Source organism: Amblyomma maculatum, chromosome 1 (assembly GCF_055883805.1).
Source record: "Amblyomma maculatum isolate TAMU_Amacu chromosome 1, ASM5588380v1, whole genome shotgun sequence".
Classification (NCBI taxonomy): domain Eukaryota; kingdom Metazoa; phylum Arthropoda; class Arachnida; order Ixodida; family Ixodidae; genus Amblyomma; species Amblyomma maculatum.
The window spans coordinates 213,172,377-213,460,734 of NC_139344.1; the positions used below are offsets into that span (position 1 = coordinate 213,172,377).

General features: G+C 45.6%; 2 protein-coding genes, 1 long non-coding RNA gene, 7 other non-coding genes and 1 pseudogene across 13 annotated transcripts; 2 read left to right on the plus strand and 9 right to left on the minus strand.

Annotated features, from left to right (window-relative positions):
* Nucleotides 1–33,697: 33,697 nt before the first annotated feature.
* TRNAR-CCU (transfer RNA arginine (anticodon CCU)) lies at nucleotides 33,698–33,770 on the minus strand. Its single transcript has one exon. It is a non-coding gene; the product is annotated as a tRNA-Arg (tRNA).
* Nucleotides 33,771–39,151: 5,381 nt separating this feature from the next.
* TRNAR-CCU (transfer RNA arginine (anticodon CCU)) lies at nucleotides 39,152–39,224 on the minus strand. Its single transcript has one exon. It is a non-coding gene; the product is annotated as a tRNA-Arg (tRNA).
* A 260-nt stretch (nucleotides 39,225–39,484) lies between these two features.
* TRNAR-CCU (transfer RNA arginine (anticodon CCU)) lies at nucleotides 39,485–39,557 on the minus strand. The gene has a single exon. It is a non-coding gene; the product is annotated as a tRNA-Arg (tRNA).
* Nucleotides 39,558–39,817: 260 nt separating this feature from the next.
* On the minus strand, nucleotides 39,818–39,890 carry TRNAR-CCU (transfer RNA arginine (anticodon CCU)). The gene has a single exon. It is a non-coding gene; the product is annotated as a tRNA-Arg (tRNA).
* A 260-nt stretch (nucleotides 39,891–40,150) lies between these two features.
* TRNAR-CCU (transfer RNA arginine (anticodon CCU)) lies at nucleotides 40,151–40,223 on the minus strand. Its single transcript has one exon. It is a non-coding gene; the product is annotated as a tRNA-Arg (tRNA).
* Nucleotides 40,224–76,931: 36,708 nt separating this feature from the next.
* On the minus strand, nucleotides 76,932–77,004 carry TRNAR-CCU (transfer RNA arginine (anticodon CCU)). The gene has a single exon. It is a non-coding gene; the product is annotated as a tRNA-Arg (tRNA).
* Nucleotides 77,005–118,282: 41,278 nt separating this feature from the next.
* On the plus strand, nucleotides 118,283–205,117 carry NFAT (nuclear factor of activated T cells 3). 3 transcript variants are annotated; one of them, XM_084590256.1, is made up of 15 exons: nucleotides 118,283–118,484; nucleotides 123,594–123,686; nucleotides 125,400–125,656; nucleotides 132,327–132,637; nucleotides 132,833–133,001; nucleotides 155,956–156,126; nucleotides 158,661–158,851; nucleotides 163,170–163,369; nucleotides 163,955–164,089; nucleotides 168,743–168,816; nucleotides 176,684–176,813; nucleotides 190,129–190,197; nucleotides 193,808–193,987; nucleotides 201,916–203,121; nucleotides 204,982–205,117. In XM_084590256.1, the coding sequence occupies exons 2-15, from the start codon at nucleotides 123,620–123,622 to the stop codon at nucleotides 204,984–204,986; spliced, it is 3,165 nt and encodes a 1,054-aa protein (XP_084446382.1). In that variant the 5' UTR covers nucleotides 118,283–118,484; nucleotides 123,594–123,619; the 3' UTR covers nucleotides 204,987–205,117. The 3 variants fall into 3 exon arrangements, with proteins under 3 accessions (XP_084446382.1, XP_084446384.1, XP_084446385.1); XM_084590258.1 differs by lacking the exon at nucleotides 118,283–118,484 and adding an exon at nucleotides 118,501–118,702; XM_084590259.1 differs by lacking the exons at nucleotides 118,283–118,484; nucleotides 123,594–123,686 and having other exon boundaries at nucleotides 125,528–125,656; nucleotides 132,307–132,637.
* Nucleotides 191,021–220,670, minus strand: LOC146205567 (uncharacterized). 2 transcript variants are annotated; one of them, XR_014704206.1, is made up of 5 exons: nucleotides 220,619–220,667; nucleotides 212,128–212,208; nucleotides 204,959–205,091; nucleotides 203,508–203,582; nucleotides 191,021–191,890 (listed from the first exon to the last, which is right to left on the minus strand). It is a non-coding gene; the product is annotated as an uncharacterized LOC146205567 (long non-coding RNA). The 2 variants fall into 2 exon arrangements; XR_014704205.1 differs by lacking the exon at nucleotides 212,128–212,208 and having other exon boundaries at nucleotides 220,619–220,670.
* Nucleotides 220,671–221,316: 646 nt separating this feature from the next.
* Nucleotides 221,317–221,389, plus strand: TRNAR-UCU (transfer RNA arginine (anticodon UCU)). Its single transcript has one exon. It is a non-coding gene; the product is annotated as a tRNA-Arg (tRNA).
* Nucleotides 221,390–240,725: 19,336 nt separating this feature from the next.
* Nucleotides 240,726–242,342, minus strand: LOC146205569 (uncharacterized; annotated as a pseudogene).
* Nucleotides 242,343–264,156: 21,814 nt separating this feature from the next.
* Nucleotides 264,157–265,286, minus strand: LOC146205570 (E3 ubiquitin-protein ligase MARCHF3-like). The gene has a single exon (XM_084586928.1). The coding sequence runs from the start codon at nucleotides 265,215–265,217 to the stop codon at nucleotides 264,270–264,272; it is 948 nt and encodes a 315-aa protein (XP_084443054.1). The 5' UTR covers nucleotides 265,218–265,286; the 3' UTR covers nucleotides 264,157–264,269.
* Nucleotides 265,287–288,358: the final 23,072 nt, after the last annotated feature.

A 288,358-nucleotide genomic window follows, 5' to 3' on the forward strand; every position in this document is an offset into this window, starting at 1 on the left:
TAGCACTATCTGCAACCTGCTTTCAGCAGAACCCGTAATCCCCGGTTTAAGAAACCGATGCCTAACCCGTTAGGCCACGAGGACAATTTTGTTTGCTTTATTGCTGGCTTTGACACTGAAAACATGACATGCAAATATTTAAAAGAAAAACGAGTAAGCCAAACTCAGACTGACGCGTCTGTTAAAATTGTTTAAAAACAGCCAGTTAATCGAAAAAAGAAATCCAGTCGCGTGGCTCAGGGAGCGCCTGATACACATCTCTGATACACACTTTCAACAAGGATATCGTGTACAGAGTGAGTATTGATATCTGCATGAAGCACTTGTATTCTCGTTTTCCACAAGCTGTTGATTCCAGGGTGTTGGTAAAAACGTCCTCGGAAGATACGGCCCCGGAAAAAGATGTCCTCGGAAGAAAAGGCATCTGAAAAAGCCGCTTGAAAGAATGAATTCTTTCAGAATTCACATGGCAAAAAAATGTACATTTCATTCTATTCTTTCTTGGCTTTGAGATAAATGTAATCATCATTTGTGACCTGGGTCCTCTGGGCCCCTGATGTGTTTACATGCACTGTGAAAGAGCATGGTGAAAGAGCCATCTGACACTTTATACGTTGCGTGGTTCCGAGCTCTGCAGCTCGTTAAGAAATCATTAAGACAGGTTTAATCAGCTCGGTAATATTACCCTCTGAGAAAGGTACAAGCGGCTTGGAGTGTGGTAGCCTTGGGGAAGCGCCCAAAACAGAAGGTTTCTCTAGAAGTACCTCGAAGACCTTGCGGTGACGTGGTTCAACCCTTCCTCTGGTGCTGGTGTAGACTGCTTGCTGCACTTCCGGTGATGATGGAGATGCTGTATTGGGGAAGAAAGCTGAGGCTTAACCGGTCGTTGACCATTATTTCCCTAACGCATCGCAACAAGCTTCCGGTTTAACAAAATCGGCGGCCAATTCGCATTTTTTCTGCAAATAAAGCGAAAACAAGGCGCTGTTACTGTGTTAGCACACCCCTTTTTGTTGTTGTTGTTGTTATGAACGCCCCGTATCAATTCAATGTTCGGTCACTTCTAAGCAGGCAGATGGAAGTGCTGTAGCATACACCAAAGCTCGCCAGGAGAAACGCAGTCCCCGCTTGGGGATATTTTTTCCTACTTCGCAAATAGTGACTTTTCTTCGGGGTTCATTTTTTCCAGGGACATTTACTCCGGGGACATTTTCTCCAGGGACGTTTTTACCAGAACTCATGGAGGCCAAGGAGCATGATTAAATCCAAAGGTAAGATGTCACTCTCAATTGGCAAATATCGGATCCCGTAAGAATCCAATGGGAGGTCTTTTTTAAAGCGTACTTTGAAGAATGTCCCAGTGGAAGACAGGAACCCAACACTCCAAAAATATATGTTCTATAGTTTCAGGTTTCTTGCACATTAAACAGCTTGTTGTATATGGAACGAAAATGCCTTTATTATGTAACCAGGATTTAACAGGTAATGTATTTTAATGCAACTTGATGAAAGTTTTCAGCGACGGTCTTACTGGCATCCTTTAAACTCTCTTTAGAAGGTCGTTGTCAAGGCCTCCACCATGCGGTAAGCGATACATAGACATAGGGAGCATCACATCCAAAAGCTCCTCATATAAATTTTTTCTTCGGCACTGTGCTCAAGTATTCCATTGAAACCCGGACAAGTAGCATTCCTCATGAAACCACTCCTGTTGCATATATCCGGTCACAGCTTCGGTCATGCTGCCACAGAATGGTACAATGAATTCAGAGAGCATTTTTTGCAATCGAACCTGCATAACAGTTCGCAGAAAGATATCGCTTTGATCTGAAAGAAAATGAACCCAGATATAATCTGGCCTCAATAACAAGTGCAAGTCCCAAGCCACCAGCTTTAAGAGAAGGGAATAAGTTTGTTCGACTTTTTTTTCCCCAAGAAGACGCCCACAAGAAAATATGAAAAACACGATAAATTTTTTGGATGCTTCAACGGGCCGCGCAGAGTATATTCATAATATACCATATGTTAGCCATGAGGAAAAAATTGCATACATAGGCGCGGGAAAACATTGACAATAGTTTGCCCTGCCAAGCCTCCGCGTTCTCCCTGACTCGTTCCGCTTGCGTAATTCAGAGCTGAGCAGGGTCACGACAGGCATCAAGCGGTACGCCCATATATTATATTGACATATCTGAGCATTGCAGTTTTGAAAAGTATTAATGTGTGACATCCAAATCGCCATGCCGGAAACCTGCACTCTTTTTCCCAGTTGACTTTGCAACCAGTGCTTTCACAAAAAGTTTCCACAATGCCCGTGACTTCTTGAATACTTTCTCTATTGGAGCAAAATACACCAATGTCACCAGCATATGCTATAAATTTAACATCGGCTGATTGTAACTTGAACCCTGAAATGCGTTCATTGCTTATGATAGCCAGGCATAAAGACTCGAGATAGACCGCGAAAAGTAAAGGGGACAAGGTGCACCCTAGCCTGACTGATGAGCACATGCGTACAGACTGTGAGGGAGCTCTCCGTTAAGTTACTCGCGCTGCGCAGTTAGCATACGGCGTTTTAATTCCCTCCGGTATTACGGAGCCAACATTCGAATGTTCAAGCAGTGCAAAGACGGCATCATGCGAAACTCTATCGAAAGCCTTAGCTAAGTCAAGTTGCATCATTGCCACTCCGGCAGCAAAAGCATCACAGCACTCCAAAATGGTTCTCGTAGTGTGCACGTTTATAGCAATGCTATGTCATTTAATACCGCACTTCTGGTGGGGTCCGACCAAAATGTTTATTACGCTTTGCATCCTTTTTGCCAACGCCCTCATATATACTTTATAGTCTACATTGGTGAGGCTTATCAGACGATAAGACGCCACCAAGGGACGTTTGTCCGGATCATCTGTCTTGGGAATTAGGACGATGCGGGATGTAATGAATGAGAGCGGAACCTTTTTACGTTCGTATGTTTTGTTCAGAACTTTGAGCAACACCTGGGCAACAGAGTACTTAAATATTTTATAATAGCCGGAGCCAAGCCCGTCTGGTCCCGGCGCTTTTCCGGTTGGGAGTTCGTCGATAGCATTTTCAATTTCTGCTGCAGTGATCGGTTGTTTTCTAGTTGCGCTCTAATTTCATCATCTAGCTCCGGCATAAGTCGTAAGAACTCTGTCCGCAAACTTTCATTTTCTACATGGCTGGAGCATAGCAATTCACTGAAGTGTTCAACTATTATATTCTCAATGACTGAGTGATCCGCAAACTTTCATTTTCTACATGGCTGGAGCATAGCAATTCACTGAAGTGTTCAACTATTATATTCTCAATGACTGAGTGATCACTTGTGAGCTCATCTTAATTCTTGATTAGCGTTATCTCTTTTTGTAATGCGTATCGCCGCTCTTCCCACAAAGCTCGCTTGGTTAGCATTTCGCCAGCCCAAAACTTCTCCGATCGGGTTCGAATCCCAGCCGCCTTGTACCGTTCAGCGTCTAACATTTCAAGCTCTCGTTTAACTTCTTTTATTCATTTGGCATTACGTCCTGGCTCGGAGTTACCAACACTTATCAGTTCCAGCTCCTCGCGTAGTGCCCTCTCTTTTTTCTTTTCTTGATAGCAAAGTTCTCTAGCTTTCCCAAACGCCTTGATTTTAACGCTTTGTTAGAAATGCTCTCATTCTGCAGAAAAGTTGTCAGGCTGCATAATAAGCAACCTCTCCAGCTCTCCTATCTCGTGCGGCAAAGTTTCATCTAGGAGCTTTACATTTAATTTCTATTAATATCAGTCAAAAATTGTTTTTATTTCTTCGCGCTTTTTTTTTTTTCCAAAAGTGGCAACATACCAAGCAGCGGCCGCTGAAAGATACAGCCTTGACTTCATAACCCGAGTAAAGTGAAATCAGTTCTCCTGACACACGTAGCCCATCCAGCCGTGCTTGGCTGTCGCGTTGAAAATACGTATACTGAGGGCGCGCTCCACTCGCAAGGACGTTACCGATGTCTTCTAAAGTACATCCATGGACAAGCGTGGCCAGCACTTGGGCGCTTGAATCTCTCACTGGCAAGCCTTTCACGCGATCAGCGAAACAAACACACTTAAAGTCGCCCAGCAGTATCACAACTTTATCGCAGCCAAGATATGTCTAGTCCTTCAGAAAATTATTTTCGCTCCTACTCAGCTTTATGAGAATAAATAGAAAAAAAACACGAAAATTTAAACACGAATATAAAAAATCCACGACAAGCATGTCGACCACTTTGGTAAGCATGCACTGATACGACATTAAAACCAAAATTATTACGAACAAAAAGAACGTATTCGCCTGACGCACCAACTGCATGACAAACAGAGCCCTCATAGTGCAGTCAGAATTGCGTCGCCATATTGTCAATTACGTCTTGGCTCTTAATTTTTGTTTCTTGTATGGCTACAATGTCTAAGTTGTGATCAACAAAAAGGCGGCTTAGCAGGCATGTCGCCTTCTACCCCCCTGACATCTCACATTTAAAGTTACACGAATTGCGCTTTCAAGTTTAGCTGTCATGAGTTGCTGAATGGCGTCCCTGCAGAGTAATGTTCGAAGGTGCCCAAAATTGCAGTTCACTCACAGTGACTGAGATGCACATGTGACAATCCGCTCACGTACCCGCTGCGCTTGCCCGTAGATGTCCAAGGCACGTTCGGTTGCATGTACATACAATGTCGTACAAACAAGCGCGGTTGTCACCGTATCCATTCCCTGGCTCTGTGAGCAGCGCCAAAACTTTGCGCCGATACCAGCGACAAACCATTAAAGAGGTGGTGGTGCTGGTGGAAACGTTTATTAAGCTTATTATTAGGCTTTCCCGCCTGCCTCAGCTCGATCCACCCTCCCATCACGGCTGTTCTTTGGCGGTGGCTCGTCACTTCTCTCCCTGTCCAGTTCCTGCGTCTCGACCACTCCATCCTAATGTGAACGCTTCCTGGAAACGACAGCCGCAGCACACTGGGCACAATCCATGGCATCATCGTTTCTGTTGCACGCGGAGCTTGACAAGGCCACCGTCTCCAGAAGTGTCTCCAGAAGCCATGTTATATTGAGCGGCATTTGACTGATTGCTTGGGGCGATTGCCATTTGAGCTGAAACTTGCGCCAGCTGGAGCCTCAACAAGATTTCCGTGAGTTCTGTACCGGGGGGCTGCTTCTTGCTATGGTGGCCTCCTCAGAATCCGCCTCATCCATAAGCAGCCATCCATAAGCAGCTCATCCATAAGCAGTCTTTATTTTCAAAATTGTAGATTCTTCCGCAGTACCATTCACAGAGTGCTGTACACAACTGTCATTCTTTCAGCATGTATCTATATTTATTTACGTCGATTTTTTTTATGTTTTCCACCAAGTGTTCTTTACCTAAACTGCATTTTTTAGCAGTGCCATTGACACAGAGTACTACACAACTGCCACACTGCCAACGTCAATATATATTGATGCATTTACATTTACATTTATTTCATGTGACCTTGTCTCGTGACAAGTGCGGTCATTCCGTTCTCATTATTTTAATTTAGTGCAAACTTTTATTGAACGTCGTGCCCGTTGAATACTTTTTGACAATCGCACATCAACTAGCCTCTGGCCATTGGTCCGAAAAGTGTTTGTACATTTTTCTGAGACCAGTGAATGAATGAATGAATGAATGAATGAATGAATGAATGAATGAATGAATGAATGAATGAATGAATGAATGAATGAATGAATGAATGAGTCAGTCAGAGGTATCGTCCCTGGGTGCGGGTCCGGCAACACTTGCGTAGATTCGAGGGCACTGACTCTCCTCATGTCCAAACCAGCGGCACGACCCACAACGCGGTATGCGACACTCCCGGTGAATGTGGCCCGTGCTGCGACAGCGCAGGCAAAGCGGAGGCCTTCCGACCACGACCACAAGTGCCAAATCGACACCGACGCTCCCTCTAAACGTCAATTACAACGCCGCAAAAGTGAACCGCTCACCTCCATCCGGGACACTGCGCATCAGCCAATGCACTTTCATGCGCACATCTTGATTGGCAGGGTCAAAAACAATGCATAGGCCTTTCTTTACTGTTATTTCACGTTCATTCACAATCTTCTTTGCAGCTTCAGCATCTTTGAAAGTAACCGCCCAGACGTGGCTCATGCGATACGCCCCAAGATACTTCGGGGAGCAGTGATAGCTGATCCAAGGCGTCTCGTGAATCTGCTCGATACGATCAGGTCCTGATGTCAGCATGCACAAATACTGTATTCAAAAAAGATTCCTTGTTGGTAGACTTGGCAAAATCACTTGGTAATCATCACCCGAGTCGCAAAACCTGTTTCCGCGGCTGAACATAGCCTACGTTCCCAACGTCTGTCACGCTCGGTGCCCAGAAGTCGAATCCGCCCAAGAGGCCACGTTCAAGAAGTGCACGCGCCAGTAACTCTAACAAGGAAACGAAGCAAGATGGATAAGTGAACTTTACTGATTTCCACACATAGAAATGAGCACTGAGTGGTGTTGCAAAACAACTGCGCACCTGTATTTTCCAGTAGCGCGGTGTCAGAAGCATGCAGCTATGAATGGTGTTTGTCATGCACAGAACCAGCAGTATTGCCTGTTTAGTTGACCCAGCAAGAAAAACTTGCGGGAGCAGTATCTGCAATCTACACTCGGCGGTACTCAAACTCACGATCCCCGGTATTTAGGAGACCGATGCCTTATCCCTTAGGCCATTAGTGCACGTGCGAGAAGCGCACACGCCAGTAGTTGGAACAAGGAAATGATTCCAGGTTAATGAGTGAACTTTACTGATTTCTACAAAGTGGAATAGTATCTTAAATAATAGAAATAGACATAATGAGTGGTGTTGCAAAACAAATTGCGCCCATTTATATATTCCAGTAGCGCTTAGTCGGGAGCATGCAGCTATGAATAGTGTTTAGCACGCACAGAACCAGCTGTGTTGCCTACTTGGTTGACCTAGCAAGAAAAAAAAATTGCAGGAGCAGTATCTGCAACCTACTCTCAGCGAGACTCGTACCCGCAATCCTCGGTTTAGGAGACCGATTCTTATCCCTCATGTCACGAGGGCACGTGCGAGCAGTGCACGCGTCAGTAGTTGTAAGAAGGGGACAAGATGAATGGGTGAAGTTTTACAGATTTCCACAAATAGAAATGGCTCTAAGTGGTGCTGCAAAACAATCGCGCTCAAATATATCTCAGTAGCGCATAGCCAGAAGCTTGCAGCTGTCAATGGTGTTTGGCATGCAGAGAACCAGAAGTGTTGCCTGTTTGACTGACCTAGCAAGAAAAAAGAATTGTGGGACCAGTATCGGCAACATACCCACGGCGGGACTCCAAGCCAAAACCCCGGGTTTAGGAGAACGATACCTTATTCGTTGGGCCACGAGGGCTTTATGTTCTTTTATTGGATGGGAGAATTTCTGGGATGAGAAACTAAAACAGGTGATGCCTCAATTAATCAGGCTACATATTATAAACCTGCAATTCGCTGCCATAACAAATGTAAAAATTCGGGAGGAACTCACAGGCATCGAGATGCGGCAACTAAGTATGCGGCTGTTCCAGGGCATGATACTCCCAACGAGCCTAGCACTGCTCTCAAAATAATGACTTCGATGATCGGGGTGATTGAACATGATGACCCATCATTCGGCTTTTCCACAAACTAAATAGACCCATCAACATAAAAAAACTCACAAGGCACATCATAGTTTTTCCAAACCGACCAGAAGCGAATGCGATATGGTGTGATCTCAATGTCCTCCTTTAGCGTCCGCTGAAATATGTCCCAGAAAAACACAGCATCGTAGCACTGAATAAGGCAGTTGTCGGGAATCTCTGGCGTGTTGCACAGGTGAGAGTTCACAGGCCATGGCACGAACATCTCCTTTACGTGAAGACGTGCCTTAACAGAAAGCGTTCATGTATACGTATAATATAAAAAAAAAACGTTTTGCAGCAGTCTGAATGCACATGCGCTTAACACGCTTTAAAACGTTAGTGCCAAGAAACTCCTGATAAGCTGGACGAAACAAAGGTATGGGGAACAAGGACTCATTAAGAACCTCGATGATGTGCCTTCTGGATAGGATATACAAGCAACCTAAAGAAAAGTGCAGTGAAGAAATTGATGGTATCCGCAGTCTCCTTGAGGAGTCGCCATACAGTCTCTTCATGCGCCTGTCTAGTCGGTGAGAATAAGTAACGCGAGTGAGAATTAAGGTGTCTGATAAGCACAGATGCTAAAAAAAGCGATGGTTTGCCTATTTTAAGAAACAAAAATGCGATACTAGCTGGTGAACGAACAAGATAATAAGGCCTATCCGTCAAACTCTATGGGAAGAAACAGGTTGTCACGACGCACTGGTTTCCGCTGAGAGCACCACACGAAAATCGTGAATATTCTGTGTATTGCATGCACCGTCGAGTTTCGCGCAATGCAGAACTTGTAGGTTGTACGAAAGGTTTGAAAAATTTTGTAATCTACATGGCAGAGAGAAATTGGACGATACCTTCGACAGCGTTCAAGCGATTAGTGTTTTTGTTTTTTGATATGGTTATAGTACGCTCAGAATAAAAAGTGGGAGGTCGAAAAACGGGATCATAAGATGCAGGAAAAACTGCAGCAAAACAGGTGCTAGCAAGGCGAAAATGTTTTATAGAAGTCGCTTGTAATACCACCCGGCTAAAGGGATTTCTGAACCTGTACTTCCGGAACTGAGGGCTTTCCTTTCTCTTTTTACAAAGCAGAGCGTTATATATGCATAATAAATAGGGCGATCTTTGCCCTAAATACTACTCTGTTCTAGAAGATACATACACTCCTATGTGGCAAAGCACAAAAAGCAAAACCAGCTTTTGTTGCAAGGCAAGCATCATGTGGTCACTATACTTCATGAGGTCATTTGCACTGCTACTGCAGTTATTTCTTCAAGCGTGTATGCGTTGATCATCGCTGTAGCCGAAGAAGGAAGAAACGCCTTACAGAGGTGGGTGCATGCATATTTCGCGTTTTCAACAGCCATATATAGTCTGGGCGATACCGCCAGATCGAACACACTCCTCAGAGTAGCAATGTGTCAGCACAATGGTCACTCGGGTGTGCTCGCTAACCGTCACACATTTTATGTCACTTCAATTCGGGTTGATGTCACAGCAAAAGTTGGCCTCATATTATAAGAAATAAGTGTGCTGCATTCGACAAAGCAAAAATACATGCTGCAACGATTCTGGAAGTCGACACAAAGCGCAGTCCGTCGACCATGACGCGAAAAACCCTTGGTTTCCAGCCACGCTTTGACGAGTAACACTTGTAGTTGATACCTGACGAAAAAAATGCTTGATTCCAGTTCTGACAGGGCACATGGGCAGGTGTCTGAAGATGTCTGATCTCAGGGTTCCAGACCGGGCCCGGTAGAGTAGGTTAGGACAAACCATATGCCACTGGTGTCCCAGTAAAAAAATTATCTCATAATTTTTTTACGTATTCTAGAGGAAAACATTCCTCGACATAGAAACCGCCTACTGTATTCCTCTGTAAAATCTAAGGAATTGTGCTGGTGGCTGTCTTTCTACCGCTGCTACCCGTTCTCCAAAATAAGCGCCTCCTAGTTGTGAGAAAATTTGTGTTATTAGTAAACTCCTTCCTCTCCAGAAAAATAAGTGCCCTTTTCCATCTTAACGTTCGCTTGACCAAGATCTCCATTCGTAGACTTATAAATAGGTCAATATGCTTCATAGGTTCAAAGCGGGTATCGTGTATAAACATCGTTCAAAACCAGCTCAATTTGTTGCATGCATCATCACAATACTTCTACCGAGCACCGAACAGTTGAGAAAAACACTGAACTGCACACAATCCCAGGCGGCATTGGCCATCATCAGCAGCTGGTTGGCAGCCAACCTGGCTGACCAAGGGTGCTCGACCGAATGACGTCGCATGGTTGGCCACGTACCAGGTTGGGCGGAAGTCGGTCATCGACCAATGCCCAGGCTCAGGCACCCGGCTAAACGCCGACCAAATGAGCCATGACTGCTCGGCCCTTGGGCGTCCCAAGGCCGGGTTGGCTAGCTCCCATGTCTTGAGCTCGTAACCCCGACTGAACGCAGACGTGTTTGGCAACGGTTGTTCGGGCATTTGGCGGTCCACGGTCGGCCACGTACCAGGTTGGCCAGCAGCCAGCCGTACTAGCTGCGGATTACGACCATAAAGCAGCGCAGGAATGCTTTAAGCACAATGTAACCCAACCGTTCAAACCAGCTTTTGAAAAAACCGAAATTAATTGAAACGCAAAACAAGTAATCATTATCATTCACTGTTAAGTTTAATTCATTTATTCGTAGGCAGGTATGCAATAAAATTGTACATTTTGCTGCTTGGACAAATCTGTGTGAAAAGGAATAGTCAGTTTAAACTACCAAGATGACGAATAAGTTACTAGTGTTTGGTAAAATTTGTCTCAGTAATCCAAAGCATATTTTATGGAACAATCACACGTGGCAGTGAAAAACGTTGACAGATGTGGTAATGAGTCTCCATTCTCTATATCAGCAGAATTTAAGCCGCACCAGCGGTTATTTGAAAACATTGAAGCACGATTGAAACAGTCTAGCGGCAAATTAGTCGCCTGTAGAGTCTTCGAGGCGATTATGCAATAATGGTACAGCAAGCAATGGATGTAATATATGAGGGGATGAGGGCCTAGCACATGCGGTACGGGAACATTTTGTGTAAAGCGGCCCCCAGATTGTAAAAAGCGGTCCCGGTTGATAGCTCTCAACGAGCGCTCGGATGATCTCATCGCGATATTTTTTGTAACAAGTACACTCATACTGGGCCACTAACAACAAGCAAGTACTTCTGTCGCTGGCACAAAGAAGCCTAGCAAAGAGGAAAATTTGAAATACGAACGACAAGAGTGGGAGCCTGCTCCGGTTCATTACCAAAGATAATTTACATGAGTTTCTATAATAAGCCGTATGGTAAGCTTGCGTAAAAAAAAAATAAAAAAAAAACGAGCGTGCACAGATCCCAAACGTTTGCCGCAACGAAAGGCGTGCAGGCTGAGAGAAACCCAGCCTGGTTCATTGCAGCTACCCAGCGTCCTGCCCATGAGGTACATTCCAAACAACGGATTGAAATAGGAGCCAGCCAGTCCAGCCAGCGATCCAGCGGTGACGGAGTCAGCGCTTGCTGCCTTATGTCACTGGAAGGGATGTCTGAGAAGTCCGTCAGGAACCAACATTTACAATCGCCGAAAGGAAGGAATTACCCGTATGTTAAAAAAAAAAAAACATTGCTCGTCCTTGCAAAGCCGTCCCCAAACCGTTTTGGACGACTATAGCTCGTCCTCGCTGAATAGGTTCTTCCCTTCAGCGTTTCGAACGAGCAGCGCTCGTTTGTGGCTTAGATGGCATTTTGCTCGACAGATGGCAGCACTGACCTGTTAACTTCGTTTTTGTCTACCACATAAACGTCTTTTACGTATGGCAGCATAATAACCGAAATCAGCACGAAAAAAATAAGCAGTTTTGTGAAGAATTTCGTTGATATAAAAAAACGGTGAAGGGTGAATGAAACGCTGAATGAAACGGTGAATGAAACGCGATAGCTCCTTTTCCATCTTTTCCTCGTATTATGCGATATAGTGCAGTACCACGGCCGCTCGGTGGAAGCGCTTCCATCGAGCGGCCGTGGCAGTACTCATACACATGCTGCTGCGTTGCACACGCCAAAAAAATACTCTCTAGGGACGAATGAGCATTTGTAGCATGTGCAGCGTGCCATTCATCAAGCAGTAGGCCTGGATTAAATCCCCAACACGGGAAACTGCACCAAATTACATTATAGAATTATGTGCAGCTGTTTAGTGAAAATTCTCTACCAATTGTTCTCTCTGTAATTTGGTGGCTTCTTTCGAAAATCTCAAATCATTATTTGACGAACGCCGAACACCGCCAGATTTTCTTTGTCGGGAGCTCAACGCTTTGGCATCATAAATAAAACATCTTGAAGCCCATAAGAGAAGCAAAAAGCACCTAAATTATAATACATCCATGGTTGTTCTCAACAATAATTCATCGCTGGTGGAATTCGTTAAGCGACGTCCTTCATGCACCGGGCAGCGTCGCGCACACATGCTCAAACAACGCGTCTTTCAGAAATATTCTAGAACATCCCCGTAACTCATAGATTTTTTTTTTTTTTTTTTTTTGAGTGATCGGAGAAGCACCGGGTATTCTGTATATGGTGTGGCTGACGGCGTAAAAGCGTGAGGAAGCGTATGTGTGCGGGCCGCAAACCTAGGCGGAGAACACGTGGTGTCCGATAGCGCAGCGCGACGTGATGTAATGAAAAGACACACAAAAGAGAGTGAGAGAGAGAATGGAAAGAGGGAGGGGAGAGGTTAGGCATGCAGGTGTTTGAACGGATTGTATAACATTAAGCGGTTGCGCTGGCCCTAATTCCATGTGTATTTTTTACTATCGTGAAGCTGCCAGTGCCAGCCATGTCTGAAGGGCATTGCCACCGTCGAGCGACTCCGGAGTAACCGCGTTTCCAGTGTTCGTTGTCTAGTTTTGACCGCTGAGGAATAAGCCATTTTCTGACTCATCGCTGTCCAATGTAAGTACCATGCCGTTGCCAAGAAGCTTTGGCCGAGTGGCGACAACCGCCATGGTCGGCTGCATGGATGAAGAAATGACCCGCCCGGCTTCCACACTACCGGAGGGCCACCTTGTTCCTCTGTGCTTCTGTCCAACGAACTTGTCTTCACGCTGCCGCTAACGTGACGGTCGCCCCCAGCGAGCTTTATATTCTTCACACATATCTCTCGTGCGGCGTCATCCATTCTTGCTTTCTGTGCCCCTTGGTGTACCACAACGCAACCTTAGGGCATATAGAACTACTTGCCTTGGCCGTCCTGTGCAGCAACCGGAAGGAATTCAATGTGACGGTGTGCTGGTCAATTGTGCGCGCGTGTGGAGCGTCAGCAAGTGGTGTGCTCTTTACAGTGCCAGGACAGCGATAACCCTCTCCAGTCAGTCGACTTCGACAGCGAGCTGTTGGATCGAATCGGATCTCGACCGCCTCGAAAAGCTAAGGAATCTCAACTTCCCATTATCTCGCTTAAAGGGGTACAGTGACGTTCGTCAGGCCACTAATTCCGGACAACCTCTAGGTTCTTGGCACCGTGCCGACGCCAGTTCAAAAAAAATTACAAAAGTCGGCGCGCGGAAACGAGCGTTAATTCGGATTATAAAATGCTAATTACCAGAAAAAAAAGAACAGCGCGTTTGAGCCGGTGTGAGAAGGAGCCCATCTCCCATTTCGCTCACCCAGCGCACGACTTGGGCGGAACCTATGAGATACGCAGCTTCCTGCTGACGTGGGAGAGGTTATCTGCAGTACGTGCCACGTGGGTCTGCTCTGCGCATGCTTGGTCATTGCCTAGCAATGGAGACGCGCGCTGTTCTTGCTCTTCGACACGCTCGCGCGCTCCTGCGCTCCTCCCCCGAGCCTCCCCTCTGCCGGATCACACGTATGCCTCCCCGATCCTTACATACACAGAACTGCTTGAACACTACAGACTGTCTCGCCGTACATTACCTCCCACTTCTTCCACCCTGTCTACTCAAGAAGCAGCAACTTACCGCCGGCTGCAAACTAATACCTTTATTACACCATTTCTCCTAAACCTCTGGTACCCCTCCCTTTATTCCCCTGACTTTCCACATTGCGGTGAGCGGGAAACGCTATACCACATGGTTTGGGCGGGCCAAGTTACCCCTTCTCTATGTCCTCTCCCCCACCCCTGCCTGGAAGATCGGGAGGCCGCCCTGCAGGACCCCTGCCCGGAGCGCCAGCAATGGCTGGTGTCCTCCTCCTGCTCTCTCTCTTTCTCATCTTTCCTCCTGGCGCAATTCGGAGTACAAGATTGCCGGATTCGAAGCGGCGGCAATGGGCGCGGGGCGGCGCCGCTTGAGCGCCCGCAGGCGCATATACGGATCTAATTCACCCAAAACGCGTTCTGCGTGAGCACGCCAAACAACTCGAGCAAAAGAAAAAAATTAAGTCAGAACCAGCGGCCGCGCAGATCACTTTATCAACACTGGCAGACCTCAGGCAAATTGGCAACTTGGCCTGTTTCGTTACCAAATCTACTGGCACTTCGACTGTTCTGCGCTTTATTTCTTTGTAGTAGTATAAAGAGTGCGCAATAGAAGAGGGCAGGCTGCTGACAATTGAGTATAAGGATTCAGAGTATATCTCTAATTTTATTTCTTGCTGACACATCAGTACGCACAGAAAGTCTCATATTCGAGGACAGGGTGAATTCTGCTTTGCAGCGACGAGATCGCGCTCCTTGTATCTTCGCAGTTCTATGTTTACTGTTATGTGGTTGATTTTACCGGGTGCGCGGCATTAAATAGTAAATAACTATCACTAGTTGGTAAACATTACTTATTAGACATTAATTAGTACATAATTAGTGACTAATTAATCAGATATTAGAGCAAATAGTACAATTATTTATTAATGAATTAATTAGTGATTAATTAGTAATTGATCATTGACTGGCATATGGTGGTGATGTTGTGGTGATGCACTGTAATTGGTCGAGACCTCCATGACGTCATCCCGTCTCGATGAATCAGAGCCGCCGCAAAAGCGTGACACTTCTGCTGACGACCAAGATGAGGCAATAAAGGCTTTCGACTTAATAAACCATGTGCGGGTTGCACGCCGGCAATGAACAAACATACCTTTTGGCTTGACGGAGTGCTCTGTCTGGAAGCACATATTGACCGCGGCGAGGTCCCTTAACCGCTCTTCATATACCTCTCTGGAGTCTGCATAGCCGGTCCAGGTGTTCCGACACTTTTTCTAGTCCTGCAGGCATGCCTCCTTAAGACTCCTCCTTCATGGGCCGTCGGCACGACTATATCCATGGTGCTCCGTACCACACGGAAAGTGGCGCGAAACAACTCGCTGCGGCTCAGACAATCACACGCATGGAGAAAGCAAACAACTTATGAGAGGCTCCCAATGCATTGAAGAAAGTGACGTCAAAATTTAGGGTTAGCCAAGTCGGGCCATTAGCAACGGCATTGCTGCTTGCTATGAAAACTTGGGCCACTAGTAACAGCGTTGCTAAGGTCCCGAGGTACTTGAGCGTCGCGGAGATAGAAAATGCGGAGGGTAAAGGAGGAGGAGAGGCATTACAGCGTCCGGTCGCGGCGCGGCCGCGCGGCCATGCCGGCTTCAAAAAAGTGACGTCAGGGCCTCTCCTAAGTTTTTTCCTTCCTCCATGGCCACACTTCAGTTCCCGCACTCCGCGTCTCCGTTGCTAGGCAACGGCCAGGCATGCGCAGAGCAGGCCATGTGGCACGTACTGCAGAGAATCTCTCACTGCTGACGTATAGGAAGCTATCCACCATCGTTGCCTGTCCATCTCAACCTGTTGCCGCGCATTTTGGTGTCGTTACCATGGTAACGACCACGGGGGTAACGACGCCCAAAGCTAGCCTAGCCCACCAGACGCTGTTCCACACCATCTTTGCGTGGGGGTCGACGAGGTGGACCCGACGGTCAGCAAATCTGCGTCGCCGTTTTGGTGCTCCGCCGGCGTCCATCGCTGCTGCTTCCGCGGATCACTCGAACGCTACTGGTGCGAAAGTTCGAGAACGAGTGGCCTGCTGGCAGAAGCTCGCTGCGGAGTCCGGACTCAGGTGTGGCGAGCGCGCTTCACGAGCGATCTCGACACTACTCGTGCCATTTGTGGAGCATCGGCAGAAACGATCATCCACGTGATTTTGGACTGTACAGCGATTTTGCCGACCTCCGAGATCCGAACGCTGTCAGCTTCCTTGTGATTTAAGGAGCCTGTGGGGGGAGCCCTGTGACCTCGGCGGCGGTTGGCGACGGCTGTGTGAGTTTACAGTCCCTATCTTTACAAGCACTTCAAGAACACATGCGAACTAAAACACCTTCTATTTGTTTTCTGCGTAGTAACCTGAAGAACATCTGATTGTAAAATTTAAAGTGCGTGCTCAACCAATCAGCGAAGCAGCGCCCAAGCGAGAAGGAAACGTCATATCCATTAAAGAAATTCTCCGTCGTGAGTCGCCCACATCGGTGCCAGAACACTGATTATTGAAGCGGATTAAAATATTAGGCGCTACAATTTCGCCGTTATGATTGGGCTTTGGGGCATCGGGAAAGTGTAAAGAACCTAGAGGTCGGCTGGAATTAGTGGTCTGGCGAACGTCACGGCGTCCCTTTAAATTTGCAATTTTGTATTCTGAAATTTATTCTTGTATTTCCTTCCAGTCACTTTGCTTGTTCAGTTTGAACGCTAAAATGTCTTGAATCTTTGCTGGGCCGCGTACTGTGTTATATTACCGATGATAAAGGGGAAGAGGGGGGTGGGGGGAGGGATTCTGTCTTGGATGCAGTAATTCTTATTCCCCACTGCTGAGTGGTACCGCCAGCCAGCGGCTGGTCAGGCATGGCCCTATCATCGTTTACCTGAATGGAGATGGTTAGTTCTCAACCCTCGAAAATAGTAACGGAGTGTCACATCATTAGCAGTCCATGCGAAACGTACCAGGCCCCAAAACTAGGGCGGCTGGGCAATAGTGCGGAAGGCCTTTCTTCGATGTATATTGATACGTGGCAAGTTTTGTAAATATTTTTCTTGCATAAGTGCTGATTAAAGTTCCCGGGAATGAGCAAAAATTGGCCTACGGAACAAATTTTTAAATTAAATTAATTTTTTCACTTGCACTGGTATGTCATGTGATTCATGAATGGAACAACACAAGAATTTTCCGCATTACATTCGTTCACTAAAAATGCAAGAAATGTGATGCTTTAAGAAATTTATTGCATTACCGTCAACAAGGTTGCAGCCAAAAATAATAACCTAACCTAACCTAACCTAACCTAGCCAAGCCTAGCTAACCTAACCCAACCCAAACCCTGATCACAGACACCTTGACCCTAAACCCAACTTACCTTAAACCTGACCAAAACCCAACCTGACCCTAACATGACCGAACCTGACCTGACCTGGCCCTAAACCTAACATAACCAGACCTAACCTGACCTGACCTGACCTGACCTACGCGAGTGCACGCCAGACTTTCTGCAGGGCCTGCTGGAGCCTGGCCGCTCGCTTTTGCGCGCCTAGCTGCTTTCGTGCCTTTGAGCGCTCGTCTGCTTCGCCGACCGACCATTACATATTCGATATATCCTATGTATTACATTACTATTACATTTACTGTTATTTTATTATTATTATTATTATTATTATTATTATTATTATTATTATTATTATTATTATTATTATTATTATTATTATTATTATTATTATTATTATTATTACCTTCTGCTGTACTAGCATGTGTTCAGTTCGCGGAGTAAGTGAAATCCTTTGGTAAATTATGTACATTGTATGTACATAAAGCGAAAGCGATTCAATGTTGGCTTAGGCAACAGTAATATTTACTTTGTCTTATTTACAGTGTGCAACATGTGTTGAACACCATCTTAAACCCCTGTTGTAATTATTCTGCTTTGCAAGCACAGCCAAGTAGCAGCGTACTATTGTAAGATCAAGGAGCGTCTAGATGGACGCCTACTGACTGTAATTAAGATCCTAGGTCCCTGGCCACGGCGATAGTCTGCGGTGAAGGTCTCCCAGGCACTGCTCCGCTTTATGAAAAGCACAGGACTGATCGAAAGGTTATTAATTTTTTATGTTACGTGATATGACTGTGACGTGATGCAATGTGACATGTCTGTGATGTGACTGTACTGTCTTCACCCATCCCTCTCTCACCCACAACTTTTATACCCACCTACCCCTCTCCCCCAGTGCAGGGTAGCAAACCAGTTCCTTTACCGATTAACCTCCCTGCCTTTCCGCCTCATCTTCCTCCTCCTTCTCCCCTGATGGCTGTACAAAAGTGGTTTTTTTCTTCCTGAAGTAACCTTGTTTCCTTCATGACATGAGAGGATCTGGCATTCATCAAAAATGTAATGACAAAGCTACAGAAGTACAAAACTTATCACGTGAGCATTATGGCCTCTCAAGTTTGTTCGCTGTTTGAAAGGGAGCGAGCGCTTCGTATACTGTTCCCTTCGCATCTAATTTTCGCTTTGATGCACCGAATTCTGCCAGTCTGCTACAATTAGTTGCAGAGCGAGGAGGAGTACCTGTTTCATCTGCCTGCAGTATCTCAAGGATATGCCAGAGCGCTGGCATTTTTTCGCTTTTGGGCATGCTTCAGCACATCTGCCGCGATGAAAAAAAAAAAACATCTACTCTTATCGCACTTTTTGCGCACATCGTTCAACGTAACCCCCATTTCTGTTATGAGGCGCGCGCATCGCCTCGGGGTAACAGACGGCGTTGCTTACCGTTCTAGTATACGGATAACCGGAAAGCCTTCCGAAACGTCTTTGGCTGCCACCTACGTCGCTAAACCCTGCGGCTACTTTGAAACGAATAAGCCGACTTCTCGTCAATGGTTAACCTTTTCGGCCGCAGCGTACTTTTGGCATTTCCTTCAGTCCGGACGTACATCACGCGAGCGTTGACCAGGAACATGAACAGAGCCATGGCTCAAAATCACGGTGCTCAGAATCCTCTGCCATGGCAAGGGAAGTATCAGGCCAGATTCCATCCCTCTATTTGCTGTTTCTTATATGGGCAGAACACTGGAATTTCGGAATTGAAGTTTTTTTTTCGGCGCAATGGAAATATTGCTTTCTAAAGTGTTCGATTCCATAGCGGTTTTGGTAGCAACGCTGTAGAACATTTTTACAAAGAGTTTTTCAATCAGTGCATGCGCTCCTTTTTATGTAGTCCGATGCTGGAAACCATGAGCAGCGACCGCGATGACGACTGGTGGTCGACAGAAAAGACGTATCGAAAACAAATATAAATTTCACTTGTCAGAAGTGATTTGACATTTTAGCGTAGAGTAGCGTCATTTTAAGTTTACCCACTCAAGGCTCTTACGGCAGAGTAACGTACACCTCGTCAACGAAAGTTTTATGGGGCACTATCGCCGCTTAATCCATGGAATTCAAAACGCTGTGGCGCCATCTAGTGACAAAAACTGAAAGTATGCCACTCGCGATGCGAAAGGAAAGGTAGCTTTTATTTAAGGGCACACTGGAGAGAGCGCAAAATATAATAAAACGTGACAAGAAAAAAAAATACCAGACACTTTGGCAACTAAAGTGGTGAAAGCGAGAGCCTGAGTGCCGCATTCTGCTACACATTTGTTGCGAGTTGCGAATGTGGCGGTGAATGATGCTCCGAGTAAAGAGGGTGACTACTGTTTCACATTCCTGTCTTCCTTTACGGCGTGGTACATGTGTACGCGGAGAATTGTGACAGATACTGCCCCTTTTCTATCCTGTAAATCAATTTCAAACGCCGCTGATGGCTGCTGTACTAACGTCTCCTTGACATCTGGGTCTGCTTGTTTGCTGTGTGGTGCGGCGTTTGAGGAAGCGACAAATGAAAAGTGTCGCACGGACGCCTGGATCGGACGCCCGGCGGCGTATTGACAAACCATATCCCGTAGGAGCACTCGAGCAGACGACGCTCTGACGCGCAAGCACGTGACACGACGTCACTTCCTCTACGTTGTTTTTTGCTTGTTTCTATTTTTTTACGCCAAAAAAAGATGGCGGCGCACACGCGCGCGCCGTTTAACGCTTCGCCGACGCTGGCGTTGGGGTGTTGGTTAGCCAGACAAGCGCGTATCCTTCTACCATGGCTTTGTGGTAGTGCCTGTGGCTTAAGGGGTGCTGCGGCCACATTTTAAGGCTTTATAATCGCAGTGGCTCAAGCCATGCTATTTGGATGCTGGATACTGTGATGCTTGCAGTTCGAAACAAGTGTTTTGGCCGTCATGTTTGACTCTGACAGCAAGCGATTTCGTGAAGCCACGACTGCTGAACTTTTGCTGCCTAAGCATGCTGGATGCCGACTGTGCTGGTGCTGGATGTGCAAGTGCGTCGATTCCAAGAAAGCTCCGCAGCGCCGTTGGATGCTCGCCTTGGAGCCACTAGTCGCTGAAAGTGCTGCCTTGGTTAGTAGCACTGCAATGTTTGGATAAGCACCGCTGGAATAAGGGGGGTAAAAAGGGGGGGAAAAAAGAAAAAAACGTGGTTACGTTGTATATTAGTGAAACATTTGCTGTGATGCTGCATCACTGCTCGAGGGGGTCTTCGCTAGGGATGCTAAAGCTACTGGCCTACCCAAGGATGTATGTAGACTAAATTACATCTCAAAGGCCGTCTCTCATTTTATGCTACCTTGTGAGCAGCTGTCTGCACTCAGGTTTTTTTTTTTTTCAGTTTCCGGCAATAAAATACGGAAATGTTTCTATATGGCAACATGCTGGGACAACGGAGCCAGTTTTCTGAAATTGGCGGTAATAATCCTTAAAATAAAACATGTTCTCGTTTTGTGAACGCACGCATGATTACGGCGCCCTGTTCATAGCGGCACCCGCCCTTTTCTGAAGCCCATAATCTGGCGACGTCAAACTATTGATTCTGAAAGTAGTGGGATATTAGGTGAATTTGATAACTAAGTACTCACGCTTCTGTGGCTAAAAACAGCGCTGACAAGAGACGAAGCAGAGGGGACACGATGCTGTTTCGTCTGCTTCGTCTCGTGTTAGCGCTGTTTTTAGCCACAGATCATGCACCAGCCAGCCAGAATTTCCACCCTCTTAAAGTACTCACGCTTGTTTGAGAGCACTGCATTGAATGGGCATTTGTTGAGCGCAGTAGCTAACTTAACTGCACCTGTTAAGCAGAGGCAGTGGCATAGCATGCTGTGTAACATGTTTTTTGTACCTCTTTATGTATGTGATCGGTATTCTGCTCAAGTGTCATGGCAAGAAGAAACAAGAGTGTTTATTTTTGCAGTCGTGGGTACCTCATAACATGCTTACGCAGGATGGTGCAGCTCAATATTGAGTCAAATAAATAAGTGCTGGCTTTCACAACAACTGTTTATTCCTTGTATACATCTCAAAGTGACCTTGGCTAACTTGAATTCCAAACTATCTTACAGCCGCTTCAAAAGCTTCTGAATTAGGTGACATATTGTACTTGCACCATTATGCCTACCAATTTTTTTTAAGAAGGAAGCATTGCTACAAAATTAAAGGATTAAGCTCACAAATTATAGCAACACTTGAAGAGGGGAGAACCAGAGTATTTTGACATCGCTCCCTTATGGTTTGCACACTGGTCAGCTAGCAATCCAACTTTTCAAGAAACGCTTGTTAATGTCATCATCATGTGCCACAAGTGTGTTTATAGTAAATTAGGTACTACAAGGACTTGTGGCTATAGTAAATTAGGTACTACAAGGCTACCCCGATAAAAGTCGTCTAGGAAATAGTATGAAACAACCAGTTTTAGGCATTTAAATTTGAGGAACCCGAGTTCGATCCCAGCCATAGCGACCATGTTTTGATAGAGGAAAATGTAAGGCACCCATTTACTGTGTGATGTCAGTGCATGTTAAAAAAAAAATCATTGGTCAAAAAAGAGCCAAAGACCTACACTACAGAATCCTGCAGAGCCTACGTCAAATTGGGACACTATACTAAACAAAACTGAAATGCACTGCTTCTAAATTGAGGTGAAACAATGCCTTTGCTGTTTAGCAAATGCACGGCAAGCAATACATTGTAAACCATTTATGCAGAAGCAGTTTGTTTTACTGGCAAATGCCTTCAACTTTTTGGCAGGAAAAAGTGGCAGATGTGACTTCAGTTCTACAAATGACACTGGGCAGCCATGCAGCCATCATAGAAACTACTTTGAATTGCAAATAGCCACATTTGTGTTTGCAAGGAGGCCCAAAGTACAGTGAATAAGCAAGATAGCGATGAAAATAATTCAATGAAGAGAAAGGTGGAGAGTTCGACCAGCAGCAATATGACCCTAGCGTACTGCTCAACACTAGATAAGGGAGAAAAGGGAAATAAAAGGAGAATGATGATACAAATGGTTGATGACAATGTTGTAGTGCAGTGAATTGGTTCGAGTTATAGAGGAGACCACGCACACAGTGGATTGCACTCGTCTCGCATAGTCGACGTATAACACATGATGTGCATGTTCTCCACATGCACTAGTTGTCATTGCACACATACACCGCGCAGCTACACACTTTCACTCTCATATTCTGGTCCAAATGCGTACACAGGCTCGCCACGCACTGATTCTGAAAAAGCTCGAACTAGACAGAAACATGATTGATTGCACTGTAAGCAGCTGTATAGGCATGCGAAGCACAGCACTAACAATTTGTGGTGTGTCACATATAGAATGGTTTGACTGTAAATTATGGAATGGTTTGACTGTTAAAGTAGTGTGGTGTTGCTAGCATGTTTTTCTGAAAAAATATTTCTGTCCAGCTAACTTCATTGCAACATCTGATTGAAGCTTGAACACCTGCAGCAGTACCAGACAGCAAGACAAAAGTGTCCATTCAGATTGCAGAACTTTTGTAGACATGGAAAATAATAAAGTATGATTCATACTTATGAAACCTTTGCCCTTGTCTTCTTTTTGATAGTGCGACCCTAGGCAGCTGCTGCACCAAGATTTTCATAAGGCCCACCAGAACCAATGCACCCAACCGACCTTCTGCAGGGAGACCCAGCCGCTACAGATTCCAGTGGCTATGGGGAATGTGTTAATAAACCAGTACTACTGGAACTAGTAGGATCCTAGCAAAAAAACAGTAGGAAATGTTTACCTTGGATAAACAATTATCTTCTTCGGCATTTTTCAGCAATTGCTCTGATTGCTCTTATAAAGTGCTGTACTCTTACTACACAGCTCACAGCCCCTAAAAAGACGTTGGCTACATATCTACAGAATATCATTTAATATCTCATCAAGAGATGGGTGGGCATATGTGGGTATTCGGTACATGTCCACTTTCTACTCTCTTCAACGTGGATATTATAATGTATACTATAATGATATATTATTAACATTTAATTGCGGCAGATATTCACTGGATGTTCACTGAGTATAAGTTCTTAAGCTAATATGTTTTTTTTTTTTTTTTTTTTGTAAACTGATTTTACGAACGTTTCAAGGGAAAGTTATCAGAATGACGGCATGTGACTAGCACTTTGTGTCATCATTTCTACAATTAGTCATTTACCTTCGAGGTGACGACTTCCTTCAAAAGTCTCTTCTCTCGAGTTTGCCAGCTAACTGCATAGGTCTGCATGGAGACTATCGCCTAATATATTGCGTTAGTGTACTTTCGACTCCAGTATAAGCGAGAAGTGTAGCTCCGCTTTTTATTAAATTGACTAAAATCCAACCCACATATATAGCACTAGCCGAGTATAAATTATTTGACAATGATTGAAATATACTGCTAAGAGCAATACGGGCTGATCGGCAATGTACGTACCTTTCTTCATCCTTTTGAACCTTTTGCACGATCCAAGACGTGTTGGTTTCGACGCTGTAAGCTTCCAGCCATTCGTTGACGGCTGCCTCGTTTGCCGGGTTCGCGCGATACACCGATTCGTGCCCTTTTGACGCGAGCTCATCTTTTACGAGCTCGAGCGGCTCTGCAGGAGCTCGTCCATCATCTTTAGTTATCCGCAATTGACACACAAGTTCGTCAAGCACAAAATCACCCTGGCTAGCGCAGCGCGCAACGGATGAGCCATGTGCTCGTGCGTACAACCCAGAAGCACCGGACGAACTGCGCGGAGCTATGCGGATGGGGAGAAGTGCAAACTTCGGGGTGTAGCCGAGCCGAGCGACGATTCCAGAACATACCAGAAAAGAACAGCCACGCAAGTGACCACTGGACTGAAATTTACGTGACACGTGACCGGTAACCGACCGACGTTTACAGAACACCAGAAAAAAGCCCGCACAGCGGTCACTGGACCGAAATTAACGTGATCGCGTGACCGAACTTTTAGCCGACGGCAATTTGCGTGACTTTTACGTGAACTTCAGCTGACAGCCGTTCGGAAATACGAGCCCTGCGCGAAAACGACACCGAAACATGCGTACCTTTGACAAACACCAGTGGGGAAAACAACGTAAATGCGAGCCCTGCGCGAAATGAAACTGAAACCATGAGGAGTCTCGTCACAAGGCGCTAGGGAGAAACAGCGTCGCTGCTACTCGCGGAAGTGACGTTGTGTCACGTGCTTGCGCGTCAGAGCGTCGTCTGCTCGAGTGCTCCTACGGGATATGGTTTGTCAATACGCCGCCCGGCGGGGCCAGCTTCATCTATGCATGAATCACCTGGTGACGTCATGACCAGTCGTGACGGTACATGGCGCGCCCCTTGTCGAACACAACTAGCATTCCATTGAACGCATCAAAGTTGGAATTCCATAATTGTTTCAAAACGCAAGATCGTCGTTATGCTCTGAAATACACATACGCAGACTTTTCATGAGGCCTTCATTTGGGATAGAATAAAATAGATCCTCCACATCGACACTAACTGCTAAACAGTCGCAAGGATTTTCCTTTCTTAGTCAAACCGTGCACTCCAAGTTCGGTACAAGAAAGGTATCTTCAAAACGCAAGGTAGGCAGATGCTTCTGCAAATAATCCGAGACAAAATTTTGCCTTGCACCCTTTTATGAAATAATCGCTCTAAATGGCTGACCTGGCTTGTGTGCCGAGACCTTGGGAAAAAATATCTCGGTGCATAATGTTTTGATCTTCTATAAAGGGTGTGATAGATTCTGTAAACATTCGTAAGGTTATTAGGGAGCAAAGCCTTGGTCTTAGGTTTACGATGGAACCAATGACTGAACGAAAAGAGCTGCGGTATCTACACGTTGACGTTTCTGTGAGCACCATTTTGCTGGTGATATTCACCTATAAAGGTGTTAAGCGCTTGTTGATTACAGATCTAATTATTCAAAGCTTGTCAAAGATAGCATTGCAGTATCCGGCCTGGGTTCAGTATAGTTTAAGTCGTGTTTTCACCGCATGACGGTCAGTTTTATTGAGCAGGTTTCTAGGCTAACAAAGGTAAGTAGTTCACGTTATTGCAAAAGCGAGACAAATTGCTAAAAAAATTGAAACCATTTTGCCGGGATTTGCGGGAGCAGAAAGGGCCGTACTGTGTTATACTAAAAGATCACTTATGTTACCGTATGTGCATAGACTGTGGCATAGTTAGAAAAGTGTATCTAGGAGGTATATGGTGTTAGAGTGGTGTTCTCTGCCCCTAATAAATTGTCAATAATAAATCGGCGAGTGTGGCTCCGGAAAGCAAGCATGCCGAGTGAATCATGATTATGTATGCGCATCATGCAAGAAGAATGTTGTGTACCGGATACCGTTATCTTGCGGTCGGGTTTATGGGGGTCAAACTGGAAGGTATTTAAACGTACGATTACGAGAGCACGAGAGGTGTGCATTGTAAGGAATGCGCTGGTTGCCTTCCGTTGCTTTCTGCTATGCACATTTTGGCTGTTCATCCATTGCAAATCCACCGGGAAATAATTTAAGCTGGACACATTTTACGATTAGGTGAGGAATGTGCTAGTGAGCCAATAAAAATAGCTTATAAAAACTAACAACAATAGTGAATAAAAGGTGTTTTTTGAATGTCTTTGTCGGTGGGCAGCCCTTTTTTAAGCAAGATACGTATGGGCTGCTTTTTTTTTTTTTTTTCAGATATATATTGTCGATGCTACAAAGTTAGAGCCCGCTTCAAGCAAAAGCTGCGCTTCTAAAGAATGAGGTCATCTGCATTATTTCTTCGCAGAACGATCATGGGTGTTGGTTTTCGTCTTCGATATGGTTCCGAAGTGTGCGAATCCAACCCTAGTTTTTCTTTCCTTTTTTTTTTTTTTGTTTGCGTGCAGCGTTTGCAGCGAAAGAAAAGCTTCATTGGCCGTGATGCAGCGATTTCGCCGTAGCACCAATTTATGCCGTGGTTGCACCGCTCTTTCCACTTTCACTCACACCTTCCTCCCTTACGGCGCGGGTCAGGTGTCCACGGAATAAGTTTGAAAGATACTGCGTCTGTCCTTTCCTATGAACCAATTAAAATCAAAATTCTAGAGGGCACTTTGAACCACTAAAGTGCGATGAGGTGAAAGCCATTATAACGCGGTAGATTGCAGCCCTCCACTAATGTGGAAACCTTGGGTCTGCCGCTGGCGCAAACCTAATTGCGTCCTTCAAGTCATAATTTCATAGTAGCTTTCGAAGCTCAACTAGGCCAGAATATAGTGGTATTCTTTAAAGCCGTCTGCTCATCAACCCTCAGTTAAAATCACCTACGAAGATTGCTCGACCAAGCGTATACAGATACTGTCTGAGGTTCGAGAAAAAGTCCTTTCACTGCACCATATCATTTGGTTCGTGGATGGAAACTAGCTTATATCGCTAGTTGTGAAGGAACACGTCAACACGTACAGCCCACACGTCTGCTGCAGTCCTTATCCCACTCCGGAAATACAAGGAAAATTTAACACTTTTTAGCCAAAACCGCGGTGCAGCACTGTGGCTAAACCAAGAAAAGAAATGAAAGGAAAACTTTTGTCTGAGGAAATAATTGCTGTCCTCTAGCTGCACGCTTGAAGAAAGCTTTGTTTCCTTCAGAAAAGCTATATATATTTTCCTGTAGCAAAAGATTCAGAAGCCACTCCTTTTTTCTGCGCGCAGTCAAGTGTACGCAGATAAAGGTTGCAATTTTTAGGAAAGCCATTATGTAAAAAAGCACCATAACTTTTCTGGGGACATTTCGCGTCGAAATGCGCTCAAAGAAAACGCTTACGTCGCCGATCCTCTAACGGAATCCTCGGCTCTGTGTTAAACAGTTATTGTGTTTTCGCTGCTAAATTCATATAGCCTTAGTCGGAGTCTCCGCAGCGATTGTTGCTCCTGGGCGATGGCCTACATTTTCGCCTCAGAGCTGTTCTAGCTCCATCACAACTTCTGGGTTGCCATCCTTGTGCGAATCTGAACTCGAAGCTGTAGATTTCGCTGACTAATGACAAATCATTTTTTTTCTCAATAATGCCGCGGACACAGGCTATCGCCAGAGCCTGTGGAAAGAGCGTCTCCGCACGACCGGCACCTAAAAAAAAAAAAAAAAAAAAAAAAAAAAACGTGTCACTGTTAGGAATCAAACCTTCACCTTTTCTCGCCTCAACCAAGCGCGCAAACGCCGACTTTATTTACTTTATTGCTGGTTCAGCAAAAACACATACACAAACACAAACCTACTGCAGCTCGGGGAAAAAATTCTAGAGGGCACTTTGGACCACTAAAGTGCGATTAGTCGGAAGCCATTATAGCGCGGTGGATCGCAGCCCTGCACTACGGCACCTCTATCTCCCTCAAAACTTTCACTTCTACCATCCCTTCCTTTACGGTTTGATACATGCGTCCGCGGAGAATTGTGACAGATATTGCACCTTTTCTATCCTGTAAATCAATTTGAAATGCCGCTGATGCCTGCTGTACTAACGCCTCCTTGACATCTGGGTCTGCTTGTTTGCTGTGTGGTGCGGCGTTTGAGGAAGCGGCAAATGAAAGGTGTCGCACGGACGCCTGGATCGGACGCCCGGCGGGGTCAGCTTCATCTATGCATGAATCACCTGGTGACGTCATGACCAGTCGTGACGGTACATGGCGCGCCCCTTGTCGAACACAACTAGCATTCCATTGAACGCATCAAAGTTCACCAGCGTTCTATAATTAGTTTCATCATCATCATCAGCCTGACTATAACCACTGCAGGGCGAAAGCCTCTCCCATATTCCTCCAATTAACCCGGTCCTGTGCGAGCTGTATCCACTTTTGTTTACAGGAAATTAAAGTCGCAGTATCTGTCACTCGCAGAATCCCGCTTTCCTCAAGGTAGACAAGGGGAATTATAATGAATATTTCACGGTCCGGGGCATGGCGCAGTCGGTAAAGCGCTCGGCTGGGGATCCAGGGTATGAAGGTTCGATTCCCGTAGGAGACACGGTTTAATTGTTGATTATTAACTATGCCCCTCAAAAGCGTGACACCCTCTGCCGACAGCCTCTGTCGACTGTGTAAGTCCAGTGGCATGACCATATCTAGGGGTATGTATTCCTCCCTCATCAACTACCGTTCATTAACAAATACCTAGGTGTGTAGTCCGAAGCTGTTCTGCATGTGTGCGCTGCAGAATATCCCATAACAATATCGCGTCCCAGCAGTCGAAAAACCATGTTTAGTAGTTTCAGGCTTTCTTCCAAGAGAGTATACAGCTTACTGACAATGGTAAAATGTTCCCTTTTATTCAAGCCACAGTTTCAGTGGCAGCATTCTGCTCTGTAACGGTAACAACAACAAAAAAAGGAAAGTCTAAGCTGACATGTGCACTGCCATGTTTTTAACTCTTTTCAGGACATTCATTCCTTGGTCTGCACTGCATATGGAACCATACATGCGCACGGGCATCATAACGTCTAGCAAATCCTTGTACACTTTTTACTGCTCACTGATGACAGGTAGTCCACTGGAAATCTAACGTTTAACATACTAAAACCCAAGAAACATTCTCGTAAATAACCACGACTACTCGTTCATCTTAAAACAAAACAAATTCAACAAACTCGGGTATCTCGTGACCCAAACGCACCTGAATCACTGTTCGCAAGAAAGGATCACTTCGCTGACACAAAACCATGAATCGCGACACCACCTTTCCCAAAAACAAATGTACCAGTGCATACAAAAGTAAATGGAGCACGCAATTTCCTTCTAAATTTTTTACTTTTTACATAATTGAAACTGGCAGCCGTGGTATGGGCGAAATGGTAGTAGACTCCAGTGCGCTTTCACTTGGACAAATATTGTTTTCTTATTTCCAGTGCAGAAGACGTGATTTTAATTTGAAGGGAAAAGCGCGCTCCGTTTACTTATGTCTGCACCTGTACAAGGCCGAGTTATCCATCATAAATCGACCGAGAGAGATTTGTACAGCTGGTACGTTCCCACACTGAGCCCCGCAAAAAAAAAAAAAAAAAAAAAAAAAAAAAAAGAAAACGTAAACTCTATGAAGCTTCTGAATGCTTACTCGCGACACCATGCAACAACGCTTGAAGAACATACCAAACCTTAGCAACGATACACAAGTAAAATACAGTAGACTGAGCGAACATCAAAATCTCCCTTCTGCTCGACCTGAAAGTTTTCTCTCGAGCCCGCTCAGTCTCCTCCGCCCAATAATCACTCGCGTCTTCGCAGTGTTCCGAAAGGACACTCAAATATTTTACAGGCAAAGCAAGGAACTCTGTTTTGGAACACCACAGGGATAGAATCCTATGCATCCCAATTGGTTAAAAAAACAGATATCTGACAAAACGTTTCAACAAAACATATCGCTTCACTAACATTGCCTTCTGTGTCTTTACAAAAGACTGCGATATCATCGGTATAGGACAAAACTTCAACTTCGTTTGCCATCAGCCTGAATCCACGCAATGTTCGCACTGTATAAGCTTCCGACAAAATGGGTCCAAGGTATATCGCAAATAATAAACTACTCCACGCCGACTGCCAGAGAACGACTTTGTAATTCCCTTTGTCTAGCGAATGAATTCCGGAACGGGCTGAGAGAAAGGACAACGGTCTCAGTAAGAAAACAAGGGTAGAAATGAGCCAAAGACCAAAAAACATGTCCCAGAGTATAGGTTATGAGGGCAACGAAAGCGTTTCGAAATCTGCCCATCATCATCAGCCTGATCATACCCACTGCAGGGCGAAGGCCTCTCCCATATTTCTCCACTTAACCCGGTTCTGTGCTAGCTGCATCCACTTGACCCCTGCGAACTTCTTAATCTCATCCGCCCACCTAACTTTCTGCCGCCCCTTGCTACGCTTTCCTTCCCTTGGAGTCCAGTTTGTTACCCTCAGCGACCATCGGTTATCCTCTCTTCGCACTACATGTCCTGCCCATGTCCATTTCTTCGTTGTGTATTACAAATCTGCCCAAGCGAAATTCAAAACAAACTAAAACAATGAATCTCTCGTTAGAACGACGCGTTGCGCCATCTAGCCAGGTTTACACAAAACACCACAGCAAATCATTCTCGTGCGGCTCTCGCCAGGAAGCAGAAAATGAGCCTCGAGCTTCAATTTACTCTTGATTTATAAACGTGCGTCAAAAACGGCAAAGGCACAAAGAAACGAATATGCAGGAATACAATCGGCAGCAATAAGAAAAAATGCTCTCGCATTACTGCGCCCAGTAGACTTAAGCGTATGGAACGATACATGGGCACAGGCAGCATAACGTCTAACAAATCCTGGTACAATATTTTACTGCTCACTGAAGGCAGGTAGTCACTGAAAAACTAGCGGTTAGCATACAAAACTGAAGAAAATTTTTGTAACACCCCATTCTATTCAAGGAATTATTCGTGGGTATTTAAAAAGAAAGTAATACAAGCTTGTCGCTTTCTTCATACACGATTTCGGATTATAATTGCAATGTAAAACGGAAAAAAAATGGCAGCAATATATAATTTGTTACTCACTGTTCCCTCCACCTTTCTATGAACCATATGTACAGTGCAGACCCACGATCAAGATGTTCTAAAACAAGTTTAGAACAACTTACGTGCACCCAAGGAACTTTCGCTACCTCAGCGCCGAGATTTTTGCCGGGCTCTTTCTACTTTCTCACCGCAGTAGAAGGCGTAAGCACCTGAACCCTTCCAGGCACCACTTCAGTAGCTATTCCTGGGGGCGCGATCTCTGTTTTCTGCTCCACTCGAGTCTCCGAGCAGAACGGAACTACCTGTTTTTGAAGCGAAAAGCTTCACTACGAGGATCGGAGCCGAGCTTCGCGTATGCCGTGACGTCACAGCCAAGGCTAGCTGCGCAGTCCCCTCGTCAAGCTCTGCCGGCGTTGCCTAGCAACGCTTAGGAGCTATGCGACTCCTTATTAAAAAAGAAAAAAAATTAGTCTCCATCCGGGAATCGAACCTCAATCCCTTGGATTGAGGTTTTTTTTTTTTCTTTACTTCCTGTTAATAAAATTTACGGTGGGGAAAAGTCAAAGTACAATACCGCAAAGAGTTCTAGCAAAAGTAAGGCTTCACAAAGTTTCATAAACGCTTTAGGTTAGCCAGTTCGCTCAAAACTGGCATCCATTCAGGTTTCTCACTTTGGGTATTACAAATGGCGATCAAGTTGTTGACACTTTACACGTCCGCGTGTCTCACAGCCATTCTCGTTTTCCACACACTGTGGAGGCAAAGCACATAGTGGTACATTACCTGTTAAACCGTGGTTGAGGGGAAAAGGTGTCGGTCTCCCGTCGTCGGTGGACTACTTGATTTACCATAAGCCGGAAACCATAGACCGTATTTTTCTTTACTGCTGCGATGCAGTCTTTCTATAGAATATCCCGCAGAGGACTTTAAAAAAGGACTTGTCAATTACACCATATGGTATACGGTTCCTGTCGGTCCATAATCAACGGGAAAGGGGGGGGGGGGGGTGCCATACGACTTATTCATGTTGCTGTGCCATGCCCCGCGTGGAGAAACGCTCTTCATAATTCCGCTTGTCTACCGTGAGGATGATAGCGGGATTCCGCGAGTGACATATACTGCGATTGGCGCGCAATTTGAAGGTACCAAAGACTAAAATAGTTAAAGGGCCACTGTCCAGGGAAGGACCTTTTAAGCAAAGGAGCCTGCAGTGCTTCGATCAGGTACCAGAGACAGTCTGTACAAAATGTTACAGCGATACGCGCGCCGCAAAGTAGCAAAAGCCGCAAGGCTGACGTCGGAGTCGAAAACGACATCCATTGGTCCGTCGCGCTCTCTGACGGGTGAAGGATGGCCGCGCGCTTTTCCCTCGCCACGGCCGGACTGAATGCAACAACGCACTCCCACTCGGCCGTTATTATTTTTTTTTTTTTCGCGCACGCCGACTACTACGCCTCACCTACCGCCAAACGCGGAGGAGGAAGGGAAATTTGTCTTGCGGAGGGTAGACTACCGGGCAGGAGAATGAAAGACCTTTGCGAGGGAACGGGAGGAGAGAAACACGAAAGAATCGGGTGATTGGGGTGGCTGTAACTGCGTTAATAATTAGTCGTTTCAAAAAGATTTTGCGGCCTTGAATTCTGGGGGCGAAGTCTCACAGTCACCGGGGAAGAAAATATTGTTGACTGGAGGGTGGACAGTGGGCCTTTACGTCGCTCCCTTAGGGTGACGACAAGGATGTGACGTCACCCATCGGCTGTCAGCAATGAGGACCAGGCAGGAACGAGTGCGCTCCAACGCCGCCGGGCGACGCTTCTTGCCTACCGTGAGGGACAGATGCTGCGCTTTTCTTTTCCTGTAAACGAATTATGGGACGGACGCCGGTGAACTTAGACGCGCTCGACAGGGAAGCCAAGGAGAGTTTAGCTGCTGGCGAACGGCGCAGAAGACTGGAAAAATTAACTTCTTCTGATCCCGAGGTAGTCACTGGTTTTCGCTACGTATATCCAGGCATAGCAGAGCTAAGCCATCTTTCATTTTGTTTTCTATGTTTCCATGAGGTTCACAGCGGTGTTGGACGATTCCACAGCTTCCTGTTCACCCATAATTGACTCTGGGACGTCGTTCTCGCCCACGTCTCGAGTGACTGCAGCAAATGTGATGGTGGAGTCTTGTACCTCGTGCCCGAGCCTCCGGCACTCTGATCACTTTGGTATACAGCAGCCATTTATTATGTCGTCGGGCCTCTTGCATCTTAAGCCCAGCGGCGTTATTCCAAGCACGATTACAAGAGCGCTGCTATTCCGAATGCGTAACTGGTACGGCAGGGACTCGACAGTGACACCGTCTTTCATGGTCAACACAACTGACCTGATAGAAATCAGTGCACCATGGTGCATCCTTGAACTTTCTTGCAGGCGAGGATTCCTGCGGCACAGTTTCAACTTATAAAGCGCCTCCAGCGCTGACATGATAAGAAATCCTGCGAAGTTTGATTCGTACTTCACTGTCACTACGCTCGATAGCTGCCCCTTCAATCCGGAGCGTTTTCGCGGCGACAAGTGCTTGTTTCACTGAGATGTCATTACAGCCTAGACGTGTTTCAGTCGGTATGCGCCTATCGACGCCACGTCCTTGGTGACCTTGAGCCACTCCATTTCTTCGATGTAACCGATCCGATACGGTCGCCTAATCATATCACAGTACCAAACATCATATTCAGGGAGGCATTTCCAGTTGGCAGCTGAGTCAAAATAATCTTGTCATCTTCAGTCACACCAAAATAACTACAGCCAGCGGCCTCTATCAGAACTCCATCGGGAGTTGGTGCTTCCTGCGTTTCACATCTTGCCCATCCACGAGGGCACATTCGACAAGTGCACGCGCTTGTGGTTTTGCCGATATTAGTAGACAAGCAAGACGACTGAGCAAACGTTTACTGATTCCCACAAACATCAGCTACCAGTGGTGCTGCACAAAGTTCTCGCTCCCACATGTGCAGTCAGCGCTTCGTCAGGTGCCTCCACCTATCACTGGTAGTTGGGGCGTAGAACCAGCAGTGTTGCCAGTTTGGTTGACCTCGCAATAAAAGAAAGCTACGGGAGCAGCAACTGCGACTCACCCTCGGCGGGACTCGAACCCGCAATCCCCGGTTTAGGAGACCGATGCCTTATCCGTTAGGCCACGAAGGCTTTTTTTTTTTTTTTCTTTATTGCCTGCTTTGTCAAATACACTGCAAATATGGTGGTCAGCGTGAATGCTTAAAACTTCTTAAAATGAACAAGTTCATCTAGGCCGCCAATCCAGTCGGGTGGTTCTGGCAATGTACGGTAAACATCTCGTAAGTACATAATGCTTTCAATTAAATTCTCCCTGACTGGACGGACGCTTACATCGGCGTGCCTAACAGCCATCCTTGTTCGCCATATGCTGTGGAGCCGCAGAACCATGATCAGGTCATAAGGAATGTCTCCATCGTTTTCAATTGGCAGAAAACGGATTCCGTATGGTGTTATTGGTAGGTCTTTGTTTAGAGTCCTTTGCAAGATGTCCCAGTAGAAGACTGGATCCCAGCAATCAATAAATACATGATCTATTGTTTCTGGTTTCTTGCTTAATATACAGTTAGTTGTCCATGGAACGAATATTCCCTTTTCCTCTAACCAAGTCTTAACTGGAAGCGTCCCTGTATGAAGTTTAAAGAAGAAGGTTTTAGTGCTGGGCTTTAATATTCATCTTTTTAACTCTCTTTAAAACATCATTTCCTGGGCCTCCACAGTGTATTGTTCGGTACCTGGGTGTTGGCAACATTGTATCCAGTAGGTCTCTGTACAGTTTTTTTCCTTTGCACTGAAGTACTCAAGGGAAAATCGAGCCTTTAAGATTTGGAATGCAAGTACAACTTCTCGCCAAAACCCAGTTACTGCGCGTCCACCGTCATTGCATGATGAAACAATAAATTCAGGTAAGGCATTGCCTAAGTGCACTTGCATTACTGTGCGCAAAAAAAAAAAAAAAAAAGAGTCTTTCTGGTCCCGAAGAAAAATAAATCGCGACACGATTTGTCTTAGAAACAGGTGAGACAGGCCTAATCCACCATTACAAACAGAATGAAACAAATTCGTCCTACTAGTACGTTCCCAACTTGCCCCCCAAATGAAAACCGCGAATACTCTGTAAATTTTTTGCAGATTTGTGCGTTTCATGAACAAAAATTGGAGTACGAACCACACCTTGGATATCAAGAAAAGATTGCAGACAGTCGCGCGGGCAAACATGGACAAATTACGGCCTTGCCAGCCTTGCGTCTTTTCCCTAACCCTTTCTGTCACTTGACGCCAGTGCTGCTCGCTATCTTGATAGCTGTCAAGGGGCATACCTAGATACTTCGTAGGCAACGATGTCCATCGCATGTTTGCAAACGTTTCCGGTCTTTCGTTCCAGTTACCATGCCAAAAGCCAGCCGATTTTTCCTAGTTAATCTCACAGCCAGTTGCGGTGCAAAAACCGCCAGCAACCTCGACTGCCTCACTTACGCTTTGTCGGTTCACACAGAAAATGGCTATATCATCCGCGTACGCAAGTACTTTCGCTTCGAATGCTTGTAGCTTGAATCCACGGATTCTTTCATTATTATTCAGGCTTAAACAAAAGGGCTCTAGATATATGGCAAATAGAAGAGGGGACAATGGACATCCTTGCCTCACTGACGATCGCATGGCTATTGCGTCAGTAAGACTTTTATTTACAACAATACGAGTAGAGCACCCAGCGTATGCCATTTTGATTCCATCTACGATAACACTTCCGATATTTACATGCTCTAAAATGGTGAAAAGGACGTCATGTGAAAAAAAAAAAAATGAATAACGGCTTGAGGGGCTAGTTGGTGCTGCATCGTATTCAAAAATGTGGTGCAACAAACACAAACACAAACGCGTGTGTTGTGTATCATTCTCTTGTGTTTGTGTTTGGTACACCACATTTCTGAATACGTCATGTGAAACGTTGTCAAATGCTTTTGGCAAGTCAAGCTGTATCATTGCTACATGTCTTCCGTCTGCATCGCAACACTCTAAAACGCATCTTGCTGTGTGTACATTCGTACAGATAGTGCGGCCCTTAATGCCGCACGTTTGGACCTACCAACTGTTTGATGACACCTTGCACCCTCCTTGCCAATACTTTCATAAACAATTTATAATCCACATTTGTGAGGCTTATAGGTCGATAGGACCCCACCGATAGAAGTTTGACTGCATCATCTGATTTAGGAATTAAGACAATTATTGAGACTTTGAAAGATGGCGGCATTTGTTTAACATGGTATGCTTCCTTTATTACGCAGTACAATGCCCTGCTGGCTTCTGATTTGAATTTCTTGTAAAAAGCAGCCCCTAATCTGTCAGGACCGGGTGATTTTCCAGCGCTTATTTCTTCTATAGCCCGCTCAATTTCAAGTACAATGATTGGTTCCCCAAGCCTGGCTTTAACTTCATCCTCAAGCCTGGGCATGGTCTGCAAAAACTGACTTTCGAATTGTTCTTTCCTTTGCTTAGCCCGCCCAAGTAGCTCCCTATAGTACTCTACAAACGCTTCTTTGATAACCTCACATTCTGTTGCAACTTCGTTATGGTAAAGTATCTTTTGAATTTTTTTTTTCCGCGTATCTTTTCTCGTCACCGAGTGAGCGCTTGTTCGGTGTCTCGCCAACCCATAATCGCTCTGATCGTGCTCGCACAATAGCTCCCCTATATCTTTCTTCATCGATAAGCTCAAGTTTATTCTTAACTTCTTTTATCTGCTTCGACCACAATCCAGGCGTCCCGCTATTATAGGTTCAGTAACAAGTTGAATTGACGGTGCAGATCTTTCTCGTTCTCTTTACTGACATGTCGCAAAATGGTTGCTCTTTCTATTGCTTTCATTTTTATATTGTTCTTAAAACTTTCCCACTCACTAATCCAGTCCCCTAATTTTGTCGCAAACAGTGCGTTGAACATTTTCTTTACTTCGTTCATATAGCTCTCATCATCCAAAAGTTTAGAATTAAATTTCCAAAGCTCCCAGTTAAATTTAGATTGATTTTCCTTTGCTCCTATGCAAAAAAACTACTAGGCTGTGATCTGTGAAAGACACGTGCTTAACTTCAAAACTACGACACAGAGGCGCGAGTTCTAGGGAAATGTATGCACGATCTAGACTCGCGTGGCTTTCTCTTTGGAAATGGGTGTACCGGCGCTGTCCACTAGGTGACAGAAGCCAACCAACGTCTTCTAGATGATACTCTGTGGTTAACGTCCTTAATACGTGTGCGCTAGAGTCCTTCACAGGCTGAAGTTTTACGCGATCTTCAGGCATACATACACAATTGAAGTCACCCGCCATAACAACACATATTTCACCCTTCAAATGCTGTTCGAGCTGCTCGAAGAACAACCTACGCTCCCCTTCCTTATTAGGTGCATAGACGCATATCATACGCCATTTCAAATTAGAGAAGGAAATGTCAACAACAATCAGGCGTCCAGAAGGGCACACAGTGACTGCCTCCTCGACAATGCCCAGACTGTTGCGAATAAAAATAACACACCCTGTCGAATCGCCAACAGCATGACACACACATACATTGTACCTATCTCTGAATGGTTGCACCATGCGGTCCGTTTGTTCTTCGCTTTCTACCTTCGTTTCTTGTATAGCGACCAAGTCCAATTCGTTTTCAAGAAATAGCCGACTAACTTGATATTGCCGCCGCCTCGCTGTCATTCCGCGAACGTTTAAGGTGGCTACACGTAACGCAGACTGGAGGTTTACTGCCATTTAATTGCAAAACAAAAGGACCGCACAGCGCTTACCTCGGCAGTCAGTTGAGCATGTGCATTTGCTTTTTTGGTTGAGCCCGCAGCCACTGCGAAGAGGCCTTGCCTCTCGGTCGAAACACCTTGAAGGGTTTGTCCAGTTCCTTATGCACAAACTTCACAATCTCTCTTTCCTACGAAAGTGGTATCCCGACCGTATTCCGGTCGAGGGAGATATTTGGCCTCGGTCTGAAGCTAGGTCGCCGTGGCATGACGGCTTTGGGGGGCGGTCCCTCGTTGTTAGTGTAGTCAAGGCCGTCTCCTGCTCCCACGCTGTCCCCGTGCGTTCTTTTTAACTTCACAGTTAATTCCATCGGCTCCCGCTGACTTCCATTGCCTGCGGCTGACGCTGCTCTTCGGTCACTACTAGACGCAGCCTTCGTAACTTCAGGTGACTGCATGCCGTCCTGGGTGTGTTCGTCTGGCTGGCCCTCCGATAAGGTGCTCTCGGAGGACCTCAGCAACCTCCGAAGGCGTCTTTACTTGTGTAGCAGGTGACTCGCTTTTCGTGTCACGGCTTGCGGCCTGCGTGGAACCTTCATAATTTTCGGAAGACGCGTTAGGGTATCGCGCGGACAATTCCAGCCTCCCTTTCGCTGCTTCCTCGGCGTCGGTTTCATCCATAATGAGATCTGAAGCGTCCTCTTGTTGCAGTGGTTCAGTAACACTCGCGTAAGTTTTAACGCACATGTCCTCCTGAGGACCAAAGCGCCTGCATCGGGCGCAACGAGGAACACGACACTCGCGTCTAATGTGCCCCGCAGTCCGGCACCGGAGACAAAGCGGAGCTCTGCCCGGCACTACCACCAGAGCCACCTCGCCTGCTACGCGGAGCTGGTGCGGGAGGTCGTCCACCGAAACTCCGGATTTCAGCTTGAGCCCAATTACTCTTGTCGTTGATGCTTTGTCCGCCACGCCACTTTTCCTTCGAAATATCCGTTACCTTCTCAAAAGGTTTCCAGGGCAGATCGCACGTCGCCGTCATGGACACCGTAGACAAGCCAGTGCAACTTTAGCCTCACGTCCTGGTTCATTGGATCGATCATGACGCATCGTCGTTCCTTCACCTTGAAATCACGCAAGGCCAACATTTTCTTCATCCCGTCTCCGCTCTTGAATGTAAGCGCCCAGACGTGATTCATCTGGTACGCCCCCAAGGATCACCTCGGGGAGCATATCCAGACTATCCAACGCATCACGGAAGTCTTTCACGCGATACGGCCGACATCTCACATCAGCATGCAGAAAAACAGTATTTAAAACATTCCGACCTGATGGCAGTTGAGGCAAAATGACTTGGTAATCCTGGTCCGGTAAGTCCGCAATCCTGTTTCCGCGACCCAGCTGGGCCGCTGTTACCGCTCCGTCGGAGCACATGATGGCACGTCCGTTCGCCTCGGCGGCCGGAAGTAGAATCCTTCTTAGGCCACGAGGGCACGCAGAGGGGGGGGGGGGGGGGGGGGAGTTCACGCGCCAGAAGTTGTAACACGGAGAAGAAACAAGACGATTGAGTAAACTTTTACTGACTTCCACAGATAAAAATGAGCTCTCAGTGCAGCTGAGAAACCATCGCGGCCCCATATATTCCAGCAATTCCTCGTCACGAGTATGCAGCTATCACCTGTGTTTGGTATGCACTTTACCAGCAGTGTGGCGTAGTTGGTTAGCCTAGCAAAAACAAAAACAAAAATGTAGCAGCCGTATCTAAAACCTACCCTCGGCGGGACTCGAACCCGCAATCCCCGGTTTAGGAGACCGATGCCTTATCCGTTAGGCCACGAGGGCACATGGGGGGAAGTGCACGCGCCAGTAGTTGTAACAAGAAAAAGAAGCAAGACTATTGAGTAAACTTCTACCGACTTCCACAAATAAAAATGAGCTCTCAATGCAGCTGAGAAACCATTGCGGCCCCATATATTCCAGCAATTCCTCGTAACGAGTATGCAGCTTTCACCTGTGTTTGGCATGCACTTTACCAGCAGTGTGGCGTAGTCGGTTAGCCTAGCAAAAACAAAAACAAAAATGTAGCAGCCGTATCTAAAACCTACCCTCGGCGGGACTCGAACCCGCAATCCCCGGTTTAGGAGACCGATGCCTTATCCGTTAGGCCACGAGGGCACATGGGGGGAAGTGCACGCGCCAGTAGTTGTAACAAGAAAAAGAAGCAAGACGATTGAGTAAACTTCTACCAACTTCCACAAATCAAAATGAGCTCTCAATGCAGCTGAGAAACCATTGCGGCCCCATATATTCCAGCAATTCCTCGTAACGAGTATGCAGCTTTCACCTGTGTTTGGCATGCACTTTACCAGCAGTGTGGCGTAGTCGGTTAGCCTAGCAAAAACAAAAACAAAAATGTAGCAGCCGTATCTAAAACCTACCCTCGGCGGGACTCGAACCCGCAATCCCCGGTTTAGGAGACCGATGCCTTATCCGTTAGGCCACGAGGGCACATGGGGGGAAGTGCACGCGCCAGTAGTTGTAACAAGAAAAAGAAGCAAGACGATTGAGTAAACTTCTACCAACTTCCACAAATCAAAATGAGCTCTCAATGCAGCTGAGAAACCATTGCGGCCCCATATATTCCAGCAATTCCTCGTCACGAGTATGCAGCTATCACCTGTGTTTGGCATGCACTTTACCAGCAGTGTGGCGTAGTTGGTTGTCCTAGCAAAAACAAAAACGAAAATGTAGCAGCCGTATCTGCAATCTACCCTCGGCGGGAATCGAACCCGCAATCCCCGGTTTAGGAGACCGATGCCTTATCCGTTAGGCCACGAGGGCTTTTTGTTTTTTTCACACCATGGTATTTATTACACTTAAACAATGTCTTATGTACATGGACTATGTACAAATGAAAAAGGGCATCAAATCAACACGATGCGCAATAGGATACACCAAGTCAACAAAACTATAAACAAGAGGCAATGTAGAGCGTGCCACTCCGGTTCAATGTCAGCCTATGCATACAATTTTCTTAAATGGACAAACATCCTACGGAAGTGGTCTTTTGCTGGAACAACAGATTCACAATGTCTGTCCGTCATGCGCGATTTTCTGAAGATGTGTAACCCACTTAGAAAGAACAAGTCTAAAGGATTATCAACAGATGGTAATGCAGTGAGATATTGTAGAGAATGCGGTGTCAAATCAAGTCTTTTTTTTTTTTTTTTCACTGTCCGTTGCAAAATATCCCAGAACAATATTGAGCATGCGACAAGTGCGTGCTTTTTTATTTTTTTACTGGGCTCAAAGCTCGCAATATCTACGCAAAAACCCTTAGCCATATTTGAGGTAACATGACAAATTCTTTGAATTATTTTCATGTTTCAAAGTTCGAGAGCCAGTCAGGTTCTGTATCCACAACTATGATAAATTCACAGTACCTTACAATGGCTTCTGACTGGCCGTGCGTCAAGATCTGCGTGACACGCCGCCATCCTATTTCTTCGTATCGAGAGCAGGCCCGATGCCATTACAAGATCCCATGAAATATCGTCCTCGTTTTCATTCGGGAGATACCTAATTTCGTGATAGTTATGCGAAAAGTATTTCTTATTAATCATTTGCAGGACGCGCCAGAAAAGGACTGCGTCCCAGCAGTCCAAGAAAACATATGCTCACTGGTCTCATCCTTTTTGCATAGTAGGCAGCATACTCCCCAAGGCACATTTTTTTTTTTTTCTCTTGCAACCACACTTTAACCTTCGAGGTCCCGCTATACGATGTAAAAAAGAATATTTTAGGAGCAGGAGCAATGTCAATTTTTTTAACTCGTTTAAGAACATCTTGACCATGGGCCTGTACTGTATACATTGTCCATACAATGTTGGAGGGAAGAGTGAGTGGCATCTATGATATATCGCTGGTAATTTTTTGACCTGCCACATGACAATTATAATCCAAAATTGTGTACGAAGAAAGTGACTAGCTTGTAAAACTTCTTTCAAATACCCAAGAAAAGTTCCTGGAATACAATGTGGTGTTACATCTAATTGCCGTACAAATACCTGCATGCGAAAATTGCAAGCGCCAGTAGGTTTGCTATTACAAGGACGAAGCATTACGAATAAGCAAACTTTTGCTGATATCCACAAGCAGCAGTTGGCTCTCACTAGTGTCGCACAAAATTCCGGACCTCATATATTGCAGTCGGGGCCTCGTCAGGAGCTTGCAGCTATCACTGGTGCCCGGAATCAGTAAACAAAAATATAAAACCGCATCAAAAATATACTATAAAACGTTCTGCAGTTCTGTCGTAACGACATACATTTCTGTAGTTTTGTACTGCCTCTCTGTAGCCTGCAGTTCTGCAGTACTGCAGTACTGCAGTACTTTTCTGCTGTAATAATACAAAATTCCGATGTCACTGCAGATATGTTTGTTGTCCAAACAGATTCAGTGTCAGTAACCACACAGATTCTGTTCTGAAAATTTTTGTAGTATTTTTCGACTGGGGCGCTAGCTACAAAAGACGTTATAATCCTTTAAAAGATTTACATGTTGAAATTTCATGTTGGTCGGTTGTAAACAGAGAACTGCGAAGTAAATTAAATAGGGGTAAATTAAATAGAAATATTTGTTATAAAGCAGTGGTGTTTCAGGAATCCACGAAAACTTTAATCTTCCAAGTGCTCTTTTTATCCCTTTTTGAATAAAGAGTAATTGTGAAAAAAAAAGTAAGGTCCCAATTTTTATCGGGCTCGTTAGTGCGGATCTCTCCTTCGTGCAATCAAGGGAGCTGTCTGCTAGCGATCTGCAAAGAGGCCCCTGGGTTCCATGTCTCCGATGGTGCATGGTTGGCCCTGCCAGAGACCTTGTAACATGCTCAAGGCAAGGCCACGCCAATGTAGATAATCGCAATGTTTGCACCACAGCAGAAAACTGGTTTTTGAAGTGAAGGAGAATGTGCTTTCGTTATCCTAAATCGCCTTCGTGCTTGTTGGAATATTATATTATATTATATTATATTATATTATATTATATTATATTATATTATATTATATTATATTATATTATATTATATTATATGCTTTGAACCAAATGTCCTTCCTGTTGAAGTTATCAGTGAATTGGCATTGAAAATAAATAAAATAAATACTTTCTTACAGTTACCATTTATTTCCTTTTCCTCCAGGATGGACATCAACCTGGAATATGTTGGGTGGTTCGCATAAACGTAGTTCTAGCATTTGAAACATCTACGATGGTTGACGTGCATGAATGTACAGGGTCGTCCACTTTAAGTGCGAACACGGCTCCGCGTGGCCGCGCTCCGCGAAGCGCCGGCAGATCCGGCGCGTTCGCGCATCGAAGCAAAGCCGCGCAGGCGCACAGGGGCCCGGGGGAGGAACTTCGTGTCGTCTGCTACAGCGCTGGCGCGCACCTCGCTTGCATTGCTGGAAAGCAGACGACACGAAGCTCCTCTCCCGGGCCCCTGTGCGCCTGCGCGGCTTTGCTTCGATGCGCGAACGCGCCGGATCCGCTGGCGCTCCGCGGAGCGCGGCCACGCGGAGCCGTGTTCGCACGACGACCCTGTACATATGAATTTTAATGTACTCCGTCTCCATCGATCAGGCAGTGTAATGGAGTGGAAGGACGTTTGGTAACTATTTCCTTGTTATCTTTCCAGACCTCAATTCAGTGAAAGTAGACTGCTTCTCGTTCAGTGAGCGCTTCTATCATTTCGTGCTCCCTCAGATTGAAAAAAGCACCACGGATTGGGCTCGGGGATCTGTGAGCCGTACTGGAAATTGGGATCTCCGCAATGTTTTCAAGTTTCGAATGCTGCCCATTACCCCAGAGCTCAAGTAGCAAATCACCGCTGGCAATTTTTGTTACTTTCAACCTGAGTACAAGGCATGTGGCTAGGTTTTTGACACTAGGAATGGGGACGAAATTCTTGCTCGCATTTCTTCCACTGCACTGTGCCCTACATGATATTTCGGAATATTATCTTCCCTTTTTTGGAAAAACTTTGCTGCCACGTTCGACCCCTTTAACGAGGGCGCTTCATTTTGTGAAAATGAGAGAGCCGTGTGTGTCCCTCGGTGAAGATGTCACCTTCCCACTATGGAGCCAAATGAAGGGACAAGATAGGAATTTGCATGCAACTCCTGCCCGCGCAACACGATTTTACAAAGGGGTGAAGGGGATGCTGGGCTGCTCCATCGGAACAACCACCAGGATCCCCCTTTCCGCAGACGCAGCTAAACGTCACGTACTGCTAAACATTGTTAGAGTCCACTTATGGACAGGAACCCTCCGTGTCGCAACTCATCAACATCTAGATGGTAGAGATGCTCCAGCGGCTCAAACAGGAACATTTCGCTCCTGGCAGCACCCGCACTTTAATTACCGGTTTTAACACGTTCCTGCTTGTATTTTCACTGTACAACTCCATGCATGTTAGCTCCAGTAAACCAACATCGCGCAAATTCCGGACTCCTTTGTTTTATACATAAATGCTATTTCGAAAACACTGCTGTGAGCTATTGTACACTTTGCGACAACTTCTCTAAAGTAACCAAAAATACCTCCCGAGGAACTTGCTGTTGTGACAACAAACTCTGGCAGCTCGCCTGAGCCTTACTTGGCGCATGGTTCGGAAAAGAGATATGACTAATGTCGCGAAAAAAAAAAACTGTTTACCAGCTGCTGCGAAAATACGTTCTCCAGGCCAAGTGCGCCATTCTTCGCACATTCAAATAAACTCCTGCGGCTGCATCTTCTACTGTTAGAAGCGCTCGCACACGCGCACGCACGCACGCACACACACACACACACACACACACACACACACACACACACACACACACACACACACACACACACACACACACACACACACACACACACACACACACACACACACACACACACACACACACACACACACACACACACACACACATACACACACACACACACACACACACACACACACACACAAATATCGGTGCTGTTTCTGCACGTTTCGTAGTGAACAAGGCAATACTTGCACTATGCCCCAGAGCTTAACACAAAGGCTGCACGCCGTGGTGCTGGTCAGAGTTGATAAATGTGCCACCTTCCACCTGTCTGCTTTCACATATGCGACTTTTGTCAAAGCTCTCCAATATGACTCGCAGTCGGGTAAGTACCGATCCGAAAGTGCAAACGGTTTACTGCGGTCATCATCCGAGATACATTGGAAGAAATGTCAGTCGTAGAGTGCCATTCGTCGCGCCAGAACATGGGGCACAAGTGGCACTCTACTGGTGACTTTGCTGAATTCTCAATACTAAAATGCTTCTCTTATCATCCAAAGCTTCGATATAAATGCAAAGTAAAAAAAGGGACAGACCTCACGCAGCGAACGCTGCGCGTCAATAATGAGCCCAGACATTTATTTTTTAAGAATTAATCTCTTCGTGCAGTCTCTGATCGCCAGAGTTATGCCGTCACAAGTATCAAAACCAGCATCTACATGGTCATGAATACACATCAATATTTAATGCGCGACACAGTCAAATGCTTTTTCAAGGTAGAGTTTCAGGGTGATCCCACGGTCCCCCCCATTTGTAACATCACGAAACTAAAGGACACATCTTGCTTTGTATACGTCAGGCCCAATAGACCGTTTCTTTATTCCCCACGTTCGGTGGGGACTGACAATTTGTTGGCTCACCAAGCAGCAGTCACAGCCCACTGTTATGTGTATTTTATAACCCATAACAGTGAGTGCTGTTCGAATACTTACATGGGAATTTTTACTGACATTCTGGGTTTTCATATAGTGCGGAGGCCCATGGGCATGATGAGATTGAAAGGGGCACCTCCATCGCCACCTACCGGTAAGAACCTGATTTCATATACGATATGACTGGCACATGTTCCTTATCGTTCTTTGAAGGAAGTCCAATTAAATGCGAGCTCCGACAATTTTATAAAAACATGTTCGGTTGTCTCAGCTTTTTACAGAGGATGCACTTAATAGTCTATGCCACAAAACTGTCATTTTGTTCAAACGAACATTTCACCGGAAGTATGAAGAAAACGTTCTTCACATTAAGTCCTACCGGTATTCACAACTTTCATGGATGGTGTCGCCGCCTCGCGGCCGCCTCCGGTACCGCATACAGATTATACCGGCGTCTCCTGACAAACATCCGTTCTGTACGCGTTCAGTCGCACAGTAAGTTCAGCTCATCATTGAGCTTTTTGCACATAGTAATTTAAATAAGTTAATATGCAAATCGAAACTTTGAAAAGTATGGTTGAAAGCCCCAGACGCAGCGAAACCCCATAAAGTTTAGGAGAAAAAAAAAAGCAATCGTATTCTCTCTATCTAAATGCCCGAATTGTGCGTTTAAAGTTGAGGTGAACTTATATACTTTCACTCTACATTCTAAACTCGAAACTGAATAGATAATCCGTTTAATGATAGTCTTGATTTAAAATATGTGTAGCCGGTTGCTTGTGGAACTTTAAAGTTGCGCAACAAAGCAAAGGTGGTGATGGGAAACTAAAAAGGCCTCAATTAACTCTAGTCATCCTATCGTTTGAATATTTCTCCATATTTTAAGAGTTTCAGCGCTCCACCTTTAAACTTTCCGGAATAATAAATGCCGACAATGAAACACCTGTGACCAAGGCTATTAAGGTTCGTTGTGAACATTCCGACCATATACAGAAATTTGGTACCGCTTGACTTCGGGCTAGTTGACTCATGGTTCAGGATTGCTTACTTCATAGAGCTCATCCAGTCTACCTTCTTTCCACATACGTTGATATATGTACCTAGGCAGCCGGTACCGGTAGCTAGCCCTCTAACATCAAGGAAGGAGTTGTTACATTATCTGTCGATTCATAGGTGTTTTTTTTTTTTTTTTTCAAGAGAATACTGCTGCTCATTGCAGATGGGGCTTTTCAGAACCTGCATCAATCAGAACCGCTGCCCATTGGTGAACCACCGAAATAACTGAGATGGGATGAACATCGCCCTGCTCATTTGCGTTGCTATTTTTTCATTATTTGTGGTTGTTATGGCTAGACGACAATACTTTGTGGCACTTGTCCAGGAACATAGGCCGAAACGAGGCCACTGGCAGGGAACTCAAGCTTTGCAAGTACTGCGTACGCGACGGCGCACTTCGCGACGTTCAGAAATTCTAGTCTACGAGCACCGGAGAATCCCTATTCACTTTCTGCGCTTGCGTAGAGCCTTTCTTCGCCCGATTAGAACCGCTTCCGTACATGTCGCACTTGCTGCTTCACTTTGTCAGCAAGCGCACTGCTCGCCCATTAGATCAGCCGCGCTTGAGCGGTGCGTTTTGCTTTGCAACTGCGATGTCGTCATACACCGTGCATGTCGTCATACACCAGCCCGCAAGCAGCCAGAAAAAGCGCGGGGCATTTTTCTCGCGCTGCACCTGATTCCTGTATCTAAAGCCAGTCGAGACTCCCAAGGGAAATTATAGCTTACTTTGCATAGTGCAGGTCCCGCTTGCACAAAACGATCTTAAGACTGTCTTAGCTAAGTCCAGACTTAACTGGAGTCTAAAGAATAGGCTACTAGCATGGCCGCTTAAGACTGGAGTCAAGACTGGGCTTCAGTCCTGACTTGAATAAGTCGCTTGTATGATTACGACTCTAGTGCTGTCTTGGTTAAGACACAAGGACGCCAGGTGTCTAAGTGGATAAATTAGGGAAATACAGGGATGCGCTGGCACTGTCCCTGCTGTAAGATGTACACATTCCGTCAATTTTGCGTTGTGTAAAATCCGTGCCATTGCTTTTTGCGGCTTAAGATTGTGTTTCGAGGAAAAATGCCCCAAGTGGTTGCTGAGGCCGTTCTGGGAAGCCACTCTGGTGAACAGGAACCTGAAGCGTTCGACGTTCGGAACACGAGCCGTCTGAAATAAGCTTGGTCTTTCTAAAGACACCATTTAAGTCTGGACTTAGCTCGGACTTTATCGTGCAAGCCGGCCCAGGTGTTTTCCCAGTGAAGACTAATAGATTTTAAAATGTTTGCAAATGTTGGTTGGTTGGTTTGGTTGGGGGGTTTAACGTCCCAAAGCGTCCCAGGTTATGAGAGACGCCGTAATGGAGGGCTTCAGAAATTTCGACCACCTGGGGTTTTTTTTACGTGTACTGACATCGCACAGCCCACGGGCGCCGGGGTTTTCGCCTCCAAGGAAAAGCGGCCGCCGCGGCCGGGATTCGATCACGCATCCTTAGGCACAGTAATCGAGTGCCCTAACCACTGCACCACCACGGCGGGGTTGTTTGCAGAGGGACTATTGGTAGGTATTTTGCCTTTAGAAAGGCAGCGCTCTCTGATCTCAGTTGCCCTAACGTGGAGCATCATACATGTCAATGCTATATGGCGAGTAATTTTCGCAGACCTTTACTGCAGCGTGAGCCAGAACACCGTAACAGGCGACAATTGGCAATTCAATAATCTTATGGTGGCCACATTGGAGTTTCTGTGGCGCCTCCTACAGTTCGTGAAAGTTGCAAATACGCTACACCCTCTTCAACATATCATGCCCTGGGCCTCCGGAGTTTAGCGTTCGATACAGTGAAGTGGGTAGCCTGACATCCACCAAATGCTTACAAAATTTTCTTCTTGCAGCAGCATTTAAGCATTCTGGAGAAGAACGCACTTCAGCATGCTAAAAGCTATGCCCACTTTGCTGCAAGATCATATTACGCATGTGGCACTTCTATTAGAACACAATACAAGATACTCAGGAAAAGAATGGCACAGACGGATATGAATTACTGTAGGCCAAAAAAAAAAATGCATCCATTCTTGTTTTTGAAAAAAAAAATAAGGCGGAGAACAACTTTCCTAATAAATTAATACTGTAGACTCCTTCTCATTAACAAAGAGAGAGAAACAGAAAAGTTCTGCTTGTACGTTTTCATACGCTACCTCAAACAAAAACTGCAAACATTTTGTGTACTTCCTGTATGCTTACGCGCGTCACGAGCAACGCCTACAGAACATAACAAATTTTACACAGAGAAAATCGTACAGATAGTTGTGCGAGTGAACATTAATAGATTCCAGCCATTCCATGCTTGCGTTTTCGCCTAAAATTATCTTTTTATTCCAGTATTGCTCGCCGTCATTGTAGTGATCGAACGGCGCACCCAACTACTTTGGGGGCAGAGATATCCGTCGCACACTGGCAAGCACTTCAGGTACATGATCTCACGCACCTGGCCAGAACCCAGCCGATTTCCCCCAGTTAATGCTGCAGCCCGTTCTAACGATAAAATCAGCCGTCACTCATGCCATCTCTTCGAACCTTTCTTTGCGTAAAAATAGCACACAGCATCCGCGCAGGCAATTATTTTCACTTTCGTTGCCTAGAGTGCGAAACCAGGTATCATTGCGTCCTTTAGCAAGCTCCACCGAAAGGGTTCGATGTATAAGGTGAAAAGAAACGGGGCAAATGGAGAGTTCTGCCTCATTGTCGATTTCACTGGTACTCTTTCGGTCCAACTTTTATTCACAATAATGCCTGTTGCCCGTCCCCGGTAGGCTATTTCGACACCATACGTAATAACACTTCTAATCTTCACATGCTAGAATATGTGAATATTATGTGAACGCGAGAGAAAGGACTTAAAGGAATACCCGATCAATAGCTTTCGCCATTTCGAGCTGGAACATCGCAATCCGGCAGTCGAAAGCTCCACCCGTTCATAATCTGAGTGTGCGCCCGCACAGCAGCCCCTCGATACTTTTTATTTTCATGCTCGCGTATGTTTACAGCTTCCTTTATCTGCTTCATGCAGAATCCAGGCTCAACAATTTCTGTATTCAAAAGAACTCGTTTAAGCCCTTCTTTTTTTTTTCTTTTTTTTTTTTTCGTAGAAGCAAGCTTGGTATCTCGATGTCTTTCACTCGTAACTCTGCTTTTGAACTATTCACATCTGTCGGCAAAGCTCTTGAATCCGGACACCTGCAGACAGCAGTAACTTCTTTACATCGCTAACAAAACATTCGGTACATTTCGGTTTGGTTTATAGAGATTGTCACCCGTTAATAATTAGAGGTTATTATTAACGACGCGCCCTTAATGGTGCGCACACTCCCAGACACCCTTAGAGTGAGTTGGGGTAGCTGTTCCGGTCGCAAAGGAGATTCCTTCGACTTGCGTGGCAAGCTCAGCCGGAATTCAACTACCTTGTACTGACAGAAGGGGGTGGCCGTTTGGTGTTCAGCTTTCGCCGGTTCAAGCCAGAGTAAGGGTCGGAGTTAGAAGCAACAAACAAAACAAACTTTATACACAGCAAGAGACAATACAGAATACACACGATCACTTAAAATGTACTCAGAAAACAACGCTAAACAAGTAACTAACGAGCTATTCAATAACGCAGAGGCTTTACAACACAAAACAATACACGAGAGAGTCACATAAACAAACCCCAAATCGTTCACCGGGCACTGTTGCAGTCCGACGCCTCAAGAGTCACGATGTGGCCGCCATGCAAGACGAGAGCCGCTCCCTCGCAGGTCTGTGGCCTTGCCAGCAGCGGGTGATCCCCGGGAGTCCAGCTGTAGCACTTGCGAACACGCCGCTATCACTGACTAAACACTGACTACACAAGCGACGCAGCCTCCATAAATAAGCGCACCGCGTCTGTCTGTCAAGACGCGCTAAGGCTAGCGCGCACACACACATAGCTTCACTTGTTGAAGCGTCCCCTTTTCCTCCCCTCGAGTCGCGCGTCGTCATTGGTTAGGCCCCATCGAACGCTCTGGAGACGGCTCGCATCTTCCAGACTGATGAATCAACGTCATCGCCGGGTGACGAGGAAGATGGTGACGCCGATGCGTGACAAGGCTACGCGCTCTCTCGCGTGGAGAAGGAGGCTTTTCTCGAATGTCGTCGAAAATTCAATGCGGCGCCACGCCGCGTCGGCGTAATAAAAATGTGCGCCGATTTCGTGACAGAGATTAACATCCCAAAACGACTCAGGCTGTGAGGCACGCCGTAGAAGGGTGCCCCGGATAATTCTAGCCACCTGTGGACCTTTAACGTGCACTGGTTTCGCACAGTACACGGCAGCCTTGCTATTCGCCCTCGTCGAAAAATGTCCGCCGTAGCCAGAATTGGTAGCACCCTTTCATCCAGCTGTCGAACGCCCTAACCACTGAGCCACCGTGGTGAGGTCTAAAGAAACATTCATCATCCAGAAGTTTAGTATTAAATTTCCATAAATCTAAATTAAATCACGATTGGCTTTCTTTTTGTCTCAATGCGAAAGTAGTAATGGAGTGTTCTTATAAGGATACTAGAATCGCCAGATCTACTGATAAATGCATACGACCAGACCTATCGTGGCTTTCCCCATGAAAATGTGTAAGATGCACTTATTAACTGCTTGTTGCTGGAAGGCAGCCTACGTCTATTAAATTATAATCATAAATGAGCCCTCTTAGAAAGTGCACACTTTGATATTTTGCGGAGCGATCTTTCGCACGAGGAACGCAGAAGGTGCCAGTAGTTTAGCGCTAACATTTCAAACCTCCACATATTCCATCCACCGTCTTTTCAGGCTCTCGCGGCCGTTGCTTGCGTTGATATCACTACGCCCTTTTCTTCCCTCTTTTTTTCTTCAATTAACGTGTAATTTGACATATCAGTACAAACCAAGAAAGCATCAAAAGTTCATGACTTAGAAAGGAAGCAAAACACTGACACATATAACTGATGTAATGGATTAAAACCGCTTGACGGATGCCAACCGAAAAAGGCTGTTGGCCACTCCAAAAGTTCGCTTAGAGACGAATGCTTTCCACATAAACAGAACGTTCACAATGATGTATTCCCTTGCAAGTCCGACATTAACATCTTCATTTCGGACTACCATTCCGGTCTTCGAAATCCTGTGGATACAAATCAACGTAATCAAATCATAAGACACAAACCGGTACATCGAACAGAAAAAATCAAGTACTGAAGGCAAAAGTTCGATTCTAAGCGTTTACTGCAGTATACTCCCATAAGAATACAGTATCGCAACGTTCCAGAAAGATGGGCTCTGTTGTTTCCGGCTTGCGACAGTGATGCAGTTAACACTTCAGGGGACAAATATACCTTCCTGCTGTAGCCATGGTTTTCCAGGAACAGCCTGGCTGTGCAGTAAAAATAAGATTTTTCTGGAGGCTTTCTCTGAAATTTGCCTGTCTTAAAGCACCTCTCTCTGGCCCTAGAGCGTATACCGCCTTATACACAGGCACAGGGCACATATCAATTAGACCCCTATACAATTATTTCCTTGTAACGTAAATCAGGCACTCTAAGTAAAAATTAATGTTGACTGGACAAAATGTCTGAAGCACTTCGCGCATAAAACCGCCAATCCCAACGCGGTGACACGTGCTCTAATATATTGAACTCGGGAAGGGCACCGCGTAGTAATGAATTACAGTTGGTGAAAAACCATTACTTTTGTCCCAAACAAACAATAAACATCTAGGCAGAATCTCTTAGAAAAAGAAATATTACAAAACGAGCCCCTAGCTCTTTCGAACCAAATGAAACAAATTCAGACAGCTGGTTCTTCTCCATGAAGAACCCCACAATAAATAGGAAATACCATGTGATGTTTCTGCACGCGCCTTCTAGAGATGGGCCTAACATAAAATTAGTTTTGCCAGGAAGAACAAGTTTATGCAGCGTCGCGCACGTGAACATTTAAGTCACGTCCACTCTTTTGAGTCAAAGCCTTACTTGTCTCATCAGTAGGGTGAGCAAGAAGTATAGACAGAAAATGTGGACAGGAAGTGGCCATGGGAATATAACAACCGTGGTACATAATACATGGTAGCTACCATCGCTCCACTCGCCGCCGAAGCGGGGAGTGGGACGACGGCATGCACAACGGATATCACATTGGGAGGGCCTCTGCCCCCCTTGTCGCCTCTGGCGCGACATTTTCTCCTATAGCATCACTACGGACATGCACACCTAGATTTCCCATTTTAACGCGAAAGCGTTAAGGACCCCGTGTCGCAGAAAAGCCGGTGTTGGCGTTGTGTTTGTAAAGTGAAAATCAGACCAAAGTAAAGAAACAATGGAAGTTTTGCGGAAACCCGCGGAGTCGAACACGGTTCCGCAGTGCGAAGCGAGCACGCAACCACTCCGCCACAAAACCGCATTGCTTTTTTTCCGAATAAAGGTGGACCTAATGTATGCATTGCCTTATGACTGTCAGGTAATGTTTAGGTGCGTCGATCATTAAAACACTAACTACTGAAGTAATAGTTAAGCGAGTACCAAAGAACATTTCCGCCTTGCTTACTTGCGATACGGTGCTCACTGGAAAATTCCTTCGGTCGTACAGAGCTGCCGCCACAGATGGCGCGAGCCGCGCCCGATTCAAAGCCTTATATGCATCCATTCATCGCCTTCAAAGCATTGGGGTTTAAAGACAGCGCACAAAAAAACGGACTACATACGAACTTTTAGCAGGAAGAAATAACCAAACGGATGTTATCTGATTGGTGATTACAATCAGGGCAGGAGTCAAATTTCACCCTGCAATAAATACAAAAAAGGAGTGGTGTGTCGAGAATTAAGTTTGTCGTTGTGAGGCTGAAGAGCATGAGTAGGCGATGCGAACGGGGCCCAATAGTGCTATCGTGTTGAACTCTTATTAAAGGCCAAGTTTAAGCGTCCTCCAATTCTTACATGATAATTGTGACACAACCGTTTCCTATGCAGCGTTCAGTGTGGTGTTATAATATTTCGCTTCCTAATTGGTATGTATCTGCTACTCTCGTTTGCGATAGTGATTCTAATCTACGACATAGGTGCCTCCAATTGCCTCAGTCTTCTCACTATTATCTAGCGCAGCGTTGTCAGATGAGCTTGATGAGTAGAGAGGGTGCCGTCAGAGAAGCAGAACGAGCACAGAGGGCATCACGCCACCAGTGACGTGGTGGCACGCGCCACAGGAGGAGGTTTGGGCATCTGGCATGCGGCCGCGCACCGCGTGAGTGAACTTTCACCTTTATACACGTAGACGGTCCTAAGTGCTTCTGCGGGATTTTTTGTTATTAGCCGCTCGGTTTACGGCTTACTATTGTGCTGTGTATCCATTGGAACACATAGATAGCTGATAGGTGTTACATTGGACTTAATGCTCTCAATCGGTTCTGCTCTGGTTTGCCAATCACTGTGCCAGAAGCCCAATCAGTTGTACCAGCTTGTCGCGCTTGCAGTAAGACTTCAGAAAAACTTGGCTTCTTTGATAGCTTCCCGGACGCTCGCATGATCCCTGGAAAAATAGCGATGTCGTCAATGCGCGACAAGACCACCTCATATGAGAGCTAACAAAGCCGGGGTATATTTTCATTTTGAATTTGTTTCAGGCTTAAATATAGCTTCCAGATTTATTGCATACAGCAAGAGTCAAAATGGGCACCGCTGCTGAACGAAGGACTGGACGGTTATCCTCTTGGTTAGCTCCTTAATTATTTATGATAATATCCTCGGAACTGTCTACTAGGCCATCATTTTTATCCTTCCTGCGTCCTTTTAGGCGTTGGTGGAAGTCGTCAGTGCGGCAAGGCATTCTCGTCGTGTCATAGTGCAGAACAACTGCTTTTTTCATCGCTTTGATATAAACCGAAATAAACCGGTAATAATTTGGCACTGCTGAAAACGGGCTACCATGGCCTGCGTCGGCTGCTCTCACAGCTCGCTCGGAGCCATTTTGCGTTTCTCACTCGACGGTGACCGGAAGCAAAATGATTAGGATACAAAGGCACATAGACATGCACGAACTAGAATATTTGCATTACTATTCATGGACCTCTATAATGTTGCATACACTGCCCGGGTATGGTTCTGCGGGCATTGCTCGCGTTGATAAGTCTTCACGTTTCGTTTCCTAACAACCCGTTTAATATCTATTAACCGTACTATATATATCGTCGCTAGCTTGAGTGAATGGAGCAGTGCAAAAAAAAAGAAAAAGTACAGCAATATTTTCACCACACCCTCGGCGGGACTCAAGCCCACAATCCCAGGTTTAGGAGACCAATACTTTATTCAATAGGCCATGAAGGCTTTTTTTTTAGCTCCCTGTGTACTGAGACAAAGACAATACATAGTTAAACCACTCCAGCCTACATTAAAAGTTCTTGAACTGGATCTATTCATCCAATATATTCAGCCATAAAGGTGGCCCAACCTGCCCCAATAAACTTCAGCACAGCTTTCCACAGTTTTCTCTCACGACAGCACGTTGACATCTGCATTCCCGACGGCCATTCGTGTCTTCCATAAACTATGAAGCCCGAGCAGCATTATCATATCGTAGTGAATACCTGTGTCAGCATTGTATATTGGTAAATATCGTATTCCCATAGGTGTAAGACGATTGAGTAAACGTTTACTGACCTCCACAAATAAAAATGAGCTCTGCGTTATGCTGCGAAAAAATTGCTGCTCCATATGTTCTTGTAACGTCCCGTTATGAGCATGCAGCTATTACTGTTTGTTTTTTTAATTACCTGTGTATTGAGACAAAGACAATAGATTGTAATAAAAAACACTTCAGCCTGCTTTCGCTGAAGTGATACATTAAAATTTAATGAACTGGGTCAGTTCATTTAATACATTCAGCATGAAGGTGGCTCAACCTGCGCCCGATAAGCTTCACGTACATAGCACAGACTTTCAACAAAGTTTTCTTTCACCGACAGCACATTTACATCTGCATTCCTGACTGCCATTCGGGTCATCCATAAAAAATTGAGCTCGAGCAGCATTATCATATCGCAGGGGAAACCTGTGTGATCGTTTTCTGTTGGGAGATAGCGTATACCTATAGGTGTTATGGGCAGGTCCTTCTTTATGGTACGTTGGAGTATATCCCAATAAAAGCTAGGTCCCAGCATTCAATGAATACGTGTTCGATGTTCTCAGGCTTTTTGCATAAGAAGCAGTGTATGGTCCAAAGTACGAATATTCCTTTATCAGCTAGCCAGGTCTCAAGTGGAAGTGTATGTTGCGACGCCGGCAGGGCCGAAGCCGAAGGTAGCGAATGACAGCGAGGCGAGGCGACGAGGCACCACGAAAGCGAGGAGCAGTGCAAATTTATTTACATGATAGTAGAGATTTTAGAGAAAGTCTTCCAATGTCCCCAGCTATGGTCAGACCTGGGTCTTTCTACGCTGTCTTGTCCCTAGGTACCTAGATAGGGAATCCTTTGTCCTGCAGCACTGGCCAATCGAAGGCATTTTTGCACACAGCACCATGAAGACCCGCCTTCCGAATTCCTTCACGTAGGCCACGGCACGTCGACGAACACGTCACCAGCTTCCCACGGGTAGACCTGTTGACGCTGCGGAAGCGAGGATATCATATTGTCGGCGCGTCTGTTCTCTCAGGAGTGCTCTTGGTAACGGTAAACCGACCACAATGCGGGGCCGACGATGCAGGCCTCTTTCTTCCACCGCTACCCTTGGGAAGAGCGTAACTTCAAGGGCAGACTCCCGGAGCGTTCGCCGCACCTGGATATCCGATGCAACGCGAGCTTGTTGCTTCGCGCAGGGCCTCTACCGCCGTCGTCGAGGCGGGCCTGTTGCTATGTCCAGGTTGATATCCGCTTCCTCAAGTGCCCCTGGAAATGAAGACACGCTGACGCCTTCGCAGACGTGACCGCACAGACATCACATGTACTTGTGTGAAGTTTGAAAAAGAACGACTTCGTACTTGCTTTGATCGGCATATTTTTAACCCTTTGTGAAACATCTTGCCCTCGGCCTCCATTGTTTACCATTCGATACAAGGGAACTGGCATCATGACATCTATTAAGTCATGGTACAGTTTTTTCTAGCTCATCAGACTTAGATATTCTAGCAAGAATTGAACCTTCAGAATATAGGTATAGAGTCAACAATCTCTTAAATACCCCTTCACCCCGCATATCGGCCGCCCCACAGTAGACACGGTGACCTCCGGAAGGGCAGTTTTTAAGCGTACTTGCATCATTGAACGTAAGAAGGGGTCACTTTGATCACTGAAAACCAAAACGGAAGACGAGTTGTCGAAGAAACACCATGTGTGAAATAAAGACCACCTTCTCGAACTGATCGAAATAATTTGATTCGTTTTTTCCTCTACTAGTTGGAAGCTCAAATAAATACAGCAAACACCCTGTGCAGTTTTTGGCACATGTAGACGTTACATAGACAAAAACTGCAAAACATGCCATAATTTGGAGATTAGAAAAATATTGCGTACGGTTGCCTTCGCCAACATGGATAATTCTCGGCCATGCCAAGCTCTTCTTTCTTCCTTACTTCGGGAGTCACATCATTCACAGTAACCGGTGCTCCTCTTATAATACTTCAGTTGCACTCCCAAGTACTTCGATGTAACAGTTGTCCACTGGAGGATATTTGTGAAATACCTCGCCGCAATTTCTTAATTGCTGTGCCAGAAGCCGACACTTTTGTCTCAGTTAATCTCCTCACCTCTCTGTTCACAAAATGTTTTGCAAAAAAATTGCTTCGTGGACACATTCTCGGTCGCTAGAAAACACCGCAATGTCATCTGTATAGGCAAGAACATTTACGTGAGACGACTGAAATCGAAAACCATCAATTAATTCGGAGTTGATAAGTCTAAGACAAAATGGCTCCAAATACAGAGCAAGAAAGTAAAGGAGACAGTGGGCAACCTTGTCTTGCTGAAGACCACACGGGGACAGTTTCACTTAAGCTCTTGAAAGGTGCAATTGTCAAACTATTTTTAAGACCATCCAGAATAATACACCCTAACTTTGCATGTCCGAGTACACTGTACAGAACTTAATGCGATACCCGATGGAATGCCTTTACCAGGTCCAGTTGGATCATTGCTACTCGACCTGCAAAGACCATCACAACATTCGAGAATACTACGTGTGACATGAACATTTGTACATATACTGCGCTCTTTTACTCCGCACGTTTGGTGCGGTCCAAGGAGTTGCATAATCACACTGTGCAGGTGCTTGGCCAGACTCTTCATGAATATCTTATAATCAGTAGTCATCAGGGTAATCGGGCGATAAGGCTCTACCGAATATAACTTTTCTTGGTCATCCGTTTTGGGAATTTGTACTACGAGACCAGAAGGAATAAAAACGGCATTTGTTTTTCTCTCTATTCCTCAGTGATCAGAGCATGTAAAGCTGGGCGAATTCATCACGGTAAGCCTTATTAAAAGCGGTCCCGAGGCCATCAGGCCCTGGCGTCAATTGCGCTTCACCTATGCTGAAGGGATGTTCCAGGCGAGCAAGACTGTGGTCATCTAATCTAGGCATTAGCGATAAAAAAATCACGCAGTTCGCACTTCGTGCTTGTATACCAGTTTTGTATAATATTCCACAAAGGCGCCTGCTCGATTTCCTTGCCGCCGGTAAGTGCTGAGGTACCGAATCTGCCGTATTTCTTCCTGCGTTGCATACCGCCTTTCATTGCACAACGCACGCTTGTTCGGTGTTTCACCCGCCGCTTTATACTTGTTTGTCTCCAGAGCTTCTAGCTTGTTTTTTACTTCTCGAATTTTAGTTATATACAAGCCAGGCGCTGCCGTTTCCATACACATTATAAAATCCAAGTTTCACCTTTCTCCGTTTTTTTATTCTCTTTGATGATGTATTTTTCCTCGTTCTACGTTGGTCTTAAATGTTTCTAACTCCGCTGCGTAGCTCCCTGAGCGCGTCGAAGGCATTTTAGTCATCTCTTCTTTAATTCGTGCAACGAATCCTTCATCTTCTAGCAGCTTGCAGGGGAACCAATTGAACCGTGACTGATTGGGTTCGTTGCCGAATGTGACCATCACAAGACTATGATCGCTGAACGATAGGTGCTTTAGTTCGTACTTGTCACATGCAACTGTCACATGCAGTGACATATTGCAAGCTTGCGTACATTGTCTAAGCTCACATTACTGCCGCGTTGGAAATGCGTAAAATCCGGATGTGAACCTTGGGACAGCACACTGGCCAAGATCTTCCATATCATAGTCTGAATTAATGAGTTATGAGTTGGGCAACCGGGCGCTCTGATCGCGAATCGGGGACTTAGGCACTCGATCCTCTGTTCAGCAGACACAGTTGATGTCACCCATAGAAATAACACTCTTCGCGCAATCCAGGAATACTTCAGTCCTTTCAAAAAAAGCTACATGCTCATTCTGACTGTTAGGGGTGCGTACGCACATACGACTCGCCAAGAGCTACCAGACAGTGCAAAGTCAACAGCCAGTAACCGCCCTTCTTCGGACACGACATTTTCATCCACAACGCCCAGGTTATTTCTGAAAAATAAGGCGCAACTACCCGACCTTCCAACAGCATGACATATATACACATCGTATCGCGACCGAAAATTTGCTACCATTCGATCTGTATGTTCCTCACTCTCTATTTGGTCTCTTGTAAAACAAGAATGCCCAAATCATTTTCTAGAAAACGTCGGCTGGCTTCACCCTTACGTTCAAAGTCGCTAGCCGCAACGGCATATGAATAAATCTTTTCTTATTTTTTGAGGAAGATACAAATCGTGCAGTGTTCACCTCAGGACACCACGTCGCTGCAGCGGCTCCCGCACAGCGGCATAAGAGTGTTAATTCTGTCCGCGCTGTGCCAGCCTTTGCCCGAGCTTTGATTAACTTCTGGGTTGATCGCCCTCCATGCGTTGCGATGTGCGTCATGGCACGTTGCTCCGACATCTGAATGAAAATAAGTTACCACAGAAACGGCGCTATTTCGGCTGTTCTTCTGTCTGTGGCAATATTTGGGTTTGGTTTAAAGGACGGTCGCTGCATCGGTGCCACTTTGGTGGGTGGCTCCTCCGCTACTGCGCTGTCACTTAGCTGGTGGCCTTGCACCGCTTGAAGATAATGTTTTGTGGCCGAAACAGTGGCGTCTTCCATGGTGGCATCTTTTAACACTTTGTCGGGTGCTTCGTTTGGTCCGTGAGTTGTTCGGCATTTTGACAGTATAGGCGTCTTCTCTTTATTTACCTTCTACTCCTGCAAGAGTTGAGACAGTCCAGGCTGCGAGGCCGTCATCGCCTGTGTCTGCTCGTCGCTTGAAGGTTGCGGGTCTTGTACTGCAGCCGATGGTATAACCTCTGCTGCCTTTGACACTTCCTCTGCTTCCACCTCATTCATGACATGTTCTGGCAGCTCACTTTTCCTTGCCGGGATTGTCATACTGGCGCTCGTGGCAACACACTGGCTCTCATGCCCAAATCGGCGTCAACGCGGACCCCTGTAGGCACTCAGCAGTCGCGACGGATGTGGCCTTTACCTTAACATCGCAGGCAAAGTGGGGACCTCCCCGAGGATACTAAAAGGGCTGGCTCACCTGCGATACGAATTTGGTTGGAGTGTCTTCAACTGTGACACCCGTTTTCAGTTTCAAGCTCAGCATTCTAGTCGTGGACCCTTTTTCGGAGACGCCCTGCACGCGCCACCTCTCTTTCGACGTTTCATAGTAGGAAGGCCACCCGCACATCTTCATCAGTCACATTGTGGCACCTTGACTCGAATTTTCTTCTTGTGGTAAATGACGGTGCACAGTCGGTCCTTGACGGAAATGCTTCCTGCAGCAAATACTTTCTGCATGGTTCCCGAGCTCCTAAATGTGATCGCCCACACATGATTCATTTGGAATGCTCCCAGGACTACAACCTCAGGGTGCAAATCTAAACGTACAAGGGCATCCCTGTAGTACTCAACCCTATACGGCCGCGCTCGAACGTCGCCGTGAAAAATATGTTCAAAACGATACGACCTGTAGGTGGGCGGAGCAGCATAACTTCGGGTTCCTCGTTATCATGAACAGCAAACACCGCTCCTACGGAGCACATGATAGCACGTCCATCGCGCTCGGTGGCCGGAAGTGGACTAGGCCATCAGGGTATGTACAGTGGTGAGCAGCCTTGTCTAGAGCGCGCCGACCGTGCTCCGCGGAGCAAGTCAGCGCCATCTAACGTTAGGCCCTGGGTTTGAGTTATGCGTCCCGTGCGCATGCGTGGCCGAAATAAAGCGGTGCCTGCTCGCGTGTTCACGGCCTCATTTCCTCTCAGTGCTTGCGCATCATGCCGCCAGGTACGCGCCTGATATGTAACAGCGGTCGGAAAACCAACGCGTTTCGCGCGAATCACGAAGCAGCTGGGCAAGCAAGAGCAAGTGATATCTGGTAGTCGCTCAGTTCAAAAGCAAGTGCAAGTGATAAAGGATTATCGTACGTTTGAGACACGCAGCAGGCTAAGAGTTCGAGATTTGGGCCTAGTTGGTTGCGTAATGCGTTGCAGGCGTAATGTTTTATCACGTCGTTGCATTGACCTATCCTATACACGGGACACCGCATTTGGCATCCGTACAGATCTAGGAACTTGACATCCTCCAAGGGGAAATCACCGGGGCGGCGAGTGCTGTGTATGCAGGAACGCGCGTTAATCCGCTATTGCTCACGCTTGCTTATCTGGCCGTTTTGATACTCGAGGAACAGTGCGGCATCGCGACACGCTGGCGACCGTTACAGCCTCACAAATGCAGGCAGCGCGGCCCTAACGGCGCAAAAGATGATCGCAACGGAGTGGCTAGATAAGGAAGAGGTGAGCAGGCATCGCTTTGATTTGCCGCGCATGCGCACTGGACGTATAACTCAAACCCAGAGGCTAACGTTAGATGTCGCTTACGTGCTCCGCACAGCGCCGTCGGAGCGCTCTAGAGAAGGCTGCTCACCACTGTACTATCGCGCTCAGTATGAGCTACACCACGCGAGTGCCTGGCCGTGTTTTAGAATTATGTGGAGAAGGTGCAGCTGTTCCAGCAAGCGCGCTGGAACCCCTCATTCCCTTTTATCTGAAGCACGCGTCATTTGTTTCGTAGGCATTTTGTTGTCGTTGAAGCAGAAACTGCAAGATCATGCAGCACGTTTGTTTGCCTCCGACGAGACATGGCGCGCGAAAGTTATCAAAGAAGGCAGGACGGTACTTTCTTCGTCCAAATAGGGCTGCGTGTTCAGGCATGGTTTCAGCACTGATTGAGCGCGTTAGAGCCCAGCGAAAAATCAGAAGCAGCCACGACGTGATCCATGTAACGTTTTCAACAAATCAGCCACTTTGACACATAAAAGTCTGCGCGGCCCCCGCGCAGCCTTCCCCGTTTAGTAACATTACGAACCGCAAAGTGGCATGCCTGATGACACCGAGGGTGCGGACCGAGACGGGCCTGCGAGCATAAAGTTTGGGCCTCGACTGACGGCTACAGTTATCATTTTTCAAACTGATATCAAAACGGGACTCAACGATAGTGAAGGTGAAACCAAGAAAGGGGTGGGGATGTGGGCTTGCTGGAACAGCTACACCCTCTCCGGATAGCTCGAAAACAAGGCACAATCGGCGCCACCGTATAACCATGCCGAGCGCTCGGCCACACGCTCACGCGACTTTGACATGGGACATGCACAAAATGTAATGGTAAATAAAACACGTCTGCAACGCATTTACTGAAGTGACAGGATTAATTTTTTTTTAACAGCACCAGTTCATCAAGCACTCCAATCCTATATTGGCTGGTCAGGAAGTGCACGATGAGCTGCTCTGAACCGTATGACACTTTCAATGAAGTGCTCACGTACAGATCGCACTTCGATATCTGGTTGTTGTACTGCATCCTTGTTTTCCACAAACTGTGGAGGCCCAGGAGCATAAAGCATCAAAAGAAATGTCATCAGGCCACGAGTGCACTTCCTTTTTTCCAAACAACACATTTATTTACAAAATAAATACAATCCCCGGAGCGGAAGGACTGAGTAGCATCCTATAATATATAACATTCTCGTTTGTACCAATAGTAACATAAGGATGGGAAGTTCGACCGAACAAGACAGTAATTCGTGATCACACATATAAATACACATCGGAAGGTGATACAAAGATAAAAGAAGATAGTACCGTCTTTGCCCAAAGTAACCAGGCTGCATGGTTTGCTCCTTAGCCCTGTAGTGCAACGTTTATGGGACATTGCAAATTCTCAGTGGGTTTTACGGGAAGAACGCTACTCACCCTTATCTCGGAAGACTTTTTTTTTTCCTTTTTGGAGAGATCAAGAGCTCTAAACATGACTCAGAAGCAAACCCTGCAGCCTGGTTACTTTTGGCAAAGATGGTACATGTAACAATCGGGGAGCAGAAATAATGAGGGAGGGTCAGTGTTTAAGGAAGGGATAGTGGGGATGGGTATCTTTGATAGAGGGTGGGTTATTTGCATACTATAGCAGCGGGAACATGTTGGCCATAAAAGTGGAAAGCAGTTTATACGCAGGAGTTGGAAGGTTGGGGTTTGAATCAAGAAACCTCCGAAGGGTCGGGAGGGAAAATTCGGGTATGTGGGTCGGAAAAGGAAACAACAACAACAAAAGAAGAAAACTGAAACAAAAGGGAGAAACCGAACTATGGAATAGTAGAGCCGGATAGAAAGAGTCAAGCGAGAGCCATTGGTGAAGATAAGAGAAATGAGAAGTATTAGTGGACTTTGCCCGGTGAGGGCGGCTCTTCTCTCAGTGGGCGTTGAAACGGCGAGTTTGGCGCGTCCTGAGTTAAACTGCCGCCTTCTGGTCACGCGCCATATCATCTTTGAGCGCCATGCACGAGTCCGGAGTATTGAAGGCGCATACTGCCTAATAAACTTTGTTGACGAAGTTCCTCCACGCTGGCTTTGGACCGCGTATGCCCTCAATCACATTGGTCAACGCCCTACAGAGAGAGTGGAGCCCCAGCACCAGGACACAGTCTATTAGTATGGCGACCCGGAAGGCCCATCCAAGCGCCGAAGGCCGGCCCATGGGACGTCCCAGTCTTCACAGAAGCATCGCAGATCGTCCTAGAAACTTATTGCGGTGTTACATTCCAGGAAAACGTGTTCCTCTGTCTCCAGCTTACTGCGAGAGCCAGTAGTAGACATGCACGGGCTAGAATATTTGTATTACTATTCATGGACCCCTGTAATTCTGCATCTACAGCCCGGTGACGGTCCTACGGGCATTGCTCGCGCTGGTACTTCTGCGCATTTCGTTCCATGACAACCCGTTTGATATCTATTAACCACAGTATAAATATCGTCACCAGCTTGAGTGAATGACGCAGTAAAAAAAAAAAGAAAGAAAAAAAAAACAGGGACACCACTATTTGTTGCCTTACCCTTGGCGGGACTCGAAACCGCAATCCTCGGTTGAGGAGATCGATGCCTTATCCGTTTGGCCATGAGGGCTTCCTTTTCATTACATGAAAAACTTCCGAGGAGCAAAAAAAAAAAAAAAAAAAGAACTAGTGCCTCAAATTCCTGGGCACCATAATACAAGACCGCTAAACCCATTTAGTTCCCCACTCTAACAAATGTCATAACTCAGGGAGGAACACAGAAACATCAAGAGGCAGTAGCCAACTAGGTGCAGCCGACACTCCCCGCACCAAAGCGCACTGCTCTCAGAATAAAGACTTCGTTGATCGGGGTGATTCAGCATGACGGTTCATCATTCTATAAACTAAATAGCGACATCAACATAACCAAATCATAAGGCACTTCACAGTTCTTCCGAACGGGGAAAAAAGAATATGGCGTGATTTCGACGTCCTTCTTTAGCGTCCGCGACAAATGTCACATAAAAATACAGCATCAGGGCACTGAATAAAGCAGTGGACAATGGTCTCTGGCGTGTTACACAGGCGGCATTTTACACGTCATGACACAAACATATCCCAGGCGTGAAGGCATGCATTATCAACAGGAAGTGTTGATATGTGCAATTAAAAAAAAAAAAAAGAACGTTTTGCAGCAGTCTGAATGCACATGCGCTTAACATGCTTTAAAACGCTAGTGTCAAGGAACTCCTGATAAGCTGGGCGAAACAAAGGTATGGTGAACAAGGACTCATTAAGAACCTCGCGAGTAAGAATTAAGGCGCCTAATAAGCACAGATGCTAAAACGGGATGGTTTGCCTATTTAGAGAAGCAAGAACGCTAAACCGGCTGATGTACGAGCAAGTTAACAAGACCCTAATCCGCCAAACTCTTTGGGAAGAAACAGGTTGCCACGACGCACGGATTCACGCAGAGAGCACCACACGAAAGTTGCGAATATTCTGTGTATTGCCCGCGCCGTCGACTCTCGCAAAATGCAGAACTTGCAGGATGTACGCAGGCTTTGAAAACACGATTTTTGCAGACTTGTGCGCAAGCAAACACCGAAAGTTCCCGACCCATCTAAGCCTAAGTTTGTCGCCTAATAGATGCGATTTTCGAATCTCAATACGTCCCAATGTTCCAAACTTGGTACTGAGGAACCCCTTGGTAGTGTAGGGGGCTACAATCACAACTTATGCCTCCGAAAAGACTCGGTCTCGCACCCCACTGACCCAACCAGGATGCTTTGGATTGGTCTAAATTAAGAGTCGCACTAGGACAAAAAAGGGCGACTTCGTCAGCATAGACCAAGGTCATAATTTCACACTGAGCCAGGGAGAAATCTCGAATTGCAGGACTGTTGATAATGCTGAGACAAAAAGGTTGAATATATAGGGCGAGCAGGCGACAATGGGCACCTTGGCGAACAGGTAATTTCAGTGGAATAGGTTTGGTTACCTTTGGCTAACAATTAGCCTTATATAGGACTCTTTATAGCACAGCCTTATGCCAAATGAAACTGACCACGTAGCTTTAATTCAGATTGACGCCCTTCCCGATTTCTTGTTCGCGGTTTTGCAACATGAAAATATTGGTGATATTTTACTCAAGGGCATACCTTGAGCAAAATATCACCAATATTTTCATGCTGCAAAACCGCGAACAAGAAATCGGGAAGGCGTCCTTGAGCAAAATATCACCAATATTTTCATGCTGCAAAACCGCGAACAAGAAATCGGGAAGGGCGTCAATCTGAATTAAAGCTACTAGGTCAGTTTCATTTGATACTGTCTCTAATACCGAACGTGCAATATGGATATGGGTTTGTATACTGCGGCCTCTAATGCCACATACCTGGTGCATTCCTATTAACTTAGTTACTACCAGCTGCATACGACCGGGAGCTTGCGAAAATTTTGTAATTAACATTGCAGAACATTGCAGAGGGAAATTTGATGATATTCCTCAACAGTCGTCAAGCAATCATTATCTTTGCTTTTTGGTACGAATACAGTATGTCCAGAGTAGAAAGTGGGAAGCAGAAAACCAGCACTATAAGATGCTTCGAAAACTTCCAGCAAAACAGGTGCAAGCCAAGACGAAAATGTTTTGTAAAACTCGCAAGTAATACCACCAGGCCCAGGGGATTTCTCGCCCTGCAATTAAGAAATAGCAGATTTGACCTCGTCCAAAGTAATAAGTGCATCTACTACAGCAAGCTGCTCATCGTCAAGTTCAGGAAAAGCTTGGAGCAAGCGACTGAAATCCGATCTTCCATTTCGACCCCACAACTCCCAAAGAGCTTCCGATAATAGTCGAAGAAAGAATCCAGAATTCCAGTTGTGTCACTGTAGGTGAAGCCGCCATACTGAATTTCCAATATTTCCTTGCCAAGAGCAGTCTCCGTTTCATCACCCAGTGCCCGCCGAGATGGCTGTTCGTCTAGAAACCTATTGAATCTAAACCTTATTAGGTCCCACCTTATATCTCTCAGTTGCGAATTATTGAAGTTCGGTTTTAACAATATTGATTTCTTCTGCATAGGCACCAGGGCGAATTCTCTGAAGCCCATGAACTCAATTAACGTTCGCTCTAGCTCACGAAGGTGATTACTTTTCAGGAATGCGATCCATGCTGAAGCATGGATGTATTATGTTACCTTGCTTTAAAACAAAACTTTATGTGGGGCGATAATTGCCCTCACCACTACTTTGTGAGCAAAAGATACAAACATTTCCATATGACAAAGCACGAAAATCAAAACCAGCGCGAACACCAACTAGCACCATGTTAACACCATACTATCCCAGGCCACTCGCACTGCTACCGCATTTTTTTCTCCCGGCATTTCTGCATTATGTTTCATATTTGTGATCGTTCATCGCTCCGCAGCTGAGGAGAGAACTTGTGTACGGAGACGCATTCCGTAAGTGTGGTACACGCCGATTTCGCGTTTTCCACAGCCATACAGTGATCTGTGCGAGACCGCTAGATCGAATATACTCCTTAAAGTAGCAATGTCTCAATACACTCTGGTGCTGGGCAACAGTTAGGAATTTCATGTCGCTCCACTTCGGGTGGGTGTCCATATCAGGAGTTGTCTTTATTTTAGGCCAAATGTGCGCTGCATTTGTGCAGTGCAAAAATACATCTTGCAACAATTATGAAAACCGACACATGGCTCCGTCCATCGACCATGGCACGTAAAAACCTCCAGGTAGTACTGAACATTAGAATATGGCTATAAAATTGTTGTCTAAATTGTCTGAACGTTGCCTAACGTTTTCTGACATAAAAATAATATTAATAGAACATTATAAAAAAAAAAAGCATTATACAACTGTTGACTTTTGAATGCCATTATAATGACATACGTTTTATGTTACAATATAAACATTATTTTATTGTTAGGAACAAACTTTGTTTGAATATGGTTATCTGAACGTTAAATTAAATCTTGAAACATAGCTATAAAACAACATAGCATATATATTTCAAACACTGAGTCCCGGCACTTTTGTCCTATTCGTCACTATTACTCGTGGAACAGCCATCAGTGATGGACATAAAAGCTTGACTCTATGCTACTTTTTCAGAGGCGAGTGTAGGAGGTGAGTGTGCTGTATTGCGAAGCTCAAGAGCCATTCTCATTGTTGGTTTTTGCAAATAGTTGATGTGTACCATCACGAGCGGTGGGCTTACATGCGCGTGCAGGGTTGCTTATAGTTTTCAAGAATGTTAGAATCATGTTGGCGCACATGTTAGATTTATGTCGTTTATTGAAACATTCTAACATTTATATATAACACTATTAAAACGTGCCACTAGTGCACTTTGGCCGCAAGGCTGTTCAGATGAATACCGCTTTGTCCTGTTGGCAGTCTGTTGCTCTCAAAACAGACAAAAAGGTAGCTACTGACCTGGTCGGTTCATGTTATGTCTAAGAAGCTCGATGGTTTTGTGTCCCAGACGCCCATGCCACGCACCCGCGCACTTTTGCACGTTCATTTTTTTACCGGACACCTTGTAGAAGTCAGTGACGTGCTGCACACCCCGGCGAACTTCATCACAGGTCGCGCACAAAGGGTGAGGTTGTTCCCATAATTGAGCACCTTCATGATCCACGAAGCAATAACCACCCACTTCATTGCCTCTGATAACAGCTTGGCACAGAGGCTTCACGTAGAGCACGAACAGCGCCGGTGACATGAGGCAGCCTTTACTGACCGAATTGATCACTTCTATAGTTGATGTGGTGTCTCCGTTGATTACAAGTCGTGGAGTCACTTACTTGCAGCAGATTCCCGATGCATTTCAGAAGCCGGTCTCCGAAGTTGTAACTCTTCGAAAGGTCGAAAATAAATGAATGCTCTGCCCGGTCAAATGAACTGTCGAGATCGTTTTGAAGAACAGCAGCCGGCGAGCCGAAGACCGACGTCGCCTCACAGACTACACGCATGCATAGCGTGCAGGTGCTCGGATATTTGCCGCCTCTTGACGCCATATGTCTTATGTCTACCCACCACTGAACCAAGATCAAGGCCAAGCCTCTTAGCGATTACTTTGGCGAGGGTTTTGTAGTCAGTAGTTAGGACGCTATAGGAAGAAAATCGCTCATAGACGGGACAGAATTTACGTATTTCTCGGGTACCAGGTCAGTGAAACCTTGTCGAGTAGAAGGAAGAAGGTCACGCTTCAGTATATCCTCATATACATCACGCAGGATGGAAGTAACTGCGAATCGAATTTCTTATAAAAGGCTGTACCGAGCCCATCTATTCCTTAAGTTTACGTATAGCACACTTTATTTCTCTCTTTACATGATATGTTCATCTCCTCGCGCCATACCTTACTCGCTTATCTTATCCAGCGTTGCTACGTACTTCGAGAGATCTTTTTGTACAGCACGTTCTGTTTCTGCCCCACCGGGGTGGCGCGTTGGTTACGGCGCTCGACTACTGTTCACAAGGTTGCGGGATCGAAACCCGGCCTCGGCGGCCGTTTTTCGATGGCGGCGAAAAGCAAGGCGGCCGATTGCTGTGCGATATTAGTGTACGTTAAAGAACCCCAGGTGGTCGCAATTTCCTGAGTCCTACACGACAAAGTATCTCATCTGAGTCGCTTTGAGACATTACATCCCACAATACAATACAACTACGTTTTGTTTTTTTCCTGAAACAGCGTTTGACAGGCTTTCGTGAAAGCGTTTACAACATTAGTTTTCGCGGTAAGAGCGCTATTGCTATCTTCCAGCGCCTCTATTCTGTTCCTTTCTGTCTGTTTTTTTTTTTCTTTAGTTTTGAATACATTAGGGAGCTCTTCATTCGCTGCCGATCAGGTCTGTTCTACGACATATCATAGCACCTTGATATTCATTTTAGAATTCTGATTGTCATTCACATTATTTGATTTCTTCATAGGACGTACGATCCTGTGTGTTGGCGTTCCTCTTCAATGACGCTCCGAAGCGTGCGCATCAACCCTACTTTTCTTCTTCTTACTTGCTGCGTTTTTATAGGCTTTCGCGAACAAATTTTGCGCTCTTCTTTTAACTCCTTCCATGCTACCACGTCTATGTTTCCGCGCTTTGTTCTGTACTCGGTGATTTTCTGAATGCTCTTACTAACTTGATCACCTTCAAGAAAGCTTTCATTAAGCTTCCACAAATGCCATGACTTCAGTTTTTCTCCGGTTTTCCTTTGAAGTTAAATGAAAATTGGCTGTGGTTTAGCTTCGGTTAAACATAATATGAAGCGATAGCTCCAGCCGAGGTTCGTGGCACGCCTCTATATATACTCGAGATTGACGTCAGCGATCACGTGTCTCTCCACGCAACTGCTCACGCATTAAGCTACATCCCACGTCAGTTGACCTTTGACCTTGACTTGACTTTGACCTTTACCTTTGGTTGGAACATAGCTACCAAAAGTGGTTGTGGCTTAAGTTCCAACTTGACCTCGAAGCTGTTTGAAGGCCACCGGGAGCACACGGTGACCTTGGCTTTACCTCGCGTAGTGAAGCTATTGCTTCAAAACCGCCGTGACAAACCCATGATCTCAAAACACCACAAGTGTCATGGTGAAGCGTACATGATAAGCTTAGAGCTCACTAGGTACATCGAACCTGTCCAGCCTCGCGTGGCAGCCCCCTTGGTAATGCGTGAACCCTGGGTTTTGCCACAATTTGCCACACCCACATTTGGGTTTTGCCACAATGGATTTGCCCCAATTACACTTGCGCTATCTGTGCTCACATCCTGGCCGCCACCGGTAAGAACAGGCATTTCTGCTCCCGCAGAAGTCGCTGTTTCACCAGTATCCTTCGCAGCGTCTTCCGCCTCAGTCGCATCTATGGGTGCGTTCCAATACCCCCTAGTAGACGACTACTTAGACGGCTAGCTTGGCAGCCGCCATCTTGGGACGCGTTCCAATTCTCGTGAAGAAGTCTCGCGTAGACTGCTTCGTCGAAGTCAACATCGATGCTGACTACTTTGCTGTCTAAACATGGCGGACAGTGCGCGGTTCGCGCTATAGTTCGCGCTGAGCGAGTCGTGCGTGCTGTGGTTGCAGTAGCCGTACGGTGGCCGTGCTCTTTGCGAACGCCGGAATATGCATATGAATGATCTTTCAAACTTGAGTTGTTACTTCAATGTGTACGCTAGCTAGAGGCTAATTTAGCTGTATTTATGGTCGTGAGATTCATAGCACTGCAGATTCTTGTATCGCGCTCTAAGAGGAAAGCGTGCGTTCGATGCTGTTGGTCTTCTTTTTTAACTTGACGACGAGTTTCTTCAGTCTTGATGTTATCGACGAACTCGTCGCTTTCTGGGCACCTCGCCGGGAGTCAGGACGACTGCTGTACGGCGCACGTATCTTGCTGTAGTAGCCGTGACAAACTCTTCGGCAGATTTTCAGTTAATCTCGGAAGAACGAACTCGCCTGACGATGCCGGCTTGTTGCGCATTTATTTTTTGTGCCGGTATACTATTAAAACGAGTTGCTCTCTTTGGTTTCCTCGCCTAGTGACTACAGATGACAGGTGTAACGGCACAAGGTTTTTCTTTTGCTGTAGCCGGTTATCACCTTTCGCCCGTAATCCTCTCAAATTTACAGTATTTTGCATGTTTTCATTCTTATAGCTGTGTGCATGAGACATCTGAGAAGCATGTACACTTCAGCATCAGTAATAAAAAAGTAAAAACGGACTAATATTCTCTTCCGTCAAGCCGTGAGCGGGCCCATTGCGTGAAAAGTCGGTCTCCTACAAGCTAACCGATTAATAGTCTATCTGCGTTGTGGCGATTACACATGCAATATTGTTGCTGCAAAAAAATCGGCGAACCGTTAAAAACATGATTTTCACCTGTATTGTCGTAAAGCTTTAAAGAAAACAACGTTATAGTAGTTATTCAAACGTTTTAGTTGAACCTTTATGCCGCGAGGTGACGCCAGGGGTAGGCAGGTAGACGCGTTCCATTACGCGAACCTGTAGACTTCTACGTAGATGTCTACGAAGCAGTCTTGCTAGACGTCTAAGAATTGGAACGCACCTATAGTGCTCTAGAATATTGGGCAGTGTGAAGACCGGCGCCGGAGAGCGGGCCGCTTTTGCGATGACAGGAACCGACTCCCGCAAGAGGGCGCGACGTGCAACAGGGGTGCCACGTTCGCCGCTCAGCGCGTAGCGGCCGCGGGGATAGCGGGGTACAGAGGAGGGGCGCGGTTCTCTTTGGAGCTATTTTGACACGCTACGCAAATGGTGCGATATTTAATAAAAGGGCTACTTATTACAAGTACTTAAACTCATCCCTGCCATTCCATTACATTAATCTGGAGACGCCGTGCTCGCTTGGGCAGTCCTACGGAGCAGCGCGCGATGTTTGAATCACCATTTCAAACTCTTTCAACATTTCTTCCTGCGGATAGCCATAAATCGTCCAGATGAGCTTGTACTTAATGTTTTCAACGAAGCGTGGTGTTTTGCATTCGTTCTTCCAGTAAGGGAATAAAGGCTATTGCCGAGGAGCGCTATTAACACGCGGAGAAAAACAGTATACATGCGAATCAAAGCTTGTGCTTCGTAAGGTCTCTTAGGAACAGCTTACTTCTTATGAACCTTACTCACGAACACCTGCTTACATTTTGCAGCTTGTGCTTATTAATACATAACAGCGTTTATCTTAAATCGTCAGTAATCTGTAATATATCTCTTTAATAAGTGTTCTGTATGTGCCCTAATCACCGCTTATAGAAATTACAAATGCAGTGTGCGAGCAAAACACATTTATTTATTACCATTCTAATATAAAGCACTGCAGTATTTAGCGGCAAAAAGAAAAAAAAAAGGAACATATACGCGACTCAAGCATTTATTCTCTGTTCGTGATTTAACAAATACATATATCTCGGACATTTCTTTACGTGCCGCTGACCAAAGGGTGAACCAGCTGCTTAAATTTAAAAAATGTCAAGTACAGCTAGGGCAATACTTCAGATAAAATGCGAAAAATTAAACCTGTCACATACGTATACGAGGGAATACGTTCATAGTGGGCACTTGAGGGCGGACACTTTACTGGCATGAAATGGTACAGAGCTAAAAAAAATCACTTATAATTGCGCGTCGTATTGGCAGATATGATGCAGTTCTTGGCGCGCCACAAGAAAACGAAAAACGCGAAAACGGTGACGGGCACCAAATGCGCATGAAATTAATATAAGGCCGAATTCAGATGCGGACACTAATGCGTGTTTATTCTTCGAGTGTGTGGTATGGGAAACGTGTGTAATCGACTTAATATACTCGCCAACTACTGCTTGCCGGACTATAATCAGGCTACTTGCCACGGCTACTCTTTGCAGACCTAATCAAGCTATAATTGTTAGCAAGGTTGATATTACACGTGGAATACTTCCAAGGGAATTCAATTATTTTCCCTTTGAGAACTCTTGTCGTGGTTCGCTTACTTCGCAAAGAGCGAACCCGCAAAAACACATGAAATTTCATTACTTCAAGTGTGAGCTTTCTGGTGCTCTAAGTAGATAAAATTTTTGAACCTCCACATTTTAGATGAAGGTTGAAAATTCTGAAGTGCAAAGGCGTCCAAAAGGGTCGTACATCATCATCATCATCATCATCATCATCATCATCAGCCTGATTATACCCACTGCAGGGCGAAGGCCTCTCCCATATTTCTCCACTTAACCCGGTTCTGTGCTAGCTGCATCCACTTGACCCCTGCGAACTTCTTAATCTCATCCGCCCACCTAACTTTCTGCCGCCCCCTGCTATGCTTTCCTTCCCTTGGAATCCAATTTGTTACCCTCAGCGACCATCGGTTATCCTCTCTTCGCACTACATGTCCTGCCTATGTCCATTTCTTCTTAATTTTTACTAGAATGTCGGTAACTTGAGTTATTTCTCTGACCCACTCTGCACGCTTTCTATCTCTTAATGTTACCCCTACCATTTTTCGTTCCATAGTCCTCTGGGTTGTCCTCAACTTAAGTAGAACTCTCTTGGTTAGCCTCCACGTTTCAGCCCCATAGGTGAGTGCAGGCAAAATGCAACTGTTGTATACTTTCCTCTTGAGCGATACCGGTAAGCTGCTAGTAATAATCTGCGAGTGCTTGCCAAATGCGCTCCATCCCAATCTTATTCTTGTTATTTCCTTTTCATGGTCCGGATCTGCGGTTACTACCTGTCCTAAGTAGACATATTCGCCTACTACTTCCAGTATTTCGCTACCTAATGTAAACTGCTGTTCCTTCCCGAGGCTGTTGAACATTACCTTAGTCTTCTGCATATTGATTTTCAAGCCTACCTTTCTACTTTTCCTGTCTAGGTCATCAATCATTATTTGCAGTTCATCCCCCGAGTTGCTTAGCAAGGCAATGGGATCGTACACCCGAGTCAAATTTTTGGGTAAATTGCGACTATAGCTTGGAGCCTATGGCGCAGTTTTTGTTCGTGGCGAAAAACCGTGCCGGCCTCACAACATCTCTTTCGCTGAAGGGTTATGTAGCGGAAGCGAATTAGGCGTACACTATAGCCTTTGCGTCCTCTATTTTCCATCGGTCTTTTTTTTTTCAAAGCTATTATTATTTTTTATCTTATATGTGCGCCAAGACAGGATTAGAGCGATCATTTGGGGTCAATGACTTATATATTACTGTTTGCTTGAGCACGCAGAATAAAAACTACCTAGAATGAAAACATCTTCTGGAACAATTAAGTCATTGTCAAACTATAATGCATTGAGATTAAATGCCTTAAGTATAGCGCGCATCTCTGGGTACTTAAAGCTACCCGTTACAACAATGTTCCAACTTAAGGAAATCAAATAAAATGGTTTGTTCTTATATTAGTGTACAGTTTTACAAAGTTGTTCACTTAAATTTCGACGCTTATATCGACACGTTCTATTGCTGCCTTTTTGGGCACTGCTTTCTTCTTAATTCCCAGGCCTCCATTTGGTCCTTAAGCTCGATTGTTTCCCTTTTTTTTTTTATTGCCTGTCATATTTCTCCATTTTTCTTCGTCTTTAGCTGCCTGCTTTCTTCTCCGTCGTGCGTTTGCTTCGCCGCACAATTCCAAACCATTGTTCACATTCGCGGTCGCTCTTTTCACGGCGCTGCGTGCCTCCTTTCTCCCTCCCTTGTAGGCGACACGTTTCTTTTATTTTTTTCTATGCATCCTTTACTTCCCACTTCTTCCACCTTTCCTGACCCACTGTGCTTAGTTATTTAGTAGCCGTTTACATGGTGTAGTGGCGTTCGTTTTTCATGTCTCTACCTCTATGCGGGGTAGTCCATATTTAATTCATTCGAACTGAATGCCAACTTTTCTTGTGGCTTCAGGTGACTTACTGTAGTTGGCATAGTCTGCGCGTGAAACAACGGAATATACCATTTTTGACTGTTTTGATAATGGGGTTACTGTGGCCAGCTTTAGTCAGCGCTCGAACGCACATGTTGCATGTTTGACTTCTTCATACTTCCTGTCTCCACACTGCCCTCTTTTCAAAACGAGTGCATTTCTGGACGTCAATTAGGTGCTTCAGGAATGTCAAAGCAAGCTGTACGGCGAGTGAAGCGTGGTGTGCGAGTCTCAATTTGTACGCCCTCTCCAAGCTGTTTTCTTCGGAGCCCAGCTCCTGTCATGTTGCTTCCGCGAGGTGTTGCCGACGGCCAAAAGGGAAAATAAATTAGGTGATTGCTAACAGTACTGAGCCCCATTAACCGGCATATTTAAAACATCTTGTCGCGAACAGCTCGGTATCCACCCTGCTGCAGACAAGCAAACAAGAACGTATAGTGCGCTCGGTATCCACCCTGCTGCAGAGCGCGCATACGCGGGCGCCCGGACGGTTGACACACCAGTTGCTGGAGGCGCCCTCTGCGCTGCGGCGCCTCCGTCATCTCAAAAGCGGCCCCCCGCTCCCATGCATTTCGCGGCGCGGTCGACACACTACCCAATCTTCTAGAGCACTGTAACGCACCCTATGATGTGTTCGGTTATGGTGGCTAGAGCCACCCTAGTTCGGTGTTGTCTTCACCAGCTGCTGGTCTTGTTGCCGCGGCGTAGGTACGAACGCACTGGGTGTCCTCATGTCCAAAACGCCTGCTGATCAAGCAGCGCGATACCTTACACTCTTTCCGCACGTGGCCTGAGCCGTGGCACCGCTGACACTGCACCGGACGACCGTGTGCGACCACTAGGGCCAGTTCTCCACCGATCCGTATCTAAAGCGGCAAGTCTTCAACTTTCATACCAATGTTGAGCTTCCAAAGCACTGACCTCGTTGTAGAGTCCTTGTCACTCATACCCTGCACTCTCCAACGCTCTCGGCTGACATCCATTACTGTCCCAAAGACCGCAAATGCGGTCCGCACATCCTCATCTGCCACTCCATGCAGTAGCCAGTGAAGCCTCAGCCTCTACTGCCGGTCTTGCGGGTCGATGACGCAGCGACAGTTCTTCACCGTTAGTTCCTTAACGACAAACAGCTATTTTGTTTCCTCGGTCCCGTTGAGGGTGACTTCCCAAACGTGATTAACCTGCTAGGCCCCCATGGCCACCACGTGCGGCAGCAATCCACTAGGCAGGGGAGCATCTTGTAAATCTTCAACCCTGCTGGGCTTTGCACTCACTTCTCCTTGCGAAAACACGATACCCTGAACGATGTGTCCGGTTCGCAGCTGGGGCATAATTAGCTGATAATCACCGTCTTCGCTATCTTCGAACCTGTTTCCGAGGCAGGTAAAGGCCGCTGTCGCCTCTCCACTTGAGCCCATTCTATCTGCGTCCGCACACTGGGGCGGCGGGAAGTAGAATGCTACCTTTGCGACCCTGGAGCAAGATTTGTGTATGAATACTTTGTTGAAAGCATTGTAAAAATCCACGATGTTTTGAAAGATACAGACTGTGGTGCTGAAACAGAGTTGGTGCTAAGGAAGCTAGCACAAATGAAACGACACCATTTTTCGCAGCCGGCAAACGGCCTGGTGAAATTGTAAACATATATATATGTGCTGTATATTTGTAATTACGTACATTTAGCAATAAAAATTAAAGAGAACTGCAGAATCTGCATTAGAGTAATGCGAAAGCACGGATGCTGCTGTAGGTTGCTTCTAGTTGCTTAATTTACTTCTTGTTTACTCATTTCAGTCTTCAGTACTTCCAAATTGCGCACCAATCCCTTCCTGTGTCCATTTTCGGCTCTACTTCTGGTTGCGTGACGTCACATTCTTGACGTCACATTAATTCACTTCTTGTTACCCATTTTAGTCTCCGGTGCTTTCAAAATGCGCGCCAATCCCTTCCTATGCCCTTTTTCGGCTCTACTTCCGGTTGCGTGACGTCACATTTCTGACGCCACCTTAAATGACTGATTTAGTTGACTATTTTAGTATTTGATACATTCACATTTCCACCTTTACTTTTACATTTTTGCCTCTAATTAATTACCTAATTAACTTATAGGCCTAATTATTTTTGAGACACAACATTAAGTCACCCTCTATCGATTGACACCACTCATTAACCTCTATCATTTCTCAATTACTCACAATTGCTGCGGAGCCGATTTTGCTGACTTGGGCTGCGGACAGTAATATGTGAACATAGCGAAGTAATGCTTTCGCATTTAAAAAAAAAATCGCCAAAAAAGTAGAATGCAACCTCTGCCCTTTTCGGCACCTTAACACAGATATCGTCACTATTTAGTGACAGCAGCAGTAGAAAGAAAAATAAAAGGGAAACAACAACAGTTGCACCCTACCCTCGGCGGGACTCGAACCCGCAATCCCCGGTTTAGGAGACCGATGCCTTATCCATTAGGCCACGAGGGCACACATGCTGCTGTTACTGGAAAATAGTTTTCTGCTCACACACAAACGTATGCTGGTACCGTGATTCTAGTAATATATGCGGCACCTAGCGGCAAAACCATGCAACTCGCCAAAGCGGTCCAGTAGCAGACGCCCCTTGCTCGCGCTATGGAAACCCGCCAGCAAAGGGCACCGCGAAAAAAGGGGGAAAAAAAACGAACGGCAAACCGTTTATGCAGCCGTTCCGCAGCGCGTGTCAGTACAGTGGCACATAGTTTTATGTGTATTTCTTTTGTGCTCCAGCGATCGGCGCCAGAGAATCGATGCATTTCCAATCTCCGCAGAAAGCATTAAAAGTGCCGTCGACAATTTATATGTAGTCTCGTCAGTTTTTGTCGTACGATTTCTTTCCTGGTATCAAATACCTTCTACTAACCTTCCTAAGGCATGGAACACCTACGGATAAGTACGAGAACAACAATACGTACTACGCAGCCCGACAATTGTCGCGTCACGTACGTACCAAATTCGATCGACGCACGTACAAACAACTCCTAGTCTAGCTTGATCATAGCGCTTTTTAAGCTCGTTCTGCTAAGAACGTCATCATCAAATGTGCATAAGGGAGCAGTCTACGACGATCGGCTTAATTCTTCGCCGCGTCAAGCAGCTGGCGTCTCGAGATCTGCAGGCCCGCAGCGCGTGACACTGCCCTCGATCTTGTACCGCGCATGTTACGAGAATTGGGTCCGTTGTGTGATCGCGCTCGCCTACGCGGCCGCTCACTTTTCGCGTTGCAGCTTATCACCCTTGAATGAGATCCCAGAATCGGTATATAGTTTTGTCGGCGACAGGTGTGTGACGACCGCGCGGTGAACTGATAAAGCCGGTACTTTTTTTTTAGTATATTCTGAAATAAAGCTGTAATTCACCGGCGACAAAGCTCGCTTGCAGGGCGCTCATTTGGTGAAGGGCTTGCATGCTTATCACACCTCGCCAATTATCAGAGCAGCAGTGGTCAAAGGTCCTGAAGCCAAAGGATTTTGGTCGAAAATGAACCCGTCACGTACGCCATCTTTAAAAGGCATTTAAAATGCCTCGAAATGATTTATTATCACAGCCAGAAAATGTCTGATAGCATTTCATGGCAATTCATTCTTTAATGGCACCGTGATGACCTCATTTTGCGGCTGAGACAAAAATCAGGCTTCAGGATTTCTGACCATGACTGTACTTAACACGTCAGATCCAAAATTAGCTCAATTACTATATTAATCAAATAATTAAGGGATCGCTCATATAGCTAAAAAATATACTGAAGTCAAGCTTATTTATGCCAGTGCTCAAAATGAAACTTAGACGAGCTCGTCTTTTGAACTCAGGTTCTTGATGGCCTTACACACATGCTTTTCATCTGTCTTGCCCCAATCAAGTTTAGTTCTAGGATATTTCATACATGTAATATATGCTGAAGTAAAAGTGGAGTAAACATTGCACAGTAAGAAAAGGATATCAGTAAAACAAATGAATGATTTTACAGATATATCCAAACATCACCTTGTCAACTGCAGTATAAATGACCCCCGTGAATAAGTGAAAGTGAATGCAAATTGGCCATGCAGAACTGATGCACACAACCTTCCTTGCACATACGTAAAGTGTGCTTTCTTGGTCACCTGGCGATTAATTGCAAGAAATGATTTGCGGCAGCTCATAAGACAGCTGTCAAGTGGAGCTTGATAAGATGAGGTCCATCAGCTGTACGAGAAAGCCAATGCACTAATCAGTTTTTCGTGTTTGATGATACACTATTAAAGGTGATGGCTTTCTGCACAGCAGCTAATATTTAATTAATTCCACAGCTTCTTGAGAATGTTTTCCTACATGTGCAGTGCACGAGAGTATTGCAAATGTGCATAGCACTGACTACATAACCGGGTTAGAATAAGGAGAAGATGTGCACACGGAATCAAAGAAAACCAAGTAAGGATTGCAATGAGCATTCAATTCAATCTTTATTCAGCATTTTTACAAAAAAAAGGCAAGGAGCGGGGACAAAAAGATGCTCTGCGGCAAGCTTGACTGAGTTTGCAGTTGACTCGGCTTCAGTTCGCAAGCAAACATTTCAAAAAAGGATATGTCTCCACCTGGGCCAAAGAGGAGAGTTGTTGAAATGTTTGCTTCCAAACTAGGCTCCCCCTCAACCCTTGTTTGTTTTTCTTTGATACTAGATGACCAAGACTTCCATTTGTCACTTTTCCAATGCTCTGTTTTCACACTGCTAAATACAAGGTTAAAGGCACATCATCTGGCACAAGCATTAATTGTCGTGTGCCTCCTGCACCTGATATCAGATTTCTTGTTCTCTTTGCAGCAGAGCATTTCTAACGTTTACACCCAGCCGCACATGCTCTTGCATCCTCCTAAGCGCTAAATAAGCCACTCAGTCTCGGCAACAAGTTAACTTAGGAAAGTGTCACAAGCTTCTTTGAGTGAACTGCACGCTTGTGTTAACAAAGAACTATTGCATAAATGTCTAAATGGTATCGACATACTGTACCTGAATACGTGCCTGCGCTCAACACAGAGTTCTGTTGAAAAGTATTGCTTTCTGCACCTTTCTCACTTTTCCAGTTTACATCTTTTGAAGCTAAGTAGGCAACAGCAGCAAGTGCGGCATTGTTCGAGTTGTGTGGAACTATAAATGGGTATCAGGTAAAGAAAGAACATAAGATATGGCCACCGTGTACCATAAAGCATAAGTACGCATTATTAGCTGCTTTGCAGTGCAGCTTACATAAAAGGCAAAACTACTTAGCACATACAGACAAGGTAATCAGCATAGCCTTTGGCTGGAACATTGTGTTTCCGTAGTCACTGAAGCCAAACCTTATGCTTTCACTTGGGGCTGACACATGTGTATTATCTATCAATGTTTCATTTTTAGAGCAGTGTTTTCCTGCTACAACTCCTGCATTGCTGGGATCAGTTTGCAATGAGCAGGAACTGTGTTGTTTTCTCATGAGAATGCACACTCAGACATTATACATGAATTAGTTTTATTATAAACCAGGGAATCATACACTAGTTTTCTCCCTAACAGCTTTGCACTGTTCTTCTGTGTCTTAATCTTTGAGTAGCTATAACAATCACATAAAGTGGGCCCTGTCCTCATTTATAGAGGAATACAGAAAGAGGAAGGAATAGAGGAAGAAGTCAATAGAAGTTGCTTAGGCAGATGCTGGAGGCATACATCTGTATGTGAGTGGCAGACCTGTAGAATCCCTAATACACAACAGTAACATGCATATTAACTGACAAAATATTACTGCACTGACCAAAGTATTGTGTTACAAATGAATGCCAATCTCCATCAATAGTAACCATGCAACATTCGTGAAAATCCAAGCACAAAGAAATGTCAAGAGAATGAAATATAGTGTAAGAACTTCGATCAAGAAAATCTTTGCTTGGTTTAACAAAACCAACAGCAAAAAAAATGAAGAAATTGAGCTAGTTATTTGAACGATATATGAAATGTGGAAGATGTTGGCAATAAACTGATGTGCTTGTGTAAAGATGCATGAAGCCTGCTTGTCACCATAAATCCTTTTTAAGTAAAGACACCAAGCTTAAGACCATCAGCTACAATGTGTGGGGTACGTGAGGCACTAGAAAATGTTTAACTGAAAAATTGTCACTTTATGTCCTACAGATTGAAGGCTCCGCCTTCTAGAATACGGGTTCGCGAGCGATGGTCTCGCCCGACGAGTGAAAACCAAGTCTTTCTTAAAAACACCGGTTTATTCCGGATCAACAGAAAAGTATAAAATAGAAAAGAAACAGCATTGATCAAAACTGCGCTGGAAACATGCCGTCGAAGTTCGCGACAATGGACTATGCAGAATAAAACGGAACATGGGTCAGGGCTTCACCGCGACAACACAAAACACACTGCGGCGCGGATAGGGCGAGTAATAGGGCCAAAGCGTTGATCACGGTACAAAAACATTGCTACTCGCGTGGCAGCACTCACGCTAACACTCCTAAGGCTTCCTTGAAGGCGCCGCTTCCGTCTTCGCCTCGCAGGACTCCGCTCCGTCGTCCGTGTACATCCCGCCGGCTTGGGACGCTGCCACGCCGCCCTTCTCTGGCCGGCCGCCTGCTTCCAACGCGCTTATCTACCCTCTGTCTCGCGCCGATAACATGCCGCCCCCGCTCCGGGCAGCTCGCTCATGCGTACTCGCGCTGCCCGGGCGGACACCAACACAAACAGAAAAAAGCGCGCGCGGTTCGAAACGCTAAAAGGGGCTGTGGGGCCCCACAAGATTTAAACCTTATATGGAGTGGGGCTTTAATGTACAAAATTATTAAGTATTAACGATCATAAATAAGCACAATAGTGAGCTCCAGGGAGGCTAGTCTGGCAGTCTAACAGTTTGTGAACTATTTTACTGAATTTCCAGTGCCCGAATAAATATTTTTACCTCCTCCTAGTGTCGACTAAGAATGCCCAACAGCTTTTGTGAAGGAATTGTGATGATTTGTGCTTAGTACACTTTTACAAACAAGTCTTTAGATGCCTTGGATGCAGCATGCAGCACTGTCATAGCATATGTTCCCACAATATAAAATAATCATCACTGCAAAAGGCAAAGCTGACTCTTTTAGATGGCGTTCTGGCGAGTTGTGTCACCTACCTACTATTCGAGTGCTCTATAATTGAATTTAATTTACCAGTTTCTGGGCCCAGCACCCAGAGATAGGAACCTGGAGTAATGTGATGCCTATCTTGTGTATCTCAACACAGTGTTTTTATCTGTAGCCATTTTTATACAAAAATAATACCAAATTTTCGTTTGGCGTTCAAGCAATCATGGCTAGATTACAGATAGGTTTACTTTTAAGATTCGAGTAAGCAATGGATAAATGTCTGATCAGAATTTTGAATGAAATGCGTTTGCACAGACTGCAGATGCATAGTTTGTAAAAATTGATAAAGCATCAAAGTTTATTTCTTTGTCATGCAATACAGCACCATGTTACCTCCAAACTCTAAGCTTCTACAAGGTAGAGTACCCTTTTCCTCGAATTATAAGATGTTCTAGTCTTTAGGGGTGTTATTTGAATACACTAGGTGGCTGAGAAGCAAGCCTTGTTGCTTGGTTAAGATGGTATGTGCAATAATTGCAGCGAAGCAATCCTTTTGGTATTTGAGACACCCAAGAGAATGTTCAGTGTCATAGACGACTGTTTTCCTGTCGCCATCTGCTGTGCATGTTTCACACGCAGGCATCTGCCAGTCCTCTCGCAACTTTCTGCAGAAGCTCTTTAGCCTTGGAAGCTTCAGCGAAGTAGGTTGATGTGGATGGCAGGCCTTTTCAGCTGCATTGTTAAAAACAAAATCAGAACAATTAAAAATATTAGCAGTAAATGAAAGAGCACTACGGTTCATAGAAATTGTATAAACATAAAATTATCGTGAAGAAAGCCTCTGCAAACAGCGTACAAATAGAATAACTTCACACGGAAGTTAGCAACTGAAATTGAAGAAAAAAAAATGACTCAGTTCCTTTACCAAAGATATGTAACATCTTAAGAAACATGTTTAAAACAACACATTAAAAATAACAATCATATGCTGCTCCACAGTCCGGTAAATATGGTCTATGACTCTAAAGAAAGGGCAAGTGACTCTTCTTGCACCATATGCTCGAGTTATTAGCCCCGAAAATGTACAGAAGCATTTCTTCCTTAAACAGAATTTTTTTCTCTTTTGAAATATCTTTCTAGTGGTATTTGCAGTTTCTAGAGAACAGGTTATTTATCGTGTAACCAGAAAAGTTCCAAACTCAGAAGCTGGTGCCACAAAAAAAAAAAAAAATAAAGAACTCTCTCTTGCCACCCATCCTACACCAGTGGTGCCATGCTCCCTTAACTTGAAACCAGGTCAGTTCAAAAGTAATGGGTGAGATACCAGCACACTGATTTAGGCATCCGAATGATAAAGGTACACACATCCAGGGCGTGTGCCTTGCCACAACTGGTAACTACTGGATAGAGTGGCCAGTAGGGGAGCCAAAGGTGCCATAATAACTCCACTTTCACTTCAGTTGTTAAATCACTTTGCTGGTGCAAGCATCAAAAGAGCAAGACGAAATTGGACGTCCGTCGGACATACGTACGACCTCCGGTTTCGGATATCCGTATTCGTACGTCCGTCTTTTTGTATATCCGCACTAGAGACAAGGTGTACGTCCGAGGTACGTACGGACGAGCATGTTTCCGGGGCATATATTTCCTCGCTGACAAAACTGTTTCAACATTCGCACTTGTCTCCTATGCTCGATATGTGTCCTGCCCAGTAAAAAAAGACCATTGGGACCAATAGGGATCTGCAAATGGCTACATTCGGACCCAACTCTCCAATGGATTAGTCCAGTTGAATTAACCAAATGGTTCTGCGAATACCAATTGGACATTCCTAATGGTTCCAATTGCGTGTAAAGTTCCATTTGGATTTTCCAAGTGATGCTTAAAATTCCAATGGGAAATCCAATTAGGCTTGCAAATTCCATTCGGCCCCTAAGATAACGAATTGTATTATATATCTCCCAAATGATTAGCTGGTTGGCCTAAAAAAACTGACACATACACAGTATTCAGAGACTTGGAATTGGAGCAGTTAGGAAGAAAGGTAGATGGAAAATAGCTCAGTAAACGGCGATTTGCTGATGACATTGCCTTGCTAAGCAACTCGGGGGATGAACTGTAAATAATGATTGATGACCTAGACAGGAAAAGTAGAAAGGTAGGCTTGAAAATCTATATGCAGAAGACTAAGGTAATGTTCAACAGCCTCGGGAAGGAACAACAGTTTACATTAGGTAGCGAAGTACTGGAAGTAGTAGGCGAATATGTCTACTTAGGACTAGTAGATCCGGACCATGAAAAGGAAATAACAAGAATAATAAGATTGGGATGGAGCGCATTTGGCAACATGGGCAGGACATATAGTGCGAAGAGAGGTTAACCGATGGTCGCTTAGGGTAACAAACTGGATTCCAAGGGAAGAAAAGCGTAGCAGAGGGTGGCAGAAAGTTAGGTGGGTGGATGCGATTAAGAAGTTCGCAGGGGTCAAGTGGATGCAGCTAGCACAGAACCGGGTTAATTGGAGAAATATGGGAGAGGCCTTCACCCTGCAGTGGGCATAGTCAGGCTGATGATGATGATGATGATACATAGTATGGGGTGATTGTCATCAATTTCTCAGCATTCACGCCTCAATTCGTTGCATCCGTTGATAGCGGCGGTCGTGAAAACTTCAATTGTTACGCTTGTTGAGCTTTAACACATGTACAAACTATGACTGGATATAGGCTCTTGGCCGCGTGTAGTGGCCCGGAGCTGGTGTCACTCAGCGACTGTCAAAGCTCCATTCGTGAGCTGTTGTACGGAGCGGAGCCGGCAAATCCACGTCGCGAGCCGGCACTGGCCGCCATCGGAAAGTTTCCTCCCGCGGCCGCGCTGGTTTGTTGAAAGTGGCGTATTTCATCTCAACGTGTGTGTGTGTGTGTGTGTGTGTGTGTGTGTGTGTGTGTGTGTGTGTGTGTGTGTGTGTGTGTGTGTGTGTGTGTGTGTGTGTGTGTGTGTGTGTGTGTGTGTGTGTGTGTGTGTGTGTGTGTGTGTGTGTGTGTGTGTGTGTGTGTGTGTGTGTGTGTGTGTGTGTGTGTGTGTGTGTGTGTGTGTGTGTGTGTGTGTGTGTGTGTGTGTGTGTGTGTGTGTGTGTGTGTAGGGAGGGGGGTTGAAGTAGGTTTTGCTTGGATACCCTCACGAGAAAGGGTAACATATATAACGAAATTAACAATATTCAGTAAAAATATAGTGCTAACTTATTATGGCCAATTCTTTTTTGTGCATGAGTGTTTGTGCCGTAGTTTCGTACCACATGTTGCTGTACCGCCATGCGTTCCGCCGTCATCCTGCCGCCGCGGCTCGCGGCAGCAGTTTTTATTTTAATTTTTGTGCGAGTGCATGCAACTAGTATGCTCCATATCCTTCATCCACCCGTGCGCGCTGAAAGGACAACGATTGCGCAGTTGTGCCAGTTCCTTGCTATTGCAGACGACGCTCCGCCGGGTATATTCTGTGACGTCACACGAGCATTCCAAAATGGCAGTCGCTCTCGATGGGAGGAGCTTCCCGATTCCGATTTCTATCGCGTTTCTTTTTTTTTTTAACATGCGCCGCGCGCTAGGCACTAAAACTTCGCGAGTAGAATCACAGACCTGTATATTATTCATAGAAGTATAAAACGGCAATACGTCGAACGACCCTGTCATCGCCCCTTCAATGGACAGACCCTGGAACCCCTCTCAGTGCGTCGCCGGGAGAACTCACCTTCTGTCCGCGCCCAGCGGGACGCCCCCCACGGCGGGCTACCTCACCCTCCTGTTGTTCGGGGAAGCAAGTCCCATTTGTGGACGTGCGTTCCCTCCGTTCGCGCGCTGTCGGCGGAGCGCTGCTTGTTGATAAAGCCTCGCCTGCCTTTTTCCTCAAGTGTACACCTGCTTTCCGTGACATATTTCGGTGGAGGTGCTGGGTGTCGATTCCAGTATATGTCCTGCACACCTCCGCACGCCCAGGGCGCAACTCCTGTGCCAGTCGACAACCCTGTGCACCGTGCTAGCCGGAGGAATCAAGGCCTGCCCCATGAGCACGGGCCGTTGGAGTTCAGCACCGCAGCCGCCCCTCGACCTGCCATGCAAGCTCCAGGTTACTACACCTTGAAGAACCCGCGACTGCCTCAGCCCTTCCACGGCAGTCAGACTGAAGACGTCCAAGACTGACTCGTCCAGTTTGAACGGGTCGCCTCATTTAATCAGTAGGACGACGCCGCCAAGCTTAGAAACGTCTTCTTCAGCCTTAAAGATGGCGCTCGTACTTGGTATACGAGAACCGAGAAGACACCCTAACATCATGGCGTGAGTTCTGTCGACGCATCATTGAGACTTATACCAGCGCGGATCGGCGAGAACGCGCAGAAAGGGCTTTAGAGTCTCGTATGCAGGTGTCGAATGAGACTGTAAGCATGTTTGTGGAGGACATGATCCGGCTCTTCCGACGATCTGAGCCGACCATGCACGAAGACCAAAAGGTGCGCAACCTCATGCTCGGCGTTTAAGAACAACTGTTAGCTGGCCTCTTGCGTAATGCACCGAGTATGTTTGCCGGGTTTCTTTCGGAAGCTGTCACAATGGAGCGGATGCTCCAGTAGCGTTCTACCCCCTACGACAAGCTGGTACTCACCACTTCGGTTGCTTTCGGCCTTTGGGGCCACCGAGAGTCTACGCGACATCATTCGCTCAGTTTTACACGAAGAGCTCTAGACGTTTTTCGGCGCTCCCCAGCCGATGGTTGGCTCTATAGCTGGCATTGTCCGCGAAGAGCTTCAAGCATTGAGGCCTTCGGTGCCGTCTGCTGATCCGCCACATTTTCCCACGGAGTACCATTGTCCAACCATGGTCCAACGTATGCAGATATATTGCGACGCCCTGCACCTACTACGACGCCATTACAGCCGCCCGATCAATGCTCACTCTATTCCGCACAAACTGAGCCGTACATCGACAACCGAAGACCACTCCAGCGGAAGGCGGACCTGTGGCGCGCCCCAAATCGCCAGCGCCTGTGCTACGATTGCGGGCAACCAGGTCATCTGTATCGCCAGTGCCCCTATCGACACCTGGGACTGCACGGATTCCCCTTTGACAAGCGTCGTCCTCCATTAGGCCAACGACCCCGTGAGATTGAGGACTACTTAGCCCAGCAGCGCATGGCGCCAACTTCCCAGCGGCTGTCACGCTCCCCGTACCCACGCCGACCACGGCCGCAGCCCAGAGCTTCCTGGATGACGCAGCAACGGTCGCCAAGTCCCCGTCGGGAAAACTAAAGACAGCGACCTCCGGGGGCGAGGCCGCTTGCAATTCAACAAGGGCTTCGGAGTTGGGTTGTTGGCTTCAGCATGGATGTCAAGGATTTATATTATAGTCTCCCCCATGACTGCCTCCTTAAGCGTGTTCAAATGTGCATTACTGAGGACAATAATGAACGTGACTTCATTGACGCCTCAGGTGTGTAGGGCTCGTGGCGCGCCGCGCATTTGAAGGCCGCACCACTTCCCAATGCTCCCTGCGCGCGTGCCTGTTTCCCTCTCCCCGCTCGCGCGGGGATAACCGGTCCCGCGCGAGGGGGCTATTAAAAGAAGGCACGCGCCGCCGTCTCGCCCCTTCTTGGTCCCTGGCGCTTCCTGGTCCCTGGCTCGTCGCTCCCGCTTCGCTCCCGGCTCTCCACGGAAACGACCCGCAGCCACCCGGACGACAAGATCCCTGTGAGATTAAATATGTTTGTTATACGGCCCACTGTGTGTTTGTCGTGCGCATGCCTCGGGCAGAGGAATCGCCCACAGGTGTAAGTGTTGGAAGTTCACCGAACTTTTGAGGTTCTACCTGCAGTCCACCTTCATAGGCTGGAAGTACAAGCTGTATACGCAGAAAGTCGGAGTATGCACTGGGTCGAGTGTTGCACCAGTCTTGGGTGACATCTTCTTAATGTACGTGGACAGAGACCTGAAGGATAACTTGAGGGGCCTACATCATTCCACTTTCAGGTATGTCAACAACTTTTTAGTATTCACAGATCGTGAAGGATTCAATAAACGAATGAGGGACATATTATTGATGTTTTTACTGAGTGTTGGGTCTGGGCTGGAATTTACTGTTGAAGAACCAGTGGACGATCGGTTACAGTTTTTAGATTTATTGACTCAGTTCGGTGAGGATCATGTTTGTTGGGAATACAAACCGAGATCAGTGAAGCCCTTGCTAAGTTCCAATTCGGGGCATTCCAAATTAGTGAAGAATGGGATGATCAACACATGCTTGTTAAATGCGTTGAAGAAATCTTGCTACCATGGCATGTGCAACAGTTTTGAAAGGCAATTGACAAGAATTGCAAAGGCCGGTTATCGGGAGTCGGTTATTAATGAGGCCAGTTGCCGGTTACTGAAGAGCCTTAAAAGAACGCTTAGACAGAAATCCCTGCTTAGCATGGGTGGGAAGAGGAAGGTTGCGGTGGTACCGTGTGTGCATAGAATTTCACATGGCCTCAAAAATGTAGGCAAGAGGTATAGAGCCGCCCCGCTCAAGGTGAAGAGGATTTGCCCGGCTATTCAAAGGGAAAGAGAATCGAAGAAGCAAGAATGTGGGGTGAAACATAGAGACCCATTTGTTAAATGCAAGACTGGTGTTGTGCACAGGTTTCCACTTTCTTGTGGAGCCTGTTATATAGGACAAACAGGACGCTCTATTAACAAGAGACTACTGGAACACCGGAACAACTTGGAAAGTGGCAAGTACAATACATTTCTGGTCTCACATTGCCATTCCTGTGAAACACTGAAGAAGGAGAAGAAGTGTACTCTCATGTTTAACCAGGTTAGGATTTTGTATCGCCGCAAAAAAAAAGTTGACGAGATAAATAGCTGAAGCATATTTTATTTCAAGGGACAATAACTGTGTCAGCAAGACCTCTCTTGCTCTTTCAAGCAAAGAGATTTCTTTTTTGAGTGACTTTTTGTGTAGCAGGTGAACCCAGGGGTTGTTTCACGTGATTGCTTCGTTTTCTTCGTGTTTGTTTTTATCTGGGTCTTCGAGTAAAGGCTTAGGCTAAGTTGTGAGTCAGCGCTTGTACTGTGGCTTCCTTGTATCTTGTCCTGTGTCTTCCTGTTCGCGCTGTTTAAAATAGCACTTCAAGACGTCGAGCTACAACCTTCATGTAAATTTTAACACTTACATTCGTTAAACTGGCTGGACGGTATGATTTTACGAACCAATGTTAGGGGACGCTCAAGCTTCTCCTTAAGAATAGACGCGAAGCGCCTTTAACATCGCCTTTTTACATTTCGCGAACACTTGTATATATATATTTTTTTGCTTAATTTGGTTTTAGGCGAAAGGAAGGCGCAGTGTGGGTTTCACTTCTCAGTGGACACCTACGCTTGTCAGAGGTACACATGTCGTTGGTTGGAATCCCCATCTCTAATTGGCCTCCAACTTGACTAGCAGATAGGTGCTAAATGGGAAGAGAAATGTATTGACACTACCCTGGGCGCTGCACGAAGTACACGACTGTGTCACAGTTGTTACGAAATCGCGTGCGTATTTTCTCCGAACGAGCTGCATACGCGTCGCGTAAAAATAATCTAATCATTTCTTCTGTGAATTAGTAATGTCGGACATTCGGAATGATGGAGAAATCACTTTGTTTTTGTTGTTTTCGCTAATCAGTCGTCCAAGGGCGACAGATCTAAACATTTTATATATATAGATACACCGATACCATCTGTACCACGAACTACTGAAATTGTCGGTTTTATTTTTAGAGAATTCGGCGCACTTTTTTCGGTGTTTATTTGTAAACACAACTTCCGTTTTTTTTTCTCGGTTAATATTATTTTCTGCTGAAGAAATATTCTTTTTTTTTTCGGTGATATAAGAGGCATCTGTTTAGAGTTAATAGTGACGTGGTGTTCATTTTGACTTTTTTTTTCCTTGCGTGTTGTTTTATACACTTTTATTTAATATACATTTGGTCATATATAAAGCTAAGCTCCTAGAAGAAAATGATACTGCGTTGATGAAAATTATCGTTATGACAAAATGCATATGTAAAACATAAATTCACACGTTAGACAAAGGAGTAACTGAAATATTATTTATTACGATCAAATTTTTGCATAAACCAAATCACTTAAAAATAAGCGCGCTTCTCTCGGCTTGTGTCTGAGAAGTGTCACGTGGCAAGGAAATGGCGGGATTTGGTCTTCGTGATTTCTTGGAAGAACTTGCGCTGCAAACGCTCTGGTCTCTCCTTCGCCCCTCGAAGTGACTGCCTGGACGCAGGCGCCCCTCCTGGGACGCTTGATATATGTTTATGAGGGTCGGGAAGCACGGCTGCCATTATTTCCCCCATTCGTGAGGCCATGAACAATGCCTCAAAACCCACAACTGCTGTATTTAGGCCAACGATCCCACTGTCTCACATCATGTCCGTGGATTGAACGCGGTTGTAATTTTCCCCCGTCATCGAGAATTCGCGGTGTGCTGAAAATGTACTGACCTTTTTTCGGTTTAAACTGAACCTTTTAAAATGCTTTCGGCGTGCATTTATCGATGTTTTTCTGTTTAAACCGAAAAGTCCAACCTCTATATATGCGTGACCATATTTCTTGGCTGCTTCAAATTCCGGCGCTGTTGTACGAGGTTCAAGGGATTGCATAAGTTCGTCCTCTAATCTTGGCATCAGCGATAAAAATTCTGTTCTGAAGCACTTAGTGTCCGACATTATCAGGCTGAACAGATTTCTAACATTCTACAAACGCCCGTTCGAAAGTTTCCTGTAGAGATATACCCTGGTTATGATAGAAAAGTTCACCTTATCTCTATCGAGACTGCGTGCCTTTTTTTAATGCCAAACGACCGTTTGGTAGGCGTCTCCCGGTGTCAGTCTTTCGTTACGCGCCGTTTTCGACGCACCAAAGTGAATGTTTCGTCTCGAGCCTATCTTTTGTTTCTTTCATTTTTTTCATGAGCTATTGAGACTTGTTTCACCGCATGCTAAGCATAAAATCTATGGCATTCTGAAGCTCTTTTTCTTGTTTTTCTTTCTGCCGAAGCGTTTTATCTATCACAACTGTTTTAGAATCACATTTCAACTGCTTTCAGACGTTCCAGTTCAGTTCAGTTCAGTTCAGTCGTTCAGTCGTGTCCGACTCTTCGTGACCCTATGGACCATTTCACGCCACGCTTTCCTGTCTCTCACTATCTTCCTAACATCACATAACTTCATCTGCAGTGCCTCGAGGATGCCATCTAACCATCGCGTTCGCTGCCTACCCCTTCTCCGGCGACCGTCAACCTTTCCCAACATCAAATCTTTCTCCAGCGACTCCTCTCTTCTCATCAGATGACCAAAGTAGCTGAGCTTTAACTTTAGAATTTGGCCCTCCAATGAGCAGTCAGGGTTTATGGTCGACAATATCGACTGATTTGATCTTCTGGCAGTCCAAGGAACTCTCAAGAGTCTTCGCCAGCACCACAATTCAAACGCGTCAATTCTTTGGCGGTCAGCCTTTTTCACAGTCCAACTCTCGCATCCATACATCACAACTGGAAAGACCATAGCAGGAGTTATACGGATCTTGGTTGGCAGACTAATGTCTCTACTCTTTACTAGGCGGTCAAGGCTAACCATTGCTCTCTTTCTCAGAAGCAGGCGTCTCCTAATTTCATGGCTGCAGTCTCCTTCCGAGGTAATCTTGGAGCCCAAGAAGAGGAAATCTGTCACAGCTTCCACTTCTTGTCCATTGATGCTCCAGGACTTGATAGGGCAAGACGCCATGATCTTTGTCTTTTTAATGTTCAGTTTAATTTCTAGACTCACTTTGCAGCGGCGTGCTCCCTAAAGATCACTGGCTTTGGTGACGGGCTTTTTATCTTGCAGTAAGTTAACATTAAACTATTCCGCAAGTCCCAGTTAAATTGCGTACCTATTTCCTTCTTACCACCTGTATCCATAACTAGAAAATGATAAATAAAACTCACATAAATCGTCTGGTAGTCGGAACATAACAGTGCAGATTCGATATCAACATATATCCGATCCAATCTTGCATGTCTACCTCTTTGAAAGTTCATGTACTTTGCCTGGCCTTCATGTGCATATCCTGCATCTTCATCGTTCTGCTGACAAATTTTTAAAACTCAATTGAGCGCTTGCTAGGTTAGGAGCCACCGGCTCCTAGCAGAAAGGGGGGAGGGGTTCCCGCCGGACACGCACCCGACCGACAGAGACAAAATCAGCGAGTTAAAAGGAGGTGGGGTTAGAGCCGATCGGGTCCCCCCCCCCCCCCCCCCTTTACACCAATGCATTTTTTTGTACAAAAATAACACTTCCTCCCCACCATCGAAGTGCATGTCAAATGCAAACATACACTGTATCTGCTGCAATAAACTTCTACCATTCTGTTCTTCGCCTTTACTTTTATGGGGATTTCCACTGGTCGATCAGCTAACCGCTCTTCGTGTCGCAATTAGGCATATCAGTCTGCAAAGCCCTCAGCGGTGGTCTATTTTCACAGATTCAAAAGCAGCCTTGCAAGCCTTAAACAGCTCTTCGCCGTAGAGCCCATGAGCTACTCGTCGCGGAAATACGACAACTTCATCACTGTGCCATAAATGGAGGACATGACATCATCTACCAATGACTTCCAGGCAAACATGGCAGTAATTGAATTACTGTATTGAAATTACTGTAATTTAATTACTTTTCTCGGTAATTTGTAATGTAACGAATTACTTTTTGGGTTGGCAATTCAGTAATGTAATGAATTACTTCTGGCAGTAATTTCGCAGCAAAAGCAATTAATTTCTTTCGAAATTACTTTTACTAAAGTGCGCCACTACTCTTTAATAGACAACAAAGTAATGCCGCGAAAGCAGGAACGACGTGCGGCAAGCCGAAGCCAGCGTAACAGATCGGCAAAAGGAGATAGAATTGAGCAGAACAGTGCGTCTGAGACCTCGTGTGCAGCAGGGTCACTTAGTGCGGCTATCCCATGACAACCATTCTCCAAGCAGCAGAATGCAAGGCGTCAAGGGAATGCCGAAGAGAGAGATGGTGTAAGAAGGCTGGAGTTGAAAACTAGTTGGGAGCGCGGCGCAGTAGCACTCCCTGTGGCATCGGCTAGGGCACAGCGGTGCCTGGTTACTCGTCACCACGGGGCGAGGGAGGATTGGGGTGGGGAAATATAGGTGGAAGGGTTCATTGCGTGAGCCGCCGTGGCTTGAGCATTATTGAGCAGTGAGCACAAGCTGCCGACGTCGATTCTTGGAACTGCGGAAGCAATAATTAAGCTAGCTTCTTCGGGCCCTTGAAATGGCGAAGACGGGTCCGGGCCAGCAATACGCCGGGTTCGCCGGTCATTTCACGACCTTTCTACCCTGCTTCTGCTTTTTTGCGGTTGTCTTGTTCTGGTAATGGCAAGTGCTGTAGGAAAGAGGGAAGGAATAGGTCTCTGGGACGGAATTTGACGGGAAGACGAAACAATGCGTGTGCTTCGCGTCTGGAGAACAAGTTGTTTTGTTCAACAGCTTTACTTAGTTTTTGCATGGTTGAAAACTAGAAAGTAATTTAAAGTAATTGAACTACTCAGCATAAGTAATTGTAATGTAATTTCAATATTTTGGGAGAAGTAATGAGTAATTTAATTTGATTACTTTTCTACGATTTTCAGCAAAGTAATTAGTAATGTAATTTAATTCCTTTTGAAAAGCAATTTTGCCATGTATGCTTCCAGGACACAGCGGCATAGCGGGCAATCTCCGGGCGGATGAGGTCACGCGAACAGTCCACCAAGACAGCGATTGTGTGATTTTCCAGGGCAGACGCAGCAGGAAGGCTTCGCGCACATGCGCGGGAACACACAATCTCCTTGTGGAATTCTGGCCAGTTTGCGAACTGCCGCTTAAAATCCCTGGACCCTGACCTGAAGCTCCGGCTTACGTCTGATCTACCCCGACGTGAAGAAACTTTGCTGTGCCGCCTGTAGGTTGGCGTAGCATTCACAAACTGTTATTCTTTTCTGATAGGTATGGCAAATAGCCCTTCATGTACCAACTGCAGGTGCGATGAGACTATAGGCCACATTCTTTGTGAGTGCCCCATATACAGTGAGAAAAGACAGTGTCTATGCCGTACGCTGGAGTGTCTAGATGGACGCCCACTGACTGAAATTAATATCCTAGGTTTCTGGCCACGGCGATCGTCTGCGGTGAAGGCCTCCCAGGCACTGCTCCGCTTTATGAAAAGCACAGGACTTATCGAAAGGTTATGATTTTGCTGTTATGTTGTATGGTTACGTGATGTGACTGTACTGAGGGGTCAAGTGGAGGCAGCTAGCACAGAACCGGGTTAATTGGAGAAATATGAGAGAGGCCTTCGCCCTGCAGTGGGTATAGTCAGGCTGATGATGATGATGACTTTACTCATCCCTCTCTTACCCACAACTTTTATATCCACTCACCCCTTTCCCCCAGTGCAGGGTAGGTAGCGAACCGGTTTCTTTTACCGGTTAACCTCCCTGCCTTTCCTCCTCATCTTCCTCCTCCTCCTCTTCCTCTACTGGTCGACCGGAGCTGGATGCCCGAAACGACCTAAAGCGCTACAGAGCGAATCAGCCTTGGTCGAATAGCGGAACGTGTAAACCGCTCGGCGGAAGTAATGCCGAGCACGGCCGGTCTCGAGGGAGAGCGCGTTTCTCTCTTCTCTTACGGCCTCTCCAATGGAGTCTGTTTCCACCGGCCGCCGCGCCTCGGTGGGGTCGCCACCGCCCCACTGCTGCTCCTCCGCTACAGCCGTTCACGCGCAAGGGGAACGCGTGCTCGCTCTTCGCTCCGCCCTCATCGGTTGCAACCGGCAGGTCCTGATATTTCACCCCTTATGGCTTATAGGAAAAAGCCGTAATCAGCGTCTGATTTATCGTGTATGAGCAATAAAATAGTCAAAATTGCGCGTGCGCGCGAGAGCGCGCGCGCCTTCGTCAGTGCTGTCGCGCACGGTCGAATGAAATTTCGGGTGCACTTACATCAACACTTTTTGCCCCTAAATTTTTCACAAAACTATATGTACCATTTTATGCCGTGTGCCTTTGAAAACTGTAAGCAGGTATAGCGCGACCTGACGCTAGTGCATGGCAAACTGTTCGGTGGATATTCTGTCAACCGCTGCCGTTTTCGTTTAGAGCAAAAGAGGCACTGACGAAAATTCATAGCACGTCTCAGATTCAGAGTAAGGAACAAAAATTTACGCATACAGTTAAAATTTCAATTGTCTAGTGAAGTGGGCTCTAGCTTCGTTTAAAACAAATCAGTAGGTTGAAAGACAGCAGATTTATACGTATAGTCTCGCGACTGACGCACACGTAGACAGTCGTAGTCAGTTTAATACAGTGATAAAAAAACAACATTTAATCAAGAAATGGGCATGAACAGATATGCATAATTGAAAAGAGCAGCAAGCAATAAAAAAATGTCCTTCAACGTTAACACATTGCACTCATTCATCAAAACGGTACATGCGGCTAGAAAATTAAAGTCTCAAAATCTTTATGGACGGTTTGCGCACATAAGGAGCTGGCCTTTCGTTCCTGTCTGTCACTTTCTTAGCATAATTGACAAGAAGGATTCTGAGAAATTTCTCACAAATTAAAGAAGCGGACCTTATAGCATGGCTATTGTCAATGCCTTCCGGGCAACCCACCAAAGGTGAGTTCTCAAGTTCTGGCTGGATTAAGATTTGAAGGACTTCAAGGACATTTGTGTGTGGTAGGTGCACGACAGCTTTTTCAAAAAAAGACACTACCTTGTCCAAGAGGGCTACAAACTCTGGTTTTGGATAATGCAGTCCGCTAGAATCTTGTCCTCGCAGAATACTGTAGTACATGCTTCTTTCGCTGGTTTCAAGAAGGATAGCACAAGCGTCACACCCGAAGTCACTGATTAACTTAACAATGTATCCAGCGACGTAAGCTAAACCAGAATACGTGACAGTGGGTAATGGGATGACAGGAGATACCATCACTTCTTTCAGTTCCTCGGTTACTGATTGCGGCAGAGCTGAAATGATTTCGTTGGTGTCGACACTAGGTGCCTAGGCGCGCAATACAGCGCGACATACAACTCCTATAGTCACCTCTGAATAAATAGCACAGAGAAAAGCTTTTATATCCATTATTGAGGAGTGTCCCTTGAGTAACAGTGGCGAATGTGTAATAAGCAAAGCATTCTACCAAAATAATGGGGCAGCGATTGCTCTCTAAGGCAGGCATTACTGCACAGATAGTTACAAGGAACTATTAGTTCAAAAACATGCTAGAAAAAGAAAGAAAATATTGCTAGGAATTAGTGCTTGAAATAGATTTCCTGTTTTTTTTTTTCATGAAATAATCATGATATCATGTAAACATTTCATTAAACCAACGTTTATTTGCAAAATTAAAGTAATGTTTATAATACAACATAAAACATTTGCTGGTCTATAAATTATAGCAAAATTGATTAAAAGCGTTTACTCTGACGTTATACTAATACTTTATGTCATGTAAGCATTGTGCAACTTACATTACATTTTTATAAAATTATTTTTATCTTCGGTGTTACCTCGATGGTTCCTCATCTAGCGCTTAAAGTCGGTTTTGCCATTGTTGCTGTTATGTTTGCCTTGAAGAAGCTTCGGTGGGATCACTGCTCATTCATTTTTTTTTATTTATCTTCAGATTAAAATGAAAAATCAGAGGAAAATGAATTCAGAGGAAAAAAATCAGATTAAAATGAACAAAAGTAGATACCATGCCGCAATACATGTCATATATGCTTGTCGAACGTTTGCTGAGCGACAGTGCTTTTTAATATAAAGACTCCATTCACGTGTGTAGCACGCTGACAGGATGCCGCTGCAGCATCTACCTTCTGTAATCTTTCATTTAGGGGCTGCACTCACCACGAAACCCGCGGGCGACAGCGCGAAACCAGGCAAAAGCCACCCGCCGCCACTGAAGCAGATGCGGAGCAAACAGTGAGCAGGTCGAGCCCCTTGCGGCGGCGGAGAGCGTAACTCAAGGAGAAAAGTTCCCATTGTTCACGCGGCGATTGAGAAGACCGTAAGAAAGAGCGCGCGCTCTCTCCTTCGAGACCGGGCGTGTGCCGAGCTGGTTCCGGAATTTAAAGTCGCATCCCAGCGTCATAATTGTTGAGGTTGATAAATAGGCAGGAGTGCGGCCCTCTGCAACTTGTTTTCGCTCAATTTTAACGCTATATATGTTTTTCGAGAGACTCACCTCGACATGTTGGCGCAAAACAAAAAAAAAAAAAAGAAAAAACGGCGATGCCCGATGTCCTCTGCCTATATCGCTGAAACGGCTGAAAACAGCAAAAAAAAAAAAAAGAAAAAAAAAAAGAAAACTTTCGCAGCGTCCGGAAGTGACCACTTCAGCGACTGGAACTTCTGGCAAGATCCGACTCCGGTCGGCAGATCGAGCTAGAGTGAAACGAGTTACTCCAAACGACCAGCAGAATACGTGCAACCTATCTTGGTCGACCAGTGGAATTCGAAATCGTTATCCTGGAGCAAGAAAACATGCTCCGGAGTGACGAGTGGAAATCGCCATTAGATTCCTGAACCGGCAGCAAATCGATTCATCTTCAAGCAGAAAGTCGGTCAGTTGCTGTTGTCTTCTACGCAGAGAGAGGCCTCTTACATTTAGCGTAGCTACATGCAAACTAGTCGCGAGGTTGGCATCCGCCTATTGCACAATAACAGGGACTGGAAGTCGCCGGCCTGTTCACTCCCATGTCAACGAAGATAAATCTAACGTTCGTTTTGGCAGTGGGGCTCGGTGTTGTCCCAGGCAAAGGCCAGGCTTTTACCGTTACGGCAAGGAATACCTTCACTAAGGCGGGGATAACGCGATTGCAGTCTTACGTTCAATGGCGCGATCGGTTTGGGCTTGGAAGGCGCACGTCGCATTGGAGCTGCTTTCGGCAGAGGCTCCTCGCACCTTTCACCAACCAGCCTTCATTCCGGGTGGTCTGATTCCGGGTGGTCTGAGTCCTCGTCTGCCCGCTTTACTGGCAAGCTTGAAGCCACAGGTATCTCGGCACCGGAGTCCTCCTGTTTGTCGCCCTGCTGTCCACATGCGGCGAGGCCTACAGAGCTCATGTTGTCCGCTTTTGCTGGAGGTTGCACTGTCCAGCAGCATCATATGTCAGGCTTGAACTTATGGGGATTGTGTCCCCGCAACGACGCGAAACATGCAGCCGGTACTGCTATTTTGCTAGCTAGAAACACCCTGTGTGGTCACTGCGAGAGGGACGGGACGGCAGCCGCTGTGCTGACCCCTCCCGAGGGGCATGCGTCATGTTTGTAAACAAAGGTGACGCTGCGATCGGCAGCGACAAGGGGTGTAGGCAAAAACGCAGCGTGCCTAAACTGCGCCAAGCGACGCCGCCTTCAAAACCAGTTCGCACGTGCGAATATTCTGAAGCGTAATCTTTGCTTGTGCGTAGAAATAGTTTGGTCTATGCCTGGAGAATAGTTCAGCCCTTTACTAGCCGATTACTGCAGGAATTTCCTGGCGAAGAGCGCTGCAGTGGCTTCCTTACTCTGTGGTCTCAACAGCGCGCGGCTACAGTGGGCGACTGTGGCAACATTGGACTCTATAGTGACTGATTAAATTAAATGAAAACGAGAAATTGCAATGTATAAGAAAAGCTAATATATAGTGAATACTGTCCAACTTCCGGGCCTATTATTAGCGCATGCAAGGACGATGATATGAATGATTGGAAGTGTGTTTTTCATATAGGACGACTATTTTGATGGGTACGTTTTCTGCTGCTCCAAGCACCTTCACTCTAAAGAACAATATTACCGGCAACTATACTAAACTAGAAATCATATTCCTAGCTCACTGTACCAGTAACTTAAGTCATAGAATTTCATTGAATAAGAAGAATTCAATCCTCGAGTTCTTTGCAACATTCGCCAAGTGCGCGCTGCCAACTTGCTTTATCCTGCTCGATAAAAAGACATTTGGCGTCTGTTTAATCGCACAGACGTAGCCAGGGTCATTCACAAGTTAATATATACATGAAGGCTCGTAAGAATGGTGTAATATATATATATATATATATATATATATATATATATTGCTATGAGCGCAAATGCAATATGTTCACGATGTCCACGATCGCTTGCAGCGCAATTTGCGCGATCTGCTAAGCATTTTTTTAACACATTGGGAAAATATTTATTCAAATGCGCGTCATCTTATATCCGGCTTATTTTTCATCCATCATAGCCAATTCCACTTTGGGACATTAAACCTAATGTACCGTATTATACCATAATTATATAGTTTGCTCAGTCAGAGCTGATTGTAGGTGGCTAATTCATTCGTTATGATCTTAATGACCTTCAAGAAGAAAATTTCGTACTCTGAGAAATATCGCTGCTTGACTCTGTCCGGATCCTAACGATGTTCACTCAATTTCTAGGACCGTTGATGAAGACGTCACTCGTTGAAATTCGGCAAAGTGATAACAGAAAACTACTTCACAACTCTGGGCCTGTTTCGGCAATATCAAGCAGGGGTGACCGCTCAATAGTTACCTTCGCAGCAGCTTTTGTGTCCTTTTCTGTACGAAAATAGTCACGGGCCGTACTGCAGATGAATGGAACTAACAGCGCGGTTTCTTAGCTGCATTCAATTAGATTATGCGCACGGAATATCTCGTCTAAACTTCTTATGGTCTGGTAGTATATTATACACCAAAACGTGCACGAGCTGCTGGCATTTGTTACTGCGCTATTCGTCGTATGGCCGAAAAGCAATCACGACAATTAAGCGTTGCAAACGAGCTGATTACGTTTCAGTGCAGAAGTGCAACGCACGTTAGCTGCAATTCGTAACCGAAAGGTCTTGTTGCGACGCCGGCAGGGCCGAAGCCGAAGGTAGCGAAGGCCAGCGAGGCGAGGCGACGAGGCACCACGGAAGCGAGGAGCAGTGCAAATTTATTTACATGATGGTAGAGATTTTAGAAAAAGTCTTCCAATGTCCCCAGCTATGGTCAGACATCGGTTTTTCTACGCTGTCTTGTCCCTAGGTACCTAGATAGGGAATCCTTTGTCCTTGAGCACTGGCCAATCGAAGGCATTTTTGCACACAGCACCATGAAGACCCGCCTGCCGAATTCCTTCACGTAGGCCACGGCACGTCGACGAACACGTCACCAGCTTCCCACGGGTACACCTGGTTCTTGACGCTGCGGAAGCGAGGATATCATATTGTCGGCGCGTCTGTTCTCTCGGGCGTGCTCTTGGTAACGGTAAACCGACCACAATGCGGGGCCGGCGATGCAGGCCTCTTTCTTCCACCGCTGCCCTTGGGAAGAGCGTAATTTTAAGCCACTTCCTCAAGTGCCCCTGTCAATGAAGACACGCTGACAAGCGTCTGCCCGTGACGTCAGTGGAGGTGCGGCGGCGCTGGAGACAGCAGTGACTTTCGTGGTGTAGGCAAAAGCATGGGCCGTCTGCATTGGATGCGCGGCGTTTGCTGCGTTTTCGAGCATAATTCCCGATATTCCTGCAAGCTGTGATGCGTTTGGGTGCGCCACAAGGCACAAAAAAGAAGATGCTACCTGTTTTCACTTGTTTCTTACGGTCGGATAAAGATGAGAGCGAATGGCAGAGGCGTTGAGCGCGACAATTGTAGACCCTTCGGCGACGGATAGCATTCGAGGCTAACGTGCATTGCACTTCTGCAGTGAAACTTGATCAATTCTTTTGCAGTTCTTATTGCCGTGACTGCTTTTCAGCCACACGACGAATAGCGCAATAACACAAGCCTGCAGCTCGTGCATGTTTTGGTGTATACACTACCAGGCCATAAGAAGTTTAGACATGATATTTTGTGTGCGTATGATCTTAATCTAACGCAGGGAAACCGCACTGTGATTCCCCTTCAGTACTGCCCGTGGATATTTTCATACAGAAAAGGGCACAGAAGCTGCTAGGTAACTGCAGCTACCTTGAGCGGTCGCACCAGCGCGATATTGCCGAAACAGGCCCAGAGTTGTGAAGTAGCTTTTCTCTGTTTTCACTTTCCCGAATTTCAAAGAGTGACTCTTCATCAATGATCCTAGAAATTGAATGGGCATCGTTAGGGTCCCGGACAAAGTCAAGCAGCGCTATTTCTCAGAAATTTTTAAGATCGTTAAGATCATTGTGAACGAATTAACCATGCACGTACAACCAGCTAATCGAGCAAGATATTTAAGTATGGTATAAACGGGGCATTGAGTTTTATGTCCCAAAGTGGAATTGGCTATGAGGGATGAAAAATAACCGGAATAAAATGAGGCGCATTTGAATAAAAAAATTCCCAATATATTAAATAATGCTCAGCAGATCGCTAAAATTGCGCTACAAGCGATCGTGGACATCGTGGAGAACATTGCATTTGCGCCCATAGCAATAAAACAAACAAAATTAGAGCATTCTTACGGGTCTTCGTGTATATATTAACCTGCGAATGACCCTGGCTACGTCTGTAGGATTAAACAAATGTCAAACGTCTTTTTATCGAGCAGGATAGAACAAGTTACCAGCGCCTATAGGGGAATGTTACAAAGAACTAGAAGATTTAGTTCTTCTTATTCAGTGAAATTCTATTACTTAAGTTGCAGGCACCGTGAGCTAGAAATATGATTTCTAGTTCAGTATAGTTGCCGGTAATGTTGCTCTTTAGAGTGAAGGCGCTTGAAGCAGCAGAAAATGTACCTATCAAAAATAGTCGTTATATGAAAAACACTTCCAATCATTCATATCACCGCACTTGCATCCGCTAAAAATGGGCCCTGAAGTTGGAAAGTGTTGTGGAAAGTGTTGACTATATATTAGTTTTTCTTATACATTGCGATTTCTCGATTTTATTTAATTTAATCAGTCACTACAGTATAATGTTACTACAGTCGCCTATCGTAGCCGCGCGCTGTTGAGGCCACGGAGAAGGCAGTCAATGCATGCAGCGCTCTTCTCCAGGTAATTCCAGCAGTAATCAGCTAGTAAAGTACTGAACTACTCTCCAGGCATAGACGAAACTATTTCTACGCACAAGCAAAGCTTACACTCCAGAATATTCGCGCGCGTGAAGTGGTTTCGAAGCCAGCGTCGGTTAGCGCTGTGTAGGCACGCTGCGTTTTTGCCTACACCCCATGTCGCTGTCGATCGCAGCGGTACCTTTGTTTACAAACATGACGCTTGCCTTGCCAGCCCGTGACGTCAGTGGAGATGCGGCGGCGCTGGCGACAGCAGTGACTTTCGTGGTCTAGGCAAAAGCCCGAACCACCCGAACCGTCTGCATTGGGTGCGCGGCGCTTGCTGCGTTTTCGGGCATAATTCCCGATATTTCTGCAAGCTGTGGTGCGGTTCATTGCGCCACGAGGCACAAAAAAAAAAAAAAATGGTGCTTGTTTCAACATGTTTCTTGCGGTCGGATAAAGATGAGAGCTAGGGGCAGCGGCGTTGAGTGCGACAAGTAGACTTCGGTGACGGACTACCTTCGCGGCTAACGTGCGTTGCACTTCTGCACTGCAACTAGATGAGTTTGTTTGCAACCCTTAATTGTCGTGATTACTTTCCGGCGGCACGACGAATAGTGCAATAACAATAAACGCCTGCAGCTCGTGCCCGTTTTGATATAATATCAAGTCATAAGACGTTTAGACGCGATATTCCGTGTGCGTATGATCCCGCAGGGAAGCTGCACTAGTTCCATTCACCTGAAGTATTGCCCGTGCATATATCCACACAGAAAAAGACACAGAAGTTGCTGCGAACGTAACTGCAGTTACCTTGAGCGGTCACTCCAGCGCGATTTGGCCGATATAACAGGCCCATAGACTTAATTGTAAATTAGATTTTCTTTGTTTTTACTTTCGCGAGTTTCGAGTTACTCTTCATCACTGGTTCTATAGTAACATTGTTATGATCCGGGCAGTCCCGCACCGTTATTTCTCATAGTCTCAAATTTTCTTTATGAAGTTCATTAATATCCTGACGAACGTACGAATTAAATATCCACATACAACCTAGCTTTGGTCGAGCAGGATGTTTAAATATATATGGTACATGAAGTTTAATGTCCCAAAGTGGAATCAGCTATGAGGGGTGTAAAATAAGCATAATAGATGATGCGCATTCGAATGAAAATTTCCAAGTATATTGAAAAACATCAGCAGATCGCGCATATTTCGCAGCAAGCGATCGTGGAGAACGTTAATTTGCATCTGCACTCATGCGTCTCTCCTAGAGAGCAAAGAGAAAAAAATGAGAGCATCCTCACAGGCCTTCATGTATGTATTAGCTTGTGAATGACCTTGGCTACGTATGTAAGATGAGACAGACGTCAAACGTCTTTTTTATCGAGCAGGCGAAAACAAGTTGGCAGCGCACTATGCGAGCATGTTACAATTAATATAAGATTTTGTTGTTATTAAATATGAAATTCTATGACTTAAGTTGGCGGTAAAGTGAGCTAGAAATGTAATTTGTGGTTAACTATATATAGTTGCCGATAATATTGTTCCTTAAGTGAAAGTGCTTGAAGCATATAGAAAGGCGCGCAGCCAAAAGAGTCGGCATTTGAAAGCACACTTCCAGTCATTCACATCGTCGTCCTCCTTGCATGCGCTAGGAATAGGCCCGGGAGTTGAGCAATGTTGACTATTAGTCTTTTTTGTACATTGCGCTTTCTCGTTTTAATTTATCTTAATCACTCACTGCAGTCGTCTACGCACCGTAGCCGCGCGCTGTTGAGGCCACGGATAAGGAAGCCAATGCAGTGCTCTTCGCCAGGTTATTCCAGCAGTAATCGGCTGATAACTTGCTGAAATACTCTCCAGGCATAAACCAAACTATTTCTACGCAGAAGCGAAGCTTACGCTTCAGAATATTCGCACGCGCGAACTGATTTTGAAGGCAGCGTCGCTTGGCGCAGTGTAGGCACGCGGCGCTTTGCCTACACCCCACGTCGCTGCCGATTGCAGCGCCACCTTTGCTTACAAGCATGACGTTGCCATAACACCCTTTCCGTTCTTCCGTGTCGGTATAGCCAGAATAGCGTCAATAGCGTCCCGATTGGGCCACCGTGATAGGGTGACGTGATAGGCTCGACGCGGGGCCGCACGCTTGCAAAGCGCACGGGAGACGGCCTCCTGCTCGGGCAGCAGCGGCTGCTTACGGGTTCCCCGTCCCTCGCTCAGCGGGACCGCGGGTTGTGACCGCCAGCGCACCTTGTATGCTTAAGTCCGGCGCTCACCTGTGCGGCGCCGACGCTTCTGAGTCGGGAGGGCAGAGGGCCTGGTTTGGCACGGTTCTCCGTCACCACCGGCCAGTGCCGGTGGCGGCGCGCGTTGAGCCGTCGACGTGCGACCTGTGTCGTCGAGATGTGCTCCGCGTATCCCTCATCCTCCCTCATAATGTGTCGCTCGTACTTTGAACCCCTCTCCGCCGCGTACGCGTCAGTAGCTTTTGCCTTGTGCGCGCGACGCCGTGGCCCCGCTTTCGGGCGCTGCCGCAAGGCTATGGGTTGTAACGAGGTGTAGGGGTCAGGGCAGTGTTTGTAATGCGGCTTTCCGTGTAATAAACTCTTGTGCTTATTATTTTGCTCTTGCTTCCTTCGAAGCGGAAGCGCAGGCGCGCAGTGCATGCTGACTGTACCCTCGGCTTACTCTGGCTCGAACCCGAGGTATATGGGTAAGGTGGCCGCGTACCATCTAACAGCAGGACACCTTTGAAAAGTAGTCCCACCAACCTCGCTGCTTTAGCTAATTTTACCGAGAGACGCGGTTTGCTTGGAAATTGACCTCGTAGTCGCTTCATCTCCGCTACCTTCACGGGTATCCTCTACAGCAGAGCAGCTCTCCATCCGTGATATATCCTCGTAACTGCGAACTGTGTCGTGGATAGCCACGTTACTGTGCACCGGGCCTGCAACATTTGAGTACACATTCACGCACCGTGTCTCGTCATGGCCGAAACGACAGAGCTTGAAACGTGACGCACGACATTCTCGGTGTGTACGCTCGTTGCCACCGCACCGGAGGCGAAACCGAACTCTACCAGGACCACAGAAGCGAGCGATACCCACTTCAGCACTCAGCTGATGGCTCAAGTCCTCAATGATAACACTCATGTTAGTCAACATTTTTGGCATACAGAGATACGAAGCCCAAAGGTGATGGCACCTCCATTCGAGAGCTCCAGTTCTGGCCCCTTTTGCGACCGCAAGTTGGATTAGCTCCTCTTGATGCGGGCTGGACAGCGTGATTTCCCATAGCTCCTGAGAAAGGGGAGGGAGGGAGTAGAAAAGAAGTTTAAGCATGCCTAAATGGAGTATATAAAGTGGCATATGCTGAGCAGTGAGGAACGGATTACCAGGCATTCGGAAAAAGTGCTTCTATTTCCCTCGATGGCCACCGCGTAGGGCATTGCTTTCATGATTCAAGGATAGTACACTCAGTAATAATGACAACAGCTGACATTCCATCAGAAATTTATTAAAGAAGGCTTGCTGGCTGTATATATTGGCAGAGGTTTATGCCTTATACGTTATTTAGCGCCCTCCTATAAGATCTGATTACATGTACTTTTGGTCAGGAAACAGCACCCTTAGAACACTCGACTAGAAAGCAACAAACGCATAGGAGCGGGCAGGTTGGCTTATAGCCCTACCGCGCTGGATTAGATGATGATGTTCTGAAAATCTCGATTTTGGGCGCTGGTGCCCGAACTTCGCAGGCTCGGGAAACGGCATGCATGGGCTTGTCGATTACCAGTTAAAGAGTCGTGGTCAGGGATCCATGCCACTTTCGTTTAAGAGAGAGTTGTTTGAGAAGAGGACTGCTAGTGACATTTTGCATTCACGGTAGTATCAGATGGCAGCCTTGGAGTCAGCTAAAATATTTACGTTGTCTTCGCCAATAGCAATTGCTAAGGCAATAACAGTTTCCTTGGATACCTCCAATGTGAAGGCCAGGATTTAGGTTGTCACGATTGTGTTCAGCGAGGAATCAATATTACTTATCACACCTGCTGTGCATACTGCCCCGCCAAGCGTCACCGCCTCCGTGGGTCCGGCGACACCGAAACCGTGTCGTTGAAGGAAACACTAAGTTAGTTCTGAAGCGGGAACTAGGAATCGCAAGGGCCGCCGCCCATTTTCGACATGAATAAGCTCCAGTGGTGGTCATGATCTTCACTGAAGAATATCGGCATATGAACAAAGGCACGACGATCTCTTTCGACGAGTTAGCGGAAACCCGAGATGTCTTCGCTCTCCCCAATCAACCCTCTCACGATGCACAAAACCGTGCCAGGCAGCCTACGTTCGACATAAAAACAACACTACCCCGGCACAGACAAGAGCGGATTCGCACTCTTCTTGAAATCTTCAGTGAGTGCTTTTCGTTAGCATCAAAGGTGCGACAAACGCGTTGGCAAAACACCGCATTGTGGACGAGCCGTCTCCGCAAAGTTGGGGACAAACCGCTGAAAATAGGAACGCCAAAAAACTACGTGGTGTAGGAAATGCACTCACAGCACGAATTTTGTCTTGGTCGGATTGAACGCCACAGGCGCCGACCAAGTGTCCGAGCACCTTGAGTTCATGTCGGCCGAAGATATACTTCTTCGAGTTCAGGTGAAGGCCAGCTCTTCGGAGGACTCCAAGAATGGCATCAAGGCAATGAAGATGGCTCTCGAAGGTCAAAGAAAATGCAATGACGTCATCGAGATAACATAAGCATGTCGTCCATTTGAAGCCGCGTAAAAGAGTCCATCATGCGCTCGAATGTTGTGGGTGCATTACACAGGCCAAAAGGCATCACCTTGAATTGGTACAGGCCATCAGGAGTGACGAAGGCGGTCTTCTCTCGGTCCCGTTCGTCGACTGCGACCTGCTAATAACCGGAACGAAGATCAATCGAAGAGAAACAGCTGGCACCGTGAAAGCAGTCGAGAGCATCATCTGTCCTGGACAGTGGGTAAACATCCTTCTTTTTAACCTAATAAAGTGTCGGTAATCAACGCTGAACCTCCAGGTATTGTCCTTTTTAACAAGCACGACATGTGACGCCCAGGGGCTGCTCGAAGGCTCTATAGTGTATTTTGCCAACATCCTGTCTACTACATCTTGTATGGCGCGACGTTCAGAAATGGAGACTCGGTAAGGTTTTCTGTGAATTTGGCTGGCATCTCTGGTATCGATGCGATTTGTAACTAGTTTTACTCAAGGAGCGGTTACCAAAATCAAAAATATCACTGTACTAAGTCAGAAGGCTCGTAAGTGCTTTAGCACGATGATGACGCATGGCAAGAGGAACCATTCCTGATATGCAGGCCTCTAGAGGTGAGGACGGTGCAGCTCGTGGCGGTACTTCAGCATTGGGGTCAGGTAAAAGAGCACACACATTGAAGTCAGACAATGGGTCAATTTGGCGAGAGAGATGTCCTCTGGAAGCACTTGCACAAAAAAGCTAAAGTTCAAAACTGGAATATAAGTGTGGTTGTTCGCTACGTGCACAATATTGTAAGAGAGAGCGATTCTACTCTGCAGGGTCTCGTCGGTTATGGGGCAAACAACGTAGTCGCCATCAGGAACGGAAGGAGAAGGCGACGTTATCACACACACAGCAACTTCTGGTGGCAGGCGAGTAAATGTAGCGGAGCGGAGCACGGCCGGTCTCGAGAGAATTAAGCGCGCTCTCCCTCGAGACCGGCCTTGAGCGGAGGCGAAGCGTTGAATGGGGGAGCTTGTTTGCCAGGACAGTGCGGCAGGTCTAGATGAAGCAGTCCAGAAGAACAGTCAATGAGAGCGAAAAAGATGGCGATAGTGGAACCGAGTACGTATCTGATACCGTACTGACTGGCTTGAAGCGGCAGATTTATCTGGTATACTTGGATGACTTTGCTGTCTTCTCCTCAAACTTTGAAGGCCATCTGAAAAAGCTTCGGACAGTGCTCGAAGCAATCCAACCATCAGAACACTGAAAGCAGAGAAATTCCACTTCGCTTACGAGGAGCTGCGGCTCCTGGACCATATTGTAAGCAAGGAAGGAGTTCACCCAGACCCTCAGAAAACACTTTCGATCGCAGTTTCCACACCCTTGCGACAAGAAAGCTGTACTCAGATTCCTTTTGCTATGCGCTTACTACCGGCGGTTTGGCAGGAACTTTTCGCGCATCGCCGATCCATTGACGCAGCTTACAAAAGCTGACGTACATTTTAAATGGGGAGCGCCGCAAGCAGAAGCCTTCAATTAACTTAAACGCCGCCTACGGTCCTTTCCTGTACTAGGTCACTTTGATGAAAACTCCTGGACAGAAATTCACACCGACGCAAGCAGTATGGGCATAGGCGACGTTTTTGTTCAGAGGAAAAGTGGACAGAAGAAAGTTATCACGTGCGCCAGCATTTTCCTCTCAATTACTCGACGGCCGAGGAGTGCCTCGCGATTATCTTGGCGACTTCAAAGTACCGCCCGTACCTATACGGTTGATCACCAAGTGCTCTGCTGGCTGGCCAATTTGAAAGACCCCTCAGCCGCCTTGCCCGATGGAGTCAACGTCTTCAAGAATTTGACATTTCTGTAGTCTACAAGTCTGGTCGCAAGCATTCCGACGCAGACTGCTTATCCCGAGCCCCCGCCGACGCTCCTGCGAAAGGAGACGACGATGACGCATTCTTGGGCCGGGTAAGTGCCAGCAGTTTCGCACAACAGCAGCGCTCAAAGCTTGAGTTGAAAAACCTATAGCCGATTACCTGGAAGGCAAGACTGCTTCCCCTCCTGTTGTGTTCAGGCGTCATTTGTAGTCGTTTGCGTTAAGCAATGGAGTCTTCGTGAAAAACTTCGCACCCAACAGGACCACGCAGCTTCTCGTTGTGCCGCAGCAGGAAATCCTGCAGGCGTCGATGAGCCGACAGCAGTGCGCGCACGTTGCAGCGAGTCCAGGAGTGGCGATTGCCCGCCGACGTTGCCCATTGCGCGAAAACATGACGTGATTGTTATCGACGTAAGACACCCCCGATCAGGCCTGCCATAACACCCCCGAACAGGCCATTTCAGGAAATTGGGATGGATCACCTCGGCCCTCTCCCAACTTCATCTGCGGATAACAAGTGGATCATCGTGGCATCTGACTGCACCGAAGCGGAAGCATAGCTAGATAACTAGAGCTACGTTTTATTTAACATAGTTGAGTGCCTATGAAGAGATATAGAGGCTGTAGTGTGGACAACACTATACCAGTTTTTGAATGAGGAAAAATTTATTTCCTAAGGCTCTGCGGCGTAAAAAAACAACAACAAAAAAAAAAAACACTGCACTATTTTCTGCGAAACCCAAAATTAGGCGCATTACACACGCAGAAAGCTAGGTAAAAATGACTACTTCACTGATGACGTCTTGCAGTGACTATGGCTTCAAAATGGATATACGTTCCCTACTGTTCAGTGTCATGCACTTTCTACCTGTCTGCCGAGTTCAAAAATAACGACCATGCAGTGACAATAACTTTTCACTTTTCCTTGTGTAAAGCAGCGAATCTGCCAACGCCACACACAGGTCGTATCATTTCCAATACGTTCCTGCGCGTATGCGCATAGTTTCGGTTTTGTACGGGAAAAAAAAAAAAAAGCGCCGGATTTTCTCGTCCTGCAGGACTGATATAATAAGTTCTGCTTTACAAAAGCGAATATGGCGTTGTCTTAGCAACTGCAGCTTCGAACTTCCCTATTTGGCACTAACCAAGCAACTATTTTGATCTAAAAAATAAACGGTGAGTTTTGTTAACTGCTATTTAATTAGAAGTTTTGGGTAAATGAGTTCTCAAAATATATATTTTTTTATGATCTTGCACTCTTCATATTCATCATCATCAGCAGCAGCCTGATTATACCCACTGCAGGGCGAAGGCCTCTCCCATATTTCTCCACTTAACCCGGTTCTGTGCTAGCTGCATTCACTTGGCCCCATTGAACTTCTTAATCTCATCCGCCCACCTAACTTTCTGCCGCCCCCTGCTATGCTTTCCTTCCCTTGGAATCCAGTTTGTTACCCTCAGCGACCATCGGTTATCCTCTCTTCGCACTACATGTCCTGCCCATGTCCATTTCTTCTTCTTAATTTCCACTAGAATGTCGGTAACTTGAGTTATTTCTCTGACCCACTCTGCCCGCTTTCTATCTCTTAATGTTACCCCTACCATTTTTCGTTCCATAGCCCTTCATATTCAGCAATTATTTATTCGCTGAAACAAGTGGTTTGCTTTTCTCGTGAGGGATATTGGTAAACTGCCGATCATGATCTGAGAAAATCCGCCAAATGCGCTCCACCCAGTTCTTCCAAGATAAAGATGCTAATTTCTAAATAAACAGCCTCCTGGCGATGTGTTCATTTTGCTTATAGTTTCGTCACGTCCGTTACTCTAGTACATGATACAGGCCGTATTTTAAAGTACCTTCATAGTTTTCATCCACTCCATGCATTTGTATTTTATTGCATGTTGGGAGTCCCACGAAAAGTTCCTACAAAATGGCTCGTAACGACATTTCATCCAAACATTTCTCGAGGCAGAAAGAGACCGCCCCTTTTTCTTTGCTGAAGCATCTGAATCATTCGTCATATACGTTAATTGCCCGTAACGTTACCGCCTTTTTTTACTTTTCCTTGATACCAAATCATCCCTTATTTTTATCTTACCGAAAATAGTGTGCGCTCATGTTGAAACATTTGCACGTCTGGCAAAATCTATGGAGTGGCTCCTATTTTCCCCCTTTAGTTGATGTACTTTTAAAATATTATTTGAGTTCTTAAAGCGCACTTCTTAGTACCGAAAACATTTTTAATTTAATATTTAATTTGAATCAATATCACTTTAAAAGGTACTTCAAAGCACTTTTTGTCAATTTAAATATTCGCATCGGTTTGCTAGTTTTGATCTGAGAAAATATCGAAGTTTGGACCAGTGCTTTAAGTTGTAATAAAATTTACGGTTCCTTTCTTCTGCCCTTGTAAGAACTTGATTTTGTTCGCTGTAAATTCATGTTAGTTTTACTGTGGATTTCTTGAGATTACATTTATTTTGCTCTGCAAATGTACAGCTGCCATTTACATTATTGAGGGGCCTTGCTGCGGCCTTGCCAAATTGTTATTACGTCAGCTTTTTCGGCTGTATACCCAGAAGTATTTTTAAACGCGCGGCATTCGGTACACAACACATCATCAAGTGACAGCAGGATGCGAGGCGCCGATGGCGTCCGAGACTGCTGCCGGGCGTGAAGCTCTGGATGAGATGAAGACGGCGGATCTTATGGATGACAATGAGGAAGAAAATGTTTCCCCGCAGGGGGAGTGGAGAATAAAGATTAGAAAGAAGTTCGTTGCTGAGATATATCGTGCGAGAGCTTGAGCGAAGAGAAAGCCGAGCGGTATCCCGGAAGACAATGAAAGAAGCAAGGAATTCGATAGCCAAGATAAGAACGCCGATACCTCGAGGCTGGATCAAAGTAGTAATTCGCCCCCAAGGGGAGTCACTGAAATGATAAAAATATTCGGACTAGCGGATTTGACGGATGTCATCGCTTCAGCGATGGGTATTATGGTAGACGAGATGAAAGGAGACCAAATCTCGGTCAACACGAAGAGTCAAACACTGATGGTGGAGACGGACGATGAAAGCAGAGGAAGAAAATAGGCTGGAATCACGATACTCAAGGTGAGGGAGGAGAATGCCAAGCGTCCGCGTACGTGGCGAACCCAGACACTTCGGGAAGAGGAGTAATCCATGGAATTCACCCAAGGATGCCGGAGGCCGAAATCAAAAGAATTGTTAACACTTGGAAGTGCGGAGACTTGGGAGTCAACACTGGGACCGTACTATACCTTGCTTCAAAGAAGAAAGGGTGTCATGGATTATCGTGTTTAAAGCAACACCCATCAAATGTGTGCTATTCAAGAAGAAATACCAAGTGTGCTTTAAATGTGGGAACTTTGGGCATCGAGCAGAAGTGTATCCAGATCCGGAGACACACAGGTGTAGGGGATGCGGAGTAACGGATCCGCTTGAAGACCACACTTGCGTCCCGAGATGCGCACTATGCCAGAAGCAGCATCCCTTGGGGGACAAGAGCTGCAGCAAGATTTATAGGCCACCAAATACAGTCATCAAGAAGAGATGGAAGCAAAAGCTTCGGGAAGAAGAAGAGGCCTCTGCAGTTGGACACGTCTCTCTTTTGCAACAAGTTTGAGGGACTGAAAGACTCAACTAGTAGGGGCAGTTCTGGCTCCAGGAATAGCTCCAAGTCTGCGCCCGGGAGAAGCAGCTCCAAGGTGCGGCTGAACGTTCTCGGACGAGGAGACAGGGCTGACGGGCCTGGAGGTGCTGGAGAGAACCTGCGGGCTAAGAAACCGGCGGCACAAGAACTGGGATCGTCCAGGAGAGACCCCAACAACCCCCTGGAACCTGGAAGCTGCGAAGCAACATGTGAGCCCGGGGAGGGGGTTATCCGAGGATAAATGTAATGATTCCATTGAAAAGGAAATTCGAGAAGTTAAAGAAAATGTCGAACCGGTTAAGAAACTGGAACGCATAGATAAAGAAAATGCAGAACTTTGGAAGAGACTTAATTAGAAGGCTTGAAGCCACGGAGACTCAAGAGGGGGAGCTATAGTTGACACACAAATGGGCAATAAAGATAACGAAGAGCAGGGCCTGCCAAACGTAGGATCACTGAAGGGGAAAGTGAAGTAAGCGAGTGCGAACGCGCTGACAGAATCAACGCTATCCAGTGTAGAAAGAACCGTGGATATTCTGAATAAAATAGAGGACAGATTGTCCAAGTTGGAAGAGAGACAAACGAGAGACAAATCGTTCGAAAACGAAAGACACCCCTGTATTATTTGATAATGAAATTGCAGGGGCTATGGACAGAAGAGAAGGGTACTGCAACATCTGTTGGGGTCAAGCGCAGCTCCCCCAATAGCCGTAGCACTCCAAGAAACAAACTCGGATAGCATCAGACGTAGTGGGTACAAAGGATATTGTAGCTAAAATCAGCGAGTTTCTAGGGTTTCCACACTGGTGGAACACAACACGGCAGTTACTCAGCACCCAATAAATGGGAGCATTGAAGCCGTGCTTTTGGAACTGCACTCGGGTAAGGAGAATAGAGAAAATCTCTTCATCCTTAATGGGTATAGTCCTCCGAGACAGAGCAAGGTTGACTTTACACCACTCTTCCGGACGGCGGTCAAAATAGCTACGAGAAACAGGTTGGTTTTTGTTGGGGACATTAACGCTCGGCATCAAGAGTGGGGGTACGACTGGCAGGGTGGTAAATGAGACAAACTTTTAGATGGCGTCCTAGCCAGCGGGCTATATCTACTCACGGACCCTTGCTGCCCAACCAGGATGCGTAATAGGGTATGTAAGGACACTAAACCGGACCTATACTCTCACGCACTGCTGCGATGATGCTCTCTGGAGCAACACCGGCAATAATTTAGGAAGGATCACCTAATCATAGAGATATCATTAGGACCGAATAACCTGGAAACCATCAGATAAAGCCAAACTAATGGACTGGAACAAATTTAGAGAGATCAGGACTACCGAAAACAGAAACGGATGGGCCAGTCTGAATGACTGGACGCAGGAACTCCACTCGCATCTTAAGTAAGCTACTGATAAAGCTAAGACTTTGGGCGACCCTCCCGACATGGACAGCCAATTATTTAATATGACACGTCGGAAGAAGAAGGAATATGACAGAGGAGCTAAAGAAACCGATGGAATAGGCACCCACGCAGAGAACTGGCCAGGCAAAATAGGTCGATCGAAAAACATGCAGCCTAGCTCTGCAAACAGGGCTGGATGGACCTGTGCGACGAGGTAGGGTCGAACATGCTTCTCTAGAGAACTTGGGTGATTTTGCGTCACCTAATAGATCTGGGAAAGAGAGCAATGGTTAGCCTTGACCGCCTAGTAAAGAGCAGAGACATTAGTCTGCCAACCAAGATCCGTATAACTCGTGCTATGGTCTTTCCAGTTGTGATGTATGGATGCGAGAGTTGGGCTGTGAAAAAGGCTGACCGCCGAAGAATTGACGCGTTTGAATTGTGGTGCTGGCGAAGACTCTTGAGAGTTCCTTGGACTGCCAGAAGATCAAATCAGACGATATTGTCGACCATAAACCCTGACTGCTCATTATTCTAAAGTTAAAGCTCAGCTACTTTGGTCATCTGATGAGAAGAGAGGAGTCGCTGGAGAAAGATTTGATGTTGGGAAAGGTTGAGGGTCGCCGGAGAAGGGGTAGGCAGCGAACGCGATGGTTAGATGGCATCCTCGAGGCACTGCAGATGAAGTTATGTGATGTTAAGAAGATAGTGAGAGACCGGAAAGCGTGGCGTGACATGGTCCATAGGGTCACGAAGAGTCGGACACGACTGAACGCCTGAACTGAACTGAATAGATCCTAATTGTTCGAAGCAACAAACTATAGGTAACTCAGATTGCTTCTAAGCACAACTTTGAGGGCTCAAACGAGGAACTACTGAGCCACATTAGAAAGGTATACATCAACCAAGAACTGGGCATGCTCCTCCCAGAGTACTCGGGCATACCGAATGCGGAATGGACGAACCCTTCGATTAGGCAGAGGTAAGAGCGGTCTTGGCCGAGCTAAAGAAGCGTTCAGCCCCGGTTCCAGATGGAATAACTAATACCACACTTAAGAATATAGAAGGCAATTAGATCACGTATATCTGACTGAAATAATGAACACGATTTGCGAAACGGGGGAAATACCAAAGGAATGGAAGCAGTCTAACCTAGTCATTATTCCCAAACCAGGCAAACCTCCGGACTTGAATAATATAAGACCCACCTCTCTCACTTCCTGCTTGGGCAAGCTGATGGAGAAGGTAGTGCAGAAAAGACTCTCTAAATACATGGAAAGAGAAGAGCTTTGGCCAGACAAAATGGTTGGGTAGAGGCCGGGTCTCAGCACACAGAATGAAGTTGAAACACAGCGTCCTAGATAAGAGAGAACAGGTCGGCACAAAAGTTATTCTCGGGCTGGACCTCATGAAAGTTTTCGATAATGTGGAACACAGGGCAGTACTCGAAGGTCTGAACGATTCCAACGTAGGAGTGAAATGCTTCAGGTACGTTAAGAACTTTCTTTCGGACAGACAGACTACCATCAAATCCTTAGATATCAAGTCCGAATCTTTGGCGATGAGGGATAGAGGAACACCACAAGGATCTGTTCTCTCCCCCACGTTGTTCAACTTCACTCTGAGGAAACTCCTCCTAAAACAAATAGAGGGGACCCAACATAGCATATACGCTAACGATATCACTATTTGGACGAGTGGGGGCTCCAATGCCGATATCTCGCATAGACTTCAGATAACGGCGGAGACGGTAGAAGAATACGTTCTCGCCAGATGACTTGCTTGCTCTCCGCATAAGCCTGAAATTTATACCCTCATCAAAGGAACAAAAAAAAAAAAAAAAAGGAAAGAAAGACGCTTTCCAAAACTCTACCCGCCGGTGGAGGGGTTGGTGGGGGGCAACAGGGTACCTAGGGCGCCAGTAATCAAAGTTCTAGGATTTCTTCTCCAAGAGAATGGAAAAAACAATATAGTCATAAAAAAGTTAGCCAATTATGTGTCTCAGGTAACTGGAATCTTCCGTATAATCTCATTCAAAGATAAGGGTTTGCGGGAGCATTGCCTCTTGCGTCTAACACACGCGTTTATTATCAGCAGGATCGCGTATGTAACCCTGTTCCCGAATCTAAGCCAAATCGAGGAACAAAAACTAGATATTCTAATTAGGAGGGCATATAAAAGAGCACTAGGAATAGCCACCAGCGTCTCAACTGAGAAGATGCTGAAAACGGGGGTACATAACACACGGAGTGAAATCGCTACAGCGGTGAGGGAGGCGCAACTCTGGAGACTGAGTTCCACGAGGGCAGGAAGAAAGATCCTGGGCCCATATACCGAGTTTGCGTCGTTATCGATGTGTCGCTATCTCACGTGACCTCGAGTGATCTGATTGGTCAAAACGCCGAAACCGGGTGTTGCCACTACGGAGCAGTAAGAGGCAACATCATGTTCCGGCGTTTCCACTAATCAGAGGACTCTAGGTCACGTCAGATAGCGACACTTCGATAACGACGCAAACTCGGAATACGGGCCCTGGACAACATAGGGGAAAACCAGAGGGAGCTGTCATACGTGGCAGCGGGAATAGATCTTCAGGTTGGAAAAAGCTGAAGAACGCTCCAATTCCAAAGAATATGCACCCGACACACAACAAGGTGCGCAGGGCACAGAAAGTCAAAATTATAAGAAAAAGACTACGAGGGGTAGACTCTACTGAAATTGCGTACTGCGATGCGGCCTAGAAGGGGCGGCGGTAATGGCAGTAATCGATGAGGACTACGAGACGGTAGTCACCGGATCCCTCAACACTAGACTCTCGCTCATAGCGGAAGAGGCTGCATGCACTGGCGTTAGCCTGCAGGAGCCCCAAAGCCAAATTGATACTTTGCGACATACAAGATAGCAGTAAGAAACTTTAATGAGGGGATCGTTTCGAAAGAAGCAGTTATGACATTTGGACAATCGGTATTGGATAGTCATGTGGGTCTTAGCTCACGAGAGAATTCCAGGCAATGAGGCTGCTAACAGTCTCGCCCGAGATATCTACACCCGGGCGGCCGTGGAATCACCCTTAACCGGGTCGATGGATCTGCTCATCACGTACACGGAAATTACGGCTGCACAGAGGAATGAAAGACTAGACCTCCCACCTCCAGATCGGTCTCTCACACCTAAGGAGTGCAGCGACTGGCGAAAATTGCTAACAAACCGCGTTTGATTGATTGATTTGTAGGAAGGGAAAGGCGCGTAACTAACTGTCTCACTTGTTTTCTGTGGACACCTCAACCGCGCCGTAAGGGAAGAGAAGCGCCGTAAGGGAAGAGAGGAAGGTGGGAGTGAAAGTGGAAATAGAGGAAAAGGAGCCGTAGTGGAGGGCTACGGAGTAATTTCGACCACCTGGGGATCTTTAACGTGCGCTGACATGGCACAGCACACGGACGCCTCTTTGTTTCGCCTCCATCGAAACCACGGTGTAAGAATATCTTGCACCGTGATCGAAACGCAGCCGCCGAGGTCGGGTTCGAACCCGGGTACTCCGGCACAGTGGTCGGGCGTCTTACCACTGCACCACCCTGGCGGGGCCCGATTCTTTCCACCCTATCTATACGGGGAGGGAGGGGAACCTCCAAAGTTCTGCACCAAACGCGGGTAATAGCCAATCAGGATCATCTCATTTGGGAATGCCCCGATTCTCCCGGGCATATTGATGGCATCAGAGAGAAAGAAACCTGGGATGCCCTCCTCCGGAGCAGCTGGCGAGCTCGAGAATTCGTCTGGCACGGGACGCTTTGCGAAAGACGTCCCCCTGCGGGCTCCCTCTCTTTTGGAGCCCCCTTTAGGGTCTTCTTGAGGGAGTAGAGGGGCCTATACATCGACGGCAATAAAGTTGTTTTGAACTTGACTGTCAACACCGCAGTTATAATATTTCTACGCTTCGTGGTCGCTGGAGGCAAATGTGAAACGTTCTGTACACGTTTGGTTTCGGTGGCACACGCCCCGCCATCTAGCTTTCATAACACAAACTATTTAAAACTCGGTAGACCTTGCTTGGGTACACAAAGCCACAGAGCACAGATGCCTCAAACGACTGCTGACGGGCTTAGTTGGTTTAGCACCTGAGTAGATGTGAAGATTTGTACTGTCGTACTTTAATGTTAGCAAGCAGCCCACGAAAAACTACTGAGTTCTGGGCACTATTTGTCATTTTAATGTTCACCTCACCGCATGCCTACAAACCATCTCGCTACCTCTTGGGGTGGAGCGATCGAAAGCCACTAGCTGGGACGGCTTTCATGAGTGAGCTATTTTCATGCGCTTGCAAGCACACCACAAAAGGGCGCGGACCAAGGGCTAGTCGGCTTACGTTTATATGTGGAGGGATACACGCAGCGCGAAGTAAGCACAAAGAAATTTAGTCAGGCAAAATCTCTAATTCAGGCAGAAGGAATAAGGCTGATTAACGATCACTGAAAACAAAGAAAGAAACGGGTGACTTGAAAACAGCTCGACGCCTGATTTTTCTGCTACGCTTCCAGCGAACTGTTTCATGGCCGCAAATGGAGAGACCGGCAGGCCCACTCTAGCGCCGTCTCTAGCATCCTGCGGCGCCCGTCCGGGCACTAGGCAAGGCAGCCGAGGCAGTGCCGAAATCGGGGCCCAGATAATCAAGCGGCCAGGCCAGGCCGGCCCTGCCGCTTGAAGCGCCCCTCCGACGCGTATCCGGAAGCAGCCACCAAGCCGCACAGCCAAACCTGCACCCGAAGCACTTCGGGAGGCTTTGCCTGCAGCAAGTCACGTGACGCGATAGGAAGAAAATGCAAAAAATAAAAGAACTGAGAAGCAGGAAAGGGCAACACGCAGAGAGAGATAGACGCATGCGCAGAAGCAGTTTCAGGCAGACGGCTGCATAACCTCAATCCTGCTGTTTGTTACCGCGCGGCGGCGCGGTTTTGTTTTTATATTAGAGTTTCCGATCGCCCTACATAACCTGATTACATGAAAGCCGAAATTTGGAATACTGTGTCACGGTATCGAGAAGGCGACGACGACATCAGGGAAGGAACTACGCGTCGCTCGCGTGGATTTGAGGTGAGGGTTTCTGGGATCTTGACCCATAATGGCGTCCAGCCTCGGAGCAATAACTATATTGATACTAGAAATTCTTGCTTGATTGAAGTTGCCTGCTTCTTGTGCGTTGTGGTCAGCAACAAACACTCCCAAATGACTGAGTGTTTGTTGTGATCGCCGTGCATGCTGTTTTGTTTCATTAACTTATGAACGTCGGCACTGGTCGTCTACAGAAAGTGGTAAGGTTTGCGTCTGCTCGAGTTCATTCGTGTTGTTATGCGCGTGACTGCGTTAGTATACCTCATGTCCGTTTTAGACAACGGCAAATGTTTTGTCCGTCGGTGCCTGAACATGTTTGTCAAGTGATGCATGCCTTTACCTCCTTGCCTCAAAATAGGAGTCGTGGCTGTGACGGCCTGTGTTCGCGTTTCTGCTTAGTTGCTTGTGTATTTGGCTATCCGTGTTGTACATTTTTTTTTTCTCTCTGTGCTTGTTTGTAGTGCGTTCTGCTATTTCTGGTGGCCCTCCGAACTGTTCTTGCTTGGTTGTTGCGGAACTGATCACTCATGCGGTTCGTGAGCTGAAGAGAAAAGCAAAACAGGAGCAGCTTTCGACATGATCCCCTTTTACTCTCACATGTATTTTAATCTCGCGGTACGTGTTGTTATCGGCGATAAGTGCTGACTACTGAAGTGTCTGGCTCTAAGATTGCCCCCAAATAACTTTTTTACCAGTGTTCAACTGAATAGGAAGTCGAGTCAAACGATGCCTGGTGACGCGTCGTGTTGCTCTGTACATACTCGCTTGTCTTGGCGCACGTATAGGAAACCTAGCGATCGAACGTGTTTCTTATTACGTCCGCTGCCTTCGAGCTTCCGATGTATGTTCGGCGTCCTGTTTTTCTGCTTCTCTTTCCATTCGTCTGTCGTTGTATTTCTGAATCGGGAATGCGCTTTCAACAATGAGGGATAAGCCACTCGACGCAACGAGGGCGAAAGTACCCCTGCAGAGCCGTCTTTTGATGGTTCATGTTATGTCAGAATATCAGGAGGGCAACAACCGTCCGCAATAAAGCGATACGAGGTGAAGAGCCCCCGCGGCTGCACTGCGCGCTTCGGGCGCTTTGGAACTGCCCGTGTCTGCTTGTTAGTCGAGAGACATCAACTTCAGTCCGTTGTTAACAAGCTCGTAAAGTTCTCTTACGAGCTTTCTTGCTGCCGTTCTTACTGCAGTCCTATCTCACACGTGCGAGCCAACCTTACCAAAATTTTGTTTTGGCTTCTCGAAATCTAGCTCTCTTTGTGCGGCTTCTACGTTTTCTTGCTAGTTGCAGTTTCGTTTAGATGCTCCTAGGCTTTGGTTCCATGGTGATATGTATAATGTTTTGCCCACCACATGGTTTTCTTGATACTGTGAGTCCAATCGTCCAGTATGTAAGGAAATAGCATTACTGGGATTTTGGTTGTGTTAAATAAACACAACTTTCTGTGAAGGCTCTATGTCAACTTCTGTTGCTGTAGTGAAATAATAATTAATAGAGAAGAATTGCCACTGCTCCAGTTTACATTTTAATTATTTCTCTTTACTATCCCAGGCGCACACTGGCTGCTATGTGACTTTTGTGGTATGCGTGCACAGGTCACAAATCCTGTTATGACTTTAATGAGGCACTTACCAGGGGCTGAATTATACTCCGATCACATTATAAAAGCTGTCGCAAACCTGTCAATTAGCCCCCACTCCGATCGGCCCCAGGGCTCGTGTACCAAATTTACAAATTTGTATCATTTTCTGAAGTGGCATTTTCTCCCTGACCTCATCATCTGATTGGTGGAAATGCTGGAACAGATTGTTGAACTCTCATCCAGGTCTTGTGTTTCCACCGATCTGATGACTTGAGGTCAGGAAGAAAACGACGCAAGCTCTGAATCCGGGCCCAGGTACACATACAAAGTAAAGCATAAAAGTATGTTAAAGCCTTAACCAAATTAAGGGTGCAAGAAGTGAACAACCGCAAGACTGACCTTGTTAAATATAATCAGCTGAAAAGTCTTATTAAAATTGGCTCACTTTTAGGGTCAGCTTTATTCTTTTTTATAATTATAACAGTTATATAAACTTCTGTAGCAGTATAATCATGGGTGATTTCAGTATTCACTGCTTGGTTCATTCTTGAAATATTTATCTTGCACAAAATGGAGAAGAGCAAATAGAGGAACACAAATGACTCTGTTGAAGAACTGCAGATTAGGCTAGTTGGTGTTGCTTCATAATGCTTCACAAATGACTCATATGCACTGTGTATGTAATTTGTGTTCTTTTTTTTTGTCCTTGTTCCTTTTATGAAATGTATATATATATATATATATATATATATATATATATATATATATATATATATATATATATATATGAAAGAGTTGGTTAACCTTAACAATCATGCAACCAGCTTCTCTTCCTCTCATATTCAAATCTTAGTTTTATGGTTCATTTCTTTATATAGAAGTGTGCATATTAAAAAATTGAATGTAGCAAATGCAAGCAATTTTCGTTCCTTTTAATCTCGCAGTTTCAAACATATATTACTTGCCCATTTCCATTGGTCATTACATTGCATGCTTACATTGTATGAGTGTTATGTGGATGCACATGCATCTTTCTTTTTTTTTTTTTTTTTTTTTTCATTTATTTTCCTCATTATTTTGCCAAGTGCCTACAGCAGCGACTGCAGATGTGCTTCCGGATAGTGTCATTGGCCGCGCTAGGAGCAAGCACCCAGTGTGGCAGTGGTCTGGGGCTGATTTTGTTGTTTGTCTTTTGGCCCATCATTGTAATCTTGTCTGCGGTGCCACATCATGTGCTTGGAAGCCTGTGTTGATAAGGGAGAGTAGCTATCTTTGGAGTCCTGTTTCTTTTATCCTTACCAGCGAAGTGATGCTGCTGTATGGGGACACAGTCGTGACGTTCAGATGCCACTGCACATAGTTGGGGTGCTTGAGTGGTGGCAGCTGGGTGCTGTCAGTTTACTGAAGGCTTCAGGACAAGCTTGTTTGTGGCAGTAGCATGGCTGTCAAAACCGGTAGCAATTCAGCGTTAGAAAACTTGAGCAAGAGAGGAATGATGAAGTGGTTTCAATTTTGTTAGAAAGTGCATCTTTAAACCAAAGTTGTTCATCTAATGTGGTGAATTTAAATGTGCCAGCTTCGCTTACAAGGTTGCTCTGTATTTTTTTCTCTACCGTGGCCGTGGCATGCTACCCATACTTTCTAATGGCTACAACTTAACATAAAGTTAACATGGCTAATTGTGTCACTTACGTTAAACTTTGCTTGCTGGACAGGAATGGGAATTAGCTCATTGCTAATAGGTCTGTTAAGTTGCTGTTAGTGGCCAGTGTAGAGAGTGGTTCCTACCCTTTGTGCTTTTTTCTGATAGGCTGTGTAACATTATTTGTGAGAAGTTGACTGTGTTCACATATTTAAGGGCAAAGAACAAAGCTTGAGATGGTCACTTTTCTTGTGGTGGTTTTGTGTGGCACTGCCGATTTTGTTTGTATGAAGTGTAACTTGTAAATGATGCAATGACTTCTTTTGCCTATGTTTACTTTCATATCGAAATTGCTATCATACTCGTACTGCATAATCTGAAAGTGGATCTGCTGAAAAATGATTACGTTTGTATCCAACTAAGGCTTTGATCTTATGCCCCATAAAATTTTGTGCAAACATGATCTTGCTGAGCTGGAAGCAACTGCTTTGACTATAAAATGTAAAACTGTTTTTACATTAGTTGCTCGAAAACCTAGTGAGGCCCATAACCTTTAGGCTCTACAGTTTGTGGCTTTCCCATTGCTCTGTTAGCTGGGTAGGTGCTCATCTTGTGGATGTACCAAGACAGCTTTCCTCTCTGAAAGTGCTTTGGCAATGTTAGCACAGAGGGGCTTTTCTCTGCCCGGCCCAGATAGGCTTCATCCAGTGGTATCTCACTCTTTGCCAAACTTTGGTGTGCAAAGTACAAGTGTGGCTGTCTGGGCATAGGGGCAACCAGCGTTGGTTCGCTGCTTCCAGGAGTTCATTGTCACGGCAATGTCTTTCCTGTGGTGTTTTTGTTTTCTCACTGGGCCAGATAAGAACCTACTTGTAAACAAGCTGGAGCAGACTGAACTCAGCTTTTCTGTTGCCAGGCGCAGCTGGGGGATGCTGCTGCAGATCCGGCGCTTGTTTACAGAAGTGACATCTCTCTGAGCTGCTAGACAGAGTCGTGCTGCTTATCTGCCTTTCTCGTGCGTACAGCGAAGGGAAATAATTAGGGGAGTGAACTTTTTATCGTTCTCCCTGTGCAACCTGAATGGCTCCTCTCAGAGTGCTTTGCCTGAGCTGTGTGCGGGCTTGTAAAGCGGAAGGTACTCCCTCTGACTTGCGCTGTTCGAATAGTTCAGGAATCCATGCATACTGGGTGTTCGGTAATCGCTGTACAAGAAAAGCACCAAGTGAGATGTTTGCAACTAGATTATTAGGTTTCATACAGCATTGATAATATCAGGTGGTATTGTAGGGGTGATTATGAGGACTCCATTTAGATGTTGCATTGCTTACAGAGCTGGCTTTAGTATTATAAAAAGCAGATATTGTTTTGAGGCATTGTGAGTTCTTATAAAGTGGCCTTAGCACTAGCCTGATGTTTACTCGAACTTTTTCTTAAGTGAATTCACATGAGCAGTAGTAGTATGAGACTTTATCGGTAAGAAGTGTAGAAAGAACCTCAGTAAGCTAATGGGAGCCACATTTGAAAGGTATTACCACAAGCTTGTGCTTTTAAAAGTGAAACTGCTTTCCAGCTCTATATCACTTTTAATGAATTTTGTGCTTCTAGACACAGAGGTGGTTTAGTTCACTGAGCAATCTTGAATTTATGACTTGCACTTGGAAGGCATGTGATTGCACGTGAGCAGAGAAGTTTGGCCTGAACTGATTTCCCATTTTTCTTTTTTTGCCTGTTTACACTTCTTGTCCATGCTGCATGTTCTGTGTGTGTGACATTAAGCTTGTGAGCTTCTAAAAATGCACTTTTTTTGTTCGTTTTGCCTTACCTCTCCTTCTCTCTCACCTGGCTGTCTTATTTTCTGCACAGCACTCTGATCATCTCCAAATGTTGACATGGGCAAGATCACCAATCGTCCCCAGGCCGACACCAGTAACCTGTCAACGGGCTATATCTCGAAAGGTGAGTGCCACCCATGATTTTGGTCAGTTGGCTTCTTTATTTGCCCTTAAATCTTGTGCACTAGTCTTGTGGTCCTGTTTTGACTTTCAGTTGTTCACATCCTAAGGAAGTATGGCTTGAAATGGGTTTTAGACACCTTTTAAATGTGAGTTACTTGATGACTTGTTGCCTAAGATAAGCAGAGACTGGCACTAAAAGTATTTAGTGCACTAGTATTCAGTTGAGTAGTTTGGTGTGTGGGTTTATTTGTGGTCATGGACTAGCAAATCAGATGCAGGGACAGTGTGATGTAGCCTGCTATGTAGCAGATGCAGCATGACAAATGCAGTCACAAGCATCTGTCACAGGGGTTCACACACACATTCGTGAGAACAAGTGCTGTGTTCATGTGTATGTGGCATAGCTCCCTGTGCCACAATACAGCAGTCTGTAATGCTCCTGGAGAGACTTGAATAGCTGCTGGTTCCTTCATTGAGTGAAGGGCTAGACTGTGGCCGAGCACAGCCTTGACATTGCTTAGTTCCGTCTTTGAAAAAAGTGACAGTCAAGGCACTGCTGCTTCATAGAATCTTGTGCTGTAGGTTGAACAAATCAACGAGGCACAATGAAGGTGGCAATGAAGCAACATGGGGTGACCCACATGGTTATAGTAGTAAAAATTTGTCCATCTTGCACGAAAATAGGTTATAGTAGCTAAATGGGCAACCATAGCTTGCAGCCTCCCACCTTGTGATATAGGAAATTTCATTTAAACTTTGCAGAAACTGACTTGAGAGCAATATATATATATATATTTTTTTTTGTAATTTGAATTTATTTGTTTGGATGCTCCCTTGTAGCTCAATGCTTTTTTGCTTGTGGCTTCCAAACCCAAGGTTGCTGTTTTGATCCTAATCTTGGCAGCCTTATTTTGATGAAGGTAGAGTACAAACGGTGCACACTAAAGAGCCCCAGGTGGTCTAAATTAATCTGGTACCCTCCCTTATATTGTTACTTAGCTCACGTGTCACTTCAGGGCGTTAAACCCCACAATGTAACTTTTCCTCTTCGAACAAGTTTGTTTCCTTCATTTCCTTTGGTTTGCTACATATTTATATCCACATGACGTTAATAATTCACCTGATGCATGACCGTCGTCATTCTGAAAGTATCGTAGGACCCCTTTAGATGGAGGCTGAGAAAAACTAATTATTTATCTCGGTAAAAGTTGGTTGTAGGCTCTTTCTAAGTGTGTTAACACTTGTCAAGCTAGGCTGGTCAGAACGACACTTGTATTTTGTTTCTTTTATAAAAGGTCTGTTTTTCAATGGGAGGATCTCTTTGTTTCTAAAATGCTGCAATCAGTACAGACAAACTTCATTTTGTCCTCAGGTCCCTTAAAGCTGAGTGACTGCACTCTTCAGCTTTTATGTTGCCAGGATAAACCAGAAATGACTTTGAGTTGCAATTTTGTTGTGTTGCTCATATTCATTATTTTTTTTAGCAATATGGAGGCACAAACATTCAGATGTTTGAATAGTAGGCATTAGAATGCTTACTGTCGGTTCCTCTTTCACTCGTTCCTTTTTTTTCTGGTGGTGTCAGGCATTAGAATGCTTACTGTCGGTTCCTCTTTCACTCGTTCCTTTTTTTTCTGGTGGTGTCACGTATTTACTCCTCCTGTTCATGTTCGTGATCATTATTTTTTTCTTTCTGTACTGCCTTTGTATGCAGGATCTGGGGTGCCATTAGGCCCAGCATCTTCAGGAGCAAAGGAAGAGTGCTATGGCCTTCGGTCTGGACAGCGAGTGAACCACGATCAAGTGTCTTCCTACCGAGATTTGCCATATTCTGAACTGAGTGAGCTTGCGAGTGCCCTTTGCGAGCAGAACCACAGAATGGAGTCCAATCTCAGCACACTTGACTGCACCTTAGACACAACCAACCAGCACGAGGATTCCGTGTCGTCTACAGTACGAGACATTGCTCAGGTATGTGGGGCTGTAATATGGTGCAGGTGAATAACAAGCAGCCAAGTAGTTCATTCACAATGCCATAACACAGTTTACAAATAAGGTGAAGAAATTCATTACACTAACAAATGTAGCGAACATAGATGAGGTTAGGTTGTCGCTGGGAATTAATAGCCACATAGTTTTACGGAAGCTTCCTTCTGAACTGATGTGCTGCACACATACAGGTGTCCCATGCTTGTAGCAGAACCACTTCATTTTTGCCGATATTGGTTGATGGTGAGCGGATGGTGACACTGTTCGAAACAGTGCAAAATGCCTCTGTTATCACTATTGGCAATGTCTGTGCGTTGGATTAGCCAGTTGATGGTTTGTGCCTTGTTTGTATGTTGTATCTTTCAATCACTTAGGGTGGTTTTTGAATCCTTTGCAGTGCAAGTTTGTTTTTCCCTGATTTGTGTCGCCAAGCAGCTCAATCTAACATTTTGCTCAACCGTAGTGCTTACTGTGTGTTGGGGATTTTTTTAACTATTGTTTCTTTACCTCGGCTGATATAATCTTGCTTTTCAAAAGCTTGGCTCAGTGATGAATAGAAGAGTTTTGGTACTATGAGACATTGCATGAAGTTGCATAATTGCCTGATCATGCAGCATGCGGTGTGCAGTGTACACAGTTAAAATCTTTTACACCACAAGCTCTCACTCTTTTCAGGCTCGGGTAACACTAGTGGCTTTCAAAAAATGCTGAGAAAGCTTGTGTGGCTTCCAACCTTTCCTGGGTAATGTGGATGTAATAAAAGAGCGTGTTGCCCACATGCTCTCTCCAAAGTCCAAATTTCATTCAATAATGACAAGCGCAAAAAGGAATCCAAGCAACTCGAGGCTTCTGGAGAACCTAGTTTGAGGCTTGTTATGTGTGTTTAATTTTCTTGTCTCAGCACATATTGCTTTATTGTTGGGGCTTTCATTTTGGTTCAACTTGTGGCTTCAGAAGATTTGGCAAAGTCAGTATAAACCCAATTTCTGTTAAAGGGGTTGAGAAGTGTAATTTTGCATTGCAGCTCTGTGTATGGCATTAGTGCACATGAACCACCACATAAAATTTGTGAGAACTTGATAAATAATTTGTTATTAGAATTTTTGTATTCTTCAGTTTCAGTTTTGGTATCTGGTTGCCGATTGCAGGTTCTGCCATCACAGGCTAACCTGAGGTCACGTGACGCTTACAAAATCTGCAATTTATTCACTGCTTTGTAGTTTTTATTCACATATACTCTTATGTCAAGCTGTTCCAGAGCTTCGGGAGCCGGAATGACAGTGACTGGACAAGGAGTTAGTGTCGTTGATGTGGGCCTTACATGGTCTTATTCCTACTTGTGAGGTCTGAACCACCGTTGGACAACCTGAAACCAAAACTGAAACTGTGTGGCACAAGAAATGCAGTTATAAATGATTTACTGAGCATAGGCAAATTTCATGTGGTCGTACAGGATAAACACCTTTTGACCCTTGTCACCCCTGGAATAGCTTCATTTCAGGATGAAATTGTACATTACCACTTTCAAAATTGCAGCAATGACATTGTGGACAATGCATTTTTTGCTTAGAAACCATTAACCAGGAATGTTGAGCATGGACATAAATACTGTGTGTGCTGATTGTAATATACTTGACATACTAATTGTAGCAAATCAATTTGTATTATTTGTACACTATTGTCTCAAAATGAGCACGAAGTTATTGCATTTGTTGGATTGTAGGGCTAGCATTGAACAAACCATGGTATGAAATTGTAATATGAAGCATTAAAGGGACACTAAAGGGAAATAACAAACTATGAAGTATGGATTATTTTTTGGGAATACTGTCAATTGTGGTTGCATTGCTGGAATAATCGCAAATCCGAACCTCTTCATATTCAAGTTGTTTGCTTAAAATGACATCTTTCCTATGGTGCATATACAGTGAAGCTCTGTGATGCAGGCCAGTTTAGACACCTCGACTTTCATGTTCATCGCGTGCAGCTGGGCATCATTGAATGCACACGTGCACTTTAAATCGTCTCCATGAGTACGAAAGAAATTATGTGAAGTTACCAAGGGCAACGGCAGGCTAAAGAAGAAACTTCTTATCGTATTCACACATATACATCGGCAGCGGTGACGTGAACTTACGGCTTTCAGTATGTTGTGTTGTCGTAGAGTGTACATGTAAGCTTTGAGGGATCTCTAAAGTACGGAACAACAGTCGCACTCGTCACAGATCAGTTAAACATCAGTCATTAAATGGGGCACTGTGTTATGGATTATTGCATGTTTACACAGTAGGTGTTATTGCAGACTACCCTTGTGATTGACTCTGCTGTGGTCTTTGCGACTTCTGCATTTGTGGATTGTTTCTTGTAGTTTGTAAGAGGAAAAGAACTGGACAGTATGCTTTTTGGAATGCATGCATAACCTTAACAAACACATCAGCTGGCGCTTCTCGCAGAAGCATGCATACCAGGGGCCTCAAGCTCATATTGTTATTCGGGTTGCATTGAGAAAATTTCATCCCTCGTGGGTCAGGAGTCAGAAACTAAAAGATTATAAAAGCAATAAATGTAAACATTGAGAAAATTATATCATAAATAAAAATGAACCAAGACATCTCATTCCCAGATTCTTTTAGAAGAGAAAAGTGGCACATGCTCCTTTCTGCCTTAATGGCGGATGTTTGCTAATTCAGGATGACTCGGAGAGTTAAAAGGGTACAGCATTTGATACTGCAGTCAATTATTCTCAAAAGAAAGAAATATGTGTACTTGGAGGTGAAAAAGAGGGAAGGTTGCCTGGCACCGCGCTATTGACTGCAGTTGACATGTGTCCAAATTTCTTGCAGATTAAAGGGCCAGTGTATCTTTTTATTTCCATAAAGAATTTGCACTGCCTGGGAACGAAGCGTTTCAGTGGATTTTTAGTTAGAAAGCGAGCCTGGTGTTAAGGCTCACTCGTAAAGCTGGCACATGCTTTCAGAACAAATCCGGAAGTTCTTGGAGCCAGTGGGTATCGTCACACAATTCCACGGGCCATATGAGCCGAGCTACATATTTGAGACCACTGGCATATACCATTAATGAATACCACTTTAGCTGCTTATCGCTTATGTATGCCATAGAGAATGAGCGCTCGCTCGAATGGTTGAAATCTGGCCTTGTGTGCAGGCGCCTCAAGTATGGCATGCATGGTTACCCATGCTGGGGAACTTTCTTGTTTAATGAGCCAAATTAGAGCAGGTGGCACATGCATGTGATACTTCTCAAAACTTTTTTTAGCATACCTCCAAGTGTATCCACCTCTCCATTATATAGAAGAAGGGGCACATGCCACGCCTTGTACTGTCCACATGCTCACATCTTCATATTTTATGACACGCATGCATGCACGTGTCTGCATGAGTGCATGCTACAAAAAATGGAAAAGAAAAGGACACTGGAATTTTAGAACATCCGCGGCCTGTACAAAGTAGCCAATTTGACAGCTGAAGTGAGAGAGAAACTAACTGTGCTACTGGTTCCCTACAAGTCAAATAGTGGGTGAAGGCTGTTGAGAGCTTTCAGTTTTGAACTTGCTACGCACATCGACCATATGCAGCCTGCATATGCAGCATGCAGGGCAAATCATTCAGCGCTTGTCATTGTCTGTTTTTTTTTCTTCATTGTCTGTTTTGTGCAGCTTTAATTATTAGACTCTTTGCAATATTGGCTTTGCTTGCTCTGTTGCTCTCCTGATATTTCATTAGTAATTGCCCACTGAAAGAGCTCTTAGAGAAAGCTCATAAGTATGTTGCCAGCCACTATTGCACAAATCTGCAAGTGATGCAGTCCTCTTTATTTGTTTTTGTTAAATTTTCTGGCACATCTGTAGTTATCTGATCCTCTCCAGCTGATTTCCCCCTTTTCATAGTTTCTAATGCTTTCTTGACCTCATCCCTCGTAACTGGTGGAACGTCTGACTGTTTTTCTCTACCGTCAATCTCCTTATGGTCCTGACTACTTTGGCTACTGTAGAGATCTGTATAGAACTCCTCGGCTACTTTGACTATCTTGTCCATATTCGTGATGACGTTGCCCTCCTTGTCCCTTATCGCATACATCTGGTTTTGGCCTATGCCCAATTTCTTCTTTACCGCTTTAAGGCTTCCCCTGTTCTTTACAGCATGCTCAATTTTCTCCATGTTGTACTTCCTTATATCGGCCACCTTGCGCTTTTTGATTAGCTTTGATATCTCAGCCAATTCAATCTGGTCTGTTGGATTGGAAGCTTTCTACTCTGGCGTTTTTTAATCAAATCTTTCGTCTCCTTAGACAGCTTACCGGTATCCTCTCTAACTATCCTACCGCCTGCTTCTACCGCGCACTCAGTAATGATATCTCTGAAATTATTGTTCCTTGCCTCTAGGGTAATGTCGCCATCCTCAGTTAGAGCTGAAAACCTATTCTGTAGCGAGATCCTGAACTCTTCTGCCCTCCCCTTCACCGCTAATTCGTTGATGGGTTTCTTTCTTACTAATCTGTTGCGTTCCTTCTTCAGATTTAGGCTAATTCGGGACCTCACCATCCTGTGGTCACTGCATCGCACTTTCCCGATTACCTCTTCATCTTGAATAATGGCGGGGGTTTTACACATTATGAAGTCGATTTCATTTTTAGTCTCCCCGTTAGGACCTTTCCATGTCCATTTCCGGTTCTTCCGTTTGCTGAAGAAGGTATTTATGATTCTTAAGTTATTGCGCTCTGCAAACTCAACTAGTAACTCCCCCCTGCTATTCCTTGAACCAATGCCATAGTCACCTACTGCCTTGTCCCCTGCCTGTTTTTTCCCCACCTTGGCATTGAAGTCGCCCATTAGTACAGTATGCTGCGTCTTTACTTTTCGCATTGCCGATTTTACATCTTCGTAGAAGCTTTCAACTGCCTGGTCATCATAACTACATGTAGGTGCGTAGGCCTGTACAACCTTCAGTTTATATCGCTTATTAAGCCTAATTATGATGCCTGCCACCCTCTCATTAATACTATAGGATTCATCTATATTACCCGCTATATACTTATTGACAAGGAAACCTACTCCTAGTTGTCGCCTCTCTGGTAAACCTCGATAACATAGTACATGCCCATCCTTCAGTACAGTATATGCCTCATTCAGCCTCCTAACCTTAACCTCACTAAGCCCTATGATATCCCATTTCATACCCTGTAGTTCCTCTAACAGCCACTGCTAAACTAGCTTCACTAGCTAGGGTTCTAGCGTTAAATGTTGCCAGGGTCAGTTTCCAGTGGCGCCCTGTCCAGAAGAATAAGATTGGGATGGAGCGCATTTGGCAAGCACTCACAGATTATTACTAGCAGCTTGCCGGTATCGCTAAAGAGGAAAGTATATAACGGTTGCATCTTACCTGTACTCACCTATGGGGCTGAAACATGGAGGCTAACCAAGAGAGTTCTACTTAAGTTGAGGGCAACCTAGAGGGCTATGGACCGAAAAATGGTAGGGGTAACATTAAGAGATAGGAAGCGTGCAGAGTGGGTCAGAGAAATAACTCAGGTTACCGACATACTAGTGGAAATTAAGAAGAAATGGGCATGGGCAGGACATGTAGTGCGAAGAGAGGATAACCGATGGTCGCTTAGGGTAACAAACTGGATTCCAAGGGAAGGAAAGCGCTAGCAGGGGGCGGCAGAAAGTTAGGTGGGCGGATGAGGTTAAGAAGTTCGCAGGGGTCAAGTGGATGCAGCTAGCACAGAACCGGGTTAAGTGGAGAAATATGGGAGAGGCCTTCGCCTTGCAGTGGGTATAGTCAGGCTGATGATGATGATGATGATGATGAAATTTTCTGGCTTATATTGTGAAAGGTGCTTTTATTAAAATGCTAATCTATCAGTGTTGCCTGGTTCAATCTCTTTTAGTGTCCCTTCAAAAACTTTAAACCTTTGTTGAGCAACAGCAGTTTGAGTTATGAAGTATTTGGCAGCTAAGGATTATTAGAAACGAACAGTTTAGCTTTTGGGTGCTTTTTCTGTAGTTTGATGATGTGCCGACCTGCAGTGACTCACTTGACATAATTATGATGTGCTCAGCTGTTGAACCCAAAGACATGGCATCGGTGGCGGCGGCCACTTCTCAGTGGAGGCGAAAAGCTATGCGCCCGTTTACTGTGCGGTGTAAGTGCATGCTAAAGATCCTCAGGCGGTCAAAATTTCTGGAGTCCTTCACTACGTCGTTCCTGATTGCCTGGGTCACCCTATAAACGAAACCATCATAGTTGAAGGGACCGTGGAACTGTCATTTGCGGAGAAAGAGTGCGGAAGCATGTGCCTTCCCGCCAGCAGCAGTTTGTGTGGCACCCACTTATAGATCCAAGCAAATTTGCCCCAGTTGTCACTTGCTCCAATGTCAAGAAAGAAACTTGCCGTAAAGTGTCAATTTGTGAATTGTGACAGGCCCACTGACTGCACATATTTTTTCCACTGCCTTTGGCTTGTGGCACAGATTGATGTTTGCAGCGTCACTTAATTTTTGTCTCGCCTGATTTGGGAGATTTATGACAATGTGGTGAGAGGTGCCTCCAGGTTTCTCATTGGGGGTAGCCCAGCAATGCTGTGGAGAGAAGGTGCCACTTGAGATGAAGGTGCGACTTTGCATTTGCAGGACAGTGGCAGCCTCTTGCAGGAGCCCAACTCGATGCTGGTGCGCATGCTGCACATGACGGTGAAGGAGGAGCAGTCATGGCTGGGGGCCCTGGGAGGCAGCCCTGCTTGCTCAGGCAGTCCCTCGTCCAGCCGGGCCAGTGCCAGCCCGCCACCCCATTCGCCTTGCAGGGCTTTGGCAGGGGCCTCACCTTTGGCCGTCTCCGAGGAGGCTACTCTAGGGGATGCCCCGCAGCCTTCAGAGACATCACTGGCCTCACGTGCTGGCCCAGATTTTCACAATTTGCAGACTGCTCTGCGGGCACTGATAAAGTGAGTCATATGAGAGTGTGCGGTTATTAGAGATTTGAAACTGAAATCGAGTGTTACCATCATTTGCCTTGTCAAATGCATTAGTTTCATATTGCCAATAAAAGACAGCAGCTTTGCCTCTTCCAATGTGCTTTTTCTGAATTCGGGGCTTTTTTTTTTCTTTCTTTTGTCAAGTCTTTCTCGTCTCCTTCCCAGGGAGGTGACACAAGCCTCACCCCAGGAGCAACACTGCACTCCTGCGGGCATTTGTGGAGTTGCCAAGAGCCTTCTTTCTGCAGACTCCAGCACAAACCGCTCTCCGAGTCTTTTTGCTCCACCCGTGTCGATGGTTACAAAGGGTGGCATTACCAGGAGAGTCAACCAGGTCAGTGCTATGTATACAACTGCAAAAATTCCTTAAGACCAGTTAAGCAAGATGCAGTTGGTGCTGCGTCTATGCAGGCTATTATTCCCATGACACCACGTGTGTATGGCTTATACAGGGTGCATCACAAGTTCCCACTCCATGGGGTGTGTCCTTTTGGGCTGCTGCTGGGGCATTTACACCACCACCAAACCTCAAAATCTCTGTAGGAGATACGAGGGACACAATGCTTCCCTTTGAAAACCATTTTAGCTTATAGGCATCTTCAGTGCCAGAATATACTGCTGTAAAGCAGATCCTACGTCCTGGGAACTTTTGACATACCGTGTATATTTTCATACAGTGTGTTTGGATAAGTATGGTCATCATGTTGCCATGATATTGCTGTAGTAATGGCTTCATACGTAAATTTATTTCATGATGTACAAGGTCAGTATCGTAGCGTGTCGTATATCTGTGCAGTCCTGTTTATGCCAGTCAGCCTGGTGTTGTGGGTCTTGGAATGAACAGTATTGTCTAGTTCGGGGAAGGGGTGCAGTACAGCTGTTACTGTTGCTTTGTGATCTCGAGGAAGGTGAAAAGCTTTGGACTTCTGTTGTTTTAAATGAAACACAATGTGCCTCATTAATGACTCCAATTGTAAACAGTTATTCAGGGATCAAACGTGCCCTTCATATTTACACTTCGCTAATATGGAAACTCACTCTCTGGACCATGGACAGGGAGAAAACTCACTGAATTCATGGAGCTAGTGTTTTTTCTATTAATGTGAGCTGCAATGAAAGCAAAACCTCACAATTCTAAGCGGATATTTTCTGTTTATTGAGTGCATGCTCCACATAAATTCTCAAGTGACATTTTTTTGCTTGTTTTGCAGTTCCTTGCTACATAGTTTGGGGTGTGCATACCGTATTTACTCGAATCTAACGTGCACCTTTTTTCCGATATATCATGTCCAAAAATTGGGTACGCGTTAGAATCGAGTACGACCCTAAATCTCCGATATCATATCGCCATCGGCATTTCAAAATGGCCGCCTGGTATGCACTTCGAGCCTACTAGCTGGTCTAGCTGTCTATGCCTAGCTACAGTAGCGTCCTTCGTGTGCTTTGGTACATGTGCTTTGGTTAGCCTACCCGTTTTCTGCGATTGACCGACCAGTATGGACGTGCCGAAGATTCGTCGAGTTCATCATGATGCCGCATTTAAAAGGAAAGTCATCGTGTGTGCAGAGACGGACGGAAATCGGGCCGCATCACGCGCATTCGGAGTTCCGGAAACATGCGTGCGGGACTGGCGCAAGCAGAAGGAAAAGATTTTCGGCAGCAAGGCTACATGTAAAGGTTTCAGTGGACCGAAGCAGGGCCGGTTCACCGAGATAGAAGAGCGGCTCGCAGAATATGTTCTAGAGCAGCGAGCGGCGCAGCGGCCAGTGACGACGGACCTGCTCAAAGTCCGGGCGATGCAGCTAGCCCTACAAACAGGGCTAACGCGGAGCGACTTTAAAGCGAGCAGGTGCTGGCTGTCTAATTTTATGAAGAGAAAAGGCTTTTCTCTTCGAAGGCGGACAGGGATATGTCAGAAGTTGCCTGAAGAGTACGAAAAAAAGCTGCACAGTTTTCAGCGGTTCGTTCTAAGTTTGCGCCGCAAGTACGGCTACCACCTCGGCCAGATTGGAAATGCCGATCAGACACCGCTGTACTTTGACATGCCTGCCACCACAGCCGTTGAAAAGAAGGGGGCGAAGCAAGTGCGCGTGTTGTCTTCCGGCCACGAAAAAACACGCGTCACCGCAATGCTTTGTTGCACCGCGGATGGACACAAGCTGCCCCCCGTATCTCATATTCAGGCGCAAGACGCTCCCGAAAGGAATCGTGTTTCCGAGTGGCGTGATTGTGCGCGCCAATGAAAAAGGTTGGATGACAACGGACTTGGTCGCCGACTGGATCGATAACGTCTGGCGCAAGAGACCCGGCGGCAGTTTGGGCCTGCGTGCGATGCTTGTGCTTGACGCTTTCAAGTGCCATCTCGACCAACGCATCAAGGACAAGCTCGCTGCGTGCAACACCGACCTTGTCGTGATACCAGGTGGCATGACATCGCAGCTCCAGCCGCTCGATGTTTGCTTGAACAAGCCAGTGAAAGATAGGATTCGGGCGCTCTACACCGAATGGCTTGTGAGTGGCTGCCATGAATTCACTCCCAGCAACAGAATGAAGCGTGCCTCGCTGCAAGAGTTCACCGGATGGGCGAAAGATGCGTGGTGCACGATACCGTCTGCCATGGTCATCAAGGCCTTTAAAAAATGTGGCATATCGAATGCCATGGACGGCACCGAGGATGAGATGCTTTGGTCCGTCAGCAGTGACAAGGAGTTGTCTGACAGCGACGACGAGTGAACCTTGTGCCGGCATAGTGACAATCTTGGCAAGATAAGCCGTTTCCTTTTGTGTGTGTGTTTTTTAGTGCACCGAGTATAAATCTTTGCTTTTCCAAACGAGACAAAGTTGTATTGCTGTATGAAAGCGTTAGGTGCGCGGTACTCTTTTTCGCGGAGAACGGGTGCGCGTTACAATCGAGGGCGCGTTAGATTCGAGTAAATACATATTGGAATTTTCGAATACGAATGAAATAAAGACTTGGAGATAAACTGCCTTTGTGTGTCGAATATACGGTAGAATCTCGATTATACAACTTTCAGGGGACCACGCAATACCGTCATATAATTGAAAATCAAAGAATGTCGGCAGTGGCGCGCAGCCTTACGCCGAATGAGCGCTTTGAAAGCCCGTGGCAACTAACACTAATCAAATTAACAAAGAAAAAACCAGGCGTTTGTTTTGAAGTGGTTCGAAAAAAAAATAGAAATCTTTATTACCATCTAAAAATATCGGTAATTTTCTTCTGTGCCATTGCCCAGCTTCGACGCATTAGTTTTCTTTCGAGCGCTGGAACAAATTGCCAGCATCGTCGCGCCAACCAAAGCGCCATCAACAGGAATTCCCGAGCTGCGTACCTGTCTCAGCCATTCTACAGAGTTGCCTCCATGACTACAAACTTTCCTTCCTTCGCGGCTTTTCTTTTGACGCCAAATTTACTTGCATTTAATCAACTGCTTTACTTTTTGGCCAGAATAGTTTACAGCGGCGACTCCAGAATGTTGAGGCCGCGAGCGATGCTGGCCTTTGTTGCACCCGTTATCTTTTCGGCTTCTTTGATAATTCTGAGCTTATCTCCGAGGGTTGGCGGTTTTCGACTTCGTGATGTGGTGAACGGCGCCGCTCAATCACAGCCGAAAATTTCTTAACTATTTTGCTTCGGAAGATGCAGATCATGTTCGAATAATCGGCGCGAGTAGATTACCAGCAGCGCCGAGCAGAATGATCCAGGGTTGTTGAGCGGTGACAATTTTGTATCTCGGAAATAAAATTTAGGCAGGCCTAAATTTACTTCCCGCTTGCCTCTTAATAAATGCTGCATTATGCTATATTATAGGGTCCCATGAAGTTTCCTTTATTTTCAACGCCCGAAATTGATCTTTTTTTTTTTGTACTAGCAAACGCAGCACATTTTCGCCGCTAGAGGGCTGATTGCTGGTTTCCAACAACAACAACAAACAAACAAAATGAAATGGTCGTTGAGGCTGCGTTTGCTGTTCGGGGCGGTTTGGGCGCGTAACTTCATAGGTGGAGTGATAACACGCAGGTGTTATCAACTGGCTGCAGTGTACCTGTATGCCGGCATCCGTTTGCGGAAGACTTTTTTTTTTTTGAAGGACGATACGAGCCAGCTGTCGTACGACGCGAAGTTCGTCTACAGTTACGTCGTATAATTGAGGTTTTTGATACACTATCTCTGGGGATTTTGCAGGGGCTGCGCAAATTTGTCGTAAAATGCGGGTTGTCGCACGACCGGGGAACGTATATTCGAGGTTTCACTGTATGATCACTTAAAGAAGAACAGAAAAATAAGAAATAGCAAACATTGCTTGTCTTGTTTAGCTTAGAATTGCACATGGTATTTGCAAACCAAATCAGACTCTAATTGCACAGAAGTGTATAACCCATTAAAAAATCCAACATATATTTTGTACAAGATTTGGGGCACTGATTTATTGTACAGGATGGACCTGCATGAAACTGGTTAGAGCTGTCATGATGTTTTTGAGTACAGTCCATGACCGATTTTTTGGACCCTCAAGGGACCTCGAAAATGTCCGAAAAATCGGGCAGTCCGAAAAAACAAATGTGCCTCGAAAAGGTCATTACCGTTTACTATTGAGGCCAGAAAAAGTCGCGAATGTTCTTTTGTACCATGGTCCGCTTCCGTGCTAGCAAGTTCGCCTGAATTTCAGCAAGAGTCGTCATGTCGCCGTAAGCCGACAAAAAAGTTGCGACCGTCTGCTTATGCAAGTGGTTCCAACTCAGTTTGTGTTGGCTAGCGGGTCGTCCTCGTCATCGATCTCAGACTCCGCAAGCACTTGGGGAAATGATTTCTTAATCTGTCAGCCCAGCACACAATTCTAACTTGCTGTCCACATCCGTGAAATCAAAAAACGAAACGGTGGGGGAAATTTCGACGCCTACAGTGTGAAGGTCGTCGATGCGGTCGTCACAACACCAACACTGTTGAGTGCTTCATCGCTGCCACGTGCACGCAAAAAATTGGAAAAAGTTCCTTGAAGCATTGAAGCCAATTCGGTCTAATGCAAGCCTAAGTAGCGACAGAACGTGGTTTTTTCGTTTCTGTAGCACAACCACGGCTAGGCCTATTCGCTAAGCTCGGCAACGCACGTGAAGAGCGCGGCACAAAAACAGATTAACGGGCAGTCGAAGTGGTCCGTCAAAAGTTCTGAAGAAAGAAAAAGAAAAAAAGCACTGCCGCCAGTGGCGGTGTTGCAGAAACGCAAGCTGCTATAGCCTAGATCCAGCTGAAGAATGGCACGGCCGACACCGGTTTCGAGGCTAGAGGAGGAAAAGGTAAATAAACAAGATAGCGGCGACGCAGTAGTTGGCCTGGCTGATGCTTAAAAAGTTCGAAAAATCGAACATTCCTCCCTACAGTGTCAGAGATTTTGAACCGCATAATACATTGAGTTTATGAGGTATGTCCTGGTGCCAGACAAAAGTCCGAATAACCAAGCATGTCTGAAAAATAGGGTGTCGAAAAAATCGGTCGTCGACTGTACAGTGAATGAACTCTTATCAATTCGGATCGTATGGGGGTTATTCTTGCAAGAATGCGCCACGGGGGGGGGGGGGGGGGGGGGACGGGGAAGAGGTGCAGCCCTAACTGACAGAGCTACGACCCCCAACCCGCAGTGCAAGAAGTCGCTACTGCGGCGGGTTCAGGCTAGAGGGGACAAATACGAGTTGCGCACTCGAACAAGCTTTAATTTGCCAGAGTAACTATACACGACAATTCGCAAATCAACACCGCTCAAATACAATCGCCGTTGCAAGCAAACGTCCCGCTCGCGTAAGGGCAGGGAAAATAAAAACTCACCAAAATGGGAAGCACACGCAAGGAGGTGAGAAGAATGTTCTGCTCACCTGGCGTGCCTTTGTGCTCACGGCCCGTGGTGGTAGGTGCGTACGAGGACCGGGCGATTCTTGATAACGGCGGTGGTTTCCCCGGCGGAAATCATGAACCGCGCGCATGCGCGCTCGGCCACCGAAGAACCCCGAGTGAGTTGCGACCGATGTGCTCCTCGACTCGAACTGGGGAGAGGAGGTCTCTGGGTTAGCCGGGAGGAAAGAGGGAAGGCCGCGGCAGCGCTGCCGCGAAAGACTGTGAGACCGTGGGGGTGCTAGTGTGCCCTCTCCTCCGCCAACCTCCTTATAATGCTTAACTCGCATTATAAATAGGCGCTGCCGTTATAGTGGGGGCAGGGGATTATTGTGAATCCCCACATTCCCCCCTGCTTAAAACTTCCGTTTGGCTAACTGTTCACCGAGGGAGATATCGAGCGGCTAGGTGCCGTTTAACTTTTAACCCTTTCACTGTCGGCTGTTTCTGACCGGGACGCACCCCCAGTGTCGGCTTGGTTTCAGAGAACGAGCATATCAGGGAACGAGCATAAAGATTTATTTTGTATTATGATGGGTATACAAATAAATTAGTCAATGCAATTTGTACATTTCAGTGTTCTGCAGGTGTTTAAATAAACATCATCATCGTCAGTCTGACTATAAATGATATATGATAAAATAAAAAAAAAACACGCTCAATACTTCTTCAGAGTGTGGTAGATCCTGAGTCCGAATCCGAGCTTGGCTGGTAATCAGAACCCGAAGAGCCATCGCTCCAGTCAGCCGTCGAAGGTCCCGCGCGGTCCGCCATCCGAAAGTAAGCGCGCGCGGAGGGCGCACATTCAGTGGCCAGCACAAGGGAGAGAAACGGCGCGTAGTGAAGTCGAAAGAGAAAAAGATGGAAAGAGGCTAAAACACTCGTATGCTGCTGCTGCTAACGGCAAGCTGTCCTCAAGCGAGGGCGCGTGGAGAGAGCGAATGCAGCAATCGAGTCGTATGTCAGTCGGAGAGAGGCAACCGTGTGCGGCCCTGAACTTACCACGCCGTAGCGGAAGCGCGACAAAGAATAAAAATAAAAACCTCCAAACCTGCCGCAGATGGCAGAACAAACTTTGAACCCATAACCGCACGCGCGCGCCGAAGGATCGCTCGCTCGAGAGAGTAGTGTCACGGAGCGACCACGCCCCCTCCCACGAGCAAAGAACGGGCGGGCGCGGTCGCACCATACTCTTCCATATATGTGTCATATCGGCGCAGAGCGAGCATATCAGCTTGTAGAAAGACTCAACAGATGGCGGAGCAAGTCCAAGCGCGGTAGCTTTACGGTGTGGCGCGAAGATTTGAACGCAAGATAGAATACGTACGGGTACGTTATTGACACTGCGGGGAGGAAACGCGAATGCGTACCGGTACGTTCGTGACAGTGAAAGGGTTAAATCCAAAGAAAAGTGGTAATACATAAAAAGTTGCAGACAGCTCACAGCCACGGGTGTTGGAGGAGGAGGCAGGGCTGACGACTACAGAAGACTACCATGGAGCCAGGGGCACACATGCGGTGACCGTAGCAACCGCAGTTCCCACTCCTTCACTGTCAGTCAGCCGGGGCAGCTTGCTGGGGGTGCGAGGGTGGCGGGCAGCACTGCGTCGTCCCGTTGCGTAGTTTGCAGCAGGCCTTCCATCAGCGGGCCGACCGATCGCTTTTGGCTTGCCTCTTTTCCATTATGTTGCCGACGCAGCCGAGGGTGAGTGCAGTGGGGGGTCAAGCTGCTCCCTCTGGTGAAGCTACGACGGCGGGTCTTGAGTGGCATCAAGGTGGCCTCTTTGCTTCAGCTTTCGCTGAGGTAGACCTAGGAGCCCGTTCCACGAACTCTGGCTCGCTCACTCTGTGGCCTACCGAAAACCGTTTTTTCTTGGTAGCCTGGTTGACGGTCACAGCAGGCTCTGGGTGTAGGAACGCATCCACTCCCTGGACGGCTTGCCCTTCAATGCCGCAGTGGTCGTCGAGGCCTCCACCGGCTACCTTCCTTGCTGGCTGCAAGGCTGTCTTCTCCCTAGTTACTTTTTTTTTTTTTTCAGATCTACCTCCATTCGGTTTTTCCCAAAGAAAAAGCGCGTGCTTGCTCTGGAAGCAAAATGCGCTGAATGTCGACAGTGCGTCCCATCCATATTCAGCACAAGAAATTACTCCCTGAACCTTGGTCAGAACTACGCGTCTACTGTGGGCGCAAAAGGTAACGTGGTGCGATGCTCGAAATGCCGATGCCGACCTCTCGCTGCTGCTGCTTGCTAGTGAGGGAGAGCGTCCTCCTCGGGCCACTCAGCGGGGCGCAGATTGTGGTGCGCTTTGTGTAAAGCAGAGCTCCGCCATCTTCGCTTGCAGCTCTGTCGCGCGTCGGTGTGTGCCTGATGCAGCAACCGTGGCGTTGTTACGAACTTATAGAGTAAGTTCTACCCGTTCGACAATGTCACCATGCACATCACTAGGCAGCGAAATGACACGACTTGAAGAAAAGCCTTAGGTCCGCTCACAGGCTCAGCGATGCACACTTCGTGCAAAATAGTTTGTCTCTGCGTGGCGTGACCAACCTCGAAGGACTCATGTGTATTCTTCGCGTGGGGAAAACAATTGCCCTAGGTGCTATTGGAGCACAGCCAGCAGGGATCCAATGAGCTCACAGCAATACAAGCTGTATTGAGCACCCGCACAGGCAGCAGTACCAGCGGGCCCTTATGTGCGCTGCTGGGCTCCCAAAGCCCATCGAACACTGGTCGACAAAAAAGAAAAGTGATCCTATCGCTGTTCCTTCTAAAGCTCCGTTTGGCTGACTAGTCTCCCCACTGCACTGAGGAAATTAAAATGGCCGCCACTTACACTCAGGGAAGCCGGGTAGTCTGCCCCTTTTCTGAGGCTGCGAGCTGTTGCGACGAACTGGCTAATGGGCGTGGTATAACAGGTAGTAATGTTACTTCTCCTGCCATCAACGTGCGTGCAAAAGTGCATACGCTACAATGCTGTCTGTCCTCCCGTAGAGCATTACAAAGTCAAAACACTACGAAAGAATGCCCGTCATACCTGCGCCCACACGTCACCCTGCTGCAGAGTGGTGGAGTCGTGTGACCCTGCTCCCGCAGAAAATTACCAAGATCACAGTGGCTAGCATCAGCTACCTGAGCTCTTGCAGTAATAGCAGTTGAGGTGGTTTTACTTTGTAGCCGTTGTGCAATCACCTCTGCAGTATTAGAAGAGACAAACTCAGTCCTGTTCACTGCCATGGCTAGTCTATGGTCGGTAGTCGGATACACACAGACACTCGATTTGTCACACCTCTGGTCCTTGTTGGGCGCCAAGAATATGGGGGTTATTCTCGCAAGAATGTGCCACGGAGGGGCTAGACGCTACAGTTGCCTTTTAGACCTGGCATGTCAGCCCTGACAGACAGAGCTGTGATCTTTAACCTGCGGTGCGAGAAGTCGCTACTGTGGCGGGTTCGGGCTGGAGGGGACAAACACGAGTTGCGCACTAGAAGCAGGCTTTAATTTGCCCGAGCAATTATACACAGCAAATCAACAGCGCTCAAATATGACCGCCTAGCGAGTGAACGTCCCGCTCGCGTACAGGGGTGAAATAAAAACCAACCAAAACGGGAAGCACATGCAAAGAGATGAGAGGAGTGTCCTGCTCACCTGGCATGCCTTCGCGCTCACGACCCGTTGCGGTAGGTGCGTACGAGGACCGGGCAATTCTCGGTGACGTTGGTGGCCTCCCCGGCAGAAATCATGAACCGCGTTCGTGCGCGCTCAACCGCCGAAGAACCCCGAGGAAAGAGGGAAGCCCACGGCAGCGTTGCCGCGGAAAACTGGGAGACTGTGCATGGGGGGTGACAGTGTGCCCTCTCCTCTGCCAACCTCCTTAACAGTGCGCATAACTCGCGTTATAATTAGGCGCTGCCATTATAATAGGGGCAGGGTATTTTGATTCCGCACAACCGAAAGTTCGAATTATTGAATGGGCTTGAAAAAACTGCTGAAAACCATTTGCATCACGGCAATTTTATGGGACTTATTATTGTTTGCATTTGAAATGAAGCCCAAGTGAGAACGATGTTCTCTCCTGGTTTTGTCACGTGCTTCGCTTTGCACACACTGTCGGAACGTTGAAGAAATGCTCCAAAATTGTAAAGGCTTCCCGCGTCAGTAGTTAGCACGTGCCTCCGTTTCGCGCCCTCACGGTGCACAGCGCATTTCTTGGCAGTCCGCCAAGATGCTGCGCAGCGATATTATCACGGTATGTTTACTTTTTGATGTTGGCTCTAGCAAGGGGGGAATTGAACTTGGCAGGGTGCCAGCACTTGTCCGGTTCTGCAAGCCGTGTTTTCAGTACATTTGCTTTATCATGCCATGGGCGATTGGGACGGGTGCTGTCTACTGCCGCTCAATTATTGGAACGCGCGGTAGCAGCAAATGCCTTTTGAAACGAACGATTCTGAAAGTCGGCATCATAATTGCGGCTGACCACGTACGTTCCTTGACGACTGATGGAAAAAAAAAAAAAAAGTTTTTCTTGCGTAACCCATGGCACGCGCCGACAGTGCTTATCCGTATTCCCGAATTAACAGGGTTCAAATTAACGAGTATTTAGTTACGAGTTTCGGAGGTTGCACAGGAGAGAGAGCAGGCAGCCGCAGCCGCCAGCCCCTACCTTCCGGCGCTGCCAGCCACTGCGCCGGTCATGGTGCCAATTATGCTTTACCTACTCTGCCATGGTTTTACATGCTTTCATCTTCTGTTTCAGATAGATACACAAATAGGGTTCTGGTACAGTTTGGTCCTTCTTTCTCTATACACAGGGCATCGAAAATTTCTCGTTTTGTTTGCGTCTTCTTTGTTGGCAGTAGGTGTGTGTTCTGAAATATCGGTGTGCATGGTATAGGGTTTGGGTCGTTGGGTATCTTTTGATAAGGCTTGCAGTGATCAGCGAGATTCCCTTCAGCTGATATGGGTTCCGCTGCCAAGCGATGCTCTCTTAGCCTTTCATTTAAGCATCGATCTGATTGTCCAGTATATGCATTGCCACAAGGGAGCAGGATTTCGTAAGCAACACCGCCTTTGCATGGAATGAACTACATTTGGTGCTTTTTAGCACAAATCTGCTGCCTTGCCGCACCATTCACAAGAGTGCACAGTCGCACAAGCTCTTTTGGACAGTCACTGCAAGTTTGGCGTCATACTTTTTTGCCAACTTTTTTAAACAGTGCGACACGTTGTGAACATAAAGTCGAGTTCGTCAATGGGGATCTTTATGATTTTGTTATTGCCCAGTTCTCACTTCTTTCAGTAGCTTTTCAGCCACAGATGTAATGGTTTCTTCAGGAAACCCAGCATTCTCTAGCCGAAGTTTTTGCAATGCCACATTTTTAGGGATGCAATGCTGGCAAGACTTATTCAGAACAGCTGTGATGGCATTCATGGCGATGCCTCTCTTTGCAGCTTAGAATGCGCCGATTGGTAGTTGAGAAGCACATTTCTCACCATATTTTTCCTATTGTCAGGCACTTTTAGGTTCGTTACCACAAGGTAGTCGTCAGCATATCTAAAAAGTGTTTTACCTTGTCAGTGTTCATCCGCGTAACATTACGTTGGTCACAGTAGGCTAAAAAGAGACGTCACGAAGTGCTGGGGCGATGCAGGAACCAATGCATGTGCTATCCTTCTGAACATATTCTGCACCTTCACAGAATGAAGCATGAAGGTGCAGAATATGTTCAGAAGGATGGCATATGTATTGGTCCCTGCATGGCCCTGACACTTAGTGACGTCTCTTTGACAAATCATGATGGCTCTGAAACATAATCAGTGAAAGATATGTGATAATCCGTGAGAAATTTTTCACTTCGTTTGCACGTACAAGTTCAGTATTTTGTCCGTAAGCTCTTCCAGCCTAATACTGGAGCAACTTGGGACATAATAACAGTAAAAAAATTCTTACCTGCCAATAGACCTCTCCCTGTTTGCAAACAATGTGACGTCAGGGAGGCACATGATGGTGGGGGCGCGCCGAAGAAAACCCGGTTTGGTGGGCAAAAGCACTCCTTTCAGCCGGGGGTCTCCCTGCTGCAAAGTGCGGCGGGAAGCTGCCCGCTGCTGTGCAATTTTTGCTTTAAATCTTGCGATAGCCATATTCACATCAGGCACTATATGCGGCACTCTTTAGTACATGCACCTATTAGCAATTTTTGCTTTGAGAAAGATGACATTCTCGGCAAGCATGCATGCAATTATTTTTGTTCAGTGAACTGGCACGGCCGCTTGCGAATGACCTGAAGTCCTACCAAATCCTTGAAACTCATAGGACGTAAGCATGTTGGAAAACTGGTCAATGCAGGCATATTACAAGCATCATTTTCTTTTCTTTTTTTTATCTTTGCAAAATCGACTGTGAGCCCCACGAAGCGTAGTCAGTTATGAGCGAAAACAGCAGCGCACGCATGAGCTTCGTGCTTGTCTGGACGATTTCCATCCCAAGTACGGACATTTTTAGTTTTTGTTATGTTCGGCCAGACTAAGGAAAAAAATTATTTCCGCCTAGTCGTTTAGTACTGTCACCAAAACTGTGTTACAAGGAAGCTAGCAACAACACGCAAATGAGTCACGTGGTATGGAAAGTAACAAAGCACGATTGGTACCACAAAATAATATTCATGCAAGGTGCACAAATATTCATAAGGGTGCTTAAATGATTTCAGTAAAAACATTTTTCGCTTGGGACACGATAGCTTTTGAACGAGCTATATAACGATTCCGTCAAGGGATGCTGTTGTACTTTTGCGATCATGCCGCATGAGCCGTTTGGTGGGAGAACTAGCTCCTTCAACATGGCCTACTGAACTGGAATAAATTCAATGCCGAGCAAGAATCTCCAAATTAGCTGCAATTGATCGCATGCCGCTCAGGCCTCTTAGTGCGCGATTGGCCAGCATTCAGCACAATTCGTTCGGAAGGGCAATAAAGCAAACTAATAAGTGCTTGTTCTTTTTTCCAGAATTACGCAAACGCACTTGTATACCAGAAAAATGTGCTTACGGTTGAGAACAATGTCGAGAACAATGTCGAGGCCTGCCGGCGCACGACGTTTGTCGCTTGGTTCTTTGCACAGCTGAAAAACACATTTGGATCGCGTATAGAATGGAAGAAACATGTAGTTGGTCATCTGCGATCGAATATCGCATCACACCACGCATTGACGGCATTGCGAAAAACACAGCAAGTTGTCACCAGACGAGATAAATCCTCCGCACCATGCCACCAGCAGCGGAATGTTTTGCCCATCACGGGTCGGCCGCCCCCTTCGCCCCTCTTTCGATACGTCATTCGTGACGTAGGCCGGCAGAGGTCCATTAAACACCGTAAGGTGGCATGTAATGAATGGCCCTAAATTAATATTTTCCTTCCAGTGTTCCTTAACATTCACTCAAATCTCTGTATACAGGCATGATATCATTTCACCTTCATCCAAATGCCACCGCCACTTCCAGACACGACATTGTCAAAACTTTTTTTTTCTTAACACTCGTGTAATTTCTGGTGTACAGTCTGCACCTTCTGTATTGTCTGCAGGGCTCGATGTCGGCTGAATGATTATTTTTTTATTTTTAGTAGATTGTTCATTTTAGGTAATAATGCACATCCGGCTCAGAGAATCACTTTGAAGCATTTTTTGCTGCAGTTATCAATATTCTAAAGGATCACACCGTTTAGTTTGCACCATATGTATAGTCTGCAAAGCCCAATATTTATGGGGGTTATTCTTGTGATAACACCCAAAAGGCTAGATGTGTCATAGTCGCCTTCTAGCACCAGTGTGCTAGAAGCGACTTACTGCGACCCCCCAAACTTGTGTTGTAGTAAGTCATCACCACGGTGGGTTCAGGCCAGAGGGAACAGACACGAGTTGTCTACTCGAAGAAGCATTTATTGCTCTCAAGCAAATATACACAGCAAGAATTAAGCAAGCGATAACTGTAGCAAGGAATCGTTGCACTCGCATATGGAGTGAAAAACCACAAATGGGGTAATGCATGCAAAAGGGGAGGGAAACATCCAGCTAGGCTTCACGCTCGCGGCGATGTTGTTCACGATGGCTGCCTCTCGAACAGCGCACATAACATCATGTGATAATTACATGTGGCCTCTTCTGCAGGACAGGGGATTTGTGTATATCCCAGCAAATTTTAACTATCAATTAGGGGTGTGCGAATACCAGAATTTTCGAATACGAACCAAATACGAAGATGGGGAAAAAATGCCTTGCGAATATTTGATCAGTGAAAAAAAAATACATATATAGAAGATCGAAAAATAGCAAACGTTGTTCATCTTGCTTATTTTAAAATTCACATGGTATTTGCAAATAAAATTAAACTAGAATTCCACAGCAGAGTGTACCCTGCTGAAAAATATCCAGTGTAAACTTTACACAGAATTACATATACCAATTTTTGTACAGGAAGGACCTGCATAGATCCGGGTAGAGCTGTCACGCAAACTCTTGTTAACTTGGCCTTCAAGGGACCGAAAAAAATGTCCAAATTAACTGAAAGCTCTAATTATTCGAATGGGCCTGAAAAGCCTGCGTAAAAATGTTTGCATCAGGGTAATTTTAATGAGCACCTGTGCAATGGATGTCTGCGTTTAAAATGAAAGCAAAGAACTAAGTTTTTATCCCAGTTTCGTCCAGTGCTTCGCTTCGCACATGCTGTCGGGGAGGCCCTTTTCAAAAACAAAAGGGAAAATCGCAAAACGGCCCCATCGCATTTTGAGGATGCTTCACTGCGCAGCCCACGCGCCAAGCATTGTGGTGAAGTGCACTGGTGCACGGAAACTACGGTGAATTCTAAAATTTCCAGTATATTCTGAAATTTCGAACATCAGCCTTATTTTAATACAAATACGAATCAAATAACAAACATTTGATTCTTGTTCAAAATTGCAACATTCGTATGTCCCTACTTTTAATATATGTATAGTGTGGGTGCTATGTACTGGAGTCTACAGCATTTAGGAATAGATGAGGCATGGACTGCATTGTAGTTATAGTTTAGTTGTTAAAGGGACACTAAAGAGAGAAAGGAAGTGGGTTTGCATCGATAGAATGCTAGTTCCTGATTACAAAAAGACCACTCTTACTGAAAACAGAGCTGTTATAAGGTAGTAAAGAAGAATAACAGAAATACAGGTATCGCCACCACAGCCAAACGGCCGAGGCTCGCAACTACAAATCACGTGACGCGCTAGGGATCCCGGAGGCTGACAAATGTGAATTACGTTGCATGTTTGAATGCGGTAGTACGTTTTTTCTCAAACATGATAACACGCTTTTATCGTACGTAAACGACGGCGAAAAGACAACGTAAACGTTGCAAGGCAAATACAAAAATATACTTGGAGGCGCCACAGGCGCCCACTTCAGTTTTGGTTATGTTTTGGCTCAGGCATTTCGTGCGCACTCGGATAGTTTGTTTGAACCTGCAGCGCCTGAATTACGAGCTTGGAGCAGCAGATGTGCCTTGACGGTTCCCATTTGAGCATTCGGAGGCACGAGCGAGCGAAATCCGGTACCGCCGACACGCTCCTTCGTTCACACTTCTGCGCCAACATATCGCCGCAGTTGCCGATTCGATTGCGACCTGACCGCTTGACTGCAGCTACGTACGCCACGAAAAGCATACATATGCTAAGTACTGAAGGAAAAACGCAGTATCATTCAATTGTTCACTAAATCATGGCACATCTGACCAACATATACTGCGTCAACAAGACCTTCAACGTGCTATTTGCAGGCGTCGTAAACAAAAGGGGCATATTTGCCGCTCATACCAAGGAGAGCGTCGATATATTACGCTCGTCGCCCGGCGAAAAAAAGGGCCTCGGTTAAAAAGTAAAAGCTAAAAATAACGAAGCACCAGAAATACATTACAAAAGTTTAAAAAAAAACGATTTGTAAAAAAAAAAAAAAAACCGCCTGAAGCGGTAAGACTCGAACTCGCTATTGCTTGCTCCGTAACGTTGCTTACTCCGTAACGTTGCTTGCTCCTAACCGCTCGGCTACGCCCCTTTTTTTTTTTTATTTATTTCCTGACCGAGGACGTACACAAAAAAGACACATGTGACATCGCAGGAAGCTTGGAAATATTTCTAGTATTTATGTCATGGCCCCATTTACAATAAAGTGTTTCTGCTGCCGGTCTAAAAATTGCAACTTCCTGATCATTGGCGCATGCTGCCTGCTCTCACGCCTTGCAACTAATGTTCTGGATGCCTATGCGCACTATATTGTGCACTGGATCCATTTTAACATGTGGAATTTCACAGCGCTGGCAAATGTAGCGGCGCCGGCACTTCGGTCATGTTCTGCCACCGTGGACGTAATTTTCGCTGAACACGGAGCTGTAGCACAAACCTTGAAGGAAAAAAGTGCGACGAAGCTTCAAAACTGACAAGCGCAGCATCGAGGACACTATTTTGCTGGTAACTAAATCTTATTTGTATGTAAACATGTCAGGAAGCGTTGCGATGACCGAGGGCTCGGTTTGTTTATACACAGTGCAAGAAGAAGCGCAAAAGCTTGAGAAACATGTAAAGTATTGTGCATTACAAGCGCTCTATGTTTTTTTTTTCTTCCTTTATGGGCCCATCGCTAGGTAAATTACTCTCTTCATCGTTTTATTTATTTCGGCTGAGGCCGTCATTGCGAGTACGCTGTTGCCATGTTGGCCCTTGAGGGATGCGACGCCGCGGGCCGCGCCGGCTCGCCAGCTATCACGGAGTCTCCGCTTACGTCATAGTGTGCGTCACTCAACTCCAACTACGTAGTCGGAGGGCACAGTTTGAATTCGACCGGCGGGAACAAGAAAATCTTATCGCAATATCTCAGCAATTATTCGATTTTTTGCTGCCGGATATGCGGCGACAGTGTCACCGAATGTAGTTTATTAGATTTTCATACCATCTTTGGCTGTCTTTAGTGTCCCTTTAACTGTTGGTAGAATTTTTCGCAAGATTTATGCGCTCCTGATATAAGAAGGACGGTTTCTTGAGCTAGTTGACAGTGTGTGCTGCCAAGGGGTAATGATTTTAGGTAAAGGCAAGAGGAAGACATCACATAACACTCAAAGCTGCCTTGCTTTGTGTGCCCTTTGCACTTGCCTCCATTCAGTAGTCCTCCACTTTTGCATCATAAAGAGTGAAATGTTAAAATTCGGCTGCCGTGTGCACTTTTTGTGCAATTAAGCAATTGGCATGGGAACAGGAAGAGACCTGCTGTACTCTAGACAGACCTAGCACTTGTGTTTGTAGCTTATAGGATGCTGTACGTACTGGCTAGGTCTCCCAACAGTCTTGTTGCAGCAGTCATTGCCTAGTGCACTTCTTGACGTCTCCACGCTTTTCGCAAAGTGGCCCATGAGAACTAACAAGGATGGGCTAGGCACACTGAGTTGAGTGAGCTCTTTAAGGGTCCCCGAAAAAGTTTTTTTTTAGACTAGAGCCCAGCAACAGTGTACAACCCAGAAATTAAACTGCTGCTATGCTGTATCAGTGTCTAGATCAGCTTTTAGTTTATAGCAGTGTTAGTCTTGTCACAACCAACCTCTCCTAGCTAACCAACAAAGCTGTTGTTTGCAGTCTGCAGTGGAGGAAAGCTGGTTCATTGTGAGTCTTAAGTGCATAGACTGCAGGAGTGGGCTGCACAGCCCTACAAGCATTTTGTTCTCTATCTGAAGTGTTGCCTTAGTTTAGTAATACACATTTATGTCGTTCCTTCATGCATCTTCTTAAATTTGCTCAAAACAGTAAATAAGGTAACATATTTAAAAAGACCTTCAGTTGCTGAGCTGTGTTTAAAAAATGGAAAAACTCTCAGTATTGCTCAGGTAATCCCACAATGGCAGGGTTTACGTAAAATGAATATAGTGGTGCTGCCTTAATTGACTGAGCGCCACAGTTTCTGAAAATTGGGGCAAACACTCACACAGAACTCTTAAACATGGCTTGAACGCTTCCAACAGTTCCATCTTCAGTTTATAATATATATTGCTTCAAAATATGGTTGCTAAATCATTTTAGTGCACCGTCTAAGGGTGCATTATAAGTAAGCTACCTTATCATAACTATCGTAGCTATCATAACTATCTTACGAGTACTTGTCCAACAGATATAGTGCCCATGCATATAAGTAAAGTGCTTCCCGGCAAAGGCAAATGCTGTCAGCATCGTTTAAAATGAGTTCTGTTAGGCTGAATTCTGAGATTACATCGGGAGCTTAGCTTAGTATGGATGGAGCCCGGTTCAGGGGAACCGTTCAACTTTACGCTCTGGGAAATATGTATTAAATTCTTGCTATGCCACAAACGCTTAAGGACTATAGACATGAAATTTTTGCATGCGTGGTTTCTTCTTTAAAATGATGCGTTAGACATTTACCATAAATGGATTGCAATGTGGTTTTCACCTACGGCCACTAAGTAATTTAGAGTTGATGCTGTTTCAGTTTCATTTTCGTGAAGCAAACAATGGCCGTGACATGTAGTTGGTGCACAGTATAGTTCTCGTGAAACATGAGAAAAACAGCAATACTATAACTGTCGTCATTCCAGCTCTAGAAGCAGTCTGGCGTAAGTATTGTAGTGAAATAACATGGGGGGGGGATGCATCAGCAGTTATATTACTGTTTTTCTTATGTTTCACATGACCTAAGCACCAACTACATGTCCTAATCATCGCTTGATTTATGAAACCATACCAAAACACCATCAAGGAAGAATTTCTGTTATAAATCGTTTAGCGGTGGTAGTCAAATATTAAGTGGTAATCCAGGCATTCTTAAGTCTAACAAATTATTTGAAAGAAGAAAACATACAACTGAAATTCAATGTCTGCAGTCCTTTAATTAATTACACTTATATGTGGAGGTGTTCTCCCTGCCTGTAATGGCAGTAAACTGGCAGTAAATTGCATATGGCTTTGCATATGACATGTCCAACAGATATGAACGCATGCTATTCATACAATGAGTTCCTTTGGATCATGTGGGTCGTAAGCACTGTGCAAAAAGTGGACAGATGTCTCGATATGTGACAGCAGAGAAGTTGCCGCAGAAAAAGCTGGATCCCTCTGCAGAACGGTTACCTTCAAGTGTTGTGTAAAATTTCTGAAATAATCTTTCTACCACAGTGTTTAATGAATCTTTCTGTGCCAACCCCTTTCATTTGAACTCCTCTCAACTACACTGTCCACCATCGTCATTGTTTTTGCTTCTCTCCTTCCTGGCTTTCTTTTTTTATTTTTTGGGTCCTTGTGTTAAGCTGAATGAATACCCGGTAAGCTGAACATGTGACACACGTGTAACATGATGCTCATCGTAAAGGGGAGTAGGGGGACATACTGTATAAGGCAGCATATAATAGTTTTTTTTTTTTTTTTAACTGTTTTCAGATCGACATTTTAAACCCTGCGAGAGATATGTCGGTGTGTTCTGTGCAGGTGGACAGTACAGCAAGGCGGACATTATGCACATGATACAGCTCACTAATTCTCAGTTAACAAAAACTAATTACAATTTTTTTATTTTTTTATTTTAGGGGCCAATGAAGTAAATGAAGGCCGTCAAAATAGAAGCGGAGTTCAGTTTTTAAATTGCCCATAAGGAAAATTAAAAAAATGCACTGAACTTTTTATTAACGACCTTCATTTTCTTTTTTATAATGTTGGCCTCCTGAAATCAAAAATAAAAATTTCATTTGTAAACTTTTGTTAATTGCTTAATTACTTAGCCCTATCATGTACATAATCCGTGCTTTGCTGTAAAATTCACCTACACAGACCACACTGGCATATCTCTCGTAAGGTTTAAAAGAACAACCTGTAAACAGTTGAAAAAATACACCCTGTGCATGCTAGACTACTTCCTTCGTGCATTTCTTTCAACCCATTCCATGTGGCAGATATTCACTTTCACTGCATGACATGGATTCTGACATAGAGGCAGTTCTGTTGGCCACAATTTTTAAATGGGGCTGTCGTGTGCATTATTTAACTCATTGTGAAGAAGAAAAAAAACAGTTATATGCCTGGCAATGTGTCCCCCCTTTTAATGTTCACGGCATGATGCTTTACTACTCTGTTGATGGAAGGAGCTGGTCGTGGGAAGGCTCGGCCGCAGCAAGCCTCTGCATCTCTAGTTGCCACACTTCCTGTGGGCTTCTGCAGGAAGGGCAAATGAAAGGTGCTAGCACAAGCATGTCAAAGCGAAGGAGCGTGCAGTGTGGGACAAACTCTAAGTGAATGCATCAAGTTGGATATTTTATGTGGACCTATGGCCATTTGTAACTGATGAAAAAAATGAAATAAAGGAAATACCAGTTGCAAGCAAAAAAAAATATATATATATCTGGGCGACAGGTTCGATTAAGATATGATGTAGTTGATGTCTGTGGTCTTGCAAGGTAAAGTTACTCATTTTATAAAGAAATTTTATGGACAAGTATTCTAAAGAAAATGTTGCCTGCAAAAAAAAAAAAAAAATTATAAATTAGACAGCGCCAGAATTATAGAAGCGTCAACTAAGAAAAGTGCCAATTGCTGCATCCTTCATATGATCCTCACACTCATTTTTACCGTGCTGTTCACGTGGACCTATGTCACGGCAATGCTCTTTTCTTTGGCTTTTGCTTGTTGCCTGGTGAGCCTCATTTCCTGGCTGCGTCGGTTTCACGCGCTCTCTGTATACTATGACACTGCCATCTCCGATAAAGCTTCTTGCCAATAGTAGCACGCTCGTGCATTGACGTCAGCTTCCGCTGATAACTTGTCCGGTTCTGCAAAAAGAGCTCAGCGAGGAGAGATTGCACGTGGCCGTCCCCATGCATATGTGTACATCCCCTCACACAATGAGCGCATGTAACATGCTTCTTGCATGACATGACGTTTTGGACCTTTGTGTTCTGCTGAATGTTCGGTAAGCTGAACATTCGGAGACATGTCACATGATGCTCATCGTGTGGGGGACATACTGTATGAGGCAGCATGTATTCCATGATTTTGTTTTGCTTTATTTTTTACTGGTTACAGATCATTATTTTAAACCCTGCGAGAGATATATCAGTGGGGTCTGTGCAGGTGGACTGTACAGCAAGATGGACATTAGATGATATAGCTCAGTATTTAAATTAACAAAAACTAATTTTTTTATTCTTTATTTTAGGGGTCAACATTACATTAACAAAATAAATGCGGCTATCAAAATAGAAGCAGAGTCCAGTTTTTAAATTTCAGATAATGAAAATTAAAAAAAAATGAAAAAATTGAAAATGAATTAAAATTGAAAATTGATAATGAAAATTTTAAACATTTTAAAAATTTTGATGGTGGTCTTCATTTTTTTATATTATATTGGCCTCCTGAAATCAAAAATAAAAAGTTCATTAGTTCAATTCTGTTAATTTCTTAATTATTTAGCCCTATCATGTACATAATGTGCACCTCGCTGTACAATCCACCTAAGCAGACCACACTGACATATCTCGCACAGTGTTTAAAACAACGACCTGTAAACAGTAAAAAAAAAAAAAAAAAAAAGAAAACACTGTACATCATGCTAGACTACTTCCTTCATGTATCCCTTTCAACCCTTTCCATGTGGTAGATATTCACTTTTACTGTGTGACACGGATTCTGACATGGAGGCAGTTCTGTTGGTCACAATTTTGGAATAAGGCTGTCGTGTGCATTTTTGAACTCGTTGTGAAGAAGAAAAAAAACAGTTATATGCCTGGCAATGTGTTCCCCCTTTTGATATCCATGGCATGGTGCTTTGCTGCTCTTTTGATGGAGGGAGCCAGTCGTGGGAACGCTCGGCCGCAGCAAGCGTTTGCGTGGTATTTGCATCTCAAGTTACCACACTTCCTGTGGGCTCCCGCAGGAAGGACAAACAAGAGGTGCTAGTGCACTCGCGTCAAAGTGAAGGAGCATGCAGGAAAGCTCTTAGGCGAGTGCTCCAAGTTAGATATTTTATGTGGCCTATGACCGTTTGTAACCGATAAATGAAAAAAAAGTCAGTTTCAAGCAAGAAAATAAAAATTATATCTGGGTGACAAGTTTGATTGAGATATGGTGTAATTGTTTATGGCCATGCGATATAAGCTACTCATTTTATAAAAAAAATTTTGGACAACCATGAAGTATCTTAAAAACTTTGCCTGCAAAAAATTCTTCTAAATTAGGCAGGGCCAGAGGTATGGAATTCACGGCGGAGGACTCGATGTCTTGCAGCTTTATACAGACGTTTCTGTCTGACAAAAAGTCCTTTACGTAGCCAGAGGTATGGAAAAGCCAACGAAAAAAGGTGCCACTTGCTGCATCCTTCATATGATCTTCGCGCTCATCTTTACCGTGCTGCTCACGTGGACCTATGTTGGCGACGCTCTGTTCTTTTGCTTCTGTTTGTTGCCTGGCGAGCGTCATTTCCTGGCTGTGTTGGTTTCACGTGGTGTATGTATACTATGACACCGCCATCTCCGATAAAGCTTCTTGCTGCCAATAGTAGCACACCGATGCATTGACGTCAGCTTCCGCTGACGACTTGTCCAGTTCTGCAAAAGGAGCTCAGCAAGGAGAGATTGCGCGTGGCCGTCTCCATGGCGTGTGCAGCCCCTGATACGATGAGTGCATGTGGCATGCTCGTTTTTGAAGAAGCTCCTGTCAAGCCCAGGAAGCCTTTTAGCTATCAATTTTATACTTCTAAGGGCAAGGTAGGTTTTCTGTGTTTTTATTTAGCTATAAATACTGGGGAGGTGTTTAAAAGGTTTTTTAGTTTTTAAAATAATGGAATCAGCTTTGCTTTCTCACATATTTTTGGTTGAAAGGTTTGTTGGTTTTTCTCCTTGTATTTCATATTGCAACAGTAAAAGGTAGCAGACAAAGCAAAATTTACTCATCACCCTGGATAAGGTGCCATAAAAATGCAGTACAAGGTTTGTTTCTCTCTAGCTTCATGATGTTGTTTGGCATTTGTAATGCCTCGATTAACTTTTCTCACTAACTTTTAACCCTGGCAAAATTGCATGTAGTGACAGCTGGCTTGCTTTACTCCCCAATATCTTTGTTCTAGTCAGAAGAATTGTGAAGCGAATAGATACAAGAAGCTTCTTTATTCACATATGGGCATTATGTTTTAAGATGTGACCTGTGTATCATTCTGTAAAAAAGGCCTGCTAATTGCAGGATGTGGCTTTTTGAGAAAAAATTGTGAACTGAATATTTTATTGAAATATTTAGTTCTACACTGTCAGAAGACAGTTGTAGCAAAGCTTCTGAATATACCTCATTGCTGAAGCAGAATGGAGCTACCAGTGTGATTGTGGTTTGTACAGGTTGCCAAGCGGCCCACACTGTACATGACCTTTCCAAGTCGGAGCCGTCGTGGGGATGTCGAGCTGAAAATCCTCTCCCAGCCTGAAGAGCAACACCGGGCCCGCTATTTAACGGAAGGCAGTCGTGGAGCTGTCAAAGATCGTACCGGCATGGGCTTCCCCACTGTCAAGGTTAGTGGGGCTCATATTTGTTGCCTGGCTGGGGCTATATTTACCTTTCATTATTGCAGTTTGTAGTAGTGGTACTGTGACCTTATAATCTCAACTCCATTTGCAAGAGCATCATTTCGGTGTGTTGAACATACTCCTAGACGTTGTTTGGTATTGGCGACATGGAGTTTTGTTTCGTCATTGGTAGTTCAGCAACAGTTGGCGCTATTGTATAACTCTGGTCAACTGCTGTGACAGAAGCCCTAATAATATTGCTACAAAGATGACGAAGCGGGCAGGGGCGCGGGGCGGAGCGCTCGCGCCATGCCCGCTAGCCATTAAAGCATATTTCATCGTCATGTCATCACGTCGTTCTGTTCCTGTTGTGTCGCCGTGTTCCATCGCTTGTCATGCCACCACGTAACATTTGGTGGAGGTGCGGTTCATCCCCATCCTCGCCTTGCACCGTCGAAGCCAACTGTACGCCGGGTCCATCTGTCGAAAGCCCGTGGAGATCGCCGCCCAGCTCTGCCCCAGCCCTTTTTGCTCAGACCCGACCAGCCGCTGTCCCCAGGCGACACAACAGAAACAATATTTTCAAAGTAGTAACATAGCACAGTTTACAGTGTGAGCCTATCTCAAATCATTACTCTCGGATTAGTAGAAAAAGATTAGGACTTTTTAAAGCTTAATTTGAATGCATCCTATCGCAGCGAATGTGCCTGTGTTGCGGCCTGGGGCTTAGCATGTCTGGCTCGGAATTGAAGGGTCCTGGAGGGTTCGATTCCCTTTTCCCAGCCATCGGAAATGGGCAGCCTGAGTTCGCAGCTCCTGCCGAATTGGCCACGTCAGGAGGTCGCATGACATCGTATAACCCTACGACAAACCGTTGCGCGCCGCCCATGTCAGCTGCCAGCTATCACCTGCGATTAGAACCACGGCCGTGATTTTTCGCTCACAACACTGACAATGCAGACACAGGATTTTCTGGAGAACGGGGCCTTCATCACTGTCATCTTAATACTGATAGATATTGAATCGCCTCTCATACTCTCGCAAAAATTTTTGATATCCAGAGAGATCGACCATTAAAAACTGCCTCTGTTTTGAACTCTTTCAGTGGACAATGTGAAGGGGAAAAAAAATATGGAGGAGTCACTTAGGCACTGCCTTTAAGGGGATGATGCAGTGACATTGTTAATGATTCTGTTTGCCAGCTCCGATTGCAGATCCTCTTTTGCGTACACACACTTTGCTGCTCGCTTAATCAGTAATCACTTAATTTGCACCTCTGTTATCCCACACATACTCATTAGCATACAGTCATGAGCTACCATGTTAAATGAAAGACTATCCAGCATAACCATAAAGCCCTGCTTTAACCAAGCCATATGTGTGTGTGTGTGTGTGTGTGTGTGTGTGTACCTGTTGTGTCTAGGGGCAGCATGTCTGACTTGGGATGCAAGGATTCTGGAAGACAGTATTCTGATCTCGCCCTCCCATCTCAAAGGTGAAACCCGAGTTGGCCGCACCTGCCACCTCTGAGATGTCATGTAGCCTCACAATGCCGCACAACGCGACAGCCTGCCAACTACCACCTGTCAGGGCCATGCTCATGATTTTTTTGCTCACTATGCCGACACCGGATTTTCTTGCGAATGGAACCTTTCACACGTTCGCATTAACAACAAAGATTATCAATTGGGACTGCACTGCTCTTACGAAAATGTCACCCAGCCAACCTGGTTTAGTTGGTTCTTTTTTTTTGTTTTGCTTGCTTGCTTGTCAAGGCTAACCAAGATCATTGCTGTTTTTGGCAATCCCCCTCTTACGGCTGACATCATGCGACAAACGTTGAACAGCACAATTTCACAAGAGACCGGTGCTGTTGGTCACCACAAGGACTGAGAATGGGGAATTTTTTAAAATAATTTTTGGTTATGAATGCACTTCTGAGGACCTCCACTACGCATGCACGCTGAATTGCATTTTACTCTATGTAATGCACACATTGGATAGCCATTTTCAAAGCCACATTTTAATTGGTCATATAAAAGATAGGTTCTTTGAACCACTGCGGTGTGTCACAATGGCACAGACCATTGCGTGCACAGTTGCCATGCCACCTCTAGCTACATGCAGTATGAGGAAGTCTGCCGCCCGCCATCGGAGCGGGCATACTTGTGTTGTGTTGGGGGGTTTGATATATCCATTTATTTGGCCCATTTACTTTAAGGGGAAAAGTGAATAACATTTCTTTCATATTTTCTTCTTTTTTTTTTTTTTATCATCCTGCTGTTGATATTCTACTGCATATTCAACTGCCTCTTGCACTTGAAGAGAAATTTGTCCTGGCCTTAGGCTAGTGCAGGTTTTTCGTCGCAATGAAAACTGGCTTTCCATAAGCCAAGCAAATTTTCACAATAATTATCCAACTGAGCTATGGTGGAAAGCAAACTTGTCGCTTTGTGAAATTTTATTTGTGGACTTCGAGGATTGCTGAAGAACTGGTGTGAGTAACTAAAATGAGCGTTCTGTTGCGCTTGCTGTTGCAGCTGTCTGGGCTACAGGAGCAAGTGAAGCTTCAGGTGTTCATAGGTACAGACCAAGGCAAAGTACAGCCACACATGTTCTACCAGGCTAGTAGAGTGTGCGGCAAGAACTCCACACCCTGTCAAGAACGCCGTCTTGATGGTACAACAGTCCTTGAGATAGATATGTTGCCATCTAAGGACATGACTGTCAGGTGAGTTCAGTTTTTTTCTGTACCATGCACCGTAAGACCTATTTATGGCCCATCTTAAACGCCCATGTAATGGGAAATGTCAGTGACAACTCTTTCGTTACCGCGAGAAAATGGCCGTTTTTTATAGGTCTCGGAAGATAATTTTTGGCAGTACAAATAACGTTGCAGCACATGTTGCAGCATACAGAATTGCAAATGGAACGGAAATGGTCTTTCCAAAAAAAAAAAAATATTACGAAGCAAAAACAATTGGTAGGGAACACTAAAAAATTTTGAAAATTACCATTTTTGTGGTGCATTGAGAAAAGATAGAAAAGGCACGATATCTACAGACTTATATTAACAAGGAAAATTTAGAGCAAACATTTTGAAGATCCATGCCCAGAAACATTGTGTAAAAAATAAATTATGTGTACAACGCCGCTCTTCAGCTCCATAAAAAAAAAGCTACAAGTGGAAACAGTCTCATTTCACGCGCCATGTGGTGAAGCAGTTGCTGGTTTTTGTGAGGCACAAAACAAAAACTGCTGCAAAATGACTGTTGGGGCTGGGTATACATGTTGGACATGTGGCAGACCTTCAGGAATGCGTTTTCGATGAATTAAATCACCCACATTCGGAGTCAAAGCTCACTAGTGAATAGTAGGCGCCATTTTCGAGTAATTATCACCACTCATTACCGTCAGATAACAAAGTCGCCTCCCCTCCTTCCTCGCTGCCATTATTGACACCAGTCTTCAAAACAACCATTGTCAATACTTTTTAATGTACGATTGTTAATATTGTATAATGTTTTCAATTCCCCGTTCTTGTTTTTTTTTTAATGTGTGTTTTAACCCACTTCTCTCTGTAATGCCTTGGCGAGAGTAAATAAATAAATAGGGTTCAATATTTGACTTCCTGGAAGTCTTTTGGTCGAAAAAATTTGATGTTATGCTGCATTACCACGAGTGGCAGGTTCTTATTTAAGCGCGTCCACCGCAACAATACATGCACATTAATTTTCAGAAAGGTCCATCAGAAGTCAGAACGTCGTCAGAGCGAGAAAATTTAAACTGGTTCTATAAGTGCAGTGCCTAAACTAACCACTGGCTGGGCTAAGTGCACGAGAAACGATTCCAACATGTTGAAATTGGCAATTTAAAGCATCGATCACCGCTGATCGATTTGAATAGGCATGTTAATGTAACCCCCAGGTGCTCCAAACTACTGGAGCCCTACACTATGACATCCCTCATAGCTTATATCTCTTTAGGTCATTAAATCTCGTACCGTACCATACCGTAAGTAGTCGCAAGATTTCACCCATGCGTATGACTAAATTGTGGGCACTTTGCAGTCATTTTTTTCTTTCCCCTGTAAGGCAGCAGCATCAAACGACAAGGACTTCTGGAGGAAGGTGCTCAAACACCTTCCTCCACAAAATATTGGGAGGATAAACTCTGACATATCCAGACAGAGAAACTTGGACTGTAGACCACGTTGCCACTTCATTGTTTTTTTAATTGCATTATTGAAGAGCTGTACTGCTATGGACACAGTTAACGAAGACAGATGAGAAAGATTAAATATGTAACGATTGTCTTTCTTCATTAACTCTCTCGGGCTTTTCCTTAATTTTAAGCAGCGCTGGTTTTTTTTTTCCGACAGCGTGTTCCATCTGCCCCATTCACAAGCACTTTTGATTTGCTGCTCATGGGGCTGTTACATACTTGAAGCAATAATGCAGCCATCACCTAGTAATGAGATTTATGCTGCATAGTGATGAACATGTTGTATTGTTTGGCAGTAAAGTGTGCTATTCACTGCACCAGTACATGTATGCAGCCGAGATCATTTGACTTTGTTGCATGATGTTGGCAGTAGTGTCTGGAAACAAGCTGCACTGAAGGAATTTATCTGTGAGGGAATGCAGTGCCACAGAAAGTATTAAATCTGTGATTTTTTGCTAAATTATGTGAATCTAAGAGCCTTATATATGACTGATTTCAAAAGGAAACCAAGACTAACTCCATAATTCAATATGCAAGCAAATGCTTCTCACGAGCAGTATATTCCGGTAAGGCTGAAGTCAGTTCTTGCTACAGTAGAAGCTCATTAATTCAAAATTTCAAGAGACTGGAAAAAATGTTTTAATTATTCGAAGTTCAAGTTATTCAAGTTCAAAAAAAAATTACAGGAACTGCTTTAATCTCGGTAAATTTATTTGGTTAGAGGTTGATCGCCTGCATTTTAAATGAGACTGGTGTGACAGTTACTAAATTGCTTCAAAAATTTGAAGGGCCTCTGCGCGATTCTTCATGGTGCGAAACAGCAGCTGTGAAGCACCCTCACAAGTGGCTGCGGCATGTGTGAATAGGGTTCACTCCACAAAGAATAATGGCACGTGACACGTGCACACTTTCGGTGCAATAGACGACTGGAAGAAACATACAGACGGAAGCGAGTGGGACATGCAGTAGCACTAGTCAGCCTCTGAACCGGTGCAGTGCTGTGCTCGGTTGATTGGCTCATGCTTAACCGAAAGCCACCGTTACCTCAGAAGTTTGCTAAGCTCTAAAGAGTGAAGTGGAAACTATATGGTTTCAATATTCTTGGGTATAGGATTTTCCATCACGCCTGCCATTGTGCACACATCATAAGTGTGCAGGCGACTTTGCGCCATGCAGTTCAGGTTTCATTCAGGTTATTTCAACAAACTCTTGCCGCACTGGTCATACCTGGACACAGCCTTACATCAGGAGCCGGTCGGAATTAACCAGAACGAGACCCATAGTACCTGAATTAGCGAGTACCTAATGCTGTAGACTTGCATGGACATTTTCCAGAAATGCGGCAGCAGATTGATTTATCTATCTGAATTAAGAGGGGTTATACAGTAGAACCTCGATGATACGAATCTCACGGGGTCGCGAGAAAATTCGTATCATCAAAACGAAAAAAAAGTAAGTATGCAGAAGCATGGGAAGGTAGTTGCGCAGATCTGTTTACGTCTGAGGAGGTTTATTACAGTCGCGCGGTCATAGCTCTTCACTGCGGCACTCGTATCGCGTCAGGCAATTGCGACTTCGGTATCATGTGAGCTGAGTGCCTCCACGGACTTCTCGCGGCGCGTACAGCACGACAGGAGATGGTGGCATGCCAGCCGCACGGTGTCGCACACTGTTCGAGATGCGTGCAGCGCGATTAGCGGTTGCGAAGTCTACAATGGTGCGGCTCGTGGGCATCTGCCGCTTGTGCCGCCTACTAGTACTCACAGCCGCGCGCCACTGCAAACTTTTTGCGGTGTGGAAAACGATACCGATGTCAGCAATGTGCACTCCGCCTGCCTCCGCGCACTTCTCGTGGCTCGTACAGCATAACAGATGATGGCGACATGCGGGCCGCGCGGTGCCGCAAAATGCTTGCAGATAGTGATCGCGTAGACAATGATGTGCTGTTTGTGGGCCACGTGCCGCTGAAAGCTTTTCGCGGTGTGAGCCCAACAGACAATCACGATGTCGGGAAGGTACAGACCATGTGTCACCGCAAACTGCCTGTGATGCATACATACAGCGCGGCTGGCGATTGCGAGGTCAACGATGTGCGAGCAGTCCGTAGTGCTCAAGGTTGCAATCACAGTTCGCGCATTCCTGTCATCCGTAGTGGTGCGGAAGAGTGTTCGGAACATCGAAATTTTGCGCATTGCACTCAATGAACTCCGGCCGCGGGGAATTTCGCGAATTCGTATCCCGAAATTCATATCAACCAGATTCCTATCACCTATATTTTACTGTATTAAGTTTTTCTGTGTCATGCAACCCCTCCCCCCCCCCCCCCCCCTCTTTTTTTTTTGTTCCTTGTTGTGTTTCATTTGGGAAATGGTCAAAGTAGTTTTTGTTGTGTCTGATTGCATGGCACATAAGCACAGGCGGTCATACACAAAATATGGTTTGAAAAAGGTTGTTAAGGTAATCAGAACTTCATTGTGGCAAACCCAAGAGCAGTGAAAAGACAGCTACAAGCGATAGTTCCTACATCTTTTCTCTATTAGCCTTGATTTCTCTGAGCCAGTGTAGTAAAGTGGAGAAACCTTTATTTTGAGTTAGGTCTAGTGCTTGCTTGAGAGTTGTGTTGACTGCATTTCTTGCACACACTAGCTGTCTTATGTGGCCAGCCAAGTGAACTGAGCACAGTTGCTCAAGCTGCACTACACCTGCAAACATGTGTGTTTTAAAATGGGGCTTTTATTCTGTCATCATGACTGCACAGTGGTGCAAGCACTCTTGAATTTCTTCACAAATGGATTTAATTCTGTTCATGCTTGCTTTATTCGCAGTTGTGACTGTGTAGGAATCCTAAAGGAGCGCAACGTTGATGTGGAGAAGCGCTTGGTTCGTTATGGAGGCACACGCAACAAAAAACGCAGCACGAAATGCCGCCTGGTGTTTCGGGTTGTGCTTCCCGCACAGCAGGATCAGGACAGTGGAGGCCTTCCATCGGAGATTTTGCAGGTTGCTTCAGCTCCCATTCTGTGCAGTGAGTATTATGTTTATTTTTCTTCACATTTAGTTTAATGGGATGGCTTTGAGTGATGTGGTACATGATTAGGGTAGCTGATTGGGCAAGTTTGTTGTTCATGATGAAGTCCTTAGTGCCCAAAGGAGGCACTGTAGTGGTGTCTCCTCCATGCTGTTCATGTTTTCGAGTGCTGCAGTCCTCATCGGTGACTGATTGTTTATATCATATTGCTGCTCTTGAAACACAGGTCTGGTCACTAATCTTTCCTGTGTGCTTGAAAAATAGTCACCTTACTTTAGCAACCTTTTTTTACATTGCAAGATGCACAAGCAGGAATTCTTGGTTAAATATGAGGCTGTTGGTGTGTATGAGAGGCCTACGGCTGTTTACTTTTTTTTTTAAAGCATGTTCTTGTTTGGCAATTACTGACCCTGTGCGCATCTTTTATCACTTTGCTTTGAGTGAGTGTTGTTTAACTGAAGAAAAAAGCGGAGCAAAAGGCACGTTGACTAAGTTGGAAGAAAAAAAAGACAATGATTCTTGATTGAGTGCCTTATTTTTTTGTCTTGTTTTCATGCTTTGCTATATCCTTTGATTTTTCAGCTCAACCTCCTGGCATCCCAGAAATATCTAAAAAGTCCTTGTCTGAGTGCTCTGTCAAAGGAGATGTTGAATTATTCATTATTGGCAAAAATTTTCTCAAGGATACAAAGGTGCTGTTCAAGGAACCTGCTTCTGGTAAGTAGAAACTCACATAATTATGCTTGTAGTGACTTTCTTTAAGATGATTATGATGGGATTCTGAGAATGTATTTCTTATTAGAGTTCCCCAAAACTAGTGGCAGATATATATGGAAAGCCCCGTCCCCCTTCTGTTTTTTCTATGTGAAAATCCAAACGCCTCTTTTATTTTCCACCATTAAGAAATGGCCTTTCAACAAGAGTAGTGCATTTACATATTTCACTGTGCTGGCATTGATCTAGTTTTCTATTCTCATGCACTTTCTTATGTGGAAATGTTTTATGTATAGGCAAAGGGCAAATGTCTCTGCAAAGCCGACAGTGCAGCACACCCGCAGTAGGAAAAACATGCTCAGTGTGCTAAGATTGTGATTTTTAGGCAATAATCTTTCTGTAGTCAGCTGCATAAGCACATGCAATATTTCAGTAGAAGCTCTGACAGCATTCCAGGCAGGTTGCTTGAAGTGCACTGACGTAGTAATTTGATTGGAAATCTCGCATCGAAACATCCTCATGTCATATGAGAATATGGTGCTGGCTTTTTGTTTGGGGTATGAAAGTAAGAAAAAGGACCCACACGAATTGCTTATGCTTGACTCTACTGTAAAAGTGACACCCTGATCTCTCACTTGGATTGCTATATTAGCACAAACTTTCCTAAAAGAAAAACATGCCTTCGAACTAGTTTGTTTTCAGCTCAAAACTCCCATAGCTGTATTGAACTCTTCCATGTGAAAATATGTTCTGGCAAAATTGCTGGAATCAACTGGGAACTGCGCCTTTAAACCAGTTTGACTCATTGTGAATTTCCTCCTGAGCCGGATACTAATTATGATTACTGTTTACTTCCTTTGTTCACCATTTCTTTATATCCTTGAAGCACTAATTGGGTATAGTATGATTTTCTGCCAATAGAAACAACCCTATACTCGGGGACAACTTTCTGTGGCAATGTGGTGGAAGCTACGGAGCCGAAACGCACCAGCTCTCTCCGCACAAGAATATAATACCTGCAGAAATTTCGCGAGTGATGCTCTGGAACGGTATAAAATTACGGAAATATTAACCTTATTATTTTATCAGGCTTATACTACAGTACTAGCAAGTACAGCGGGAGTTAATATGCAGCGTTCATGTCGATGGCTGCACGGCTTGTCCACAATCTCGCAAAGCGCAAGCAGCGTACGCGGGGCCGGGTGGGATGAGTCTGCTGCTTTGCTCCGGTCATTTCTGTGCGCGTTCGTAACGCGTGTCTGTTTTTGACAGGCGTGCGTTCGTAACGATTGAGCGTCTGTTTTTCTGTTTTTGACAGCGTACATCGGGCGCGGTGCCGAGACCGCAGCCGAGGTCAGATACTCGGAACTACATGGCAGAGTAACACGGTTAGGAAAGCCGCGTCCCCGCAGCCTTGGCTCCATTGCCACAGAAAGTTGTCCCTGAGTATAGGTCTTACTTAGCTGGTTGATGACTGAAGGGCTTAGAAACTGCTGCACAAAAGGGACGAAGACTGTGTAGAAAATGCTAATGACACACACAAACAGTTTCATTACTGTTATTAGAAAGGTTTGGCTCTGCTGTTTGATAAATACAGTAACTACAGACACATGGCAGATGCGGCTAGACTAGGCAGGCATGGCAACGATAGCAACAGAAATGCGTTACCATTTTGGCTGTACAGTTGAACCTGGATGTAACGAATCTTTATGTAACAAATTCCTGAATTTAATGAAGTTTTTAAATTCCCCAATGCCGCACCCATTGAAGTCAATGTATTTTCGACCTCAATGTAACGAAGGCGTTGCGGCGGTCAACCTTGATGTAACGAGCTCTCGAAGCTGATCAGTCATTATTTTTTTAGCTTTTACTGAAAGTTTGGCCAAAGAAACGCATTAATTTAGTGAATATTAAAACTCTAAGAAGCCAGCAGCTACGTGAACGCCTGTAATCACAGAAATCAAGCAAAATTGGCGATGATGATGATAGTATTACCTTCTAGCGCGCTCCGTAGCTAACGCAGCAGCCTCCTCAGGCGTTGGTAGTGTGCAACACCAGGTGGCATTAGTTGCTGCAGTTGATTTCTTTGTAGGTACTGTACATGCGTGTACTGCATGCAATTTTTGCGCACGTTGTGCATTTGCCATCTTGTCTGTTGTTCTGCGTCTCGTGTGTCTGCGGATTTGCGGTGTTGGTTCGCCCGACGTGTTTCAGAAGTGCTAGGTCAGCCTTTCTGCCTGTATTCGTGGGGCTCCGCTTGTATCTGCGGCGTCAGTTCGTTGTGATGAGTTCAACGGCCAGGAAACGAAAAGTTTTGTCATTTCAAGACAAACTTGCCATTTTAAATGTGGTCTTCGCGGGCGAGAAGAAGAAGGACGTCGCCACTCGTTTCAACATCCCAGCGAGCACCCTGTCAACAATTTTGAGTGCGGAAGAGAAGATTAGGAGTGCATTGATGTCAGGAATAAAGGCTAAGAAAAGATTGAAACTGTCAACCTATGATGATGTGGACAAGGCAGTGTCCACGTGGTTTTTGGACATGCGAGCCAGGAATGTGCCCATAAGTGGAGCGATATTACAACAGAAGGCGAAGGATTTTGCGTGCATCTTGGTCCATGATGACTTCAAGGCAGGCAACGGGTGGCTACAAGGTTTCAAGAGCCGACACAATGTCACCGGGAAAGTTATCTGCGGCGAATCTGCCTCTGCAGACAGCGATGCTGCTGCTTCGTGGGTGGCTGATACGCTTCCTGGAATACTGAGTTGCTTCGAAGTGGCTGAAATCTATAATGTCGACGAGACGGCTCTCTTTTATCAGATGCTTCCGGGCCGCATGCTAGCACTTAAAGAAGATGACTGCCGTGGCGGGAAGCAGAGCAAACTCCACGTAAAAGTTCTACTGTGCACCAACCTCGACGGCACTGACAAGCGAGTCCCGCTAGTTGTGGGAAAAAGTGCCCATCCCAGGTGCTTTAAGGGGACGGAGCGTATGCCTGTGAAATACACGGCGGACACTAAAGCGTGGATGACTCGGGCAATATTTTCTGAATAGCTGAAAGACTTCAACCAGGATGTCAAGCAGCAACGCCGTCAAGTTTTCCTACTTCTGGACAATTGCGCTGCGCACCATGTTGAAGGCCTGCAGCTGTCTCACATCGAACTGCACTACTTCCTGGCTAATTGCACATCACTAATACAGCCGCTGGACAAAGGAATAATCAACAGTTTTAAATGCTGCTACCGGTGGCGACTGATACAGAAGCTTCTTCTGAACATCCGTCTGGAACGGGAGCTGAAGCTCGATATTTAGTATCAGTCAGTTGAAATGCTTGCTGCCTCCTGGCAAGAAGTCTGGGCAGAAGTTATTAAGAAGTGTTTTATGAAGGCAGGGATTACAAAAAAGGCACAGGCTGGTGCTGACAACGAGGAGGAAGAGACTTCAGCTTCATCCGATGTGGCTGAAGCATGGGATGAGCTACGCAGTAAAGGTGGTGTCCCCGACGACGTCGACTTGGGCGACTTTTTGTTTGCCGACAATGCCGCCGTAGCTATGGAAGAAATGAATGACGAGGCACTTGCCGAAAGCGTGCAAAATCCCGATGTCTGTGATGATGGTTCCTGTGAGCCAGATCCGTGTGGCGTGCCCACCGCGAAGGAGGTGATGAATGCAATCGATGTATTGCACCGTTTCATCAGCTCGCGCGACGACGAAGGAGCATTACATGATTTAGCTTCATTGGAGCACCGTGTTGTGCTCGCGCGGAAACAAGCAGAAGATTACGGCTTTTTTTACTGTAAAATAAATGCCTGAAGGGTGAGTTCACCTTCACTGATATCTGAAGCCTTTCAGTTTCATTTCTGCATCATTCGTGTGAGCCTTCATACAAAACCTGCATGTAACGAAATCCTGCATGTAACGAAAAATTGCAAACTTTTGTCAACTTCGTTATATCCAGGTTCAACTGTATTCTCTAAAAGCAAGTAGCACTGCCAGCCCTCAGAGTATGAGGGTTCGTTGTGACAAAGTGCATCGGCGCATTAGTCTTGTTTGGGGTATGCATTTGCTGCAAGAAAGCTTGTGCCCTTACTAATTTTCTGTTAAAAACACAAAAAAACAAAAAACAGAGAAATATTTTCCAACCCAAATTAAACAATGCAATGCTGTCAAAATAATTACCCACACTTTCTGTTTCACGCTGTGCTACCCAGCCTACTACAGTGGCTACACCTGAGCGATCCTGCAGTGCTCTCACCACTTCTGGCTGGGTGACGCTGGCCATTAGGCGATCGTGCAACTCCTAGAGTTTTTCTTTCTTCAGCAGAGTCAAGGGATGGCTGGTGGTCACTGCAAAAGTTCGTCTTAAAAAAGCACACACAGAACAATTTGTCTTGGGTGGGTCTTGAGTCCTATGAGAAACAAGCCAAATGATGTCATATTGTTCACCTTATATGTGGATTAATCTTAACCAAGTTCTGTGTACCTTAACAAGACTCTTAGTGTTCATTTGTCATTCATTGTACTTGTGTTTACATATATCTATGCATGGGTGGTGGAGGTTTCTATTCTTTAGGAGCATTGGCTTTGATATACCCGTGTAAAAATGCATCATAAATTCAATTTGAAATCACTGAATCATGACTGTTTTCTGTTTGCAGACAACTTAGGAGATTGTGAGCCAAGCTATGTATGGGAAAAATGTGTCATTCCAGAAAAAGAATATTTGCAACCGGTAAGTTGAACAAAATACTTTTCCAGATACTGGCCTCTCTTGTAAGGTATTCATCTGCTGTAACAAGTGTAGATGTCTTTGAAAAAGCAGAATTAATAGTGTTCTCATAACTACCGTTTGTTTGTACAGTAAAAGCTCATTAATTCGAATTTCACGGGACTGGGAAAACAGTTCAGATTATCCGATGTTCGAATTATCGAATGGCCTCGAAAAAACTGACAAGAACTATTTGCATTATGGTAAATGTACCGTATTTAGTCGTGTAATGAACCCTCTCCCATAATGAACCCACCAAGTTCCGATATGTGCCTAAGAATTAAAAAAAAAAGAAGGCGTCAGTTGTTAGCGCGTCCCTCCGTTTCATGCTGTCAGGGTGCACATTTCTTGGCAGTGTGCCAAGATGCTACGCAGCTATAACTGTGCGTTTACCCTTTGACATTAGCTCTAGCAATGGGGGGAAGCGAACTTGTCATAGTGCCAGCGCTTGTAGGGTTGTGCAAGCCTCATTTTCAGTATGTTCGCTTTATCATGACATGATTGGGGTGGGTGCCCTCTGCTGCTACTCAAAGCATTCCAGTGCGCGATTGCAGCAAACGTTTTTTTGAAACGAACAATGCTAAAAGCCAGCGTCATGATCGTGGCTGATCACGTGCTTTTGTTGAGGATTGATGGGGGGAAAAATGGATGACTGTCTCAAAAAAAAAAAAAAAAAAGTAACCCGTAGTGCCCGTCCGAAATCATAGCCTTTCATGGGTGTTGGCTGGGAGCGCGGTGGCAGCACTTATCCGTGTTTTCAAATTAACAAGACTAGAATTAACGAGTGTTTAGTTGCGAGTTTCGGAGGTTGCGCGGAAGAGATAGCAGGCAGCCGCGGCCACCGTCCCCTCCCTCCAACGCCGCCGGCCGCCGCGCCGGTCATGGCGCCATTTAGGCCCACTCTGCCATGGTTTTGCCTGGTTCCATCTTCAATCTCCGTTTTGGATGTGCGCAGCCTCTAACTATTCCGCTCTTTCGCGGAGGGTTTTTCCTTTTCTTTTTTGCCACGTGATGTGCACCAAGCCGCCCAGACGCGGCTATTTATTTATTTATGCATAATCCCACAGCGCCGTTAGGCATTACAGTAGGGGGGGGGGGATATATCCAAGCAAAATAAAATCGTACATGCAGCACAGTTCCTCTTGACAATACATGACAATAGTGCACACTTTTCACCTCAATATTGTGTCGCACAGGACAGCTAAGCTTTAAGGCACTGCTTTAAAATAAATGACAAGAAAGGGGACTACAAACCAAATAAAACCTTTAGCGTTCAGCACTAAAAAGAAATCGTCATTACATAAAATAGAAGCCACAGAAACTGGCAAATTATTCCACTCCTCCACCGTTCTGGGAAAGAAAGAATGTTTAAAGGGACACTAAAGACATCCAAAGATGCTATGAAAATCTAATAAACTACATTTGGTGACACTGTCGCCGCATATCTGGTAGCAAAAAATCGAATAATTGCTGAGATATTGCGATAAGAAGTTGAGGTTTTTTCTTGTTCCCGCCGGTCGAATTCAAACTGTTCCCTCCGACTACGTAGTCGGAGTTGAGTGACGCACACTATGACGTAAGCGGAGACTCCATGATAGCTAGTGAGCCGGCACGGCCCGCGGCGTCGCATCCCTCAAGGGCCAACATGGCAGCAGCGTACTCGCAATGACGGCCACAGCCGAAATTAATAAAACGATGAAGAGAGTAATTTACCCAGCGATGGGCCCATAAAGGAAGAAAAAAAAAAACATAGAGCGCTTGTAATGCATAATACTTTACACAATACTTTACATGTTTCTCAAGCTTTTGCGTCCTTCTTGCACTGTGTATAAACAAACCGAGCCCTCAGTTATCGCAACACTTCCCGACATGTTTACATACAAATAAAATTTAGTTACCAGCAAAATAGTGTCCTCGCTGCTGTGCTTGTCAGTTTCGAAGCTTCGTCGCACTTTTTTCCTTCAAGGTTTGTGCTACAGCTCCGTGTTCAGCGAAAATTACGTCCACGGTAGCAGAGCATGACCGAAGAGCCAGCGCCACTAAATTTGCCAGCGCTGTGAAATTCCACATGTTAAAATGGATCCAGTGCACAATATAGTGCGCATAGGCATCCAGAAAATCAGTTGCAAGTCGTGAGAGCAGGCTGCATGTTCCAATGAGCAAGAAGTTGTAATTTTTAGACCGGCAGCAGAAACATTTTATTATAAATGGGGCCATGATGTAAGTGCAGAAATATTTCTCGAATTCCTGTGGCGCGGCGTAGCCGAGCGGTTAGCGCCGAACGTTACGGAGCAAGCAGTGGTGAGTTCAGATCTTACCGCTAATGGCATTTTTTATTTTTTTCTACAAATTGAATTTATTTTTTACCTTTTGTAATGTATTTCTGGTGCTTCATTATTTTTAGTTTTTACTTTTTACCCGAGGCCCTTTTTTTCGCCGGGCAACGAGCGCAATATATCGATGCTCTCCTTGGCATGAGCGGCAAGTATGCCCCTTTTGTTTACGATGCCTGCAAATAGCACGTTAAAGGTCTTGTTGATGCAGTATGTTGTCCAGATGTGCCATGATTTAGTGAGCAATTGAATGATAATGCGTTTTTCCTTCGGTACTTAGCATATGTATGCTTTTCGTGGTGTACGTAGCTGCAGTCGAGCAAGCGGTCAGGTCGCAGTCGAAGCGGCGACGGCGGCGATATGTTGGCGCAGAAGTGTGAACGAAGGAGCGTGTCGGCGGCAGCAGATTTCACTCGCTCGCGCCTCCAAATGCTCAAATGGGAACGAGCCAGGCGCATCTGCTGCTCCAAGCTCATAATTCAGGCGCTGCATGTCCAAACAAACTATCCGAGTGCTTACAAAATGCCTGTGCCGAAGCATAACCAAAACTCCTCCAAGCATATTTTTGTATTTGCCTTGCAACGTTTACGTTGTCTTTTCGCTGTCGTTTACGTATGATGAAAGCGCGTTATTATATTCGAGACAAAACCTACGACCACATTCAAACGGGCAACGTAATTCGCATTTGTCAGCCTTCGTGATCCCTAGAGCGTCACATGATTTGTAGTTGCGAATTTCGGCTGTGGCAGCGATATCTGTATTTCTGTTCTTTCTCTTTACTACCTTATAACAGCTCTGTTTTCAGTAAGAGTGGATTTTTTGTCATCAGGAATTGGCATTCTATCGATGCAAGCCCAATTCAGTTTTCTTTTAAGTGTCCCTTTAAAATTATTAGTTTTGCATTGAAATGGTCGGATCTTTTTCGGGTGGTCTCTTCTTTGTGATAGTACATAGCTTGAGGGCTGAAGGTAATTTAATTTTCTGATACCAGTGCAAATGTGAAATATATTATGTAATAACTTAAGGCAGGGGCATTTTCTCCTATGACTCAACTCTTGCCATCCCAAGCTTTACTTAGCACTTGTAATGCTTAGATTCCTACTATAATTACCTAGAACAAAACAGGCAGCTCGGTTCTAGAAAAGTTCAAGTTTCGTTCTTAAGTTGCAGTGTCAGGATCCCACACCGTGCATGCGTACTCTAAGATGTAGCGAACATTCGAGAAATAAAGTTTTTTCTTTCAGAGGACGGGGAACGGTTTTGAAGTTGCATTGCAGAAACCCAAGCATTTTTGTACTTTACGATACTGTGTAGTCAACATGTTTGTTTCAAGATAAATCTGATGTAAGGATTACATCCAGGTATTTAAATTCTTACAGTTTTCATTAACACACCGTCAATAGAGTAAGGAAAGTCAGGCATTTGAACACATCTTGAAAAAGGCATGTGTACGGTTTTCTTCAAGTTAATGTCCATTTTCCACATCTGGCACCAATCGACTGTTGAATCAACATCTTTTTGTAGAATCCTGGAATCATCACTCTTTCACACTGTTCTATAGAAAATGCAGTCGTCTGCAAAAAGACGCACAGTGCAGGCCGCTCTGTCAATAATATCATTCACGTAAAGTAAAAACAACAGCGGACCAAGCACGGAGCCCTGAGGGACTCTGGACATGACATCAGCACATGCGGATTGGTAGCCGTTTAGGACAACGTACTGTTTTTGAAGCGGCAGGTATTCTCGTATCCAGCATATAACTTTGTTATCCAGTTTGTAGCCATGCAGTTTTTCTATTAACAAATCGTGCGAGACAACGTCAAACGCCTTACTAAAATCAAGAAAAACACAATCAATGCTTTTTCGGTCATCAAGAGCCACCGCTATCTCATGAACAAACTCAGTTAATTGAGTGATGCGTGAAAAACCATGACGAAACCCATGTTGGGAGTTATCCAATAGGTTGCACCTGTTTACATGAGCTATGATGTTAGTATAAAATATGTGTTGAAGTGTTTTACATGCAACACTTGTCAATGAGATCGGCCTATAATTAGAAACAACATTCCTGGGGCCGCTTTTATGTATTGGAACGACCAGGGCAGTTTTCCAGTCCACAGGCAAAGAAGAGGTACTTTTTCAGACAGTACATGAAAGTACAGGCAAATTATACTGGCACATGACTTCAGTATAAAGGCAGGGACATCGTTGGGACCAACTGACTTATTAACATTAAGTTCACATAATAATTTTAAGATACCTTGAACTTCAGAACTTATGAGGGGCATTACCTCGTTAACAGATGGTTTGTCGAAAGAAATATGACAGTGGGATGGTGGATGGAAAATAGAGAAAAAGAAAGAGTTCAGTAATTCGGCTTTTTCTGCATCGTCATGTACGACTGTATTATCATATTTTAAAGGTTGTATAGATGGATTACTGTTAGCATTACTGTGCACGTACTTCTAAAATTTCTTAGGATTACGTTTTACCCGTTCCTTGAGCTTCAAGAAACAAATCATTAGCCTGTTTAATTTTAGCTTTGACACATGCTGCTAAGTTACAAAGTTTGGCCTTATGCACTGGCAATCTTGTTGCGTGATATTGCTTAGAAGAAAGAACACGCGAGGGATCAAACCTATTGATCAATTCGGGGATTTTCAGCTTGAAAATGCACCAAAGGTCTTCAACTCTTGAATCTTCTGGTACGGTTTCAAAAGTTGGAAAATATAAATCAAGGGCAGTGGTCATACTTCAGTAATCTGCTTTGCTGTATAGAAGAAAACCTCCTGTGGTTTATGACGACTGGAATTTTTAGGTGCTAAGTTAACATCGGCAACGACTACGTCATGATCACTGATCCCGGGAACGACATGCTTATTGGAAATCATATCGGGGGAATTAAACAGAAGTAAATCTAGTGTGTGCTTACCACGTGTAGCTTCTAATACATGCTGCTCAAATGCGTACAAGTCGGTAAGGTTGAAAAATTCGGTATATCATTGACCACTCATTCCTGACCTGAAATTCTTGCCGCTCCAACGGATTTCTGGCAGGTTAAAATCACCAGCTATAATTAATTTTCCACACCTAATAGTACAATTTCCCTCAATGATATGAGCACATCTGCGTGTGTATCTGGGGGTCTGTAAAAAGCTTCGACCGTGATTTGTTCACCATTTATGGTGCAAATTTCACACCAGATGTTTTCAGCACTGCCAGTTTCAACTTGAATGTTTGAAGAAGTTACGCCGGAATGAACAAGGATAAAAACACCGCCCCCATGGGAATTTCTACCTTTCCTGTGGCAGTTGTAGTCTGCAGGAAACACCTTGGGATCTGAAATGTCAGCGCAAAGCCACAGTCTGTTTCGATTACAATATACGGCTATACATGCTTATCATTAGGTGAAAATTATCAACCTTGTTTTTTATACTCCTGCAGTTTATAACCATTAACGTTAATGAACACTGCATAGGAGCATTAGGTAGTCATTGTTTAACCACTTGCATTTTACCTTCATCCCATTTGAACTTTACTCCATCTATGTATAAGGAATCATATTTTAAGTGTGTTTTGCTCTCTGAATCACAGTTTGCTTTCGCGTACTCCCACAAACATTTTCTTTTATCGCGAACCGATACGGGAAAGTCTTCGGAAATTATCACATTTGAGCCTTTAAGTTTTCTAACATTAGAAAGAACAGCCATCCTATCTTTTACAGTATGAAAATTTGCGATTACTGGCTTATTACGATTATAGTGGAAGGTTTACCCAGCCTGTGTGCCTTTACTACATTAATGTTTTCAATTCCAAGTTTAGTACGGCACAGGTTGACGACCAGTTTTTCGCAGTCAGCGGCACTTTCGTGTCCCTCCGATTCACTGAAGCCAAAAAAAAAGGAAATTATTGCGGCGATCACGGTTATCAAGCATTTTTAAGCGGGAAGACTGGGATTCTATCTGGGATTGTTGGTTATCGCATTTTCTTTGTACTCTTGCAGCGTTAGATGCAGGTTATCAAAATGCTCGAACTTGTCTTTTATGGCCCGCACTTGGGTGAACAAGTCTCCAAGTTGTGTTTCCACAAAAGCTTGTTTGGTTTCAATTGAGGTTAATTTTGTCAATATGCTTTCCTGACAGGTAACCAGTTTCTCTAATGTATCTGCATTCCTTGGGCCGGGATTTAACTCTATGTCAACGCAGAGCAGCAGAAGTAAGAATAAAAATGCAGTATTTCTAAATAGTTTGAAACGTCGTTTGACGGGACGTCTAATCATGCAAGAGTCACGCATGCACTGAAATAGCATATGGGGTAGAATCGGCAGAGTATACAAACTAAATTGTACAGAAGGAAAACCAACCTGCGTCAGCAGAAAAAGTTGCGTATATCGTAGCACCCACATTTCGCTGGTTCCACGCCCCGATGTTGCTGTGGCGCTGGCTGGCCTTTGTAGCCGGTTGTCAACCGCACCAAAATTTCCGCAGCGGAACTGACTCACGTTCGAATTAAAGGGCTTTTTTTGTACACAGATCTCTATGGAGCTTGGCAGGACAAAGTAGTGTAGTTCAAATTATCCGAAAATTTGAATTATCGAGGTTCGAATTAACGAGCTTTCACTGTACTAATAATGTGTACTTTCGATGGTCGTTAGTAGTCCTGTCCATACAAGCAGTCCTTCAGTAATGGTTTTTTGATAATGGTACTTGTTCCCATACTAAGTTTTTGTGATACCTGTTCACCAATTCATGGCACTAAACTAAAAGTCTGGTTATGCACTGAAGGTATTTATTTCTGGTTGAGTCTCTGCATTAATAATGTCAAGCCCAGTGCAATCTACAAAGTTAGTCTGTATGAAATGGTTTGCTTTTTTTTTTTGGGGGGGAGTTGCATTATGTCAATAGAATGCACCAGTTGATATTATGTGGTTGCAACTGGAGTAACACCTCTTATGGTTCAGGAAAGTGACCTTTTCTGTTACTAATATTTTCAGAAAACATTTAGTGAGGGAATATTCTCCACATTTTGTAGCTGTGCAGCTGTGAGACAAATTGACTAGCTGTCTTTAAGTCGAAGACTAATTCATCTTGGCCCGTGGCTGAAACTTGGCATCTCTCTGGAAATTCCAGCCAGCAGTTGACAGCAAGAGAGCCAGCTGCATGCTGATTTGCTTGTTTTGTGGCACATTGCTTTATATGCGGTAAATAGATTGTACACAAATATGGCCTTTTTTCTCAAGTGCCATCTGTTGACAGTCAAGTCGTGTTCTTGGTACTACAGTGCCACACAGTGCTGTGAAGCAAGAGGCAGAGAAATTGGCAACACATTTGAGAGAGTCCTGTCTAATGACGTGTGCAAAATACGTTTTTAGAATAAATTGCTGTGGAAGTGCCAGGCCGTCCACGGCTTGTCCAGAGTGTGGCACTGTGAATGTCGGGGCTCGGCTTTGATGAAAGCTTTCTTGGTGGCTGAGCCGAATGGTGCATTGATGCTTGCAGACTCACCTGATTTGCCGTGTGCCTGCCTACCGAAACTTGGACGTGGGGCACCTTGTGGTGGTGCACCTGGTGGTGACCAGTGGGGGCAGGGCCAGCGAGCCCCACCCATTCACCTATGTGCCCTTGGCAGGTAGGTCTCTTTGGCCCCCAGCCTCTCGGTGGGGGTGGGGGGGGGAGGTATCTGTTGCGCCCTGTTTGTGCTGTACATCAGGGCAGGCATCCTTTAGGAATGCTAGGGGGGGCAGCAGTCTGGCTTGATCTCTGTTAACAGCACTCCTATAATAAAGCATAGCTCGAATCATAGGTGGTTGGTGGCTGCCAGGACGGCATTCTGCCTAGCGGATATTATTATCTTTGTCCTTAATTTAAAGTTTTCTTTTTTTTTTCTATGCATCATCATTAAGAGCAGGCTTTCTTACAATTGTGGGCAAAATTAATGTCACATGATAGCAGTTAAGTCAGGGCCAATAGCGTATATGTGTGGAGAGGCAGGTTACCTGTTCTGAAAGGCGACAACAAAAGCAAAGAATTAAAACATGAGGTATCACTAAGTTTTTGAAAATCTCAAGTACTAACTGGGAATAATAGAATGGAGTATTTGATTGGTTTTGGCTGGGTTGTTAAGTTTTGACTACATTAAGATCCTGCCAGAAAACACTAGCTGTTGAAAACTATACTACATGTTTTAAAATCTAGCTCCAATCTTGACTCGTTAAAATTGCGTTAACTGTGAGGGTTGGCCAAGCCTATGGCTATGAGCGAATGTTTGTGTGCATGTGCATTGTGCCAGTCATTTGTTGGTAAAGTGACATTCCTTGAGCTTCGTGACAAACGTAGCCTTCCCAACTTCATGTAATGTCCTTTGAGGGAGCCATATGGCCTAAGATACAACAATATGTTCCTATACAATAAAAAGAATTGCAGTGAAAGCTCGTTAATTCGAACCTCGATAATTCGAACTGCGCCACTTGGTCCAGCCAAGTTCTGTAGAAGCTTATGTATAAAAGCCTGTTGATTCAAATGAGAGTCTGTTCCGCCACGGATCATTCAGACTATGCGCCGCCACATCTGGGCAGCCTGGTGCCAAGCACGTGTCCAAAGGAATGCCCCCGCATTATGGCAGCATAGTTACAAGGCTGCGCAGCTTCAAAACAAGAAGAAGAGGTAAAACCATGGAGGATTGAGTAAAGCCAAACCGGCGTCGGGACCAGCGCGGCAGTGGGGTGGTGGCTGCCTGTTTTCTTGTGACCTCCGACGCATGCACTTGAATGCCCTTTAATGTGACCCCCCGTTTATTTAAAAATACCGATAAGTCTTACTGCCGGTCCAGCCAATGCCCACGTAGTCCTATGGCGTCAGGTGGGCTCATATCGGTTAGTCCACGTTTAGGTACGATTGTCACCGTAGCCACTCATGAAGATAAGGCTTCAGAAACTTGAACTGCATATTGCCGAGTTGACCGCACACCTCAGACTTGTGCGCAGCAGCGAGCATGACGAAACAGGACTGCCTCATGTCCAATTATAGGCCAACTGCTTAATTTCGGTTTCGCTTTCATGAGCTTCGTGCCATTCTCTCCAGCCTGCAAGGACAGCGCCTATTGGCCGTGCATCAGCCAGCTTACTGATTGCATTTGCATGGTGTTTTAGATGGTTATTGGCAGTACTCAGCATTTTTCGTTCTGCCGTCGTTGCAAAAATGTGCGCTAGTCAGGTGCGTTCAGTTCGTCGTGTGGTGTAGCCTCGCGCGCGACGTAGATTGCTTTTGAGGGGACACCGTCGCAACTACGTCACACCGTGAAGGATGCTAAGAAGGCCCTTACCATTTCTCGAACAGATCTGCTTTGACACTCCTGACAGCATACACATAGTAAACCATTAAATGGAATGCAAAAATAGTCATTGTCCACGCTATTAGCGTCTTAAAAACAGGCGACCACTGCCCAATTTTTTACCCGATAAATTTACCGTAGTGCAAGGGGTCCTCTCCAGTTTTTTCGAGACAGTAGTTGGAACTTATTTCCGGTCCCATGAAATTCGAATTGACAAGCTTTTACTGTAATGTCTTTATATTGACAAATATGGATAAAAGTCTATGCTTTGATCATGTCATGCCATCAGCAGAGCTATATCGCACAATTTAACTGGTTTTTTCATTGTATGAGAAGGCACAGAGTGAAGTGAAAATAGTATGCTGTGGTGCATAACTGCAAAAAGAATGTGTCGATGGGAAGCCAGCATCACTGGAAGGGGTCAGTGACTGGACTGCTGTTCCTCAAGCTAGGTATGAAAGTGGTCCTCATTGCACTTTAGTAACTTTACTAAACATTGTATGGTAAAACATATGCATATATAATTGCAAAGCGAAACCTGAGTAGCCAATTCATTTCTAGCTTTGATCGTTGCAGGTGTCACATTGGTCAACATTAGTTCAACTGTCACACTCTCAGAGCTGCTAAAATTCTGCACCTAGGTTAGATGAGCGCTGTGTGTTTGAGCGCTGTCTTGCTTGCAGCAAATTGTTGATAGTTTTTTTGCCACCACTATCAGAGCTTAATCAGCTTACTCACACTTGCTTTTTTATATATATATATATTATATATATACACACACACTTTTTTTTTTTTTACATACACACACATGCACATATCAGGCTGGCATTGTGTGCAAGAGAAAATGTGCACCTGTTGCTTTGCTAATTGTTGTGCTTTTGTTTGCCGCGTGGCGGCATGCTGAGGGTCTGCCTCTCATGTAGACAGCTTTCCTCCAGCCCTAGAGGAGCAGCGCACTCTGCCTCTTCTGTGTGGCCTGGAGGGTTCTAGGCTATTTTTTCGTCTTTTTTTTTTTTTTCGTACTTGTTTTAATTTCACGGTTTGTGTGCAAGGGTGTGTGTGCGTGTGTGCATGTCCATTTTAGGTGAGTGGGAGAGTGCAAGGTGCGCAGCTGTGCAGCAGCAGGGCCCAGGAAGTGTCCCTTCTTCCTCCCTGCCCACGTGCCAGTCTCGTGCAGGGCAGCTCCTCGCGCTGCCTTCTTTCTCGGTGCCTCTTTGTCTCATCATCCTCTAAGCTGGTGTGGCTGCTGATGCGTGCGTGGTAGGATGCGTGCGAGGGCAACACTTTCAGACCGAAAGCCGGGCACAGTCACCAATGGTGGAGGGGAACAAAGAATGGGCGTTCATACAGCACCACCACTAAACATTAGTGGCACAAGAGACAAAAAGGTGGGAAAAAGTAATTTGGCCAATTTGATCGATTGCAGTTGCCACAGTGAGCTGGTACAGTAAAAAATTGGCCCCAACATTGTGGCAGTTCCGTGTCTTTCACTCTGGAATGAGCACATGGCGTGAATGGGATTTGAGTGCTTCGAAAATGGCCTTAATCTGTTCTTCCATTGTTTTTTGTGTGCAGTGTCATGCTCTGTATTCTTTGGGGCATAAGTAATCGATGATTTTGGTTCAGGCACTCATTCTTGTGTATCACTACATGGTCGGTGTTCTCAATTCGCATGCTTTCATTTTTGCAGCAAGTTTGGGAAATGCTTGACTGAATGAAATTGTTGTCACGTAATTGGTGTGGCATGTTATCTGTGCTGAGTTTCAAAATGGGAAATTTGGTTGGGCAAGAATTACTGTACTAAGCTTAGTGCAGCATTCACAGTTAATATAGTATTGGAATAATTGTAGCCAATGTATTTAACACTAGTATAAAGATATAGCAGAGGAGTGTCATCCTAGTTTGCACGGACTGGCACTTCTGCCCATAGCTTATCATGTACTACAGTTAAATCTCGTTACAAGAGAGACTCGGTTATAAGAGACATTTGAAAATGGTTTGGTTGGTTTTCCTATGTCTGCCACGTTAACAACATTGCATACAAGAGACATGGTTACAAGAGACACTCGGTTACTAAGGACAACTTTTTCAGGTTTGTGCAGTAAATTCTTCACTATTTAGAAGAGACACAACCCAGGTGTGCTCATGCAATGCAGCTGAAGCATACCGTCTCATACATGATGCACTTCAGATTCCCTTAGTTAAATTCTGTTCCATATCAGTGTCCTTTTTGTTGTGTATGTCAGGAACTGAGGAGTGCTTCCCCATGATTGGAAAGTCAAAATGGCATCGCATTACTGTTACCTACGAAGCAAATCAAAATGCATGAATGACATTCAGCATTTTTAACTCCTCACTGTTAAAATTTGATCACAAGATGAAAGCTTAGACTCCTGATGTCTTTCTCTTTGTGAATCATCTGAGGGTGACGAGCTTGTAAGCATCTGAGGGTCCCAAGCATGTAAGAGTGCCTCAAAGGTATTAGAGCAATAGGAAGGCTTGAATTTGGGAAAGAATACACTCTGCACTCACAAAAATACATACTAGTATGAATAACTTCTTTAAGCTTTCCTGAACAATTTCCTGTTAATGCGTCTGAATGTATTTATATGCTGATGTGCAGTAAACTGATCAACAAAGTGCTTTTAGAATTTTTGGTTACAAGAGACCTTGCTTACAAGAGACATGTTTTTCGGGTCTCTTGAGTGTCTCTTGTAACGAGGTTTTACGTATTTAGAAGTATAAAATGCATTTTGAATACTGTGCCCTGTTGCAGTGGCTCAGGGTTTACGGCGCTTGACTGCTATGCCCATGGATGTTGGATCGAATCTCGGCCGTGGTGACCACTTTTCAGTGGAGGGGAAAGGCGCCCGTTTACTGTGTGATGTCAATGCTCATTGAAGAACCCCACATGGTCGAAAGTTCCGTAGCCCTTCACTACGGTGTCCCCTCATAGCCTGAGTTGCTTTGGACATTAAAACCGAAAACCAAACCAAGCCAAACCATTTTGGATACTGTTACTATAGTGCTTTGAAATTAATTTGATGAAATAACTTGGTTTAACTTTCTGCACATGACTGGCTTATTAATAATGAACTTTGGTTCTTGAAATTTGGAATTCGTGCTAGTTTTTCTAATTACTGACAAAATAGTAACTGTGTCCTGAAAGGTACCTTGCCCATGATACAGCACAGTTCTCTGGTTGGAGACCCATTTTCGAAGCATGTGTTTGAATGTGGTGTGCGTGGGTGTGTGTGTGCGTGTCTGGCTTAAGTAATTAGCTGAATTGGCCTACCATCATTTGACTTAGCAATGCAAATACACCATCTTCACTGCAGCAGTGCTTCAGGTGCAGCAAAATGCCTTAGGCACGGCATGTTAGCTTGACTGGAATAAAAAAGAAACCAGTGGTTGTCTGGCCAGTGAAATTTTGACAGAAGACAGATTTCCTGCCTTTGGTTTGCCACCTGAAGTGCAGTAAAGATATGGTTGTTTGCAACATTGTTCGCATCCTGAGAGAGGACACTGGCATTGTCTCGAAATCAAAATCAAAACCAAGCAAGGGTCAGGTGTGCACTGAATTAGGAAATGGGAAAAGCTGTTTTTGAAGGCCAGCCTTCAGCATGTTTGACCAAAGAGTGTGTGTATGTGTACCATGATTTCTTTTTTTCTTTTTTTGACCTGCCTCATTTGAAGTGATGAGTAGTCGCACCTAACGAATTGTGGCACTCGAGAGCGAGAGAAAACTGTTGTGTTGTTCCTCCCCATTTCTCAGACTGCAGGTTAAAGGGATGAGCGCCCTCCCTGGGGTTTTCGGTGTGTTGTGCAAAGGGTGTGATCGCTCACACCTCCCCTGCCTGGGCGGCTCCTCCTCCTCCTCCTCTCTCTGCCGCAGACGGAGGTTTTTCTCGACACTTTTTGCATATCCCCATTAAGCATTGTGCATTGATTGTGCTTTGTGCGGTTGGACGTTCGTGTAAGCTGCAGCGACAACTGTGCACTGAGGTGCCACTAGGCCTGCTTCTCCTCACCAGCAAATCTTCAGGCTGGTTTTCTTTGCTTCTGCTGCAATGGGTGGGACAGTGAAGGCCATTGCTTTTTCCCCCCCAGGAAGGTGCAGGAATAGTGCAGACCTACCACTTGCCTTAATTTCTCGTCTATCCATGCACCTTGTCCTGTCATAAAACTCGCTTTTCGGTGGAGGCGAAAAGCAAGGCGCCCGTGTGCTGTGCGATGTCAGTGCACGCTAAAGAACCCCAGGTGGTCGAAGTTTCCAGAGTCCTCCACTACGGCGTGTTTCATAGCCTGAGTTGCTTTGGGACGTTAAACGCCACAAACCAAACCAAACCAAAACTCTACCTACCGGAGCTGAAAAGATGCACGAAAATGCAGAGGGTTAAATTTTTTCTGAGCTTTCCTGTTTTAGTCAGAAAATATTCACTATTTGAACGATTAGTACTGATAAAATTGAACTTCCTAATACAGCCTGAATATAGTTCTGTATTGTACTGTCGTTTACTGCTACTAGCTCGTGCATGTGGCAGGTACTATTCTGGTTGATCAGTTTAGCCGCTCATTTAACCCTTTGTGAGGCATGAAAATTATGTTCACGTGCATACATGCATAAAAATATACTCAGAATCTCTCTAGATACTGAGCAACATTTATTCGAGTCATTTCAACTACTGGTTTTGGAGAAGAAAGTGGCACACACTTGTACCACTGTCTTTGTAACGAGAACTCCGAAATAGTGCTTATTTGGACTGCTGACCTTTCGACATGTGAAAAAAATATTACGAGACCTGAAATGTGCCTTAAAAATTACAACCACTTGACTGGTAGAAAGACTTAAAGCATTAGTTGCATTATAAAACATGGTATCTACATTTAGTACAAGAAGTTCATGCAAATCTGCTTTTGCACGGTCAAGCACCACCTGTAGCATCTTGGGGCCAAAGTTTACAAGGCTCCTTACTTCGGTGAGGATTCCTTAAGAGCAGCGCACCCTCCTTATACGCCCTAAATAAGGCGCGCTTAGGTGTATTTATAAATTTGCCGAAGGAGGAAACGCCGCTCTTAAGGCATTTTCACTGAGGTAACGAGCCTTTCAAAATCTGTCCTTTAGTATTGTGGATTGCTGAGGATGCAGATTCTTAATGTACCGCGAAAACCCACACATACTAATACGAACCCACATGTAATATGGCATGTAATTTTGGGATAGCAAAAACGTGAAGAAAAAGTTTTTATCCATGTATAATGCGAGCGAGGAAAGATCGGTAAAAGTATTTATTTGCACTACGTTTCGCGGTTGCCCCACGAGGCGCACACGCTCTGTGCTTTCGCGTCTAACGCCACTCCACCTCTGGTGCCGAATAGTGCCATGAACCTTAATAATGCCAATGCTGGCTCGCTCCTCTTCTCATGCTGACATGCTTTGTCAGAGAATTTCACGCACCGTAAAAAGTGCAACTCAAATTTTCCTGGCATCGTGGAAGCCACATCGTGCTCAATTTTTCTAAAACCGGTAGGCCGCTTCCAGATCGGAAGCGGGATGAGCAGGTAGCATGCGCCTCTTCACGTACCGTGCGCAGGTGCAGAGTGTATGCATCCAGGAAGTGTTCTCGAATTCAAGGTTTTCGCGATCGTCATTGTCCAGTATATTGTCTGCTGAGAGTCCGTAGCTAAAGACATCTTTTTCTTCAGTATTTCTAAATATGTTCGGTATCCTGCATTTCTCAAAGGCATGGCCGACGCACTCCTTGGGAGTGCTGGTCAAGTGTGCAATTCGGCTGTAGGGCATGTCCAGCATGGCTGGAGTGGCCCATGAGAGACCCGTGCAACGTGCCGAGTGATCCTTTCGCTATCCCTACATCGTGCAAGGCGTGATCGACCTCCTTCTGGCCACATGTGTGTCGCGGGCATTATGGTTGTGAGGATCGCAGGGCCAGCGTGGTGAAGCCAAAACCATTGAAAGAGCCAGCCAACGCCATCGTGGCTGATGCCACCGCTAGATAGCACTTCCTCTGGCTGGGCGCCTAATGCTGATATTGCTGATTAATAATGAGGCAGAAATTGCGAATTTAGGCTTAAATTTATTTGGATCTGCATATAATATGAGGCAGAAATCTTGCATAATAAAGTTGAAAAAAAAAAAATCATATTTTATACGGCTTTTTACAGTGTTGTCATTCACAGACTGATGGGTGGAAGGACTATAGTGCCCAGCGAAACACTCGTTCAGTTCATTTACAAATGAAAGGCATTTTCTGGGTGTGTCATTGTCTCCCCAGCTTTCCAATGATGCATATCGTTTTTGTTTGTAGGGAGTACGGCTCAAAGCTTTTTTTTTTTTTTTGTAAAGTAGTATTGCAACAAGGCTCGCTGTTGTTTGCCTCACTTTCATGTGTAGGTGCCCACTTCAAAACATATTCATCACTTTGCTCAGCGTTGGGTTTTCAGAAAAAACAAGAGGTCCACAGCTTCTTTTATAAAGTACCTGCCTGAAAAGTATGATGCATTGCTATATTGAGCTTTAAAACCGTTGTCCATTTGTGAACAGTGAATTGCTAAGTCTGATACCATAAGCAAACAGTTCACGGGGAGGGCTATTAGGTAATATCTAACCTAATAACAGTTTTTTTTCTGAAGCACTATGCCCCCGAGCCCCAATTGATGAACGTGCCTGTAATTGGAATTGCATCACTAAGAACGTTCAAAAAAGAGTAAATTTAGACACTCACCAGCTCTTACGAATTAATCTTTTCCCACCCTTTCTTTCTTTGGGAGGGAGAGGGTGCGAATTGCTTGACGTTGAAATCCTCGCATATGCTTGCGAAAACTTATAGATGGCAGAACACAAAATACATAGTTAATGGTGCACGAAGTTTTTTTTTTTCTTCTTTTTTTGGCCTGCGACGAAAACATGCCAAGAAAGCACTATATATGTATACGACTGTCCTACAAAGGGTTAAGTGTCAAGTAATTTAAGTGCCTGGTGCATTGTAGAAATTCTTTTCTAGAGGTTGAAGCATGTTTTCTCATGTCCCACCCATGTATAGCAGTAGGGTAGATTTCATTAATATAATGACAGATAAAATGAAGCTGCTTGTCACTTGGCGCATTGGTATGCCAACTTATCCTGTAATGGCACATTTTTCGCCTTCATAAGAATTGTAATCACTAGTTAATGCTTGCAGAATTATTTACCTGCTAATGTATTTTTTTTACTTTACGCAGCACACAGTGTGTTCTAGTTGTTATTAAGAAATCCTTGCTAGCAGTGCTGTATTATCAGTATATGCATTGTGAATATTTTTTGATTGCCATTGTTGCATGTGTCTCTGTGAGCTGTTAAAGGGGTCATGACACCGATTTCGGATTATAAACTGTTTATGGCATCTTATTCCTAGTGTGCCAAGTCACTATACCTCAAAGTTTTAGCTCTATTGGCACTACAGTTATTTTTAAAACTGGTATTTTCATTTCTTTGTGGGCAGCTTGCTGACCTGGCAACCGGCATAGCCGGTGTTGACATAAACCGACACTGCGTCGTCTGCTTCATATTGTGTGCACGAGCAGCACGTCAACCTTGGTTACGCGAAGCCGCGGCAAGCCGATGCGGGGGACCAAACAGCAGTCATGCCGCTAACTGCGGTTACCACCAGCTGAGCTTTCATATTTCTGTTAGCGCTTTTAATTCAGGAAATAGTGATGTCTATCGGCAAGATTCAGATGCATGTCGGCGCCCGAGTACGAAAGGCGCCTGAGTTGGCCCGTTCGAACCACATGCATATTGTACACTGAAACATGTCTCAGAAGTAACACATAAAATGTGCAGTCTATGGAGTGCTGTCCGACAGTGCTTTACTACAATCTTCGAGTACCACCTGACAGTGCAGCAGCATAGTGTATAAGGTGTGGCACGCTACATTGAGGCGCCTGGTAGCCCGTCCCGTCATAGCAGCATCGTTTACACTGCTCGTTGTCTGGCCCAAGTCTGGTCCTAGCCGCATCATGAAAGCAGACGATAAGCTCAAGAGGCTTACATCACTGGATGCTTCAAGCTTATCACAATGGTGACGCCCATGAGCACAGCGGACGACAGCGCTCTGGCCATCTGCTTCCCCCTAATCATCGCTAGACCTATATAGTTTGCTTTTCTTCGAAGCCACAGCAAACGGCACTTTGTAATTGATAATAGATGCGTTGTAGTAAATGGGCCACTTGATCATGAAACTTCCTTACTGTCAACCCCACTGCTTCGTAGTAAGATGAGCATTTTTTCTGACGTCTAAGCAGTAGAGCTAGCGTACAAGAACATGTGCTATGCTGCTGTGGGCAAAAACGCCCGCTGTATGGATCAGCATTTCTCAAGAAACATTCTCTTTTTAAATTCATTTTTCCAGGGTCTATAATGATTAAGAGAAAAACAATTTTTAGCAGCATTTCTGACACTGGCTCAAGGCATACGACGTATCACTAGCGCGGACGGCTTGCGGAAGGCGTGGCCAGTGTGGCAGTGGCGGGGGCAATGCTGCCATCGGCTGGCGGTCGCGCCGAAGGTGGATGTTTGGGCAAGATCTTAAATCGCGCTTCACTACAATCTGCGTTATGTTTTCAGAAGCATGCTTAGTACATTCATTGGGAGTCATGCTGGTCTTTGAGCAAGCGTGAACACAGTACAGTGTGTCGGCAGCTTATCGGTGTCAGCACAGCAGCAGACGACGCGGTGGCCGGTGTCGGTCTATGACATCAATTCAAGCATTTCAACATGGAGACCGCTGTCGGTGGGATGAGCTTCATGGTCTCAACTTAGTCACTTACTTCGAAATAAAGAATGCGTCTAGGGTGCTCATGTTTTGAAAATAAAATAATAAGGTCCAGTATTATATGTCAGACTACAAAACCATAATATATTGGATGACCATGGCATGACCCCTTTAAGAGAAAATAGCTCAAAAGTTTCTTTTTCCTTTCTTGAAGTCGAAACATATTTTTTTTTTATTGTCTCTATTGTTACGGAATCCCACATGGCATTGATTTTAGTATGGAAGTGTGTATATATATATATATACACACACCATTTGTACACCAGAAAGCAGAGTCGTTAAGAGTGTTTTTGTCAGCACCCATTATGTTTCGCGTCAAGCTTAACACTTGACTAATTTGGCAGTCTGAAACCCTAATGTACAAGAAGAGACATAGCTTTTTGTTACAGAATGAAAGAAAAGCAGAACAAAAGGTAAATTTTGTTGGGCATTATTGGGGTGTTGTTCTGTAGCCATTTAGCTTTTGCACAAAATATTAGCAGCAGGTACATGATTCCCTCTACAAGTCACATAAGATATGTGCAAGATGCTTTGCAGGCTGAGAACATCTTTTTGCTTTGCAGTCTGTTTAACTAAGTTAGGTGACTTGTCACCACTTTTAGCAATTAATTTTTTCCTTGTCAGAAGTTGGCGAGTTTAGAGATTTCTTTTCGTAAAAACTTTTGTAGCCTTGCTATCTGCTTTTGATGAGTATCATGATATATGGGGCATTTTGTTGCATTTCGCCTTTGTTGCCCTGTGAAGATGACCTTTGTTAACTCTTGTTGTAATGCCTCTTTACAGGTGCTTGGTTGGTGCTGGTTGACAAAGTGACTTCCACGTATCTGTCGTTCACACACAGTGCCTACTTAGCTTCTTCTTCCTGGGCGTGTATGCGGGTGGGAAGGGGATCTGGTGTCGCAGGCTTTGGAGCAGTGTGGCTGTGTCCATCTCGAGGACGAGCAGCTCGAACAGATTGGCACGCAGGGCCCTTTGCCCTGTGCTTGGTCTTCTCTCTGCCAGGTTTTGTCCTGAGCTATCACGCAAAACGTGCGGATGCCTGTCTCCTCCTCGATTTCTCGGAAGTGACACACAGCCGTGTTGAAGCGTGACTTTGTGTGGCTCCCGAGACTGTGTGTACATGGCTGACGTGTGACAGCTGGTGTGTGGATGCGATATATCAGATCATTGTGATTTCAGTTTTTTTTGTTTTTCTTCTCTCTCTCTCTGCCTTTTGCTAGGTGACTTAAAGGACTTGAATGTTGAATAACAAAGTCTGTCTGGGTGCTTGATGTGCAGTTGGCATGCACTGAGAGAACTATGTACAGCTGGGCATTCAAAAATTGAGCTGGGTTACTTTTTCCTAATCAGCTTCAAGTTAATTTTTAGCTGATCATCTTGAAAATGTCTGTTGCCGAAGAAACAGTGGCTTCTAGTCCTGAACGACGCAAAGTATTCTCACTGCATAATGCCAACCCCTTGCAGGTTCATCAAAATGTGTTATGCATTATACTATATGCTGCACTCATGCTTTGTATTCTGAATTCACTTATGTCAAAAACTGGGTACCAGCAGCAGTTTTAAGTATGCGTGTAGGAGGGGAATTGCTTCAACTAATTCTCATGCCACGTGTTGAAATTTTAGTGTTCATTTATCTTCTTTTTTTATCCTTTGTGGCTATGTTGAAACGCTCTACCTTAGTTTAAAAATGTTGAGTTCAGTTAGCAGCCTCTAGAAATATATATTTCGGCAAGGGTGAAATGTAAAGTGGACCTCTGAACTGGCATAATACTGTGCTTTGCAAAAAGCCCTTTATGTGGTCAACCTCTGGAACTCTTATTGCAGTGCCTTTTGCTGTTTTAATGTTGCCTACTTGTGCAAAAATTATAACCTGCTCTTATTTTCCTAGAAAAGGCAGCTGCTATTGGTGTAGGTTGATAGCGGTCGTAGGAAAGGTAACTGATTTTGGTGTAGGCAGATAGCAGTGTTTTTAAGCGCTGGACAGCATGACAGTAGAGTGAATCATTTTTTTTATTATTATTATTATTTTTCCCCTGTGAGGTAGCATACCTTACTCTGTATTTTCACCTTTAGACCAAGCCCTACACTTCTACTTATTTTCTGCATGAGGATGATAGCTGAGCAAGTATAGCTAAAAAGCTATGGATGCCACTGTTGAGGCAGGTATCCAACTGAGAAGGGGGACGTGTGCATTCTGTGATAGTAAATTTATCAGGGCACTTTGCTTTGAACCAAGGTTTTATTGGTACTGTATTGCAGTGAGTTTTACTTTCACCTCCCAACTTCTAGTGCATCTTCTTGTATTAATCCCACTAACCTTCTTGGTGCTGTGAATCATCTCAGTGCGTGCCTTCTGCCGAGTGGCTGCCAAAGTGCTGTGCATGGATGAATGTGCTTGGTTCTGAGTGGCTGGTTGGCATGCATGAACGTGTGTTTGGGTGTGCCTGAGTGTGAGTGTGATGGCTCAAAGGTTGCGGCACATTTACTGTGATTTCAACCTGCCACCATGCTAAGGACAAGGGGAGTGTAATGAATAGCGACAACCTTGTCAGCGACTTGCGTAAGAAGTGCTGCTGCACGCTTTGGTCTGCCCCTCATACCTTTGACATGGTGGCAAAGGGTGTTGTTTGGTGTTATCTGTCGCTGGGTAACCTTTAAATTCACAGGGAGATCTTTCTTTACTCTTTTTTTTTTCTTGTCCGATTGTTCAACCATCTGACTTTGTTTTTAATTTTTCTTCCTTGTGGGAGGATAGTGTGTAACTGGTTTTTATTTGACTGTAGGCGGAGGCCAAATATCAACTGGACCACTAAGTGCCACAAAGGCAAAATCGAGCGCTAGTGCTGCAGCTGGTGAGTAAAGAAAATGTGTTATCTTGCATGCTAGGATTACTGGCTAGTGACTGTTCCTTTAAAGAAACAGTCCACTGACTTTTTCAACAATATTTTCTTCATTGGAAAGCTCCATTCTAAAATTAACGAATACCCGGCTGCGGAGCTAAGAAACATGGCAGAACCATTTAAAACTTAATTTCTCCATATGGTAGTCTCGCTTTCTCAGTGGTATTGCGCATTTGCAAACAGTGATGTTGTGGACGCGGCATGCAGTTAGGCCGAGACAAAGACAAGTCTCCTTGTCAAAACGTTGGCTCGGCTTGCGAACTGACGCTCCCCCTCTACCTTTGTTCAGTGCTCTTTCATGCAGTTAGTACAGTGACTCTGTGCACACAACGACTGCCGCGCTGCTGAAGTCACGTGCAGAATGTGTCATTAGCTAAGACGCATAGATTTTGTTAAATCTATAACTGAGAGTACTAAAATAGCTTGAAGTAGGATGAAATGAATCAATAGGCTAAATAAATAAGCTAAATAAATCTGGTGATATCTGCCGCAGATACCAACAACCGTTATTGCTTATAGCAGCGCTACTGATGGCAGTGCCGCTACAAGTATGGCAGCATCTTTGGTTGTGTGGTTTTCTGTCTTGAATGCATTTTAAAGGCGACGCTTTAGCAAAGAGAGGACCTAAACTGCATGAAAATTATATGTTGCATACAGAAGAGCGCAGTGTGTTACGTTAGCTCATGCTGAATGTACGTATAGTTGACATAGAACACGAATAAAAGTGAAGCAGAATTATGTCACATTTGCATTTCCTTATCAAAAAGGGAGTGGCATTATCTGCTAACAACGTTGGCAGCTTACTTGCATGGTGTGCGCCAGGAGAATTGTGTACCTGATTGCATTTTCGTGGAAGTTATGCTCGAAAGTCTGGTAGCATAGGGCAAATGCTGCAGTCACAAAAACTGCAGTGCTGTTTTTCATGGTGCCAATGTAACCGAGCTGCCTGTCTTAAGATTTCGAGCACTCGCTCCACTATTGGCACTGCTTATGTGATGTACAAATTCTATTTCAAATCTCCACCCCCATCCCAGCATCGTGACTTCTCTGTAGACAGTTGAAGCAGAGATTGAAGGGGTGCCTTGATTTTGTTTTGACAAAAAAACAACAACATTTTAGTCGTTTTATCGCGAAAACTTGTTAGGTCGTGCCAACTTGAAATTACAATATGCACAGCTACCACTTGGCTAGATGTACTGCATGCCTGGGTGAAATGTCGGGCATTCCAAAGGGAGATTTTTTGCATTGCTGGGTTAATTTGAAAACCCGATTAATTCGCTCATTTTTCTTGGTCCCGATGACTTCGAATTAATGAGGTTTTACGGTAAAATGTGCATTGGCATCAGTTTTGGGCTCAAGCACTGCCATTCACTTCCTAAAGATTGCAATCAGTCCTTTTCGGTAAGGACGCCATGAGTTTGATTCGAGCGATGGGAAGATCTGTACGTCCAATTATATCTCCGATAAATGTCTCTTTTTCTGGACAAAGGTCAGCATAGACAGAGAGAGGCAGAGAAGTTTTGCCTAGGACAGTAATTGGATGGAGTTGTCATCAGTGTCTCTTCAGTTGTCCTTATTTCATGTAAAGGCTTTTTAGAAACATTAAGCCAGCTGTGGCAGTCACTTTTTATCAGCAGGTGTAAAGCTGCAATGAAAAGAAAACTTTGAGTCAAACAAAAAGATTGTTGAAATAAGATGACAAAGCTGAACACTTGACTAAATTACTGAAAATATGGAATGCTGATATTTTAGTTATTGCATTTTTATTGTACATCAGTTGGCACTGCTTAATCCTTTGTGGAGTAGTGCTGCTTTGTCAGTCGTTCCAGTCAGAAGTTGTTCTGTGCAGTTCTACTGGTGCATAGGGAAGCTGCTCTGTAAAAGTGCCTGATTAGCAATTTGTTTCCAGTACTGTCCTGCATTTCCCAGCTACTTTGCCGCATTTTGTAAGCCTGTACTACCCCTCTGCGACTTCCTGTTCCTTCTGTCATTGAGTGCGTAGCTGCATTTGCAGTACTATGAAGCTGTTGACCTTCGAAACTCCCAGCAACCAGAAAAGACCTTCCACAGTAGCCTTGTGGTTAGGACACTCAGCTACCAAGCTGAAGCATTGGGGTGACACTCTCATAAAAGCAGTGGGGCGGCTGGCCGCACTAGCAGCTCCTGTTTATTCGGTGGTAAACACTCTGATTGCTAAAATGCATCTGTACCTACCCGAGAGTAGAACAAGGTATATCATGCATTAAATTGCTATATTTTGCCATTATTAGCGCTGAAAAAATTATTAGCAATGTGTACGGCCAGTAGAAACCTCAAATTTTACCCGCAGTTGAAACGCATTGATGTTCACTTCAAAATTGCGGAAGCCGCTCTTGCCGCAACAAGCCAATTCAATCCATTATGGCAGTGGGTTCGTTGGGAGGACCTACTGCACTTGTGCCACTGCTGCTTGTTTTTTTATATGTTTTTGTCACATGCAGCTCTCACCCAGCGCTTCGCCATATTTTGTTAAGCACCCACATCTCATGCATATCTGTTCTTCTCCTGTAGCACCTCAGGCACGTTAGTAAAACTGTAGCACGATGCTCCTTGGCGCGCAGGGCACCCGCAAAAGCAGTCTTGCTCTAGCCAGGCAGCAACACAAAATATTCTACATGAATTGCATACTTTAATTAAACAAAACATCGGTCTCGACATTGCACTTACAAAAACGATGCGTTTGCGCATGATCATGACGGCAGTGGCTAAACTTATGTGCATTTACAACGAAGAGGCCTGACCTGACGAAACTGCAGCAAGACCACATTTTTGCTGTAATCGTGTTATCAAATTTATTAAAGAAGCATATAAGAACTCACCTAACGAAAGCACAATAAAACATTCCTGAATATTTCATCGCAGGTGCTTCAAGTAGCAACTGTCCCCTGGCCTTGGTTCACTCCAGGCCACAGTGATCCTGTTTCAGTGCAGGCAAAATGCACCCATGTGCTGTGCGATGTCAGTGCACATCAGGTGGTCGAAATTATTCTGAAGCCCTCCACTATGGCCCTCTCTCGTAACCCATGTGTCTCTTCGAGACATTGGGCGCCGCAGTTCACAATTTGTTAGAAAAAACGGCTTCCGCTGCTATCTCACAGGTGTCTTCCAAAATGCATATTTTGAGCTGAAAGTCGTCAGCTCTGACCCCACATTTCCCATAATCACTGTCATCACCACTAAGATCAGCAGGCATTTAGGTGTACCTTTTGAAAGAGAAACGTGCTTCTCTACTTTGGTGAAGGGAAGTCACAGTCACTGTTGCCGAACTCTCACAACTCCTTCCTGGATATGAGCCAAAAAAAATGCCGCCATTCAGTTCAGAAGGGTCTCTAACATCTGATGTCACCAATACAGCAAAAAGAAAACGAATCCAGTGGCATTTGGCAAATGCTGTACAACATCTAACTAGAACTGCCATTCTTGAGTGTTGGGCGATGCCTGACTAATGATCGCTACCACAAGCGGTTAAGATTGCACTTATCTGGCAGTGTGCCTGCAACAGAGGGGTTTGTGTTCTGTGCAGCGTCAAGCCTGGAACTGAAGACGCAACCATTTGGCGGTTCACAGGGAGCACAGCTTCCCACCATTATTCAAATTCCACTCCTGGCAGGGACATCTCCACGGGCGCAGCGCCACCCTGTTCAGACACTCGTCATCCCTACAACAACTATTTCCTTGTCACCTGCATCAGCTTCTGTCCCAGGTAAGTAAAATGAAACCTAATGGGGCAAATTATGTTATGCTCAATCTATCTTGTAAATTAGATCCCGGTTCCTTGTTATTGGCTGCAGGGATAGCATTAAAAAGGCCCTCCACTATTTCAGGCAGATATGCCTTGAAAGGGTGCCGAATAGTCTGTTGAATTTGAAGAGCAGCATGTGTCTGGACATTGGCACCTGATAGTGAAAATGAATTTTTTTTTTCTTTCTGATTCTATTTCTAAAAGCGACAAAATTACCGAATGAGCATTCTCTGTGGCTCCGCTTTCTGTTGCACGCCGGCAGCAGAGAGCAGTCAGCAAAAACCAGCTGAGTGATGTCGGCACTGCAGTTTTTCACTTCTACACATCCACCAGGTGTCCAGAGTAATGGAGGAAAAATTAGTGCATGACAGCAGCCAGTTCTAGCTAAGTGCTGTAGTCATTGCAACATATCACCAGTGCACATGCAGTTCCCAGTGAGCCTCCTGCACGCTGATTGTGCTCGGTTTCAGTTTTGTGTTGAAAAAAGCACCAGATTTTCCCGAAGCTTGCAAAATGGCATGGTTTTGTCGCCAGCTTCGAACCCCTCATTGACAGTAACCATCCCTCTGTGGTAAGGAGCATGCCTGCTACGGCTGAGAGCCTGTTGTCTTTTAAGCTAACTGTTTTAAGGACTTTTATGAAGTGTTCAGTGAAACAGTATGATGAAAACGATAATCGAGGTCCCATGACCATTTTTTGTGTTCGATGAAATCTCAATAATTAGCAGGCAAATGCCTCGGCACAAAGGAATGAACCTTAGTTTTGGAAGATGCGGTATAATTTTCATGGGAAAAAATTATATATCGCTAGAGGTGGAAAACGCCATTTTTGTCTTTTCAAAAAGTTGCAAGTTTGGAGATCTACTGCTTCCGCACTAAGATCTTGCCATCTGTTACTACTTTTTACTCACTAAATCTGTGCAACTTTTACTTTTATAAAAACTACTAGAAACGCATTTAATTTCGTACAAAATTTGGAACTGTAGGTTGCTAGATGTGTTCTTCACAATGCATCAAAATAGCCCGAAATTTGAAAACAGCAAGAAAGGGGCAACTTCGATTCCAGTTTAAAAAAGGAAATATCATCTTCGATCTTTAATAAAATCCCTCTCATGAATCCTCAGTACCTCAGAAATTTTACAGACTAAAAGAGTGCTGCATTATATTGTTTAAAGCTATAAAAATAAATACAAAACAGAGCGCTTGTCTTAAAATTGCCGCTATTCAGCCTTACATTGCGGCACGACTCAATAAAGTGTTTTCACTGATACTTTTTGTTTATATTTTCTATCTCCATACTATTTTGAAGTCAGCCAAAAGTCAAAAATATAAAAAAATGGACAAATTTGATTTGAATTTAAAAAATCTACTCTAACTTTGATATTTATCGAAATCTCCAAAAAACAATCCCAAGTACTTTATAAATATCAGGCACTAAAAAGAATTGCATTATGTAAACTAAAAATACAAAAATAAATATGACTCAATGCATGTCTTTAACCGGGTTAAGTGGAGAAATATAGGAGAGGCCTTCACCTTGCAGTGGGTATAGTCAGGCTGATGATGATGATGTCTTTAACCTATAGAAGTGCTTATGGCTTCATTAGTAGGTGTCAGAACATCGATTTATTGTTTCCTGGATTTAGCTAAGTGTTACCTTATGCAATATCCAAAGCCTTATGAAGTCTTATGCTTGTTGGGAGGGTTGATAACGGCTTAAAATGGAATTCGCTACTTCTGGCGATTTCACGGGAGAACTCAGGTGATGGTTGAACTTTTTCTCTGTCCTGTATATATTTTTTTTATTGCGAGGGGCAGTGGTATCCAATCTATTTTTTAATTATATTATTTCATTTTTCTGTTATGAAAAAAAAAGTAACAATACTCTTTTTGAAGACCGTTTTTCTAGTGTGCACAAAAGTACAATCATAAGAAAAGTGCTTTACAGCATGATAGTTTTAATTTCATGTAACTAGATAGTTCCTTTCGTGACTAGATAGCTCTGTCGACAAGAATACCATATTTACTCACATAATGCTCGCACTTTTTTTGCGGAAAATTTATGCGAAATTGGAGGGTGCAATAATTATGCGGAGAAAATTTTTTATTAAATGTTTTGGAGCGTTAAAAGCAAATTTAAATAGGTGTTAATCGGGATTCTTAAGCTAGCTAAATATAACCAAGCAGAATTTGTCTTTGTTAGAAATGTACATGCTTACCAAAAGCACGAATTGCTAAAGCACTTTATTTGCCGCATGCAGCCTCATCATCACTCCGCGCGTTTCGTGTTATAATATTCACAGCAGACCATACAGTTCCACTCTTGATTAGAGACTTGATCCGAGTCTTTGTCAGCCATTCGCTGTCTCCAGTAACATACTATGCTGAACTCGACGCCGAGCGCGTACTCAAAAGCTTTCAGCTTAAAAGCAGCTGTACAGCTTGCGTACCGCCCCATCGCGATGTGGCACTAAGAACATGGTAGGCGGTGGAACAAAGCAAGTAACACGAACGGAACGAAGGAACAATGACAACGAGACGTGGAGACACCTCTCAAAATGGCGAGGACTACAAACATCATGGAGGTAAAAACAAAACAAACAAAAAAAAGGACTAGCATAACCTATGGTGATGATGATCTACCCAAGCATGCTATTGCCACCTGGTAGCGCACACACACGAGGCCAGCTAGGTTCAGTAGTGCTCCAAAGATGGTGCTTGCTACTACTAGCGGACGACTCTCGCGGTGGTAATATTGGTGGTGCGATGATTATGGGAGGGAAAGAAAAAAATTCCAATATTTTGACACCCAATGGGGGGAGGGAGGAGGTGCGAGCATTATGCGAGTAAATACGGTACTCATGATCTCAACTCATTCGTGCAATTTCCATAAATCAGTATTTAATTCTAGCGAAACTGTCATGGGGGCTACCAAGCTTTTTGCTTATGATTATACTTCAATACACATTAAAAAGCGTTTACAAAAATGTTGTATTGTTAATTTTTGAATTTTTGTCAACCGAGAGATGAAATAATAATATTAAAAACTGGATTAAAAAGCACTTCACCCTTCAGTAAAAGAGATTACAGGATAGAAAAAAAAGTTCAAACGTCTTTTGCGTTCTCCCATGAAATTGCAAGAAAAAGTGACTTTATTCAATTCTAAGCTATCATCAATGCTGTCAACAAGAACAAAACGACTTTATGAGCTCTGAGATGGCTTTGGATATTACATAATGTAAAAAGTAATTAAATTCAGCAAATACTAATTCGAAAGTTTGACGCATACACCATAAGCGGAAGCCGTAAGCATACATAGAGTTAATACAACTAAGACTAGAACGAAAGCGACGGCGGCACTCCCATGCACACCCTCTCCACGCCTTTGCTAATCATGTTCGCAGCCATCATGGTACCTCTCGCATACTACAGCTGCGTACAGCCAGCACCCTTCAGTTCTAGATAAAGCAGGCGAAACGATACGAAACTATCGCAAGTACGATTTATCAGCCTTTACATCTCAAAGATTTTACAACTGTAAGAAAATAAAATATGAAAATATTTTTTATGGTCTTTAATGCTTTAGAGATCTACTTTTTAAAGTCTTGTGCAAGCAAAGCTAAAATAATTGATAGAAGTACCATCATGGCACTACACGAATGTAGCACAACCTCGTCGCCGTGCTTTACCCCATGCTTCTATAGAATAAAAAAATAAAAAATAAAGAGCACTGCAGAATCTGTATTTGAGTAATGTGAAAGCACGGATGCTGCTGTTGGTTGCTTCTGGTTGCTTCTAGTTGCTTAATTCACTTCTTGTTTACCCATTTTAGTCTAATACTTTCAAATTGTGTGTCAATCCCTTCCTATACCCTTTTTCGGCTCTACTTCCGGTTGCGTGACGTCACATTCTTGACGTCACCCTAATTGACTGCCTTAGTTAACTATTTTAGTCTTTGGTACTTTGAAATTGTGCACCAATCCCTTCCTAGCGCTTTTTTGGCTCGACTTCAGGTTGCGTGACGTCACATCCTTGACGTCACCTTAATTGATTGATTTAATTAACTGTTTTAGTATTTGATACATTCAAATGTGGCACCAAGCCATTTGCTAATGAGACCATTTTTGCCTTTACTGTTTCATTTTTAGCCTTTAATTAATTACCTAACTTACTTGCCTAATTATTTTTTTGCACATTACGTCACTCTCTACCAATTGACACCACTCATTAACCTCTACGACTTCTAAATTACAACTACTGTGGACACGACTTTGCAAATTGCGCGCCAATACCGTCCTATGCCCTTTTCCGGCTCTACTTCCAGTTGCGTGACGTCGCATCACCTACTTCACATTAATTCACTTCTTGTTTATTCATTTTCAGTCTTTCGTACTTTCAAATTCCGCGTCAATCCTTTCCTATGCCTTTTTTCGGCTCTACTTCTGGTTGCGTGATGTCACATCCTTGACGTCACCCTAATTGACTGCCTTAGTTAACTACTTTAGTCTTTGGTACTTTGAAATTGCGTGCCAGTCCCTTCCTATGCCCTTTCTTGGCTCGACTTCAGGTTGCGTGACGTCACATCCTTGAAGTCACCTTAATTGACTGATTTATTTAACTGTTCTATATTTGATACATTCAAATGTGGCGCTAAGCCATTCGCTAATGAGACCATTTTCGCCTTTACTTTTAATTTTTAGCCTCGAATTAATTACCTAATTACAACTTCTCAATTACTCGCAACTGCTGCGGACACGATTTTGCGTGTTCTGCCTCTAATTCCTAATTATCCCTTTGGCCTAATTATTATTTCGGACACAACATTACGTCACCCTCTATCGATTGACACCACTCATTAACCTCTACCACTTCTCAATGACACATAACTGCTGGGCACAACTTTTACATTTTTTGTCTATAATTAATTACCTAATTAATTTATTGGCCTAATTATTTTTTCATCATCAACATTACATCAGCCTCTATCGAGTGACACCGCTCATTAACTTCTATCACTTCTCAGTTACTCGCAACTGCTGCGGACACAATTTTGCGAACGCGGTCTGTGGACATGGTCTGCGGACAGAAATCTGTGAACAGCGAAGTAACGCTTTCGTGTTAATAATAATAAAATAATTGGTTCACAGGAAAGGAAAAACGCAGTATCTGTCACACTTGTTCTGTGGACAACTGAACCGCGCCGTAAAGGAAGGGAGGAAGGTGGGAGTGAAAGCGGAAGGAGAGAAAGAAACCGTAGTGGTGGGCTGCAAACTAATTTCGACCACCTGGGGATCTTTAACGTGCACTGACATCGCACAGCTCACGGGCGCCACTTTATTTTGCCTTCGAAACGCAGCCATCGGCGGTCGGGTTCGAACCCGGGTACTCCAGCACAGTAATCGGGCGTCTTACCTCTGCACCACCGCGGCAGAGATAAAAAAAAAAAACGTGTTCAGTTTTATATTTATTTTAGATTTTTAGTTTACATAATGCATACTTTTTAAAGTGCCTGATATTTATAAAGTGTTTAGGATTGTTTTTAATTGATTTCGATAAAATATAAGTAGGGCAGTTTTTTAACTACGAATTCAATATGTCATTTTTTTTTTATATTCTTGAATTTTGGCCGATTTAAAAATAATATGAAAAAAGAACGGACAACTCTAGAGCTTCAAATTTTACCAAAAATAAACAACAAGGCCTGGCTAACATAGACAAAAAGTTTCAGTGGCAACTTTGAGTCGTGCCAGAATATTGGAAATTTTCAGAAGTGCTATGTATATCTATGTTTATCATTTTAAACGATATAATGCAAACGTAATATTTCTGAAGTACTGGGGATTCTTGAGAGAGATTTTGATAAAAATATTGTTTTTTTTTTAAACTGGAATTAAAGTTGCCCCTTTTAATAATAATAATAATTGGTTTACAGGAAGGGAAAGGCACATTATCTGTCACACTTGCTCTGTAATGACAGATACTGCGCCTTTCCCTTCCTGTGAACCAATTATTATTATTATTAAAAGGGGCAACTTTAATTTCAGATTAAAAAAAAAGAAAGAATTCCGGACGATTTTTATGCGGTGTGGAGAACATACCTAGTGATCTAGAGCTCCAAATTTTGTGTGAAATTAAGAATGTAACCTGCATAATAAAAAGAAAAAGCTTTAGTGCAAACAATTAAGCCACTTGAGCCACTGCAAGGTTGAAAATGAACATAAAGAAAGCCTCACGTGTATCTTTTCAAAGCTCTAAGGCAGGGGTTCTCAAACTTTTTTTGCTTGGAGGAACCCCAAAAGCCTTCAAATAGTTCCAGGGAACCCCCCCCTCCCCCTCCCCCTCAGAGCCAGTCTCATATCAGCTGCCGGGTCAAGATGGCTCCTGTGCTTGTTCTTCAGATAGGCGAGGGCTGAAAATGCCTGTTCACATGCATATGTAGCTGCAAAGGGAAGCAAAATGTCCAATGCGCTTTCAAAGAGGCATGGAAACAGTGGAGCAGTCCCCATCCAAAATTTCACCAAGCCTTCAGCATTAAATATTTCTTTGAGAGCAGTGCTTGCCCTGAGCTCTGAGGATTCTCGCGGAACACAAGAAGACAGCCTGCGGAACCCCTGTGTTCCGCGGAACCCAGTTTGAGAACCCCTGCTCTAAGGAAAGCCTGCAAAATACAAAAAAATATTGCCTTTAGACAATAAATGTGAGTTTCAAAGTTGGAGAGCACCTTCTGAAACCCCCATTGCATTTATTTCTGATAAAGAAAGCCTCATGTGTATCTTTTTTCAAAGCTCTGAAGAAAGTCCGCGCAATACAAAAAATATCACTTGACTAACGCATTCGTGCACCATGATTTTGGTGCTCTTATTCATAGTTAGATTGAACGAAATCAGCTGCGGCCATGACTCGACAGCCCAGTCTCAGCGATAGGCTGACATGTCAGCGATGGTTGCAGTGAGTGTGGTGAGCTTACTGCAACTAGCGCCATCACGTTCGCCAACAACTTAAAGCGGACGAACACCATCGCAGACATATCGGCCTGCCGCTGCAACGGGGCTGTGGAGCCATGGCCACAGTTCATTTCGTTCACTGAAGTCCTGGTTGAGAGCAGCACAATCGTGGCCTGCGAATGCGGCAGTCATGTGACATCTTTTTGTATTTTGCGGGCTTTCTTTAGAGCTTGGAAAAAGATACACGTGAGGCTTTCTTTATCGGAAAGAAATGGAATGGGTGTTTGCTCTCCAACTCTGCAAACCACATTTATTGTCTAAGAGCGATAATTAGTTAACTGCAAAAAATTAAAATTTGCCTGTGGTGAGCCAGATGGCTGGCAGCTGTATACAAGTGGTTTCCCTGGCCTACCTCAATTGTATTATTTTTTAACCCTTGGCTACAGTTAGCTTGGCCGCCCCGTATGTTGTGTGTGGCTTTTGCAACTGAAATAAGCAAAACTAGACTGATTCGGCACCAGGCACAAAAAAAAGTGTATATATATATTTTTTTTTTTTTCTCACTTGCCGCCATTGCATTCGCATCAGTTTTTGTGTATATAAGCTCAGCCTCACAACTGCTGCCTTCTGAGTTACCTTTTTTTTTTTTTTTTCTTGTAGTTAAAAGGTTTCGAACTTGTCACTTGGTGTGCTTATTATTGATAGGTCACCTCATCGAAAGTGTACCCAAGTTTGGTAGAACATTGTTGCCTTTTACCAAGTTACTTTGTGTTACCAATTATTTGCTCACTTCATCCCACAGAATCTGTGCATTTCACATTATTCGTAGAAGATCAAACAAGCACACCATGTGCATGTTCACCATGTGCATGCGCATTATGGCACATTGCATGACTAAATACTTCCAGAGGACGTTGTTCTAACTTCTCTCATGTCCCTCTTTCAGAGTCTCAGGCCAAACCAGGCAGTGGGGCGGCAGCGGCAGCAGCGGCAGCAGCTGCAGCAGCTGCTGCTGCAACACCTAACAACATTCAATTTGTAGTTGTGCAGCAGCCTGCACAGCAGCCATCCCAGTCGCAGGTGCAGCAGCAGGCACAGCAGTCACAGCAGCCAGCTGCACCAGCGACTCTGAGCCTCGTGGTATCGCCTGCGGCCCAGCAAACACTGCTCAAAACTGTCGTTGACGAGGCAGCAAACCAAGCTAATGAGTCATGTCACCTGAAGCGCAAGATCTCTCACGCCCCTGAAGGGGCACCAGACAAGTGTGCTGCAAACTATGAATTATCAGGAGAAGAGCCCCTGAAGAGCTCAGAGGAGCAGCTGGGGAATCTCGGCCTCTTTTACTCAGACCAGAGTATGCTGCCTCCGTGCAGCGTTGAACAGCTCATGGGGGTGACACAAGAGACTGGCACGACTGCTTGCACAGCTGCCGCATCGGCCACCTTTGAGTGTGAGACACAGTGGAGTGCCCTGACCCACCAGAGCCAACCTGAAAATTCCACCAAACCACTCTGGGGACAAATGGGCTGTGAGCCAACTACAGTCGAATCGGAGCTGGAGAATGGAGGGCTGCCTTCTGAGATACAGTCTTTGGAGAACACGGCAGTTCCCTTTGCTGATGAGCAACAGTTCAAGAAGCAGAAGGTGAAAGATGCTCCAGTTCTCTCTCTGCCAAGCTGGCCCTCTGGTAGCCTTGAGCAAGTGCAGAGCATGGATTTTACATGCTCTGGGGTCAAGACTGAAGTAGCTCCTAGCTGGCCAAATTCATTGAATGGGATGTTGAGCCAACCGGAACCCAAGGGGCCTGTAGTGTTTGGTGACAAAGTGATCATGGACTCGGTAGGTGTGAGCACAGCACCAAGCACACAGTTTTCAGTGACTGGCTCTTTCGAGAACAGCCCCCAGTGTCAGGACAACATGGCCACGGGTGCATTTGGCATGACATCTTTTGAGGCTGCTACGCAGCCAGTCAGCCAGCCACAAGCCCTTGTTGTGGAGCCTAGCTTGGTTGTGTCCAGAGACCAAGCTCCATCATCAGCTCAGCAAGCACAAACCCAAGCACAAGGGCCAAACATGGACCACATCTCAGCAATGTCTATGCTTCCAGAGTCTGAACTGCTGCGCATGATCAACCCCAATGCTTTTGACAATGGTACGGCAAACTTTTTCTCAGGAGGAAGGCATGGCATGCTTTGAGGCAGTCAAAATGGACCTGGCAAAGCCTATATAATGAAGCACTTGCTCCTTTGGTCCCGACCTTTTATCCCTTCAGACATGTTGGTTCTTCCAGAAAATTATTTATTTAGAGGGAATAATCATGTAAACATCAAATACCTATTGCAGCTTGCCATACTCTCGTGTCACACTAGAGATGATAACTTGGCAATGAGTAAGTTGATTAGCAGCACCTGGCAAATTGTTTGTGAGAAATAGCAGAATAGATAAAACTGGACTTGTTTTGGTTATAAGTTGTTAATTGAGATGTTATAAGTAATAGAATGCGGAGTTCACACAGCAAGAAAAACAAAAATTGCTTACAGTGGTGTCAATATATTCAGCCACTCCACTCATGCATGAATTGGAAATATCTGGCTTGATGCCTTGAATTCGCCACTGCAGCACAAAATATTGATTATTTCATTCAATTGAAAATTTCCAAGTTGAAAAAGATCTGTGCTGAACAAACAGCGGAGGCACATAAAAAAGGAGCCAAAAGCTCCTGACAGTAAGGAACTTTTCTTTTGTGGTGTTGATCAGTGTGAAACAGTAGTGTAATCATGAAGATAATTGATCTTAAAGTAAAAGAAAAACAACCAAGCCACCAATGAGCCTTCATAGATTATTTTCAGTTTCAAAATTCATATGCTCAACGCAGGACGTGGTAAATGAGAGCCAGCACTTGGCACGCGCAGATGACTTTCTTGCGGTGCGAACATAGTACCTGAAAACCATAGTGAGGAAAATGCTACAGCAGATGATACCAAAAGAACATTTCTGTGTTCTGAAATGCCAATAAAAAAGCTATTAAACAGCCCTGTCACATTTTGAGGATGCTTCACGGTATAGTCCACGAGGTCGACATTGTAGTGAAGCTCTCAGTGCGGTGAAATTGTGGTGAATTCAAAAATTTTTGCTGTATTCGGCAATTTTAGAATGTTTGAAAATTTGAGATATCAGTTTTTCGAATATGAATCAAATAGCAAACATAAATATTTGATTCGTATTCCAAATTTCGAATATTCGCACATCCCTAGTGATAGCAAGTCGAAATGAGAACAGGAGGAGAATTAGGGCCTTTTTTTTTTCTTGCCTTAAAATTTTGAACCTTTGTGCGGATAAAGGTTTGAGCAGACTAATGAAGATAGCTGCCACGACATGATGGCTAAGTGGTTAGGGTGCTCAACTGCCAATTCCAAAGAGATGAGTTTAGTCCCAGCTGCAGTGGTACGGAGCAGTGTCAGTGTACGTTCTTTTAAAGAACCCAGGGTGGTCAATTTCCAGAGCCATTCACTATGGCATCCCCATAGCCCACTTTGAGACATTAATCCCTATAAACTAAACAAGCTAGCGAGCATAGCTGCCTTTTTTTCTTTTAATTATGAGAAGTATTGCAACTGGTGTGCAAGAAACACAAATACAATTTAACTTTCCTTCTCTCAAACACTTGCTAGAAAAAGAAATGTTTACCTGCTTTTTTTTGTGGGGTCTAGTGTGAACAAAGCTCGGTTGGTCTAGAAAGTCTTTACTTGTTTTCTGCCTATTATTTTTGCATAGAGGAGCACTTTATTAATATTGTCACGCATGTCCTGCGGTGGTCCTGTATTGGAAGATGAGGGGTTGCAGGAGAAGCTGAAGAAGAGGAAGCTGGTTTGGCTCGATCTGGGTGTGCTAACGACCATTAAAACAAAAACTATATTAAAACAAAAACTGGTAATTGTTACAAAAGTTGTGCTTTTACTGGGGGTGTAAGTTCAGATTGTTGTTCTCACCTTTGGTCTTTTGTTGTCCACAGTGTAAAAGGATGCACTGACTCAACAGAGGAGGTGCTTCAACATCGTCAAGCTGCAGCATCTTTCCTCATCTCACTGTCTCCTCACCACCATCAGTTTGTAGTGACCGAGCCTGCAGAGATCACACGAAGGTGCAGGACTGTCTAGTAGTGCTACTTAGGTGTATGGGTATGTAGCCTGATGTGGAGGCACAGTGCTGGCCATCTAAGAGGCACATATATACATCTTGCCACCTTTATAAGGTGAACGTTGCGAATGGAACCTGGTCACTAGCCATGTTCCTGGTGGGGAGTGTGGCCCACTTATATTTTTGCATGCCTTGGTTCTTGCCATATGGAGTGCTAACAAGACACAAGCAAAGCAAGAGTGTTTTTTTTTTTTTTTTTTTTTTTCAAGTTTAGTTTCATGTTTGCAATTTTTGTTTGCAAGAGTCACCTCACACAATGTGCTGTTTGCTACATGTCTTCACAACAGGCATACTTATTCTTTTAATTGCATTACTCATTTAGATATAAAGCACACAGTTAAAAGTGGGCACAGCTAAAACAAGGAAGGTTAAATGCCTTACCTGGTTCTTTGTAAATTATTGCCGTTTCAGCACAACTTTTTGCAAGAAAATTGAGCGTGCCCAGTGCCAATCTCACAATATTGTTGCTGCATTGTCCGCAGCCTTGTTGTTCTTGTATGGGACTGCAGTTCCAAAGCACACAAGATGAGGCTCATGCTCTCAGGCTGTTCAGTTGTGTGTGCGTGCATGTGTAGTTTGCATTTTGAGCTTGTGCAGCTAGTAGTGACGCACCATTAGTCAAATGCACCAGTTGCTCTCTTGGGTCTCCAGTGAGTCGAGGTGATCGAGCTTTTACTCTGCATGGTCTTGCAGATTGCAGGTGTGTTTGTTGTGCCCTGTTGTGAATATGTGTGTAGTGCTCTGCTGATTCATATATGCATGCACATACACACGCATACACATTTATATATATATATATATATAAACTCGTGTATGTGCATAGGTAATGAATGGATGCATTATTCTTGTACAAATGCTGAGGGCTGACAAAGACGGTACAAACCGAATTTTGTAATCTGATGTGAACATTTCTCACAGTTTATACAGGAGTGTTAAATTCTAGTGTGTAAAATACAACTACAAGCCTCTTTGCTGGACAGTACATAGTATTACTGGCGTAGGCTTTCAGGCCACATTTCACTTAAGTGTACCCCAGCTTAGTCACCCACAGTCGCTCCCAGAAGAAAAAAAAATTCTATTGGTTGGCTGCCCTCTAGAATTTCTCTACAACCAAGTTTAACTTTGTTGTTACGCTTTTAAAACAAGCTTATTTATAGTTTTAGCTGTCCAAAGGTGAAAAGAAAATGATTTAATATTATGTGCTGATCTTTGCTGCCTCTCTTTTATATCTTTGTGTGTTCGCAAAGTTTCTTTACGTGTTCTGTGTTTTGCCGAAGGGTAGTTTCACTTTATGTGCGCACACACACACACACACACACATATATATCATGTACATTATCTTCCGTTCTAGGAGGCTAATTTGTCATTTGTCTCACTTTCAGGAGACTATACAGTTGTCTCGTGTAACATTCATCAAGCCTTAGGAGAAGTACAAGGGCCAGTTTTTGTCACTGAAAACAAATACTTTATTCAGTGTGCTGTGGTACGCTTAGTGCAGGGGTTCTCAAACATTTTTTCCTCAAGGAACCCCAACAGCCATCGCAAAGTAGACATTGTGTCTGGTCCACATGCGTGGCAAGAGGGGAAATGGGGGGGAGGAAGTGCAGTCCTGTGGGGCAGGGGTGGAAGTGCTGCTCTAATTGCTCCATTCTGCTCTCCCTGCTCCATCCTGCTCCAAAATGCAATATTGCTCCAAAACTGCTCCAAACTGGCTGTTTTGATGTTCTGCCATTAAATTTAGCAGAACATGGGAACAATATCATTGCGCCAGTGGCAAAAGTATAACATGTCTTGCACTGGATGAATACGAATGAAGTTTTTATAAGGGAAGGAAGCATAGAGTATATAAATATTTGTTCGCTAGTAAATTTAGTATGAGCCACCAGCGATTGGAGATAATTGCAAAAAGAAATGCACTGTGCATGTCACATTGCACCTCCTCTCAGCCTTTTGAACTGCCTGTGGAGAGAAGCGAGATGAGCAAGCGAAGCAGGTAGCGCAAACTACTGTGAGCCGTTGGGAAAGAAACTTGTTCGACTACAAAAACTTCATGAGTTATTCTAATGGTCCTACTGTGAAAACCAGCAGGTACTTCACCATCTGACTTTTGTCACTGACAAGGAACCCCCGCATTGCTGAAGCAAAGAATGATGAACTATTGTCAGCAGGCAGTAAAGTACAAAGCTGTAGGATTGGAAGACTACCCTTCAGTGCCATCTATATATCCCAAAGCTACTGCAAAATGCCCGAGCCCGCTTCCACCCCTGTAGACCTCCGCCATATTTACAAACGCACAAGACGATCGAGGTCATGCTGCAGTCGTCTGCGATCCCACGGTAGGCAAAAAGCACGAGAGTGGTACTGGCGCCAAGCTTTTCAAGGTGCGTTATTGTGGTCTGAAGGCGCTTTTTTGGCAGACGAAATATCCATGTGCTCGGAGATTAATCAGCTCGGGCATAGGATCAAAAAGGTTCGTGTAATACCCCATATGTGGGGGCTTTGAAGTGTATTCTAAATAAAGTAGTATGCACAAGGTAGGGAGTGGAAATGTCATGCCCAATAATCTGAGCTCCAAATTAGTATCGCTGCTAGAACGCATAGAAGTGGTAGACTACATTTGAATCTAGCAAGTCAAAATAGGCAAATGCATTAGGTCAGACATCACAGACTTCGGTGCGCTTCATAACTGAACTAGATATTTAGTTATGAAGCGCACCAGCGAGCGTTGCTGTTTGTTTTGCCAGAGTTGAATCATCATCATCATCAGCTTGACTATACCCACTGCAAGGCGAAGGCCTCTCCCATATTCCTCCAATTAACCCGATCTGTGCTAGTTGCATCCACTTGACCCCTGCGAACTTCTTAACCTGCCGCCCCCTGCTACGCTTTCCTTCCCTTGGAATCCAATTTGTTACCCTAAGCAACCATCGGTTATCCTCTCTTCTCGCTACATATCCTGCCCATGCTCAGTTCTTCTTGATTTCCACTAGAATGTCAGTAACGTGAGTTATTTCTCTGACCCACCCTGCACATTTCCTATCTCTTAATGTTATCCCTACCATTTTTCTTTCCATAGCCCTCTGCGTTGTCCTCAACCTAAGTAGAACCCTCTTTGTTAGCCTCCACGTTTCAGCTTCATAGGTAAGTAAAGGTAAGATGCAACAGTCGTATACTTTCCTCTTGAGCGATACCAGTCAGTTGCTGGTCCTAATCTGGGGCTCCATCCCAATCTTATCCTCCTTGCTACTTCCAGTGCTTCGCTGCCTAGCGTAAACTGCTGTTCCTTTCCTATGCTATTGAACATTACCTTAGTCTTCTGCATATTGATTTTCAAGCCTACCTTTCTACTTTTACTTTTTCTGCCTAGGTCATCAATCATCCTTTGCAGTTCATCCCCTGAGTTACTTAGCAAGGCGATGTCATCAGCAAATCGCTGGTTACTGAGGCATTCTCCATCTTCCCTTATCCCTAACTGCTCCCATTCCACGTCTCTGAATACTTCTTCTAAGCGAGCTGTGAATAGTACTGGGGAGATCGTGTGTCCTTGCCTAACACCTTTCTTAATAGGAATTTAGTTAATTTCTTTATGCAGAACTATGGTTGCTGTGCACCCCCTATATATATCCTCCAGCGCTTTCACGTACGGCTCGTCTACACCCTGATTTTGCAATGCCTGCATGACCGCCAAGGTTTCTACTGAGTCAAATGTTTTTTCATTATCAATGAATGCTATGTATAAGGGCTGGTTATATTCTGAGCATATTTCTATCGGGTGATAGATGAATACGAAGTTGAAAAGGCATTGAACTTGCATAAAAAGGAATCAGATTGGATATTTTGTGTTTCAGAAAAAAAACTGCAATTATCAAAGCCGTTTGACCTTAGAAACGTGCTCCAAAACATAATTATGTGCTCCAAAACTGTCGTTTTGTTGCTCCAAAGCTGCTCCAAAATGGTTTTATTACTGTTTCCAAAGCTGCTCCAAAATGCCCGAGCCCACTTCCACCCCTGGTGGGGTCTCGCAGAACCCAAAGCAAGCAGCTCTCAGAACCCAGTTTGAGAACCCCTGGCTTAGCATATTGTTTGATGCGGTCATTAAACTGAATGAATTGAGATTAACAACCCTCACCAAAAATATGAGAAAATGTTGCTGACTGCTGAAAAAAAGTCATTGTGTGAATGCATTGCATTAATGTTTATCAAGGTGTGCATAATGTGCTAAAGTAAAAATGACAACCCTAAGTCATGGTATTGCAGCCCCTCTAGAGTGCTGGCCATAAAATGAATTGAAAATGCAGTTTTCTACATTTACCATGAATTACCAAGACTGATCTGCCTTGGTCATTCACAGATCAGTTGTTGCGACTCATCTGGATTAGCCATGTCTTCATGCAGTCCAAGATACAGTCGGACCTACTCTTTTTTTTTTTGTGTGTGTAAAATTCATCTGTATGCTTTGGAGATATCTGTAAGGGCTATAATGCTTTAGCAGCAGTATAGCGGTATTCCGCAGTGTTTTCAGCCCTTTAATTTGGTTCTTAATGGAATAATTTGCAGTGGTTGCCTGCTCTGGAGCTCCTCTGACAAGGTTCTTATGCTTTCACATATTTTGACATAAGCCATTTATATCTGCTGGTTTCTGTCACATGGGACACCTTGTATACCTGTGTTATTCAAGTATTGTCATATTAACTTGCATGACAAAGTAACCGATGGATTCGCAGTTTATAGTTTGTGCGTTAATTGTGCAAACGAGACATCATAACCTTCCAGATGTGCAAACTGTCATGTTTATTCTGTGACAAGGTTTTTACTTTTGTCCTTGTTTGAATTTTAGTCACGCTGTAGAAGAAATGTAACCTGTGAGCTTTGAGCGCACATTTCATGTGATATCTTTTTTACAAGGCAAACTGATTCTCAGAAAGGAAGGATGGGGAAGTGTCCATTGTGTGGAACTTTACATCACTTGCTGTTGTATAACTAGTGTTCTGGTAACTTCATAAGCATACATCTTAGGCTGTTTTATGTGCAGTGTAATGAACACTGTAGCAGTGGACATAAGCCTCATGAAATTAGCAATTTTTTATGTGCTGCTGTTGTAGTTATTGTCACCTACTGAAGTAATTTACTGTTTAAAAATGTGGGCATAGTAAATGAATAGACTTCATTGCTTGTTATTTGCTCGCTAGAGAATTGAAAAACAGTGAAGCATTTATTATGTAATCATTTTTGTGGAGTATTAAAGAGCCCTTGAAACGCCACTTGCAGTAATATTCTAATACAAGAAATCCATAGAGGTGATCCTTATGAGCATTGGTGCTAAATTTAAAGCGTTTCACGCAGAGTGTAATTTGCAAATAATTTTAAAAAGTGCTCCTGGCGACCGCGCGTGACAGAATGGGGCGAAATCCCTGCACGCACCGCGCACAAACTTCCCATGTGACATCACATGGGCTTGCTGGGCGCACTCGTTTATTGGACACTCCCAGGTTACGCAGGCGGGACGAGGAGTGATGGCTCGCCGTTCCGACTTTTTACTTTTTTTTTTCTTGCACACTGATGTGGCCCGAGTTGAGGGGGGAGTGAAGGAGCATTAATTTTTATCGGCCATATTTTCAGGGCCAATAAAGATCGCTTAAAAAATTTTGCTTTGCAGTGATACTTATTGCTCATACATATTTTCTAGTTTTTGTAATCTGCTTTTCATGGGCCTTTAATAATTCCAGCTTAACACTCCTGACCAAGCTGTATTTGTTTCCTAAACCTAATGAAATGTAAGCTTGCTTTCTCATACAATCTGTAAAGTTACCATGGGCCTAAATGCTTTGACATGTGCAGCCAAAATTGCTTGTCATCTGGCAGCTGAGTCAGAGTTCAAATGGATATAATCAGATGTACTTTGTCTACTGCTGGACATGATATATATCAATGTTGTTGTTGGTATATTTGCATCTGGAAGCATTGTATATGATGTCACTTGTGCAATAATCTGTACTATATATATATAAAATGGTTAAATGAGTATGTGTGTGTCTCTTCTAAATAGTGGTAAATATTTGTTGCTTCTTTTCTTTAGCCAAAGCTCCCAGTGGCATGTCACGTAAGTAATACATATTCACTCATACTGAGTGCTTCCTTGCATAGTTTTCCTGACTTACATCAGTAGGCTCAAAATTTAAATTTAAGCTCTGGTTATGTTCAAGATCCACTTCGTTTTTTGCACGTAACATGTTTCGCAGCAGGTGTATGTTCAAGCAACGTTCAGATTAAATGCAGTGGTATGTTACTGCCACCGTTGCAACCAAAACTTAAAACTTTTAAAGGAGTATGGACACAAAATTATTGGTTTTCTGCTGCCTTGGAATTGTGCATATGCCTTTAGCGTACATGAATCACCCTGCAGAATTCGTTTACCCCTGCTAAGCAAGCTATAATTGAATTTCTGCCATCAAGCTGCTGAAGTTTTATCAGCCAGACTCTCAGTGGTGTAAATGTTGGCTTCAGGTCAGTACAAGAAAAAAATATTTGCCACCTCCTCAATTTATTCACTGCAGTATAATGTGCAGTTTTCGTGCATCAGTGGATGAAAACTGATTTCGCAACCACTGTTTGGCTGTTAGAACCGAATTTGTACAGGGGAAGAAATTTGATTATGCATTATTTACCAGGCTAAAGGAAATTTCAATGAAGCTTTCTTTACATTATTGCAAAATGTGAACATGCAGCCAAAGTTTGTCTGTGCTCTTCAGAGTTGGAAGGTGCCTATAAACTGTCACCTTTGAAAAAAAAAAATTGATGCATGCTGTGTCTTAGTTTAAAGCATGAATCCTTGTATGAATAGTGCTTTAAAATGGTAATTATTGCTCCTTTCAATTTCTGTAAAATATTAAGTATGATATGTAAAAGTGTACTGAACCTACAGGTGTAACAGATGCAGCGCAATTATACATTCGACTCTTACCGTCAGTGCAAACTCTCGTGCCTGCCAATACAAAATGCACGACGTCACTTCCCGGGTCGTACTGGGAGTCTGGAATGCATGCTGCATAAAGGAAGATTGTTTGAAAACCTGTCGGCCAGTTAAGGCGCCGGACAGTATTCGGCAGCGCTCCCTTTCTTTTTTCGTAGAAGGCTTGTGACAAGTGGTAACCCCATGGTTGCATATGTATTTAAAATTTACGGGAAAATTTCGCATTGAGCGAGCTCCCTTCTCTCTTTTAAAGTCTGCGGGCGAAAATTTTTATCTACGGCAGCTGTGTAGCGACAGCTGCGATGACCAAGCTAACGACACGCTTGGGGAAGCGAAGATGTCATGGGCATCATAGATGCATTGGAGAGGTTCATATCGTTCGGTGCCGACGGATTCCGACTTAGGATTTAGTAAGCATACACCTAAACGGTTACGTAAGTGGTTGTGAGAAAGCAAACTTTTCGCACCTACAGCTGTTGTGCAGCAGCACTGGATACCGAGCGTACCGGTGGCTCAACTATATCGCCTAGTCCAAACTAATCGTTCGTACACCATGCACTACGCACCATTGCTCGTTCTGACTTGGAAATAAAAATCAGCACCAGACCGAGCTCGATGAAACTGCCCCATCAAAGCACAAATCTACCTGCTTATTGTCGATGCACTGATGCATGGACAACAAATTAAGCCCGCCCGGTCTGAGGAGAGCACGCGAGGTTCATCGCGCGCCTCGGCGATTTCAAGACTGTGTGCGACGAGCGAACGCCAACGCCTTGGTAGATGGACGGATGGACGCTGCAATATTCAATCCTGCCGTTTTTCTTTTTCTTTTTTTTTTTTTTTTTAGCACTATGGTTTTTGCCGGTTTTGTCGGCCGCTAGCCATAATGCATTCGAATCAATGATTTGGATTATGATTTGTGAGCAGTGTGCAGACCACGATGTGGAGCAGGCATCCCGCTATTCTCGTGTCTCTCGAACGATAGAGCATAACATCCTCTATATTTTAGGTTTCGTTTCATTGCAGTGCCGCGACTTTGCGGGACCCGTTTTTTGCACGCAGTTAGCCGATGGGCGGATCTTGACATAGCTTGATGTCGCGTAGACAAAAAAGGAAACTAGAAACGCTGATGCGAACTTTTCAGTACATATATTTTTAGCTATGAAATGGTTTTACTAACTTTTTTGTATAGCAGAGCCTGGGCGGCATCAATAATAACCGAACAAGTCGCGTGGACATTTGCGATTAAAAAAAAAAGGAAAAGAAAACTAACACATCTGTGAGCGCCAAGCGCGCTTCCCCGCTCGCGCACAACCTGTCTCCCCCCCATTTTTTTCCCGCTGAAACTTATCCGCATGACCACAGCTCGCGCTGGGAAAAAGCCGGATCTGTGCGCGCTCAGTGGCTCATCCCAGTGCTCATCCCTATATCCCTTTTTGCTTAACCCTTTGATCTTTGTGATGACTCATTTTTCAATTCTTTTCGCTTTCATCTTTTCCGAGTGTAAATAAATATTTTATTAGTATTTATTTCGCTGGACTAATTGGTTAATAATGCTTACAAAGGTGGAACCAGTGAAGACAGACTAAAATGTAGGCTCAGCACTTTTCTTGAGGCCAAGTTCCATGCAGGGAACTCTGAGGGAAAAAAAACAGGCCTTGATAAACAAAAGGATGGTTCCAGAGTTAGTTTCAATAAAACTGTAAAAAAAATTTTTGAAGGGTACAATGTTGCTGAACCGAAAGCAGAAGGAGATCAACCCAATTCTCCCAGTTTCCCTCATTGGATATAAACCCAGTTCCGATGCTGTGCTGCTTAAATTGCAATGTGGCATTTGTTCAGCTTAGGTCTACAATTGAACCACTTGTTACCCCAACTTAAACATCCCTGCGTATCGATGGCCTGTTGTGTATATGTATATAATTTTCTCCATATTTGATGCCAGTGGCTGGATAAGCATTTCACTACTTCATTTCAAGGAGTGCTCTGGCCTGACTTCATAGGTTGACTCGCATTCACGCAGTACTAGTAGAAGCTCAGCTTTTGACAAATTTTGTGAATCACTGTCGTGATGCACGTCACCTGGAGCACCAACCTATTCAGGCCACAACTCAGTTGGCCTGTAATTTCGATCCAGTGGTGCCTCCGTCACCAACATTGTCATCACTACTATTGCTTCAGCTGCAATGCAGTCACTGATGGCCAACCTCTCACTTGCGTAATTGGCACCCTCACCACCAAGTGTTATGACCTGGCTCCTTTCATTGAGTGAAAAACTAGGTGTACTTCAAGCTTACATCTCTGTGAATACAAAACAGTGCATCTTCCATGTCAGCCTTCCCAGCACCGAACATTAGAATAATGTTATAAATTTGTTGTCTAAGTTGCCTGAATGTTGCTTAACATTCTGTGACATAAAAATAACATTAGCAAAACATTCAAAAGGAACATTTTACTAATATTGACTTTTGAATGTTATGATAATGTATTCAGTGTTTATGTTGCATTGTAAACATTATTTTAATGTTACAAACAAATGTTGTTCTAATATTGTCTCCTAAATGTTCAAATAATGTTTGGATCGTAACTATAAAACAACATATAGCATATGTATTTCAAACACTGAGTCCCAGCACTTTTGCCCTTTTTCTTCCAGTAACCATGTTTTTTCAATAACATTTCTTTGCAACTAGAGCTTTGAGATGATGCCCACCGTAGAATGCAAGCACAGCCCTGATATTTTGCAAGAAAGTATTGCTTATTATCCATTCGCCACTATCACTAATGGAACACCTGTTGGCGATGGATATAAAAGGTTGACTCTATGCTATTAGTTCAGAGGTAAGTGTAGGAATGGTGCTGTATTGTGGAGTTGTGCTTTATTGTGGTCTTTGTAAAGCGTGGATGCTGTGTACCATCATGAGCAGTGGGCTTACATGCGCGTTCAATGTTGCTCTATTTTTTCACCATGTTACATTTATGTCGCATAAATATTAGATTTATGTTTAAATGTTTATGGAAACATATACCAATATTTATATGTAACGTTGCTAAAACATTACAAAAAAAGGACATTAACAACATCAAAATAATGTTCGACTGAAACAAAAATGTAACATTTCTCTAATGTTTCGGTGCTACCTGGGTTGTGTGCCCTGCTTTCCTGGTAATGTCAGGGCTTGCTTCTGTACTAAAGCAAACCTTGTAACTGTTTGAAAAGTGGCCAATAATTAGATTAATTGGCTTGTAATGATCTTAATTTGTAGCCAGCATGACATTTTGGCAAAGGCAGCAACATATTTGAAAGAAAAAAATGGTTTATGCAGCTGCAACGAGCTGCTAATGTCGAGCCAGCAGGTGATTATGGCCTGCTTTGGAAACTTTTCTTGTCACTCACATTTTGCAAGCATTGCAACATTAAGCACAGCTCCAATTAAGCTATAGCAATTCCCACTCTCAAGCCTACTATTATGTCACAGATTGTAATGTCCCTCCATATTCACCTATATCCTTTACCTGCCACTCTCTGCAATCTTGCCAGGCTGTGACTGTGATAACAAAGTAAAACATGACCATTTGCACCACGAACAATAGTATTTCTTTATTTATATGTACCTTACAGGCCTTCAAGGGTATTGATTGAGACAGTTGTAGGTGGCCCCGCCGGGTGGCGCAGTGGTTACGACACTCCACTACTGTTCCCAAAGACGCGGGATCGAATCCCGGCCTCGGCGGCCGCTTTTCGATGGAGGCGAAAAGCAAGGTGCCTGTGTGCTGTGCAATGTCAGTGCATGTTAAAGAACCTCAGATGGTCGAAATTTACGGAGTCCTCCACTATGGCGTCTCTCATAGCCTGAGTCGCTTTGGGACGTTAAATCCCACAAACCAACCAACCAACAAAAATATGAATTGTATTGGGAGATTCACACTGAACACTGCATTATTCGAAATGAATAGCGCGAAAACAAATGGAGACAAGAGAGAAAACACTGACAAGTGTAGTAAACTTATCATGCATAGAATTTTTGTCAGGATGGTACGAGTGATCAGATTTTGAATTCATTGAACATAACCTTCACAAGAAGTGAATTGCTAGAAATTCATGTTCACACATAATCTTTTGCGATCTCTTTGCTTACTACCTTTAGACCTCCAAATTGAAGTATCAGAAAGACTGTAGATGACTTGCATCTGCTTGCTTCCCATCTGGTCCCATATGTGATAGGGGACTGATGTGCTGGAGAAAGAACAGCACATTGTAGCTGATACTTGAATGTGCTTGCTGACATTCGAATAAAAACCATCAATGTTCTATCACATGTCGACATTTTGGGCCTATAATTTGTGCCTGCATGCCTAGATCATGTCAGTGTTTGCACCAAGAACGACCAGATATTTCTGCTCATCTATTATGGTGCAGTGATGAGATAACGGATAAATATTTATCCAAGAAACTGTTGGTGGTCTTGCTGCTTGGCCAATGTAATTTCTCCCACATATGAAAGGTATAGTCTTTGTCAAAAGTTTAGAGCCTAGAAGGTTTGCTTTTAAACCCTATATTGTGAGTTCTTTAACAATCATGGAAGTCCTAGCCAATGGAGAGGGTTGGACGAAAAATCTTCTTGCCTTCAGTAAGTTTGAAAACCTGGGAATGCATTACAAGCCACATAGTATGGCTCAGAAGTAGACTCTATGGGCTCTAAACTTTTGACAAAGGGTGTGCATTATGTGCAACACGTGTACATGAAAGGAAAGGTACTGCATGCTTAACCTGGAATCTCCTGCTGCTTAGACTTGGTAAATCTTGATCTTTAAATTTTTGTCGACCTTTTCAGAAGTGCTACCCAACTTGATGGGCATGGAGAGCACCACTTCAACATGATACTCATGTCCTACATCTTTTAGGCGATGCAACAGCCCATCAGTGTATGTCACTATGGTAACGAGATCCTTAAAAAAGTAAAGTAGAGTGAAAAACCAGAGATGCTGTGCTGGGGGCTCCCCAAAAACAGAAAAAGAAATTTCGGTTCAATCCTGAGCAAATGCTGTCTGATCACTTAATTGTTAGGTGTAGTTTTTTGTTGCCACAGCATGCTGCTATTAACAAACCAGGAAGTAGATGTTGAGTTGTTGTTGAAAGAAAGCTTGACTTGTTACAGCATTACAATTGGCTACCTTTCTTGAAAGCTTGAAAGCGGTTGCGATCACGTTCACAGACAATATGTAGTGAGCCTCTGGGACAAACAACGCCTCGTCAAACGCGTCAGGAAGAGGTACTTTGTCACCGAGGGCATAGCCAAGGCTGTCGGAGTAGACGACGGCAGTAAGGTGCGGACTCTCTGACTTTCACTGCCAATGAAATTAAGCAGGATAGCCTTCCATAGGCGTGTGGCTAGTGTAGAACCACTCGACACCACTATGCAGTTCCAGAACGTCAGCTCCAATTGCGCCTACTAACATCAGGTGGACCAGGAGACAAGGACAGCGGCAGCAGCTGCTAGAGACTTGCTATGCTCATGATGGAAGTAATAAGGCCATGTCAAGGTCCTTTAAACAGGCACATTTGTCTTCAAAATGTTATCACCAAATTCAGGAAGCAACATGTACACGTAATGCAGCAACAAGGTGTTCTATATTTCTCTTTTGCGTGCACGTGTGTGCATACATCACCAGCAGTACTTCTTCATCTCCATAACAATGATGTATTACTTCATAAACTTCACACCTTTTCTCGAGAATTATTTGCGTACCCAAGCAGTAGTAATTGAAAATATTAGAAGCAAGCTCAGGCAGCTGGCCATTCGAATTTCTCAGTAGATTTTAGCAACCTTTTATTCATATTAACGATTTCAGTTAAGTCATTCTTCACAGTGAAGTTTTCAAGTATGAGATGACGTGCTTTCAGCATCCCATGACATTAATTATAATCAAGCTGTGACTGAATTAGAAACTTGCAGAGCAACTGTTGTGAGTTGGCATTGGAACAATCTGATTTCTACCAATCAAAATAGAACTAAATTGGTATGCTTCCATGGTCCACTGAAACTTATTCCGGTCACTAGTCTGCTTCTTCATTCTCTGCGGTGTATTAATAGTGCCTACCTTTTTTGTTTTATACCTTTACAGTAGTCATCTGACTAATGTTTGTGGTCGGCTGTCCGAATAGCTTGTCTGCTATATCCTATTAATGAATTCTGCCTAATTAACGCAGCAAAAACAATCGCACATGCATTGGTGTGCAGCGTGCTGCGATATGGAATTTGTTCTTTTTACTTGTGCTCGTGTAACAAGGTTTATCATTTACTAAAATCTATAATTTGTTCTCTGCTGTAGATATGAAAATTACTAACAATTACTGCCTTTATTGTGCTATCGCATGCCATCGTTCACACTATTACATAAGAAAGTGTTATTCTTAAGTATTGGCAAAATAAGGAATTTTGATTCCTATATGTCCGTGCTCGAACAATCACAACCCCATGACTGTTTTATTTTGTCCACAGTGTGGACAAGATATGGCGAACCTGTCCATGCTTTCTATCTGCCAAGGGTTTTGAATAATTTGTCAACTAATGTTTTCTCTTGAAGCAGCCAGAACGTGGACTGTTCTAAACTTGTGTGCTTTTTTTTCCTTCTTATTTTTCTTTCTGCCTATTTCCTAGTTTTACTTTGCTTGTAAATTGAGTCTGGCATATGCTCCAACTTCTCATGCTGCTGGGCACTTCCACAAGCCATTTATGGAGGCCTGTATATGAACCATTCCACAAACAAATAATTCAGTAATTAAAAAAATTACATCATATTATGAGCATTGTGTGTGCTCAGTGCATTATAAGTTAGGTACTGCAAGTACTCTCTATACAGATGTTTTTGTTTTGTGCAAAACCTATATAGTTACATGACCGTGAACTCATTTTTAACCTTTTAAGTCAGCTTATTTCGCGCAGTGATTTACCGAGCATTCTTCATTCTGATAGTGCTTCAATCTTTCTGGCAACCAGTCAGACAATAAAAACTGAGAGTGCGCAACCGTTACGGTATCAACTGCCATTAAGGCTGAATCGCATGCACGCGAAAACTCACGCGAACGCGAACGCGACGGCGGCACGCGTCGCGCGAAGCCTTCGCGCGAACAGAAATGCATGTGTCGCTTGGCTCGTCGCTCGGATCTGCCGAAATAGAAAATTTCGCTCGTTCGCCCGGAAGTAACCGTACGTCACTGCCGCTCATTTCGCATGCTTTCTTTATTTTGTCGTGTTGCATTGTGATTGTGCATTACCGCGTAAACATTTCGCTTTGTATGAACAATGGTGGATAGCCAAGGATTCAAAGAACGTCTAATCGCAACCGAAACAACAGTAGAAACAAGGGGTCACGTGACTATTCGTGCCGATTACAGTGCAAGTTCACACACATTCGACACGGTTTGCTGTAAATACATTTTACTTTGCCATGTTGTCGCAAAATAACGTCAATTCTTGCAATCGTTATGACTATTGTTAGATTTGGCAATAGTTTTGCGGTGTACTAAGCCACTAAGCCAGCCAAATGCCAGCGTTGTCGTCGTTTCGCTCGGTTCGCGCTGTCGCGTGCATGCGTCTTCCCCAGTAGGCGACGGAGCGAACCATGATCGCTTACGCCGCGCCGCTTTGTCGCTTCGCTCACTTTTTCGCTCACATGCGTTTCCCGCTTTACTAGTGCTCAAGGCAGAGCAGAATACCGCGAAGTGAGTGAAATTTGAATGTAAAGGATGCCACTTAAGTTAGGTTCATAAGGTATGAACTTGGTTTCAGTACGCTGCATATGTTGTGAACCTTCACCACTGCGATTTGCGGCCACCAAAAACCGTTGGACGGCGGCTTTCCTTACGAGAGTATATCATGTCTCAAGAAGTTCGAGTTTAGTGCCTCCTTCATGCCCACTCACGAAAGCTACCTGCCGTTACTGTAGTGTGATATGCGAAACTTCGGAATTTATGCACGGCACAATTTTGTTTATTTCTGACTCGCACACTGCATTGACGCTTCCCTTAACCCATATTCCCTTTGCTCATATATAATGTAAATGAGATATCTTGGTGTACGACTGCTTCAAGCGTAACCTACGTTTCCTTTACTGTTACATGCATCGATGCACCGCAACCACCTTGACACGTTGCATGCATATTCGTTACCCTGCAAGATGAGATCACAAGAGGCTGCCTCAAGAGCAATGCCCTACAGGCTTCAGGCTCTAGGAAATGCCAGCTACGAAATCGTACGCAGGCCCCTTTTCAAGCACAACCCACTGCCGCCACTGCCAGCAGCTGCTGGATGAGCACAAGGCACTTCATACGACTATTACTGCTATTACAACGCAGCGCACCGCAACAACTACAGAGTCTAGCCAAGGGCTAGCAAAAACCATACAAAAACTACGGTGACTATACAAAAACTCATATGATGATATGATTGATAACTTACAAAGGTCAATGTACACTTACATCGCTCGGCTTGGCTAGCTCGGCCGACGCTTCGGCCGCATTAACCAACCATCAATTCCAAATAATAAAAATATTTAAATAATAAAGATATTTAGTAAATAAGGCACTAAAAACCTAAACCTATAAACAAAAAAGAAATAAATGCAGATAAAGTTCCATAACGCTTGAAATGTTTGCTCTAATTCGTTGTTTTATGACGTCAGCGGACGTCAAGTGCGTCAAGCTTGCTTTACCCATCGGTTAACGAGCTAACTACGTGCAAAAAACGGGAGGCCGCAGGTCATCCTCATGAATAAAGGTTTATGAATGAATGAATGAACGGAATGAACCTACTATGCCGACTACCCCGAATTTGCCGGCAGCATACTGACTCGGCCGGCAGATGGCAATACCGGGCTTGTTTTCCTTTCCTTTTTTTTTTTTTTTTTTTTTTCCCAGCTGTTACCCGCTGTCTGTAGTTGACGTCAAGGCATTTTCGCAGTCGAAACCGAAGTGCATAACATTGCAGCTAAAAATTGCGTCAAGGATGGCAGGCGCATGCCCCGCGTAAAGTTTGTCATTCTCCTGACAGATAAAGATAAGCGAAACTCTGCATGCCGCTCAATATTATCGGAAACCTAAAGCACTAACATTTAAGATATAGAAAGCCTAACAAATACAATTTGCAATTCAGTGTCAGCAGATATGGTGCTGCACTTGTCCCTGTAGCGCAGTGGAGAGCGCGTTGGACTTCTAATCCAAAGGTCCCGGGTTCGAATCCCGGCAGGGATGATTTTTTCACCAAGGGAGAGATTTATTCAAACTGCAATAATTGCCCTCAGATACCATAAAGCTGCCTCTCTGTGCGAGCTGGCGTTGGTGGGCGTTCTCCGATCCATTTCACAAATAAAGCAACTAGTCCACCTCGTCACAAAATTAAAGCAATTAAAGTACGTGTGCAGATATATAGTAACCACTCCGTTTTTCTTTCGCTTGGGAAATTTGTTTCATAATTTTCGTTCCGTCTCAGGAATCGGGTGTTACTACATCTCCCCTCAATTCAATGCGCACTGCACAGGTGGAACAAAACTAGGAGACGTGTGCGCTTTTATGACATTCCAGACAACCCGTACACAGGAGTCCAGGGACACCCCAGGGATTCCCATTGTGGCAGATTAAGATATGTAATGCCGGGTGAGCCCTGCAAAAATTCCCAAAACGTGCCAAATGAAACAGGAAGTGACTTTTTCAGAACGTCCCAAACAATACCGCTCTGGGACATGTTTGATGCATTTTGGGAGCTTAGTATGGGGCACTGTTTAGAAGGATTTCCTCCACATAAGCTACTAAATTTTTAATCTTTATTCTAGACCCTGTCTTTTGCACGGGTCTTGGAAGTAGCATGCTATTATATACCTATAATGTACTCTAAAATGCTTTCTGTTTTCAGTTCTGGTATTCAATGCTACTTAGAGAGGCACTTAAATTTGTACGTCATCATAAAGCAGATGTATATGTATGTTCGAAAACATTATTTATTTAATGTGAAAAAAGGAGAGCTAGCTGTCCTTTTTTCACATTAAATAAAATAAAGCACTTTAAATAAAGAACATGCCACTGGCCCGATATTGGGTTTGACTGGTGATTCCTGGGCCAACTGTGGCCCGGTGTTGCCAATGCGCTACCCATAATGCGATAGCATGTCCATTAATGGCCCAGTGAACTTCATGTATATGAAATATTGTGTTCAATTAATTGGCTTACAGCGGGCGATAAAGTCCATGCTTATCGAACCGCTTGCCAACATTGTACAGCCAATGAAACATACTGGTCGATACTGCCCAGTCAGCTGCTATGTCTTTCCAATATTGATCACATAATGACATACACTGGCAAATATTGTCCTGCCGTTAGACGGCTTGTCAATATTGAATATATCTTGGCATGCATTGGCCAATATCGTCCAACCAGTCATGGTGGCTTGCCAACATTCTTGGGTTCTTGTGGTTGATATTGTACGATGCCATCTGACGGCTGCTCAACATTGTACACATCATGGCATACGTTGGTCAAAATTATCCTACCGATACAGATGGCCTGCAAACATCGAATATATATCAGTGTATATGTTGGTCAATATCGTCCCGCAAGTCATGGGGGATTGCTAACATTGCACAAACCTTGGATCTAGTGGTCCATATTGTTCGATGAGCTGGGGTGCCTGCCCAGCATAGCACACATCATGGAATAGGTTGCTCAATATTGTCCTGCCAGTATGCATGGATGGCTTGTCAGCATCGAACATTTCTTGATATTGTTGATATATATTTGTACAATTCCGCGATAAATCCTGGCCTGTTCTTCGCGATGGCTTTCAACCATTGCTATTATATCGGTAAGTGCTTTAGGAGATGGTCATCGACCGTGATGTGAAGGTTTTATTTTCAATCAGATTTATATAACAGGTATACAAAAGTATTTTTGACATTTCGGAAATTGCATTTAAGATAGCCTTTAATTACCTGCATACACATTAAATTTTATTGTGCATTTTACGCTTTAAATCAAGGAAACTTGTTCCTTCCAAACGTTACAAGAAAATTTTCGATCATGCTGTTTTGGAGAAAAACTCAAACTGTGTTCTAGGAGCTATGCGCTGATTTTTTTTTTCTTTTTACTTTTTGACGAGATGCCAAGGTGATCTAAATAAGGCGCGCCTTAATTACCAACCATCAAATATTTTTTGTTTGCAGTATATGCTTGTACGGAAGTGTACATGTGCGTCGCCGCCTGGCTGTCCTGTTGGGAATCTATATACCTGAATCATGTATATTGCCAAAAATTTCGCGACAGAGCTCCTTGCATAGTAAGAGCGACTACCTCTAAGGGAGTGCAAATGAACAACTGGCGCTGTGAAAATAGTTTGTGCTGTATACACTCCGCAGGAAGATTCGGATTATAGAACACACCAAAGGCGTTCCTCAACTGGTAGCAGCGCTTTTCGGGCTATATACCTTCTATACATGTTTTCGAGCTGCCTGCAGCTCAACAATTTAGGCCTCAGTCGCACACTCATGTACACAACGTACGCACGCTTCTATACACGCATATGAGTGCACAAGCATGCGCGCGGGTCCGCTAAAACACTTCTGCGCAGTCAAGAAACGACTCAAATGCAAATGTGTGTCGCTTGAACGAATACGAGTGGTTACGCGTAGCTATCCAGTAAACGCAGACTCGAATATCCGGTGAATCCGCATCCTGTAAACCTTTGTCCATGATTGCAAACACACGCACGTGTAGCATCTTTACTTCCGCATTTTTTTTTTTTTTTACGTGATGGAAGGAAGCCCAACATGTTCAAGCGATAGCAGAAGTAGGAGAGATCGCGCTAGCCAACCATGCACGCACAGATTCTCCATTACGATAGCTGTTTCTGGCATTCAGCCTCGGAACCAAATATATCGCGCCTCAGTACTAGCTGGCCGTATAGACAGAGATGTTGGGCTGCTTTCAAAGCCTTTGAGTTCTAATATCTACTAAACACAAATTTGCATCCTATTCCTGCACTCCTTCGCGCTCTGACGAAAATTAGATAGCGCCGACCAAAAGAAAAGTATGGAATGACGTTTCGGCTCCCCCAATCGAGCATGAGGCACAACGTAGCCGCGTCGTTGGTTTTATTCACGGTGCATGAGCGAACCCAGGCACCTGACGTAGATTTGGAGCAAGTTTCCGTCATTCCGTTTTCGCTGTTGTCTAAATAACCAGCGATTCCAGATAGAGCCGTGACTTCTTCTCTTTCTTTTGCGATTACACGTGTCTCTGCCCAGTTTATGTTTTGAGCGGTGGGTAATGAGTCGTCCGGTCTGCATGGGTTACGCTAGAGCTGTCTGGAAACGAGTATATCTAAGAACGGGAGGCGGCCTTCGATATCCTCTTCAACGGTGAACTGTATGCTGGCTCCAGACTGTAAAGGTGAATAGTAAAGTAATGTAGTGCTTCCTTCTTCAGAATACAAAAGCAGCAGTCGTGTCTACGCACACTTTTGGGGCAGGCGTGAAGGACGCAAGAGCGCGGCCTTCGATTTGGGAAGTTAGCGACTGTCACAGAAATCGATGCGGCTCCATGAACCAGCCTGAAAGGGACACCCTCAAAAGAGAAATACATGTTTGACAGGCAGAATCTGAGAAGGCGGGTCAGGCCATGCACATATATCGGACGTCTTTCCGGCAGTTATGGGTCTGATTCGAGGGCAGCGGTGCTGCAAAGTACATCGGCACACTTGTGAAGAGTGACTCACATCGAATCAAACCATGATTTCTCCGGTGTTGATTTCAAGGTTTTGAACATTTTCGATGAAGTGAATGGTGTTGCGTAAGTTGGTAGAACTCCTGCCGACGAGAGGAGAGATAACTCTGTGCAGAAACTTGGATAGATTCTGACGCGGCGAACATGTAAAATCCACTATAGGATGCAGAGGGGTAAGGCTTGTGAATCCGGGGCTGAACCATTGTGGCATAACAGGTAGAATACAGCAACCTGTGCTGCGGGAGCACCTTTCGAAAGACGTCGGCCAGCAATTTCTGTAATTCTCTGTATTTTGGCCTTCGGATCTCGAGCGAGGCGAGCGTAATTAAGTGCGGTCTTCCTAGAGGGCCAGCATTTTCTTTTTGTAGTCGTACTTATCTAAAAGCGCAGTGGAATTCCCCTTGTCGGCCGGAAATATCACAATGTATTGATTAGTGCGGAGGCTTGTAATAGCTTCTTTTTCTTGGCGCGTAAGGTGATCGATGAATGAAAACGTAGCTTGGAAAGGACGCTCACCACGCGGGTGCAGGCTTCGTCTCGCCGCGACGTGTCAACCTGGTTCGAAGCATTCTCAGCAGCACCTTCCTGGTGTAGAGGGCGGGGCCAGTGTTAAAATTCAGGCCCAGGCTCAAGACAGTTGTTTGGCTGGTTGAACGCAGGTTCCGTATTTTGATCTACGCACCGGTTTCCGACATCACTCTGGTAATCGCGCAATCTTCGCTCAAAGTCACCCGACTCGCCGATGTACACAGACGGGCAGTCCGCACATGGTATCGAATAGACAACACCTTCTTAGCTTGTCTTTGACTTGTACAAGCTGACTCCTCTGTTTTCGGGCTGGCGCATGCGCAGTGTTTACTTCGTAGTACCGTAATATGCGCGCCAAATGTTCCCTGATGACAGGAACATAGGGAATCGCGGCTCTTTTCTGGGTAGCGGGATTAGCTTGCAGTCTGGGAAGTTCCATTCGGCGCTGTACAGTCCATGACGTGTGCAGATAGCCACAGGTGGACAAGTCACGCCGTATACGCACATTTTCAGCAATCCGGTGTACTACTCGCCACGAAACACGGAATGTCTAATAAACCCCTGTAAACAGTTTCAAAAGTTTACAACGTCTAGCTCTGGATGAAAACGCCTCCCAGACGTTAGAAAAAAAGAAGTTTCCTCGTCAACTTCTTTAAAACACGTCAAGTACAACGCTTTTTCAGAAACATTTAAGAAAGGTTTAATAAGAAACCTCTCGAGGAAGTTTCATTAGAAGTTTTTTCAAGAAAGGTCTTATTCATGTCTGCTTGAAAATGATCCACCTTCCACTTCCGCTGTTCGGAATGTCGAATAATCATAGCAAGCGTTCTTGACCACATAATTTATTCCAGTCACCAGTACACACAACAGGTACGGCACATAAATTATTACAGTTCTGTATTACTCCGATGTTTGTACTTGAGTATTTATTCAGCAGAGCGCAGGTGTAAATACCACTCGAACTCTGAAAGCGCCGGCCCGAAATCGCGGTAATCACGGTCTATATCGAGGCCAGCTAATCAACGGCTCGTATGACAGCACATGCGCCGGATGCTGGTCCTGACAGACAAGGGCAGTTACGCGAATGATGACATTTTCATGGTGCAAACGTCTCATGTCCTTGCTTGTCTGGTAGGCCTCGGTGCCGACGCACTGACGCTGCGAATGTTGTCGCCGACGGGATAACAGTTGCCCTAGCCCAATTCGCTCGCGTGCGCTTGCTTCGCAGTTCGAGATTCGCCGCAGCTGGCTTGCTGCTTAATCATAGAAAAACATGTTTCTTTATGGCCACGTTCTCTTGTCCTGAGCGCCTGAGCTCCTCGCCGTAGCATGTCGCTCGCTGCTACACTGGCTACCGCGACAGCGTTCTCGCGAGCACAATCATTTGCAGCCACTGCTGCGCTGTGATGTGGACCTCGTTTTCTGAAGAAGTAAGTCACTTTTCGCTTCTATTGCTCCTTGACAGTAACATATTGCGGATGAGCAGTAAATGCGCCAGACTTTACCGTTGTCCGATGTCTTCTGTTTAACTCTTTTTGCAGGTTTTAAAACAGTATCAGTGAGTGTCAAACGATAATGTTTAATGGCTGTACTGATTTCCTGGCTCCTGTTTTTGTGTATGGCAATTGAAATCAATTAACAGTAGTAGTTGTTTATCCCTGTATATTGGGCTCATTGTCGCTGCTGCACGCATATAGGTATTTTTAAAGTATTCTGTACAGACAACCACTTGGTTTAATTAGTTTCAGTGCACAGAATTTAATAAAAGCTGGGAATATGCCTCAAATGCAATCTGTGTTTTTAACCTAATACATTAAACTGTGGTTGACTTCATAGAGTTCAAGGCATGCACCGAAAATAATTATAAACTATGAAATTAATATCAGCTACAATTTTCAAGAAATAAGGAAACGTCTAAAACTGTTTCTAAAAAGCTTTTGAGAAGTTTATACTTTTTTGGCGAAGCATTAGCAGGCATATAAAACCTCTTTTTGCTTCATTGTCTATAAAACACCTGAAAATGGACTTCTTGTAGACTTTAGCATATATACCCGTGTAGAAGTTTGTTAGAAGTTGCATAGCCCTTCTTGTGTTTCGTTGGTATGGAACACATTTCGTCGAAGGAGCGATGACGCCGCAGAACGTTTCTGACAATCAGGGTGAACGGACTTAAAATGGAGATAACGGCCAGTTAGCGTGGGTTTCCTGTAGACAATAAAATTTAGACGTGAGGGCTGTCTGGAAACGAGTATATCTAAGAACTGGAGGCGGCTGTTGATACCCTCTTCAATGGGGAACTGCATTCTAGGCTGCAAAAGTCTGCGGATATGCATTATACCCCAAAATACCTTATCTATAAAGGATACACCTTGCAGTGCTACTGATTTCCGAGATGCGTGAACTCTATGAGGGCTGGCGGCTGAAATTCATCGCTGGCTGGTGAAGAGGGGCATGACTGCCGGTGTCGATGTGGTGAACAACCTCGGTCGCACGGCCCAAGGAAGTCGCCTGAACGTCAAACGAAGAACGGAACTGGTTGAGGAGAGCAAACAGTTGCTCACGATGAGTCGGGTCGAGGTCACTGGCTACAGGCAACTCCGGTGGTTTTTCCATCATTATGTGTTTTTGGTTGAATTAAAATCCTCGGCACGTCCTGACTCGAACACAAAAAACCGCTTTTCGAAATTCCAATTAGAAGTATTTTTAAAAAGAAAAAACAGCAAATCGAAACCGAAACTGCTTTCACGGCCAGAAATGACGTCCCGGGTGACGAAATGGTGACGTTACACTCAGTATTAGAGAAACACTCGTACGTGCGTTGGATGGTGAAAATAAAGCATGGAAATCATGAAGCATTGCATAAAATGTCTGAGGTAGTTCAATATAAGCCTCACAATTTCATAATCATGCGGGAAGTGGACAGTAACGCCGGTATACTGTTTGTGACGTCAGAGGCTCAGTTTTGCCGGCAGAAATAGTCTCAACTTAAGCCATGAAAACAGCATATTTTAAAGTCGGGTTGCGCGCGAACGGATTACCGTATGGCGCCCAAGTTTTGTAGAATGCGTCAGGACGGAGATGATAATCTACAGTAAAACATTTATTAGAATATTCGAATGTCAAAAAAAACCCCGGAGTTGCCCTTTAAGCCATGAAAACGACATGTTTTAAAGTCGTGTTGCGCGTGAACTGATTATTGTACGGGGCCCAAATTTTGTAGAATGCGTCAGGGTGGAGAGGAGAACCTGTGGTAAAATTTGTACTAGAATATTCGAATGTCAAAAAATCTCCGGAGTTGCCCTTTAAGGTGAATAGTAAAGTCATGTAGTGCTTCCTTCTTCAGGATATAAAAGCAGTCGTCCACTTACCTCAGGAACACTTTTGGGGCAGGCGTGAGGGGCGCAAGAGCGCGGCCTTCGATTTCTTCCATGGTCAAGTTAGCGACTGTCACAGAAATCGATGGACCCACGGCTTCTCCGTGAATCTGCCTGAACGGGATGCCCTCAGAAGTGAAGTATGTATTTGACAGGCAGAATCTGAGAAAGCGGGTCCGGTCATACACATCTATCGGACCTCTTTCCGGCAGTGATGGGTTTGATTCAAAGGTGGTGGTGCATACTTCCACTGCAATGTCAATCGGCATATTTGTGAATAGTGACTTCACATCGAATGAAACCACGATTTCTCCTATGTTGATTTAAGGTTTTGAACCTTTTCGATGAAGTGATAGGTGTTGCGTATGTGGGTAGAACTCCTGCCGACGAGAGGAGAGATAACTCTGTGCAAAAACTTGTACAGATTTTGAAAAGGCGAACGCGTAAAATCCATTATCGGGCGCAGAGGGGCGTCAGGCTAGTGAATTTTTGGCAGGCTGTAGATCGCCGGGGCTGAACCATATGGCATAATGCTCTGTTGAGTAGGCCTCAGCAACACAGACAGACAAAGACTGAACCACTTTGGCCATCGGTGCAGCAGCAAATAAAATATTTCAGCTCAAAAAAATACAAGCAGTAAATTCTACACTATGTCTATCTTCACTTGTCAAGAAAATAAATCTACATTGAACTGTCCTGGAATGGTTTGTATTTTAATGGGACGTAAATCGCATACTGCCAAAAAGTTGTGAGCGTGTGGAAGATAAAAAAAAGCAACAGCACTAACTGGGGCTAGGCAAACAGGGGAAAAAAAGAAAAATTGAAAACAGCCCACTGTGCAATGAATGCGTGCTCATGTGATGCCAACATACGGTCGCAAAATTGAAATTGCATACTATAACGATGCTCTTTACGGAAATTATTTTTGTTCGAAAGCTTCAATATATGGCTCATAAGGCTGCTTTTGATTACATATATACCTAGTTTAACGTCGAGCGTTTGAAAGCGTTCTCCTAAGCACTGTTCAGAAAATATTGTTCAGGCATTCATGGCTTTATTATCAAACTATATTTTTTCACCGGACGGAAGGCGTATCACTCCTTTTCAAGACCCCTCTTGAGGAAGGCGGTGAAGTCTCTCCATCCAGACCGCCGCATTGCCGCTGGAGAACATCTCCAAAGGCTCCCGACAAACTTCCCCGGAGAGACAAATCCCTTCTCTTGCGCCTGCGCATAGACTGTACATGGACTCCTCGCATGTACGCTTGCGGCTGAGCTCCTAGCCCAGCCTGCCTCTCTTGCGGCAACACTGGCACACTGGGGCACTTGCTCCTAGTATGTCCAGTCTCTGCTAGCCAGCGCCGTAAACTTCTGGCTGGCTACCGGAATCTTAGACTCTATGCCGATACGGAAGTGCAGTTGCTCTGGCTCGGAACCAACTTTCTGCTCACCGGCTCCTCCTGAATTTTCTGGAGGAGTCTGGCCTCAGTTGTATCCTGAGGCCTGCGTGCGACGAAAGGCTGCGTCATCCAGATCCCCCCCCCCCCCCTCCGGCCTCCAAGAGTGATGCCACAAAGGCGACCAACATAAGACGCGGCCAGTTTCCCTTCCCCAAAATATCCCATAGTCACCAGCAATCATTCCACAATCTTCCACTACTGGATCTCGTTCCCTCCACTTTCATCTTCCTTCTCTTAAGTCTGACAAATACTGTGTCTTTCCTTTCGTATTGTTACGCCATCCCCCATTCCTCGTCACTTCGTGCGCGCAGCGGAACCTTGCTCCTCGCGCGCTCCCCGGACGCGGTGACTGAGTGTTTGTGTGTATCGCTGGAGGATGGCATTCAATAAACGTCTCCTTTGTAACTAGGAGGCTTGCGTCATTGCAGTAAAGCGCCCTCTTTCCTGCTGAGGTTGAGTGCGCACTGAGGTGTTTCAGTCTGCGCGTGGTGAAGGCTGGTCGGGTCCTCGGCTCGCGCGAAGCTCAAACCCGCGGTAGCTGGTGGCCTATGCCCACGTAGAAACCACATGCTTCACTGGGAGTTTTCGAAGAATAACTTAATGTTCCATAACAGCGGTTACGCGAAACCGCGGCCAACCTATGTGTCAGACCAAGCCACGCCCCCAGGCGCTAACCACGCTTACTGCAATCCGAGCTTTTCGACCTCAGTTAGCGCATTTAACCAAGGAAATGGCAGCGTGCGGCCTTTTCCTGCCAACTGGCGCGCCGCCGTGCAGCCGTTTCCTTGGAGACTACGGGAACATAAAATATTCTAGTTGATACTGTAGCTGCGGTGTCTCCGCGGACGCGCCTGTAGATAACAGCGATTTGTAGCCTCCTGGCGCTGCAAAATATTGCCAAGGATGCTCTCACCGCAAGGCCGTATCACAGCAAGTTTATTTGAGTTGTCATGCACCGAGTTAAAATGGACGCGTTAGTTATGAGATTTAGTTTGACATTCACATTAGCTGCATGGTTAATTGGCGTTCAACATGCAGTTGTGCTAATGCTGCTGTTTTGTTATTCTACAGCCGAGAAACGTTTTTGGACGATTATAGGCATTACTCGCATGTGTGTGGTTCACATATAATTATCCTTCCTGCCAACTATAGCGAACCTTTCAAATTGGCTTGTGTTGTCGCCTCAGTAGTTCTACGCCACTCACATCAACAAAAATATTGCTGTTTGTTCATCCAAGTTGCGGGGATAACAGAGGCAATTTCTATTGCGTTTTATATATAAACACTGCTGCATTAGGATGGTTTTTTTTTTTCAGTGTTGGAAAAAAATCTATAGTGCCTATCCAACTGTTGCGGCTTCATGCCACCGAATAATACATATTTTAAAATCTGAAACACATATAATCGCACATGTCAAAAGAACGGCAGAAAACTAATGCAAGCTGGACTGTAAAAATTAGGTCGGTTGTCATATTGTATGGTTTAGCGTACCAAAGTGACGTCGACGATGAAGTAAGCCTTAGGGGAGGGCTGCGGAAATGTCTACCCCTTAGGCTTCTTTTAACTTGCGCCGACATGAAACATTACATGGGCCCCTTGCGCTTTGCCTCCATCGAAATGTGGCCTTCACGGCCGCGATCCAAACTGGCCTTTTTTGCCTCAGCAGTCGAGCTGGTCGAGCACCCTGCAACTGAGTCCTGCAAATTCACGGTTATACCGTCATAAAAGAGATTTAGCTTGCCGGAGACGTACTAGCGCAGACGTACACCGGATTGCCGGATCTCTCATGCGCACGCGCTTTGACGGGTGGGTACAGGTCGTGGTGGGGACAATCGTGGTCACTGCGCCTGCGTGGAAGGTATTAGGTCGTTCCAACTCTTATTGGCCTCGAGATTGAGCAGAGTCGCCACCTAGCGTCATAGCGGCGAACCCTACCCAGTGCGGATGCGTGTTCGCGTCGCGTGCCAGCCCGCAGGGATTTACGTGCGCGCGTGCGGCGTGTATAAGAGTGCTTTGTTTGTTTCGCGGTTCCTGTGCCATCTTGCTTACTTATCTGCCTCTCGCAAAAGAAATATGAACAGACTATTACCCCACGCTTAATAAAAAAAAAAAAAAAGAAGGCTACTTCTCCATATCGAGTTTGTCCCTCTCGAAAGGACATATATACCATCAGTCGTGGTCTTCGGTGCTTGAGATTCTTTGACAAGCGGTGTCTCAAACGATGCGCTGCGGTCGTTAGGCGCCGTGTCAAAGCAAATAGGTTGCTGCCGTCAATACAACTTAATGCAAGCGCTCAAAAACCGTATATTCTCGTTTCTGTACGGAATACCGCAACTGTTGAAAACGCTGCATAGCAAAATCCAGTTTGAACAAGCCATTTTGTGTCTTTTGTATCCATAATAGAGTTGTCTGGGTACTTTATTATTATGATTATTATTTTGCTGTTAAACCTCTGTCGCAGTGTCTCAGTCGTAGGGCGCTCGACTGCTGATTTCGAGAAAGGGGGAGGGGGGGTCGATATCCCGGCCCTTTAGAAAGGCGCTCCTTGGTTGTAGAGTTTGACTGCACGTTAAACAATCCCACGTGGTCAACGACACCAAGGCCCGCCCCTACATGTTGTTTATTTATTTACATATACCTTACAGGCCTCCAGAGAAGCATTGTGCAAGGAGCGACAAATGCAAAGATATCCGCAAAGTGGGTTAAAAACAAAATCACAATCGCAAGTACAGGAAAACAGTGGTAATTGTACAAATCTATAAATATAATAAACAATATATCGTAATGCAGGGGGAGTTATGAGAAGTACTAAGCAACAAATCATGTAACGCAAGCGACAAGATTGCAAGGTATTATAAAAAAAAAAAATGTAGATTCAACTATACCACAGAACTACTGCGCATCACCAAATGCCCTTCAAGGAATAGTGACATAAATGACGAGTGCATACATGATATGCTAAGCGTTATCAATGAAGTGCTTCAGTAGATCTTCGCGAAACGCGTCGTGATTGTGGAGCGATGCGATGCTGTTCGGAAGATCATTCCACAGACGGACGGCGCGCGGGAGTGATGAGAAGTTAAAAGCGTTAGAACTGTCGTAAATGCGAGCATAGCTGTAGTCGTTATGCAATCTATGCGATAGGTAGGAGGGACGTTGTAGTTGACTTAGGGATGACCGAGTGCCATGGGCGTATTTATGAAAAAGAGATAGAAGGCCGATATCTCGACGGACTTTTAACGGATGAAGTGAAAGTTCAAGCTTGAGCTGGGTTACGCTGAACTGGAAAATATAATTACGCGAGATGAAACGACTGTTTTGTATTGCTTCAAACTTCTCTAGTAAATGTTTCTGATGAGGTGACCAGATAGAGGAGACGTACTCTAGGAGCAGATAATCTACGAACGTGAGATGTAGTGTTTTGTAGGTTGCGGCGAAGAAATCCTAATGACCTGGAAGCGTGAGCGGAAATGGTCGTTATATGATCTGCCCAGCAAAGATTTGGAGTGAGGTGGACGCCTAGGTATTTGTACAGTGTAGTCCGAGCCAATGTAACGTTATTAATGTGGTAGAAAAAATTCGAATTCGCTGATTTTCGCGAGAAAGAAATTATGTTACATTTGGAAGTGTTTAAGGTCATCAGCCACGTTTTACACCAGTCGTTAACGCGGTTCACATCATTTTGAAGTAAAATGTGGTCTTCAGTGTTCTTTATTGCAGGATAGAGGATGCAGTCATCAGCAAATATGCGTGAACAAGACGAGAGTTATTCGGCAGGTCATTAATATAAATCAAGAGTAATGGGTCAAGGACGCTTCCTTGCGGCACACCTGATGTGACGTAGGAGGAAGGTAACGGATAGTTATTAACAACGGCGAACTGCTAACGATTGGAAAGAAAGTTACGGACCCATGATGAAGTTAATGAATTTAATTTGACGGCAGAAAGTTTAGCTATTAGTCGGCAGTGCGCTACACGATCAAATGCCTTAGAAAAGTCCAAAAAGATGCCGTCTGTCTGTAAGTTACTGTTCATGTTGAAATGTAGGTCAGCAGTGAATTCAAATATCTGCGACTCACAGGCAAAACCCTTCCTAATTCCATGCTGCCCGGAGAAAAAGAATTTATTGGATTCTAAGTGATTGTATATATGCGATGCGGTAATGCGCTCAAGCATCTTGCAGCATGTGCAAGATAATGAGATCGGGCGATAATTTTCGCATAAATGTTTATTGCCACTTTTGAATATCGGTACTACCTTTCCTATTTTCCAATCGGAAAATTTCAAATCCGTAATATAGCCGATGTCGCACGTTAAACCCATATATACATTTCTTTTTTTTTTTTCGTTGAAGGATTCTGCGCATCCGTAACAGTGGTAATGAGCACATTTCGCTTTAGAAAAATGCTCTTACGTTTGAGAAACAGATCTTTGCAGCACCTGTTACACTAAATATAACATAATACACATAGATCAATGTACACTGGTGATGTGGGCGCCACTGACGACAGCGCCCCAAGTGGCAAGCTAACCAGGCGGACCGCCGGGAGATCCCGGCATGGGCACGACCTGCTTTATTGTCATGGGCGACCGCGCCAAGGAGAGCGAAAACGGGCGCCATGACCTGATGTATAAATAAACAGTTTGCTTGTTATACCGGCTACGTCTATCACATGGAGGCAGCGGCGGGATAACCAACGCAGCGTGACACCCAGAAGGACAGCAAGCCCAACGTAAGCGGCCGCAGCGTCATGCCAAACACTCGCGGCGCGAACGAAGAGCGCGCGAGCGCCACTCCGAGAATGACGTTCAACCCGCTCGCCGTGGAACTGCCGACAAAGCTCGATTTCCGCAAGCCCGAAGATTGGACACGATGGCACCGCAGGTGGGAACGCTACCGACTCATCTCCGGTCTGACAGGACAGGACGAGACGACGCAAATCAACACATTACCCTACAAAGAAGCGGAGGACTTGCTCGCTGCTTTGAAACTGACAGACGAACAGATGGCATCATACTCCGCCGTGGTGAGTGCTTTTGAAAAGCATTTCCTACCTCGAAAAAATGTCATCTCGGAAACAAGAGCGGCATGAAAACGTCGACGCATTTGCGACTGAACTGTTCAAGGTGGCCGAAAGATGCGATTACGGAACTCTCAAAGACGAACTGATTCGGGACAGGCTCGTGGTCTGCTTGCGAGACGTAAAGCTCAGCGAGAACCTGCAGATTGACGCAGAACTCACTCTCGAAAAAGCAATCACAGCTGCCCGCAATTCAGAGAGCGTGAAACTTCAACACAAGGAAATTCGCTCCATCGAACAGCCAGCTCTCGACATGGGAGAAGTTCGCGGCCAGACAAACGTCAAAACTCGCCGGAACGAAGCGAAGGTGCCTTTCAAGTCGCGCCCTCAACGTACACACAAGACGGGAGACGAACGCTGCAAGTGATGTGGGGGTGTGCGTGACCACACGAAGACAGTGTCCCGCGATAGACAAGACGTGCAACCAGTGTGGGAAAAAAGGCCACTACGCCCGCGTCTGCATGTCTAAGCCGAAGGACGAGACCTCGAGTATCCGACAACGACCAAAAGATCTCGGAGAGCTATATCTAAGCGAAATCAAAGTGGGAGTGAACACGCCGTGGAGGATTACTGCTATCGTGAACAACTTGCCTTTTACCTTCAAGGTCGACACCGGCGCGGATGTGACTGCAATCGCATACGACCAGTACGACAGAACCGTCAAGGGATCCATCAAGTCAACGCAACAGCTGTTGATAGGTCCAGGCCAGACAGCGATACCCACTGCTGGCTACATCGATGCAACAGTCACCTGGCGCAACACTAAGTCCAAGAAGCAGTCTTCATCATCAGATGATTAAAAGAACCGCTGCTCAGTCGACCAGCTATAGAATCACTTGGGATTCTACAGCGCCCTCTTGAGCTAGACGAAACCCTCGCACAATCAACTGATGTCCCCAACTTATTGGCGTCATACCCAAAGCTAACGTCTGGGCTTGGAGTCATGAAGACTGTGTACCGCATCAAAGTCAAAAAGGATGCTGAGCCATACGCAGTCAGTTATCCTAGGCGCGTGCCTCTTCCATTGCTTCCACTTGTGAAGAAAGAACTAGAAAGGTTGGAAGACTTGGGAGTCATCCAGAAGATCGAGCGAGCAACCGAGTGGTGTTTTCCAATGGTTGTTGCACGAAAAAAACAATGAGCTGTGCATCTGCGTGGACTATGGTCAACTCAACCAACAAATAATACGCGAACGTGTGCTCATACATACGGTGGACGAGTGTCTTGCAAAATTAGCAGGTGCAACAGTTTTCAGCCGCCTAAATGCACACGCAGGCTACCTGCAGGTGCCACTGTCCAATGACTCTCGCGAATACACAGCCTTCATCACACCAGTTGGCAGGTTCCAGTTCCTGAGGCTTCCCATCGAAATCTCCACAGCGCCAGAGTTCTACCAACGAGAAATGCTCCGTGTGCTCGGAGGACTAGGTGGTGTGAGTTGTCTACAAGATGACATCATTGTCTCAGGGAAGACAACTGAGGAACACGACACAAACTTACTGCTGGTACTGAGGAAGCTGGAAGATGCAGGTGTTAGCCTCAACATCAACAAGTGCTCCTTTCGACAAACAGAAGTAACATTCTTAGGACACGTCGTAAACTCAACAGGAGTCAGCGCCGCCCCGGAAAAAATCAGGGTCATAGTCCGGCTCGACCCACCATGTGATGTGTCAGATGCCAGGTCTTTTTTCGGCTCTGCAAACCACCTAGCTAATTTTTTCTAGCAGACTTTACGAAGCCTCTCAGAGACTTGCTCCATCAAGACGCCGACTGGCACTGGTGCCCAGCTCAGCAGCAGAGTTTTGACAAGCTCAAGCAAGCTTTAAGCAGGACGCCGATTCTCACTCACTATACGATGCTCAGTCGCCTCACACAGTGTCTGTGGATGCTTCATCATACGGTCTTGGGGCTGTACTTCTACAGCAGTCGCACGAAAAGCTCCTACCCGTGCCATATGCATCACGCTCCCTTACGGATACAGAACAAAGATATGCCCAAATCGAAAAGGAGGCACTGGCAATCACATGGGCTTGCGAACATTTCCGCAAATACCTGCCATGGGATCAACCTTTAACGTGGAAACGGACCACAAGCCGTTAATACCGCTGCTGACGACTAAACGACTTGACGAGTTGAGTCCTCGTCTTCAACGTTTCAGGATGCGCCTTTTGGTGTACGACTACACCATGTCCCACACTCCCGGCAAAAAGCTGTACACAGCTGACCTTCTGTCCCGGAAGCCATCTGGGAAACCAGCAGACAAAGAAAGAACTCTCGAGAGTGCAGTGCGCGAGTTTGAAGAATTAGCACTTGAACAGCTCCCTGCTTCAAACCGAATGCTGGACAGAATCAGGGAAAGCATCCAATCAGACGAAACACTTTCCAGGGTGGCTACCTTCTGCACTACATCATGGCCAACTGTGCATGGGCTGTCACCTGACCTGAAAAGGTACGTCGAGGTGGCTAGTGAGATTTAATCGCTGATGGTCTGCCATTCAAAGGTGACAGAAGAATCATCCCGCCAGACATCAGAGTAGAGGTTCTGGAAAAACTCCATGCAGGCCACTTGGGCACAACGAGGTGCCGAGCGAGGGCAAGAGAATGCATATGGTGGCCAGGCATAGGCAAGCACATTGAAGACTACGTGGAAAAGTGTCCAACTTGCAGAGAGCACAGAAAGCCAGAAACAGAACCCCTGCTTCTAACCCCATTGCCAGCACACCCTTGGGACACAGTCGGCATGGATCTCTTCACGCTGGAGGGGAAAGAGTATGTTGTAGTAGTAGACTACTACTCCCGATTTTTCGAGCTAGAACAGCTGCCGAGACAGCTACTAAAACATAGCCCTAGTCTTGGAGCCAATGTTTGCACGGTACGGTGTTCCATGGGCAATACGCACAGACAACGGGCCGCAGTTCACTTCCACAGAGTTCAGAGAACTAGTGCATCACTGGGTAGCCTCACACACAACCTCAAGCCCTTACTACCCGCAGGGCAACGGCATGGCTGAGAGGGCTGTGCAGACAGCAAAACAGCTTTTGAGGAAGACACGAAGCGCTGCTTGCCTACAGGGCCACACCCAACGTGGAAGTGTTTTCACCAGGAGAACTCTTAATGGGTCGTCGTCTGAACACCACAGTACCAACCACTTTGAAGCTGCTAGCCCCGAAGTGGGACGACAGCGAATTCAGACAAAATAATGAAGCCTACAGAGCTCGTGCAAAACGATCATACGACACCCGGCACAAGGTACGGAGCCGAGAGCGCTTACCACCAGGCACAGCGGTGCGCATCCTCGCTGGAGCTGCATCACACGGCGTGGTAACACAGCCGACATCAAAACCAAGGTCCTACGTTGTACAAACCGACAGAGGACAAGCAAGACGTACAGCAAGACACCCGCAACCGTTGCAGGATACGAGCACCACAAGAAGTGGACGTGTTTGTAAGCGACCAGAACGCCTGGGCCTGTGAAATCAAACCTTTCAAGAGAGGGGTGTGCTGTGGGATGGATGGATGGATGGAATATAGGAGCGTCCCCTTTGGAACGGGGTGGTAGCAGTAGCTATCATGCTCATTTTTTCTCCCTATATCTTAATTAGATTGGTTAACTAAACCATCATTCTATTTATTAAATTTTTGTTTCTACATTACTAACATTATGTCCCTTCTCTGCTTTTAAGCCACCATACTTCCAGTCGTTTTTTGCTAATTTCCACCGCCGGTTTATTCACCCGGCCACTGGTATTTCTAAACCCCAGAGCGCCACTGGCGACAGCGCCCCAAGCGGCAAGCTAACCAGGCGGACCGCCGGGAGACCCCGGCATGGGCGACCGCGCCAAGGAGAGCGAAAACGGGCGCCATGACCTGTTGTATAAATAAACAGTTTTGCTTGTTATACCGGGTACGTCTACCACAACTGGTAGCCCATTAGAATTATTAGAACACTTTTTGTCTGTGCTGTCTTTCGCGCAATCTGGTTGTTTCTGACAAAAGGAGTAAAATAGCTTCATACGGGCTTAACCAGCGGTGTTTAGTTCGGGAATAAATACATATAGTCTCATGATAAGATGATCTCCATTTCTTTGAGGATAGTTTTATATCCGGCACCTGTTTTGGAAGTAAACGGCAGAACCGCCCCCAAGTCACTGCTCAACAATAATTACAATGATAAAGAAATCACCCTTCAAAATTTCTTGCCAGAACATTACATCGACCGCAGTATTTACGATGTCTTCGCAGCTACTGATTCGTAGCGCGCTTGCACTTTAACGTTACTGAAAATTAATCACTGATAGTCCTAAATTTTGTCAAATGTGTAAAAGTTCTGTCACATGGAAAAATTCATTGTCATTGAAAAAAAATAACAATTCAACTACTAGTTTGCCATTTCTGAACATCACACACATCAGAATTTCCTTATACTTCCCTCGGTTTCAGGAAATCATTTAGAGTAATTTCACATTGCAACACCAGATTATCTGCCGCAAGAAGCATTCGTCTTGTTGTGAGCCTGGCAAACTCGATCCACTCACCGCTCTACACGTGAGCAGTCAGCTTTCCTGTGCGGCGAGGTTTCCTGTAGCGTGGCCTCCGCGATCGGCTCCGTCGCAGCGCCGTTGCTCCGGCCGTCCCATTCGCACGGAGAGAGCGTAATGCGGTGTGACTGCTGCTCTCGCCGCGCGTGGCGCGCGCTCCCCATGGCTCGCTTCCCCTGATGCGGACGGGCGCAGACGACGAAAACGCGCTTATCGCAGGCTGTGTGCGACGCGCACGAGAAAATTACCGCCCAGAAGTGCTGGTAAAAAACAAAGTAGCTTGCTGGTGCAATTAGGCAATTGCTTCTTGAATTCTGATGCTGACTTAGAACCGGGGAAAGGCAAATCGTCATGAGAGCGTGCCTTTTGCAACATGGAGGTAATTTTCTTTGTATAGTTGTTCAGGGTTTCAAAACACGAAATATTTTGCAGTTGAACAGAGCGGTTTATTTTAATTCTTAAATTCTTGTGCATATTAGCTTAGAACGAGAAATTACTTTTCATTTATGGGAATCAAGGAATTCTGCCAGTTTTCCTGTGTAGACATGGTGTAAATCTGGTTTATACTTAAATGCGTGCAATAAATGTTAGCTTTCAGCGCTTGCAGATGCCACTCAATGGATTGTCCCATTCCTATTTTGGCCAGGGCAGTGCACAACAGCCTGCAATGGATAAAGTTTTTTGACCTTGTAGTGGAGGGAACTAAGGCGAATTTAGTCTTTTTCTTTTTTTTTTCATCCTCGGCAAGCAAAAAAAAAAAAGAGGGTTTAATTCAATAAACGTACAGCTTGGCAGGAATACAGATAAAATCATTTGAGGATACAAATTGCACTTTATTTAAAAAGACAAAATTAGAGCCATGATGTTCAGCAGCAGTTTTTCACATTTTCTTTATTCTAAACGCGCAGCACTTCCCTGTGCAGTGGCTTGCAGGCGAGCTTCTTGCGGTATGCTGCCCGGTCCGTTACAGTAGCGCCGACGTTGGATAAAAGTGGCCTAATGAACTTGTCGAAAACTACAGCTAGTGTGCTTGTGGCGTGGTCATCTCTTGCTGGGCATACGAAAAGGGGGCACTGCTCCAGTGCCCCCAAAAAGTGCATTTGGTCAGGTTTTCTCAAATGCGCATGTGCCTTTCGGTTGGCCACATTGTGGATGGAAAACCACTTCTGCATCATCTTCATAAACAATATTGTTGCGTCAGCGTTATCCGTGACGATCCGGACGACATAGAGGCCACACTTTTCAACTTCAGTTATCACTTCTTTTGTCAGCTGATACAGGAGCTTGCCACTTAATCGGTTAGTGAAGAAAAAGCCGCAAGGAATCTTGTAAGACGTGGACAGGCCTGCTGCAACGAAACACAACACTTTGTTGGAAAGCACGATGTTGTTCACGTTCTCCCCTGTCCCAGCGTCTTCTCTCGCAGTTTGTTGACCGAAAAAGCAGTCCATTTTACGATCATAGATGTATTTGGAGCTTATAGCCATTTAATCCACAATAATAGAGGAAAACCCCGCTTCCTCTTTTAACTGCCCCACCTCTTGCTTCAGGCGTTCTTTCATTAGTGGTGTGATCCCACTTTCACTATTGGATTTGCCAACATAGCGAAGTAGAGTGTTTTTTGATGGCAGTTTCAAAAGGCCTCTGTTACGTATGTAACGGTATGCCTTAGGGGACAAGTAGTACAAAACTACACATTCCCGTACAAAGTCTGGAGACCACACGGGCCGTTGCCTTGACGCATTGGTGATCTGTTCCGCTAGGCAGTCCTCTAAGCAGAACTGGGCTGTGCCGACCTTGTCCAGGCATTTTTACAACGCCGAATGAAGAGTGTGGTTTTCATAACCACTGAGTTTTCTTTTTAGGCGACTGTTTTCTCGTTGCAGTCTCCTGATAGTGTCTGCTTTCCTGAACAATTGCACTCGCTTTCGGTTTAGACGCAGCAGAAGAAGGTCATCGGTAGTTTGCGTTGCGCGATCACTAAGCTGCTGCTTCTCATATCCTGCACCGTTAGGACCTGCTTCATCTCCTTCCAAGGATGAGTGAATCAGGCTACCTTCATGCACTTGAGAAAATGAGCAGGCAGAAGTTGAAGAACGGCTTGTGCTTTCTTCGCGACCATAGGCTGACTCTGCATCTTCATCGCGGCCGCTTGATAAACTTGATGTCCTTTCTTGGTTTGGTGCGGAATTCTGCGACAATCGCTCTATCTTACGTCTTTTTTGTGGCTGTTGCGGCTGCATGTAGCTCGGGTAACCCGCGAACACGCTCGTTTCAGACGGCGCACCTTTGTGGACCCCAAATTATAATACGAGTCTAAAAATGATGGCTGCAGACGACACTGCTAGCAGACTTGTCATTTGGCACAAAATATTTTCTTGATATGGCCTTTAGCCATGCTTGCCTACGCTCATAATTTGAAGGAAATTCATGGAAACTTATTCCGTGGTTCTTTTTTCTATCGGAGCGACAGAAAGGGACACAGCAATACATTTATCTGAAAAATAAAGAAAGAGATAAGATTGCCGTGTGAAGCGGATGACAGAGAATCGATGCAGCTTTCGTCACACCGCAAATAATTTATTAGCGGGATCACATTAGCTGCGCGAAACCACTTTCACCTAGAGGGAGCACATGCAACATAGCAAAACAAAGGCCACGAAAGTATTTTCGCTCAAACTACTCTACTCAAGTACAAAAAAACAGAAATCAGAATTTGTGACTAGCGTAGTGGCGTATAAAAATGCACGAGCGCTTATCGTAATTATATGTTCGAGCCAGAGAGAGCTTCGCTATAAATAAACGTCGCCTGAAAGGCACAAAAAGGCAACGGTAAAAGCCTCGGTTGCCTCAATCACCTTTTAAACGGCCACAAAAACTGCATGAAAAGGCGATCCTAAGTGTTTAACAACGTAATTGATCTTGACGTAGAAGTCGAAAGAAATTGACAACGCATTCACGGCTGTTCCGCGTGGAAACGTGCCAAAAAAACTGACGACGTGACTGAAATCGCAGGCAGTGCAGGCCACGCGCGCGCCGCTCGAGCCATGGGCTAAGGTCGCCACCTCGCGGCGTGTTACGGAGCTAGCGAAATTACAATTTTCCGCTGGGGCGCGCGCCGAATGGGACGGCCGGAGCAACGGCGCTGCGACGGAGCCGATCGCGGAGGCCACGCCTGTAGTGTCGACGTAATCTCATTTTTGGGGAATACTTGTGCCTGGTTGTCGAGCCAGAGTAGATGTCCACTCAGTCTACAGCAACCCGCCGGGCAGTACGCTGTGCTGCATTTCACCTGCTTAATCCTCGAGTCAAGTACGATATAATGAACCAGGCTGCATCGATTCAATCTGAAGTACTGCAGGTCAGAGCACGAACCTTGATCTCCGTGGGCTTGACACCTGTCTCACTCGTATAAGACACACGCACGCTGTTGAAAAGGCGATAAGATTCAGGCCCAAGTATCAGGCCTGTGAACGCCGTACAACGCAAAAAGCGTGCGAAGCGATGTCAGTAAATCTAAAAGACGGTTTGTTGCGTGCCTTGTTTTTCTAAAATCTGCGGATTTTTTTTTTCTGGCTGCATTGGGGAAATTCACGTTTTTGTCTGCTTTCTGCAATACAATGGAATTCTAAACAGTAAATCACTAATGCATTGCGTAAGACACGTTTTCATCGCCAGCAAACCCGCCGTAAACTCAGAAGGAGACTACGCTGCGTGCGTTGCTGCGAGCGCCGCCGGCTGCCGATCCCCACTATCGGAGTGACGGTGGTGCCCCCTCTAGATCGATCTCGCGGCTAATAGGTGGCGCGGCGGCTGCACGACATGGAAATGCGGTTTTGTGCCTAAAATCAGAGGTACAGTCGACATTAGGAATAAATCAAAGATCCGTTGGACGATTAGCACTAGGTGCCAACGGCAAAACTACAAATGAGGCGGTACAGGGAGATATGGGCTGGGCATCTTTCGAAGTACGGGAAGCTCAGAGTAAAATATTATATGAGGAACTCCTGAGGAAATTGGACAGTAACAGATGGGCAGCTAAAGTATTTAAATATCTGTACTTAAAAAGCGCTGACTCACAATGGAGGAAAAGAACTAGGAAACTAACTAGTAAGTATGCTAGTCACAAGGACGGAGAAATAAAGAGCATTAAGCAACAGGCGAAAAACACAGAAGGTAAAAATTGGATAAATTCGATGGAAAAGAAACATAGTGTGGAATTATACCGAAAGTGGAAAATGCAGATCAGGAAGGAAGATTTCTTTGATAACTCAAGAGGCAGTGCCCTACTTTTTGAAGCTAGATTAGGGTGCCTTAGAACACGCAGCTACAAAAAGAAATTTAACAATGGAGATGACGCATGTGCTCTATGTGGTAACTGAAGTGAAACAATTGACCATATTATACTCGAATGTAACGGTATCCATCCGGAAGTTGATGCAGGCGCAATCAGTGTTCCTGAAGCTCTGGGGTTTAGAGATACCAGTGGCTGGGTGAATAAACCGGCGGTGGAAACTAGCAAAAAACGACTGGAAGATTGGTGGCTTAAAAGCAGAGAAGTGACATAATGTTAGTAATGTAGGAACAAAAATTTAATAAATAGAATGATGGTTTAGTTAACCATTCTAAATCAATAATTAAGATATATGAAGAAAAATGAGCATGATAGCTACTGCTACCACCCCGTTTCAAAGGGGACGCTCTTATATTCCATCCATCCATCCATCCATCCATCCATCCATCCATCCATCCATCCATCCATCCATCCATCCATCCATCCATCCATCCATCCATCCATCCATCCATCCATCCATCCATCCATCCATCCATCCATCCATCCATCCATCCATCCATCCATCCATCCATCCATCCATCCATCCATCCATCCATCCATCCATCCATCCATCCATCCATCCATCCATCCATCCATCCATCCATCCATCCATCCATCCATCCATCCATCCATCCATCCATCCATCCATCCATCCATCCATCCATCCATCCATCCATCCATCCATCCATCCATCCATCCATCCATCCATCCATCCATCCATCCATCCATCCATCCATCCATCCATCCATCCATCCATCCATCCATCCATCCATCCATCCATCCATCCATCCATCCATCCATCCATCCATCCATCCATCCATCCATCCATCCATCCATCCATCCATCCATCCATCCATCCATCCATCCATCCATCCATCCATCCATCCATCCATCCATCCATCCATCCATCCATCCATCCATCCATCCATCCATCCATCCATCCATCCATGGCGGCTGGGTCGGTGATAGCGCCGCTGCCATATATCGTACGTTTTGGCAAGCGAGCCTGCTTCTTGATGTTGTGGCATCGTTCGTGTGAGATTTGGCGTTTGGATAAGCAGCAATATGTCATATCAGTCATAAATACGAAGTTATCTATGAGTTGGGCTGCACTAGCTTCAAAATAAACGTTCGTTGATACGAGTACGCATGGATTCGTTAGCTCGCAAGTTAAAACTCCGTCAATAGCCGCATGTACTAAGCATGCCGCAATAAAGGGCGACAAACTCCTTAAGCGACAGCTTTTCGGATATTCACATTTAATTTATGGCATGTTTCAGCTCGGCAATTGAGTGCATATATTGTTCACGTGCTCATATACCGAGTTTATAACAGATTATCTTCAGCGTATTCATGAGGCATTCTGAGGCAAATGTATGCTACTGTTCGAAGTAGTAGCGAAATGGTCATTTGAGCTTAATGACACAGCCGAAATTAACACTCGAGGTGTGTTCTTTGCACTACCGGGAGAAAAGCGCGTGATCAAGTAGGAAGAAATCTGTAAAGAAATGATTGTGTTTGTTCAGATCCATTGCTCACCCCATCCGAAAAACTAAAATACAACTAAACATTTAGCGCATTTCAAATATATCGCTCCCATTGCTCGCCCCATCGACAAATGAAAATACATGTGAAGAATGTGCGCATTTCATATCGTTATGTCGACGCGGTATGGCCAGGAAGTCATGCTTACAAATCTGATCCTTCGTTTTTAATATTTTTTTATTCAATTAACCTCGTGGTGATGATTCACAATCAAATAAAGCTGAACGACGGCCGTAACGAACAGCTGCACGCGGAGAAATATAGGCGATTATTATTGAGAGTAAGGGCTAGCTCCCTGTTTTGCACGTCCACCTTAAAAGATATCACGATACGTTTCATATCAGCTTGGTATTCAAACACTTCAGCATTTTCGTGCAGTTGCGATGACATGATGTTAAGTCCAAATGTAATGCGATTCGCGAGCATGAATGCACTGACGACGCGGCTTTTTGCTTCAACAAAATACATCGCTCAGAATACACATGGGTCGTCAAGTCAAAACGTCTCAGAAATCGGCCAAGCGAGCCGAAACCCTGCTTTTTACACATTTGCTCAGTGGCGGGAAAAACACATTTGCTTTGTCAAACAGTTTATTGATTTGCATATCTCGGAATAGCAAAAATAGTCGTTTTCTGCTCGCATCTCCACGCTCCAAACTCGCCCGCGTCGCGAAAAGCTAGCACCGGCTCGCTGCTTCAAAAACAGGCTGTGCGGCGCCGCCACCGTCACTGAAACGACCGAATAGCACTATATTAAAGTGTACTAGAAGGCAAGCTAAACCGCTCTATACTCTATGACCCCGTGTGGAAAACCAGTTTCCTCCCCCTTCGCCGCGACCGACCACCACCACCCCAACGAGCTTCATGGCAGCGCCGGCTGGGAGAGGAGGTAAATACCTCCCCTTGGGGGAAGGAGACCAGTGACGGGTGCGCCACCAAGACGTCTACGCGGGTTCCCGCGAGAAGACGAGAGAGAGATTCTGGATCCAGCCGGCAGCGAGAGCGGTCGTCTCCCGCCGCCTCTCCCGGCAAATGCCGGGGGATAGCGGGTACGGAGTACGCTGCGCACACGGGAGGACCCGTTCGCACGACCGCCCATCTTCTGGTTCCCAACGACGAAGCGACCGGTAAATACCGCACGCTATCGCCGCCTCCCGCGGCAAACGCCGTGGTATGGCTTCGTCCGAAGAATGCGGCGCGCACGGGAGATCCCGGCCGCCATATTCACGGCGCGTGCAAATGTCCGCCGCCGAAGTCGCACCCCCATTCCCCAGCCGGTGAGTCAAAAGTCCTTCTTACGTAGCCTTGCCCTTCCAAGGAAAACCTTGTTGATGTATAGCTAGCCGGCATGCTCTGTATTATTTGCAAGTGCAATAAATAGCATTCGAGTATTACCGATGTGTCGCCCCCGTCCTTTGTCCCTTTGTTCCCCTCCGCGGGTCGCTAGCGAGGACGCTGCACCTGTGGAGTAGGAGCGGGGCGGAAGACCGTCCCCCTCATAACCCCACACCCGCCACGTCGCTCTTCCGGGTAGCATTCGCGACAGTGGGACACGTTGTAGTCTACCACTCCCATATCACGCACCCGGCATGCCTTAACCCCTCCAATGGCCGGAACGAATTCATTGCAGTGGTGGACACCGCCCATTTTGGTCTTCGCCACACTCGCCTTGCTTCGAGTGCTCATGAGAAAAAGTCCGCTCTACCTGTTTTCTCAATCGTCATTATATGTATATGTGTGTATATATATATATATATATATATATATATATATATATATATATATATATATATATATATATATATATATATATATATATATATATATATATATATATATACATATATTGTCACGGTGTTGGCGACTGGGGCTAGGTTAACAGAGCCGGTACAGGTGGAATTACGTGGTCCAAGGTTAGGTACATCCTGCGAGTCCGGAGCCGCTTCACTTCAACGTCGTTTTTCACTCCGAGCGCCCCCTGGCATTCCTCCCTCCTTAAGCGTAACGCACACAGTTACACGTGCACACAAGCATACAAAACCAGTCCCCCCCCCCAAAAAAAAAAAAAAAAACAGTTTGTAAATGTAGTTTGTCAGTCACCGTGCAAAGTACGGCTTCAATCGCAAGACATGAACTGTTTCTGGACGAGGCAGCCGACGGCCTGTGTGCTCTGATCCATCCGGGAGCACCTCGTAATTGACGTTACTGATGCGTCGCACGATTTTATACGGTCCGAAGTAGCGGAAAATTAGCTTGTGTGAAAGGTCGCGGCGTCGAACAGTAGTCCACACCCACACCTGGTCCCCGGTATTGTAGGAAGCTTGTCTGTGGCGGAGGTTGTACCGGCGTGAATCCCTGTCCTGCTACTGGGTGATGTGGACGCGTGCTAGTTGACGCGCTTGCTCAGCATCTTGGGCAAACTGTTCGGCGTGCAAGGGAGTATTGCGTCCAGCATCGTCCGAACCTCCCTGGCGTAAACGAGGCGAAACGGCGTGAAACGTTTAGTCTCTTGGACTGCCGTATTATATGCGAACGTCACATATGGTACGATCGCATCCCAAGTCTTGTGCTGGGCGTCGACGTACATCGCCAGCATATCCGCGATGGTCTTATTAAGCCTTTCCGTCAGCCCATTGTTCTGCGGATGGTAAGCAGTAGCTTTTCGATGCGCCCTACCGCTGAGATGAAAGACTTCGGCCATCATTTTTGAAGTAAAGGCAGTCCCTCTATCAGTAATAATACAGGTAGGAGCACCGTGCCGTAGTATGATCTGGTGTACAAAGAAATGGACAACTTCAGACGCTGTACCACTAGGTAACGCTTTGGTCTCGGCATAGCGAGTCAGATAGTCTGTGGTGATGATTATCCAACGGTTGCCACCAGAGGACCGAGGGAAAGGACCGAGAAGGTCCATGCCGACTTGATCAAATGGTGCTCGTGGTGGTATTATGGGCATGAGGAGGCCCGCAGGCTTTGATTGCGGAACCTTCCGACGCTAACATTGCCGACAGCTCTTGACATAGCGCTTCAACAGGGGCAAGGTTGGGCCAGTAGAATGTCTGTTGTATCCTAGCAAGTGTGCGAGAATAGCCCAGAGAGAGAGAGAAAACTTTATTTCAAAAAGAAAAAGAAAATAGAAAGAAAAAAAAGAAAAAAAAGGCAGTGAGTGGAGTCTTCATTTCAAGACCCCAGTGGCCTGGGCTGCCACTCTTGCCTGAGTTACCAGCCTACGCTGGGTCTCTAGATCATAGCATTGCAGAGTGGCCTCCCACTTCGCCTCCGAATGGTACATGTTTATGTGTGGAGGTTTGGGGCCTGTGCACCCCCATGTGACGTGGTAGGCGGTGGGCTGGTCGTTGCACCAAGGGCATATGTCTGTGTAGTGTTCTGGGAACATTATGTTGTATTGATGTAGGTTGGGGTAAGTGTTGGTTTGGAGCTGTCTCCATTCCCGCATTTCTTGTGCATTTAGACCCTTGTGTGGAGGGGGATAAATCCTACGTTGTTCCCGTAGGTACTTAAGTCGCGCGCCGTAAGTCGCTGGGACAGGAATGCTGGTTGTGAGATCGGGATTGGTGACCGCTCGGTTTGTGTGACCTCGAGCTAGCCTATCCGCGACCTCATTACCTTCCAATCCAGAGTGCCCCGGAACCCAAGTGATCTGTTGTTTGAGCTGTGAGGTTGTAGCCAATGGATTAGTTGTGAAGCGAGCTAATTGTTTAGGTATTCTGCCTGCAGGAAGGAGCCGACACGCCGCTTGTGAGTCGGTGATTACGTGCAGCTCTCGATTGGTCGCGTCTCCGTAGGTAATGGCCAGCACGATCGCCGCCACTTCCGCTTCTGTGATTGTACAGTGCGGGATGGACATGCTGGGGACTTCTGTGTATGAAGAGCCCACCACCACGGCTGCTGCTGCGTTCGATGTATGCTCGTATAGAGCGGCATCCACACAGTTCTCGGACTGCGTTCCACTGCACGCTTAAGATAATTCACTCGGGCGTGTCTTCTGCCTTCGTTGTGGACTGGAGACATGTTCTTTGGGAGCAGTGACACATATACTCTTGCCCGGTACGGAACAGGAATGTTTGTCGTTGACTGTATAGCTTGTACGTCCGAAGGATAGCCAACGCGCTCGAGAATGAGCCGGCCAGTCTCAGTTGACAGAAGGCGTTCCCTTTGGGACAGGAGGACAGCCTCTTGAATTTCTTCAAATGTGTTGTGCAGTCCAAGAGCTTCCAATTTGACGTTGGCGGTGTATGGTGGGAGGCCTAACGCGTTCCTGTAAGCTGCACGTATCATTGCGTTTACTTTGTTGAGATCTCTTCGGAGCAGGGTGAGGTAAGGTAGTCCATAGGAGAGGCGACTGATGACCATGCGCCTGCACCAGACGGATCGTGTCTTCTTCCCACATGCCTTTTCTGTTTCTGGCCACCCGGCGGATCATTTTAGATATCTGCTGCGTTGTATTCTTGAGGAGGTGGAGCACGTGGTCTACTTTTCTATCGCTTTGGATCCAGAGAGCCAGGATTCGTATGAGTGGCACTTCCCGGATTGGGACCCCATGCAGGAGGATTCTAAGATTGCCTGGTGATGTATAGTGGTACCCACGTATGCGGATGGCTTCAGATTTATTTGGGGAGCACTGGAGTCCGCATCTAAAGGCCTCTGTTTCCACGCAGGTTGCGGCTGCTTGAAGTGTTTCTTCTTTCTGACCTAGAGAGCCGGTGGTTGTCCAGATCGTAATGTCATCAGCATACAGGGTGTATCCAATGTTCGGAACCTGTTGCAGAGCCCTTGCGATTCTAATCATGGCAATGTTGAAGAGGAGAGGAGGAAGAAGAATAGCCCAAGTGGCCAGATGTTGGTTCATCGTGGCACGCGGAAAGGATTTCCTCTCTCAGAGCTGTGGGTACCACGAGGAGGTCGGTTCTTGACTCGAATCTAGAGTTCAGCTTATAAAGCACACCACCTCTCAGACAGAAAGTTGAGAGGCTCCGAGAAAAGCACTTAGATATGGTGGCTGGCTGACCTTCTAAATAATCAATCAGTGCTCGTAAATCTGGATCGGCACGCTGCTGATGAGACATATATGAAGCATCAACAGCTCCGAGGAAACTGCCAGCGTCATCCGTGTCTGGTGAAGCGAGCTCGACAGGCGCACGGGAGAGCGTGTCAGCATTTTCATGCTTATGTCCGGACTTATAAACAATAGTGAGATCGAACTCCTGTAGGCGAAGGCTCCATCGCGCCAGGCGGCCGCATGGGTCACGCAGGTTGGCCAGCCAACACAAAGAATGGTGGTCAGTGACCACTTTAAATGGGCGACCATAAAGGTAGGGGCGAAATTTCGCAGCAGCCCAAATAATGGCGAGGCATTCCTTTTCAGTAGTTGAATAGTTAGTCTCGGCGCGGGATAAAGTACGGCTGGCATAGGCGATGACTCGTTCAACACCCTCTTGACGTTGCACGAGAACCGCCCCAAGGCCAATGTTACTGGCGTCGGTGTGTATTTCTGTCTCCCCCTGCTCATCGAAATGGGCTAGAACAGGCGGCGATTGGAGACGGAGACGCAGCTCGGCAAAAGCAGCTTCTTGTTCGTGAGTCCAAACAAAAGGGGTGTCTCCCCGGGTGAGCCGAGTCAGCGGTTCAGCGAGATCAGCGAAGTTATCGATAAAACGCCGGTAGTAACTGCACAAGCCGAGAAATCGGCGAACAGCTTTCTTGCCACGTGGAATCGGAAATTCCGCAACAGCAGCAATCTTGTCAGGGTCGGGCTTCACGCCGGCGGCGCTGACGACATGGCCAAGAAACTTAAGCTCTCGGTAGCCAAAGTGGCATTTCTGTGGCTTAAGTGTCAAGTTAGCGGATCGAAGGGCTTCGAGTACTGACCGCAGACGCTTAAGATGTTTTGCAAATGATTCTGCGAAGACCACGACGTCATCTAGGTAGACTAGACAACACTGCCATTTAAGGTCGGCGAGGACAGTGTCCATCATCCGCTGAAATGTGGCCGGCGCGGAACACAGGCCGAAATGTAGAACTTTAAATTCGTAAAGGCCGTCAGGTGTGACGAAGGCCGTCTTCTTACGATGTCGCTCATCGACCTCAATCTGCACGTAGCCACTTTTAAGATCGATGGACGAAAAATACTTTGCACGCCGAAGGCGGTCGAGAGAGTCGTCAATCCGCGGCAGGGGGTAGACATCGATCTTCTTGGTTACGGCGTTCAGTTTGCGGTAATCGACGCAAAAACGTAACGTGCCGTCTTTCTTTTTAACTAGAACGACCGGGGAGGACCACGGGCTATTGGAAGGCTGGATAACCTTATCTTCGAGCATTTCCTTAACTTGTGACCTAATAACTTCGCGCTCGGTCGAGGAGACGCGGTAGGGGTGCTGGCGGATTGGGCGCACGTTATCGAACGTCACGATCTGGGGCTTGGCGATGGGAGTTTGATTCACTTTTGACGACGATGCAAAACACTCTTTGAATTCGAGTAACAACGAAAACAGCTGGTCACGCTGGCTGACCGATAGTTCTGAGCTGACATCGAGATTGTCGAGGGATGTGGGCGGTGGCACAGTTTCGGTAAACAAGCACTCGGAGACATCAGAGATGCGTTCGGCGAAAGCTACGGAAATGTCAAGAAAAAGGTGCCGATACTCGTGCGAAAAATTTGTAACAAGTACCTTGGACTGACCACCGTGAAGATGTATCAAACTGCGGGCCACGCAGACTCCTTGTGTCAACAGTAACGATACGTTAGTTTCGGCTATTGCGTCACCATCGTTAAGGGCATTGCATTTGACATTAACGAAGGTGCTGGTTCGGGGTGCCAGAGTGACACGGTCCTCATAAACTCGAAGCACATTGAGTGGTCGCTTTGCACCGCTGAGGGCCACATGCTTTCTCTGTAGAAAACGATACCTTAGAATTCCGGAGGTCAATAATTGCGCCATACTCACAAAGAAAATCTACGCCCAGAATCAGGTCACGCGAACAGCTTTTCAGAACAAGGCAGCTTACCACAAATGTTGATTCTTGAATTTCAACTCTGGCCGTGCACATGCCCAGAGGAGAATCAGATGACCACCCGCGGTGCGAACGTGTGTGCCAGCCCACGGAGTCAAAACCTTGAGAACTGCGGCAAACTGGCTGCTCAAAATAGAATAATCAGCGCCAGAATCCAACAGAGTTCGAACATGGCGACCACCCAGTACTACGGGTATGTCCAACGAAAGCTGCTCGCGAATGTCAGGCTTCTGAGTCTTTGAGTGCTCTGCGTCGGTGTACGCGATGTGCTTCACCTGCAATTCGTCGTCGTTGCAGGTGCGTTGCTGCAGCGTCCGTTCCACCGGCAGTTCGTCGTTGTTGCAGGTGCGTTGTTGCGTCATATGTCCCACCGGCAATTCGTCGTGGTTGCAGGTGCGTCGTGGTGGCGTCGATGTGGCGTTATGATCGGTAACCGCGGACTTTTCCCAATGTCGATGCGTAGTCTTTCCGTGTCCGCATCGGGGTGTCTTCCGCGCCGCAATGTCCAGCGAGCCTACCCTCGAAGGTCGCTGGTTTCAGTTTTCCCTCTGGGGACTGGGCGAGCGGCCCTGCGCTGCCCATGAGGAACTCGTAGCAGATGGCGACGGGCGAGACCTGGGTGACGGTGATCTAAATGGTCGCAGACGAGACGGAACAATCCGGCTCTGATCATTGACGAAATCTTCAACGGCTCGAGGCCGTTCGCCGTAGCGAGGCCGCGGAGAATCAGCGGAAAACCCTTCGAGACCTAGTCGACGGTAGGGACAGCGCCGATAGACATGACCCGGTTCGCCGCAATGAAAGCATAACGGCCGTCGGTCGGAGGTACGCCACTCGTCTGCTTTCCGTGTAGGCGGTCGAGAATCTGTGACGTACTGGATCACGGGGGCTGCTTTTTTCGGCCCAGCTACGTTCGGAGGAATCAGGGACGGCGACGAGGGCGGAGAGTATTGCAGCACCTGGGAGTATGTAGGGCGGTGACACTCAGGTGGTGTAAGAGGAGGAGTAGGGCGAGGTTCACCGATTGGAAATGGAGGCCGGAGCGCTTGCTGCACCTCGTCGCGGACGACGCTCGCAATGGAGGAAGGAGCTGGTTGAGGTGTGCCATACATCAGTCGGAGTTCGTCGCGCACAACCGAACGTACGAGCTCCCGTAGCGCCGATGTGTCCATGCTATGCGATGGGAACTCAGGAGAGACGGAAGCGGCGTGGATGATGCGATCCTGTGCCGAAGCTCGCTGCTGAAGCACTTTCTCTATAGTGGATGTTTCCGCAAAGAATTCTGCAATAGTTTTCGGCGGGCTAAGCACCAGGCCAGCGAAAAGCTGCTCTTTGATCTCGAAAACTGAGATCGAAGGGGGTCCGGCAGCAGACCGTGTTCAGGTTGGAGCCCTTGAAGCCGGCGGCTAGTTCGGTGGCCTGTTGGCTGCTCCTCCAGGGTAACAGGAACAAGGCTGGGGTCTTCGCTTGAAGGATCAAAGCCAGCATCTCCACCAGATGTCACGTAGTGGTGACAAGGCCGTTGACACCAAAAGAAGAATACACAGGCTTGATGGTACTGAAATTAACTCTTTATTGGGCTGACTTGCGCCCGCAAAAGAACTAAGCAACTCGGCGGCGGCGACAGCAAAGAGAAGTTTATTTGGTACCTTGAACGCACATTTGAAACCACAGACGATCGTGGGTGCGATGTTTATACAGTAGTCAATAATACACGCTATTCACTGTGCTCAAACAAAGGGTAATAATAATCCCAGCCAAAGCTGTCCGCACGGCCTCTCTTCCCTTAAGGGAAATAAAACTCAGACGCACATCAAGGTGTGGAAACTATTCCCCAAAAGAAAAAGCAGTTTGACAGGGTGACCAATTTCATCACATAAAGGCGCAATATAAGCTTGAATACTGCGCTTACTCAAGACCTCGGGTACAAGCTTAAGAAAGGGGGGAAGGGGATACGAGGCTCGCAGGCTAGTACAGCAAGGCCGGCATCTTCAGCCTGTTGTCACCTACAACAAAGAAGCGCGTATGCCAACGCCGCAGAAACCGCGCCTCACTATCTCTTTCTAGCTGATCAGACAAGTACTTCCAGATGACGAGGCGCAGATTCCGCAGCGCTGGGTACATTGTGCGAGCAGGAGTCCGACGTGCCTCAGCGAGGCAGCGACGCCGCCACAGTACATACATGGTGGCGGCAACAACTAAACGTGGAAAAAGGCCACACTGGCGTCTTGTGCCAGGGCCTACGCGAACTCTAAACATGCGCTGCACGAGGCGCCACATCGTGCGTGCAACAACACATTCAAAGAAAACATGCTGCAACGTTTCTACGCCACCATAATTGGCGCATCTATCGTTGGGTACCACGTCCCACCTGGCGAGGCGCTGGCGCGTGGAAAGAACCTCCCAGCGCCTGTTCCACTCAAAATCTACAACTTCATTCGGCATTCGGCCTGTCGCCAATGCCCGCCATTTGGAGATGGTTGTCATCCGGACTTCATCCGGTGTAAGGCGTGCACACGCGATTTGTTCGCTAATCTGAATGGGTGGCGTGTCTGTAAGGCTCGCATCAGGTAAGTCGGCGTCTAACGCCTCTTTCATTCCCGCAACAGCGCGATAGAAAGAGGACGGCCTCTCCGCTTGGGGGCCTACACATGCCTTCAGGGCTGAAAGCCCGACGTGCCGTGCTTAACCAGTAGAAGAGTAGTGAGCGTCCTGGGTAAGACTCCCTTGTAAGAAGGGAACCCACTAACCTCACTGCCAGCACCCGCGACACAGTAGGGACGCACGGCAATCCAAGCCCCCCCCCCCCCCCCCCCCCCCCCCCCCCCCCCCCCCCGGTTTGTCGGCAGTGTTAACAAGTGACGGGCAACCAACGCAGTCCGGCCGTCCCACACAAAGGCGCCTACAAGTGACGCGAGGCGGCCCGCTGTACGGCGCGTAATTATTGCGACGCGTGCCACATAAAAAGCGAAAGCGCACACACGAGTTTTCACAACCGTGGCTTTTGCCCTTAGTGAGAGGCTGAAAAGTGTGGCCTCCGAAAGAGAGCGTGTTGCTCGCAACACAACCTCTTCCCAAGTACGGGAAGAAACTCCACTTGTTTCGAACAATATCCCCAACACACGGACTGCGGCCACAAAGTTCACCGCCACAGGCAGTGGATCTCTGAAAGACCCAAAACGTAGCGCCTGACTTTTACTAGGGTTGAGCTGTGCACCTGACAGAAGAGCGTATTGGTCAAAGGTGGATAGGAAGACTCGGAAGCTCTCGCTGTCCCGAACAAAAACACAGATATCATCCGCATACGCGGAAACCACTGGCGTTTCCTGTCCTACCATTGGGAAGCCCCGAATTCGTTCGTCGGCGACTACTTTACGCAGAAAAGAATCCAGAGCAAGCACGAAAAGGGCCGGTGAGAGCGGGCACCCTTGTCTTACCCCTCGTGTTACCGCAAAACTGCCTGCGATGGTGCCATTGAGGGCGAGTTGGCTGGTTAAACCATTATATAGTGATCTTATGAGTCGTACAAATTCAGTCGGTAAGCCAAAGCAACTAAGCACATTAAAGAGATAGCTGTGATCTATATTATCAAAAGTCTTCGCCTGGTCTAAAGCAACGAATATACCACTGACATTTTTGGCATTTGCGTAAGCGAATACATCTCTCGTTAACGTAAGGGAGGCAAACACCGACCTACCAGGTACCGCGCAGGACTGTTAAGGGCTTACAAGGTCCTCTAAGTAGGAGCCTTCTGACAAGTAGAGTGGCAATCAGTTTATAATCAGTGTTCAGGAGGGTAACTGGTCGCCAAGACGCTGGGCTTGATGGTGTCAAGCCATCCTTTAGGAGCAAGCCCAGCGCTGAACGAGGCTGGAGGTGGTGTAAAAACCTGCCACTATCCCATCTGGACCAGACGCAGTTGACTGATTCATGGCCCCTAAAGCGTCGCGCACCTCCTCCATAGTAGCTGGAGACGTAAGTGCCACGCGTGCCTCTTCAGGAACCTGAGGGAGGGGCCCGCAGAAGGAGCTGACAGCTTCTTCATAGCCTTCGCGTTGATCGACGCCCTGGGAAGAAAACAGGGCAGCAAAATGGCAGCAAAAGATGCGCTGAATATCGGCTTCATCTGAAGAGGGAGTACCATCTTCCAAGATTACTTCATCCACTTGCGGTGGCCGAACTTTAGACTGACCTTGCGAGCGCGCGTAACCAATGTCAGCTGTGTCAACAAGGGGAATGCGTGAACCTGCTGCCATACGTGATGAGCGGGAGCTGTTCTCAAGGATGCGATGATACCGAGTGCGCAATGTGTCAATATACTCTCTCATTGCGAAAGTTAACTCGCCGCCATCGCGTGCAATCCGCATACGTCTGAGGACGTCGTTAAGCGCCGTAGTAATACGGACGCGTCGCGCTTTCCCCGTGAGCACGAGAACGTCTCGCCATCGTGACTTGAGGGTATCCCAGCCTGTGGGAGTCAAGTCAGTCACATCCGCTACCAATGCCCGCAGTTCCGCGCGAATCGTAGTGATGCACTCATCATCATGCAGTATGAATGCGTCCATTCGCCACATTAGTGGGCTGTTCGAGCGTCCAGGCGCCCCCTGTAGAGTGACCATTACTGGGAGATGGTCGCTAATATTTCCGACCGCTGCAGGAAAGGGCAGCACCTCACACTCAAGCAAATTGGCCAGCAGGGTAGAGGGGACATAAACTCGGTCTAGCCGGCTAGCACTCCGACCCCTAGTGCGCGTTGCCACAAAATTGTCCCCATGTAGTGCGACCCATGTGTCCTGAAGGCACAGGGAGCGGACAAGCTTCCCCAGTTCTTTTGCATGACAATGTGACGCGCCCTGTCCGGGCCCCCTGATGTCGCGCCATGAGTCCAAAACACAGTTAAAGTCTCCAAGCAGGACGTGTGGAACATCTTCCAAAAAATGTGGTGCAATGGATTTGAAGAACTCGTTCGTCAAACTACGCGTGACCGGCGCGTAAACGTTGACGAAACGAGTTCTCCGGCCGTCCAAAAAAAAAAACGTCCACCGCAATCAAGCGACCGTCGAGACCGAATGTGCAGTGAGCACTCGATCTGAATGCAGGGTTAAGAAAAACGACGCCCACGCCGCAAAACCGCGAGTCCGTCAAAGAAAAAAAGGCATCAACATTAAAACAAGAACGAAAGGAAATGACATCTGCAGGTGTACGGAAATTGCATTCCTGCAAAATCAAAGCATCAACTTGATACAAACGTGGAAGGTGTAGCACTTGCCGCTGCTTATCGGGATTACGGAACCCTTGCACGTTAAAAGTAAGAAAGCGAAACCTAGCCATCATAACAAATGAGTGAATGAAACCAAAACAGCAAAGAAACGCAGCTGGAGAACAGAAAACGGCGAAGGACACACGATATAGTTCTGCGAACCAAGTTTGCGAGTGCACCCTGCGTCGGCGCCATGGAAAGGCATGACGGTGTCCCACAGGTCCCCGCTGAGGTTCCGGCTGTTAGCTCGACGACGACGCGGCAGCGGCGATACACGGACTATAGGCGGCGAAAACGTCCCGTCAGAGCGAGTGGCTATGGAGGAAAGCACACAGTCACACTCAAACCAACACACACTGCACCGCACGCACCGTCCATCGTTCACCACCGGCGCCGGCGAAGCCGTAGCACCGATAAGATAGCAGTGGCTGGTGTGGAGCGCCAAGGTAGCGGCGCTTCGGCCACCGCAAAGCGGGAAGGGATGAGGTTGGCCGTCACGGCCTGTCACCTTGAAGAGTGGCGCCATAGCGCTCACGTCTCGGAAAACGAGACATCCATCGGTGCGTCGTTCTCAGCGGTCTTCGGCTTCTTTTTTGGAGCTGAGGGCCTCGTCGCGCTTGCTCCACCATCCGATGCCGAGTGCTGGCGCTTTGTTTCGTCAGCGCCATCCAAAAGCAATGTTTTCCGCACACTTGTGCGTTGGGTCTTGGGAGCACTTGCGCCCAACGACCCGGGCAGGAGACTAGGCGTTCTGGGAAGCTGGGATTCATGACTGTAGTCTTCCGACTGGGCATGCACGGTAGCTCCAGGGGAGGGGAAAGCCGCAGACTCCGAATAGGCCTCGGGCAGAGCGCTCTCCTTCGTAATGGGTGCGTTCAGAGCCGCACCCTCGTATGTCGGTGTGGCGGGAAGATGCGACGCGTCCGAGTCAGTCACTGACGAGAAGGACACACGCGACGACTCGTCGTCGGACGTAACTTCCGAGCTCCTGACGTCGGATTCCGGCGACTGGGCGGCGGTGGACGCCCTGTCCAGTTCGCCCTCAGAATGTGTAGTGGGGGTTTTACTGGACACTACCGAGGGCTCATTGAGGACTGTCACGGCGGTGTTTCCACCTTGGTGTGACATGGTATCAGGCGTAGCAGCGGCCGTATACGAGCGCGGCATCACGCAGTCCTTGGTCACGTGGTTACCGCCGCACCGTTTACACGCTGCTTGGCACGCCTCTGTCTCGTGGCCGTACGTGGAGCAGCGGCCACAACGTGCCGCGGTGCAAGAAGCACCAAAATGGCCCTCTGCGCCGCACTTGGAGCACATTCGCTTCATCCCACGATAATCCAGCATCGCACGGTGCCTAGCGACCGTGATGAAGTTGGGTGGTGCCCGGAGCATGTCTAGCTTTACCAGCCTCGCTCCGTTACGCACATGACTCTTTCCCTTGAAAACAGGCTCGGTAACAGCGCGGACCTTGCCGTACGTACTTAGAGCGGCGGCGAGGGAGTCGTCGCTCACTGACGGGGGTAGACGGAACACCGTCACGTAAAACCACTGGAGCAGCCACTTGTGCCAGTGGTACTTGCTTTCCAGCGACGAGGATTGTGCCCGCCGCTACCATCTTAGTTGCTTGAGCCATCGACGAGACGGCAGCTAGGAACTTTGTTCCGCCGAGGTGCTGCAGGTACAGTCGAGCGCGATTTGAAGGTTATCGCGCGAGCGTCGACCGGGAACATGAACAGCGCCATGGCCCAGAATTCTCTGCCGAGGCGAGGGCCAGTTTCCCTCACTCTTTTTGCTGTTCCTTCAGCAGCCGTCACTCCCTGCAGGGACGTCACTTTCTTTTTTTTTGTTATTTGGTTCTGCGAACAGGCAGTGACCGTTGTGCGCACGACGTATTCTTCGGTATTATCTGAAATTGGACCCTTTATCGCAACAAATAGAAAGCTTAGAATAGAGAGAAAGGGCGGTGAGTTTATCGCGGGGGTGATGGTTGTTGTATGGAACAGCGAACGAGGGAGACAAGAGTGCGAAATGATAATTTTTATTGTTCCAAACCCGGCCGCCAGGTGCCTGGAGTGCTAGGCTGGTCGACGCTCGCGCGATAACATTCAAATTGCGCTCGACTGTACTGCAGGCCCCCGACACCGACGACCGCCTCGAGTGCATCAATTAGGTCGTCCGCCGGAGCAGGCTCCGGTAGGGTGAACTGAAAGCATTGCGCTTTCGTAGGTCGCTGGACTGGAGGCGGCAGGTCCATGGCTGCCCTAGCCCCGGACACCACAGCTGGAAGCGTGGCGCCTGGGCCCTGTATCTGGCAGCGGGGCCGCCGGAGTAGGCGTCGCTGAAGGCAGTTCGACGACAGCAACAAACGTGCTCGTCGATCGTCGAACAAAGAATGCCCGTCGCACTCGTCAACGCTAAATTTAAAGGCTGCTCAGAACAATCTAGATAACGTCGCAACTTCTACAAGCACAAGCTGGAACATTGTAGAAACATATGCAAGTGATCGGATTCTTCGAGACAGATCTCGGCGCATCGTTCGCGACAAAGAGCATTAACAAACAAAGAATGCAGAACTGATACGCGATCCAGAATCAGTGATAAGGCCGTATGCCGGCGGCTGTTAAAAAGCAACAAAAACAGTTTTGAAGGTTTTGAAGTGAATACTTATTTGTAAAAACGCAGAGCAGGCCTTATTAAAGCACAGTAAGCAGTTACTCAACACTTGGTTTGGTTTTGGGGTTTTACTTCCCAGGCTATGAGAGAAGCCGTAGTGGAGGGCTCTGGAAATTTCGTCGACCTGGGGTTCTTTAACGTGTACTGACACATCGCACACCACACGAGCGCCTAGCTTTTCGTCTCCACCGAAAAGCGGCTGCCGATGCCAGGATTCGATCCCACGTCTTTGGACACAGTAGTCCAGCGCTCTAACTACTGCGCCACCCCGGCTGGGTTGTTCAACATTTGTAAGCCGCAAAGCTTTTTTTCATCTTTTATGTGTCTTGTCAGTCAAGCTAGGTTAGGATTTAAATACCGTTTTGAATTTATATTACCAGCCATCTTGTTAACACCAAATAGTTATTTCGCGCATCAGGCGCCTGCCCGACTTCACAACGCGAATAATCAGCAGTGGTCGTTGTTCCGTGAACATGTGGGGAGGTATAAGCACAGACGGCCTCGGCCTTCTTGTTAGACTGCCATCAATCTTCAGCGTAGTCAGCTGCTGTCACGTGGTCGATCACTGATCCCGTGCGCCTCGGACGAGTTTTTAACATTGATGTTTTCTTCGGCAGCAAGAATATAAGCCCCGTCCACACTGCGCCAGTAGTGAAAGCCTTGCTGGAAGAACGGGCTGTGCTTCTGATGGAGTGGATGCCAAAGGACGCCATTATGAACCTTATTGAGACAGTTTCGCAAAAGTTGGAAAGAAGCCTAGCTCGTATCAGCCGAAACACAGGGCCAGATGTCCTTTGGGAGATTTTGAAGGAGTATAGGACAACCTCCAAGAGAGACCCGGGTACGTTCTCCCTCTGCGTATGGCCGATGTCGTCAGCATTTATTGGAGCTTTACTGGCTGTTGAAATTTCAGTTTGCATAAAAGACACCTTTTGAAGTATTCTTTTTTAAATTAACTCCCTCCTGCCACCTTTTCTCCATTCATTTGTTTAACTTTGTGTTGAATTGAAAATTGAGAAAAAAATATTTCCAGTAATATACAAGAAATGGGCCTCGGGCGTAAAGCTACAACGATAGCTTGAGAGATTCCCGAGGCCCAGTAATGGCAGAGCAACAAGACGTGTGGCATTAAGGTGAAGATATACATATATAACATGAAAATTATGAAGCACAAAAAGAGCACATATATACAAATGAAACAGCATGGTTAAAAACCAGCACAATAAATTAACGGCCCACAATAATGTAACAATATGCACAAAACATTGCAAAACGTAATGAAAATGAAGTGACTATTCTTATAATAATGTTTAAGGCAAGGAACGGAAAGTACAGAGAGACAGTGCGGAATTGATCAAAAATAGCTTAAAGTCCTTAATTGAGGCGGTAAAAATGTTTGGATTGTGTATGTTATAATGATTTAATATGCATGGTAAAGTAAAACGAAGGCTCTGGTTACCGTATAACGTCCTCGTTCGAGGAACGTCCCACATTTGTTTACTTCTGGTGTGAAAGGGTTTTTCGTAAGGCTTAAGTCCAGATATATTCTTCAAGAAGTCAGTTAAGCATTGAGGTGACAATTTAAGTCTGTGAAGTAGACGATACTCAAACATGGTATGCACACGATGAATCCTATATTGCGGAAATAATGTTTCTGTGTGGGCAGTGTAGCATGCACCAGCTATCACTCTAATTGCCTTCTTTTGGAGACCAAGTATGGTGTTTAGATTTGTTTTGGATGTTGTACCCCAAAAGAGGTGACAGGAGAGCACAAAAAACCAGATTTGCACTATTGATTAGTTCATCGGCAGAAGATTTCTTAAGAAAAAGACTTGTGTCGTCAGCGTACTGGATACAACTTGTATGATAGGCTCGCAAGGTCGTTATAGACATTAAAAAGCGTAAGGTCGCGTTATCCAGCGTAAGGACGCCAATTTATTTTGAAGCAAGTGGATAGCGCACTTGTTATGCCATTGGGCACCTATCTGTATCACAAAGACCACGCAGGCAATAAATGCACACTGTTGCTTTTTTTTTATGCTTTCCCTTCAGCCAAGCAAAACTTTGACCGCACTTGGTGAAGCGATGCACGAGTATTTACACTCCTTTGCGCACGAACTCGCCCTAAAGTGAAGCGCCAGATGCGGCAGTCACGCAGACAAAAATGGCGCAGTTTTTGACGAAGCATAAAATGCACGCCGCCGAAGGCAAACTTTTTTTACACGCTGGCGAAAATAAACCTTTGTATGTAACACTAAAAACGCCCCAAACAAGTAGTGATAGTATATCAGTGCGGCTTTGCTCGTGACAGCGGTGATCAAAGCATCAAGTTATCGATATCGGTCAGCCAAATGTGCTGATTGCCACTCGCTCACTGCTGCGCATCTGATTTTAAAGCGCTCTGGCATGCAGTTTTTTTCCAGTTCGGCCGCCACTCGCATGTTCCTTCTTGCTTTCGGTGCCCCTGCACTTTACAATTATCGAATACTTTTATCGTCATGTTTTCGTGTGAACGTCGGAAACACAATGGAATCGGGCGAAAATGCCCCGCCGTGGTGGCGCAGTGCTATACGACGCCCGACTACTGTACCGGAGTGCCCGGATTCGAACCCGACCGCCGGCGCCTGCGTTTCGATGGAGCTGAAACGGAGTGGCGTCCGTGTGCTGTGTCATGTCAGTGCACGTTAAAGAACCCCTAGATCAGAGGGTCGAAATTTCTAAAGTCCTCCACTACAGCGTCTCTCATAGCATGAGTCACTTTGGGACGTTAAACCCTACAAACCAAACTGAACCAATCAGGGAAAGCATGCTATCAAGTTTTCGAGAGAAGATACAAGGAAATACCAAGACGATACAGGGTACTAAAAAGCTACACGAAATTCACATTTGATGCATGCGTTTCTTGGATTGCGCTAGCTGTGCCGAGCTAATCGCGCGCTGTGTACTCGTTTACAAGCTCCACCCATATCGCGCCAGCATCTGTATTAAAGCTAAAATAAAAAGTACGCAGATTGTCCCTGCGACGAACATGTGCGAGAGTTAGTTCGTTTTACATCGTTAACGAACTTGGATGTAGCTCCACTAATTACAATCTGGGCTCTAAAAATAAAGGGATTGCGGGGAAATACCAGTACGCAGCTTCGCCATGCGAAGATGTCACTGTAAATCTGTCCTGTCCCCTTCGGAATTGCGGCAGTCGCGAACGCGAATCATAGTTTCAACAATGGCGTGCCGTATTTGAACGGCGCCGAAATCCGAAAAATAGACACGCAGATCGGCCAACAATCACTTCAATTCTCTTTATTGCACACAGTACATATTGTCTTTTCCAAAATGTGCTGTCTGGGCAACCCTAGAGATACAGAACGCGCTCACCAAGCAACCCCCCCCCCCCCCCAAAAAAAAAAAAAAAAAAAAAACACGCACACACACACACACATTCTGTCTTTGAAATGCGCAGTTCGGGCACCAGTTACAAAATAAAATCTCTCCCTGAGCGACAGAAAAAAAAAAAAAAAGACAAGTCACCCTATCTTTCCTCACAGCTGCGACGTGCAGTATTCCCAGGCGGTGCTTCCGGAGACCGCGGTGTTGGAGGAGTAGAGCTCGAAGGACGAATCGAGGCCAGACACCGAAGGTATGACGCTTCTGCCGGCCACTGGCACTCGCACCGTCACGGGGGGGATGGTCGTCTCCGCCTTGTCATTTTCGGGCACTTCTTGTACCTGACGTGGCGCGTCAGTGACCCTGATGTAGGGGTTGGCCTTGCGCCATTTCCTCCAGCTGCTGTAGTGGAAACTGAATGTAAGCACCACCCATGCGCTGTGCACAGTGAAGAGGATAAAGGCGAGAGTGTTGAGTCCGATGGACTCCCACAGCCGCTGCTGCAGCATCTGCTGCGCCGCGCCGTGCAGGCAGAGCACGCTGCAGAGGAGGACCAGTGGAGACAGTAGACCGAAGCAGATCACGTCCCCGAGAAAGCCCCGGCGAACGTTGGGTATGCGCAGCCACTCACGGAAGCTGCGGGGCTGGCGCTCGATGTTAAAGCGGTAATGGCAAATCTCGCACGTTTCGCTGCTACTAGCACTGAGCCAGTGCTCGAGGCAGAGCAGGTGTACCAGCCCCATAGTTCCGGCGCAGAGGCAGATGGAGAGCAGCGGTAGGCCGTGGTCTCCTTCGTGGCAGATGCGGCACATGGGCCCGCCGTCACTAGCCGTCACGTTGGTCGGAGCCGGGCTCAGCGGCGCGTCCTCTTCGTCGCCTGGATCGCTCCAATCTATCGGCACATGGATGCGGTACTCGGGTCTCGCCACAAAGCTGTCGTTGCAGGGCGCTTGGCCACACCGTTCCACCCTGCGACTGATGGGCATCAAATTCAGAGGCGCAGAGGTCGCAGCGGCGCTGACTTCGTTGGACATCGCGCAGCGTCGAATCGGCAGCCTTGTGCCGCGCAAGAATACGGCATCCAGGCGCGAGACACGGCGCATAAATGCGTGCCACGTGAAGCTGGTCAGTTAGCATGCGCACGTTCCAAGCAGCTTCCTTCGGCTCCTTGCTCGTTCTTTTCACTGCACATTGATCTGAGTTTCCTTCTTTCCGCCTTGGACACATGACCCCGAGCGAAATGGTTGGGAAAGAGTGCAGAGCTGGCTTGAGTAAAAGATAACGCAGCGACCGATCTCGTGGCAGTGCAGGCATTGGCCAAACTGGAACCCCAACCCCCTTTAACTGCTATCTGATGAGGCAGGTCCTCAACTAACTCCATCCCATGCTTTATAGATAAACACCGTGTTTACATACACAGGGGACACTCGCGACGACGCCGCAGACTGGGGGTAACAACGTAGAATACAAAGAAGCGAAAGTTTTTAAAGCAGTTTTCTGACTTCACAGGGCACCTATGATGTCGTTTTTTAGTAAAGAGCAACCACAAATATATTCTAGAACAGACTGTGCAAACATGAAATGCCATTTCAAAGCGGAATATTTTTGAAATACTGCGAGACATATGGGGATTCGAGTTGGGAGGGCGACCCACAGAAACACATGGAAACAAAACTTAGCGCAGTATTTTTCTCGTTTAGTAGACTACCAGCGGATGCTGCCAATCGTTAAAAGTTGGCGAATCCTTTGAATAAATGTGTGCAAAGTATGCTACGTCATTTCGGAGGTAATATATTTATTAAAAATGCTAAACATATGTGTTTCGAAGCCATACATACCGCCGACTGACTCGCTTTGCGCTGGGTGCTTCTCCCAATCGCGCAAACTTCTCGAGAATCTGATGAACAAAATTTCTTTATAATATCGGTCATTAAAAGTATGGAGCCTATAGACCAAACAGCATTCAAAAAGCACTCTTTAAACGTCAAAACAAAGAACGAAGAAAAGCAGCCCACTGCAGCAGATGTCGACGCAGGCGACGCTCTATTCGATCACACCGGTGTCCGCGAACGCCACTTGTGTGACGGAGTGTTGGTCGTCTGTTGCTGCGCGCGGTTCTTTAATCGTCCTGAGTGAGGACTGCCTTCTGCTTAAATGTCTGTATCATTTCAGCGGCAGTGTATAACAGGGAATGTAAGCTGTGCGGCAGCATATCGAACGCGAGAAGCTGTCACGTTCGATCAGAAGCACCCAGTGGATAGATACTTTTTCAGGGATATGTCGGTCTTCCCAATGCACATTTATCGAGGCAAGTTAAAATTGACTCACCTATATTAAATTGATGTAATACTTTGTCACACTTTTTCTTGAAAACATTCGCTAGCTTTTAACCATCTGCCGCGTTTATTGTGGCTCTCCGAAACCGGAAAATGTTTTGGTAAGCTTTACTTGCATGTGATTCGATGGGCTATGCTCCAGACTTGTACGTTATACGTTTCGTGATGTTTTAAAAATAATTCGCCCCTGTAACAAGGTTTCGAACTTTCACAATGTGTTCTACGATATTCATAATTACTGTGCAGAGTCATTATGAACATGCATCGATCGAATGGCGATATCATAGGCGCACTGTGAAATCATAAAAGTGCTGTGACATCTTTTAGTTGCATGTATTCCTATGGGAGCTAAGCATTCTTTTCACCCCAGTCAGCCCATTCCGACGACAGCAGAGCCGTCGCATCTTGCTTACGTCACATACCGGTGTTGGTCTATATTTAAAAGCACGATCGTCGTCACTGAATCATTTTTGCGAACGCCAATTGGACACGTCACCGCTCACGGGCCGCTTCGGTGATCTCCCCGAGTGCAGCGATCGCTGTCCGTATGCCGGCCAGGCCATTCCCCATCCTATGGAGCCGCAGCTCCTCCCTGTCGATCTTCCGTGTCTGTGATGATGCACCGGCTTCCTTTCACTCACATTCCAGAAGTTGTTAATTTAATACGCCCCCAAAGCCACAACGTCTGGGAGCATAGCAGTCTTATCCAGGGTGTCTCGGAAGTCTTGAACGCTAAAGGGTCGCGCTCGCACGTCTTCGTGCAAACAAAAAAGGAAAAGTTTCAACTATTCTTGAACCAAGCTTCACAGCTGTTAGTCATCGGCTCTGCTTCAGTGGTGCAGAAGTTAGGGCGCTCGACTGCTGTGCCCAGTGATGCGGGATCGAATCCCGGCCATATGGGCGCTTTTCGTTGGAGGCGAAAAGCAAGGCGCCCGTTTGCTGTGCGATGTCAGTGCACGTTAAAGAACCTCATGCAGTCGAAATTTCCGAAGCCCTCCATTACGGCGTCTCTCATAGTCTGAATCGCTTTGGGACGTTAAACCCCACATACCAAACCGTTAGCCATCGGTCGCAGACGCGGTCGCTGTTGCCGCTTTGAAATTGGCTCGCTTCCGCGCTTGGTATAAGCTTCCCACTAACGGGCTAGTGCTAGTCTGGTGTCTCATTGTTCGGTGGTTTCGGAAACCTATCTGGCACGGCTGGGGTCTCTGTCTTTGCGCTTACTCTGCTCAAGCTCCGAAACTCCTTTTTTTTTTTTCTGTCGCTTTAATAATTACGGACTCATTCTTTTTGTGTACTTCCCTATGCGTGTCTAATGGCTCACAGTTAAGTCTAAGGAGGTTATAAAAAACAGATGGAGTGGAAGTCGCCTATACCGGCCAATGGGCTCGGGTGAAGCCTGCGGCGGCCATCTTGAGGGGGACGAGAAGCAGCCTACCAAGCGTTTGGGAGAGCTCTTCGCCGGCGTTGCCAGTTTGTTTCAAGCGTTTAACGAGTGTTTAAGATCTGATGCACTACTTTTCTGCATGATCTCGAGCGACGCAATGCTTAATATGTTCTAGAGCGTTCTCGGCAGGGCTTACTTATATCCGGCAGGAAGATCCAGGTAAAGATGTCAAAGTAATAAAGATGAAGATGCACACTGCTTCGGAACCACACTTTCACAGCATGGATCTGCACTTGAGCTTTCATCACACTGCTCAACACAGCACAGGTTTACAAGCTTTTCCACGTTGGGAAACAAATGGGAACAATTTGTGTATGTGGTGTTAATAATGGTAAATTATAGTGTACTAATTTTTGGAAATGTAACTAAATTTTCCGCGTGACAGAAATATAACACACTCGCAAAACCGGATCCTTCTGCAATTATTTTTTCATTGAAGTGCAAGTTACCTATGTTAGTCGCAGCGATGACATTGAAAATATCTGCGCATGGTTACGGTTTTTCTCGGACAAAAAGTTTTCAGAGAATAATTTTTTAGAACTATAAATACTGAGCAGTGCAGCCAGTCTCATGGAAAGCAAAATTTGGGGATTATTATCAGAGCATGGGGCCGGATATAAAATTTCGAAAGAAATAAATACCCTTCATGTTCTTGCGACTATCAAATCTAGTTATACTCGAAGTAAACACAATAAAGCAAGAAGAAAAGCGAGATAGTTAAGCCACGCGTTAGAAATATATTGTTCTGTTTTATTCCGCTCCTCGGAAACAACGGCTTTGAACTGAAGAGAGGAGCAGATTTAGGCGACTAGCGATTGTACACACATATTTGCATGACAAGAAGAAAGCACTCAAACAAATTGATCGTACGTACAGAGGGCACAGAATGCCCTGTCAATATGCATTATGCTCGGCAATAGTGTTCAGGCCGGCTCATGCTTCAGTGCTTCAGTAGCTGTCTGATTCCGACCAGACACGATAGTATATATGTTCTGGGCTGTTGCATTAAGTTGTAAAAACGTCGGTGACCTATTCGTTTTGATTTCACATGACGCTAAACGACATCATCGCTGTGTTCGAGACGCCCTGCGGCAAAAAACCTCAAGCGCCAAAGACCGACGGAGGATATCATTATCCGGCATGAAACACTCGATAAGGGCAATTATTGCGTTCATTGTAGCGTGGTTGGACAGCCTTCTCATATTTCGTTCGTAAGAGGCAGACAGGTAAATAGAAGACACCAGGCCATACTCCCGCACGCAAACAATGCTGCTAGGAGACAATGCAAGCGCGCATCCACACAGAGAAGGGTTCACCGCTGCGCCGCAAGGTGGCGACTCAGCTGCTCGATCTCGAGCAGAGTTGCCACCTGCTTTGGCCTTATTTGGCCTTCCTGGACATAAACGGGGCGTACGACAACGTAAAAAGGGAACTCCTGTGGAAGATATTAAAAGAAGAAGGTATCGGTTATGAGATAACAGAGTTCCCACAGGAAATATACCGGGATAACAAAGTAGAAATTACATGGCAAGGGATAAGAAGTACGGAAGCTAGGTATGCAAAAGATTAAGACAAGGTTGTCTTCTATCACCGCTGCTGTTCATGCTGTATGTGATAAACCTGGAACGGCGGATACAAGAAAGTAACCTAGGTTTTAACCCGTCATATAGATTAGGTGAAAAGGCAGTAGAGCAGCGCCTCCTCGGTTTGATATATGCAGCCGATATTGTGCTGCTAGCTGAGAGCCAGGAAGAATTGCAAACTCTAGTTAAGTATTTCGGAGACGAAGGGAACGCTCTAGGCTTCAGTTTAAGCGCAGTTAAGTCGGGTCTGATGATTCTCAATGGCTCACCTGTTCAGGGTCTTAAAATGCAAGGCCATGAAATACCCAGAGTAGCAGAATATAAATATCTCGGTGTATGGGCAAACGAAGAATTGGCATACATTGAAAAGCATGAGCAATCACATAAGGCAAAAGGGACAAAAGGGCGAAGAAATGCCGGGATAATGAAGCATAGGGCATTGTGGGGATACAACAGGTATGAGGTTTTGAGGGGTATTTGGAAAGGAATTATGGTGCCCGGGCTTACTTTCGGAAATGCGGTTTTGTGCCTAAAATCAGAGGTACAGTCGATATTAGAAACAAATCAGAGAGCCGTCGGACGATTAGCACTAGGTGCCCACGGCAAAACCACAATTGAGGCGGTACAAGGAGATATGGGCTGGGCATCTTTCGAAGTAGGGGAAGCTCAGAGTAAAATACTATATGAGGAACGCCTGAGGAAATTGGACAGTAACAGATAGGCAGCTAAAGTATTTAAATACCTATACCTAAAAAGCGTTGACTCACAATGGAGGAAAAGAACTAGGAAACTAACCAGTAAGTATGCTGGTCACAAGGACGAAGAAATAAAGAGCGTTAAGCAACAGGCGAAAAACACAGAAGGTAAAAATTGGATAAATTTGATGGAAAAGAAACAGAGTGTGGAATTATACCGAGAGTGGAAAAGGCAGATCAGGAACGAAGCTTTCTTTGAGAACTCAAGAGGCAGTGCCCTACTTTTTGAAGCTAGATCAGGGTGCCTTAGAACACGCAGCTACAAAAAGAAATTTAACAATGAATATGACGCATGTGCTGTATGTGGTAACTCCAGTGAAACAATTGACCATATTATCATCATCATCATCATCATCATCATCATCATCAGCCTTATTATACCCACTGCAGGGCGAAGGCCTCTCCCATATTTCTCCACTTAACCCGGTTCTGTGCTAGCTGCATCCACTTGACCCCTGCGAACTTCTTAATCTCATCCGCCCACCTAACTTTCTGCCGCCCCCTGCTACGCTTTCCTTCCCTTGGAATCCAGTTTGTTACCCTCAGCGACCATCGGTTATCCTCCCTTCGTACTACATGTCCTGCCCATGTCCATTTCTTCTTCTTAATTTCCACTAGAATGTCGGTAACTTGAGTTATTTCTCTGACCCAATCTGCACGCTTCCTATCTCTCCATATTATATTATATTATATTATATTATATTATATTATATTATAATATATTATATTATATTATATTATATTATATTATATTATATTATATTATATTATATTATATTATATTATATTATATTATATTATATTATATTATATTATACTCGAATGTAATGATATCCATCCGGAAGTTGATGCAGGCACAGTCACTCTTCCTGAAGCTCTGGGGTTCAGAGATACCAGTGGCCGGGTGAATAAACTTGCGGTGGAAGCTAGCAAAAAACGATTGGAAGATTGGTGGCTTAAAAGCAGAAAAGTAACATAATGTTAGCAATGTAGAAACAAAAATTCAATAAATAGAATGCTGGTATAATTAATCAATCTAAAACAGTAATTAAGAATATAGGGAGAAAATGAACATGATAGCAACTGCTACCACCCCGTTTCAAAGGGGACGCTCCTATAGTCCATCCATTCATCGAGGCCAAATACGTGTCATTATCAGCTCCAGCTGTAAAGCTGTCGATGCTCGCCTAAACGTGTGGCACGATGGATAACGCGTCTTACCACAGACCAAGATATTGGAGGTTCGAATCCTAGCATGCTCGTAGCAGCGAACCTATCTCGTTATTTGATCGGCGCGATGTTAGTGCATCTTCAAGTGCCGTAGGTGGATTAAATTAATGCAGATCCTCTACCACGGCGCCTTATTTTTACACATTTGTTTCAATAGCTGTTTAGTCCTTTCTCTCATTGCATGGTTTCAGGCGTCCTCCGAGTGCAATACATTCACTGAGCTCTTTTTTTGTTATTCGAGAAGTGAAAGAAATTGCACTGTATATGTGGAACACGGTTACAAACTCGCCAAACATGCTGCCTTGTCGAGCTTCGAGCTATGCTATGAATCAAGAACAAAGTAGCACCAGTATAGGACAAGCGATGCTGCTATCTTCGAGCTCACCCACTGTAGTAATGCGCACAACAGCTCTTTTTGCGTGTAATTGTCAAAACGTTATTTATCAGAAATCACTTAACCAGCTCACTAGTTGATTTAAGGTGGGCCATGTCGGTGGCAGTGGTGAATGTATAAGAACCAAAGCCCTAAAAAAAAAAAAATATCGCTGCTGTACATGTATTTAAAGGCAGGCAGATGTTTGATTGCTGGCAGGGGCGTAGCCAGGGGGAGGGGGGGGGGTTATGGTGCTTCAGCCTTCCCCCCCCTGAAATGTTTTCATACTGTCATGCACCGCCGGCCAAAGCAACCACCGACGCCGGAAAGCATTCTGGATGTTGTCTAAATATCATTTTCCGGTTCGAAAAGACAATTCTGCACGAACATTACGAACTTGGGCTACATTTCGTAGCAACGCCCATGCAGCTGGAGTCACATAAAGCAAGGAGCCACTTCCGAGCATAAAGTTTCAAGGGCGTTTGGATGGCTAGAGGACTCGTCGCGTCGACTAGCGGCGGCCGCGGAGGGAGGTGGACGAAACAAGGTAGGTAGGTAGGGGTCTTTGGGTTATTCTCGGGGGGGGGGGGGGGGGGGGGAGACCGGACACGGGTTATGCCGGCCTTAATTCGCGGCGGCACTCTTGGTGTCCGGGGGGGAGGGGAGATGGGAAGTTGGGAGGGGAGGGGGGGGGGTCATCATCGTGGAATCGCTCTCGTCGTCGTCCTCGTCATCGGCTCCGTCGCCAAAGCTGTGGCCAGCAGGTCAGCAGGCCCGGTGGTAGGCTACAGTTGTGCAGCCAGGCCGGACTCCTCCAGGAAGACCAGCAGGAGCCGGTGGGCTGCCAGGGGGCTCCTGGCCGGGAAGAGCAGCTGGTCCTCGGTGGCAGCAGGAAGTCCGAGGGCCCGGTAGCCTGCCTCCATCTTGCGACGGTGGTGGGCGTGTGCTGGGCACACACAGAGGAGGTGCCCCAGCCTTCCTGCATCACCGCAAGAGGGGCATGCTGGGGAGGGGGCCCGGCCACGGTCATACAGCTCCGTGGGCGTCCAGGAACCTCCGGTGCGGAGGCGTAGGAGGACAACAGAGTCGAAGCCAGGTTCCACTTCTGTTTCAAAGGCGGTATTTCCCTCGCCTTCGACTCCCCGCTTGCTCAAAATCCCTGTGTCTCCATCCCACTGCCCTCAGCTAAACCCTCAGCCCCTCTTGACTGCTGCATGTTTGTTTTCGTGCTTTTTTTTTTCTCGTGCCTTCTGCGGATCCTCACCGTGCTGTAGCAGCTCTTTATGGTACTCCCTCACCCTTCTCCTCGTACTCTACGCTCTCTCCGTGGATGCGCTTTTTGTTTGTGATAGTGTTTTCGTTTTCGCGCTTGTTCTTGAGCGCAGAAGAGAAGGCGCCGAACGCTGGCCCAGTGGCCTTTTTTCTTTTTTTTTTCTATTGCACCTCGTTTTTTTTCCTACGCCGCTGCACAGCAAGACAGAGTTCTCTACACGCAGCTCCATTTCAGTTCCAGCCGAGGTTCGCGCAGATTCTCCAGCAGCTGAAAACAGAAACAGACCTAGCGGTCGCCGCCGAGCGACCGCTACCAAAGGCCTCGAAGCGGCGCCGACGGCGGCGGAGGGACCCTTTGTCTCCTGCTGCGGTGCCCAAGCCCCCCCTTTCGGGACGGAGACGAGCTGTCCTTTCAGACCTTAATCCCCCTTGGTGCCCACGGTGGCGACAACGGGAACCTAACCTTTTGTTGAAAGTTCGGAGGCGCATCGCCGATCAGTACTCACCCTGCTCGTCGACTTCTTGAGGCAGGCGGGTGACCTTCTGAGAAGTAACACCGGGGAAATGACCTCTGCCAACGGGCGATATCTCCGGCTGCTTCGCCTTGGTGAAGGAAATTTCCACCGTCAGCATGCACAAGATAGTCATCAACATCGGAAAAGCTAGCCCTCGCCACCGAAAGATGTGCGAGGAGGCTCAAGCGCTAACCGCAGGCGACAATTCGCGGCAACATGCCGCGCGACGCCGCCGCGCGACGGGCTGAGGGCCGCCAAAGCATTGCCGCTCGTCGCTCAGTTTCTGGGTTTTTAGAAAATTTCACGTGTCGTCCGGAAGCAGCTCGCGAGGCAGCCAATCGCAGATGGCTTTGGGGTGCTCAACTTCCGTTCTGGCTTTTTTTTTTTTTTTTTTTTTTGCGTGTGAAGTTGGTTTTCCTAGTTTGGTTTGGGCGAAGAACCTGGTGCCTGCACGCTCTGACTTCGTGTGATGAGTGCATCGAGACACATCATTAAAAGCTTGTAAGGGTAGTAAAAAAAAAAAAAAAGGCTAGTGTGGTTAGATATTGTTAATTTTCGAAAGGAGCAGGAGCAAGTCACTGCTTGTGTAGTAGCCCATACATTTCATCAGTGTTTTATCGTTACTTCATTCTGTTTAGTGTTAGAAATGGGATATAGCGTGATTGCACATCTCCTTGACCGAATGACGAGGTGGCGGTAACCGAGCAACTCTGAAAACGCGCCTCTCTGTCGCTGAGCCCCGTCGCTCCGTGCGGTATGCACCAGCGACAACGAAAGCGTTGGCGGCGGCGTCGCGCGACGGATCGCTAGGGCCTGTCGCCTCATGCGGTTACCGCTTCGAGCACTGCCCTCGGCAGTGGGCGGCATCTCAAATCCTTGCTTGTGCCCCGCTGATTGGACTGTTCAGGTTGAACTTCCGTTTCCCAGCTAGAGCAGTGGGGACAACCGACCACATTTGAACGGCGGATATTGTCTCCGCTGAGAGCTCCTTTTTCGTCCTTCAAATTGTACATACTTCAAGGAAAGAGTTGCATGAAGCATCTCTTCGCCTCTACTCCTTGGCTGCGCCTACTCTTTCTCCTTCGTCTCGGCTCCTCATGGTTCCACTGCGGTGAAGTCTAGGCCCCAGAACCTCGATCACATCTTCTCCTCCACCTCGAAGCCCACATCTCTTCTCATCGTCACTCCGCAGCAGCAGCCTTCCGAGCCAGGACCCGGGAACCTCGGCCAGGAGATAGAAATCCCAGCGAACCAACGGCGCCTCCTTCAACAGCACGCAGCGAGGTCAAATTAAGGGCCAACCATATGCAGGGAATTTTCTCTGCGAACTTCATGCGGCGCGGCGGAACGCCGACGCACTGTCGCCGTGCCGAACCACATGCAGCGAAAAACTGGCGGCGTCGGCAGCATCGGCGCCGAGTGAGAAAACTCACGATACTCAGTCCGATTCAACAACTCACTTTTCACACTAAATGACATTTCAAGAGCAATATATAAACAAGCTAGCGTCTGAAATTGCGCCCGACAGCGCTTGTATACAGCCTCCAAGTGTACGTCCGACGCCGTAGCAATAGCGTACTGCAGGCGCGTCTCTCGGAAGCAAGGTTTGAGCCAGTGTTGAGCGGAACGTCGAAAAAGCTCCCGCTTCAGCTGTATTATCAGAGTAGGCAGAATCGCAGCGCTTACACCACCTTATGGCGGGACCTTACCAAAGCATTGCCGCCCGCTGGAGCGGCGAACGACAGTGTTCTGCCGTGCGCTGCTCCCTATCTTCACTAGGCCTATTTTGTTTCGCATCGATGGTACCACGACCGGCTTTGATGGTACAGTACATAAAACGGCGCTATGAAGTTCCTTCGTGCTATAGTAAATGGTCTACTCATAGAACTGCCTAACTCTCAATCCCATTCTCTAACAATAAAAGCAAAATATGATTAACTTCTCCTCCACTTTTTAGCGGAGGCGGCGTGCAAGCGGACCGGAGCAGCCGTGCCGCAACGGCGGTAGCTGGTTGTGAGCAGAACCTTGCTTGCATCGGAGCCATGTCGCAGCTGTCGTTTCTATATCAGCCACTCGGTATACGGCTCAGCGATCCTCAGGAAGGATTCAGTATTGACATTTCGCTTATTATTTACGAGAACAACAAACTTTAGCACGCTTTTCTAAAAGTTTTGCGTATCATCAGCGCGCATGACTCGGAGCTGCAGCCGGCGCGGAGCGGCAGCAAGTGCTGCCATCTCACGATGGTTCGCCCGGCCGCTGGCCCGGCTTGATAGCCGGCGAACGGCTGCCGGGCGGCAGTTCGCAAGGTTTGCCGCGGGAAAATCGCTCCATGTGGGTCGGCCTTTAGACGAAGCGTCGTGGTCATTCACTTCTGCGTTCATGTCACAGAAAAGAATATCAACATTTTTTTTTTTCACCATCGCCAAGGCATCCATGTCAAGACACTGAAGCCAGCAAAGGTAACTGGGTTCTTATTTATTTTTTCTGCTTTGACTTCTATGCGAGAGGACACATTGAGACCTCTTCTCAAACCCGGGGGCTGGCAAAGCCAGCCAGAGCGCGCGCGTTTTCCTTGTGTTGCTCCGACCACCACGCGGCGCATTTCGGAGTGCGTTCGTTTTCTCTGGCCGAGTAAATTCTGTGTGGCAGCCCTTTGAATGCGTTCTGGCTATGGCCGTTTGCGTTGAAGCGAGTGGCAGCACAAAGGTAGCTGCTGCTGCGTCAAAGCTTGCTCACCCGTGCGTTTCACAGCAAGTGTCCGCTGTCGTGGAATAAGATGTGTTTATGTTCGTGCGCGCATGCTGCCATGCTTGTTGAATTAGCTCTCCAATGTGTTGCTATCGCGTTCATTGCTTCGCCTTTCCGATGAAATTGTGAGTTTTTTTTTTCTAAACATGCCCCACAACTCTTGAAACCACACCATTTGGCCATCAAAATAAGTCATTTATTTATAAGATAGGCAAATAATTTCGATAACTACTTTTTTTGGTTATCATAAAAAAAAAATACTGACAGCTTCACAACTCGAAATGCCACTCATGACTGACTGTCAATTTTCTCTCTTTGCGTTCGAATAGCCGGTGTTTTTAAAAAGCCTGGGACGTGAACGTTGGGACAGAGAACAAATATTTTGTAAAACTAGTGCTAAGCTCTAGTAATACATTACTTCACCATAACTTATCTGTTTAGTATTGCCTTAAAGTTGTTTTCTGATGGTTCTCACTTTCTCAAAACTTTGCGCTTGTTGCTGAATTTTGTCTGTATGTTTTATTCTTGCGGTCCGAAAACATTACCCCTTACCAACTCTCGTCGAGTCGTCTGTCTTTTTGTGCGTCAAGTTTACTATCCGTAATTGCGCAACATATTTATTTGCCTTGTTCGGCGCATTATATATAGTGACTTTGCTTAGTTGCATAGATTTATTGGAGACTTATACGTATATTTAAATATCGTGTTGCGAGGTTTTGTGCATACATGTAGTGAAGTTTGTTTCCAGTGGTAATTTTTTACCCTTATCAAGCTGCATCTTCTCATTTGTAATATTCCATTGTATCTTTGCATTTCTACTTTTTATCTGCGCTCTCTGTTGCGACTATAATTTCGGTGCAATTACTCACAATACACGACTGGTGAGAGCTGTTCTTGTGCAATAAATTGGAAGAAAGGACAGCGTCATTGGCCGTTGCACATGTGCAAAAACGTAAACAAGGGTCTTGGATGACAAAGGTTCAATAAAGTATTTGCCGTCAAAGTGGTCATTTCATAGCCTTTACGTTTTCATATCAGCGACATGCACTGCTTTGCTGGGTTCGAATTGATATAGTTGTAAAGTTCGTTTAATATTTTCTGTACTTATTAGACAGATGCATGGAAGCATTGATATTGGTTATTTCTGCCACAATTTTTGGCACATACATGTATGCTCTTTTATAACAAAATGAATATTTTACTTGTCTTGACAGTGCGTAGCGTTTGCAGCACCTAATACACAATGGCTATTGGCAATGGCAGTGCTGGTATTAATCAGATATTGGATCCCTCGACAAATTTTATATGGAGGAAGCCCCCATTTATATATTATAATATATTATTATTTACGTATTATATTATATATTATATTTATATAGTATATATTATACATATTATCTGAAATATAAATTTATATTAAGGAATGTGAGCCCCCCCCCCCCCTCCTCGAACAAAATTTCTGGCTACGCCACTGGTTGCTGAGTACTGTTCGTTAAAAAAGAACACCCTTGGAAGAAAGGGGGGGGGGGGGGGTCGGGACCCAGTGCATGAAATATGGTTGCAATGTTCGGGGTTATAATTTATTTTATCGGCTTTAACGTCACAAAGCAACTCCTGAGTCCATCCTCCTCTCCCTTCGCCTCTACTTCCGCGGGCAGCAACTCCGCGAGGGGAAGTGCACCGTTCCGAAAGAGGGGGCTGATACAACAGCACAGCGTCGGCAACCCACCACCTGTAGCGCCAAGTGCTGCAGTGAACCAACGCAATCGCGGGCGGGGCTCAAACGTCCTTGCCCGGCCGCTCGATGGAAGCGCACTGGGTGCGGCCTGGTGCGTCGCGCCGCCGTCAATGGGCAAGCGCGTCCTTAGGGAGTTTACAGTTGCGCCCGCTATTTCTGCTGAGGACGCCACTGTTCGGGGACACGTCGCCGCCGGGGTCGCCGGCTCTGAGCGCGCGGTTTGCTTCCTTTCTGAGCGCGTTCGCCTCGCGTCTGCGTGGTAAACGCAAACTTTTTTGTGCGCGCGTGTGCAAGCACGTTAACGTTGAGACTGGATGCGTTTGTTTTTTAAGGCGAAAGCCGTTCTATGCCCATGGAACGAAAATCTATGCGCAGAAGCTGTATCTGTTATCTTTGCGTTGCATCTGTGCACTGGTGTGCCAGTCGCAAAAGCGGACGTGCAAGGAAGGAGATTAAGAATGAAAATGATTGATGGTGATAGGTAATCAATAAACGTTATAGACATTGATAAAGATAATGACAAATGCTAATAACTAATAATGGTTAATAATGACTAAAATGATTTGTAATGACCAGTATATCAAACTACGACATGTAATGACCGCAATTGATTATAAATGAGTAAAAGTGCCTAGCAATGTGTGGTAATGACTATAATAGCTAGGCATGACTCATCATTACGGTTAATGACAACGAAGTGATCAATATGTGAAACGACATGTAATGACCACTGCTGATTCTAAATGAGTAACCTGCTTAGTTATGAGTGATAAGGGCTACAATGACTACGCAGGCAGACTCATCATGACTGAGAAACGACCAAAATATCAAACGACGACTTGAAATGACGAACTGCGGCAAACGATGAGAGGCAAATGATAGGAGAAGGGTAGGCTTTCGCCGTCCTGCGCTTAAGAGACATCTAAGAGACCCTCTAATTTTATCTGCTGAGCTCGCTTCAGGCAGACAGCAGCGAGGAGTGGAAATGCACTCGCTTCCTCTGAAATGAAAGCGGCGCTGCGGTTAAAAAGTCCAGATGCTGAAGCATAATGCCCTATCAGCTGCCATTTAATTTGCTACAAGGGACAGCAGATTGGACTTGTTGGTGATTAATTATAGGTTAACCGTGCAAACAACGCGACGGGAACACAGGAGAAGAAGACGGCATAACCGCGCTAGTTCTGTCGTCCTCTTTTCCTGTGTTCCCGTCACGTTGTTTAACCTATTTAGTTACCAAAGGAGCTGGTCAGTGAACTAGGATTTTGAACTATGTGTTGTGAAGCAGATGAACACGATGAGGTAGCACCAGAAGCTTTTCTCGCAGGTTATGTTGCGAGGACATATCAGAAAAAGCTACGAAGGTTTTTTTTTTATATATAAGCATGCAATTTGTTCTAAATTTTGCCGCGCTAGTCTGAGTGGCCTTGCAAGTGAAGGAGCCTGTGCATACAACATTTGTTTATACTGTTGAGACTGTTTGAGCCGATGTGATAAAACGAAAAGCCACGTTCCACAGAAAATCCGGCGCCCGCTCTGTCGGCGGACAGTCGGAAAAAAACCTCTGTGCTAAGAGGCACTTTAGTTGGTGATATGGCCAGACACCTTTGGCGCAATGAGAACACATGACATGTTCAATGTGGCAGGAGCTGCCAAACCAGAGAGAGTCAATAAGATGTAAGGGTGAAATGGGAATTATTGAAAGCGGGAGGACCCTTAGATCCCAAGTCAGGCACACTATACTCCTATAGGGCACGTTCGTACGGCTGCGGTAAAGAGGGGCTTTATATAGCTATGTGTAGGGCGCTATTTCACATAATGCGGTGGCTTAAGGCTGCATTCTAATGTTATGAGACAGAGGCAGCAATTACGGGATACGGTGAATAAGCAGGTAGCAAAGTGCGGGCACTCTAACGAGGCTCCTCAAGGAGACTTAAGAACCCCAAGATTTGTTTATCACTAGCAGGTTGTTGCTTAATTTATGCGATATTTGGTAATGATTTTGAGGCGACATGTCAGTCGAGCAAGAGCCTGTTGCAGGAAATATAGTCAACTGGACCAGTTACAGGTTGATGAAAACCAAGGACAATGGAGTCTTGATATACACCGCAAAGGAAGTAATCAAGCTTTGTCAGCTTACGCGCACCTTCATTAACAGGATGATGAAGTCTGAAGAGGTCCGATGAAGTAGCAAGCTGTGTAAACTTTTGGTTTCATCATTGTTTTCTCACTGTACACAATACCTGCAGCTAATCTATAAAAACAATGATCGTGTCCATGCTAAGGTGCTATGCAAGATATCTTTAAGTTGCTGCCCCCACTGATAGCGAGCTGGGCTGGAAACGTCAACTCAACAGTGGAGCGATGTTTATGGCTATGGCATAAACCTATCTCAAAAAGGTTTTCAGTCTGCGATTGGTAATTTTCTTCCTTTTTTTTTTTTTTTGCGTGGCAATTAAATAAGCGTACTTGGCTGCTTGCTGAATCACGGCTGCAGTTGTACTCTGACGCGTGAACATTCTTGTGATCACAGCTAATAGTTTCACAACAGCAACACTTGATGCGCGTTCTTCCATTGAAAATTACGAACCAGCAAAATTGTATGGGTTTGCGAGCAGCCAATAAAAATATTAAAAACTTTCGGCGCATATATGTAGCACCTTGAGGCAGACCGGCTCTATCAAGCGCGCTTACTTTGTCCGGTCATGCAAAATGCGGGAAGCCATGACGGATAGCATTCTGGCGTACAATGTTTAAGGTCTCCAACTGAGTCGAAGATCCCAGGTTATCATCTAGATTTAACCTAATAAACATCTTCATATTTGCACCGTAAAATTTATCACAATGAGATAGAAATGTTGGTTACATGACGCATTTTCACAGAGGTTGCTCATAGTAGGACATTTTTTTATTGGATAGCGCTGGCAGCTTAGAACAGGTTGACATCAATTTGTGTATAAAAGCTATATGCAGGAATGAGTAAATGGTATGAAAATGACACACGGAATTCGCGACACAGTTAAGTGGTTATGAATTTGCTACCATGGCAGCTGAACAGCTTCGAATTGTTCACAGCCGGGTCACATTTTAATGTGACGAACAATTGGATCCGATGCAACATCACGGTAATGCGAGCTCTCCATTCGAGTGGTCTTCAACCACCGTGACTAAGTTTTTCGGGGTACACTCCAGTGTACATCCTTGCCGAGCAAGCGCTAAGTGCTGACATGGTCACACTAGACATGACAGTATATACTAATTCTTGTTGCCAAATTGTGTGAAGCGGAGTTCTTATATCCTTAAAATAAAGCACTTCTACCGGATCACTGCCTTGTCGTGGCGGAGGGGCTTGCGAAATTCGATGAAGTCGTGAGCTCTGCTGTGTAGGGCCACCCAAGATAGACAGGTCACGGCAGAGAGTTCTGACAAAATGTGATTCACTGGAGAAGGTAATGGCAACCCACTCCAGTATTTCCTGCCAAGAAAACCCTATGGCCAGTCACAATACCATTATCGATATGGCGCCGGAAGATGAGCCCCCCAGGTTGGAAGGCGTCCCACATGTTACTGGGGATGAACAAAGGGCGATTCCTAGTAGCTCCAGGACGAATGAAGCGGCTGGGCTAAAGCCAAAAGGACGCTCAGTTGCGGATGTGTCGGGAAGCGACCGGAAAGTCCGATGTTGCAAGGAGATATATCACATAGCAACATGGAATGTAAGATCTATGACGCAAGGTAAACTGGATATCGTCAAGCGAGAAATGGACAGATTGAACATTGATATCTTGGGTATCAGTGAGCTCAAGTGGACCGGAATGGGAGAATTTAACTCCGGCGACCATTATGTCTTTTATTGTGGGCACGAATCCAAGAGAAGGAATGGGGTCGCTCTCATAGTAAACAGAAGAATGGGCAAAGCAGTGCTAGGGTACAACCCCAAAAACGACCGAATGATTTCACTTCGGATCCAAGGTCACCCTTTCAACATAACAGTTATCCGAGTTTATGCACCGACCACTGCTGCTGAAGAAGCTGACGTTGAGAGATTTTATGCGGACCTACAATGCCTTTTAGACCGCACCCCATCATCAGACGTCGTTTTTCTCATAGGAGACTGGAATGCTAAGGTCGGGAGTGAAGAAATATCCGGAATTACAGGCAAGTTCGGTCTTGGTGAGCCAAATGAAGCTGGGCAGAGGCTAGTAGAGTTCTGTCAAGAAAACAACCTGACCATAGCGAATACTCATTTTCAACAGCACAAGAGGCGCCTGTACACATGGATTTCACCGGACGGTCTGTACAGGAATCAGATCGATTACATTATTTGCCGGCAGAGATGGAGAAGCGCGATACAAGCAGTAAAAACAAGGCCTGGGGCCGATTGTGGCACCGATCATCAGCTTCTTGTTGCCAAAATTAAGCTTCGATTGAGGAAAACGCAGAAAACTAGAAGGCCTTTCAGGTATGATCTGGATCAGATTCCATTAGAATATGCTGTGGAAGTGAGGAATCGATTTCAAGAATTAGATCTAGAAGACAAAGAGCCCGAAGAGATGTGGACTGATGTTCGTGATATAATACAAGAAGTTGCTACTAAGGTAGTTCCAAAGCAAAAGAAATGCAAAAAAGCAAACTGGTTGTCTGAAGAGGCTTTGCAAATAGCTGAGGAAAGGAGGATGGCAAAAGGTATGGGGGAAAGAGAAAGATACAAGGTTCTCAATGCGGATTTTCAGAAAATAGCAAGGAGAGATAAAAATGCCTTCCTGAACATACAGTGTCAAGCAGTTGAGGACAACAGCCAATTAAGGAACACAAGAGCTCTGTATAAGACAATCAAAGATATCAAAGGAAGCTTCTGTGCTAAGCTGGGCGTGATAAAGGACAGACAAGGCAAGGACCTCACTGAAGCCTCAGAGATAAAGAAGAGGTGGCAGGAATACACAGAAGAACTGTACAAGAAGGACCCGGATGTGCAAACCCAACATAGGACGGTTGTGATTACTGATCTCGAGCCGGGCATCCTGAAGAATGAAGTTGAATGGGCCTTAGCCAGCCTTGCTAAGAACAAAGCTAGCGGAATTGATGGTATTCCAGCTGAGTTGCTTCAAAACCTCAACCACGACGCTGTTAACACACTGCATACATTATGTCAAAAGATTTGGACAACCCTGCAGTGGCCACAAGATTGGAGGAGGTCAGTTTACATCCCCATTCCAAAGAAAGGCAGTGCCAAAGATTGTTCCAACTACCGCACGATCGCGCTTATTTCGCATGCTAGCAAGGTGATGTTGAAAATCCTGCAAGGTAGGCTGCAGCAGTATGTGGATCGGGAGCTTCCGGACGTGCAAGCTGGGTTTCGCAAGGGCAGAGGAACTAGAGACCAAGTTGCCAACCTTCGCTGGATCATGGAAAAAGCAAGAGAGTTCCAGAAACCCATCTACTTCTGCTTTATTGATTATGCGAAAGCGTTTGACTGCGTAGATCACAGCAGATTGTGGCAAGCTCTTCAAGAGATGGGAGTTCCAATTCACCTCATCTGTCTCCTCAGGAACCTTTATGAAGGGCAAGAGGCCACAGTCAGAACTGGGCATGGCCTTACTGATTGGTTTCCGATTGAGAAAGGGGTGAGGCAAGGCTGCATACTGTCGCCTTGCCTATTTAACCTATATGCAGAGTGCATCATGAGGAAGGCCGGTCTGGACGAGTCTTCAGCTGGAGTGAAGATTGCTGGAAAACGTATCAACAACCTTAGATATGCGGATGATACCACTTTAATGGCAGAAAGTGAAGTGGAACTCAAGAGACTTCTGATGCGCGTACAAGAAGAGAGTGAGAAGTTTGGGCTTAAACTGAACATTAAAAAGACGAAGATCATGGCGTCTTGCCCTGTCGAGTCCTGGAGCATCAATGGACAAGAAGTGGAAGCTGTGACAGATTTTCTGTTCTTGGGCGCCAAGATTACCTCGGAAGGAGACTGCAGCCATGAAATTAGGGGACGCCTGCTTCTGGGAAAGAGAGCAATGGTTAGCCTTGACCGCCTAGTAAAGAGCAGAGACATTAGTCTACCAACCAAGATCCGTATAACCCGTGCTATGGTCTTTCCAGCTGTGATGTATGGATGCGAGAGTTGGACTGTGAAAAAGGCTGACCGCCGAAGAATATACGCGTTTGAATTGTGGTGCTGGCGAAGACTCTTAAGAGTTCCATGGACTGCCAGAAGATCAAATCAGTCGATATTGTCAACCATAAACCCTGACTGCTCATTGGAGGGTCAAATTCTAAAGTTAAAGCTCAGCTACTTTGGTCATCTGATGAGAAGAGAGGAGTCGCTGGAGAAAGATTTGATGTTGGGAAAGGTTGAGGGTCGCCGGAGAAGGGGTAGGCCGCGAACGCGATGGTTAGATGGCATTCTCGAGGCATTGCAGATGAAGCTATGTGATGTTAAGAAGATAGTGAGAGACCGGAAAGCGTGGCGTGACATGGTCCATAGGGTCACGAAGAGTCGGACACGACTGAACGCCTGAACTGAACCACGCCTACGCCTCCCTCAAAGCGCAGCCAGGCGCAGCTCTCCGCGCGCGGCTGTCCCCGAACGGTGGCGCCGCGGCGGTGGCGACTGGAAGTAGGCGCCTCCCGCCGGTTTCGGGCGATGTAGCAGGCCGCACCTAGTGCGCTTCCATCGAGCGGCCGTGCCTCAACTTACTGTAACATAGTGTAATATAATGTTACATTTTTTTTCTACCCTGTCCTCACTCCTTTCATTTCTTCACCATTTCTCTTTGCTAAATTTATATTTCCGCTTACCCAGTTCAGATGCTTCAGGAACTGAGAGGTCCCTCGGATTTGGCTGCACCAGCTGCACCATTTCAAAGAGTGCAGCACCACCGTCCTCGTTTTGCCACTGCCGCGCGCGCCATCTGCACTTCTTTCCTCGTTCCAGAGAAGGTGCAGAAAAAAAATTTGAAGGGTTCAACAACCTGAACCGAATATGGAGCGAAAGCATTAGCTGCGGGTGACCGAACGTTCTTCTTCTTCTTCTGTTAGGCGCAGCGCCGGCTCGGGAACCACGGACACGGCACACAGTGACGAGCGGTGTGCCGCAATAAAAGTGCAGCATGGCATACGTGCCGTTGGGTCAAGAGCAGACGACGCTGAGCATCGTTGTGCGGAGCTTTGTAAAGTCCGTCTCCTTCAGAATCGGATGGTTCGTCGCTAACGAATACGCGAATGGTTGATTATGCAGTGTAGTTATATTGCATGCTGGTGATTAACATTTTATTGGTGATCAGGAGCTGTAGTTACGTAGTTGTGGCCTCATATATATGCGGTACGTATGTGGCCACGATACGGCACCTTCCCGCGCGTACTCGCATGCATTTCGTTTTTATCGCGTTGATAGCTGCGAACAGAAAACACTTGCGATGGAGCCATTTCGGCCGTGCCAGCATGACTTGCCCGAGTGATGTGAGAAACCCGAGTCACGCTATAGCGTGCAAAGCCACTCTGCTACATTACTTGCGACATCTACCGGCCTTTACGGAATGAATAGACGTTTGAGAGTCACTGTTTACACCGCGCAATGAGGCACGTCCGCCCTTTCAGCAGTTTAAACCGAAAAACGGACCCCTGGATTTATTACCGCTGAACCAGTCAAACGTCTCGTTAGGCAGTCTGATTTGAAATAATATTTATGGTAACTGCTTACAACGTTAATCCTCTCCTACCCATGAGTAGTGAGTGGTACCTCCGCGGACAGATATAACAGTCGTGCAGCCGCGTGTACGTTGGGAAACATGTCGCAGCCAACGTCTGTCGCCAGAGTCGTCGTCACTTTCCGAGTACAATAAGTCTATGGCAACTTGGCCAAAGTGATCATGCTATAGCAAGTGATACACCGCCATGCACTGCGCGCACGTTGGCGTCTGCTAAGTTGCAGAGTCATACACTTACGCACTCGTTTTGGTAGCTGTCATCGCACGCCAATGTTGGAACTGGCACTGCGGGGTCAAGTGACCGCTTAGCACCGCTGCAGCCTTTTTCGGAACTAGTGCAGCCATTGCAAGCCAAATCGAAGGGATCTGAGATAGCAGATGCCAGGGTAGCAAAAATATTTTTACTTGCTTTTGTTATTACTTTAATAAATAACCAATGCTACTTCTACTGTGAAGAGAGAGCTCCAAAAATATTGGTCACCTGGGGCTCTTTAACTTACAGTGATCTTTCAAATGGGAGTCGTTTCTATCAGACAGGGGTCTCAAGATATTTTTGCAGACGAATATTTATGTATCTTCATCCGAAAAAGACAATCGCGATGTGTAAGCCAGCCTGCTGTTATACTAGTCGATAAAGAGGTGTCGTTCCTTGATAATAAATAATCTTGTCCTTAATTTTCAAGGGGAAAAAAAGGCGGGGGGGGGGGGGGGTATATTCATTTTTAGTAACAACCAGGGATGGTGGCCTATGTTATGTCTTGTACTCCTTGCAATGTGCTTCGTGCAAGTGCTCTAGGCTCCTTTTTATCACTGAAAGGCTTTTATAAAGGTGTGTGTTTCTTTACAACCTTTGATCGCAGATGGTTATTTTCAAAAGGCCAAATAGGACTACAGTTTGTAAAAAAAAAAATAATAATAATAATCACTTGTTATTGCTTTTTTTTGTACAAACCGGAGACCTATTTTTCGTTCGCATGTGCAAACGAACGAAATGTGTGCTCTGTCGTGGTGGCTCAGTGGTTTGGGCGTCCGACTGCGGTACCCGAGGACGCCGGATGAAATCTCGGCCGCGGCTGCCGCTTTCTGACAGAGGCGAAAACCAAGGAGCCCGTGTGTACTGTGCGAGTCAGTGTACGGTCATGGCAGGGAAATGAAGCTGCGAATTGCAGTGTAGGCAGAGAAGTAAAGCTGAATTTGCTTGAAGCCGTGACACGAACGATGTGTTGCGAGGTTAATAGCTGCATACTTGGAAACCAGTTCCACTAGTGTCAAGTGTGCGTGTCGCTCCTCGTTCGGTCAGCCATCTTATCGGAATATACGAATCAATATTTATGTGCCACCATGCTAACGCGCAGCGTGGAGTGCTGCTCTTGTTTGAGGATGGTTACAAGCACCGCATGCTTGTAACATATGTGAGGCGGCAGTGCTAAACGCCCGCACGCTTCCCTTTGCTATAAACCTCGCTTAAGCGTGCATGCTCACTATAGCGCGGTTTCCTAGTGCGCGATCGCACTAGGAAACCTTAGTGTGATGGAAATTATGGGCCCAGGATCGGCAAACTCGTGCTCAGAGACAGGTGAAGGTTCCACTCTCCTCTCAGTCCGCGGCGACGCCGGATCCGGTATGGAATCTGCGAAGACGTGGCACGCTGCAACGCTCCTTTACTTGTTGTTGTTGTGTTCCTTTTTCGTTACTCGCGTTACCACGATGCGCTATGCTACAGCTTCATGACACTTAAAAACCAGTTGCAGTTAGAACAGGCAGGCATAAGACGATGTTGTCGATCGATATTATCAGAGTGCCTTGAAGACACTGGAACTGCGCGGCTGGGTGCCTCTTCCCTTCTCTACGGAAGAGGCACCACCATTATTCTTAAGTAAAGAAATCACTTAGGCAAGTTTCCATTCTGGGTGTATCCAAACGTATTTGATGGAATAATTTACTAGCTCTAATAACGCGTCAGGTGACTCCTCTATAAAGATCTTTATCATTTTTTAAGTTACGTTATCAAGACCGGGAGCAGCGACTGGTAATCACATCAATATAGGAGAAAGCTCAGAAACGATAGTTTGAGAATCATAATTAATTGGATTCATTGGCATTACAGATATCGAGCATTAAGGAAGTGCAGAGGAGAAACGTTTCTCGAGTCCTATGGCAATTGTTTCAATTGTGTCTATTGCTTCATGGGGAGTCAAATTTTGTGTTGCCGGAATCTTTTTCCGCGAGCGTAAAAACATAAAAGAGCAGTTCGGTTGCCAGATTTAGAAAGGAAATCGAAATTCCTAACATCATACTCGTCCTTCGCTTTTGCAACTGTACAGAGTCGTCTTAAATATGCGCGAATAACGAGAAACGTAGCCGCGTTCCGCGGAGCGTCAGCGGATCCAAGCAAAGTGGCGCAGGCGCACAGGGGCCTGGAGGCGGTGCTTCGGGGCGTCTCCCGCAGCGCAAAGCGCACTGTCCTTGCACTGATAGTGTTTTTATCACTGGGACAGCATAATTCATCATCATCATCATCATCATCATAAGCAG

What these genes read in the sequence shown, in the direction of transcription:
- LOC146205570 (XM_084586928.1), bottom strand. Translation starts at nt 265,217, where the DNA reads ATGCGCCGTGTCTCGCGCCTGGATGCCGTATTCTTGCGCGGCACAAGG.
- NFAT (XM_084590256.1), top strand. Translation starts at nt 123,620, where the DNA reads ATGGGCAAGATCACCAATCGTCCCCAGGCCGACACCAGTAACCTGTCA. An exon ending in TCTAAGGACATGACTGTCAG is followed by an intron (nt 158,852 to 163,169) that starts GTGAGTTCAGTT and finishes CTTTATTCGCAG; the next exon opens with TTGTGACTGTGTAGGAATCC. An exon ending in TTCAGCTCCCATTCTGTGCA is followed by an intron (nt 163,370 to 163,954) that starts GTGAGTATTATG and finishes TTGATTTTTCAG; the next exon opens with CTCAACCTCCTGGCATCCCA.